The 288,358-nt window shown below is 37.9% G+C and overlaps 2 protein-coding genes across 8 annotated transcripts in view; one reads left to right on the top strand and one right to left on the bottom strand.

The window, feature by feature from the left end:
• Positions 1 to 128,875: 128,875 nt before the first annotated feature.
• On the bottom strand, positions 128,876 to 278,595 carry LOC137122815 (protein diaphanous homolog 3-like). Of its 3 annotated transcripts, none has more exons than XM_067496140.1 (27): positions 277,984 to 278,594; positions 272,781 to 272,963; positions 272,289 to 272,393; positions 268,619 to 268,749; positions 254,588 to 254,662; positions 254,314 to 254,383; positions 252,129 to 252,265; positions 251,394 to 251,499; positions 249,122 to 249,232; positions 248,505 to 248,623; positions 248,140 to 248,256; positions 246,391 to 246,509; positions 246,243 to 246,307; positions 244,533 to 244,637; positions 242,911 to 243,234; positions 241,432 to 241,546; positions 219,528 to 219,623; positions 214,391 to 214,485; positions 211,956 to 212,057; positions 208,196 to 208,435; positions 206,271 to 206,400; positions 198,183 to 198,307; positions 194,902 to 195,066; positions 186,569 to 186,704; positions 177,262 to 177,357; positions 176,565 to 176,627; positions 128,876 to 130,267 (listed from the first exon to the last, which is right to left on the bottom strand). In XM_067496140.1, the coding sequence occupies exons 1-27, from the start codon at positions 278,101 to 278,103 to the stop codon at positions 129,900 to 129,902; spliced, it is 3,618 nt and encodes a 1,205-aa protein (XP_067352241.1). In that variant the 5' UTR covers positions 278,104 to 278,594; the 3' UTR covers positions 128,876 to 129,899. The 3 variants fall into 3 exon arrangements, with proteins under 3 accessions (XP_067352241.1, XP_067352242.1, XP_067352243.1); XM_067496142.1 differs by lacking the exon at positions 128,876 to 130,267 and adding an exon at positions 144,916 to 144,967; XM_067496141.1 differs by lacking the exon at positions 176,565 to 176,627 and having other exon boundaries at positions 277,984 to 278,595.
• Positions 278,596 to 281,831: 3,236 nt separating this feature from the next.
• The window catches only part of tdrd3 (tudor domain containing 3), a 17,163-nt gene continuing 10,636 nt past the window's right edge, over positions 281,832 to 288,358 (top strand). For all 5 annotated transcript variants that reach the window (XM_067496139.1, XM_067496136.1, XM_067496138.1 and 2 more), the window contains exons 1-6: positions 281,832 to 282,045; positions 282,786 to 282,870; positions 284,840 to 284,905; positions 285,313 to 285,473; positions 286,574 to 286,715; positions 286,866 to 286,937. In XM_067496139.1, the coding sequence (XP_067352240.1) occupies positions 282,008 to 282,045; positions 282,786 to 282,870; positions 284,840 to 284,905; positions 285,313 to 285,473; positions 286,574 to 286,715; positions 286,866 to 286,937 (564 nt within the window). In that variant the 5' untranslated portion in view covers positions 281,832 to 282,007. The remainder of the gene's footprint in view (positions 282,046 to 282,785; positions 282,871 to 284,839; positions 284,906 to 285,312; positions 285,474 to 286,573; positions 286,716 to 286,865; positions 286,938 to 288,358) is intronic.

The raw sequence follows: 288,358 nt of genomic DNA, 5'->3' as shown, positions 1-288,358 counted from the left end.
GGTTTTTTCTTTAATAGACAGGTTAAGGGACTGAAAGATGCATTTTAAAAATACAGTTAAAAATTAAACACTGGATTGTGCATCTTTAGTAAGTCATTGATTTGCAGCTGCAAAGGAACTAAAGTAAATCCATGCTGTGTGTCTTTTACCACAGACACTTTATTACATTTATTTTTTTGTTTTTGCTTCAATGGTAAGATCACAATAGTTTTTGACAATATATCAGTTATTGGCCCGGAAAATTATCAGTATTGAGGACAATGTATAGTTAAAGCTACAATATGCAATGTAAGGCAAAGTTATGTACACATTTGCACATGTGGTACGGTTATACTTGCAGTGAAGACATACATGTTCACAAGGGGACAGTGTCACATTTAGCAACCCAAATTGCTACAGAAGATAATAAAACACATATTTAAAAGCAATTTTATTCCAGTGTAAACATCATAACACTCAGTTGTGTATAGGGAAAGATATTTACTAGCCGAGACCGTTAGCATTTGGCTGCTCTACATTCTTTGTGTTTCTTCTTTTTTTTCATCATTTTGTTCTCCTTCTGACAATGTGGTGATATATGGTGAACTAGTGAGATCAGTAGACACGCAGAGACACACAGAGGACATTGTTGAGATTTGGGAGATGTGCACATTGGTTTCTCTGTTAATTTCTGCGACCTCAGGTTACCCATAAAACTTTTCTCTTTATAGTTCACTTAGATGTTTATGTGTACATACAGAGAAGCATATTATTTTCTTTGAGCACTAGCATGAGATCCAAGATTAATGCTATGCTCAGGCGCTTCAACATTCTCTGCCTAGCTTTTAAAGTGGTGGTTGTCATTATAAAATTATAATGAATGAAAATGCTCCAAAAACGTACTAATCAAAGTGAAATAATTACATTTTCTCTAATTGGTTAGAAGGGTGAGTCTGGCTCACAAATATTAAAATGCAAATATCACTGCACAGTTCAGTGAGTCTGGGTCACAGGAAACTTTGACAGCAACTCTCCACATTAAAGACACATTTTGAGACATTTTTTCCATGCAAAAAACATGTTCAGAAAAAGTTACACAGTTGATGCATTCAACAAAGCTCTCAAATCCCAATCTGTTAGAGGAGCACGTGTCCTGCATTTCATCAACATTTTGTCCTGACACACATGCAGTGGCCATCAGCAGTATATTTCCCTACTTCTTCTTGTTTTTCCACCCTGGTAAAGGTTTTGTAGAGCTCATGAATCCTTCCACCTGTTTGATCATTGCAATTTCTCACCTCCTGCCATTCAAGCTTTGCTCCTAAATGATTAATCTCAGATCATTCACACCTGCAAATAATCACAGCTAACATCATTAACCTGGTTGACCCAGTGTTCCCTGTCCAGTTCATTTTTCTCCACTGCTGAGCCTGTTCTTCTGCCATTCATCACTCAGTTCTGACATGATCTCCAAACACCAGGGGAGGAGAACAGCAAGTCTTATTGATCTCATGTCAATGCCTGATACTGACCAGGAAGAAAGTGATGTAATGTTCCCACTTTCATTTTTTTAGGTTTAATAGAGGAAAACAGAGACAGCTCTGAACTATTTAATATATGTTTATCGGAATTCTTTAGATTATCTTTGTTTCCTAATTTTAAATATTCATTTTATATTATATTTTTTAGTACTGACTTTTCATTTTGTTGTCTTTTCCATGACTTCAATCTTAACATTTGTTTGGGGCAGTTAGTATAGGAAAGAAAATTTATTGTATTTCATGAATTCCACAAAAAATACAAAAATATAGGTAACAGGGTCTTTTGTATAGTATATGCGTTACTGAAGTTGTCTAAAGGGCCAGACATCAGTAAACCCCTAAAAATTAATTATACACCATTGCCCATAAAGTTGGAATAATTTGATTTTTAGAGACGGTGTTTTTTTTTGCAAAGGATATTTGTGGTTTAATTTTCACTGTGTTTGGAGGACATTGATCAATAAAGTTTTGAGAAGATCGGCATCTGTCTATCAAGAATAAATCACATTGTCACAATTATTTTATGAGAAAAGGTAAAAAATTATTTTGTTTCAACTGTATGGGCAACAGTGTATAAACCATGGAACATGCATTACAATGAATTTAGCTCGAATGAAGACTTTATTGGTGCTTGGCAGCAAAAGGTGAGTCGTATTTTGATGTCTTGTTGCCTAGTTTTCTTTCAAAGAAAGAGGCTGGCTAGACACCTCTTCCTGTCCATTAGAAAATTGTCTGCTGCTTTTAAAGTGAATAAAAGGAGCTGATGTGATGTACCATTACTGAACTTCTCCAACTCTGTGTGCTAATAATGTTTTTTCTCACCTCAGAGTGTATTTATTCTAGTTAAGCCTTACTTAAGTTGTACAACTCTGCATCCAGGTGCAAGTGCCCCCAAGTTAAAAAAACTAAAAGTGTACATTATAAACCATGCAACACCGGAGATACCGTACAGCCTATGAGCCACCAAAACTGATTAAAGCTGAAAGTATGTACGCAACCTAGTATTTATTGATTTCTCAATATTTTATATACCAAAATATGAATATGATTGTAGAGGTAGAATAGATCACTGACATTAAGGAAAATCATTGACTAAAACACAATAGCCTTCTCCAGAAGCATTTGTGCATGGAATACCAAACTTACATAAGATACTGTTCCATATTTGTTACAGAGGACTACAGAAAATGAGCAAAATAAAATCACCAAAAAAAATTACCATTGAAATCAAAATGTTCAGACCGTTGTCATGATATACAGTATATAGTAACAAAAGGAAAGTCAGGGTTATTTTCAGTGGTGCAGCACAGTACAGCCTTCAAAAGTTTACAAAATGGGAACCACTTGTCAAAACCATCACTTCGGCTAGATAGTTTCTTTTGTGAACAAAAAGTACTGTGCGAATCCAGGTGTTAATTGTGTTGAAAATATATTTCAGCCTCTCAGTTGAGGCTCAAAAACAGGATTTTGCTTTTGTTTCACTGTCATATGTTACTCAGAAAAATCTGTTAGAATTTACACAGTATTTTCAATTTGTCTTTTACTCACGAGGCATCGTCTCAAGTCTCCAGACAGAACATGCGTAGGAGTGATTGTTTCGTACTGGTGACTGAAGATCCTGTCAGCACATCACAGTGGGTAGCAGTATCTTGGACTTAATCATAATGGCCTTGGTGGCAGAGCCATTGAGTAGCACTGTCTTATATCAGCTGACACTTACTCACTGACGCCATGAGAGCAGTGCAATCACAAATCCCTCGTCTAAAAACCATATGTCCAGATGTGCCACTATGTCATAAAACGATTTTTTTCATCAGTTACTGAGTATTCTTAAACAATGACACCTTGTGTACATTTTTGTTACATTTCTTTTACGTATTGTATTTATAACATTGAAATGCAGTATCACATATAAAATAAGGATTGCAGAAAGTTACAGCATCTTTTTCACTCCAAAAGGGTATATTTGTTCTGCCAAAGTTTTTCAGGGTTTTTAGAGATTACCCTTTGTCTGAGGTGATGGATGCATTATGCACTTGCTGTGCCAGCCAATTTCACTCTTTTTCTTGGTCTCTTTGCATTTTGGCTTTCTTTGAGCTGACCAGCTTCTGGGTCTTTCAAGTGCCAGATGTCTGACAGATGAGTGTGGTGTCTGCATACACATTCACACAAATATACTATAAAATAAGCATAAACATGTCATATCTTCAATAACTGTGCATTACATGGAATTTTTGGGTACTTCCTGCTTGGTTACAAAATCTGCACATATACTACATGCATATACAATAAGACAAGTTAAATTATTAAAACACAGTAACCTCATACATGTGAGTGTGAAAATGCGAAAAGACTGTGAAAAGAATGTGAAGCATGGGAAGCAGTACTTTTTTCATTTGTTTAAGTCTTAAAATGTGTCGGGAGGTCCCAAGGTCTCCGTTTAGTGCCATAAACATTATCAAGAGCAACTATGTTTTCCGCTGTCATAAAACAAAAACTGAAAAGTCAGAGACATTTCTGCTGGTGCTGTAACAGATAATTTGTTGAAGGAAAATGGGAACAAGAAAAAGTCTGTTCTTTCTTCTGTTCCCTCGTTGAAACTATTTGGTAGTTTTTTTTTCTGTAGGATGTGAAAAATATATTTGAGTGAAGTATATTCAGACAAACTAGAAATTGCATGTTTTATGCTGACAAATGCAAGTAAAAAGTTTATTTTTTAAAGTTTAAAATATGCACCAAACTCTGCTGGCTTTTAGACAGAAACAGAAGTCATCAGGTTCTCACCAGTGTCCTTTTTTTAAGCGAAATGAAACTTGGTTGGCCCTGACTGCCTACAGAGGTCCATGGTGAGGTCAAAAGCTTTAATCTCTGCAAGGTTCCCATATGGATTACTACCAGTCTCTACGGAAACTGGTACAATTACTTTGAGTTTTATTACTAACCTCCAACCACATTTTGCTGACCTGCTTGTGTGCAGTGTCTCCCCTGGCACACTTAAAATAATTACCTCAATTTTTGTGGTTGAAATGTTAACATCCGACCCAACAAATGTAACCCATACCACCACATTAAAGGAAAACAAGCAGATGAGAATCACTTATATTTGTTGGCATTGGCACATAATACATTTATATACTTAAAGAAATACATTTTGCCATTCCAAAATCAATGAACCTTTGACAAAACTAGTGGTTGTACAGGAGCTGTTCTTGTTCTTTCCATCCTCTTTATCAATTTTACAATGCTTAGAAGCTGTTACTGTAAAGTCAAATAAATCAACACAGTTGAAAAGAAAAACAGGACCAGACTTCAGAACATTGTCCATCTGCAGCATTTACTTTGAGGAAGATCTTCGTGTTATCTTCCTCATCTTCCTCTAATCCCAAGCTTTACTGTAATAATTAATTATTCTACAAAGACAGTAACCGGTACATATGGAAAACCTGATGACCAGATTATTACTCTAATATCTTTATAGTTTTAGATTCCGCCTCAGAAGTCTCACAATCTGTCTTTGGTATATTGTATTTTATTGTAGTATTCTCCAATTCCTATTCAACAATATTCTTTAGTTGGAGAAGATAGTCTCTGCTATTTTTATCCACACAAGTGCTCTAAGGGATAGCAATATGATTCTGTCAGTCAGTCAGTCAGTCAGTCAGTCAGTCAGTCAGTCAGGGTGTAGGTCGGTTCAGCCCTTGGGTCCAGGCAGAAATACAACAACTATTGAATACTTTGTTATAACTTTGGTGATCTTTCAACTTTTGATATGGTTAAAAATATCAATGATATCAATGCTACCCAAGTCCTGATGCAGGCACTCTCATCACTGAACAACTACAGCCCCTATCTAACAGGACTAACACTGTGTGTAATCAGACCTCTCCAAATGATCCAAAAATGCAGCAGCAATTCTCATTTCTGATCAGGCAAAAAGGGCGTGTTACACTGCTCACTCTCTCTGCACTGCCATCCAGTAGTTGCCTGCATCAGGTTCAAAGCTGCGCCACTTACTCAGAAAGCGGTCAAATCAACATCACCTAAACACCCTTATCCAGGTTTAAAATCCTTCTCGACCACTGTGCTTCACCAGGAAAACGGCATCTGGTCCATACAGCGCACAGCAAACGATGCCAAGCAAAGCGCTTCAGCTCAGTGGTTCCAGGATGGTGGAATGATTATGGTCAACAGTTTTACCCCCAAATAACAAATCACAGTTGAAGACAGAGCTCTTATGCTGCTTCCTATTTAGGCTGAAAAAAAGAAAAATCTTTATACTTTGAAATATAGAAAACATTTCCTGTGTTGCGGTATAGCTTTTAATGTCTACAAAAGTACTAAATGTAAATTAATTTGCCCATGATTGGGGGATTGGGCGGTTGGGATCAAATACCTGCATTTTTATGTGTGGTTCTTAATACAATTTTTACCATACAAGGACAGTAAACATCCTAACATACTGAAGGTCAGGGTGCTGATATTGTACAGTAGAACTTGACAGAGCCACTAACATACTGTACTGTACCTGAAGACTTCTACACGTTTTTGTACATGCCAAGTAAAAGGTGGGTAATGAGTAATGTGCCTAAAGCCCTGCATCTTGTATCAGTGAATCTATCATGCATCTATTTGGATATACTCCCATTGTATTTGGAGTGCATGACCTTATTGTGACTGTGCGCTGTAAATGGGCTCCCACATCTGTTAGGGTATTTCGTGGTCCTGGAATCATTATCTTTTCCAGCAACTCTAATAGACATTTTATTTACAGTGATTGTTGCATCATGTACATTACAATATGCATAATGTGTAGGTGCTCCCCAAATTAATATTTTCCCGGTCACTGAAACAGAACGGTAGTTGCTGGTGTTTTTGTTTTATCTTCTGATGGAGTGGGTACTAATAAAGTTGGCATTCAGTCTCATTGATGTTATAATCGCAGCGTGAGCGTGTTTTGCTTTGCCTGTCTCCAAGGTCTGACGGTAGAGGGATTACTGTAGTTCATATGGGCTAAAGGTCAGCAATCCCAGCTACTCAATAAACACGCCTGGTGTCTTGTGCTACAAGGAAGTGCAGGGATGATTTAGTGTGCGTGTAGGGTATTGACTAAACTAACACTGCCTCCAAATAATTCTCTGACAATATATTGTCTAATCCCTAAGCAGGAAGTACACAGTTAGAAATATTGTTAAAATGTTGTATTATTTGTATAATTGCAACATTTCATGCACTGTTACCTGATAGGCGACTCTCCTTCTGGTGAGTTAAAGGCTGTGTTTTGACTTTCTGTCATGATTCTAAAAAAGTTTTGACTTGGTAGATCAGTGCTTCTGCTGTTTTAGGTAAGTAGAGGAGTGCCACCTTAGGGTTATGGGTATGACTGGACTCAAATCAGCCGATCTTGCATGAAGCCATTGAGAAAACTCTTGATGTATTTATCATTATTAGTTCCTCCAAATTCCATTGCTTGGTACTGTGATTTAATTTATCTGGATAGGGTTCCTTTTCTTCCCCTTCATCTCTTCCCATCTCCACCTACTTTTCTAAGTTTTACCAACTTTTTAGCCAAACAAAACATATACATGTAATCCATTTTAATCACTGCTGCAGGTACAGGTCTAACCACATTAATGGGACCTGTGTTCCCCACCAGTTAACATGGCGTGACGTTGCATTCTCTATAGCATGAGGCTTAAATAAAACACAATAGGTCTAAGTGTGTACTCTTCAGATGCAAGTGTTCAAAATAAGATTGTTTCCTGTTTTAAATATAGCACATGATTCAACATATACACTAAATATTGAAAACCTGTAAACACCATCACTGTCAGTATGTTAAGTGTCCAATGATTATATTTCTAAAATAATTAACTTTTTTTTTTAGCTTTACTTTGTCATTTTTAAAGTTGCCAACACATTAAATTGTAGTTCAGTGTTGGGTTAATAGCCCAAACTGCATAATTGCTACCTTCCTTTTAATATCTGAATTTTCACATCAAATAAGATGACATACCTGTGCATAAAATAATGTGTACTTGTTACGCTGTGCCAGCACTTCCCCAAAGGATTTTGAAGTTTGATTCCCTGACAATTTGATAAATGCCACCCTACATTTTTTCCCCGAACTTCATCATGCATCTAGAGATTAAAATAAGTCAAAATGAGCCAGTGATGTTTCATCATTTTGGGTAGCATTTAATCTAACAAACAAGTTATGCAGATTGCTGTGTGAGGATCATATCAGCATAACTCTTTTGGCACCAGATTGGCTGCACATTCAGACAAATGGTCTTTCTTCCACAATAGTAATCATCCCATCTGAGGGAATAATTCTCATACTTGTGAGGGTTCTTCACCAGTGACAGCAGGACATTTTCTCAGCACACTTTGATTAATCATGCAGATTCCTTATTGGGCTTAATGTTTAGGCAGGTTTTTCATATTGAAGAAATAGACATAAGCATTCTATAAAGTAAAACTTTTAATTTAAAAGTTAATTTATTGTTCATTGAAATGAATTTATATGTGCTTGTGCATGTGTCCAATTTTACTTAGGTCCAGCTATATACTAAACTTAATGTTCAGTCATTTAATAAGATGTCCACCTTTGTGCCTATGTAGCAATTCTAATTATGATGTAGGGAATGCACTTTTAAATCTATTATTGAAACTAGTAATATTGAGTGCACAGGGGTCAGGCCAAAATGATAATTGGATGATAAAATTGATTCCCATTTCTGTTTTATTTGCTTCAGGCCTAGCTTGTCCTATTTCTATTTCTTTTTCTATCCATCCAATTTCACTCCATCTGTAGTAGAAGCTGGCCACCATCAGAGTGTGGAGGAGGTTATTCAGCAGTGGTGCACCCACTCAGACGTGAGGGAATAAGCGGGGCAGAACACAGAGCTATTTTGGTTGAGCTCCTCAGTATGTAGGTCTAAGTGATTAACACACTGTCTCATGCTCATATTCTTCTCAATGAAGGTGTGTTTGTATTGTTCTTTGATTTTCTCCCACTGTCTTCTACTACACTGGGACTAAAACAAATTGAATTCATGTTGTATTTTTGTTTTTTTATGTCTCTTTTACTTTTCTTGTTGTGAACACTGGTGACTTTTCCCTTGTATTTATAATCATTTTATAAATAACTTATTAATAACACATTTTGACGTCGATACAAGCAGAAGTAAAGACATTGTGTGTCTGTACTGATAAATTATTATTTTCTCTACAGTGTGCCATCCCTTTTTTCAGCCAGTTCCCAATGCATAGTGCAAATGCCACATTGACTCTCATGGGCCCCTACATCTAACCCAAATCCTTCTTTTAACTTGAAAAATTGCTTGCTACGCTAACCACATGGGACTAAGAAGAGGAATGCCAGGTCTGCCCACCACTGCTGTATTAGGTTACTTATTGACTGTAACATCTCTTCATCCTGCCTTACTTCATTTTCTTTGTCTCACTCCCATAGCCCTCCCTCCTCCACCCCTTTCACCCACCTTACAGCCCCTGAGGCCAGTGCACCATACAGGCTGGCCAGTTTCAGCTCCATGCCCTTTTGCTTTCCGTCAACACAGCAAAGAGGTTTGTTATGGAGGCCCAGTTAAGGCAGTGAGCACTGGGGCAAAGCCTGGTGGGGCCTGGCTGAATGGATGAGCTGTCAGGCAGCCAGTTCTGTGATGAGAGACCCAGACTTCAGATAGTGAAGATATCAGTTCTTGTCAACCCCACAGCATAAATGGCTCCCATGTCAAAATGACCCCAAGGATGTGTGTGAAAGTAGGGGTGTAAGAGCCTGGGGAAGCAGTGAGGGACAGTTTGGGGACTGTGGAAGTCATCTTTGCTTTACTACGTCCATCTGTAGAACACATGCTTTGAATGCGCAGAGACAGACTTCAAAAGACACACAAACACACACACACATATATAAAAACACATTCTTCACTTGGCACTTCACAAGTTTTAATTAGAAGAATATTGGAGACACATCCCTGTACATACTACTGAAGCACTTCATTGTCAATGCAATATTATAGATCCTCCAGTGTCTATATTCATTTTATCTGTATCCATATTAGAGTCTCTAGGTTGTTTGTTCCAAGATGTACCACAGGGAGCATGGGAAGTGACAGGAGACTCCTGGGGAAGAAACAAAAAGAAGGAGGGGAAGATAGGAGAGGAGGATGTTGAGGGAATAAGGAGACAAACAGGATTCCCAAGAGAGTATGAACAGATGAGACAATGATAGTGTCTGATAGCAGGACGTGGAGTGACAACACAAAGAAACATTAGTAGAAAGAGAGAAACTGGGAAGAGGACAGAACTTGAAAATAAGAAGAGAAGCTGACAATAAGGACCAAAGACCCTGCAATTCCTGTGCCTTTCTGTGGAAGTAAAAGTCAGACAGTTTTAGTGAAAATAATGTATGTATTCATTATGTTCAGCCGCTGTTAGCATAGTAATGACTGCAAGTCTGCTTCAAACATTTAGCTGTTTTAAAAGCATAATCCATCATAATAAAATATATATATTTATCTCAAGAAAAAAAAACTTGCTTTATCTTCTTAGATAATACACTTTATTCAGTTGGTGCAGACAATGACTTGTGTTAAATATGAAAGAACAGTGGATTTCTAAGGAAAGAACTGCAGACTAGGTTGTAAGAAAAATAGCACAAAAAGTCAAGGAAAGAACTCCATTAAAAGCAAATACAGCTGTACTGTATTTTGTCCAGATCACATGGTGACACCTGACACTTTGAATCACAAACCTGCTGAAAATGTATAGTGATTCAATTTTCAGTTTTTACTGCAGTTGTTGATCCTATTTCACTCAAATCCACACTTAGAGTTAGGAATAGTAAGATAAGATGCAGCATAGTAACAAAATGTGTGCGCGCGCACACACACACATACACAAAGAAAAAAGAGTACACATAAATTCAGCAAGAGGACAGAAAAAAGAGGCACAAAAGTAGTAGGCATATTGAGAAAGCGACTACACCTTGGTTGAAGACAGGCGGGCAAGAAAAGTAGAACTGGCAGAGTTGAGAGGAGCGAGAGCAGGAAAACATCAGTGGAGAACTCATCACAATGCAGCACAGCACAGCAGCTCCCGGCCTGCACCACAGGAATCCCATCTTTGGGGCTCAGAGCAGGTAATAGGAAAGCTCCAGCCATTAATGCTGGGAGAAGAAGAACAGGAAAAACCTTGTGTTCTCTGTTGAAGCCTTAGCCTTTCTATTGCCCACCTCTGATTCAGCAGCAATCCACACCTGCACAGCTAAAAGAAATGGATTAAAAGCAGTTCACAACTTGTATGGCAGCCAACTTACATGCGGTGCTCTGTGAAAAAGAGATTGAATATGAAATTGCACTTGTTTCCACTTTTTACCTTCAATTACAAGGGCAGATATGGGAGTTTTGTTTACCCAGAGGTTTCTGTAGATCCATTTGTTTTTAATGCTAATTAAGTTGGAACTACAGATAGGGAAGAATAGTTTACATTAACATTGATTGTGATCCAGCTTGACATTGTTATAGAGTTTTGGGAGAGCAACACAGGATTCATTTTACACTCTCCGCTTTGCAGTCTTTTCCTCAAAGGCATTACCACCAAACAATATCATAACACTAAATTGCTATATCATTTACATTCAAGAGCATTCTCTTTTCAGTTTTGTAACATGGGAAACCAAGCAATTTACAAGTTGTTGTTTTTTTTTTTTTTTACACAAAGTCACGCCGTAGTGGGCTGTACCAGGTGTGTATGCATTTTATGATGAAAAATATATTCAAGGTTTGCCAGCTGGCTAATTCTACTGCCAATCTACTGTATACTGTAATGTCAGCTAGTAGTCTGCCTGAAGAAAACATTTTCTCCTCAAAGTGTGTTTGGCTATACACGGGCTATATTTGCAAAAGACTAGTAAAAAATCAAATTAATCATTAAAATATACTGAGCCAAGACTGCTAAGATTACATTTCTTATGATATATTTTATTACTTTTTGTGACTTTAATGTCTTAGAGCATTACCATGACTCGTATACCAAATTTGAACCCCAACGGTTTAGAAAAATGGAACATAGTTATAATATGTTTTTTACCAATATGTAATTCAGTGCTTCTCTGCAGAAACAAGTCAGGCATACAAGAACATCAAACTGAACTGTTCATAGTTTAAAGCCCAGTGGGTTGTTTAATCCTGAATTTAAAAGTCTTGGGTCTTTAGGAAGTCATGACCATATTGCAGTATGTCTAATTACCTCATTTTACTCTGTTAATCCCTTAGAGCAAATTGTTGAAACCCGTTATTTATTGATTTTTTAAATACCTTAGATATGTAAATGTTTTTTGCAATGCAGTTAATAGCACATAATGATGATGTTTTCCAGTTTGGTCTCCAAACATTCATACACATGCAAAAATGTGCATGGATTTCTTACAATAATAATAGTAATAGTAATAATAATAATAATAATGCTTACTTTGCTATCAGAGTAACATGATGGTTCAATTCAAATCAGAACACTGATATGGACACATTGCAAATTATAACAAATCTAAAAGTTGAAAGATGTCAATATTCCTAGAAAGTAACATTTGGCATCTATATATAATTAGAAAATAAAAACTTTCAGAACTCATAAACTGTATTAAACCCTACACTCTGTTTCAATGGGACAGTGTTACCTTTTGAATACTTTTCACAATGATGACAAAATTACAAGGACAGCAGTATACTTATTTTTTTACTGGTTGTATCCGAACAAAACCCGACTATAAGCCCAGGCACCTAAGTCAAGCCAATGAAATAAGCAGCTTCCATAATTTTTCTCTCTACTTCTATGCCCAGCAAATAAACAGGTTGTAAATGGTAAATGGTAAATGGTAAATGGTCCACTTTTCTACCTAGTGTTGTTCATTCATCAGTGAAGCAGGGCCTGTTCCTCCTTTGCTATCAGTGCTGCTTGTCTGTCTTCCTGTTAACATAATCAGCATCATAATCAGCTCAATCTGTTTTATGGACTCTTGTTACCGGTGGAGTTAAAGCCTGACCTGGCAGCTTTGCTCGATGGCACTGGCTATAACATTGTATCCAGATCAGCTGGTCTTCACCCTGCACTTCTCATTGCCTTGTCACATTTGTCACACCCTGGCATGCATTTATATTACACACACCAGTTGGCCTTCATCTATAACTGGGATCATGATCCCATTTTTAATAACTGGTTCCTTCCTGAAAATCAGATAAATGGCAAACATAATGTTTCTTTCAACTACATCTCTTAAAAATTTCAGTTCTCTGGCTTTTGTTAACTTTAACTGTGTGCAACCCTGATCCTGACACCATCTGTTTGTCTTTCCTCTGTTTTGCCTCCTCCACAGTTACCAATATTCAACAACCTTGTCCCTGCCAATAAAAGACAATCATAGCATGACTAAACAAGATTTCACACAGACAATAGTTACTTGGCCACAGCACCAGCTAAAAATCAACAGCGACTTTCTTCTCCTAAGCAAATGCTGCAATCTGCTGCACTGGTCATGACAACTTTTTGGGTCCTGGTTAGAAATTCATCTGGAGCTTTCTAAATATTAGGAAGCCAAGTGCTCTGCTATGTCTTATGGTAATGAAGGGTTGTTTTTAATAAGCTGACTGTTCTCTCTCTCACAGGAATGTGAGACTAATATCTCAGCCTAAGTAGGGGGTCACTGAGGTCAAATCCCGATGAAATTGCTGCTCACTTTTAATTCTGAAATCTTCAGTATCTATTGAAACATGAAAGAAAAAAATGATTAAAATATTAAGACCTATTCTGTGCAGCCTCTAGATTAGGGCTACATTTTTATGCACACTTTTTAAAAAAAACTGACATGGTGTTTTGGTAAATGTTAGCTTTTAACATTATGTAGAGCTTTGCACAAATGTTTATTTTACGAAACCGATCAATGCATGAAATTGGCAGAGGAAACACTACCAAAGATTATATGTTAAATGTCATTTACAAACGCAGATCAGATTAGATGTGGGATCACTCTCTCCAACTTCAGAAATAAGAGCTGATCAAACATTACTATGATTAACAGATGACTTCCCAAATTAGATTTTGAGATTATTAAAACATTATTTGCATGGTTTAATAGAACAAAGTGTACTGAGTTGAAGGTAATATTTAACACGTTTAAATTATATTCCCAATGGGCACAAGTTTTTTACATAGGCCTAACCATCTACTGTACCGAGCTGCCATTTCAAAAGTACCTAGATAGACTGAAGTGAACATAGGCTCACGAGTGGAGCTGTTTCAGACTTTAAGGGGTGCTCCAAAGCTCTTATACCACTCACATTTTGAGTGTTGTGCTTAGCACAGAGGAGGGAAGTCACATCTGCCCCATAGTTTCCCTGCTCACCCTTCTGAAGACCATCCCTTCCATTTCCAAAATTAAGCATGTATGCAAGAGAGACCCCAGATCGATGAGTACTCATCAGCCGCGCCATCTGGCCCCAGTTTGTTTTCTTAGCAAATGAAGCTGATTATTGAGCAGGGGAGCTAATGGTATTGAAATCTACTGGGTCGCTACTGGTTTACTTGGCCATCTGAATTTTGTAGTGAAATGTGTATAATAACAGGTATTGAAACGGCCTCAGATGAAATCCATTCAGTACACAAGTGTGCCGCCATAATAACTGATAATACATGCAGGTGTTTTCAATCAGCTTTTAATGACTGTGACACCCCTGATTTCAATGTGGCCAGAAGTGCAACATGCTTGTAAAAATCAACCTACAGAGAGCAGTGCAGCTGCAGCTTGACTGCTGCTTAAACCAGGAGAAGACTTTCCTACCAATACCGTGTCTATGTAGTTCATCCAAAAATGTGATTACAGTTCTTTAAAATACAGCACATATACCTTTATTTATCATGCTACAACCCCTGAAAAACAAAACACAAATTACAAATTACAATTCAAAATTCAAAGTAAAAGTAAATTGATCAGCACTCTTTCGCTCTGCTAACATTCATTTAAATTTACATTGTAAATTTGTACATCATGCCATATTGGGGGAGGCGGGCACCATTTTGTGATCTACGCACTCTGCCTACCTGTGACTGCTGCAGTTGTTTACGTGGGTGACCTGCATATTCTTTGTTTGGCTAAAAAGTTGTTTAAGTTGTTTGAACGTGACGAAGATGGAAGAGATGAAGAGGTAGAAAAGAGACCCTATCTGGAGAATTTAGATTGCAACTGCAAGAAACAATACTTGGAAAAGCTTATAACTATCAAGAGTATGGAAGATGTAAGCATAGTCGTACTCACAAAGATGACTGACCTAATGTGGCAGCAGCACTGATGTACTGCTCCTACAATCATGACAGAAAGTACTTTACCATCAAAGTAGCTGAAAAATTTTTAACCACTGGAGCAAACATGGATAAACAGACCATGGGCTGCTCTTCTTGGAATTGTTTAAAAACCAAGCTCACTTTAAAAACTATAATTAATAATAATTCAAAACATTGAATTGGCAACATGTCCTTGAGACATTAGTCAGATGCAGAAATAAAATCTTTTATGAACCTATGTAATATAAACATGTGTACCTTAATAATTAGTTTTGCAACCAGCCCTACTGTTACAAAACAAGCACAAATCTGCTAAACATCTGCAATGCAACTGCTTTTACTATGACTGAAATGAGTCAGCAAATGTGTCTCCATAAAACTCCATCATATGCAGCTAAACTGCAAATGTGATTTAAACAAAAGGAAAGTAAACAAAAGGACAGGTAATGTTTCCATGCAGCATATTTTTCGAATGAATGAAGGGCCACATTAAAGGAAAGCGACTCGAAAGAGGAAGTTTATGTGGGTTGTGGGCGTACAATGCTTAGAGCTGTCACGCCACAGACCCAGGTTCAACTCCTGAGTCCCGAGTGTGGTTAAGCCATTTTGTTTAAAGGTTAACAAACATGTTTGTGCTTGAAATGATTGTTAAGTTTTTCTGTATGAAGCCCACCTGCAGTCTTTCCCCAAGCTCAACCAAGTGCTGTGAGTGCCATATAAATGCAGTTTGCACATTTTCCCTTTTATATTCACTGCCCCCACTTTTTCTTCTACTTTTGAAATGTCCAGTTCTAAATAGGGACATGCCCCGTCTTGTACAGTATCCACTGTGGTGGGAACTGCCTTTTTCCTTTACCAGCAAAAACCACAACCTTGATGGCATAACAAACTTTGATGTCCACACCATTCCCCTCTATTCAGTCTCCCTGAATGAAGGAATCCGAAGTCACTAGTGCAGCACCAAGGACACGATCCCACAAAGGCCAGTAATTGTGCTGGATTAAACTAGACTTAAGCATGAAATTTAACCCATTTATTGTGATGTTTGGACAAGTAATTTGCCCCCGTGTTACCCCTGCACTCCTTCACCAGTCATTTTAAACTTCTCCTACCATTTACTAGGCTGATTATTGATGTCCCCGTGCAGTAAGTGGACTTTCCATCAAGATTCCGAAACCGTAGTTAAAGCAATTTCACAAGTTCCTGATAGGGACACAAAGAAAAGACTCTCTTCTGGCTATTTTCTGGTCCCTAGAATATATATTAGGCCCATTCCACACCTATGACTACTGAACACATGGATGCTTTTTTGGATGCTCACACTTAAAGAGCCACTGGAGCTAGTGCAATCAGGACACTTTCAGGCCTTTGATGTCTATGTTTCAATGGCTCCCAGGCAGGAGGGGAAATGGGCACCTTTATCTTGCATGAGTCTCAGGGTCTCTGAAAAACCTACAGACACAATAAGCCTTCATTGTTTGTCTGCTCCTAGGATTGTGTGAGGTCAATCAAGCTCTGCTTCTGTGGCCTCGCATCGTAGAATGATTCCAGAACGTGAGCACATACGAGCCGTGTAACCTTATCAATGGTAGGACACTTTTTACAGGCCACTAAGGAGGGGATGGTATATCCACTCTGATTTTAAAAACCTGCATAGGCAAATTTCTCTGTAAGAAACACAACAGCTGCAGCTCTCCAACACAGTTTGTGACTCCTAATGTGCTTTTAAATGTTATGAAAACCAGAATTCTCTTGGGCTCTTTATGTGTTGCAGCATTGTATGAATGCTATTTCATTAAAACATTTCTATTTTGGTCTGAGCTCTTCTCGTTGATTTGAAGTGCGTGGTACTGAGTTAGAAAAAGGTGATGACACTTGTAAGCACCAATCACAATTTAGCATTATTTGAATTAAAATCTGACGACAGTTGGTGGGTCTTTTACTCACAGCACTAATGGTTCAGCTGGTTCAAACCCAATCCAGAGGAAGCAGATTAACTGACTTTCTGTGTCTAGCTCCTAATAAATAATACATGAGAATGTTTTTTTTTCATTTGGTGATCATAAATATTTTTAGTTCAAATGTTTAGGTGCTATAAAAGGTTTGTTTATAGGCAAGCTCTCAGATTTATATATATATATATATATATATATATATATATATATATATATATATATATATATATATATATATATATATATATATATATATATATATATATAAATATATATATTATGTGTGTGTGTTTGTTGTGTTATCTACTAATACATTTTAATAAATACTGTGTTGCTCCGAAATATTTGTCCCATGTCTGTTAGTTCCTAAACACACAACTCTTCAGCGAACACAAGATAATTTAATTTCTTTATATGACTTGTCTGCACTCAACCTCATCCATTAAAAAGACCATTTAACAGCCCTTAAGAAAATAATTGCTTTCAACGGTAGAAATTGCCCATCCCCCAGTAAGTCTATTGACACCACCCCCTGGTCTTTGCCCAAAAGCTGTGTGTGCGTGTGTGTGTGTGTGGTACTTACAGATGGTCAACAATAGAAAGTAGTGCAGCCGTCCAACCTCTCTCATTCAGATTTCTTTCATCAGCTTTCTTAATACCAAATCTGATTTTACTGTTCTATAACCAAGCTGCCTGTCTATTGAAACAGCCTAAACATTTTCAATTGAGGAATTTAAATTTAATAGACTTGGTGACTGCCAAGAACAACAAGAAAAGAGGACAAAGTTTATATAACAATACTTCCAAATAAATCCAAACAGGCAGCCTTGTTCAATTGCAGTTTGAAGTAATACTGGTAGAAGAACTTGGGGATAGTTAAAATGGTTCAAAGTAATCATGTGTAATATGAAGCCACAGCCATTGATCAAAGCAAAAGTGACAACTTTGCTTATTTCCAGGCAATTAGTTATACAAAGGAGTAAACGTAATTGAGAAATGACAAAAAAGAAAAAAATGACACAGATATGTGATTGGTTAATATAGCAAAACAACACAAAACAAGATGATGTGATTGGTGGAAATCCACTTTCCTGCTACTTTTTTGAATAATGCAACTAGCAGATGCCAGGGTCACTGGGGCCCCTCTCACATTGCCTAGGAAACCTTTTTAACCGTTAAAATGCTGTGAGGCCCTGTAAGTCAAGATCAATAGCTCTGAGACAGGATGTGCTGTAGTTTTTTGGTTTGCAGATCCACACCGTGTGTGTGAACAATAGCAACAATGTTAAGCACACGTGTCCTATTGTCACAGTGAAACTGAGACATAAGGTCTTTCCCCTGGGGCTTCCTTCCACCTCCCATCTGTTTTTGTTTCCTTTGTTTGGTAGACAGCACGTGGCTTCAGTGGTGGTTTAAACCTTGTCAATACCATGACGATGTTATGGTTCAAAAAAGCCAGTCACCAGGATGTTCAGCAAGATATGCAATTATGAATGAAGGAGGCCATTTAGTAATAGAAACTGAGTCACAAGAATGTGCTTAGGGTGAATGGTTGGTGATAAAAATGTTTCAATGTCACCCTACAAACGCAATTTTTACTCCTCACTCTGTCTAGGTTTAGGCAACAAATACACTTTGTTAGGGAGAAATTATGGCTTTTTATAAAAGTAAATAAGCATATTGTGTTTGAAGTGAAATACTTTGAATTGTGCAGCACTTTACCAAATTAAAGTCACAATCGGAACTCTCAGTCTAAAAGCTCAATCATTCTTCATACATACCCCTGCCACAACATGGACAAAGACAAGGGACATGCTTCAATTCATCATCGGCGAAACGGACATGTAGTAGTAACAATGAGAATGGGGAAGATAATTGAATTTCGGGGATACGGACACTTGGACACAGAAAGCACAAATGGGCCTTAAAGGCTAATTGAGATGTTTTTGGACATGTTTTTCATGTCCGTCAATGGCACATCTCAGGGAGCAGATAGAATTTTAAGATACACGCAGTGTTCCTTTCCCCAGAAACCACTGTGTTTTTTTATGCTTCAATATTTTTTCCCTCTAGGTGTTGAGTTAAATAAATAAATACTACATTTAATCTGTTAAAATCCGTTGAAATCTTTTGACTGGTGTCTGTGTTGACTGATCTGGCTCCCGTTGTGACTGTGAGCTTTCTAGTTTCACTTAGACATAAAAACAATCATCTTTTGTCAGTCAGCATGCTAAAGACAATTCATCCGACAATTTGTCTGGCCACTGTCTCTCTATCCTGCTGACAGACAGACACACAGACTGCTGTTTTGAGGACAGAGATGCTGAAGGCAGGTCTGAGTCAGTGTGGATTAAATGGAATATTGATTCTGTAGTGCTCACATGTCACATACACCTCGGTAGCCAGAACACTGACTGAAGGTTGATGGTTCAATCCCCAGAATCTCCAATTGATATTAAGGCAAGATAGTGACCCCAAGTCACTCCAGCACCTGAACATATGGCAGCTACATCTTGAGGTTGGCACACACTTAACAACGGTAAACTGATTATGAATGTGATTTGGCCTTGACAAATGCTTGGACCTAGTTGGTCCTGGTTAGTGCCAGCCTGACTCAGTTGGGGCTGATGGTTGACAGAGAAAATCTTTAAATATGTGCTATTTAAAGATTTTAGTCTTTAGTCCTAAAACCCAGTCTCTGCCAGTCATTCTCACAAGGATTGTTTTTAAACATATTTCATATTTACAACGGCTAGTGGCGAATGGTGACTTCACAACTGATGCAGACCTATAGTAAGTACAGCTTTACCTGAACGTAGCTTTGTTTTATGAAGTTACTTTACTTTCATTTCCCCCTGTTGTTGTTCTCAGCTTTAAATCCATGATATTACTGCTTTTTTCCTCTCTTGTTGTTTTATGCACCAATTCTTAAAACGTCAAAGTTTCCAGTTGCCGCCATATTTGTTTTGGCAAAAAAACACACAAGATTTTCACATTGTCACAGGATTCGGGGGTTTGTCTCCAGGACTACTAGTCATTCCAAACCGGTTGTTAGGTGTCTTGCCAACAGTTTACACAGTCATCAGGTATGTTCCTGAAATATCAGAGACTACAAAACTGTGATAGTTGGTGTAAACAGTCTTTATGTGTGTACTGCCCAGTCTATGACAGTCTTTGGTATTCAGGTGTTTCAGTTCCATTCAGTTTTTTCTCTCTTAAAGGTGCAGTGTGTAAGATTTAGTGGCATCTAGTGCTGGTACAGATTGCACCCATATCACTACAATTTCTCCTTCCTCTCCCAGTTCTACAGTATCTGACAAGGTCAAGATATTACACTTCCTATGCAGCAGCTTCACAATAAGAGCCACTCGGTCTTTAGAAAATAGAATGCTTTTAATGTGATTTAACTGTAGTTACGTTCTGCCCTTTCTTAACACAGAGTTGATATACCATCAAGAATGAAACTTTACTGCAGTGTGGAAACTGCTCAGTGTCTGGAGCTGTCTCCGAATTTATGTCCTCTGCGAGTGTGTCAGCAGCCAGATCTGTACAGTTAGGTCTGCAGTGTCAACATTGCTGTGATCAGCAGGATATAACACACATAGCCAACAAGCTGAGCTAGACCTGTTAGCTTCAAGGGAGTTTATCTGTCTGAGAGTTTATAGTCTGAGAGCCTGTCAAATGGATAGTGAACTGCCTTTTAGATAAAGGAAGTGTTTGCACAGAGGAAGATGTCGCCTGGTAAGGTCAGACAGCCCAGTTTGACTGTGCACTGGGTCCTGTATAACGTTAGTCTTGTAGTGATCTCAGTGCTCTATGGTTTTTTTAAAGATCTTTCCCCAACATCATTTTGGTGCAAACATGCACAAAGCCGCAGTATTAAAAAATCAAACTAATTACAAGCCTCATTGGTTTAATATGAATAATGTCTTTATTTGTTTACCACATAGTTGTTACTGTTTGTTAAGCGTTACAGCTCATAAAATCTGCCGTTCTTCTTTCATCAGCCTACGTTTACGTTGTGTTTCGGTTTTTAACACAGACTCCTATTGAAACGTGAACTTTACATTTCAAATACATCAAGTAAATTACACACTAATAGAAATAACCATGGACACTATGTTTCATTTCTGTTATTAAATCCCTCTAAATCTGAATTAAACCAGATTACATTTTTTTAGTAAGAGTGACCCCCTTCAGCATCTGAACTGAACCATTCAACACTTTATTAACGCATGAATTGGATTTTGTAGTGCATGATTGGATATTTTGGTAAAAAGATGTGTTGAGTATCAACAAATCTGCAACAGTCAATTATGTATGTGGACTCACAGCAAATCCTTGTTACTTCCTTATAACTCTGAATCTGTCATTGTTAGGAGACACTGCTCAGCTAACCTAGAGTTTACCAATAAAACCGCAGCTTATATCTCCCCGGACGCTAATGCTAAGCTAGCTACGAATGAACTTCATGCAGCCATTACCTGACAACAGACTGCATTCCCAGAGGCTGAATTTATTGTTGTGGGTGATTTCAATCACTCAAACTTAAAGACAGTCCTCCCCAAATTTCAGTAGCATGTTTCCTGCTACACAAGAGGAAACAAAACCTTGGACCATGTTTAGACAAACATACCTGGAGCAAATCCCCTCCCCCATATGAGACAGTCAGACTACCTCTCCTGGTTTCTCATACCCAAGTACTCACCACTCATCTAATGTGTGAAGAGGGACGGGACAGACTCCATACTTCAGGACAGGTTTCTACACACAGAGTGGAGTATATTTGGCTCCCAGGCTACCTGACAGTGTTAAAATGCAGAAACAATGCAAAACTTCAACCAGGAAAACAGAGAGAAAGCAATCAAGACCACTGCCACTGCAGATCACCAGCCCCCCAAACTCACCTACACAGATGTCTATGCTGCACTGAGCCTCATCAACACACGCAAGCCTGGTGGCCCCAGCTAATCCCCGGACACGTGCTCACGCAACAATAGGAGCATAGAGGTTTGCCGTCTCCACAGCACTGCAGTCTGTGCTCAAACATGTGGATAATAACAACACATATGCAAGAATGCTGTTTGTTGACTTCAGCTCAGCTTTCAACACAGTTAAACCTTTCAAGTTGACTAGTAATCTTGGAGATCTGGGCATCAGCACCAATGTCTACAACTGAATACTGGACTTTCTGACAGCAGACCTCAGCATTTCAGGTCAGGCCACACATGCTCCACCACTATCCCCCTCAAAACCAGTGTACCACAGGCCTGTGTGCTCAGCCTGTTCTTCAACTCCCTCTTCACCCATGACTGCAGACCTGTGGGTGGCTCCAACTCTATCATCAAGTTTGGGGCGCAGGAAGGTAGAGCGGTTGTCCACCAATCTCACAGTTGCTGGTTCAATCCCCGGCTCCTCCGGTCACATGTCGAAGTGTCCTTGAGCAAGACACTGAACCCCAACTTAGTTGCTCCCGGTGAGTGTTGGCCAGCTGCATAGCAGCTCCCCCATCGGTATATGAGTGTGTGTGTGATTGTGAGTGTGAATGGGTGAATAAGAAGCAGTGTAAAGTGCTTTGAGTGCCAATAGGTAGAAAAGTGCTATATAAGTGCAGACCATTTATCATTTACCATTTGCAGACGTCAGTATGGTTATGAGCCTCATCAAAGATAGCGATGAGATGGCCTACAGGGAGGAGTTACAATACCTGGCTCCATGGTTTGCAGACAATAACTTGTTCCATAACGCCACCAAGACTAAGAAGCTCATTGTGGACTTCACAAGGGAGAACGGAGGCATGCATGACCCCATCCATATCAACAGGATGCTGTTGAATGTGTTGCCAGCTTCAAGTACCTTGGGTCCCACATACCAAAGGACCTGTTCTGGACCACCAACTCCACCCGCGATTCTTCTTCTTGAGGACACTGAAGAAGAACCACCTGGCTTTAGCCATCCTGGTGAACTTCTACTGCTGTGCGATAGAGAGCATCCATACCAGCAATATCACATTCTGGTATGGAAACTGCACTGTCCCTGAGCGCAAGGCACCACAGCTGGTGGTGAAAACTGCCCAACGCATCACAGGGACTCCACTTCCAGCCATTGAGGACGTCCAGAGGAAGCACTCCCTGTGCTGAGCTTGCAGCATTCTTAAGTACTCCTCTCACATATCCCATAGACTATTTTACCTCCTGCCCTTCGGAAGGCGCTTCGGGAGCCTCCGGACTAAAACCACCAGACTCAGAAACAGCTTCTTTTCCACAGCTATTATGTTTCTGAACTGTGCCCCCTGCTGACCCCACTCATCTCCACTCCTCGTCTCTCCTGCACATAGAAACATTGAACTGTAGCATCTCACACTCTGGTCCAAGTCCTCATTCATTTCACTCATTCATGTACTGAATATTATGCATTAGCTTACACACTGCACTGTCAACTTCTTTATTCTGTTAGGCATTGTTCCATTGCACTAATGGTACAATTTGCACATACTGAGTTGTAAATAAGTGTTTATAGCTTCTCCTGAGACTTAACATCTAATAACAAACATTCATCTGTACATCATGTCTGCAGTACTCCCATTTGTTTATTATTTGTCATTAGTACTTCCACATTTATATTATGTCCTTAGTACTTCTACCTGTATAGTATGTCTTTACTACTTCCACACATACATTATGTTCATGATAGTGCCTATCTTGTACATACTGAAGAAACTATATTTTGCACTGCTTATTGCACTTCTGATTAGATACTAAACTGCATTTCACTGCCTTGTAGTTGTACATGTGTAATGACAATAAAGTTTAATCTAATCTAATCTAATTTTATTGATAGAAAAGATGGCCCAGTAGTAATTGTATTCCCTAAAAAACATATTTATGTTTGCAGTATGGAAACTAAACAATAATTTTTAAGAAATACTTTTTTAAACAGGATATACAATAGAGTTTAACAAGCTGTATTTTTAACATCTGGCACAGTTCCAAATTAAATTCCAATTTGTATTATTTGCATTTTCCAGTAATTCAAAACATTTAAATTCCACCTTTGTTACTTTCAGCTGGATTTTATGCAACATTGTGTTGCTCTGACATTACCACTGAAGCCACAGACCTAAGCTATTATGGAAATGTATCTTAAAGTACAATAGCCCTAGTCAGGCTTATTTTCACACTTACATTAACACCATCACTCCTCGATCATACTGAGTATAACAGTTCAATATGAATGAAGTGAACACCTTCTGCTGTGAATACTCTACATTTTCATGTACTCTGAAAGATCAGTTTAATTCAAATAAGGCTGGAGGCTCCATTACTTTGAGTCTTAATGTTTCTTCTTTAAGCCAAATTAGTTTTGTATGGTGTTCTCACAGTAGAGTCTGTTCATGATTTTGTTAAATGTAAATATGCGGTAAATATTATGATAAATGGTCTAAAAAATATCGGTAGGACCCAGACCATAGTCTGAAATAAAGTGCTTAAAGGGTCACATACTTATTCTCTTACCGGGAATCCTATCTCTCCATCCAAATTGTTTCAGTCTGATTTGGCCTCAGTTGGAGATGTCTGCAGTAGATGTCTGCTGTCCCTCCATTACAATAAACCACAATAGCAAAAAAAGCAATCCAAAAATCATCACACAACTTGACTGTTTTTACGTCTGTTATTGCAGGGGGATTGTTTCTTTTTCCACTGAAGGCACTTTAAGCCAGTGTGTATACACAAACAAGATGGCAAATCAAATAGCAGCAACAACTGTGGGTCCAGCTAAAAACATGAATATTATCATTTCGGCTAGTGTAAATAAGCAGATTCCTGCAAATGTCCTGTGGGACTTTTCTTTTCCTTGATCTCTTAGCATACTTTGTTGTTTTGGTACAACAGAAATTTCATAATGCACCACTATTAAAGTAGTGCTAAAACTGTGCCTTGTAAAAATGGCCTGATTGGAGTCTACAGAAGGTGCACTGCATCAAGCAGATAAATTGGTCAATCCTGAGAGCTTCCAAGAAGCAGCAGTTGTTTTTCTTACAATATTTGCCAGAATGTACTTAAGGCCTGTTTATGTGTACCTGAAACCTAAAAAGGTTTGTGTGTGTTGTCCAAAATAAAAGTTATGTTGCCTAAAAATGTGTGCTAATAATTGAAATTATGATTTGCTTATTCATGTTTTTTTAAATCGTTTTTTTTATATCCTTTCATTTATTTCAGTTCAAGTCTCAATACCACAATGTCCCCAAAAATATCAATCACATGGCTTTGTGATTCATATTTTTCCAAGCAAATATTACCTTTCTCATCCCAAAATGCAGAAGCAATAATGAGCAGAAGCATCAATCCTACTTTCTGACACTTTACGCTTGAAGAAGAATTTTCATGTCAGGCAATAACTGCTAGTGAGCCTCAGCGGCACAAGCTCTGGGCTTGCGCCTACACCAAAGCCTAATGGGATAGATCAGCTCTTGCATAACTGGGGGCAATCACTCACTCCGTCTCTTCTCTGACAGGACTCAGTTATGGCTTCTGGGTAATATCATTTCTGTTATCTTAAGATATCAAATTTCTGTCTTTATTGGCAAAGACCTTAGCAAATGGAGAATAGTTTGCTTGCCTAGGCAGGACAGAGCATGAAAAATGAAAGCCTATTTATCCACTTTGCAGGCCCCGTTTAGGATGGAGATTTTGGGATTTTGGTAACATTTTTAGGGCATCAAAATATTTCATAAACTTTCATGTCATAGACCTTCTGTTAAAGCAGAGCCCTACCTGATGAAGATCCGCGTACACCTGGAGTACAATTCACACTGCTTCTTGCTCTCCTGATTTTCAGTGGACACCAATTAGCAAAATGTATTATTATAACATATCAAACTGTTACAATTACACATACTTATAAGTAGGTTTAGAGTTTTGTCAGCAACATATTTGCATCATGAATAAAACAATGGTATATAGTCTTTTTAAATTAGACAGCCACTGCCAGAGAGTATCGCAGTGTGCCTTAAGCTCCATAGAGTTCTGTTATACAGTTTCCATTGTAACTGGGTCTTGTTGAGTGCTGTACATATTTATAAGAGAAAGTGTCCATGGTTGTGTTATTTCCTCAGGTATCTCGTATTATTTTACTTGTAAGTTATGTATGAACGATAATAATGTTGAGTACAATGTAGCGGTATAAGGAGAAACAATAGTGCTACTTATGCTGATGGATTTAACTTTTCACTCTCTTTCTTTTTAAAGTGAAATGAGCTTTGTGTCTGTGTGTGTGTGTGTGTGTTTTCGGGTGGGTGGGTGGGTGTGTGTGTGCTGTGTGCGTGTTGACTTCACTCACTTTGGAGTGAAAAATCTTGTGTTTATTAGGAAACACAAGATTTTTCGTCACAATAAACACAAGTTTTATCAGCCAGCGTGATAATCTCTCCTCTCTGTATTCAAACCACCTGTCACCTGCTGGAACTTTCAGTTTGTAAAAAATTGGTTACCATGTGAAAATATTATCACCACTGGTATTAACACTGGAGTAAAGTCCAATAAAGACTGATCTGAATCAACAAAAAGATCAGATCCGATTTATCACCGTGTATTAAATTAGTTGTGCCAACTCCTAAAACACTCACCTGACACGTTTGTTGGCAGAACAGGGTAATTTTTCAGTGTGAGGCTGGGATAACACAATAAGCAAAAGACGACAGCCCACCCATTTCATCAGTACAAAATTGGCAATTACAATCCAAGAAAACACCGCTGATTGGTAACACTGCTGGATTATTGAGCACAGAAAAGAATTTTAAAAAGGGCACACTACATGAACCACAGCCGTGCTCTGAAGTTATCATTAAATGATTGCTGCAAAGATCATTACAAGTTGAGAATGGGAACAGAGATGACAGATTTCCTATTGATAGTTGAAAGTTTTCAGTCACATGGATTGTGTGGAGCCCTTAAGCGGTCAACTAATAGTTCACCATTTTGGTAAAGTCAGCATTACTGCCAATATACAGAATATACAGAAATTTTAATTGCTGTGTTTTCCTAAGTGGATGGACCAATAATGTTGCCACTTAGGAGGCAAAGGGCAAGTTGATCCACGATCTTTAGTTTCAGAAGTCTATTCAAATGTAGGTCCCATAAAAACACTTTACTAGCAGCTGTAAACAAAGTGGTATTGTCACTGATAGAGCTTGTATCTTAGAAAGTAGAAAAATAATGTCACCAGTAGACAGAAACCTTCTTTTGCCTTCCAGTGGGACGGTATCAAAAGGGTGTGAAACAAACTATCAATACAAGGACAGGGAGCAGAAGGTGGTTGGTTGCATAAGTACAAATATTAAAGGTGTTGGGGTTTTTTTGGTACCTGAATATTACCAGGAAACTCAACAACAAGTGCAACTGTCTTAGCAGAAGTGACAGAAACTCACCCAGAGGACTTTGGGTTGAAGCTGTTGATATTCTTCGATCAGATGAGGCAGATTGAGTAACTGCTGGACTTACTCTCCACATGAGCTGTGAACCTGGAATTCATCTACAGTCCCATGTGTCTCGCTGCTGATAATTGGTTTCCTGGCACTTTAACTCTCCAAGGCCAAAGGTACAAGACTGACCGCTGTTTGACCCATAGTGCTCACCAAGCCTTAATGTTTTGTGCGTGTGAAATATTATTAAAGCTGAAGCTACACTGTTTTACTCTTTAGATTGACCTTGAGTTGAGTAACACAGGTAATGGATAATCAATCAGTCTTCTTAACATCCATCGACTAAGGCCTTTCCTTCTTGCTGCTGCCACTGTGGGAACTAGTGAGTCACCGGGTAGAGAATCAGTAGTATTACTCGTCAGATTTATTTGGCCGCTCACTGAGTGCAATCAACTTTGGGTTGAGAACACACCCCTGCTATGCTGACAAGCCTGAGATGTCCTGTCTGCCTATAGGCCCTTGATGAGGAAATGACTCAGTCTACTGGACTAATTTACCTTTTGAAAAAAAAAAGGAAATTAAAGCCTGGTGGTAAAGCTATTGAATAAAGGTCAGAGGTGGGGGTGTTTCTAAAATCATGAGAACTCATCATCTAGGGCAGCTCGATATCCACAGCACATTTTATGTGATCTGTTTTTTTTTAAGATAAATTGATGATGAAACCGTGGCCAAAAAGTGAATAGAAGAGTATCAACAAAATGTAACATTGCACTTGAAAGCTGTTTTTAAAACCTTCTCTTTGAGATTACAGTTCTCATCAATGCAGTATAGATCCTCTCAGTTATGCAAGTACCATCACAGGTCAAGGACATGTATTTACTCTAACAGAAACTTCAAATGTGTAGGTGTTTTTAATTGCTTTTGTCCTCTATTGCAACCCATTGATCTGTGCTGTGTTAGTGTACAGGTGTGTGTGCAGCACATGTGCAGGAGGAGTATGAAGTAGTAACTGAATGGATTTGCTGTATGTTGGACATGATAAATGTAAGTAGTCCACTTAGTCAGTTTTTTGCTTTGTATTCCCAAGGTTTGTCTTCTATATATCCTTTTGCTGCAAATCAAGTAACCTGATTTCACTGTATGTATCTAAAAATTGAGATAAGAGATTTACGCAAGGGACCCAAGAGGCAAGATGATATTAAACTACTCTATGATTAGCATAATTAGGTCTATATCCTCTTCACAAATGTAGGTATGTGGAAAACTACATACTCTGTGCTACAAGTCTGTGTTACATCATTGCAGGGCTTGAACAGAACACACTCCTCTGAGACTAATTTGCCCACCTACTATGGCTAATTACACGCTGACAAAAACACAGCTGGCTGAAATGTGTAAAGGAACATTATTGCTCTACTGTATGAGGTGGGCAACTACTGCGTGAATAAAAATGGCGTGTTGTGCTCCATAGTACCATATCAACACAGCGTCTTGTTTTTTTGCAGGTAATGTGAGAAACTAAAGGTGCAGGGATGCTTGGCTGAATCACATATGAATATTTTAACACACATTGCATATGTACTCCTGTGAGCATATTTCATTATGTATGAATTTTTGATTTTTCTCGGGATTCTGTATAGCTGCAAGTGATTAGTAGGTATAACCATGAATATCAATACTTGTGGAAAAGACTAGAAAAAATCGTCACTGTTTCTCTCTCTATTGAAAAGGGATATATATAAGATGAGTGGTCTCACTGCTTAATAGATCTGTTTACTGATCTTGTGGCAACCATAAAATCTGGCAAGGTTGAAGCTCCCTCTGTGGGCTGACACCCTTTGATGTCTCTCTGGTTGTTATTTAGGCCTAAATACCTTGAACTCCTCTAGGGATAAATAAGTTCTTCAATTCTCCCCTCTCGTGCTGCCACAGAGGATAAATTATATACAGATCTACTTCTACTTCCTCTCATCATAATAATATGCTTTGCATGGCTTTTCCACTTCATCTAGAATCATGGTAATCCCTGTGCTTCTGTGTAATTATCTCTCCTCTAGGCTGATCTCAGTGCTCCTCACCTGCTCAGCCTAGTCACATTACCTCCTTACTTTTATCTATGACTCTTAAAGCTGCTGCCAAGGGTCCTCTTAACTCAACCTGCAACTTTTCCCTTGCACCCCAACCCCCCAAAACAGACTCGTCTCCCTGTATATCTCTCTTTTATCCTTCCTGCTTCTCACTCTGTCCTTCAAGAGAAATGTGATTAGCAGGGGAAAACAGTGCTTCATGGCAAACAGTGCTTCATGGCAAATTTGTATTGAGGGTATATCCCTCATTAATTTTCCAACCATTCTAATGAGTGGAATGAAAAGAAAATAATGGAAATATAATTTGCTAAATTGACAAGTAGTCACTAGGTACCGCAGGGGAACAGAGGCTGTTCTTTTCTGTTTTGCATATCATCATACCACTCTGGTCTATTCTTGTGGTTGACACTATTACTCAAAGAGAAGATTTCCTCTATTTTAGAGCTCTCAATTTTATCAAAAAGCAAAAAATATTTTTTTATCTTCCTGAAATGCCCAGGAAAAAAATGAAACACCAATGGGCAAACTGAGCATTGTGACTTAGTTTGTGTTGGGAGGAATCTTTCTGGCAGTAATTTGTGTTTACCACACCTGGGGTAAGTCATATTTTGCCCACATGCATCTCAAAGTAGCTGTCAAAAAGAAAGAAATATTAAAACACTGAGAGGCAGCAATTACTAAATATAGTGGGGGAAACTGATTTAAAACTTTAGAAATTCTACAAAGTTTCTACATGTTTTCATTTAGGACATAAACCCAAAGTGTCTGTAAATCTATTATGTGTCAGGTAAATATTTACTCTTTATATGATATGCATTTATTTCTATCATTCCAGCTGCACAATCTTGTAAATGATTTAATCAAGTAGGTTTGTTTAAGGCAAACTGTATTTTTAGAAACCCAACAACTTGTTCAAATAGCTTTTATGCCTTCAAGTCAAGCCTAATTTAATGGTAATGGAAGTAATTTTCATTGCATGGACACTAAATACTGTGTCATACTGAGAAGTGTCCAACAGCGCCTGAGGATTAAACACTGGCTGGGGGTGGAAAATCTCAATACAATCATGGAGCCTGAACTTGGACCCCTATCAAGAACTTGCCATACCAATTTAAGTACTTTTGATGAAATTTGGGTTATTGATATATTACAAAATAATGCTTTAAAAACCGTCATGTATTATTTAGATTTTCAAACATTTGTAAGACTGTAGGTTGGGACTTTCACACAGGAGACTGAAGTATAAGTCTATTACGCAAAACAACTGCTTTTGTTGTTGTTGCAATCAGTCACGTTATTCACATCATGTGAGATGTTTTTAAGGCATACTCAAACATGTTTTTTTACTGTCTCACCATAACATAACCTACTTTTGACATTTTTTTACCTGACCAAACTGCTTAAATCCCACATTTTTGGTTTGAAACTCGCACCTTGTTGGCTGCATTGTAAGCAACAGTACACGCCATTTTATGCCACAAGGCGTGCAATCTCAACAGAAGCCTGCTTTCCTACATGGTGGCACTATTTTAACATATATTTGCTGGGTTGTAAGAGCGATAGACAACTTAAAGGGGTGTTATTTGAAACTAACAATTAATGAACAACTCTGGCACAGAGGTCTATGTTAATGTATAAGTTCATGGGATTGTTTGATTGACACACTGTGTCGTCCACAAATTGTATGAAGTTAATCCTTCTAAAAAGAGCAGGCCATGTACACCAGATCACAGGGTGATTAAGAATGACTATCCGTCGTGTTTACCTTCATTTAATCTGTTCCAAATGACAGAAGAGTGCTGCAGAATAACCACACCCCCCCACACTTTTGTCAAATCCTTCTTCAGTGCCAGCTGGATCAGGTGGGCTTTGCCTTTATAAGGCATGTTACATCACGATGCAATTTAAGGGCAAGATGCGGCAGAGGTTGGTGGTCGTGGGGGGTTGGGGGAGGGACAGAGGCCATAACAACATCACTGAAAGTGATAAATTACAACCAAATAAAGTAATAATCATTACATCACTAATGATGCATATCTTTTCTGAGACGGCCAAATTTCAGAAATGGTGGCATTGATCCTCTGGGACCCGACTACGACACCAGGTCTGACCAGTGATCACAGCTGCATGCTGTCTCTGACTCAGGAAAAGGCTCAGCACTGCTCTCAAGAGCCAGACTACAAGCTGATGTGATCATCACAGTCTCCCACTGCCTCTGACATTCTGTTAAGTAGCAGCAGAATCATCTCTAAAAATGACTGACACAGCTACAGGGCACATTATGTGTTATTAGGCATATACAGTAGCAGACGGGTATTTTGTTATTTTTACTCTCACAGGTCTTTGAGTGAGAGCATAACTAAACAGTATCAGATTACCAGGCTGAAGTCAAAATCATGTCTCCCACATAACATCCCTGAACAGTATACATTCACCACTTGTCCTACTTTATCAACATTTAGTATATTTAAATCACTGCATTATTAAAAAATATATTGCATCAGAATATAACAAAAACATTGCATTTGCCCTACAAAACATACTTAGTTGTTAAGAACTAGGGCTGTCAACAGTAATACAAAAGCACACACACAGTGGAGCTGCAGTCTACATCCAGTGAGACCAAGATGAGACACTTAAGTGGACAACTCCTTTAATTCAATGCTTTGCTCGAAAATACGGAAAACATCTGTGTTCTGCAGGTTTATTTGCCATGAGTTTTTACACCTGATGCCCTTCCTGCCGCGACACTCCCATTTTTATCTTGGCTTGGGACAGGCACCAAGGTCACCCTTGGTGGCTGGGCGGGGCCACACCTGGTGGGGTGGGATATGAATCTGCGACCTTCGGCTTCTCAACCCAACGCTCGACTGCTCTTAATAACAGTCGAGCTTGAGGTCAGTAAACCCTGACCTCAAGTTTTACTTTATGTGGCTACATGGTGTTGTACTACTATTGACTGTAAAGTGAACACAACCTACAGAGATTATATTTTAGTGACACGTCATGCTGTGGGACAAATGTCCAGCAGTTAATTATTGCTGCAGAGAGTGACACTTTGAATGCCTGTAGCAAGATTTAAATATTTAGTAATTTTAGCAGACATATGAACTGGACATTGGGAAGAATGGGGATTTTTGATTTAGCCTAACTCATACTGTACACATATTAGCAGAATGGGCTTTCTTAATTAATATTTCACTGATAGATAAACTTGCAACAGTTCCAAACTGATGTGTCAAATGGTGGTAGCTTAACAACAAATTCCCACGCTGCTTATTGATGCCAGTTTGCCCCTAAAGTTTAATGTGTCTGTTGTTGCGTCCTTACAAAAAATGTGTTTATGTGTCATGTGTTTATTACAGTGGTGTAGTTTCCAGCAGTTTCCAGTAGACTTACGCACCACTGTGGTGCAGAAGGTCTCTCCTCAGGGACAACACAAAGGGCAGAGGTGTTAATTATTCTACAGATCAGCCGTGTCAGCAGAACTCTCTCATTGCTCCTAATTGTCCCTTTGGGGGGCGCTCAGGTCCTCATTAGGGGAACACTTTGAGATGCAGTGTTGATGTTATTTTGCTGAAGTATTTCAATAGTGTTCAGAGAGTTCCAAATGTTATAATGTTTTATATATAGTTTGCCTTCAAATACACACTTAACAAAGCCTTTTTTCAGATGCAAATGTTGTTGACTGAAATTGTGAAGTTAAGAAAGATTTATTGTCTATTGAATTCTGTGGAGACTGTGCTGAATTTCTTTCTTTCATATTGTATGCAATATATTCCAATACGCCTCTGTGTTCTCTCTGAGTTAAGAAAGCAAAGAGAAAGAAGGTCAGTACTGTGTCCTAAGGCTAATGAAGCCAATGTCAAATAGGAACTTAACTATGGAAAATTTACTGAACTACAAAGTTTTCAAATATTTCTTTTAATTAACTAGCACAACTGTACAAACTGTGGTACAATGGGTTTTCAACCATTTTAGGAATCAGTTCAAATGATTGCTAGTCCTTACCTCACCATTTTTTTATGGTGGGGGGGTATTGTCTCAAAGGCAGTTGTATTTGTTAACAGATATAACGGTGAGGCAGTTTTGCAGAGCTTTGTGAAAATAGTCTTTACAGTCTAGTAGTTTCACAGCAGAGTCCATTGCTCTTCCCTAAAGTCATGACAGTGACATTCATATTATCAACTTTTCCTGTATCAAACAGGGGGGCTTTTTTAAAAAAAAAAACTTGCCATTTGTGCAGATCCAGATTTGACAAAGATACATGAAATATACTGTAAATGACAGATTGTATCAATTCATACGTCAATGTTTATGTTAAAAAATGTTCTATTCATATAAAAAGAAATGGTAATGCACAAAAGTGGCTGACAGTAACAGGATTTTGTTACAGCAATTTGTCAACAGCTCAACAGTCTATCAATCGACTTGTCAAAAACAATTACTCTGCTGCCATCGGTTTTGGATTCTAACAAACTGTTCACATTTTAAATTACTGACGGGGTATTTTTTTCCTGTTTCAGCAACACTGGCTAAGGCTGCTGGCTTAGTCATATTTTCACTTGATGCATATCTACAGTTTCAAAGGCATTCTTCTCAAACCATGCCTTTGACAGAATCGTTTATTAAAATGTGTGATTGCTCAGTTGGTCCTGCTTTGAAATTATTGTCATTGCTCATCCCGATAGTAAACATCAAGATAATGTGAAATGTGAAAAGTAAACATCAATAGCCTCTTGTCTATGAAAGCAAAAGTCTACCCTAAAGGCTATTAATTTTAAATAAAACCACTTGATACACACTACAGATTATTTTTTTCCTTTAAGGGCAATAATCAGACAGTATCCTTTAAGCCAGGAACATATGATTAGATCATAGAATCTACTGAAGCAACAAATATAAAATATGCAACTGGGTCTGATTCAGAGTAGGAATATAAGTGGATTCCTGTGTGGATTGATCAGTGGTATCTCTCCAAATGCCAATTGATTCCGAGAGCTTTGCGAAGACAATCTATTATAGGCTACAATCCCTTCTGGAATCTGGACTAGTTAAAATGAAACATCAATAATTTGAATCCAAGTACTGTACAGCAGCTAATTCAGTGACAGCACAGTAACTAAGAAAGTACAATGTGCTTAAAAATGTGTAAGTCCACAAATACTACAACTATTAAATTGAAAAGGCTCTAATACAAAAAATGGAAACAATTATGGAAACATATTTCCATAAACTCTCCATCCCCACCCGTGCACACATATTGCAGAAAAATAAAAACATTGAGTGCAACTATGCGACTAAACTGCTGCATATCTGTTTATAATGTAAACACTGCTAGTAATAATTCTTTTAGAACTGAAAGACATAATGTTCATAATCAGCGTAAAAACAGAAAAGAATTGTGAAGAAAACCTGTTTTGACCTCAGTGAAGTAACTACAACACTTGGTAATAAGTTTCAATTTGGCCACCTGTCATCAGAAATGCAGTACAAAGACACAGACCATAAATATACCGTATACTCTTAATTATATCCATATAACACGGAAAAAAATGAAAATACAATCAGTGTTTCACTTTTATCATGTATAGTCAGAGGTACATTGCTCTCCTTGATGACCTCAAGATCAGAAGCATTTCACCTTGGTGATTATTATGCTTAAACTGTGTAACTGCACCTTAGACTTGAATTTAAATGATAATTATCATTCAAAATAATAATTAATGCTGCATTCGATCTATAATACAATACTCAATTTGGAAAGATTTTATGTACTAGCAGGTATTACTAGCAGGTAGAGTACATGCTCTCCTATACGACTTATTATTTGTCATTATTATTTATGTTTTGGATGAACAGAGACCTTCTGGCTTCAGCCTGGATTGCCATCAAAATCCTTCTACTCACCTTTTAAGCTCTGCCATAATATTTAGCTGCACTGCAACAGGATTCTGAAACTTTTTTTCATACACTATAAGAACATTCAAATTAGGCCTCAATGGAGATGAGTTTAAAGTGGCCTACATTTACTTTGATTACAATTTTCTGTTTCTGTGATTTTTCTGTGTTCTTATCTGTCCTCCACTGTGGCAGCCACCCTGTTGTCATTAGTATGTATCTATTGTGTTTTTAGCAAATTTGTTAGATAACTTGATGCTTTTAGTTCCTATTATGTGGTGACCTTGACTGTTTAAAAAGGGAATTAATTAGCTGTGAAGATCATAGAAAAATTTAAGCTTGTTGGAGATTTAAGGCCATTAGAAATGTATCTTGTGACATAATCTACTGTGAATTGCAAAACCCAATTGAAATGCTCACATTTTGTCAAAGTAGCGCTCTAGTTTAGACACTAGAGCACTAATAGACACTACACGTACAAATTAGAATTAGATTTTTCTTCATAAAGAAAATTGTGTCCGTGTGGTGATGATCCTTGTTGCTCACAGCCAACCTGTGATGTCCCTCTTTGCAGTCCCATTCTCATTCTTTCATAACCTTTTTTCAAAATACTTTCTCCTCTAGAAATCTCTTTCAATCAGAAAACCTTTCTCCATCACTTAACATATTCTCTTGCTCTATCTCAATCCTCTGCAAAAAGGCTTCTCCTATCCTCATAGCATCCTGCACAAGAAGAAACCCACAGTCAACCACTCTCTTCCTGTCACACCCATTGAAACATCGCTCATCTGTCTGCCCAGAAAATAAGCTGTCAGGATGGAGAAAGCTGCTTGTCTAAGGATCATATTTATGTAAGAGTTGTGTCTGCTTCCAATTTCACGTAGGCGCAACATCGTTCACCTTCACACTCCACTCTAGAAAATTCATGTATTTTCTCCATGTGATTGCAAATTGCTCCTGCACTCCACGTCCCTCATTCTTATTTCTGCTGCGGCTGATGGATCGAGTTTGTGTTACTGGCAGCGGCATTTTCCATATGGATCAATGACGGTGTATGCATTGCTGATCATAGATGACTATGAATATTTGATGCTGCAGTATTGTTTTGTTTAGAACATAAATCTTAAGAAATCTGCACTCCACATTCACACATAACTCATTTTATTTGCGATGGCTATATTCACAACAAGGATATACAGTGGGAAGAGATTTGGTTGACAGGTTCCTGCAAGTTATATTACTAGGCTGCTTGTTTGATTAAATAACCTCTGATTTCACTCTCACAGCTTGTTGAAAGACTTCAGTCTACTGAGACAGGTCGGGTCAGGCATTGTGGAGCTTCACTGGCTCATATTAAACTTAATTTTGTTTGCAGTGCCTCTGCAGTGCCTTTCTCTACATTCCCAATATTTGGTAAAAAGCAGAACAGGAACTGCCATGCTGTCTTGTTTTTATTGGTTAGGTACATGCTTCCACATTTGTTTATAACTTATTCATTTTATCAGTTTGACAAGCCCTCATACACACAGCCTTGGGTACTTTACCTGCCATATTGTTGAGTTTTGCTCTGTTATGACAGGTGTGTATTGTAAAGGGCTTGTAGAGGATACTTCTTGGTTTGTCACCTTCATGCCCAATTAGTTCCTGTATAATGGGTGTAACATCTGACAAGTTGAGACTGCTGTAGACCACACAGGTGGTGCATCCCTGGAGGGAAGCATTTGCAGAGGGATACAAATGTATGCTACCTTTTTGGGCTTTAAATCACTGATAACTACTTGCTGAATTGTGTTTGTGTGATTGTAGCTTCTCAATATTTCAACTTTTCATTTATTAAATCTACAAAACCCAACCCTGTCCCCACATTCCCACACAACTGCCGGACAATGAAATTAAAATGTATCTAAAATCTTATTGCAAAAAGATCTTAAATGAGTGTTGTACAGTGTGAAAAAAGAACAAAAATGCCCTACAACTAAAAAGTATAGTTGCTACAGGAAGGTCAGTATCATGACTGAGTATAAAAAGAACATCCGAGAAATCCTTCTAGAAATAAAGATGAGGCCAGTTTCATCTCACTGAAAAAACCAAGAATGTTTCTTAAAACAAGAAAATTGGACATTTAATCATCTACAATTCATAATATCATTAAAATATTTTAGAACAATCTCTGAGCCCAGTTCTGTATGGAAGATGGATTCATGCAAAGTGAAAAAGGCTGCATCTTAAGGCCTAAAGAAAAAGGGACCATACAACTTGTCAGCAGTGATATTTTACAGGGGTGCGTTACGACAAGACACTGAAAGCCCTGTAGTACCACCCTCATCTTTGTGCAGCTGTCCAGCGAAAGCAACCCTCATACCAGCATCATTATCTACAGTACTGTATAGAAACAGTTTTTGGACCAACATGTGCTGCCATGAAGATGGCATCTTTTTGAGGGAATGCCTTGCATATTTCTGCAACAGAAATTACAAACCACACTCTACTCATTTTGCAAAAACATGGCTTCACTGTAAAAAGAGTCCGGGTGCTAAACTGCCCTGCCTACACTCCAGACCCATCACCCATAAAAACATCTGAAGCATTGTGAAGCAAAAGCTATGACAAATGAGGTCCTGAACTGTTTAGCAGCTGCAAATCTACTTCAAGTGAGAAAGGGAAAACAATTAGTTTTCAAAATTAAAGCAATTGTTCTCCTCAGCTCTAAACACACAGTGTTGGTAAGAGGTGATGTAGCACAGTCATATCCATGCTCCTGACACACTTTTTCTTTATACGTTTCAAATGATGCAAACCCTTGCATTTTTTTTATTTAGATTTTACACAGAATCACACTTTTTCTGGAAATGGTATTAATAATTGTGTGGAGGATTGCTTCATGATTCAGGTGATGTGTGTTGGCAAACAACCTTTATTTGTTTTTAATCAATAGAAAAATCATTTTAATGTACTGTATCCTACTGGGCAATTTAGTGCCTGTTCACACAGAGACACATCGCTCTGGAGAAAAATTCAATGTTTTTTAAACCTGATATATGAACAACTAGTTTTGTTCTACAATGGTCATTGACATCACCAAATGACCTGAAAAAGGAACACACAAATTTAATGGTGACCCAGTTGCAAAAAAGTAACTAATTGGACAGTAATAATGTATGATGTCACATTAGAAGTTTAATTGAGATGTACAACAACAAACCCTGCACATGAAACCATGCATGTCTCTGCATATGAGGTGCAAAATTATTTAACTGTTCTGCTATCACACTTTGATCTAGTGTTTGTCAGGTTTGTTTCATCACTCTCCCCCAGTTTTGCTTGCACAAAAACTAAGCTGTTTGTACGGAAGCAACTCAGCATGACCCTGTACGGTGTATTAGTAAGAAGTGAATAGTGCAGCCAGATTGGGCAGTGCTGGTATTATGGTGCTGTGTTGCTGTGAGCGTTGCACTGCCTTAAGTAACACAACCCCGACAATGAAGAAAGCATTGCATATCGCATTAGAACCAAAGATTTTCAGTGTGTGTCCATGCATTCAGTCCCTCCAGGAATTTCTGATGTTGCAATTGTAGCAATTAATTGAACCAATCCCTTGTGGATTCTGAGTGATCTTGCAATTAAAAAATTATAAAAACATTGCAACATAGAATGTTTTAGAAAAGCTGTCATGACGTCAGGCACTTTAGTCCACAACAATCACAAAAAACACCCACAAAATCCTTGAGTGTTTCCTTTACCAATTCAAATGATTTATATATCTAGCATATTTCTTGACTTAATTAATTGAATTATGATTTCATTTATAACGTCCCAAGACAATCAGTTTTCATCTTACATTTGACTTTAAATGTATTTTTATAATTAATATATGTTTTTACTTGATTGATAACAGTAACAGCCAGTATTTTAGTGGGGGTCTCTTTTGACATTCTATATTGCTGTGCAGTACATACACTGATCAGGTGCAACTGTAAAACTGGGACTCTTGATAATGTTATGGAGGATAAGGGTCAGCATGGCCACTCTGAACAGTCTGCAGCTACAAGTACTCCACTTGGAAGATAATACAGATTATGGCCAAACATGGCCAAACATGGAATAATTTCATTATTTAGAAAAAATAAGGGTCAAAGATCACTATTGGTAAAAAGGTGGAGGTGATTTTAACCACTTTAAATACTTACAGGTAGTTAAACCATAATGATACATCAGCATTTGTTAGTTCATAATATTTTTAACAAACAAATACTAATAAAAATTGATTTTATTTATAATGCACTTCTCAAAGCAAATCTCAAAGTGTCCACAAGGACGGTGGAGTGAAATAATCTAAAAACATCCAAGAAAACATTCTAGCTAAAATATGCTTTCCTAAAAAGGAAGGTTTTCATACGCCCCATCCTCCATCTGTGGAGCCCTAAGGTGGACTGGCAGGGCGTTCCACAGAGATGAGCGTGAAGGAGGACTTTGTACTCTACACTGAGGTGAATATGGAGCCAGTGGAGTGTGGGGAGGATAGGGGTTATGTGCTCATATTTCCTAACCCTCAAGTGAAGTTTTTGAGGAGTCTTGCCAGGAATCCCGAAGAGGAGCCTGTTACTGTAGTCCAGCCTGGAGGAAACAGAGGCAAATACATTATACAACATTTTTTGTATATTTTTGGTATAAAAACCACCAAGTGATGTTAATGTTGTGGTAGATCAATGTGGTCTTAAAGTTTTGCGTTTTTGCATGAAGTTCTAAGGGATTTTCATTGTTTTTTTATGTGACACCACAGCACAGTAACAAAGCAAATCATTAGACATCAACAGAGCCAAAATGTATCTACAATCTTATTAGGAAGAAAATCAAAGGAAAGACCTATTTTTACAAGAATATTTAAGACTGATTAAAGAGCTTTCAGATGCTTTTCATTTCCATTTCATGTTTAGTACAGATAGAGCACCGAATATTCAGCGCATCAATTTAATTCACAGGCAGCAAATTGACATAAAAATTAAGGAGTGCATTTTCAGTAACAGTGCAGATAACGTGGGTGATCACAGAGTTTTGGGGATTATAAGTGGACCTGTTTTAATGCTGCAAAAGTCCTTTTTCCTGACTAAAGCAAGCCTAAAACTTTGATCATGTAGTGTATTTTAAAGTGATAATTATGAAGCATTCTCATTAACTTATGGAAGGCAGTTGCGTGAGTCATTTTATTTATTTATTTATTTTTGGTTTCTTTATCACCATCTGATGTAAAGTTTACTTATTTCCCTCTTTAACGTATAGTTGGTTGTAAATGGTTACAATTATGCAGCATAGTTTTATATGGGTGCAGTATTCTATGTTGTACTGTAACAGCACAACAATGCATCTTACTAACAAAATCCTTCAATACTGTGAAAGGCTGCTCAGTTAATAGTGGTCTTAACAACTTAGGCTACTGCCTACTTTGTCTAGACTTAACACCACTGTGACATGGACATGAGCACTGTGGGATAGACAAGCAAAAGCGGGAAGACAGACAGAGGCCAGGAGACAGAGATTAGAAATAGGACAGGAAAGACAGATGCAGTTGGGGGGGGTTAATCCTGTCTGTGAGTGAGTGATCATGTCCATCCACCCAGCTGCGGCGCCATCAGGGGCCACGGGGCTAGCTGGAAGTCTGATGAGGCATCACCGCCGTCTGCCGCAGGAGAGATCTCTCACTCGACAGTTGCTGTCAGCAAGTGGGACAGTGAGCCAGGTATGAGAGTAAGGAGAGAAAAAAAGAGAGACAGGGATAGAGTTAGAAAAAACACATATTTTTTTTGTCATATCTTCTGGGATTATTCTAAAATTTTCTTCACCTTTCACTCAGTTCTCACCATGGATCCTGATTTTTTTTTTTCATCCTTCTCTGTGAGGAGCAGCATGAGGGATGAATTGCCTTTCATAATGAGATAATTAAGGCTGGTGTGATTAATTGCTGTATGAGGTTATCTGCAAGGTCCCAACATAGGCATTAATGAGAGATTGTCACAGCAGGAAATCGCACACATGTCACCTTTCACCTGCCCAATAAAGGGAGAAAAGAAGCCCCCAAGTTTTGCTTTTAAAAACTATAATTTCAAAACTTCATTAAAAATATTTAATGGTGTAATATTCAGTTGGTAAAAATCACAAAAATCATTTACACAGTTGAAAAAAACGACTCTATGCAATTCTGCTACACTTGAGGTCACATTTGACATTTCATTCAAACAACCTTCCTCTCAGCACTATGAACAAACACCTCCCAAAGCTATATGCTGTGTAGGTTCGATATCATGTGACACACATGTGACAAATCACTTTTGTGTTGGTAAGCAAGAGTAGGTGACCAAAGGGCCATTTCTATTAACTGACCATAAATGAGCTCTAAATAGTGACCATATCAGAGGCAAAATAAGACAATAAACAGTGTGTTGATAGTATAGTACGATAAAAACGCACAGCCCTAAAAGGAGGTAGAATTTATAATTCATGTCATTATTGCCTTGAGTGCCCAGAGGAAAAACTCACAATTGTCTTTTCTCATGAGAAAATAAATCATATTCTTATTCTGAGATTACTGAATTGTGAATTGTTTGCCCTACCCCAGCCTGAAGCATCCTTAGGAGAAATGAGGAGCAAGCTCAATCTAAGACAAATGATCTGGGTGTGAAGAGTAGAAGACATGTGAGATAAAGAAGAGAGAAAACACTCTGACAGTTAAAACTTTGAGGGTTGGGAATAGAATCTGGTCTCTGGAGGGTTGGGCAGCTGTTTTGTCTGTTCACAACCTGCACTGCTGAGCACTGATGGGATTTATATCCATAAATAACAGATATCTGTTATGAATCAGGAGTCAGGGCACTGAGGGATCTATCTTGAGGATAAGCAGTAAATTAAGAAAATTATTTAGGTTTTTATAACTTGGTCTATGAGTGTAGCTGTTACCACTGTAGCAGTTTTATTCAGCGAGCTACAGTAATGTGCGCACAATAAAGCTGCTGGAAGACAGTAGTTGGGAAGTGGTGAGATGGTCAGATAGGTGAACAAAGTTTAGCTATGTTATGTTCAGTGAATCCAAGGATGAGTACACAGGAAATATGAAAAGTATAAGAACTAAAGTTTACAAAAGCAACTATTTCTATACTATACATTGAAACTACAGTATATTTAAGATTAAGCTCCTAAAGCCATCAAGTTAGAGATGTGGTTGTCATGGTTAAATATTAATCGACATAGTACCATTAAATGTTGATGGGAAACAGAACATGAACCCTGGTGTCAGGCATCAAAGTCGGATGTGTTACACTGTTAATTTACCACCACACCTTCCTTGCACATGGACTGAACACTGATACTGGATAAGTGTTGTGTTCACACCTTATATAATTACAGCAGTTCAGCCGCAAACTTGTTCTGCGAAGTGTAATTTAGACATTTACATTTGATAGACTCAGTCATGATTTTAAATTTTCCCATTTGTTGTGCATGTGTTGTCTGATTGATCACTTGTTTCTTGATCATTTCTAGTTTACACTATCTGTACTGTTTGCTTCAGTGAGAAACTGTAATGTGTAATGCTCCTTCAGTCCCTCTCTCCTGTCCAATCATTTATCCATCTCTTCTGAAGCCTTAGGAAAGCTCCATTTCTGTCTGTACCAGAACATCTTTCTGCTAGGCTTCCCTAACACATCCTGAAAATGTACACATAAATGCCATCAGTGCCCACACGCAGCCAGATTGCCCCTGTCAAGCAAACACACTCAGCACAGACGTTCTCGCTTACTAGATGCGAAGCAGACTTGAAAAGTGAAACGATTCGGGGGATATTGCAACCCATAAGAGACACTGCTTCATGAAATCTTAAAAGGAGACGTGTTATAGTCTTGGTGAAGACTGTGTTTCAGTTAACTTAGCAGCTCTCTGAAAACTGTTGTATTTCTTTAGTATGTGTACACTATTATACAAAAAGCAGTGTGTCAGGATCAAGGCTTTTCTTTGGGGTTTGCAGGTTTGACAGTGGAATGAATGTTAGTCAACTGTTGGGTATGTGACTTGTTATGAAATATATTTATTTTAAGTGTTATAAAATGTTGAGTTGACTTACTGGCCCTTTCTGTGGAAAGTTTCACATTAAAATGACATTACTTATAATTATAACAGTATTGTGTTTCATCCCTCCACAGGTCAATTGTTACCGTACATACTCACACAATAAATTGCTGTAATTCCACGCTTCATCAGCATACTGTATAAATTCATAAACAGACCATTAGTTTTCCTGTCTCACATTCAGCCGCAGTGTTCTCTCTTCATGTCTTCCTTTCCAGGTCATTGAAAGAGGGCCACCCGGCATAACCATCTCCCTCACTCATTAATTAGGTGTGATAGCACCTTTCTCCACAGGATCAATCAGTGTGTCTAATACAGTCATTGACCTAAGACCCTCTCCAACTGCGCCCCCCTTAGTGCTCCCACCAACCTTTTCCAACAGGGAGGATGTCAGCCTGTCAGAAACACTGTGCCTACCTTTGGGAGATGAGATCATATTGGTGTGATCCAATATATGGCAGTAAAAAGGGTGGATTTCAGATGCCCAGCCATTTTGTCTTTGGTTATAAAAAAAAAATAGACATCTATTCATTATTCAGGGTCTTTTTTTGTGTAGCCATCCTCTGTTGTGTCTGTAAGTTCTTTTCACATTTTCTTCTTCTTTTAAAAATCCCCTTTCACCCTGCAATTATCTGCAATATCTTGCCTAAACAAAGTAAACTCAACCTGAGAACACTGACTGAGATATGCATTGCTTTAATTCTACTGTCTCTAAAAATCGCTTCTGATTCTCTTTTATATCTCTTGACCTTAGTGCCTTGCTGATTGAAGAACCACTTTTAAACCTTATGTTACTCCCCACTTTGTTTAATATTAAATTTAACTAAGATGTCTCTTCAGCTCTTTACTCTTCTCTAAATTAAAATTTTTTTCCACAAGCATTTTTTATTTAAAATTTAGGAATTTATTAAAATCGTTTAGCATTGGTGTAGAAATATTCGCTCCTAAACGTTTTAGAGCAAGGCTTGCGGTTCTAACTGATCAGAGAAGAGCAACAGCGACAGCTTTTTGTAAATTTTGCAGCTTGTTGAATGTCTCTGCATGCCATCGGTGTGTGTTTATTGATGTGTGTGTGAATGGGTGAAAGAGGAGCAACATTGTAAAGTGCTTTGGATAAAAGCACTATATAGGCAGACTGCTTACCAGACATGAGGTAGCCCGGCCCGTACTTCATCTTTTGACTTTGGGATTGGCTTCAACATCCCTGTGCCCCTCAACAGCAAAAGTGGTTTAGCTCAGGCATTCCCAACCCTGGTCCTTGAGGACCCCTGTTCTGCTGCTTTTCTAACTATCCCTGCACTACTCACCACATGTTACCTGGACAACTCATTTAGAGAAGAAACAGTCTTATATTTGTGTTTTTGGGGGATAAGGACAAAGCAAATTGGAATCTTCCAACTTTAGATTGACTGAACCTGATCCAGGCAATCAAGTGGGTAGGGGGCCTGGAGGACAAGGGTTGGGAACTGCTGGTTTAGATAACAGATATATATTTAAACATATATTAAAATACTATCTTATTAGTAATATTAAAAACAGACCAGACTTAAGTAAGATTCATCCATCATAAGGGCGAAATATTTTGGCAGAAAAAGGAAACAACATTTTTAAGCCTTTTTCTTTTTGGCTGAATGCTACAGACTAACACTTGACAAATCCTTAGCAGACTAGTTTTTTATAATGAATATGGCACATCACATAAGGGTGTCTCCATGATCATTAACATTTTTTTATTTTCTTTCTTCACCTCTTTCTAATCTACAGTTTCCCTCTTTGTATCTCTCACATTTTTTCTTCATCCGGTGCTGACAGAGCCAAGTGGACATGTTGAGTTATTGTGCTGGAGGCGATGGTACTCTGCTGTGCTTCACAGATGATCATTTCCCAATTCCACAGCCGAGGAGCGTAGGCCTGCAGTAATTGCTGCAATGCATCCAGCAGCCGGTCCTTATCTGATGCTGTGACAAGAATAGGCCCCATTTTATTGGTCTCACACCCTATGTAATTCAGTAGAGCTTGCATCATTTCCTGTAGAAGAGATGACCATGATGGTGTCACCCTGGGGTGCTTAATGCTGATTGGACGCACAGTGTGGCCCTGAGCAAATAAATCACTTCTCCTCTGTTCAGAGTAGAAACATAAGCCCTGTGGGTGACGGACTATTCTCAGCACACACACACACACACATGCACGCACACACACACAGACACACACACACACTGCCTAACACAAACAATTACCGCCTTGATTCCCTAAGCACTAATCGGAGCCAACACAAGGAATATGCAGCAAACTGGGGAGATCATAATCAAAACCTCTCTCTTGGCATATTATGTGGCATATCCCACAAGGAAGACTCTGTAACTGTAAATATATATCACACTAAACCACCACAACACCAAGGAATTATGATGCTAATTTATTGTAGTATGCATTGTTGTATGTCGGATAGTGAAAATCCATAAACAAACCTTATTTAAGCACAATAAATCAAGAGACAAAAATAGAAAATGTAATAATTTGAAACAAATAGCTAGTTTCAGATGAGAGGTGAGATAAATAAAAAGGTTTTGTTAATTCACATTCACACACCCATGGCCCGAAGAAGCATCTAATACAAAATCCCAAACATGCATTGTCAAGTTCCTGCCTATTTTACAGAGCTACTGCAGCTGTGTATCATGACTCTCTGTACCAATCGAATTGATCAGTGAACAATGTGGATGCCTTTAAAAAGTATCTAAAGACCCATTTGTTTAGGTGTTCATTTGTTTACCTTGTTTGGGTTTATGTATACGTATTATATTTTCTTCTTATGTGTGTTCTATTAGATTGCTATTTGGGAAGTGGTTTTAATGGGGTTCCCTCGGACCAATGAGTCAATCACCAACATCAAGGCTGCTACAGCAAGTATGAATCCAAACTGAGTCACAAGAACACACACCATGGATACAGAGACAACACAGCAATCTGACTGATCTGCTGTCAGTACTGTAACATTGATCTCAACACACACGGCGCATTTTTTATTCATTTGTTTATTCATTCATTGTGCACCTATGTGCTCATTATCAACTCTGTCTCCTAAAATGATGCACCTGAAAACTGAAAACACAACCATGTTTTTGAATGAGTTAATCATTATGGCCTGATGGTGCGTTTATTAATGCAAAGGGGCTTGCGGAGAGTTGGCTGGGGAGAATGGCAGGTGTACAAAGCGCAGCACTGTCAAGCCATGGACCCAAGATTTATTCCTGAGTCCTGTGTCTGGTTATGTTCAGGCAAGACAACCAGTTATGTTAGAGTTAGAGAAAGATTGTGGATGGGTTTAAAAGCAATTTAATATGGTTTGTGTAAAATGACATTGCCTTTTACCCTAACCAGCTGCTGTAGCTGCCTAAACAACACCATAAAATGCTTGAATATCTGTGGTAACACAATCTGAACGTTGTACTGTTAGATCACACAATTCAGCAGAAAAAGAAACTATATTATATTTTTATTATATTTTGCTGCAGGATCTGATATTTTGGTGGACAAAATTATATTGTCGTATTTGCAACTTTTGCCATTTATATGTTAGATGTCAACATATTCTCTGTATGTTCACAGAAAATCGGGTTCTAATTACATACAGACACATACAGTACTTTTTGTTATAATAGTGCGAGAGATAACTTCCTCGGCGCATTTAGTTCAGTAGAGTCTCGTTTTCCTCCCATAGCAATAAACTCTTTCCAATAGCATTTTTTCCAAGTAATAACAAATGTACTAAAAGAAATGAGTTGTGAAACATGTCTTAGTATGTTATAACTTCTTTTATCAGTCTACAGTTTCAGTTTTCCTCTAATGTTTGAGCCAGTGATAATTTACGTCCCTGTAGACTTCTCTTTGACACTCCCCGCCCCACAGGTCCTCAGAGGTCACTCCCTGTGTAAGTCACTCGCTGTCATTAGGCAACGCTAGTTGCCAATGAGCAGCACCTTTGAGATAACTTATACCACATGTGCACAGTTTGTCTAAATAGAATGTGTGAATGTGTTCAGACAACATAAATTCTGAATTGTCTCCAGACCCTCATTGTTTTACTTACTTTCTTTGAGGCCTCTCGTTCTGGTTAATCACTGTACAGCATCCCCTACTATGCCACCTATAGGAATCTATGCATGTTTGATTACATTTTAAGTCAGTTTATTGACTTTGAATGACTGTCCACTGTCCAAAGACATGCATGTTAGGTTAATTTCTGACTCTAAATTGCCCATAGGTGTGAAGGTGAGGACGAATGGTTGTCTGTCTGTGTATGTCTCTCTGTGTTGGCCCTGAGAAAGACTGGAGACCTGTCCAGGGTGTACCACACCTCTTCCCCTACAATAGCTGGGAAAGGCTCCATCACCCACGACGCTACATAGGGTAAGTGGTTACAGATAATGAATAGCTGAATGGATGAATGTTGCTAATTTTGCTTTACATTCAGAGTAAAACTTGTGCACAGAAATCCAGACACAATGATATATGTTTTCCTCTGGCTACATTGCCAGGGAACTATTTATTTATTGTGACTGTTGTTAGCAGCTTCCAAATGAGAATGTCTGATATGGTTCTGTTATATGGCTTTTATTTCTAATGGAGTCTATTCTGCATGAGTGATTTAATTTCAGTGGGAGCATTTACAGTACAACAGCAATAAAGTGTGGCAAAAGGGTGATGAAGTTAGCAAGGTGGATGAGGGCATTTTTAGATTTTAAATTTTCAGATATACACACACATATCGAGTCTAAAAGCTGTAACTGGGACTATCGCAACATTACACAATGTTGCGATTTACTTCTTTTCAGATTTCTTCATTACCTTATAAGTACAATTCTTGAAGCCCTAATTGGGACTTTTCTAGGAATCAAACAGGCTCAACTGTTAATCACTAAAGAAACATTATTTGTCTTGGTGGGCATAGGCACGTGGGTGGGATTGGATAAGTGCACATTTTATTCCTGATTGAAAAAAATTTAAATCCAAAATGTCCTTTGGGAAGTAGAAGAGAGCATTTTTGGTCTCAACACATTTAGCTACAATTTATTCCTTTAGTAATTACCTGCACCATACAGTAGAGGTGTTGCAACTTTCACAACACCATTAGAGTCCACCAGATACACTTGATGTACCTTGGACTAAAAATCAGTGCTCTGAGGCAAATGTAAGTGCTCTGGTAGTAAAGCTCTGGCAGCATTTTATAGCTTAAGAGACAAAGTATTATAATATAGATTAAAGTGCTTGACAGAGCCAGTTCTCTTATATGTCAATAATTGAATTCTCTATATTGGACTGTATGCATTTAGAATTCAGCAAAAACTATATTTAAAGTTGACAGAAACTGCTGAAATGGTGTATGATAAGCTGAGGTTTGGCAAAATTATCTTATGACCAAAACGATAGTTTAGAAGATCACAACTCAGATGCTCGCTTTTCATACATCAACATTAATAAATACAGTCAATATATGTGTTTCAAAGCACTTCAAATGACCATGTGTCTATCGAATTAAAATCTTGGTTATATATTATGAATTGGTTATTAAATTGGTTGCCAGAATAACAAATAGTTGACAGAGAAAATCATTATGTTGCAAGTGGAAAAAGAATGGGAAGAAGAGATGCCATTTTCTTACAGCATACGGAAAATGTTTAGTTTTTTTATGTTAAATTTCATTTCACTAAATGTGCTCTAAAACTCCATAATTGAATTTACTTTCCTAAAGCATTTCTTTTTTTAATGAAACTGAAAAGCTTGGTGGATAATACATAACCAGACACACTAGTTGGAATTGCGCTTACTAATGAAGAAAATAGTACCTGAGAAGTAATTTTTACAATTTAATAGGTAGTTTACATTTTCACACATCAAAGAAAATGTACCAAATGAAGTGGAGGACAGGTGTTTGATCTTCGGGGTGTATTCTGTTCGTGAGAATCCCTCATACTCAGCTGTTTATAAAGCAGGTTTGTATCCAATTATTCAAATCCTGTCCTCATCTTTGAATCTATAAATGTAAAAAAAATAAAAATAAAATAAAAAATACACATCTTACTTGCAGACCAACTTAGTAACAGTAAATCTTTTCCTCTTGAGATTTATAAATCAACCATCAATAAATCAGTCATTGGTGGCAAAATTACCTTTTTTTTTTTTTTTTCAAATGTCCACCTGTGTTACAGCTAACATGTCGCTTGCTTGTGTGACTGCTCAGGTAGGCAATTGTACTTCTCTAATCTGATGTCATTTTTGTTGAGAGGGTGATGGGGCGAGACAGTAATGGGTCACGGTTAGGTTTAAATCAGTGGTTACATGTTAAAAGTTATTAACTTGTTGAAATCCTTAGTGTAGTGTACCAGGTCACTATTTTACAGAAAATTCACTTTGTTTCATTAAGTCCAACTCTACAGTACTGTACTATAATTTAAAGTCTTTTTTTTTATTATTTAAACATTTTGCTTGGCTATAACCAAACCTTTCTGGCATTTCTGATGCCCAAGAGTGGACAAGAGAAGGGGAGAAAGAACAGAAATTTAAGTGGTGCAGGACAATGCTTTCAGGGATAATCACAGGATAAATACAGACATGCATGGTAAATAATGGAGGAAGTCACAACCTGCTGCTTCTCTATTAGAGCCTGTCAGTTTATAGTCTTTGATGAACAGTGGAGCCAACCATGTCACTGTGATCAGTAAGGACAGCTGTACTATTAATTTATATATTTTTATACACACACACACACACACACACACACACACACACTCGCAAACACACATACACGAAGGGCACTGTGTGGCAGAGGGAGAGAAAAAGGAAATGAAAGACCGATAGAACATAGCTGAACATCTGCCCAAAATGCCTAAAGGATTAGATTGCTCTCTTTTGATCCCGCTCTCACAACATGTACCAATGTTAAAATATAATTCTGTTGGATTGGTTTAGGTTTTATCTGTGAGTTTTCCTGTTAGTGCCTGTTTTTTTTGCTTTTTTTTCATCTGATTGAAAAAGATTATCCCTGTATCTGAAAGGCTTATCGTAGCTTGAAAGTGGCTAAAACCAAAAAAAAAGGCCAATTCAAAATAAATCACGTAACATGCAATTACCATTTGTACTTTTAATAACTGAAATAGAAAATAAGATCAAATTCTTTTAATCTCCAGTGTGCTGTGTGTTTTAAAGATGCATGTTGCTTCAGTTGTGACACTGTATTTTGAGGTCACAGGGAAATGATGGGTGTAGGACAAAATAATGCACAATTCAGATGCAGTAAATGGTGGAAAGTCACAGTTTCACACATCCTTCGCTTGCAAGTACCAGAAGCTTGGCCACTTAATCCTACACGGACATGGTTTGAGCACTGAAGGACAACTCAAACATACGGTGTACATACAATGTAGTATGTATGAATCTCTCCATCCTTTCTCTGGTGCTTTTCGAAGTCGGAGCTTCCTGGGGGATCCCAGGACATTCCCAGGCAAAATGGGATACTGTAAATAATTGCTTCTCTGTATTCCGATCTGCCCAGGGGTCTTGTCCCAGTTGGAGTTGTGCCCAGAATTCTCCCAGCAGGTAAGTGTGCCTAATCAGATGACTGATCCACCTTAACTTGCTTATTTTTAAATTGTGCAGGGAAGAAATTTGACTCCAAATTTTCTTTAGATGTCTGAGCTCCTTATCTTTCTAAAAGTGTGGCACATCGTGATCTCATTTGTATGGTCATTGCCTAAATCTTACAGCCGTAGGAGAGGGTGGCAATGTACATAGAACTTGAGGTAGATATTACTGACATCACCGCATCAGTCCACCTGATTATGCTACATTTCTTGTATACTTTTATTAAAGTGCGGAATTTAATCTTTTTTAATCTTCCCTCTGGAACCAATTTCTCTCTGAGGTTAATAAAGTTGTGTGAATGTTGAATCTTGTTGCATTGCATTGAATGCTTATATTCTGCTTAGTTTGAGAAATGTGTTTGAGTGATCAGACAAAATGCTACACTGGAGGAGGAATTTATTGCCATGCAGTTGTTAGACACAATGCCTGTAGGTGTTATACCTTTTCTGACTTTGACCAAGGCTGAGACTAAATTAAAAGCAATAACAAAAAATAATAATTAGAGGCAATAATAATAATAATAATAATAATAATAATAATAATAATAATAATAATAACAATAATAATAATAATAATAATAATAATAATAATAATAATAATAATAATAATAATAATAATAATAATAATAATAATAATAATAATAACGATTTGTTCAATTCAATTCAATTCAACTTTATTTATATAGCGCCAATTTACAACAAAGTCATCTCAAGGCACTTTACAGAATAAAGTCCAGACTACACAAGTATGTAGAAGCTACCCAACAAATCCCCCTTGAGCAAGCCATAGGCAACAGTGGAGAGGAAAAACTCCCTGTTCTTCGTATTCTAAAATTGATAAAGTCCTTAAATGTAAAAAGTATTTTTTAGCTAAATTGACTTTCCATATTTGGCTTGTTCTGTATCTTCTAGGTAATCCTGGATGAGTGCTTGATATAATGCAGTTCGTAGGGCGAGAGTGGCGCCTTGACATAAATGGTCACAATGGTCGGCACTTACGCTTTTCGACATTGGTAAACTCTGCACTCACTGGGACCAACCAAGTTGTGATTCAAGGGTTTGCTCAAGGACACTTCGACATGTGACATGCGATTGATGGACGACTGCTCTACCTCTTGAGCCACAGTTGCCACAAATACAAATAGCTAGGAACATAAGTTTAATTTGTTAAGGACTCTCTCTACAGACCCTGCTTGGAAACAATTTATAGGATAATGGATGCAAGAATACATTTTTTTAGAATTATTTTCTTGTTTGGTAGCTTTTAACCTTCATGTAGAAAATACACAAATCATGTTTTATGCTAATACTGTCTGTCTGTACAGTATATTTTCAAAGTTCGGTTTTTGATAATTCTTTCCAGAATATAGCCAAATAAAGCTGAAGGAATATTGTACGAGAACCATGATGTTCCCGTTTTTGGCTTTAGGTTAAGATGACAAAGCATTCACCCAGAGAAGAGATTAGTCCCCAGAAAAGATACATATTTTTTCTTTTCCTGTTTGTGACATTCATAGGCAGGATATGGGCCTGCCACTGAGATAGGGGCTTCCTGTAAGTCATGTTACGATGCCATCTCTGGAGATAATATTGTCAGTCTGGTTTGAGACTAGATCTTAAATAATGATTGGGATCTCCTTTTGTAAGGCCTCCATAGACAGGATGTGTGTGTGTGTGTGTGTGTGTGTTTGTTTTATATTGGGGTTACACATCTTGGAAAGGAACAACAGAGGAAGGAGAGTAGAAGGGGAAATGCCAGAAAAAGAGCATGAAAAAAAGGAAGAGCGAATATACATTTTTACAATGTTCTAAGTCATCAGTGGGCAGAAAAAAATCTCTCTGACATCACCCAGCTAATGTCCTGCGGTCTCTTCCATCAGTGGCACCATAGATGTGTCTCTTCTGTCTCCTCTATAAACCATTTATGAAGAAAGAAGGAGAGAATGTGGCTAAGAGAAAATAGAGAGGGGAACTGCCAAAAAAAAAGGCAGATAAATCAAGTGTGGAGCGGAACCGAGGGAGAGACAAAAGAGACTTTGAAAAAAGATAAGGGAAAGGTGAAGGGGGGTGAAATAAAGGAAGAGCCTGAGGGACAAAAGCATAAAAGCAAGAAAATGAAAAGCGAAAAAAACAAGAGAATAAACAAAAAGGTGGGAGCTTTAGAACAAAAGAGACGAACCAGGTAGGTCACAGTGTTCCATCTGTCTGGAGCTACAAGTCTTCCCACTTATGGAGCCAGCTACATTAATGCAATAGCACATCATCTGACACGTCCACCTTTCCTCCTCACGGTGGAAACTAATTCCTCTCCAAATCTATTTTAATAATGTTTTTTAGTGGGCAGTAACACATGAGTATTTAGGGGTTTACAGTAATATTTTCAATAATTATTACTCCAAGTAACACGGCTATTACCTGAACTCAGTTACATTTTTGTTCCTAAGATGTGTGTGTGTGGCAGGTTTACATTGGCTACAAGCATAAAAAAGCTAAATAAAGGACGGGGGTTCAGAGATAGTTTCACCAGCTGGAAGTTTTGTCATTATTTTGAGTTTATCTCAGTCAAACATGCAGAGATCATTATCGAGAGTGAGTGATGACAAGCTGCAAGCTACCTGGAGAAAGAAGAGGGCCACGCTGGGGGAGAAAAACTTTGCACTATGGTTAAGGTTTAAGTAAATAAACATGTTGTGTCTGTAGACACTGTAAGGGTTTTCTTCATTAAGTTAGACCATCTTTCACCAGCCGAGTGCTGTAAATGTCTGAACCCAACTATAAAACAAAAACATACAATGACTTTGTAATCAGACAAATTAGACGTTACACTGCAAGTTTGGAAATTTTAGTGAAAAGTTTATAAGTTGTCTTTGATTATTTTGTGTCAGAGAATTTCCAGCTTGAATTTATTTTAATTAATGCCACAATAACATCAATTCAATGACAGAAAACATTATCTGGTTGTCATCATGTCACTAACAAAAATGTAATTGCTGTTGTAGTCTAGTTGTATTAAAACAAAGGTTTTAACAGACAGGGTTGACAGCTGACATTTGACAGCTAAAACTAAAAGCTTTTGGGTGTTCACAAAGCAGTAGCACTGTGGAATGCGACAAGCTTGAATAAGCATGTAAAGGAATGAGAGCACAAACAATGTTATTGATCAGGATAAAACATATTGAATAATTATATTAACTTCTCAGTCATAATATAACAGATAATGGTTTGATTTCATTTAGCTTTTGCAGACGATTTCTCCCAAGGGCAGGAATATAGTCATATAGTAACAGTATTAGTAACACTGAATATTAAGTGAAGTTCTTTTTTTACCTGAATTGGTATCATATAATGGCAAAGAAGTGTAGATCAAGACCCAACTAAACCCCCGAAATTTTGTGAACAGCAGAATTCAACGTTTATTGTAGTGTTGTACTGGATTGAACAAGATTGAACATAGAGTTGTTCATGTTTCTCTTTATGTAAATCAGACTGCTGTGAGAAAACAGGACTGGTAAACTGGTAAAAAGGTTGCAGGCAGCTGCACAATGGTTTCCTTTTTGTCCAGCATAATGCTCCATGCTCTGTGCTATATGTGAAGAGTTATCGCTAACTGCATAAGCAAGTGCTTACTCACACTTGTATCCCAGTCAAATAAGGTGTGTTCTGTCTATGGCCCAGGCAGTCACATCATTTTTAAAAGGAACATCTTCTCTATTTCCTCCATACTTACGAACTTCAGAGTATTCAGAGGGACACCACAGTTTTGTCACTATCCATATTTACCTCAGAGGTAGCAAATGTGACTACATTGGCAGTTTCAGATAGGAAAGAGAGCTTTGTAAATTAATTATATCATTACATTTATATATTTATTTGTTTAACCACTTATTAATTAATTTATTCTCTATGAAAATGTGACATTCATTCATTGTTTGAGTTGTGTGACCAACATTCTCTATACAAATGTCATATTTGGCATTTGGGCATATTCTCTCTCTCTCTCTCTCTCTCATATCATGTTTTATGATTTGGTTTAAGTAAACCGATTAGATGCTTTCATTTTTTTTATGTCAGACCACTATTTTCCTAAAACCTTGACAAAACACAAAGTCTATGCTGCACAGACTACAAATACAAAGTATATCATGTGTTGCGATATTGTAAAATGCTCCCAGGCTAATATCTCCCCCAGTATCCTTCAAAAAGGCAAAAAGTAAATGAAAATGACACACCTTTTAAGTTTGCTATGCTTGGTTAAATGTTCCCCTAAACAGAATTGTTGGCTAGTAAAGACAACTTTTTATTACATTTCTATATGTCCTGCTGCTGCAAGTACGACAGGTTGACTAGTCATTATTATCAGTTGATTTTGATCATTTAACAATTCTTCCCAGTTTTTAGGACAGAAGGGGAAAAAAGGACGACATGCTTTCTTGTGTTGCCTTCTACTGAGCTCTGCCTGCAGCATTTCTGTCACATCTGATAACATAATTTAGACTATGTTAAAAAAAAAAAAAAAAAAGCTAATTTGCTCCTATTCTTGGAGTTTTTGGCCTCATAACTATTTGTTTTATCTGCAGGCTATTTCCCACTCCACTAACTTGATGCTATTATTTTGGCTGGGGTGTCTCAAAAGATAGCCCATAACGCTGGTAATATATTCCTTACATAAACAATACATTTTCCCAAACAGTAAATGTCACACAGCTAAAATGTTTATCTCACTTCATACAAAACTAAATACAGAAAGTAAAAAAGTAGCACTCAAAAAAAAGGTAGCTTGCAAACTTTGATAAGAAATATTATTTTTATTTTACCTTGTGTAGCCATCTAATAGAGTGACTGACATATGAAAAAGTGTCTTGTTATATCAAATAAAACCAGTACGCTTTTTTGTTGTGAAGTTGACACTGGGTATTACGACCATCCTTGTAAATACAGGAAAAAAATCATCTGATACATTTTTTTTAAATCAAACTGTATGTTTTTTTCAGTATCATTTTTGCAGGGAAGAGCATTTTATCTGACTCAGCCCTTTTGTCATAACTGACTTGTCTCTAACTGTCTCTAAGTGCCATAAATGTGATAAATAAGAAAAAAAATTTTAATGTCAATTGTGCCAGTATATATAAACACAACACTTTCCCTACAGTTTGCTCACTTTATGTGACATGTCTATGCTGTTTATTACCATGGTGATTCTGTACCCTCACTTTTGAGTGCAATATGAAAAACTAACAGCTGTGTGACAGGTTTATTTTTGATTATAAAAACATGTGCCGTGCTTTTAAAATAACCGGGTGTATTTTACATTAAATTGGTAACTAATCTAACTAAATTGATTGAATTTGACAGGTTCTTGTAGGTGTAATACCCAGATAGTATTCAACTCTGGTTGACTGAATGTAAGGTAAAATAATAGAGTGCCAGCTCCTATGCTGAAAACTTCTGACAGTCAAAGGAACTCTGTATTTTTTAATTGAGTGATGTTTACTATATCAAGGCCAAGTTCATTGTAATGCATTGTTCTGAAGCCGCCATGTTAAACGGAATTGATTTTCGAAAGTGCAATAACTTTACATTTAACCACTCAAGCAAAATTCAATTTCAAAAGCATATCCATTAAACATTTGATCAAAAATGTCTATAAATGTATGAGAATGTGATCAGAGTATTCCTGTAAAAGGGAGCTTGATCCTCAGTAAAGCTAATAAATAAACACTAAATAAGGGCAAAAAAAAACCAAATCGAGAAATATCTGGACTTAAATAAGAAAGGACAAACAACAAAGCAGTCCTGAATGAAACACTGTAAATCAGACTTTGTTTTATTGGCAACTGTATTGCTTACAATAAAAATGTGCCATTTTGCAGCAGCCAGACCACAGTCGTGCACTTCATCTGATTGGCTAAGACCAATTCCCATGAGCTGATGAAATCAAACAACAAATGCAAATACAGAATACTATAGATCAGATTCACATTCCTCAGAACTGTATTTCAAAAACAAGCAGATGATTCCGACCTACCGAATAACACTACTAAACATTAAAGCAACAGCTTTTTGGAAACCACAAATACACAAGATACCACATTAGCACACAATGGTGTACAGCTGATTCTCTAGTAATTAAAGCTGAGTTTGACTATGAAGTGGTTTTACAACTGTAGGCATACACAAAATGCTACCAGATAACTTTTAAAAGTGACAGTATTTTTACAGTTCTGGCCTCTGAAACCAAGACAAGGAGGACACGCTACGCACACCCGCACAGTGATGAACACACTTAACAACCTATGTGGGTTGATCTGTGATGAAATATTGATAATGTCTAATGGTTCAATCCTACATTTTCTTGTGTGCCTGATAGGTGTAGTAACATGGATGACACGTACTAGACAGTATATGTGGTGAATCATTAATATTCACCATGAATACTGGATGGATTCACCCATCAGTGAAGTGCTACTAATACCCCAGACAAGATACTTTTGGTGCTTTGATCATCATGTCTTTCTATCCTCAAATGCTGTGAAGCCACACAGATATGCTGTAGCAGACAGTCATTTTCTTCTCGACAGCAACATATTACAAATCTTTCAATAATATATTAGTGCCTTTAAATTCTGCAGAGGGTGGTCAGCTCTGAGCCTCATGTTCTTTAAAATGGGAACATTTTTATGTTTTATGCTTTGACAATAATTGGCCTCTTTTTCTATGTTACCCATTTTGCATTTAGAAGGGAGATTATTCTCCTTTACAAGCTTCCCTCAAATAGCGTTTACTCCTTAGTGAGGTTTATTATTAATCTTCTAACCGTAACCCCTCCTTATTCTTAATATCTTGGATTAAGAGCTACATTAGGAATGGCCAGAGGATGTTAATTTGAAAAATCAACAAATTAATCAGCTCAGAAGGAGAGTGGAGCTGTTGTCTATCGGCAAGGCCTCTGCTGTACATTTGGCTGGACAAGAAAATCCCCATGCAAACACACTGGAGAAGGGCAGGATGGAGCAGATGGCTACCCCCTTACTCTCTTTACTTATGCTTGCCAGACAGACGATGCTACAGGTGTGACAAGATGCCCAGGCTGGATCAAGGCCCAGCCCCAGGTGTTCCCCTCCTCACCTGCTCCGCAGTCTCTTTCTCTCTCTCTTCAGTTCTCTTCTAATTCACCCTCCTTCTCCCTCTCACCCTTCCTCCTTTTTCTTTCACTTCTTTCCTTTCAATTCCTTCTTCCCTCACTTACCTCCAGCCAAAGATCAGTTGGCTACATTCACAGGCCAGTTGAGGGGAAGTCAACTGCAGCCAAGGAGAAAACTGACATATCTGTTAGCCTGAGGGACCTGTCCAGGTGGCTGTTCCACTATCTAACAGCCAGTTGCTGACAGGAAGCATAGCAAATAAAGAGATGATATGGCTTTGATGCTTTTCCAAGCCAGCAAAAAAAAAGCTGCCCAAAAACACAGCTTAACACTGGAAGTGAAAACTGTTCAATTAATAAATTAATGATTCATTTTCTGCCATTTCCTATCCAATCACAATGCAATATGGTGTCACCATGGCAAAAACAAGACAAGATAGAAGCTCACATTAGGTTAACACATTCAATTGATGATGATGTGGTTATGTCTAAAGAAAGGCTTGCAGATCGATCTTGCTGGTGTTTTCTTTCAACATGCATGTGACACAATACCATCATTTTAGTGTGATTAGCCCCAATTCAAATATTTTGCCCCTTTCTTTGCTGTTTCAAAGTGGAGAAGATGACCATGCAAGTGCCATTCTGCAAAACCAGTACCAAAGTTGATGGCTCATATCCAACTAAATCAACACGAATCCAACAGCCGGCTCTGGACTGTGCCACAGCCTAATTTGCCAACATTAAAACATCTGAAAAAGCTTTAGGCAGCATAGGTACCTTACAAGAAAAGTACAGCAACTCATCATAGTCCAGCACAGTATGAATGGAGGATGGGTCCATATAACATAATCACTTTATAAAATTAACTGTTTATCATGTTATCACAAACACTGATTACAGTAGGTGCACATTTCCAACACATATTTTTTTTCAGTGTCATCAATAGTAAACAATTCTACAGTTATAGCATTTACAGAGCGTGTTTTAGCTTTCCATTCATCGTTTTTGTGTGTGTATGGGTGTTATTTTTACATCCACCACTGACACAAAAAAAATATGACAGCAAATTTTCTGTTGACTTCTGCTAGTGGACCTTTTGCTTTAGCAAGTATGTAGCTGAAGCAAGTTTTTTTAATCTTATTGAGCATTTGTTATAGTGCCTTTGGAGTGATCTTTGCTGGGTGCCCACTTCTATAGAGAATATCCACAGTACCATTATGATCGCTATGTTCACCCCACAAGCAGAGCTACAATGGGCAGGTAAATTAGAAGAGCAGAAACCACTGTTAGGCTACTGTGAATATGTGACACAAAAAAATGTTCTAACTGTGGACCAATGAATTAAGTATAAAGAGATTAATCTGTAACCCTTTCTAGCTACATGCAAATCAAGAACTCTTGACTGTAGGTCTATTTTTTTTGACAAGGCATTGCTCACATCAGTGGATGCTGCTTGTCAATAGCACACGGATACTGTTTGCATTTACTGTTTGGTTTTATAAGTCAGAGTAGGTCTAAACCACACCTCCATCTTCTTTTGTTTTTGGACTCCAGGTTTGCAAACACCTAACTTCAGCTGCCATTTTGTGAAATCAGAAGCCTAATGTTACCTTTTCCACCATCACTTTGTTTGTTTAGCGGGTAGAAATATCATTTTTGTTGATATTTGGGACTGTGGTGAAGATCAGATCACATTTCATGACCAATTTATGCAGAAAACTGCAAACAGTGCCATTAATTATTCTGTGACTATAAATATTTACAGTGCATATTCTGTTTGTGTGTGTGTGTGTGTGTGTTTTAAGCACGCATTTGTGTGGATGTTAAAGTTGTGTTTAAAATTAACAACTGACATTATGATCGCTATGTTCACCCCACAAGCAGAGCTACAATGGGCAGGTAAATTAGAAGAGTAGAAACCACTGTTAGGCTGCTGTTAATATGTGACACAAACCTATGAATATCCTGAATCTAGTTGCAAATACAACCTCAAACACAAACTCACACTATCAGCATAGAAGGCTATGACCAGCATTCAGTGTACAGTATCTAGTTATAGTGTGGTCTAAGGGAGCATTCAGATTCAAGTAGAAAATACATTTAATTCAATTCCAACAATATCTTGAAGCTCTTCAGGCCATATTGTGTGCAGAACATTGTACCATAAAATATCTTTGGGCCAATTTTCATGATGATACAAATCAACTGCAGTGACCTTGCACAGGGAAGTAGCAATTCCATTGGTTGAAAGCAGATTTTTCTTGAGCCAATGTTTCTCAAAAATACAGGCAAAGGACAGTGAAGGAGGCTTTTTAGAGAATGAATGCAGTGGATTAGATGTACATGATTGATGTCATCCCATGTCTATAGATCATTTACCCAAAACCATACATGTGGTGCACTTAAATAAGCCTGTACTTTGATCCCATGCTATCATTAGCGTTTGATAAATTGGGAAAAAAATTGGTTACAGAGGTTTTACAGTTTTTATATTTTAATAGATTGAATGTTGAGTGGAACTCACAAAAGGAACACTTACCACTTTTTTATTACAACTTTAATTTTAGTCCAGTCACATATCTCTAAAGAAGGAAGGACCTCCCACTACACACTATCCAGAATATGTAATGTATCTGAGAATATGTGAGTGAGAGGAAGAAGTGACTGAGCAGAGCAGAAAGAAAGGGGTCAAAAAAAGCCTGCAGGAAGCATTCGAAATGGTTGTAAATCCACTTTTCATTGGGCCTCCTCGGGGAAGTTGAAAAATTTATGAAAATTGTATTCGTTTATGTTATTAACACTACTGACGAAATGGTTGTTGGTGCCAAACAGCTCCCTGCATATTTCTTCATTCAGTGCAAATATGAAAGACACTTTTTTCACACTAAGCTCTTTCTCTACAGTGTAATAGTACTCTTTATACTGCACCATGAAAAAAAAACAGAGAATCCTTTGGGGAAATACAATATCTTTCTTGCTTTGCTCCTTCTACCACTAATAAATACAAATTAATTTGAATATTAGGCCAATGGCCACAGATTACCTTTAATGTCTCCAGAAAGCTAAGTCTGAAATATCTCCCTGGCCTTCCTTAAACACAGCAGGAGTTTAAACCCTGCTAGACCCCGAGAAGAAAAAGACCAGCAAATACTAGTAGATACACACTGTATACTGTAAAACTCCAAGGTACTGAGCAGTGATTCAAAAGGCAATGATAGCTAACAAGGCTGAATAACATAACAGTAGTTGGTCCTTAATGGGGCCCACAGCCTAAGCAGCGATTTATTTTAAAACGTAAGCAGCTATGGTTGTGTTTTTCACTAAACAAGGATCCTTTGGTCTCTGTCAGTATTTTTGCTTTCATCCTTACCAAAGAAACAATTGGACCATTAATTTTTGTTTGAAATATACCTGCTGATTACAGTCATGTCGGAGAATGAAAAATAACAACGGTGCCAGCTTAGCAAATACTTTATATTCATTTGTGAAGATATGAACCTCAGCAGTCAACCATTTTAGAAAAAGCATAAGAATAAGGACATGATGTTTTACTTTTTTTTTTTTTATGTTTAGCAGTTGTCATTTCTTGGAAAGCACTACTTTGCTTCTATGTCACAGGATGTTACCAGCCACTTCTTTTCACCTGGCTGCTAATGCATACAGTAGGCCAATCTATCACAGGACCTGCCCTCCTCTGCAGGCATCTCAATTGTGTCCTTAGCAGACCTGGACATGAAACGCTGCCAAGCCTGATGGCTTGATTCCATTTAGAGGAGATATTCTCTTTGGGGAAAAAAAGACACATTAAGCCAGAGGGTTACTCCTGACCCATTCACGTAGCTTGAATGGGTCACATGCAATGCCAAATACAAACAACTTGACAGACACCCGTTTTGAGTCTGTGTATCTCTGTGGCTAAATGCAGGAAGATAAAAGAGCCCCAACAGCGAACCATTTTACATCCCAAGATAGAACTGTTTGCCTCAGGCAAGGTTCTGCCTCCGAACCTTTTTAAAAGAATAGTAACTAGATGATGAGATGGTGGTAAATGGTGCCATCAATCAGTGCATGCAGGAAGTACAGTAACTTCACTGTCACCAAATAGTACTTTATCATTGTTCCTGTTGAAACACTAAGTGTGCAATTGAGTGGATCAAGCTAAGCAGTGGGTAGACCAGTCATTGGTCACAAGATGCTGAGACAATTTAGTTGTATAACTACACATTATCTGGGTTCTGGCACTACATTACACTCAAAGATGACTAAATATTCTAGATGACAAATGGCCCATCTGTGTGCTTTTGATACTCTGCTATTGAATGTTGTATAGTAATTGCTAAGTGTTATCTACATATTGTGGGAGATGAGCTTTTTACAACCCATTGTTTGTCTGCAACAACTAATTGCTGATTCGTCAGCGGTTGTGTTTGTTGTTGTACTTTCAGTGCTCCTAAGTTAGGGGGAATAAACACCTAGCCATCTAAAAATGGAAGGACTGTCATGCTTCTTAGTGGTAACGAGGTGGCTGCCTTGCATCTTTGTAAATGTTGAAAGGGCTAGTTAAATTCCACCCAGCAAGTCCTTGAAAGGGTAGCAATAAGCACATAAAAGCAAAGGGGAAAAAAAAAGTTTTGGTGTGTGGACATATTTCAAAAGAAAACTCATATGAAGCTAAAAAAAGTTGGCACAAGGTGGCATGAATGAAGCACAAGTGATTTTTGGATGACATAGATGATTAAAAGTGAAGTGCATATTTTCTACCAGATGCACAGGAAAGACATTGAAATGAAATAAAAGCATCCAGTGTACAGCAAAAATAGCTAATCAGAATACAGTACCTGTACATCTAATTTTATTGACATTTCTTCACTGAGACATTATAGGACATTGCAGTACTGACGTGTACTGCTACTGCAGAACACTGTAAAACAATAAAAAAGAGACCAAACATTATAGGAAAAACTATACATTTCAGTCAAAGTTTAAACTAAAACTCCAGTAGCTACATTATGTTGGTGATTCATAGACATAAGATTAAATAAATGATGCATTTCGGCCTTATGAAGTGTATATAGCTCAATGCAAAAGTGGACTTTCCAAGGTTCTAAAATATTCATTTATACTGTGGCTCTACAATATGTCTTCACCATTTAGGCCATTTGGGTCTGAACGCATGTAAATTTAAGCCACATTAAATCACAAGGACCATGTTTACTGAAAAGAATTTTGTCAGCTTGTCATATCACCAGGGTAGATCTTTTGGCAGGCAAAGTAAAACAAATAGGAATCAGCTCTTACCATCCTCATGCTAGTTATGAACAAGTAAAGAAACATTTTCATTTCGACCACAGGAAGATACATTATGCACGCTACATAACTAATAAACACAAATGCAATAAAACAATATCAAAACAGTAGGAAGGAACTGCCATTTACAATCAGAGTTTTTATTAATCTTAGATGCAGTAATAAAAGACAGGCATATTTCAAAGGCCATATAAGACAATGATGTCACATAAACATGTGTTGGTTGTATACAGCATGGCAAAAATGAAAAGAAAAAACTGAGATTATTGAGTTTCATTTTACTGTCAGAATATATGATTGACAGCTCACTTGGATTAAGACAGATACAGATTTTTTTAGTTGAGCTGATTCACACATTTGTGTGCAAACTCAAACATATTTCTAATGGACCCATACTCACACTACACACAGGTGCATACACAGACATGTTCTACACATACACATTACAAACCATGATGGCAACTCTCGACTGTGCAGTGTGAAGAACATCTCCTTTCTCCTGCATTTCACTGCACAATGTGAAAAAATATACATTTGTATAATAGTTTGCACATCTTCAATGCACAAATTAGGCAGTTAATTTACTTTGTGGGCTCATGCACTGGCACTGCAAACACAGTAGAGAGTCTGTCCACAGCCTCACAGTCTTGGGTGGTGATAAAATTTACATTACAAATCCAGCAAATGAAGACATGAGGACACACAGACACAGAGGGCATGAACTGCCTTTAGGTCTACAGAGCATTTAGACCAAATGCGAGACTCCAATCAAACTTAGTCTTTACAGTAGATAATATTAAACTATGAGTGTATTCTATAGAAAATAAACATGTTATAGCAATGTTAACTAATTTATGTCTTTTAAAGCATAAATCACAGTATAAATTACCTACCCAGAGTTTTATTGTACTGTTATGTGACCTCTAACTATGGAAGAACAACAATGGCAACAAGGTGTCAGAGAGCACAACACAAAACCACAGTAACCAGTGTTTTTGCAGCTTCTGAGCATAAGGGATCATCTCTCAACCAGTTTTGGTTAGCAAGCTGCAATAGTGCACATGCACACACACGCACATCTGAATGTCAAGTGAGGTCTTTTTAGTGTCGCAACTTAACTAGTCCCTAGTCCCCACTTAGAACACTGTGTTATATAGTTTCTGTATGCTACAGTGGGCCATTGACATTTGTTGCTCACACACTCACTATTACATACAGTGTAACCAGCACCGCTATGCTGCAATGGCTTTTTATTTTTAAGTATATTCAGGCACCAGATACTGCAGATGTAAGTAGAAGGAAGAGTCTAACAGGATGACCCTTCACTTCTAAGTCAAACTGGGCATGTGACAGTGCTCTCAGTCGGAGTTTATGCTCATAGGATTCAGACTGCCAAAAGAGAGCACAAGCAGCTTTGATCATTATGAGAGGGCGAATCCCTACTGCTTGCTCAAATGTAGTTACACAATTCCTCATGCACGCTCAACTCATCTGTTACACTCACTATCTCAATTCCCCCCACCGCCAAATCAAATCAAGCTTTTTCAAATCTGTGCCTGCGCTGTTTCAAATGTTGACTGGCAGACTGAATAGTGCTCAAAATTGGGTTTGTGCTCTTTCAAACTTTTTGCCATTAATATGCTTCCCGATATGGTTGCTGATTAGAGCTGATGAGTGGGTTGTGTTGTCGACTAACATGAGTTTGCCTGCTGCACTACAGGAGCATTTTGGGAGGATGTTTTTATGTGTCCTACCAGAGAAGGGACAAGAAACAATTATGTTATGTGACGGACATGCTGGAGTTCAGGGGGGTGTTCAACTGAAAACCTTGCTGCTGACTGTAGTATTTAAAACCAGCAGGTGGTTCTAAAGTTCTGGCTGTGCATATTTATGTAAGAACAAACAAACATAATGAATGTAAATTAACTACTACATTTAAAACAATCACATCTATTGGTTTTGTTCAGGCATGACACATTCAATTTATTAAGTTAAAAGTCTCCAGTCATCAAGTGCAAACCCTCAACCTAATGCAGTCGCTTAAACCATTTGTATCTTACAGCCTGATAAAACGAAAATCCTAAATACATGAACATCAATAGAGTAAAGGTCTGCAAATGTAAATGTAAATGTTGAAATGCTTTAGGCTACAGTAAAGTGTGCACACAAATTAAAACAATACTTCAACAATATAAAATACAAATAAAAATAAAGAATAAAACAGCACAAAATAATATTTTTACAATACATATGATCTATAAATGAAAAATATGTATGTATTTAGCAGTGGAAAAAGAATTGTAAATTGTAAAAATGAGTATGTAATTAACAATGTGTAATATTAACAAAAAAAATGCTGAGGAATGTGTTTTAATTACACATTGTACCTTTTGTTAACTACTGAAATTTGGTACCATTTTGACAAGTTCACATGTAGTTCCAGTTCCCTACGCATCTGACCATGTAGCAAACCAACAATGCAGTGATTTATTTGCATGTCACTACATAGAATTTTGATAGTAGGGAAAAGCATGGGAAGAGCAGTACCAACGGTTAATTTATCATCATGAGTTTTATATTAAAAATATTAAAAAGTATTACAGGGATTTGACATTATTACATAAATGTACAAAGGGAATTAACACAAAACTAAATATTTTAACTGAAATTACATCGTTCAATTTGCCAAATAATAAATCTTGGTAAAATACATATTAATAATAATAAATATCATAGTTCAAATTCATGCTTGTCTAAAGATCTCTCTTAATCTCTGAATAGTCATAAAAAATACCGTGGCCAAAAGGAAAAAAATGTCTGTACCTTTCTGAAAAAGGTTTTTGATTGACACTACTCGAATCTAAAATGGCTGCATCAGTGAAAACCGTACTGTAAGCGTTCTACCCAAAGGGCCGACCTTCATGGTTTGATCTCCTGTCCTGCATACATTGCCTCAAACACACTGATTCCTGGCCTTGGTAAAAGCAGACACAGATATCAGCTTAGGTTTATTATGAGTTGCCAGAGCTTTCAATGGGAAAAGGAATAATTGCAGCTTGTCCTTATGGAATATTTATAGACCTGACTTCTGTGTGTGTGTGTGTGTGTGTGTGTGTGTGTGTGTGTGTGTGTCCTGTGCTGGACATATGAACATATGTGTAATAATATAATTGTCATTTATCTCTCTGTCTTTCTAATTAGAAAGGCAGACAGATAAAAAAATAAATAAATCTGCGTTTTATTTTATTTTTGCAAATGAACAAAATACTGTATGTTGGCGGTCAACTGACACTGTGCACACACACCCAAATTAAAGAATGCAGTGGACAAAAAGAAATCTACAGATGTTTTGTCTTCTCTTTGTTTGGAAACGTCACATAGTGTGATTTCAGGATTTAGTTCTCACAGCTCTTCCATTCCATTTGGGCAGATTGGATGCAATGGTTCCACTGAGCAAACAGCAGATAGTATTTGACATTTATTCAGGGGCATTGCAGTGTGAAGGTTATCGGTGGAATTTTTTAGGCTTGTGCCATATCTGATGACTTTCTCTCTCGTAAGTCTTACATTTGAGTTGAAAGGCATGTTCCTTCTTGTAGTTAGATATCAGCTTCATTCTGTTTCACTGGACTGACAAATGGCTGTAAGGCTACACACAATATACAGTACGGTATGTCATCAAGGAACATAATGTATGAATGACATTTAGAAGCTTCAGCCTAGTTGTTTTTATTTTATTTTACATCACCTTTATTTTCCTTATCTATCTATCTATCTATCTTCTGAGTCATTGCAACTCCCACATCGTGCATTTTTTTCTGGAATGTATTTGGACTTAAAGCAATAATTAAACCTGCAAGTTGTGAACACATACAATATGATAAACACTTTTTATGCTTATTTGGTGAAACTATTTCTGCTCTGGTTTTGGTTTCTACCATCTCCTGAGGAGAGTATCTGGTTTTCTAGCTGCTAAATGAGCCACAGCGTTGACTAGCTGGTTGCTGAATCTGTGGGTCCACTTCATCCAGTCATGAGGAAATACAGTGACTTTATTTAATAGAAGTCCTGTAGATGCCTGCTACAGCTGAAAATAAGGCAATAGGAGAATGGTGGGAGTCAACCAAAACAAAAAAGTTATGGGCTAGGCAGTGAAACAAGAAGCTATAAAGCTCTGCAAAACTAAACGGGGCTGTTTCAGGTAATACGTCTCTGGAGGTTCATCACTATAAGTGACCCTTTCCACATTGTCACAATGTGTTGTCATTTCATCCATTGATAGAGCAAAAATCTAAATGACAGCATTTATCTGTAAGGGTTTATTAGTATTTTATGCGCAGAAAATGAGTGTAAAACCACATAATTGCTCATAATCACCTAATGTTGTTGTAATAATCATTGATTTTTTTTAGAGATAAAAGTGGCAACCATAAATAAATAAATCTACCACTGCAGAGCCCACATTTTATTGTCTCTGCTGCTTTATCCAAATATTGTAGTTTGGGTAGTACAACAGGATTATCACATGTAGAAAAGGGTATCTTTATAAAGAACATCCGTCACTGGCAGCAAATTCATTATGACTGGGTTATTTTGGGACAGAGTGATGAATACATTATGCAGCTGTAATAACAGGAGCTTAATTCATGAAAACGGTAACAGGAAATTTGGAAGGTTCAAGTGTGACTTTAAATCAATATCTAGACTTTTAATTCCTATGTTATGTTCCTATGTAAAACATGATTAAGTGTAGGGAGCGAAGCGCTGGAACAAAAAATAATATTATAGACAATAACAATTCAAGATAACGTGATGTAAACAGTACAGTATATTAATCTGCAATAATGGAAAAGTGTCACAAGGAAACTGCTAACGGTTTTGTTAGAGAATGGATTCCCCACCATAAAACAAATGTTAAATTGCAAATGATGTGTTAAATCATTTAGATATATGGGAATAGAGATGCAGCACACATAATAATATGTCAATTATCAAAGAAAGGCGAGAAGCTGTGGCAAAAAAAAAAGCAAGAACATCAAGCCGACACACACTCATCTGTATTGCTGCTTCTTACTTTTCTGCTCTTTGTGCTGTCTTGACCCTGAAATTTGTACCCCATAATTTACATTCACATGTAGTCACATAAACACAAGCATTACAGAGAAAGCCCACATCAACTTTTTTTGAAGGTGTTTGATGAGCACAGCTGCACATCAGCTGTGCACAAAGGCCTTCATCAGTAATGAATGTAACACAGCAGTTGACCAAGGTCTCCTGCCACTCCCTCACATCTTTAGGCAGTCTTTTGTCCCCCCTCTCTACACTACTGCTAACCTCCAACTGAACATGGAAATTGCTTTGCTTGGCTTAATGCTCGGTCTTCTGCTGCTATCTTTGTGTTCATGCTTAGTGACCTCAACCCGCTTCCTAACTAAAACCTTTTCTAATAAAAAGGTGAGAAATGAAAAGTCAATGAATAGCACATAGAATACCATAATGAATGCAGTAAACTGACGTATGCTGCATTGAATTAATGTACCGTACACCATGTTTTTGCACTCTACATGTATAGTCTGAAATGATTTGTGATAAAAAGTCTGACTACATAGAAGATTCCTCTGAAGTGGTCTAAGCTTCATGGCCATCTGCAGAATGAACATGCATTGACTGGTTAAATGATGTTGAAGTAAAACCAGAGACTTTATTTGTATTTCACAAATCATAAATTTGCCTAGAAGTGCTTTAAATCTATACGTACAACAACACAGTGCTTAAGCCATCAAATCAAATAAGGGAAAACTCTTTAGATTCAAATAATTTGAACTTCCATTAAAACATATATACCCTGTGAGCTTGGTCAGTGTGGTTCAGAAATCACTGTGCAATTAGATCAGAAAAAAAAAATGCATGAATGAAGCTCCTAAAGCAGGTATCACTACTGATCTGAAATGCATTAGCCAGACTTTTAAATTAAAGGTTGAACTCTAATTATTATCACTACAGAGTAGTGCTATGCTATTACTACTACACCATTAGCAGGGGAGCTAAAAACCCACCCAGTGTAATGCCATGCTCATTGACCCATGATACTACTATAAAACCACCACTCCTAACATAGGCTTGGCAATTAACGCGCTCATTACATCTAACTCATTAGTAGTGGTTAAACCAGAAAGACAGTGATGGCAAACAAAACACACACATATGAAGAACAAAGCAACTCAGCTTTAAATAGGAGAATGCTGTAGTGTGTGATTGCATTAAAGCAGGATTTTAAAAATTTGACAAATTCAGCCAGATCTGATTTATGACTCCCGATAATTTGGTAAAAATCTGTAATTCTTTAGGAACACATTGTTCTTTGGGCATTCAGCTCCCTAGAACAATGTTTTCTGTGACAGTAAGTGACAAAAAAGCTCTTTTGGTCTGTGTCTTTAGCAAGAATTGCTTCATGTCTGCTGCACAACAAAACTTCAAGCATCCTGCAGTTTTGAAAACATAAAACAAAATTTAATATATATGCATGCATGTATATATATATATACATGTATAAATTTACTGTATACATACATACATACATACATACATACATACATACATACATACATACATACATACATACATACATACATACATACATACATACATACATATTATATATGTTAGAATCCAATCACATTGTAAGCAAAAAATACAAATTTACTGTGATGTTCTTTTTTGATAGTTGATGCCAGTTTGACAAAGTTTTCTTTTTCATCCGTCGTATTACAGGACAGGTACAAAAGTTGCCTCAGGGAACAGGTCAGTTTCCATTTGATAGAGGGATGTTTGGATTTCGCTTGGAACTATGTTTCTCATGGGGTTAACTCAAAGGACAGTAAATGTAAAACTGACTGACACATAAAATATCTCCTTTGCGTTATGTCCAATGCTGCTACCTGTCTCCACACCATGCGTTTTTGGCTGCTACTCGTACTTCAGTCTGTCTGATTAAACTCTGATGAAAGGTAATCTTGGCATTTGGTATCCATCTGCTCTAACTGGGCACTTCTGCATAAGACTGTGAATTGTTCTTCTCTTCAAATAGTTAGGTTGTGCTTTTACATGCCTTCTTATCTTGCAAGCTACGAAGGTAATGTTAAGACTGGAAAGAAAGAAAATAGATTTTGTTAAGTGGATAAAGGACCCTGGCTGTTAGTGGTTAGTAAGTAAGTTTTCACATGGTTTAAATCTCTAACACAGAATATGACCTGTGGGTCTGGCAGAATGTTTGACCTTTTGAGGTGAGTAAGTAAAAATAATGCAATGAATTGTCCTTCTATATTGGCACATAGTGTGTCAATAACACTAACTGCTATACCTAATACTGAACACTAAGACTATTAGATGACGTATTAAAACTTCAAGACTTATCATATATGCAGATATGTACAGTCTTTATAAAAACAAGTAAAAAAAAACATGGTTTATTTTTTCATTTGCAGAATATAAAAACAGCTTACTGTATGTGTAAACTGTGGGTATTTTCACAAGGCCACAATTCAACTCCTATGGCAAAACACAGACAACATTTGTGCACAGTGCCTTGTCAGCTCCCAGAACATTTAAATACAAAGCAAAGTTTTCAAAGTCTTCTTCTCTTTGTCTTACAAGTATGCTCCTACAATTGACGAGGTAATCCCAAATGCTTCTCATTTTAAAAGCAGACAGATATGTCATTATATTGTTATGCACACAGATGTAGGGTTCTATAAATTGTGGAGAATTATATCTTACAGACAAATCATAAAAGTAGGATGTGCATTGTACAATTAGGGTGACAGTAAATAAATCGTCTTTGTTTTTTCTAGAATAAAATCATGCCTGTACTAAATGAGAGGATTTTATGGTCTGTATCTTTTATTTATGAATCTGTCCCTTAGTTTCATCACAAAGAAGACTGTGTACCACTAAGCAGGCTTGACATGTTTGAATATCCCTAAGCAAAAGTGTCGGGCCAATGTGTCAGATGAAAAAACAGCAGTATATAAAGTAATTTTAGTTCTGTAGCACATGCAGTACAATATGTTTTTGTTTTTTTTAACATGTGTTTAGAATTTGGAGTTTAGACTTAGACACAAGGTTCAAACATGTCAAGTCTGTCAAGTATATGATTATAGCATAGTAGTATATTTTTGTCTTAAGGTTGGCTAAATCAAGGTGTGTTATCACAGCAATACGCACAAATGGGAGTTTTATTTTAATTACAACTACTGACTTCCCAGAGATGAACACGTGGCAGCACATGTGCATAACTTAACTAGTTGTTATTATGAAACGTTAATACAAACTTTGTAATGTAATGAGTAATGTAATTTAATTTAGTCTAATACTTTAACTGGCATTTCAGCATTCAGCGCATTAACCTATTCATATTTCAGTTGTTTTCTTTTTTAAAACTATAGTACTGAGTGATAATGACATGATGTATTTGCTTATCCTCAGAGAAGAAAAGGAAAATTGGCAAATAGGGACATTGAGATGAGTCAAATATTTCTATCAATAGTTGCCATGGTGAGAAGTGAACTCAGCTTTCTGCACCTCAAAAGCAGCCCATTAGTGTGGCAGAAGAGAGTGCCCCATTGCTTTTGCCCACACTCAGTTTTCAACCCTTTACGCTGACATGACATTCCATTGTGTCTTACATAGTCTGTTTGCCTGTAGAGTAGGTCAGATTGAGGAGCAGGTTACTCATATTTTGAGCAAAATCCTATACAGGACTGAACTAGGCCTATAAGCCATGTACATGTGCACTGAAGCACAATTATAAAGGCAGAATTTCAAAAACATCCATACTATGTAATTCCAATGGGGGTGAGGTTGTGGTTTGTGTTAGGAACTGTATGCAGCAGTTTATCCCCGGTGTGTTTGGATGTGCAGATGTGGAGGTGGGCACTAATACGCTACCAATGTTTTGAAAGTAATGTACAGAGTGGGGAGAAATGAGAAAGAAAAAAACAGCATGAAGTGCAGGGCCACCATGTGCCACTAAAACAGCTTCAGTTCTCCTTGGCATTGTTCAGCTGGGTTGAGATCTGGTGACTCAGAAGCCTACTGTATTTAATATGATTCACATATTTTTATACTATTCAAACTGAGTTACTTCTTGTTTTTTATAGGGAGAAATAGAAACAGACCTTAAACACAGTTTGATTTTCATGTAACCTAAAACTAGACAAAGGGAACCCAATAAAACATGTACAATATGATGCTTATTTATTCTTAATTATTGTTTAGTAACTGTTTATCAGCCTTACACATCAGCTTAGAAGGATTTTCACGGATGGAATAAGGTTCTTATACTGGAAAGCAGTGTTTGGTCGTCACTAAACATAAAACTTCACATTCCAGCCAAAAAGTTCTACTTTGGTCTCATGCATCCACAGAACATTCTTCCAACAGCCTTCTGGCTTATCCACAGGGCCTTGAGCAAACTGTAGACGTCAGCAATGTTCTTTTGGGAGAGTTGTGGCTTCCTCCTTGGATTTCTGCCATGCACAACATAGTTGTTCCAAGTTCTCCTGATAGAGGATTCCTGAACATTAATATCAGCCATTGCAGGAGAGGTCTGTAGTATTGCAGATGTTAACCCTGGGGAACCTTCTGACCTCCTGGACTATTACACATTTTGCTTTGGTCTTTGTTGCTTTAAATGATGTTAAAAGGCATTATGGGTTGTTGGTTGCTGTCCCTAAATGCACCATGCAGTTGCTTACTCCTTCCTGCCTCAGCGAGTGAGAGCACAAAACAGTGATGGTTGAGTGATATCGTGAGTAAATGAGGAGAGAGAGAAGGGTTAGCAGAAACATTACCAGAAACAAAAACGAGTTTAAAAGCTCAAAGATAATTTATGCCTTTAACATGACAGAGTAGAAGAGATATTAGCTCCCAAAGAGTCATAAAATGTCACCAACTGGCTCAGGGAAAGTGACAAGAAGGGAGTCCACAAAGGTTATAGTAAAACTAATAGATCGTATTAAAATTTAAGTTGACCTAGAGCAAAGAGCAAGAAGGGGGTGTAAGATGGATATCCCTCCCATGTCTGCCAATTGGAGGCTTTGGGCCGTTACACCCGCCTCCACTTTAAGATCCAGGAACCTATGCAGTCACAGGGAACCTAGGACATTGTAGTTGGAAGGTAGGAAGATTAACACAAATAGGTGAAGTAACCCAAATCGAGTCAAGGCAACACAGTAAAGAGATGCATGATCAAGTCACGTGTTCACAAACATTAAACTGAAATGAATAACAACGATCACAGACTGAAATGAAGAGTAACGCCCATCGTCACACTAAGGCTATATTTAACCTTACTGAATACACTCCTATTTTTCACAAATTTGCGCATTTTAGGATTTGGCACATTGTGGAAGATGTCACGGAAAGTGCTCAAATTTTCGGATTCTTGTTTAGGACCATTTTGATCTGGACAGGAGGAGATGGGCATCTATTCACAGACCTTGTGATTGGAAAAGATAAAAAGATCCCAAGTGCAAATACTTTTGTCATTTATTGCTGCCCATATTTTGTCAACAAGTTGTAAAAGTGCCAGGGTAATATCAGTGAGGTAGTTCTCTCCGAGGAAGCCGTCTAGCAGCATGGCACCAATGTGGAAAAACATGATATCATGAAAAGTCTTTTGTGTGAGGAAGAAGACAGTCATTAAGATGATAAAAGTTATACGCATAGTAGTGCGTGTAGTGTTGCTATGAACTATCTGTGCTGGAGAGGGTGGGGATGTAGAAGAAGCAGACTGGCTGGAGGGGACAGTCATTTATTTTGACCTTTTTGGAAACTTGGGTTTAAAAAGAGATTTTGTAACACTTTGTAAAGTGTTACAAAAAAGACATAGAATTCAAATGACAAAATGGCAAAAACAATTGTAAAATTACCACAGATCTAAAATGATTATAAAAAAGGGTGGGGGGACCTTCTGACTCTGCCAAGAGGCCCATTTACTCATTATTTATTTAGGCATGATAAACACTGTAAATAAAGGGGAGAAAGGGGGAAAATATCTAAAAGTAAATTCTCACTGATCAGTTCATGTAGCTTGTGACCTTAGAATAGAAGGTAATAAGTTGAATTGTGCAAGTAGCTAATTATTTCTTCCAAAAGCTCAATGCCATTAAAGTAATTCTCAACTTTCCCTAAAAGTCAAACTACACATAGTTTTTTTCATCTCCTCGTTATATCTTGTCTGTCTTTAAATAGGTTTCTTCGGCTGCACTCTTTGTCACACTCTGTGTGAAGTACCTGTCTGGCATTTCCTAAAAGAGCTGCATTTTCCTTGTGTCTAGCGCCATCAGGTCGGTGCACTTGCAGAGTCTCACCTCCAACCAGGAAATTTTACCCATGCTTTTGTTGATTTAATCCTCATCGTTATACTTCCCTTACTCGTCCACATACAGTAATGATATTGTTATTTATGTATCCAGATATCTAGGAAGGTGTTGTCCCCTCATCGTTCACATCCACTTATGTTTCCTTGCACCTTCTCCATTGACTAGATTTCAGTTTTTTTGAAAAAAAAATTAGAGATATGTAGCACAGCAGATCAAAGTTTCCTTGCCATAACTTTAACATCATTTTAACTGATCCAATACAAAATATTGAAAAGTGTACCAAAAAAATCCAGGAAGGATAATAGTGGATCAAAATGTTGTTGAGGTAGTTAAAGCCAGTATCAGCGGCTTTTGCAACCAGGTGACTTATAATGGCCATTCACACTCTGCAGCACATCTGGCAGAAACAGAGCAGGAACCACAATGATATATATTTTCCTTCATAGAAGCTTTAAAATAGAAAAAAATGCCTAATGCACATTTTGTACTGACATATTTAATTAGTGAAACCTGACCCAGGACTACATTTTTATGGCTGGACAATTATATGAAAAGTTAATATTAATATGTCTTCCCCTAAAATCCTAAAACACCAAATTGCTATCTTGCAAGCAAACATAAAAACATTTATGTTATGTAATATATATCATTGATTTATTTGACTTTCCTTACATGTATTTGACCTTTAATATTGATTTGCTGCACTTTCAGGGATTCAAATTGGTGTCATGGATTATTTTATATATTTTTGTGGAAGATGTTTGAGTGATTAATTTTGAGATTATGCAGGTTTCCTTTGGTCTTATGCCCCCCTATGATTGCCTTATAAATTGCTTTCACTCAAAATGTTAATCTTTATTGGTTTATATGATGCATCAGTGTTATGTGTCTGCAACTTTTCCATTTTATCTTGTCATTATTGAAAAAAATCCTTTGGAAACTTTTACTGTAATTGGTTTGTGGGTACACAACATGAATTTAAAATGACCTGTTCTTGGGTCCATAAAATATTTACAGAAAAAAAATATGAATAAAGTTGGGATTCTTGTTAGGGTTGAGATAAAGTGAGTGACACAATACAAAGACAAGCAGCATGACAACTTGTGGAGTCAGTAGATGATGGAGCTCATGCAAGATGCTCACTGCTCTTTACTGCAACATTTAGCAATTTGCTTAAGCTTCAAATGGATACATATTAAATTCATTAGTGGAAGAGGAGCTCACATGAGGGATACCACACTAGTTTGATTAGAGTTCCAGTATGACAGAGAATTCGATTTAATACAACAAACTTAATTCTAATTTAATAATCTGATCACCATATCATCATCATCATCTTGGTTTACCAGTTCAATAAGAAGAATTTTATATATTTATTATTTTCTTGGTACATTTATTACAGCTGTTTCTACATTTATGTACATTAGTAAACCGGAAAAACTCTCTCCCTTTCTCTCGTTGCTTGGGGCTTTAATGCCCGTCCCTGTGCAGTGTCAAACTCTGTTATCGCCTGACAGTTTAACATCACTTAGTGTAGGATGGAACACTCTACTCAAATATTTCAGGTAGCAATGATGAGAAATGTAAGAAAATAATGCAAAATGTTCTTGTAGGAAGCTAGAATACATAGAGAATATTTTCAGACATCACCATATGATGGCTCAGCTCAGCTGTGTGGTCTGGGTTGGTTTAAGATAAGATAATAAACCTGGGCAGTATGTCTTTGTCTCCAATTCATACCATGAAAGACAATAATAGAATTTCAGTTTTTGAGGGTTTCCCTTGCGATGACTTCAAATTATCCACTCATTGATTTTCCATGATGCTTATCCTATGATCATGGGTGATTGAAGCTATCCTCACATACACTGGAAGAGAGACAGGTTACACCCTGGACAACTCAACAATCAACTACAAGGCCTCCAAATACACAAAAACACATTCAGTCACACCTACAGATAATTTACGCTTTCCGTTCCTGCATGTCTCTAGATGTTATGTGGAAACTCATCTAGACCCTAAGAAAAGGTGTAAAGTCTGCACGTAGAGGTGCTAGCCAAGTTTGAAACAGCTCCTAAGCTGCACAATCTACACAAATGTATTCCATGAATGATGAAGATATTTTTCAGATTTTGGAAACCATTTATTTTACTGAACACTTTATTTTGTGTCTCAATTAGGGTCAGGTGATTAAAAATCAAGATACAATTTAGGAAAGATAAAATACCACCTTTGTTGGTCATAAGTATGACCTATAATTCTAAGATTGAGAGGTGCTTAATTTAAGTTTCACTTAACAATTCAGTAGCCTCCGGACTGATGTTGTAAATCCCGTCTAAAATCTGATCAGTGCTTTGTTTAATTTCATTAGACAGTTTATCAGTACAGGCCCTGAAACTCCATACTAATTCTAATGGGATTAGAACTTTAATAAAATCCCTATTTTTATGACAAAAAATAACATCAAAAATCCTATCAAATAGGTGGACAATAATAAGTTTTTTGTTTTTTTGTTTGCTTGTTTTTTGACATATGACATATTTCCAAATGGCCTGATATTGGAACGTTACACTGCACATTTTAATGACTGCATGCCTGAATCTTCTGCTCAGGTTGATCTGCACACTAGCAGTGCACTCATATAATATATATAATATTCTGAATATATATATATAGAATATTCTGCACATAGTGCCAACCTGGACCTAGCGAATACCTGTATATGCGTTTTAATTGTATAGTAGTTCTTGCAGTTGAGATGGTGATGAGAAAAGAACAGGACTGCATCAGCAAGCCTTAGGTGAATAAAAACCAGACTGACATTTGGACTCACCTAAAATATAAGGCCACAGAGAGAAAAAGTGAGTGTAGTATTCTCAAGCCCTGCAACTAATAGATTGTTGGAAACGAACCATGTAACATCCATTAGTCGTCATATACATAACATTTTATTGTGATAATTGGCTTTGTGGATTATTAAAATCTACTGGACAGTAGTCAGCTCTCTACTTGGCTTATGTTACATGTATTTTCGTTTGAAATGTATTTAAATGGTAGTGTACAGTGTATTCATATCTAATTACATATTTTATGTATGGATATATGCTTAAAATTAATCATTACAACCAGACTTTAAAGCAATGACATACTACTGTATATAAAGTGAAAAGTTTGCTTTGGGAGATGTTTGAGGTGAATTTAAACGAATGGTAAGTTTTTACAAACAGCTAACTCATGACAGCCTAAGTAATAAGGAATGAAATCCTTCCCATTTATTTATCCCATGGGAAACAACTTTGGTTGATAAACTAAGAAAAGCTACATTTATTTGACTTTACCAGCGTATTGGTCGCATGACTGTAAATAAACAACTCTACTGCACCTGACCACATTTTCAATGACTCACAAGATTTTGAATTATTGTTCATTTATGGTTTGTTGTTTGATTCAAAAAGGAGCACTGAAAGAAAAGAGCCAAAAATGTGAGAGGTACGACCTCAAGGCACGGAAAACAAATAACAAAAGGCTAAAATTTGTCTCCAAGACCACTGTACAAAGAGCTAAATATTTGGACTCTTTGTACGTTTGTCTTGGATAAAAGTTGGAACAGGTTGGATACACTGTGTAAGAAAAATACAGTATTAGTGAAGTTTGGATGGGCTTCAGTAATTATAATCTTTTCTCAGCTTAGTTTTAAGGCAGTTGTTTTCTAATTCAAGGACTAATGATGCAGGGAGGAGGTGAACCTGGAGTCTGCGCACATCCTACAAAAGATATGACTACAATATCAAGAACACCATACTTTAGCATACAGAAGTCTGCATTTGCAACTGTGATATTGCCAATGGATCACTATTGATCACCTCCTTGCAGTTGGCAACTACTGGATTCTTCTATTATTTCCCAGACTTTTCCCAGGTGATTATTCCTATAGCCTTAACCCTAGTACGACAATGTGGCTCCCATGTGTGCAGACACCCACGTCCTTCCTAATATTAATTGAAATACATATGAACAGCTTGCATTGCAATTAGACTGCAACTATTTACTGTATCTATGCCTCTACTGTACTACAGTTGCTTTAATGCAAGATTAGTTGAGGTATATTTACTACTGATAAAAAAATATTGAAGTAAGAGAGTTAAATGTTGATCTATGAAAAGACTTTATGTATCATCAGATAGGGCTTTGGGCAACTAAAACCTGTCCTATCCACTTGACTTTGTAATACCACTGCACAGTCAGGTTTTAGGAGTTGTCTGCAGTTCAGTGTCGACTCTAAAATATCACCGGCACTGTTTGTTTTTGGTATAGTGCTCTGAAATCAATGGGTACCTCTGGTAGACATTTAGCACTGTGATTTTATGACCTATCTGTTAGCGTGTGTGTGTGTGTGTGTCTGTGTGTACATGCTGAGTTTTAGTGTAGTTTATCTGTTTCCATCATCATAGCCTTCATCCTGATTTGAAGAGACACTTCTGACTGCAGCAGTTTCATTGTTTTAACGACTACGGCCAGTAACTGAATCATTTCCTTGGATATTTTTCCAACAATTGGACATTTATTAAGTCAGTGGATGAACAAGGATGGAAAGACAAATGGAACTGATTGTGGGCAAGAAAATGGGAACCAAGAAGAATTTATCATGAAGACTTTAAAGATTACAAAAATCGTTGCTTGAAAGCAGTGAAGCACCAGAGTCCTCAACCTAGTCCGTGGTCATTTTCATTCCATGCTGGATGACCTACAACATCCATTTTTAGTGATGTGTAGTGAAATAATGAGACATACACTTTAGTATCTAGGGTGAAGACACATCAGACTATTCAGTGAAGCAGTTACAAGTAGTAAAAAAAAGAGCACTGAAAGTGGGAAAAGAGAAAGACAACAATAAATGGCCATTGGCACATAATAGGGCACAACCAAAACAAAAATAAAATGCATTATTTGCTCTTCATGTGGAACATAAATGATTTCCACAAAGGATAATGTGTTTCAGTCGGAAGGATGCTGAGTGTTGAACTGCCCATGCCCCAAAGGCAGTTCAGCGTGACAGCTTGTATTGAGGCTGAACTATAGAAAAGTCAGTCAGGGATTACTAAGGTATACAGACAGGGTAGCTGTCAGAAATTCTTTTACATGACAGTGATTAAAAAAATAATCTGAGGCATCAATTGCGGATGAAAAGGTAAAAAAAAAAGCTTGACACCATTTTCAATTTAGCATTGTGAAGTCAGCCAACCATTATTAATTATGTTTCACGTCAAATGAGCATCAATTCTTTTTATTTTATTAATTTCTTCTCTTATTGTTTAATTTTTAGTAAACTTACTCTCAAATGAGCAAAAGCAGAGAATAAGAATGATTAAACGAGAAGGGGAGGACAACTTAATGTCTCCCGCGAATGTTCTTCATCATCTCTAACTGCGACAGTCGGTAGAAGTCAGTCTGAGTTTTGCCTCATCTCCACATCTTTTTTCCTCTGATTAGAAAGAAGGGCTCTACGGCCTCCCAATTCTTCTCCTATGGCAGCCATATTTTTACCTCCTGCCCAGAAAATGCCATGTTTACAGATGGGGGGCACTCTGCAGTCAGGTCACGTTCAATGAGTCATTACTGAGACAAGGAAAGAGAAGGAAAAGACAGATGTGAAGAAATAGACAGATGAGGAACAAAGAGACTGAATAGTAAGACATAGAAATAAATGGGTGGAATGGTGGTAAGGTGAGTCAGAGAGGTTTTGAAAAGAGTTACATCAAAGAACAACTAAGGTGTACTCTTCTCTGCCCTTTTCAGCCAGATATTTCCAAGCAAGGAGAGAAAAATCTGACCATCTCTTAAACTGTAAGGAATATTTAGATTTCTTCCTCTTACAGCAGCCTGTGGTTCCTGTAGACTCCATCAGTCCAAATTAATGACCTCCTTAAAAAAAATCGCCATCAGTCTCAATCCTTCTCAATCTGCCTGTTTCCCCCCCTTTCATTTGTCAATATCTTTCCATTAATCCTCCAAGACTTAAATATGCTATAATTTATGTGCGCTAGAGACTAGAGGTACATCTTATTAGGGACAAATTAAATCTTAGGGTTTAAAATTTATGAGTGTTTTATTCAGAAAGTCCAGGGAATATGTATGCAACCACAGCCAAAGACAGAACGTCATTTTATATTTTACACATAATGTCAAGTTTGCTATTTAATGAACTCTAAATTGGATTCCCCAAGCATCTGTTTGGACAAGTGTTTGGACTTTCTTCCCTTCGGTGTCTAAACCACCACCACCCTAAAGGGAAATATCTTCTCATAAAATCTAACTCCCAGGAAAATGTGTCTCTTGCTTGCTTTAAAATATTTTTAATTTGTTAGGAAATGTCTTCTATGCTTCAGTGAACCCTAAAGTTGTCATCCATCCTCATTTCTGTATTGAAATTGGAAAGGCCAAAGTGTAAATACTGTATGCCGTATGCTGGTTACCTTTGTGAAATAAAGTGTTACTTCCTTTGATTGGTTGGTTTCCGATATACATATGCAGCATTCATCCGTGTTCAAACTGACTGAGAAAGACTTTGAACAGAAAAGGATCTGACAGAGCCAGTTTGTGAGACTGCCCTCCCCAGGGAAATAAAAACCGTTGTTTCAGCAAATGCCAGAAAGTTAAACATGTTGATGTTCAAATGACAAAACCCTCAAGCAAATTTGGCAATCAGGAATCTTGTCTGTAGGAGGAATACAATTTATGTTAATATGGAGCCACAGCATAGGGAGAGAGCCACCATGGGTCAAAGAAATGACTTCTATCTCCAACTAAGTGTTAGGAGTCGGTTTACTTTCAGCTATGATCATGACCATTCTGTGACCAAGAGGGTTTCATTACATGCATGCCGACACAGGTTACCTAACATCATCAAAGGAGTCATTTTAAAAAGGGTACTTATCATAACTTAGATGTTTTTTTATGATTTTTTTCCTCAAAAAGCACAAACAGTTTATGCTATGCTCGTAAATGGACGTTCATAAAAAAGATGTCAAGGTCTGTTTAAGTGTCATGCTGCAACCAATATACCTGTAAGTACTACAACAACAAAAACACCCAAACATAAGAACCAAGGCAAAAAGTTGTGGTGCACATAATCAGTTATTTAATTAATGCAATAACAAAAGTGGGACTCAGAGAAATGGTAAGGTGACTAGGAAAAAACGTCCAGAATGTAACTATTACAAAAATCACACTTGCAAAAGAGTTTTGTAGGAAACTCCTCCCTGTGACTTCTACACAGAGAGAAGCCTGGATTGACGTGTGCATTGTACAAGTAAAAATGTTTTCCTCACTGTGCACAAGGCAATAAACGCTTTGATTTGATTGATTTGATTGATTGAGGAAGCAGTTGCACCTAACAGTCCCAAAGTTAACACAGCTCGCCATAGACACTCCCAATAATCAGCAAGCTATACCTCACTGTGTCTTCTGACATATGTCAATCTGTGTTTTGATCAATAGTAGTGCTATGGAGCTCAGTTTCTCATTATGAAGGGTAGAGATGTCCCAAGCTGCTAATCCTTGTATATTGTAAAGGATCAGTTTGAGCTAAAATTAAGAGGATTAAAATCAATCCTGTCTCCTAAAAATTGGCTTCCTATAAAAGTAAAGTGCAAATGCAATTAAGTTATGCTGAGAATTGTAATCTCACCACATTTATGTTTATGATTATATGTTGACATGTAAAACAAATGGCAAGGTGGCAAACATTTCAAAACAATTTTCACAGACAACGTCCGCCAAAGTATCCGATCTTTGAAGCTAAATATCCAGTGTCATTTTCTGCCTTAACATAAGATCCTACAGCACAATGTCTAGTTTGTGTGACTACAGTCCTGCACTTTGTACAGCTGACATCCTCCCCAACCAGCTCCCTGCAGCTCCCTTTTCTTATAATAAAGGTTCAGTTTCATTTATTCAAACAAATGTTGCTTTGGACTATAATGTTTAAGTCGTTACGTTTGCTGCACAAATGTAAGCATATTTGCAGTTTAGTTGCACAGGAATGTAAGTTTTAGGAGACAGGGTTGATTAAAATATTATCCTTTCTTAGGTGAACTAGAACGTGTTTTGTTTGTCACCAACTCAACCTGCTTGTATTGCAGCACAAGCAGGTGGACTCTGCTACAGCCTGAGGCTACAGAGGAGAGGCAAAAATTAAAGGGTATGAAAGCAAAAAGAAATTTGAGCAAATTGGGGGATGACTCTGACTTCACACACTGAGCAATGTAAAAGGGAATAAACTTTGATATGTCCAGTAAACAGATTTCTTTAACTGCTTGTCCTGTTCAGAGTTGCAGCCTATCCCAGTTGTCATTGGGCGAGAATACAGTATACTCTGGACAGGTTGCCATTCTATCTCTGAGCTAACACAGACAGACAGACAAACACACACACAGGAAATTTAGAGTCACCATTTAACAAAACATGCATGTCCTTGGACTGTGGGAGGAAACCCACGCAAGCACGGGGAGAACATGCAAACTCCACACAAAGGTACCACGGTTGGTGAAACCGCAACCGTCTGGCTGTGAGGTAGCAGCGATAAGGACTCCACCATCATGCTGCCCAGCTGTCACTAATAGATATGAATTCTCTGTGTAATGCTAAAGTACTTCCTTTACCTGATGTCAGCCAAGGATTGTGAGAGATGATATTGCAGAAGAAGACTGAGGGTTGATGTAAATTAGCTTCAAAAAATCCAGCATAGTGATACATCTTCTTTCAGTGGATCCCCTTGTGTACATTTCAAAAATCCATAGTATTTTTGAACCAGGATCTCGTGGATTTGCATTAAGTAGCTCTGGAAAATTAAGGTGTATCAGCTGTCATTTCCAATATGTCAGGTACAGCACTTTAACATTTATTGTGGGTGTATAAACGTATCAGACGCTGTATTGCATCCTCAATATTAAAGGATACAGATCATGACATTCTTAACGAGAGGAAGGGGTAATTTCCAAACACTAATTCTCAACTCAAGCCCCTTTCACACGTGCACTGACAGCTTTATGTCTCAATGGGCCCTTTTGTTTAAACGTTGCGATGCAAAGAGAAAGACACAGAGCGAAATGTCATCAGCAGTTGCAGACACACTGGAAAACTGGAAAAATGCACTTATCAATTAATTTATTGAGACTGATATGTCAAGCAGATTGTGTGAAATGCAAGCGTTTAAGAAATGTATTGCTGCACTTAATTTAAAATGCTAAACTCTGCCTACATGAGCTCATTGAAAATGCAAAGATTAACTGAGCATCAGAAAATCCTGAAAGTCCTGAAAATACTGTAGCTTTACTATGCCCATGTATCTTCCCCTTTACCATTTAAAATCTCATCCCAAATTCAAATATTCAATCTCATAACTAAACTATAAAGTACACGATGTTTGGATCATTGAGCAGAGCCTGAACGCTTTCCAGCCCTTTTACTGCGTGTTCTGATATTTCAGTCGTCTCTGTCAGGATTCGTTCTCACTTCATCATTCATCAACCTTGTTACAATTTCACAAATCATCCACCGAAAATATGGGAGTGTCATTTACCACACATGATGGAAACATCTGTACCAGATATGTCTGCGATCCCCTACAGAAATCGTTCATGTTTTCCTAATCAACTTGCCAAAAACATTATTCCCTATGCAGATTTATGCACCACTCACTCACATTTTGTCACACTACTTAATAAGAGCAACCTTTCCCAACAGAAAAATAACTTTTTCATGCTGATGAGATTGAGTGTTTTAGGTGAATGGCATTCCCTTCTGAAAGGGAGGTCTTACGAACAGGAACAAAAGTACATTTCCATGTTTTTGGGACATGGGCTGTCACAGAGCACCTGTTCTTTTATTAGGAAAGTGAAATATTCTGCTGCTCCTCACTATGTCAAGAAGCATTTGACACTAAAAAGCACCAGTTCTCTGCTACCCTACTTTTAGTAAAGTTATTTTAATAGGAGCATTGTCTATCTATGCAACCATTTTCTTGTAAGAAGCAACTCTGCCCTGAACGGGATTGTTTTGCTTCAAGTTCCCAGTTCCCAGGTTTTATCTGCACAGGATGATCTTAAGAGTGGGAATGGATCCCATCCCATCAGGATGTAAAAACCATTGAAAACCCCACTATCCAAACGAAAAATGTTCTCTGAGACTAAAGGACTTAACTTTTAACATAAGATTTCAAACAAAGACTCTTAAATCTCTATTCAGTCAGTGTGGGAGCCCTAGTAGTGAGCTCCCGAGAGCCAAGTCCTCTACCTCTACTATAAGACAATAATGTACAACAGAAAACAGAAATACACGAAAATTGTGTGGAAAACATATTCCACAGGATTGTTTGATTACTTTAGAAGATCTTGTGGCCGTTAATCCTCAAAGCTTTACAACCACTGTTCATCCAGCTCGTTCATAAGGACACAGCGACTTACAGAGACGTAGAAATGATTCAAAAAAAGACCCTCTAGCTGTAATATAAACAACCGTTATTCCACAGTCATGATGATGAATGTCCCCTAACCTTAACAAAGTGCTTTGTTCCAAACTCTTTCCCTAAACTTGACCACGCTGTTTTGCTGCCTGAACTTATCAAAGCACTTATCTACCATAGCATTTTAGGTTAGTTTGCTACTTTAATGTTTGTCTGGGGCAAATCTTAACAGAACTACCCAGAGCAAATCACACAAACCCGGAGGGGCAAACTCCACATGGAAAGGGCACAGTCGAGCCAGGGGTGCAAAACCAGGCCAAACGTTCTAGTTGTGAGGTGGCAGTTCTTCCATTTTTTTTTTTCTCACACCAGCACTAGCTTCAGTTTCACACTGCAGCTTTAAAACAGTGTTTAAGCTTCTCTGCCAGCTTGGTTAACAACTCCTTCAGTCTAAATGCTCACGAAGGTGATTTGTCCTCCTTAAAATGGCACCTCTATGGCAGCAATGGTCTTTTAAAATTGCACCCTAGTGGGTGCATCCCTTATACTCTATCTCCATATTTCAAAAGATGCATCCATTAGGATGCAGTAGCACCCATATACCAGTAATGGTGGCTGGTTTTCTGGACCTTCTGCATCATGAACAATATAATACAAGTTATTCATCGGGAACAATCATGGTTTAGGTTGGGATTAGGCACCAAGACAACTGGTATTGTTACAAGTACAAAGACTAGTTGGTTAAAGTTAAAAAAGATTGTGCTGTTGGTTTAAAGGAGAACTTCCTTTATGTACCATGTCCACTGTCATTTGGTGAAAATAATAATCAGATGGTTAATGTTATTAAATACATGAATGCTTGTCTCATGTGGAAAGCACCTGGGTTTTGTTACCTGACCATCCCTTAGCGACTTTCTGACACTAAATTGCACCTCACCTAAGTTTCTCTTTTGATTATAATACCCTGTTGGCATGAATAAGGGATTCATATTTTACAAGAGGACAGTCTCTTGTGAAATTACCTCCCCTACAGCTCTGCATGCTCGACTGCTTTCTACATTCCTTACCTGATTATATTAGCATGTTAGTTAGTTTATTACATATGTTTTAGAGGGAAGTGAGAGGAGTGAGATGTGGGAATCGGGTTTCTGGGGCGATAGTTAATTAGATTTATGACTGTTATCAGTAAAAACCATCATTGAAACTGTGTGTGTGCTTACAAGGGGGAGGGGTAAAAAGATGTGGAACATGAATAAAAGAAAGGGAAAGAAAATTGAGGGATAAAGGCTGAGGATATGGAACAACAGATTTGATAGAATCATAACAAAAACACCACCAAATATTTATACAAAAAATGTCATATCGCAACTGAAAATGCTGTGACTGGAATTATTCTGAGTGTAAAGCTATAATGATCATGTATAAAAAATTGTTTTGTGCTCTTCAACTCAATACCAGCACCTTATACTAAAAACAGTTTAACACTTAGATGACAATGAAGATACAAACAAAAAATGTAAGATTCAAACAGCTTTGTTATTCCCAGAGGCAAGAACCACGCCAAGACATAAGCAAAAAAGCTTCATCATCCATCAATAAGAACAAAGGAAATATAATATGAATAAAACAAGTTTTACAATGAGCAGATGTGTTATAAACTACAATGAATGAATGGACAGTAATGATAGGGTGACCTAAATAATGATGATATTCCAAAGCTGGATATAAGGATAAATGCTCAAATAATTAACAGTCATGATAAATTTTGTTGTGGTAAATATGACAGAAAAACGAACGTGATTGTCGACTTTTAGTCCTTGTTCAGGTCTTGCCTGCCTTCCCCAGACAAATGGGTGGTGAGCCGTACAGTTTAATGACCACTGGGAGAAAAGAACTCCTGTAGAACTCTAGTCTCTGGCTCAAGGGGCTTCAGTGACCAATGAGAACAGGTGCAGTGGGTGGGATGGATTGTCCAGGGTTGAGTTTAGACAGCAGCAGCATCCTTCTCACGGGCACGATATGTAGAAGGTCCAGCTGCACACCCAGAACTAAGCCAGCCCTGCTCATTAATTTGTCTAGTTTGTTAGTACCTGCCACTTTCATGTTGCTGCTGCCAGAGCAGACCAAAGCATAGAAGACCACCGTGACCACCGCAGACTCATAAAATATCCTCAGCATGGTGCTGCAGACACTGAGAGTCTCTGGGCTTTTTTATAAATTGCTGTCGAGTTTATTGTCCAGTCCAGTTTATTTCTTTATTGTCCAAAGGGGCCCCCAGCGAAGTTTGTTACAACGTCCACCCCACCCCCAAGAAGTAACAGGAGACCTGAATTTCCTCTACCAGGAAACAAGCTGTTAAAAATAGCAGTTGAAAAATAAACATTAAAGTAGCAATCTAACCTACAATGCTGTGGTAGGTCAGTGTTTTGTTAAGTTAGGTTTACGGAAAGAGTCTGGGACAAAGTCCTCTACCAATTCTTTTGTTTTAGGACCAAAGCAGTCCACAAACCTATCCACCATTGACCGGTACTCCGTGATGTCTTAAACCTGAAGTTACCCTGCAACAGCAGAGTCATCGAAGATGGCAGGACTCTGCATTGTCTCTAAGGTCTGAGGTTTAAAAGGTAAAGAGGAATGAAAACAGATCTATTTTAACTTCTCGCCAAGCATGGCAGGCCAAATGGTGTTTTTTTAAGATGCTCACAGGGCCCCCAGGCTTATCCGTGTTGGTCTGGAGCAGGTGGATGATGGCATCATCCACTCCAAGTTGAGGCTGGTGGGCGAACGAGAAGGGACAAGTGAGGGTTTAACCAGAGGTTGGAGGAATTCGAGAAAAGTAAAAAGAGACATGGAGTTAGTGAATTAACAGTATATGTATTTATGCATGGCACAACATTACCTTTTAGGAAAGTGTTTTAGATAAAATAAATGACCTTATTCCCATATCAGTGTCTACACTACAAGTAGCAATAATGCAATTACTTAACATATGTATAATGTTATTACATGCAGCAAACCTCTTATAGCCATCTGCTACCATCAATCAAAATGTCAGGGTTGTTAATAAGTAAATCATCATCAATATTGTGGCATGTCTTGATGCCAAACAGAGGACATTGTTAAACGGGTATGTGTCAGTATGACTGGTCTCATCATGTGTGTGTGTGTGTGTGTGTGTGTGTGTGTGTGTGTGTGTGTGTGTGTGTGTGATGGGAGCACTGAAGCTAAGTAAAGATTGTTCCGGTCAGTTAATTGATGCTGTGAAAGAGAACATGTCAGAATACAGTGTCATCTGTCGCAGACAGCTAATTAGATCACACTGTAGGGCTTTTTCTTTCTCTTTTTCCTCCTCCTCTCACCCTGTCTTCAACTCTCTCTCACTCTCTTTGTCCGTCTCTTTCTCTCCCTCTCTCTCTCTCATCTCCTTCTCAATTCTCATAGTAATTTTCCCCCTGCCTGCTTTTAAAGTAACACCAGCCATGAAACAGATAAGACAGCAACACAATTATGAATATATTTGCATTCTGCTTTTAATTAGAACTTTTGTAATTGCAGCAGCTAACCTATTTTGTAGTGACAATTTCAAAAGTTAAATCAGTTTGAACAAGCATGAAAGTGGAAGGGAAGAAACAGCCGTGGCTGAATAAATAAATGAAATAGAGCCACTTGAGTTTTAATTATAAAAGGCATCACCATGTGTCGTTGTTGAAATGAAGGCTGTTGAGAGATTGTTGCGATAACAAGGCAGTTTCACATGCAGTCTTGCTCTCCCTTGACAGATTAAGACCAGACAGTCATAAAAGAACCACTATTTTATATATGCATGTGTGGGCATGTGGTTGTGTGAGCAATTGTCTCCTGGTCCATTTTTCTTTAATATCCCCCTTTTTCTTAGTAGAGGATGTCACATGTCATGAGGTGTTCAGTAACACTTAAAGCTCTGGAGACTCAAGAATTATAACAGTAGCTCATATAAATGAAATGTCACATCAAGAAAGGCATCAGAGGCACCTGGGGTTTTGTGGAGTTGTACTGTACCAGGATGCCATGCATAATTCACTAACCTATTGATCAGAGGCACAAGATTCAGCAAATTGTTCAGCGTAGCGTGCCTCTCTGCTATTTTTGCCATGGAGAATGTTCCCAAAATAACTATTGATTTTTGATGGGGTAACAGGCTAGCTCCAATAAAACTTCCAGGAAAGAAATCTCGGAGCATTTTGGGCAAGAAAACACCGAAGAGATCCCAAAGTATCTGCTCATGAGCCATGCAACCTACAAAGGCATGAAGGACATAGAGTACTCCTGTATCAAAGATTCAAATGCTGTGTGTTCCCTTTTGTTAGTGGTGAGATAGAAATCAAACACAATCATTTCTGAATAACGTTTTTTTTATTGGTCTAGATAATACCTATCTATGCATAAGGACATGCATATTGACTTATTAATTGCTTAATATTATCGCAATCCTTGCAACCTCTACATTTTCATATTACAGAACAGAAAATTTGACAAAATGTGCTCATACTCAATTCTCCCAAAATCTGCATGTTATGCTGTGACAGGCTGTGTGTGGATAATGAAACCATTTAGTCATTTTATGTTTATGTTAAAAATGAAATGTATGCAGGTGTCTAAACCGCGATGGCCCTCAGGTGCTGCATCACAATCTTTTTTGCACTATTTGAAAATCATAAGCAGACACTGTAAAAAGGCGAGGGAGGTGAGCCCCAGTCCTGCCAGGAGAGCTTTTACATTTGTAAAAACATCCAAAGTAATGCAGCTGTGCATGGAATGAGTCTTGAGCTCAGTCAAATATCCAAACTCCAAGACTAAACTTTTATGATGACACACATTAAAAACATTAATACAGTGAGCTTATAATAATTCCTTTTAATTATCTTAAAAAACACACACAGTTGCGGTTAAAGAAAATATGTTAGATAAAAAGCTAGTTTAAAAAGTTTATATTAAATGCAGATGAGATCCAAAGCTACATTTTTGTCATTAAGTTACTTAAATCTGATGTTTTCATTAAAGTGCGTATAAAATCATATCTGGGCCAGTTTTGTTTATGGTCCCAAATTTGATTAAGAACAATGGAGACATTTTTGACGAATGTAAATGGTAAATGGTAAATGGTCTGCACTTATACAGCGTTTTACTACCTATTGGCACTCAAAGCGCGAATGTTGCCCCAAATGGTCTGATTTTCCATAACTGACACAAGTGCTACAGTGAAACTATTGCACTTTGGAGCATTTTTCAAGAAATGTTACAGCAAAGTGACTCCAAGTGCTAGAAAAGGTCATGTGGCACTAGGAGGTGCAGTGTGGTGTAGAAGTAATGTAATTGTAATTATTTTTTTCTAATCCACTATTTGGATGTTTCAATTCAGGGTCACTGTAAGAAACAGACACACACAGCATATTGTATGACACAAAAAAATACATTATAAATATCAGTAGCTTCACAACAAAAGTTCATAGTAAGTCATATAATGAGCCAAATAGTCTCTGACTGGTGGTCCATGATACACGAGATATTATGTGTTGTTGCAAATAAATGCACTTTAAAATAACCTAGTTATTCTGTGGTTCTTGCACCACACACCTGGCCAGACCACACTTGCTTTTATCATTAAACTGGTGGGAAGTTCTTATAAGTCCATGCTAAACCAGCGAAAATTAAATCATTCAGCATTCCTGTCCATTTATTCAATTTAAAGTGTGTAAAATGTGATTTTCCACACAACTTGGTGATCCTCTTTAATGTCGTATGGATTGCTTCAGCATCCCCAGTTTTAGTGTGAGGCAGCTGAGAAACGAATTGGTCTGAGAAATGGGAGGAGTTGTTGAGGTTGCCCCAGAGAATGACACCAGGGGGAGGCATGTGTAGACATCAATATTGCATAGGAGGGGGGAAATGAAGTGATTATGTTTGGTGTTTAATGGATCTTGAAGGGATTGTAATCAAAGGCTGGTGCCTATTCAACTATCTCTGCTGTCTCCAGAGAAATTTGGAGAAAGAGATGCTCTTCACAGTTTTTTGCAAATAAGAGATTGAATTGTTCACGGGTTTTTGTTTTTTTTTGGTTTGATAATTTTGGTTCATGGCGATGGGTGACGCACACTTAAAGAAGTGGCTGGCCCTGCTTAAGTAATTTAAATGGAAAGGCAGTGTGAGCGTCTCGTCTTGATGTAAGAGCCACAGTGAGTGGTGTGGTTTCATAAGAATCTCAGCAGTCCTTCAGCAGACTTTAAGAGGTTGGGGAGATTTAATAATGCAAGGCACATTTGAAATTAAAGCAGAATTAAATGAATATATAAGACATATTAATAGTTTGAGTCTTAGACCTTAAACCAATAGTGAAATGACAAACCTTAGGGCTGTGTGGTAATGAGGTGCTCTGCTGTTTACTGTGATGGGTTGCTATTACAATTTACAATATACAGGAATATACAGGAATTTTCGCATCTATGTAAAATTGCATTTATATATTCTAAAAGTTTTTACAGATACATGTGTTGACCAGTGCACGTTGTCCCTGTGCTTGTGTGGGTTTCGTCTGTTTTCCTCCCACAGTACATGCATGTTAGGTTAATTGGTGACTCTAGATTGCCTGTAGGTGATGAGTGTGAATGTGAATGGTTGTCTGTCCACGTACAGACAACCGTGTGTGTCCATGGTGTACCCTGCCTCTCGCCCTAGGACATGGCCACCAATTGAGTTGATGGCCAACTTACTCAAGACTTGGTAACATAAGTATGCTTCTATATAAGTAAACTACAACTCAAAAAATATGTTTGTAGGTAATCGGATTGGAATCAGACTTTCTGTTAATACAAGGAGGATAGGATAAGGGATAAGCTTCAAGTATGCATATGTATAAAATGTTCCCCTTGCAACATATTTTTGTCTGTTGCAGTACATCCAGTTCATCTGACTACAGCATTTTTAGAATTTCTCTGGTTGTGTTTAGGCACTCACAGCAGCTTAGAAAGTTAGAGAAGGCAGATGTAACAGTCACTTCACACTCATTGTGTTTATTCACTTTTAAAGGAATCCCCTTTCTTTCTCTAACCTCAACCACATGCTTTTGTTGTAACAACAAACAGGTCTCCGCAGTTGAACTCAGGTGAAAAGTACGGATCTTGATGGGAACACTTTACACGCTTACCGTCTCTTTACATCTCACTTTCTGTTAGTAAATGTCTCAGACAGGATTGCATGGTAAGGTACGTTTATCTGCAGGAATTTTAAATGGATTCCCCAAACAAATTAAAATTGTTTGTATAATATATACAATTTGTTCATAAATTATTTTATTTCTTTATCACATTAAATTTAATACTGTGGTGGAGGATTTTATCCTTACATTTTGTTTGGGCACGAACATCATCTGAAGCAGTGTGAGTTAGCTGACAGCTGTGCAGCTATAGGATTTAAAATGCTCTCTAGTATCTTCTGTTACTTTGGAGTTTTTATTTGCACACATAATATGATTTACTCTCCAAACTGTTTTGGCTGTGCACTTGCCACAGTTAGTGTTTTTTTAACTTTTTTGTTGATACCGTGCCATTATGTAGTGGTATTTATAAAAAGTGGAAAAGCACAACAAAGTCATCCTCTCTCTACAAGATTGCGTATAATGAACACTGAACTTTGGAAATTTTATTTTTATAAAACAAAGTTAACAATACAATAAAAATAATTCATCTCTCAAATGATGTGCGCAGGTGTTACAATTTCTTGTTTAAACCAAGGAGTATTTTAAGGAGGCAGACATTGTATCTTTCTCTCTGCACGAATAAAACTAAAGCTAACTGACCTCCCTGACAGTGAAAAAAATGCAGTTGGAAATGAGAAATGAGAGTTAAAGAAATAAGGGAAAATAAGAAGCTTTGTGGTGAAAATAAAAACACCAGAAGAGTGTGAAGATTGCTCCCTTGGTGCATCAACAGTCCTTACACATAGCAGCATGTTTGACTCTAAAACAACAAAAGCCTAACACACCGTGAATTGTCTGTCCATAGTTGGACATAACAGTGATGTTCTGCCGTTATGTATATAGAGCACTCGCTCTTTCCAGTCATTAATACATTTCCAGTGAAGGGATGTATGATCCTATTCACGCCTCTGCTCCCCTCGGTTCTCTGAACAGTATGAAGGGAACTGAGATGTTATTTATGATGGCAGACCCAATCAATTTCTAAGGGTCATAAGAAGAGAGGGGAGGGAAGGGATATGAAATGAAATGAGATGAAATGAAATGAGACCTTCAGTAAGTAGTAACGGGGTCTGATGTCTTCAGGATTCACAGAAGCATGCACACACAAGGGAATAGTTTACGTAAGCCAGCGATTTTACCTAATATAGACAACAGAGGCGAGACTCTCGCCACTCTCTGCAACAGCTCAGGACTCCAGGCTCAGGAAGCATGCTGCTGGCGTACATAATCACCAGGAGAGAGACTCGAGCCGCACTGCAGGGGAGATAAATAGACAAGATTACTAATTACCAATTTACCTGCAGCTGTGACTGCAGCGCTGTGCTTCCACTGATGGCCCCGACCCAGGCAGACACAAAAACCACACCCCGCAGCTACAGTATTATCTGTCAACGAGTCAAAACCATTAGTGGCAGAATATTTTGTGTCTGTGTGTCAGGGAAGAATGGAGACACAGAGAAATCCAAGCATAAAAAGTGGACATACGGCGAGTAGTATACTGCACTTATGGGCTAATATGAGTACAGAATGTGGCTTAGGTATAAACATGTGGGTTACTAAGAAATTAGGACAGATGGTCACACTGACATTGAGGATGCACTCAAGTGCTGACTAACGCGCCCACCATGTTGTTGCAAAAAAGGATGATAATCAATACTGAGGAGAAGTCTCAGAGCAATTCCTTTAATAATTTTGCCATCTGTGATGAGCTGAAGTGTGTTTGCCACAAAACAGCATCGCATATCAAATTGTCTTATCTGTAGATGGAATTGTGCAGGCAGATACAGGCCCTCATTTAGAGGAAACTGGATAATATCTTCAAGCCGTTCGAGGATCACTTCAATGGAGCATAAGCCTGTGGGAGGAGACAGCATATTCTATTACCCCCAAACTCTGTCCTTGAACTGCCTCTTTGATTGCCTTCTGATATTAGATCACAGAACGTCATCCAAACCCTGTGACTTTCTTTTTATTTAGGCTCTTGCCAGTTACTGACTGATGCTCTTATAATGCCTAGAACATCAGCACATACAGTACAGCGCATACGTTCCTGTGGGGACTGCCCAGGGCAGCAGGTGGTGAACTGAGGAGGGCCATCTTCCTTCAACTAGAGACCTGGGTTTAAGCCTAAGTGATGACAACCGTTCATCCTGCTGAAGTGTCCTTGTTTAAACCACTGAGTATCTACTAGACTCGGGAGCACACATGTCTAGCTGACCCAGCACTCCGACTTTCCATAAGGGAATCAATAGAGTATAACGCACTTATTACACACATAGACCTTTGCCCTGTTTCTTCTTACCATAGGGACAGGCAAAAGAGTCAAACAACATTTTGTGTTTAAACTGCACTCCCACAGCAAAGGAAATACCACACTGCAAAAGGTTCATCTATGTTACTGAACTCAAGGTAATGTACTGCATTAGACAGGAAGACTCATATTTTGACCAACACAAATGCTTAAAATGATATGTGGTGAAAAAGATGCATCAAAACAAACATGCTTGTTTATATTTTTTAAAGGCATCGTCCAGGTTATAACTACAACATCCAAATCAAACAAAGTTTGCAATGCAAAAATACAGAAAGCAATGATTTTCAAATCTCATCAAACAATATTTTATTCGCAATAGAACATAAACAACATTTCAGATGTTGAACCTGAGACATTTTACCATTTCTTGGGAAATATTAGCTCATTTTGGATTTGAAGGCATCAACAAATCTCAAAAAAGTGGGAACAGGGTGATGTTTACCATTGTGGAGCATCCCCTCTTCTTTTAACAACTGTCTGTAAATGTTTGGGAAGTGAGGAGAACAGTTGTTGGAGTTTTAGGAGAGGAATGTTGTCCCATTCTTGTCTGATGCAGGATTCTAGCTGCTTAACATTCTGGGCCCTTTGTGGAACAGATTTTTGGTTTTATGATGTGCCAAATGTTTTCTATTGGTAAAAGGTCTGGACTGCAGACAAGCCAGTTCAGTGCCTGGACTCTTCTCCTGTGAAGCCATGGTGTTGTGATGGATGCAGTATGAGGTTTAGCATTGTCGTAGCATTGACAATGATTTCTGGATGTGTTCCTGAGCCCATGCCGTGATGTCCAGTAGAGAATGATGCCTGTTTTTTCTGCAGTGCCGCCTGAGGGCCAATAGATCACGCACATCCAGTTTTGATGTAGCTCAGTTGGTAAAGGCAGTCGTCCACGAACCACAGGGTTAGTGGTTCGATCCCCGGTCCCGGCTATAAGTGTCTCTGGGCAAGACACTAAACCCCTCAAACCCATTCCCCTCCCCAGCTGTGCAGTGCCAGTCCAAGCCCGGTAGAAATTGGCGAGGGTTGCGTCAGGAAGGGCATCCGGCGTAAAAACTGTGCCAAATCAACATGCGGACAATGATCCACTGTGGCGACCCTGAACTCACGGCATAAGCCGAAAGGACAAAAAAAAAAAAACTAAAATACTGTAGATGGTGGGATTTTCAAGTCTACACAATTTTACAATTTTTCTGAAATCATTCCACAAATTTTAGACACAGTTTGTCGCAGATTGGTCAACATCTGCTCCTTTCATACCCAGTCATGTTACTGACCTGTTGCCAATTAACGTAATTAGCTGTCAAACGCCATTTGTTTTTTTACTTGCAGCAATTACTTTTCCATTCTTTTGTTGCCCCTGTTCCAACTGTTTTAAGATGTGCTGCTGCATTTAAATTCAAAATGAGCTAATATTATTAGCTCGTGTGAATAAAGAATGGGTTGATGAGATTTGCAAATCATTGAATTCTGTTTTACACATCATCCCAACTTTTTTCGCATTGGGGATGTACTTTTTCTGATTGGATATTTAGTTATGGCTGAAAGCATTGCCTGCAGCGGACAAAGTTTCTCTTCTATATTCCCTGGCACAGGGACACAAACTGAACAAATGCCAGTAAGTGGAGGCAAAAGTCTGATTTGTGAGCGGGCAACGTTGTAGCAAATCTTAATGATTTGCTATGCGTGTGCCAAGACTTAGAAGACTTGAATGAAATTTCAAAAAAAGTGAAATCATCTTAAACTTGTAATAACTGATTTACAAATAATAAATTGCCACACAACACAGAGATAATCACCTTATAATGTTGAAATGGCAAACTTTGCAAACAGATGCCTTCTCAAACATCAAGCAGATACAAAATAACATTAGCATTCATATGCGGTTGTGTTTGTTGCGCTTGGAAAATTTACAATCTCTTCTTATTTCTGTCTTGGTCCTCAAAAACTCCTAAAAAATGAAGTTCACTCTTTAACTGTTAAATGCTCCACTATCTTCAATAACCAGCAACAAACTTGCAACTTGCCGACATGCTTATAGATTTGTTTTTTTTTAATAGAAAGAACCTTCTTGCAATAGCGCAAAATAACGCAGATGAAAGCAGTTTTATTTTTACACTATTTCAAAATATATGTACACATTCATTTAATCTAAACCTATTGATTGAAGCATATTTTAGTTATAAAACACTAAATTGAGAAGTTTTTTATGTTGTTGTTTTTGACCTCATGTCAGAAACATGTCAAATCACTACAGTCACATTGAGTCCAATACAACTACAATACATATAATCACTGAAATTGGCCCCAACCTATAAAAAGTCCCTGCAGCGTACAGTATGTGTCTTACATGTGAAGAGCCAACCAGTGGCAGCTACCCCAGGCATTCAGGAATCACTGATGCAAGTAAAGCTTTGGTGAATAAGTGAGTTGCTAATGGGTCACTCTACTTCATCACCTGAGGCCATGTTGAAAATACCAGTGAAGTGACAGGGGGTGAAGATGAGAGAGCAAAAGAGTGACACTTATTGTTATATCCTCAATGTCTTCCTACCCTAAGGCTACTGTTTTTTGTTTTTTTTATCAGAGATTTGTTTTATGAAACAGTGGAAACCGGCAAGGACACTGCTCGCATCTACATTTGTCTAATTGTCTTTCAACATTCTTGTTGGGTTGTCTTGATTTTGTGAGCTCTTTTTTTTAACTCTCCTGTCACCCAGTACATCACTCCACTGAAGACAACCAGGAAACACTTTCTAATAAACGTAAAACAAGAAATGTACGTACCACTGACATCTACTACCTACCTTATACCTTTCTGCCATCATTTCTTCCTTTCTTTCTAATCTCAAGATGACCTAAAATGTTTCTAATTATGATCCTCTCCCACAGGAATAACTGTTGCCAGGGGCTGGTAGAGTTCATTGAACATGCAAAGTGTACAGCTGTTATCTTTGACTTGTAGCCAAAAAACAAAATTGGAATTTCAGTAGAAGGTGGGTGTAAAGTCTTTCTGCATTAAATGCAGTAGCTACTTGTTCCATCTTTAAATTACCTAATCTGATGACAAGCAAAGCCAATAAGCAACAACATATTTATCATGAGGGGTTCAGTAAGAAATACTCAGGTTAATGCACAGAAACACAGAAACAGCTGCTCTACTTAAAAGCTTGTGTAACACACACACACACACACAAGAAACAATTAATTCAACAGATATTTTAAAAGCTTTTCCCACTGTGGTAACACAATAACAATCATGCACACACATTCACACACCAATGGGGGAGCTGCTACGCAGCTGACCACCATTGACCAGGAGCAACTAAGTTGGGCTTCAGTGTCTTGCTCAAGCGCACTTTGACACGTGACCGGAGGAGCCAGGGATCAAACCAACAACTGTGGGATCAATGCACGATCGCTGTACTGCTCTGCAGGAAGTTTTGAAATTTAGAAATTCATGCTCCTAAGAGAGTCAAAGTAAACTACAGTGTAAATTGTACACACAGGCATGACGAAGCCCTGCACATACTGCATACGTGCTGATAGTAAGTGTAAATGTGAGTTTTCTGATAGCTGCCTTTATCACACATATTGTGAAGAAAGTGGTGGGTAGTACTGTTTTCAGTAGTTTGAGCAGCAGGACTGATCTTTGTTTACCTTTGTTAGTTTCAACCTCATCTGTTTCGGCTTTGTCAAACATCGATCAGCCACAACATTAACAATGGTGGTCAGACCCATTCACAGCAACTCAAGTACTGGTATAAAGAAATTCTCCACTGCGAGTACCAATTCTTTTATTAACTTTTATTAACTATAAAGTACAAAGTAAAAGTACTGAAATAATAAAACAGTGTTTTTTAAACAATGCTTATTATGGGGGAAAAAAATATAGTTATTATTGCTGGAGCTGATTTTACCACCAAAACACCGGCAACAATTAAGCCACTGCATTTTCTCCACAGCTGGCCAGACTGCAGATTACTGTGTGTTGTTGCAGAACACAACAAAACACCTTGGCAACTGTTAAGCATACCTGCAAAGCATCTTCACCAGCTGTATCTCTGCTCTGGCCAAAATCATCAAGTTTAGAAAAAGGCCAACTGCAGGCACAGTGTTGGAATTTAGTGAGATACCACAGCATTGTCCTGATTCTGGCTGAGGCGATTTTGTTTCAACTGTGCCAACATTGATACAAAACCTGAGACTATCCGTCCTGCCATCTGGATACAATATCATTTTTACTTGCAACAATTGAAAATGTTGTTTAACATGAAAACTCCACTTGAATGTGTTTCAATAGACTGAGAGGTGCATTTTGCAGCTCTGCAGTGGATTTCTCACATTGTCATATCAGGTTGTGGATTTAATCTTCCGAGTTTAGAACACAGAGCAGAAATGATCCCTTCTTTCCTTAAAGTGATTTTCTACTTAAAGTTTGTTATTTATCTGAGTCCTTCATCTTTCTTTTGTTGTTTTTTGTTTTTTTGTTTTGAGAAATACAGTATGTGCCACATTTTCATTTCCGTTAGTGGCTTCAATCAAGAAACTGACCTCCTGGCACAATAAACTGGTCACTTAATGTATTCTTTTATAGGCAAGAAGCATAGGAACCAGACAAATTAGATTATACAAGCTAAGCCTGAGGACCAAAATGCATGTGAAAAAGAACCTAGTATTTGTTATTTCCTGTGGATATAATACATAACCATGTCAAAAAAGTGTATTTTCAAATAACCAGGAAGCAAGTGAGCTTAGAAGAGAGACCCGAATGAGGAAATGATGAAAGCTAAAAGACGTGCATAGCTCTTGACCAGCTTCCACACCATATGTGCGCCCAGTAGGCACAGAACACTGAACAATCTGCTTTTTGTTTCTTGTTCTTGTTTTGTTGCATTAAACAACAAGAACAAAATCCACGGTCTACTCTGGGGCATACATGTCTCAAAACGTGATCCCACACACATCTTTGAATACTTATACCTTAGCCATCAATATTTCAAGACTTTGCGCTTCTCTTGGTTTTAACTGTGGCTGAAGCAACAATGAACAAAAAGCGGGAAAACTCTACACCTCATCAAGCAGAGCTCCATAGTCCAATGTAATTGGTTGCGTAAAACAATAATACAGTTTATCACAATACCAAAAAAAATACATAAGGTTACACGTTTTCAGCTAGATAGAATATTTACTAATTTAAACAAATGCTTTTGCTCAGACACATATCTACTATTAGGATGAGGAGAAAATGGGCATGAAAACCCTCTGTATTTCAATTTTCTAAGGTGCACACCTGACAGCTTTGACCTCTTCACAAAGCTCACATTGCTCATGTTGCAATCTAACCTTTATGAGATGACACTTTTCTTTGTATTATCACCATGACTGATGCTGACTGCCCACCCCAGCTCAATGTCATTCATTTCATGCAAAAATCAGTAGAGAACACATTCCAGAAGCTTTTCCTATGTGTGCATGTAAGCTGAGTAGTTGTGCACTTTACCTCAGCCACCTCTCTTTGAAAGTGTTCTGGGCCTGACTGAGTGGGAGGACACTTCGATGTAGAGCAAGGACACACTAAAGAGATTATTGTACATATTCCTCTTTCCCAGCGGGCGTAGAAGCACCTGGGGAATCCCCAAAGTGTAGCTACTAAGAAGTTGCTGGTAATAAAGATTAAGTGGATGTAAATTTTACTGGACTAAAAGTCACCTGTTATGATTTTTAATTTAGAAGTCTTAAATTCATTCAAATCTGATTGACATGTGTTTCAACAGATAAACTATAACTAAGAAAACAATTACTATTTTTGTAGTTTCCTGATATGGGCAAATCCTCTTTTACGTTAAGGTTCAACCATGTGATCAGTTTAGAAACACACGTTTTCCAACACTTCATCCAACTTCAGCTCTGCTGGTGGTAGATGGTAGATCTTCGTTGCCCCATCATTGCCGGCCTCTAGCCCAGCCCCCGGAGGCTTTCAGCTGTCGTTGCTGCCCTCCAGCCCGGCTCCTGGAAGGCTTCAATCTAATATTAAATTTGTGACAGGGAGTGCGCCCATCAGTCTACATGTTTTGTGGACTTGGAGAAGGCTTATGACTGTGTACCTCCGTGGGTTTTGTTGGGGGTATTGCGGGAGTATGGGGTGCTGGGGCTGCTATGAAGAGACACCTGCCCTTTGTACAACTGGAGTGCGAGTTGTGCTCGTATTCTCAGTAATAAGACAAAAACGTTCCCAGTTGGTGTTGACCTTCGTCAGGGTTGGCCTTCGTCACAGATCCAGTTTGTGATTTTCATGGAGAGGATTTCTAGGAGCAGCCGTGGGGGGAAATGAGTGTCTGGTTTGGGGACCTCAGAATCTGATTCTCTTGGCTGTAACCCTTGTAGTCGTCCACGGACCACAGGGTCAGTGGTTCGATCCCCGTCACGGCTACATGTCGAAATGTCCCTGGGCAAGATATTGAGCCCATACACATCCCCAGCTATGCAGTGCTGGTCCAAGCCCGGTAGATATTGGGGAGGGTTGCGTCAGGAAGGGCCTCCGGCATAAAAAAAAAAAAAACTGTGCCAAATCAACATGCGGACAATGATCCACTGTGGCGACCTGAACTCCCGCGATAAGCCGAAAGGACAAAAAAAATAAAATAGACTATGACCTATAGCAGGCACTGGGACAGTTTACAGCCGAGTGTGAAGCAACTGGGATACGGGTCAGTACCTCCAAGTCTGAGGCCATGGTTCTCTCCCAGAAAACAGTGGACTGCCCCCTTTGGGTTGTGTAGGTGTTTAAGTATCATCAACTGTTGAGGGTGAGGGAGCTAAGACGCAAGGGAAAGCTCTCAGATTACCAGTCAATCTATGTTCCAACCCTCCTATGGTCATGAGCTTTGGGTTATGACCGAAAGAATACGAGTGGCTGAAATGAGTTTCCTGTGAAGGGTGGCTGGGCTCAGCCTTAGAGATAGGGTGCGGAGTTCTGACATCCGAAGGGAGCTCAGAGTAGAGTCGCTGCTCCTTCACGTTGAAAGGAGTCAGTTGAGGTGGTTCGTGCATTTAATACGAATCCCTCCTGGGCGCCTCCTGCTAGGGGTCTTCTAGGCACGCCCAACTGGTAGGAGACCCCGTGGTAGACCCAGAACACGTTGGAGGGATTATATATCTCATCTGGCCTGGGAATCCCCTCGGAATTCTGCCAGAAGACCTGAAAATCGTTGCTGCGAAGAAGGATGTCGGGAAAGCCTTGCTAAACCTGTTGCCACCGCAACCCAACTCAGGATAAGCGGAAGACAATGAATGAACATTGAGCAAAACCAATAAAAAGGTTTTATTACTAGTGTCATAACCACAGCTGTGAATTTGAAACACACAATCCGTTTCCAGTGTCTACCAGGGTGATAATGATGGGTTTACTTTATGTGGTTAATATTAAGAAACTCTCTGCATCTCTGCATTAGAGAAACTCACTTCAAGGTGAGTTTGAGCTTCTGCTTTGTTGGAACCAAGTTGTTCCAGTTACTCTAACATGCAGAATGCGGGATTAGCTACACCCACATGTAACAAAGAGAGTAAAGAGTGACTGGGAAGTCCTTAATTTTATTTTTAATCACTACACACTGTTTGACTGGTACAGCTAATCCAGTATTAGTCACTTCATGTAAATGCTGCACTGCCATATCAAATATTACAATTATCTGTCTGTCTTACTCTATGCAGTGACACAACCATTTAAAGCCTATTGCCACACTTTTCTATAATGATCATGGGGTTGCGCTAAAATATGCACCACACTAACCAACAATCAGCTTAAAAATAGATAAATTATGCAGCAGAGGAAGCTGTTTGGGTGAACCTTGAAAGATCTGACACATGGGAATTTGTATCTTCCTCAAAGTGTTAATCATTTAACAGTACACATGACATGCAGTATATATTAAGAATCATCTTAAAGTGCTTAATACTGAACATAACTATGTTACGCTTTAAACCTCAAAGCTTTGATATTGCTAAAACCTTGAGTCATGTATAGTCATTCTAAAGATAATCTTTAAAATAATCTTTTTATTCTTCTACTTATTAATGTTGTTGTTGTTTTTGTTGTTGTAGCTGCCCTTCTTATTAAGAGCATTTTTTTGTTTTTCATATTTGATAACAGAAAAAACAAAACACCATGCTTGCATTAGAAGATGCATTAGAAGATATTTCTTGTAAGTTATTTAAAAATGCAGCACCAGATTCATCATGTGTGGCATTTATTACTATGTTGATGGATTGTTTCAATAATTATTGTCCCTTGAGTTATTTGTTCTTAAAAAATAATGTAGAACCAAACAACCAGCTGTTTTAATAAAATCTTTTAAATGAAATGCGCTGGTCTTGCATACTGAGGCAGAAACAACCAGTTTCACTTAATTAAAATCACTTGTTTTTCCTTTCAGTCAAAATCATCTGCACTAATGGCAAACCGCAAACGGTAGTTTAAATACATTATAACTATTATCCATCACTAGGATTTACGTTTGATGTATTAATAAGGACTAATATTTCAAAGTTACACTTATCTGTTTATTATGCTTCAAAGATATCAATGGGTGTTGTCACATGTGTACAGAAGTGTAAATTAATTTACCTGTAACTTGATCTCAGTATATACTGTACAGTATAAGTGTTGTTGCTGCTGCACCAACACACCTCGGCTGCCTCTTATTTCTACCTTTGACAGCATATTTGTGCTAATTGTTGTGTTGTGTATATGAGAGAAGCTGATTTGATTGGCCATTATTGACTCTGCCTGCTTATAATGTATTCTTTTAAATAATAATGTATTGCTCGTGTATTTGCATTTGCATTCGATCGGGCTTGGCTGCGTCCAAGCAGGCAGTCACAAATACTGTCTGCAGTATTTGTCTGCAGAGAAGTCTGCAGGACATGTAAAACACCTCCACCCAGAGAGTTTAGACCTGTGCTTGGACTTGGCCAAATAATGCAGTAGGGCTCTGTTCATGAGGAAAGGAGAGGTCCTTCAAACGTTTTCTCTCCCCAGCAAGTAGTTTTTTTATTTGTGATTGTGTTTGTGTTCTGAAAACTTTTTAGTTTTATCTACAGTATATTCCTTTACTGTGCAAATAAAAAAATCCAAAAATATCACCACATGTCTACTATACAGGAAGAGCAGACATTTAATTCCAGCTGACAGGGGTTGTTTTATCAGGTGTAATTAGCAAGATAAATTAGCTAAATAAGTATTGATTTTGTAAGTTGTTTTAAAACTCCTGCAGAACTTTTTCTATGTTCAGCCTTTTCCTATATATAAATTTGCAATTTTCAAGTTACATTGAAAGTTATAAAGAGAGTGAACACATGAATGAAATTTTACCAGAAAATCTATCTCTGTTTGCCAACTTATTAAATCTTGCAGTCTCTTCGGTTTTGTGCCAAAATATGCAATCTTGTATTACAACATTACAGCATTAGCTCGACAGCAGTGCACTTTGAATGCCCACTAATCACCACGTCCTGACAACTCACTTCCTGTTTAAATTCATTCACAAAATACCTCGCATTGGAACACAATCGTTAAACGTTCCGTACACTTGTAATCCTGTTTGCAGTTTAGTTTCACAGGAGTGTAATGTTTAGGAAACGGAGTTACATAATGCCCATATACTGTGCAGCATTTGTTACTGCTAACAGTTTCCTGAGGGACTCAGTAAGAGACAAAAACTGTAATACATGTTGCAGCACAACATGTTACTACTGACAGTCAACTGTCACTTTGTTTTGGCAACTCGACAATGTGCTAATATTGTTTTGTACTGTGTCCAAAATCACTCCCTCTTTTTCACTCCTTCTCATTATTCCCTAAAAAACAGACACTCGGTGCTTTATTCATTAGTGAGCAGTAAATTGAGATTTCAGACACTTACTAATCATCCTTATTCTGCGTCACCACTAACAGCTGTAGAGCTGCTCAGCACTAATTTTCTCATCTGTAAAACATGGAGTATTGCATTGTGGGATTGTTAGGAGAAAGTAGTGTGCATGCCACGGGCACTGCTATTTTGTTCCATGTGAATGCACGATGTAGAGGATAGATTTACATACTCAACTAAAATGGAGAACAATAAATATAGTACTTGTAAATACAAAGGGATTTGGTCAGTGTTTCAATTACAGCCCTCTGAGCTTCTCATTGTGTAGTTTTCAAAAAATTCCTACTTTACTTCTTTACTGTGAAATCGATGAAGCCCTCCTCCCCCCTTATTCACCTTTTTTTCATTAGCTCAAGCAGTCATGGGGCTTGTAAGAAGCCCCGCTGTACATCAAATCCTTCCCAATCTTCAGCTGCTCCACCACCATCAACGTCTCCTGAAATGATTGCACCTTTAAATGATGATGTGACATTTGCGGATAATCTCTAAACACTCCTCATGTTTCTTAATCTATTGTAAATAAATCAAATGAATCTCAAGCATCTCTCTCTCTCTCTCTCTCTCTCTCTCTCTCTCTCTCTTTGGGTGATTGGGTGTGATTACCCACATTTATTTTATTTTATTGCTTTAGGTGGAAAGAGAGGAGCATTATTAAGAATGAAACAAAGATTAATAATAAAACTAAGACGCAGAAATAGTTTCACCTTGTGCAAGGGCAGCAAATTATGTCACAGACGGGCCCCTTTGAAAAGTGTTTGTATGATCTCAAAGTCTTTTTTTACTACCACAGTGGGTTTTTTCTAGGTATGGGTATGAGAGGGTCTCTGCTGACCCTGACAGCAAAAGAACAACCTTTAATAACAGACGTCTAACTCTGCAGGGAGCTTCTGTTTGATTTCATTGCTTGAGGCAAAGCTGTCTGAATATTACCCAAACTCCCCCTGTGCCACAGCGGAAAGCTCCATCTCACTGTCTTCATTCTTCATATTTTATTGGCAGGAGGAGGACTGGGGTTGGTGGTGAGCACGGGTGTCCGCCTCTGTGCTTGAGTTGCATGACTTGAAAGAAGTTGGGTTGAGAAGGGTGATGCACTGCTGGTAGGGTTTATATATGAGTGTGCATCCGCACGTATGTGCAAGCAGTAGGACGTCTTTCTTACTAACCAAGCTGGTTGAGTGGCTCGAATGGAAACATTTCACTGCTGTCCTTTGACCACAGAGGTCAAGCATCCCTGTGAAAATCCTGTGCTGGGGCAGAGCAGTAGAGACATCGTAGAGATCCGAGCATAGCAGGCTAGCCAACCAGCCTTCATAACAACACTACTGATTTGTAGCAAACTCCCCAGTCTCAATCGCCTCATCAATCAAGGCTGCAGCCCTGCCGATGGAAACACAAGCACTCAGAGAGCCTATGCCCTCTCATGCGATACACGTGGCATTATTGCACTCGTATTTTATTTACGCCCACTAACAGTTTTACGTCCCAGACCTTGGGGATGATAATGTCCATATAGCTATAATTCTTGCATAATTTCGAAGAAGAAATCAAACATGGTGTGTCGGCATGGAACTACTGAAACTTTGTAACAATTAGTTATGCGTGCGTGGGTGTGTGTGTGTTTGGGTGTGTGTGGGTGTAGCAGAGTGGTTAATGGGCCCTTTAAGACAGATCAATAGCACTGCGATGTACAGAGGAGCAGTCTTGTATGGGTTTGCACGTTTGAGTGTGTGCTAGATTGCATAGTGGCACAGTATTGGGTTGGGTGTAAGTCTTTTCCTGTGTACTCATGATTAATGGCCTAGTATTTTTCAAGACAAAATACCATAATTACTAGTAATTACTTCTTACCACGTAGCAGTTACAGGGCGTACTGCAAGATGGGGATGCTAGGATGATTTTGAAATGGTTGTGTGAAACAGATGGGGAGTTTAATCATCTTCATGTCTTCGTCTTGACTTATTGCTAGTCTAACTCAAACGACACGAAGAACACGATGTTGCAGGATGTAGTTTAAAGGCCGCACATTTTCCCAGGAATGCCAACTGACTGCTGAGGTTCCCTGAAGACCTCTGGGTTTGTCTGATGTACTTGTTTAATAATCTAAGCCATTATACAACCAAAGTATGTGGAGGAGATAAAGCACCTGCGTGGTTATCGGTACAAGACAGGAAACCACTTAGCCAAGGGACTACCAATGAAGCTGGGGAACTGAAAACAACATTCATCTTTGCATTGTGGTGACACTCAGACCTTATCCATACTGAGACATACTGGGAAAAGGCTTCTTCCATCTTCTTTCACTATAGGCTCTGTCTCCCATCCCAAGTCAAATATTTTATGTTTTCAAATGGCAGAAAAAAAAAACAAACTCCAACCTAAACTTCCCAAGTTGTTTGCTCCTACCCTCTTGTGTGACCCAAGAAACCATTTGTTGACGTAGCGCCCCTATGCAGGGAGGCAGGCGTAGAAATTGCACCCCTTTTGGTGTCATATATCAACTTGTGTTGTACCCAACTTTTCAGCCCAAACACTGAAAATGCTACAATAAAACTGGGCAAATGTAGCAGGTTGGTTGAGGTTGGGCACTAAATAAACATTAGAACAGGTGTTGTTGCAACGTTGTGCTTTTTTTCCCTTCAGTTCACTGATTTACCACATAATGTATGTCACATGACCCACATGGTGTGTGACGACATCCATACATCCCAAACCCTCCTGGCAAACTTTTTTCGGTCCAAATACAAAACTGTGTAATGTTGGCTAAATCTGCTTCATGTCGACCCACCGTAATAAGTTAGTATGGGTCATTTTCACCCACTTGTCCAAACAACTTACCTCATCATATTGTGCAGGAGAACAGTCTCAAAAGCAAGTTGGCTGTATATATGTGTATTGTTTAAAGGGTCATGATTGTGGGGTGATTATGCATGTATGATCACTTATGGTTGTTCTAATGGTGCATTCGAGTGTGTTCGCTGTAAATGCTGGCAATAACACAATAGTTTAAATTGCTAAGTATGGGATAATGAGGCGCAACCTAACAGACTTTGGATTTTCTAAAATTATTTTAAAATATTTGTGTGGTGATACTCGTGTTTTTACACAAGGAACAAACACCAATCAGGCATAACATTATGACCAGATGGTCAATTTAATGCAATCTAATACAGTGGCTCTGCCATAAATGTTACTTTCACAAGGTTTTATTTTCTTAGTTTTTACATTAAAACTGTCAGAATGTGATAAATTGACAAGATGGTGAATTAAGGCAACAGAAGGTTAGACTTTGTGATTTACAAGCACACACCAGTAACAGGAAAAACATTTGCTTTCATGCCCACCTCATATTTCTTCAAAACACCAACCAATCTTTCTGATCTGACTACCAAATGATCCACAGTGGTCAGAACCACAGGCTGCCATGTGTTACAACATTAAAAATCTCTGTTAGTTTTTTCCCACCATTGGGTTTATCCCCACACTCCACTAATATTAAAATGCTTACATGTGTTTGCTTCACACAACTGTTTTTCATTCAGCATTAGCTACATCAGAAGCCCAGTGTTTTTGGTCACCTGATGTATGATGTAAATATTCTGTCTCTCTTTTTGTTATCTCTGGTTTGATTCACCAAGTCCAGAGAAAAAAGTATTTGAGACTTTTAGCCTGGTAGCTGCTTGAGTTTGTGCACCCAGTTGATTTCTCTGCCATGCTGAGCAATTACAGTGTGCTTGGTTTGCCTTGAGCTATTTCCTGAAAATGGTTGCCTTTGGCTAAAGGGCTGGTGAGAGTGGAGAGACACAAGCAGTCTAAATATAATGAGAATCAAAACAATAAAGTAAAAGAAGCAAAGAGCTGCAGAGTTGAGTGGGTTCCCTGCTTATTTAATTCAATATATCAAGAAAAAATTTAAGTGAGCTTTTAAACTAACAAATAGAAATAGAAATTACACTTAAAACATACTGAATGCAATATGAAAGTGCAATGCAATGCCATTTATTTAATACCCTAGTCTAGAACTATTTGCTTCTTTTTTTATGTGTTTGCTCTTAGTTTTTTGATCAGATATCAGCTTTTATAAATACATTTGTAGAAAATAGTATGGCTTACACTTCTCTTTCTGGCAACCTTTCCAACCTTTCAGTCACCTTTTGTTTTTTTTCAATAAGAGTGTGGGTAATCAGTGTGGGTCAAGTCAAATAACGACGTGTGTCAACCATGAAGCTCTGCTGCATCCTAGTCACTTTCTAGTTTTTTGTCTAACAACACACTTTCTTGTCCTAAGAAGTCCTTATTCAGAGCCCCGGGTAACTCCTTAAGAAGAGACTGCTGGGCCTCATGTAAAATTATAATAATCACAGTGAATTGATACAGTTGATAAATCATAGTAATTGTTGTGATCCTTGTTTCTGTAGACAGCAGCAGGTTACTGTTTATGAGGAAAGAAAGGACCAATAATGCTTTTCATGGTGAACTGGCCATTGTCTTTTTATAACAGACCTCAGTAGTATTTTCACCCAACTTTCTTAACTACTTATTCCTATTTACTCTCGAAACGTTCTGCTCTCTCTAGTAAACTCGTTGCCCTTGTGCTACAGCTTTTCTGACCTCATTTGAAGTACATCAGGCTTAATAGCACATAGTCCTTCCACTGGCTTTCTTTTGCCCCTTTTCTGAACTGCCTGTGAACAGATGCCCCCTCGACAGTGTGTCTGAGGTGGCCTGCTCTAATATGAGTCCAGAATCAAGCTGCACACATACAAGGTATCACAGGCCAGTTAGTATCGCAAAATGTTTAACCCCTAGTCAGCAATCAGTTTCTAACTAGCCCCGCAGTGATGGTTTCAGTTAGCTGTGTGACACTGATGTCAAATGGCAGTTCAAAAGTGGCTCATTTAAAAGTACATTTCTCAGAAAGCACTAAGCCACTAAGCCTGATGGGTAATAAATACATGCAACATGCCATTAAAAATGAATCCATTTGTTTCACTCAATCCTATTGTTCCCCTTGACTTGATCTATTAGGAAACACTAAAATGGGACATCTTTTTTCATTTTTATGAAACATGTTTCAAGCCATTTCTGCCTTGAAACATTCCGTTAACAAAACACAGTCATACATAAAGTACAATTTCTGCATAATTCTTATATAAATTGATTCTGCCATAAGTAAAAAGTCTGTCTTCCTGTCTTTCTTGTTCAGCCACTGACAAACACCTCTGTGTCAAAACAGTCGATTTCACTTCAAATTTAAAAAAAAAGTATAAATAGCCTCCTTTGAGCAAATGTTGACAACAAAAGACACAAAAGCAGGATCCATGTCAACGTTATAATGCATCTTCTATATATAATACAGTAATCTCTGCTCATTTTAAGAAACAGTGCTTTTTTTAAACTTTTGACCATATTTAATGGCTTTGATAGGCATAATAAAGGTCTATTAAAAGAAACAAAACAGCAGAACAAAGGTGGCAACGGCAGACGCGCTTATGCGTTGACATAACTGAAAAGGTTGCGCCACCATCGCGCCTATAGCAACTGCTACTACAACAGTACAATCACTGAATTATTTAAGCCATATAATAGAGCTCCAGTGGAGTAAGAGTGGAATTCAACATCTTCCTCTTTTCTCCCTCCCACGCATCACTCAACACATGCATGCCTTTCTATTTAAGCACTGGATCTACCTTTAATTGAAAAAGAAATGACTGAGTGCACCATTGAAACGAGAATAATTGACATGCTTGTGGAGAGCAGGCATAAGCCTTTAATTCAATAACATGGCAGATTATAGGGGGGCTTAGATTCCACCTTGGCTTGGAGTGTTCCCAGCAGGGAATGCATCCACTTGGCCTGGAAACATGTTGATGATAGAAGAGAACGGTGTCTAATAATGCCACAATAACCCCTATGAGTTGTTAAAAGGCACACCGAGTCATAACTATGAGACTGTTACACACACTTATTTCTCATGCATAAATAAAACTCTAAGGACAGCATTCAAATCTCCACAGGAGGTCCTGTGGTTCTTTATTATTACCTCATGATTTCATGCTGATTTGTAAAGCTAAAGTGAAACCTCCCCCATTTTTAATTTAATGAAAACCAAGGTACAGTAAAAAGACTGTCTTTTTTTTTAATGCTTTTTTTTTTCATTTTCAAAAGAAGATTAAAACATCGACATGTACAGAAAGTTTCTAAGCTTTAAGAGTCTGAATGGGGGGTTGTCTCGGCTGTGGTTGACAGACGTCTGGGAGCTGGTGTTCTCGAGACGCATGTGAACATGGCCATTTTTTTTCTCTCACAGAGTTAGTGGTTATTTGTTAGTGGTTATTTGCCACTTTACAACATCAGACATTTGGCAGGACACACTTTTGCTGTGAAGTTTATACCACTCTGAAAGAGGAAGCCAGTTAAACCTGTCAGTGTGATCTTTGAATAAGCTTTTCTGACTTCTGGACCAAAATCTATTAGTTACCATTCTGCTACTTCAGCTCTCTGACGTCACATCCCTGCACTGATGTGGTTTGAGTTGCAGATAGGAAAAGAAATTTATGAAAATATGTTTTTCATATCAATCAATATCAAAGAATATAATGCAAGTCCTTATTTGTTGCTCAAAAATGCTGACCAACCCTTCTGAACTAACAGAGCTTTTTACTGTGCCTGCTCTACCATCTGCTATAATCTCCTACTTGTATTAGTGCTGTTTGTGTTTGAGATGGTAAAACAATGTGTTTCCACGTCTTCTTGTTTGTCAGGTTTCTGACACAACAACTTAGAATCATACATGTTCGATTCACATCTGATTTGTTCACCAAACCGTTTCAAAATGACAGAGGAGGCTTTTTTTTAGACTCAGCTCTTCCTTAAACTCTTCCAATGAGTGTTTTAGAATAAAGTAGTTGCCGTGTTTTTAGTTGTAATGTAATCTAACAGTGATATAAAGTTTACAACGGCCTTAATCTGCAGTAATTTATCCCATCGTACTAAGAACATTTTGATGTTGCTGCTGCATAGATGGCAGTAAACTCAATCATTTAAAAGTGCCTAAAAGTGCTTGTGCATCTCTCAGTGCCCCACCAGGTGTGGAACCGCCCATCCGGTCTCTAGCCCCGATACAATGGGAGGACATCCAGTGAAAATTCATGCCAAATCCGCTGTGGTGACCCCTGAAGGGACAAGCCGAAGGCCGTTGATTTGTGCAAAAGTTCAGGATATAATCGTTTAATATTTGAAATGATTTTATTCACCAATGCACACTATGGTTTCCTGCCATGATAAAGATCTACTTAGTTATGCGTTAACATCCTTTTACATCCTTTTTCTCAATGTTTTATTCCAGCGTCACTATATGCATTTCATTGTCACCATACGTCTTATACTATACATATAGAATAGTATTAACGAGATTACTGTGCATGGATTATAAATCAGACTTAGCCATGTGTGATCAATCAATAGTGTTTAAGGGATAAAAATATACTGATGTCCAATGATTGTGTGTATAACTAATCCTGCTTTCTACCACATTCCTGCTTTCTAGCCTGTGCTGGCAAGTGGTCATTATATCCAAACCAAGTTAAACAAGTGTGTCAACATCCATTCATGGCTAATGAAGCAAGTGGCATTAAAATTTTCCTGTGATTTATTTATATTAACAGCCTAATGTGTGAACACAGAGTTGAGCAAATGTGCTGAAAACATTTGCATATGCATGTTTTTAGATTTGTGCAGATATTTCTAGTCTTCAGTCCAGGTTTATGTTACTGAGTGCTCAGATCCTGGTGTCTCTCAGTGTTACTGACAAGCTCACTTGGAAATCCGATTGCAAAGGCCAAAGCCAGCAGCAGCATCACTCTTTACTATGAAATGGACCCATCTCAAGAGTTTCCTGACAAAGACTGTGTGCGTGCTGGCAGTGAATAAAAACCAACCTTTCTGTTCCATGTGAATCAGTGTCTGTCCCTGTTTAGACATTTTCCAAATAACACTTCATCCATAAAGGCCTTAACATAAAACAATGTACGTTTAAATGGCATGCTAACAAAAAATACCCTGACAATCTGTTTTCAGCCAGTGACAGAGTGATTTGACCTGGGCCTCTGCCAGAATATTCCACTTGTGGTTTTTTTTCACTCTTTTCAAATGAACAGGAAGAATTAGAGTAGTTACATTCAGAACAAAATGAAAAAGAAGAAGAGGAAATTTAACAGCTCCATGTACAACCAAAGCAAGCACAAATTTAAACCTATTTAATGACAAAATTCCTGAGATCTTCTTAGCACTTCTCATTTCTTGTCTGCAACACAGACATTTTTCATATACTATTTCAGCAAGTCTCACAAAGACTCCGCTGGCACAATGAGATAAGTGTGTGTGTGTGTGTGTGTGTGTGGGCTACGGAGAGAGAAGCATTTGTCCATGAGTCGTCTATAGGGCCTGAGCAAACACTGATAAAGTCACTTGTGAAGTGCTTTCAAAAGCACATTCTGTCACACTGCAACATGGTAAAGTGACCAGCCAGAAAGAAAGTGGGCAGGTGGAATATATAAGCAGTCAAGTGGCATGTACAGACCTATTTTTGTTGGCCTTAGCTCTCACAAAATTTTCTCTATTATGCTGAATAATTCATGAACCATTTACTGAATGCTTTGTCACATGCACATACACACAAAAGAAAAGAAATGACATAAGAAAATGTCAGGACTTAAATCCGTAGATGTCTCAAAACAATATGGTCTTCTGGAATGTTTGAAAAAAAATTTTTCAGGCTTTACATTGATGACGCACACAGAACTCCACCTGACCACCTACCACACATAAGTATGACACAAAAAAAACCCCACATTTATATGACTTGTTGGTTTTAAAATTGTACAAAATGGCTCAATTTGTGACAGTTTATGAGTATATTTTGAATGTGTGCGACAGTCAGGAAATGATCTGCATTTTACAGCACTTTCTTTTGTAATAAGTATAATGGTAAAGTGTTTTAAGGCCAGACTATGTCATGTAACCTGTAGCTCTGACTCTGTTCAGCACACCAAAATTGCCACACAGCCTAGAGCTGATCCTCGGGGCTTGGTTAGAACCCAGTGAAGACTATCATGCTACACATGGGGTGCAATGCTGTTAGGATGGTGAGGGCAATAGGGCAGCAATCTTTTTTTCCCCCCCCAGGATAGCGAAGGCCATAGGGTGCTTGTTTTTGTCAGCAGTGTGTGAGGACAAAGTTATAGAGGATCCACAGAGTGGCAGAAACTCAGCAACAGATAAGAAAATTGAAGAAATACGATGGAAAGTAGCAGACAAGTCGAATATCTCTAGAATAGAACATTATTTACCAAAGTTGTGAGGTTCTGAACAGAGTCTGGGCACTTACAGACAGGATAAAGCCACCAGTGGGAGAGGTCAACTCACTGTGGAAAGGGGACACAGATGTTCCTGCTATTAAAGATTCAAAAGATCCTGTGCAGAAGCCAGTGTATGAGTGGGTGGAAAGAGACAAAGAAAGTTGTCTGTTTTACCAGTAGCTCTGACTCTATATGCGCATCTCTTAGCGTCTGTCTCGTTATCGGGTGCAGAAATATGCAGAGGGAAAGAGGAAACGCGTCACTCGCTGTGAGAATTAACAGCATTTCTGCAGGAGAACCTGATGACACTGGTCCCCGTTTTCAGGCAGACGTAGAACTACTGTGGAAAAGTCAGGTGAGCCTGTAAAGACATTTTAAGGATTTACTAAAAGAGCTTTCTCATCAATGGCTCATAGCACAAGCTATGTGTTTGCAGGATTTTTAAGAAGTTTATTTTTTTATTTTTACTTTCCATGAAATGCGTTTTCCCCATCATGACCTCTATGCTTCCTGTTCTTAAGTGATTGATACAGGAACTCTCTCTCTCTTGTTCCATCTTTGTAGAGAAACACATCAGTATGGACATTATGGGAGCTGGTTTCAGCGTGGATTCCAGTTAGAAGGGGCCCCTGTCCATGTTGGAAACCCCTATTGTCCTTCGTTCTTGACACCTATAATCTGACACTTCCTTGCATGTAGGAGTTCAGAATCCATTGCAAGTTTAATGCAAATATCCAGAAGCCATTCATGCAAAGGATATGGTGTTCGCTCCATTTTCAGGCTGATCATTACATACTGTTTGTGTATTTGATACTAAAACATAGGGAGATTGGATTTGCCTCAAGATGCCAGTTGTTACATATGGTTTGTATTCATTGTTGCCTTTACATATGTACGTATTCTAATTTATAAGTGCAACATGTTGTCCTTTATGACAAGCTTTCAAATAAAGTGGACGCATCATACAGTGTGTTTTTTCAGTATGGTATTTATATATGATATTTCAGATTTTGCACTTTGGTAGATATGCATACAGTAAAAAAGTCGACAATACTGCATATGTATATGCTTTAGCCTTATGTCTTTGTCCATATTGACAATAGTGAAGGCACAGTGTTGTCAAAAGATCATTTTTTGCACAGTTAAATCGATTTGTGTGCCTCTAGGGAAACACAGTTCTTTGTGTAGAACAGGCCTAAAAGACAAGATTATTTCAATCTAGTCTCAAAAACACATCTATTTTACATTGAACACTAAACAAACATCTTCAAATATGCAAAAGGCACAAGCTTTAAGCCCACATATGTCAACAGTTTTTTTATGCTAAGGCTGTTGCAGTAGATGTAATGTCTGTGTCCTTATATACAGTCTTTTACCAATTAGTAATTAGGCCATAACATTAAATGACAGCAGAAATTTAACACAGACAGAATTATGAAAATCCTTTTGGGAAAAAATGGGATTGATGCCTTCAAGAAAACATGTGACCTACTTGGCTTAACTTGCCTTTGTTCAAGTTTGGTCTCAGAGCCAGCTGTGACACGTCTGCTGCTGTCAACTGGAATCATGGGATGTAGGGCAGACGGCTGAAGAGGAGACAGCCTGCGTATATGCGCGTGCTGCTCCAGCTTGTCTGCGGAGGCGAAGATGGCAGATTTAAGTGCTTCCTGTCCGTGCACAGCCTGGCCACCTGGGAACACGCTGACCATATGCACAGTAATGTTGGCTGACAAGCTGTGTCAACAGCAGGAGAAAGGCCATTCAACTCTGTTCACTTGGTCTGGCTTGGCTCCTGTGGTCTGACAGCACCTGGAGACTGGAGGTACAGCACACAGCTCATACATGTAGGGGACACTAATGAGAATTTATGGAGTGACTGTATAAGGACTTTCAATTCCTTCACTGGGATGTGCTTCTTCACAAGGGGTTTGGTTACACGTGAACCCTGGTGCATTTCCTTGTTCCTTTGTAGTGTCAATTAAAACCACATAGAGGCAGTTCCCTCTTGAGCGATTCTGATGTCAGTGGTACAGTAATACGTGCCCAAGCATGGTAGAGTGAAAAAAAAACCCAGCTCTCCAAAAACTTCCGATTCTTTCCTTCATCAATGTGAACACAGTGCATTTAAATCCCCATGTGAGTAAGAAAATGGAGCCTTTAGGGACTTAGCACAGAAATGTGCTGTAAGCTAAGAGCATTATGTTATTTCAGTCCTCTGTAAATTGCTTTTGTGTATTGAAAATATTCATCAAGCCTATGTCAGGAATTGTTTTTGCTGCCCCTGAGTCTCCCTCTACTCACTGGTTTGGTGTTTTTACAGTAATACTCTCTTCCTTATCTGTCATGACATTTGAGATACTGGAAGTGGTACTGTAAATGAGCCTGGTACTGTTCTTCTCGCCAGCTAGACAAAGCTTGCTGCTTTAATTGGAGCTCCATATATGAGGAATAAAGCAACTGGCAGTCATGTCTTTATTCAGAGCGGCCAACATATGTGGATTTTATTCACAAAGGGCTTAATTTTCCTTCTGCTGGCCGTCACTTCTAAATAATATTTAAATGGGGAGTTGACAACCCTGCAGTAAAGCTAGATGATAGAATGGCTGGCTTTAAAAGTCATTTGAAATCCAAACAGTGCCAGTAAGTAAGTTTGATAAAGACTGAAAAATGCTGAAACTTGTGTGTGAACTCTGATCAGAGCTAAAATATGTACATACAGTATATTAAACAACATTTAAGCACGCAGTCAAATTGGCAACCGGTCCAGTGTGTAACCTGCCTCAACCTTGATTCTTCAACTTTTGTAAACTGCAAAAGCAAATGTCTTTGTCTGGAGAATTTCATATCAATGAAATAATGTTTTCTATTCACATAATAGGGGGAAGTTAGCATTTAAGGTAAATTGCAAATTGAAAATACTTTGTTTTGCTAAAATATCTAACCTGGCAGCAAAACATCCGCTTTGTTCAACTGCAGCCTAAACACACACTTAGCACATCTTTATTTAAGCTTGTACAAGCTTAAAATAAGTGCAAGAGTGGTATTTACTGTTGACTACTGACCTTGTGTTAACTACAGACCTTGTTTCAGGCATGTACCAAAAAAACAGATAAAAAACCCAAAGACAAGGGAAAAATGCAGATTTGTAGGGTTCATTCCTACGGCACTGTAGCCTGTAAACAGCAGCAGAACATACTGTATGTTATAATGCACATTAACCAAATGATTTGGACAAATCTTATTTTTAAATAGCCCACTGACTTTAATACTGACTTTGAACTAAAGGGTTGATGCTCGATTTTTTTGATATGAATGAATAAGATTTTCTAACTGCTGAAACTGATGTGAGATCAGCTAACTAGTTCATGACAACATCACAGTAGTAAGCGGCAGCTGATCTGGGCTTATGTCTGACATTTTTACAGTGATGATTAAGCAATGGACGAATACCATAAACATGCAGATCAAAACTAAGATTTTAGGATAAATGCTGATGTTTGCATCACAGTTACATCATAGCTGGAAATGTGTAGACAATTAAGCTGACAAATAGACCCACGTTTTTTTTTACACAATTATGTGTGAGATGTACCGAGATGTAAAAACTGGGATTTTCCATTGATGTTGATGTAGATAACATCAACCCAGAGGTATCATTCAGGACTGAACACACTCTTGCACACTATCTTGTGCAAAAAAAGTTTGTTATGCTGTTTCTATTGAACCACAAGGGGCCACAATCCAGTGTCTTCTTGTGCTGGATAAATTAAGTTCCAGTGCCAGCTGGGTCATGAAGGGCATCCGATGTAAAACAGATGCCAAATTAAACATGCGATCATGACTTCCAAACCGAATCTGACTTCCATAACTTGTCGGTCGCAGCCCGGGTTAACAATGACCGCAACCGGTTCTGTTAACCTACAGAGTGCCAGTGGAAATTGGGCTACTGTTGGTGGAAGAAGGAGAGGAGAGGAGTTCATAGGCATAAAGAGAAGAGGAAAGCCAGGAGTGTAGGACTGACAGTAGGGACTTTGAATGTTGGGACTATGACAGGGAAGGCTAGAGAGTTGGTGGACATGATGCAAAGAAGGAAGGTTGCAAGGCTAGAGGTGATGAGAATGTGATGGGCTGGTTTGGTCTTCAGGACAGGAACACAGAAGGACAGATGGTGATAGACTTTGCAAAGAGAATGGAAATGGCTGTAGTGAACACTTTCTTCCAGAAAAGGCAGGAACATAGGGTGACATATAAGAGCGGAGGTAGAAGCACTCAGGTGGACTACATCCTGTGTAGACGTTGTAATCTGAAAGAGACCAGTGACTGTTAAGTGTTGGTAGGGGAGATTGTAGCCAGAAAACACAGGATGGTGGTGTGTAAAATGACTCTGGTGGTGAGGAAGATGACGAGGACTAAGGCAGAGAAGAGGATGAAGTGGTGGAAGTTGAAAAAGGAAGAATGTCGTGTAGTTTTCAGGGAGGAGCTGAGACAGACTCTGGGTGGTCAGGAGGTGCTTCCAGATGACTGGACCCCTACAGCTAATTTGATCAGGGAGACAGGTAGGAGGGTACTCGGTGTGTCATCTGGAAAGAGGAAAGTGGACAAGGAGACTTGGTGGTGGAACGCGGAAGTTCAGGAGTGTATGCAGAGTAAGAGGTTAGCTAAGAAGAAGTGGGACACTGAGAGGACTGAAGAGAGTAGACAGGAGTACAGGGAGATACAGCGTAAGGTGAAGGTAGAGGTGGCAAAGGCCAAACAAAGAGCATTTGAGGACTTGTATGTTAGGTTAGACACTAAAGAGGGAGAGGTGGATTTGTACAGGTTGGCCAGACAAAGAGATAGAGATGAGAAGGATGTGCAGCAGGTTATGGTGATTAAAGATAAGCATGGAAATGTATTGATAATGTATGTGATGAGAAGATAGAAGGAGTACTGTGAAGAGCTGATGAATGGAAGTAGTGGAAGCTCGGCTAAGGGCAGAGGTGAGCATTTGTGAGCAGTGATATGGTTTCATGCCTAGAAAGAGAACAACAGATGCAGTATTTGCTTTGAAGATGCTGATGGAGAAGTACAGAGAAGGTCAGAGGGAGTTGCATTGTGTCTTTGTAGATTTACAGAAAGTGTTTGACAGGGTGCCGAGAGAGGAGCTGTGGTATTGTATGAGGAGGTCTGGAGTGGCAGAGAAGTATGTTAGAGTGGTGCAGGATATGTATGAGAGCTGTAAGACAGGGGTGAGGACATCAGATGGACAGCTCATGTTAGATGTGTTGGGGATAAAGTCAGAGAGGCCAGATTGAGGTGGTTTGGACATGTTCAGAGGAGAAACTGTAAGTATATCAGTAGAAGGATGCTGAGGCTGGAGCTGCCAGGCAGGAGGTCTAGAGGAGTGAGAGAGGACATGAAGTGAGAGAGGACATGAAGTTAGTTGTTGGGAGAGAAGAGGATGTAAAGGACAGGTTTTGATGGAGAGACATGATTCACTGACTCGACTCCTGAAAGGGAACAGCCGAAAGGAAAAGAAGAAGATTTGAATAACTTGAGTTTTTAAAAAGTGCAAGAAAGTGAAAGCACCAGCCACTGTCTGTATCTCAGTGCTGATAAGGTCTTAGCCATCACTGTGCTAGAAGATGCTTGATTCTTGAGATGGGCTGTATGTTGCTGTGATTTCAAATGAGTGGGAGACTGGCTGTTCCCAGAGCAACGCTGGAGCTGACTCAGACACTCTAACCCTTGTGCCCCAAATCACACAGCAGTGTTATCTGCCAGAGGATACAATCAAGGAAACACATCAAAGTTGAGTCTCTGGAGCTGGTCTGCTCACATGCAAGCCTTACAATATGGGCCTCGTTCACACACAAGCACATTCATCAAGTCACTCACTAATTGTACATGAACACTCTACAGCATGAGTCATAATGAAAGAGCAATTAGGCCCCTCGTTCACTGGCTTTGACCCAAATGTAGCTTAGACTTTTATGCACCAATGCTGCTTGCTGAATCTGCAGGCTAACCACGTGTTGGTTTTTCTGACCTGACAGTGAGACCTCAGGGAGGATCGGTGGGCTTCCAGCCCACCTGAATGTCAGCCCCCCCCCCCCCTTTTTTTTTTCATCTGTTTCAACTTCTCATTTACACCACAACCTTCCTGCTCCTATTAGTGGTGTATCCATGTGTAACGTCGCTTGGGATATATTCCCATGCCTGGGCCTGTGTCCAAAACCAATGTGAATTTCACTACTGAATGGAGCTCTGTGTGTGTGTGTATGTGCGCACGTTTGTTTTTCTTTTGCTTGCTGAGCTTGATGATATTCTCCCATTGCATGTAATCCCTGGTAATAATGTTTTGGGAATTCTGGCATGTGTTGCTTCAACAGCACCCACGTCTCAGCTTACCTCCGCCCGTCTATCCAAAACGCGTCCAGTTTGTCCCAAATCTTGTTGACATCAGACTGCAGGCAAGCTTGACATGTGCATACATATTAATGAAGCTGTGAAGTCATTTATTTACCAGCTGATTTACATTGCAGAGCAGCGAGGTCCTAAATCAAAGGAATTTCAAAACACTTTACAAGATTTGCAAATTAGATGAGACAAGCTGTTTATTTCTCAAGCATGTTGTAGCTTTCAGCCCTAAACTTCATTTTAATCTTAATTCCTTCATTAGGCAAATATGGCTGCGGTTCCTTGTACACTAATGCAATTTGCTGAACAAGTGGAACATTGTATGTTTGCATGTGAACACATGCATTAAATATAGCCTTAAAACACAGCAACACATTCATAAGCACATAGCATACAGACAACTTTTCATTTTCTTGGTTGGAACTCACTTAAACCTTATCTACTTGTCTGGTTGTCTCTAATTTCGGGAAGAATGTGCTTGCGGCAGAGCCTGGCAGAGGAGAATAGGTAGGACAGGCTGGAGATTTGTATGCGACGGGAGGCACCTTTAGGCGGCGTGTGTCTGGTCTGTCTGACGCTTAGTGATTCTCGGTGAGTAGGGAGCAGGAGCTCACTCAGTTGGAGGAAAAGACTTATGAGCTTTATTGATCAGAGCGTTGTATAGATAGAGGGGTCTGTCTCTGCATAAAACTGAGCTTTTATTGACACAAAGGCTCCAGCAGATGAAGTAACTGAAGAATTCATCAGTATAAGAGGTGAAGTTAAAATCATAAGCTTGGTGGGGTTTTTTTAATATCAGTAAATTTGCGATGTGTTCTGCTGCCACAGGACACAAGGCAGATTATGGCATCGATACCACCGGATATCAGGGTCGCTAGACGATCGTTTCACTTCCACATCACTGGAAAAAGAAAAAAGCCTCATGCATGCTCCGCTGCACACCAAACCTAAATGTCATATGATTGTCCTCTTATTCACTGGGGCATAATAGGATTTTTACAGGTCGGTATTCCAGTCAATCTGGTGACAACCTTTCTGGTTACTCCACATAATAACAACCCGATCATTAGGTGTAGAGAGGTCAAACAGTCGGGTACTTTTAAAAAGTACTTTCTGAACAGTTTTCGTCTGTGTTTTGAAACTGTGTACAATAGTTCAAGCTGAGTCACAGGGGGATTATATCGGATTGTTGTTTTGCAAGGCAACATTAAGTGAACTGTGTGGAACTGTACATGCACAGAAACGTGCCTTGTATTGAACTGTGCTGAAAGGTTTTATAAAGTGAGCGGTGAACTGGGAGGCTGGAAAATGCCGTTGGGAGACAGCACTGAACTGTGGGGGCAGTGGGTGAAGACTGGTATTTCTATTTTTTAGCTGATGTCTGCAGGTGCTGTGACCTGGAAAACAAATGTGTGTGAACGGTGAGATGAGTTTTGAAGCCGTGGAGGTGACAGTAGCGCCTGTTTAGCCTGAGCCGCTGCTCCAGAAAAGTACTGTCTTTCCAATTCCTTTGCCAAAAATCCTGCATGCAGGATTTGTACAGCCTGTGGCTTGCCTAGCTGCATGCTAATCAACTCTGTGACCGAGTTCAATAAGCCAAACTCCCCCCACCATTTCTCTGCCTTCCACAGCTTCACCAGACACGCTACCTGCTCCTGTTGGCTCACTGTTCTTGGAGTTAAAAAGAGAGTCGCCACACAGCAAGTGCACAAGTAAGTGCAGAAATTAATGCCAGCTCTCTAATCTGAAGATCTGCACTTGCCTTATCTTACAGGGAGCCTGCTGCTGTGGGTTGGGAGGAGAAAACTAGGGAGCAATGATTGTTCAAGTACCAGTCCACAGTTGTTGGCAGTCCACCACAGGACTCATTCTGGCATCAGACAGTACACGGTGTGTGACCCCCTGTTGTAAGCACACATGGCAAACTGCTAGTTTTGCAACGCTGCGGAGTTATGTTAACAGAACGCTTGTGAGCAGGGAAAGGATCCTCAGCAACAGTTTTTGAATTTGTTTTTTCATTTTTCTCTCAGAATGCTTTAGATGATAAAGTTCACAGGAGAAAAATAAATATTGTGCATGATTGATAGACTCTTGATATTAAACCCTGTCTGTGCAAGACTGTGGTTAAAAAGCTGTTCTATACAAGGGAGACAAGAAAGCAGAAAAGAAAAGAGGTCAAGTAACAAGGAGGCCTTTCAGTACAAAACAATAAAACTGTTTTTTTTTTTAAACCTATGTTACATTTCTGTCTCCTGTGTGCAGGTTAAACAGGGGCATGTGTGTTTCTGACTGACTTCAGTGGCAAACAGGACTGATGCCAACCTGACACAGGTCAGCTCCTCTTCCAGTCCTAATACGTCCAGTTTTAACTGCCTCTTGTCTAGTGGATAGTAGATAGACAGCATCAACTCCCTCCATGTTAGTATTATATGGCAAGTGAATTCAACCCAAAAACCTAAATGGGATGTTGTAGTTTGTCAGTTGAAAATCTCTGTTAATGGAATCATTACTATCAATTAAAGCTACAGCGAGTAACTTTTATTTCAAGTATTTTAGAATAGCAAAAGTAGAAATATTACAATTGCTACTTGATTAATACTTTCACAGCATTCCTCTTAGTTGTAATGTGATAATGATGAATATCTGAAGGGTGGTGCAGAGTGATGCAGAGCTCAGCAGAAGATGAGTAGAGCTGCAAGAGAGTGGGAAGTTTTAAAGACTTTTCCTACACAGTAGTATCTCAAGGTGCTTCACATCAGGATAAATGCAAATCGATCAACAGTATGAAATGGTAAAATTTCAAATCAACGAAAAAAGGATTTGAAAAAAAAAAAAAAGAGCGAAGTGGTCTCTCTTCAAGGACAGACAGCCCAACAATGTGTGTATAATTGGGCAAGTAGCTGAAGGCTACTGCTCTGTACTTTTCATTAGAGACTAATGTGTGAACACATGCCTGAAAAACACTTCTCTGTCCTTTTAAATGTGCGCTGATACATTATTTTTTAATTATAAAGAAGGAATTATAATTTCTACAAATTTATAATTTCTAAGACCATACTTTTGTAATAGCTCTAGTGAGTGGTTTGCATGGCTTCTAATCAAATCTTCAAGTCTTTTAACTTGTCATTAGAAGTTCCCCTGCAGGTTCATCTGTTCTATTTGTAGGCTGATTTTCAGCAATTATTCACCTATTTGATTACAATAATAGATTTTAAATTAATAAAACCTTGACATTTTGAAGCCCAGTATAGTTAGGAGCACATATTAACAGTACCCATTTTGTGAGGGAAGTGAGTAAAGACCACAGGATGTGAGGTTCATCTGTATCTGTGAGACACAATGGGCCTGTTTTAACTTACATCTCACCTGAGTGTGTGTGTGTGTGTGTATTTGACGTTGTGCGTCAGCGTTTGAAACAAGGACAGCAGTTAGCTGAGGTGCAACACCTTTTTCTCTCATTAGGCTTGCTAAACAGGATAATGATTCCCCTGTGAATCCGTCTCCATCGCTCTGCTCGGCCCGTCACTCTCTGCACCGCCATTGCCATGGTGATCAAAGCCAGATGTGCTCGCTTCTGTCACCACCAACAAAGCACAAGTGTACTGAGTGTTTGTACAGTTGTCACTCTGCTCTGTGCCATAGTGCCTGGGGAATCAACTATGTACTGCAACAACGTAGACAAAAGCGAAAACACGCCGTAGTTCTTCTCTTGGTGTCACATGGATTTTTCAGCTTAGATAAGGAACTAAAACTAAAGTTGACTTATAAAAATCAGTTATAATTATGTTTTGTTGTACTGTACTTCAAGCTGTTTCCTACATGCAATTTACAAAGTATCCTCCCTTTCAACCCCCTCCCTGTCTGCCTAAAGCGTTCAGTATTGCGTTTGCTCAGCGCATTCTGTACTCTGATCATAATTCTAGTTGATTAGACTAACATGACAATTTATTTAAACATTTACAATCTCATAAATTATGTTTACCACGCTTTGCTTCACCTGGCTGATGTTATTTATTGTATGCACAGCATTACTGGCTGTTCTGGTTTATCTTTGCTCCTATTTATAGTCTTATTTTAAGATCATGCTGCTTTCGTCTCTACTCGTGCGAGCCAGACTTATTAAAATATCAAGAAACCAGCCAATAAAGATCAGCTGCTGCTGAGAAAAACAACAGCGAACCAAACCTCACTAATTTGCCATGACTTCTGATGAATTAACATGCAGAAAGTTCAGACAGCAAGATGGCATTCAACTGTTTGAACAGGGAATAAATCACAAGCACAATGGGACAGATAGCGTGATATTTAATATCTGTTGTGATATTTTGCATGATTGCCAAATATGTGCAATTTGTTTGAAAAATGGCGAGGGATGAGTTTTCCTTCTTTCATGCTTTTAACAACAAAAGCAACAAACATCTCAGCAAGACGGAACAAGAAAGACAAAGGACTGAAAGGGGGCAAAAATTTACACTGGTGTAATGCAACAGTGATCAAAGAAACACAGACACGACACACAAAAACACACCTGCTGTGACAGATGGAGGTAACCCCAGCAAAAGAGAGAGAGGCCAACACGCCACTGCAGAGAACCTGCTAGACAGAAATGAGGAAGGAGGAATAATAAAGATGGTGCGAAGAATCCATTGTTGATTTAAGTGTTTAACCACAAACCCTGTATAAGCACTTTGCACGGACAGAACATTTACTCTCAGACAAGTTTGCTTTGATCTATAAACAGGAAAAAGCAGAAAGAGACCAACATGTCCCTGGGTGACACTATTAGGGTGTCGGTTTACCACTGTAACCATCTCCTGCTGGATCTGAGCCCGACAACAAGGTGACTTGGTTTGGACAGCACAGTGATTAATCAGCTCTTGCCACATGCTGATGTTCTTTGTTGCAGTACAGAATAAAATACAAATACAGTATTTGGGTATAAGAGACAGAAATGTCCATGCAAAAGTGCTTGCTTTAAATATACAGTATTAGTAGCGGGTAGCCGAAGAAGCATATAATTTCAGCAATAAACAGAGTGTAAGAATTTTACTAAATATAGATTCATTACTTTTTGACCCAAGAAAATGTAAATTCTATTGCCCCAACTATTCTCTATTGGCTAATATTTAGTTATGTTAAACAAATGTGAATTAGAAAAACATTACTAGCAAATAATGTGGACACAGTCCAGGGGCCTTTTATGCTCCAAATTTCAAGAGATAATTTCCCTTTTTTCATTTAGACGCATTTTACTAATGAATAAATAATAAAAATGAGCGCCTTACTCTGGCCCATGCATTAGTATTTTGTGAAATGGGCTCCTCGCTACTATTTGTTGAAAGCAACTATGAAACATTTATATTCAGAATATTTCAGAATTATTTTACTGCCAGTACTAAATGTCCATCCTCAACCAGATCTGCATGTGCTTTCATACAATATCAGCTCCTGCCAACTAAAGCCTGGCTGCTGTGTTTACAGCGATAGTTATACTGGTCCGGGTATTCAGTCAAGGTCATGGAAAGACTGATCTTTAACATGGGAAAAAAAACTCTGACTTAAAGCATTAGAGGGGAACTGTTGACCTTTTCACTATTTAACCATAACCCTGACCTTTCCTGAATTTTCACCAACGTGTGGTTTAAACCTAAAAAAAAAAACATACAGCAGGACACAGAATATGTTTAACTACCTCCCTGAGATTTCTCTGCAAATGTACATAATTTCCAAAAAGTTTCACGTTCAGACTTCACATTTGTCTCACTTGGTTAAAAAGATGCACTTTAATTTTAATCAACAAAGCTGTTTACACACGTTGTGTAACACCTCTTACACTTTCTTAACTGCAACCTGACCTGTATTTATATATACAAGTCCAATTTCTAGAGTTACTACACTGATTGCATATTTAAAGTGAGCTGCCGACACGCAGGCGACCACACAGTCACACATTTCATCCTCATTACATTTAGTTATTTTAAAGATGCGTTTATTCAAACAACTTAGACACACCAGAAATACCTTGGAACTAAGTGTCTTGCGCAAGGACACTTTGTCATGTGGACCTGAGGAGCAGAGGACCGAACTGCCGACCCTGCAGCTGGTGGACAACCTGCTCTCCCTCCTGATTCACAGTCACCTATTCAAAACCCATTTGCCAATACAAATTGGCACCATTTGATCATATTTTGTAGGGGACGGAGGTACATCCTTCCTAAATTCCCTCTGTGACTGACACCATCAGCAGTAGATTACAACATGATTCAGACAAACAACCTGAAATAGAAAGTGATTTTTGCACCATAAAATTCCACAATTTGATATGTACAGTCAGCTATAAATACTGCAGAGCTCACTCATAGAGTCTCGAGGAAAAGAAAGTGACAAATGTGTTGATCTGCTTTGTACTCTTCCCCCTCCTCTACAAATCCCTCAGACACATTTTTAACTTCATCTCCAATCAAAGAAGCCCAGATTGCAATCTGCTACACAATATGTTTTGCTCCACTTTATTAGGCCCATAGATAAACCTCATGGCTGGATTGCAGACCTGTGAGTTATGAAATCTCCCTGAGCATAACAAGATCCTACCCTCCTTATGCTCTCCTTCTCCTCTCAATTTGTAGTGTTTATGAGTTTAGCCGGTCATTTTCCGGCTGTCCTTTCAAACAAACAGGCCTGTTCAGTTGTTGGAGCACAATGTAATCATGTTTCAGATGTTGAAATCATGCAGGCAATTATAGAGAATGTATTGTCAATATGTATGCAGATCCATGTTCTTACTTATGTCTGTGACAAATGTATTCCAGTTAATCTTGTTATATTAACATTTCAAGTGAGGTAAGACTCATTTTGCCTTGAAAATTGTGAAATATGCGTTTCTGAAAAAAATCTAAAATGGCCTAAAGGTTGAAAACATTTTGGTGACACTACTTCTTGATGTCTTGTTAAGAACCTGAATCCTTTTATATCTAAACTTTCATAGGACCTATCTTGCATTCATGTTATGATGCATCCTTAGAATATCCTGCTATATAAGGCAAAAGAGAACACCCACATACAATCTCCTAGATTAAAATAACATTTGAGAAACTGAAAAAAGAACTTCAGTGGCACAGAGATGGAGGCAATTCTCAGTGGCATTGGCAAGAAAAAGAGAAAAATACAAACAAACTTTCTTCAGCAGCAGAGCTTTTGCAAAAAGCTGATGTACTGAATAAGGTGACTGCTGTTACATCCTTGCAGAGAACCACAGATGACCTTAAAAGAAAGTGGTTTGATTTTAAACTGTTCAGTTAAAAGCGTGCCGCAGCCAGATAAAGCTAAATTAAGGCCACTGGAGGAGCTCAGTTAACAGCAACTGGCTTACTCTACCAATTCACTGAGTGCATCACTGGAGAGGTGTTTTGTTTCTGGCCCTGCTCCAGACGGGGACAGTAATGTTGCTCTCAGTGCCGAAGATATTCACCAGCTGACAGCAAGCAGACCTGGTCAGATATTGGTTTAAATGGCCAGCTGATATCTCGCTCTCTGTACTTCTCAACTGAACTTTACCTTCAGTATGTTTATGTACAGCTGGTCTCTGTTTTAAGAGGAGACATATGTCCAGCACAGTGCCTTTACGGTTTTGTTTAATTAATAAAAGTAAGTGATAAAAGTTCACACATGCTGTTCACAAGCTTTGAGTCAGGTGTGAACTTTTATTTAGAAAATGTAACAATGCAGATGCACAGAAACTACAATAAATCCAGGTTTTTATTATGTGTACACATTATTATGTAGCATTTTATGAGCTCATCCATTCATGAGTCATATTAAAACTAAGCTCATTACGTAGCAAACACTGGAACAACAAAAAACTTCTGCAATGACACTGCACACGATAGACTCGTCTGCTGTTCAACCAGGGCAATGAGCTACAATTTAGCGAGACGATAAATGTATGACAAAGGTCACATACTGGCTGTAATAATAATAATACAGTTACAGTGGTCTATCACCAAAATAATATCCTCATAAATGTATGGATATAGTCCCAAAGTCCACTTCTATTTGTACTGTAATGGGTGTCAGACATTTTATTTTTAGCTCTTTTAAATCTTCCAAGTGCTGCTAACTAGTACTCAGCTGCTCTGGATGTGCTTGTGATTGTAATAAAGATGTTTATTAACAATGAATTAATGTTAGGATGTTTTTTTTTTCTTTTTGCTCTGCTGCTTGATCTGTGACATATGATAGCTACAGGTAAATGTTAAAAAAAGATGACTACAACCAAAGCAGAGAAGAAAAAAAAACAACCACACAAACATGGACGTTTTTTTTTTTTTTTATCATGTTTAAACATTCTCTGAAGGAAAAAATACAAAATAGATTTTTTATTGTATTTTATTGTAAATAGGTCCATAAAAGTGAGTGATACAAATACAGATACAGCAAATATGCTTAAGAAATGAGTAATGTAGGAGGAATGCAAGAAGAGAAATCAGCAGCAATTAGCTCTGATGAACTTGTGGCTGGATTAACTTTATACACGGTCTCATTTATGCAGACGTGTCTCAGTGTGCATTAATGTTGTGACTAATGAGGACACTGGCACAAAATGGTCCAGTGCAGTCCAAATCCAAATGTCGAATGATATCTTATTACTGTGTAACTTATACGTATTGATACTTTGTATACATTCATAACTTTATAGAGTGCAGGCAACATTTTGATAGAAAATACAATTACATCAGTTTTTTTCCGATATAAAAGAGACCCCATCATCCGGCAAGGAAAGAAAAGGACACAGAACAAAAAGAGATTAAAATGGAAAATAATGAAACCCCCAATAGAGATAAATGCAGATTAGGCTTAATGTTTTTTTCACACCTAATAACGTGTAAAGAAAAAAAGTGTGTAAAATAACAACGTGTACCTAAAATTTTGAATAGGTGAACATTAATGTGCTAAACGTGTTACATAAATACTAGAATCAATTATAACAAATGTGAATAAATGTGATTTAACTTTAATTTATTATGGTGTATATCTGGGTTACAAAAAAGTGCTTAACAACTTTGCATTTTTCTTAAAAAAAAAAGCTATATTATATTCCTATATTTGGGATTATAGCCAAATGTTCTTGGCAGTGCACTTTGCAGCAACAGGTAAAGAATCTGCTAAATCTATTCAGCAGTATTTTCTATTTTGAACAATATAATATGATACTACTATGCTAAACAAGTAAATCGGTGTCATGACGTGACCTCTGTGGACAAGACTGTAGCCAGCTGTTTTGGGCTTTTGCATATCTTTTCTTGTTGGGATCTTTTAGGTCAAATTTTGAACGTGTGTGTACAAACTTGCCTTAAACCTGTATATGTATTATTTCCAAAATTCCAACTGACTCTCACAAGGCTCTGAGTTTGGCCAGGAGAGCCTCCACATCTGATTCTCCATTGGCACTGCAGCTGCTGACAGCAGCACCAGTGGAGGAGGACTGGAAGGCCAGAGGCGCTGCTTCAACCTCCATCTCTCTCTCAGTCGGTTTAACAGCCTCCCTCTCGACCACCTTTTCTCTCTCCAGCCTGTAGCTGTGACCTGGGGTGTTTCTGTACCTGTGGTCTGACGCTGAACATGCAGCAGCCTTGGCCCTGGCTGCAGATGGCTGGCCCCCAGACTCAATCGGGGCCTCCTTGGCAGGGGGAGCTTTCGCCACCGCTGAACCCATATTTATATTCTGTCGAGAGCGAGACCTTTGTAAAGGTGCCTTGTTTTCTGTGAGTGAAAAACACAGACAAAACACTGAGCACAACTGTGACAGTGAGAGAGCAAGAGAAAAAAATGGATCGCAGGCTGACTTAAATGAATGGAAGCACGGGGGTTAATCAGATCGCAGATTAAATTACAAGCAAAGCAGAGAGAAGGACAAGGGTTAAAAGGTTAAACAAAAACAATTGCTGCAAACACAAAATGACTGAATAGCAGAAATCATTGGAACATAAAAGCTCTTTATTAAGTACTGCACATGCGCATGCCAAAAGACACATACATGTGCATATACATTAGCTCGCGGGGCACACACTTAGTCTGGGTGGATACACACACAAACACACCATGTGTGCACACAATGATGAGGACAAATTTTCTGCAGTAGACTGTGGCACGCAGCCAGCTCAATATGATGAAATGGATATGGCTGATCAACCGCAACAGAAACTCAATAACATTGTACGTCGCCCTTTTCCAATCTCCCAGTCTCTTTCCCTTTTCTCTTACATGACAGCATCCCACCCAGCTCCACCTCCCCTGATTCCACCATCATCATCCATTCTCCTTCCTGCACTCTTCATCTCAGCTCTCTGCTCCTACAGCAGTCCTCTTCATCTTTCTTATTTCTCTTACCCCTACCCCTCCCTCCACCCAGACCACCGTTCTACTCAGCCTCCCACTCTTCCCTCTGGTTTCCAACTTAAAACACACACCCAGACAGAGAGTGGAACAGAGCGGTGGCCAAGATCAGACCAACGTTCTGAATTATAATCCCTCTTAGTAGATCTTACACTTCATCATCAGTATGTGAGTGCTGGAAGGAGAGGGTAAATCCATATTCATGTGACCTTGAGCGTGAGGCTGAAAGGAGTGGCACGGGGAAATACGCCACCGCATTTAAAGTTTCCTGAGCCTGAAATGTCTGGCAAACAGGAGTCAAACACAGCAGAGCAGAACAGAGCGACCCGCTCTGTCAGCCAATCGGTAATGAGTTTGGAGCGTGGCCAGTCAGTCATGACAGTGTATTTTATGGGCCACGCTGACGAATGACAAGAAACGTCCCTGAACACAAGCTCTGACAAATAAATAAGAATAAAGGGAGGAAACAGAGCAGACAAGGAAGAACCAACTGCAAAATTAAGCCAAGAAAGCCAATGATCTCTCTCTAACACACACGCACGCACACACACACGCACGCACACACACACACACACGCACGCGCAGTGACACTAAACTCGTTAGGCAAACAAGCAGCAGAGGGGGATTTAAAAGAAAGAAGTGCATAGAATGTGCTGCCTTGCCGCTGTGACTGAACATTTACCACAGCTGAAAATCCAAGCCTCCTCTCATTATCTCTCCCTCTCTGCTCACAATTCCTGTTGTTGCAGTCACAATTTTAAAAGATGACAATTAGTCCCCACTGTGGAACCTCTTGCTTTAGACTCGCCTCGTGTCCTATTCCTCTCTCCCCCATCGAAGGGCCTGTCATCTACCCCCCCCCGTCCTCATGCCTGATTCTGTTTCCCCAATCCAGGCCCCCACAAACACACATTTCCTTTACATATAAAACCCTCAATCATTCAGGGCTGATGTTTGGAAATTTATCAATTGTGGTATCACCGATTTGCATTTTAATATCTTGTTTACACTTCTGTTGAGATTTCAAATTGATGCCATTTCTGTTATCTTAGAGAGAAAGAACATGCAAGAGGGCATTATCAGACAGTTTTGACAAAATTCTTTGAACTGACATTTATTTTGGTATGTATTAGCATGAATTATCATTTAATTATTTTCTGCTGTTCATAAACCCTTCGTGATGATATATTAAAACGTACACCAGAGACAAATATATAACATAGTGTCAATACATATGCATTTACACTTCAAAAGGAGATTTAAAAAAAAACCTACACTTCAATAAGACCTCTTCTCCAAAAGTGCATTTCTTTTCTTCCTAACAGGGCTGTGGCCTTTAGTGGTGAACATGATCAAAGTGCTGGCAAGTTCAGTTTCTCCTCACTCTGCCCGCCTATAACACCTAGCTGCTCCTTCCTTTGAAGCCTTGCTAGCGTCTCGACACATGCCTTCATCTAAGCTGTAAAACACGTCTGAGAGATGTAAAACAAGCCTTCTCTCCCAGGTTTCACTCCTTAAACCAACAACTGACACTGTTTCTTTTGGAGAATGAGTCAATTGGAATTTCATTCTCAGTACTTTCTCTGGATTAAGATGGGGAACGCAGAGACAAAACTGTCATCTACTTGCCTAAAACCCGCCTGACTCTTAGAAGGCAAAACAAAGAAGGGAGGTCCACACAGTAACTATTAGAAAAGAAAGGATTTATTAACAAAAACTCAAAAATAAAAAACATGTGGCATCAAATAAGCAAATCAGGAGTGAAGTGAGGGTGATGGATGCTGTGAAACCCATATTTTCTTTAACAAAACAAACCAGAAAACCAAACCAAACCAACACAACACTGTGTGACATCCTGAACTCAGACCAGCTGAGCTGAGGAAGAGCAGAGGCTCAAGGTGAACCTTAAAAAAAAAAAAAACAGCAACCGACCAAGGCAACACCTCCATACGGCCATAGTGCAATCACACTGAACACATGCTGCTATGGCTGGGGCGTACGTTTATCCCTCTGAGACAATTTGATATGGATTCATATATGTGATTAGAAATCCAGAGAGACGAGTACGTGACGCTCGTGTGGCCTCCAGCTTCTAACAAAGATTAGGATCTGTATTTCTCTCTAACACCACACCACCCAATATTTTAACTTAAGACTTAAGTCCCAATCAATGCTGAGTCAGTCGCTTAAAGCAAGTCATCAGACTCCGCACATCTCCCTCTAGAGTCACAAAAGCTTTATACACTCCCCCCCCCCCCCTACTGTAAGCAGTAGTACTTCCTATGTTCGCTAAAACATTTGATGTATAAAATCAGTGGGAGTTCTGCTTTAACAAAAAGGATACGATTTTGGACAGTCTCCAAAAAGGATGCATTTTTCATTTAAATGTTGGCAACTGGGTATTGTTTACCTCAATAGCGGGGTCACTGTCATCCATCTAAATCCAGTTATTTGAACAAAAGTAATGGGTACATGTCCTTGTAAATAAAATAGCTTATTGCTTCAGTTATTTCCTTTGACCGAGAAAAGTTCGGTAGATGTAGTGTTAGTTGTAATTACAGGTTTTGGGGTTTTTTGGGGGGGGAGGTCAGAGGTTGTCTGCTCGTGGAGCCAATATTTCTGTATATTATTATTGTAGTTGATGCCACAAAAAACAAACAAACAAAAAAACAAAAAACAAACTAAGATTAATATATATATTTGGATCTGTGATATGTAGCAGTTTCTGTAATTTTCATACCTTAAATATCATCAGTACATTAAAAAACTTTCCGTTTATTATTGTGCTTTACATCATCTTCAATGACAGCTGGAAGAACTTTACATTTCCACAATGTATCATGAGCTGCATCCGTATATTTGCGGCTTAATTTGATACAAATGTGTTTTTACAGATTTTATCCCCTCCTTACATCCTCTTCTCTCTTGTAATTTGGAGAAGTTAGTAGGCAGGCTGAGTCAGGGAGCCTCAACAGAGACAGAAATTGAAGTCTGTATTGCAGCAGTGTTTGCCTGCCTTTTTCCCACTGACTGCTAAAGCTACGCTGCCTGCCACCGTTGTGGTGACAATGAACTTATCTACATGAAGAGCTGTTAAGAAATTGGAGCAAAACAGTCAACACATGAAAAAGCCTGGAGACTGGTATTTTTCCAATGTCTGTAAAACTTGAACACAGTGTGATTTTTCTAATCTACCAGTCTATCGCAGTCCTCAGTCTGCCACTGTCCTTTACTTTGCTGGAAGGCAGAATGGAAAAGAGAAACTGTTAAAGAACAATGATAAAAGAGCTGGCAGGCTGAGCTTGTTGTGTCTCTTCTTGCTCTCAGTTTTGCTGTAAAATGTATCTTTAAACTGCAAGTCTCATAGCCCCCAGGGCCTTTTCACCAGCCACTGAAACTGCTGCAGTATAGGAGTAAAATCTCAAAAAAAACAGACTAATCGTTGCTGTGAATGGTTTAAGAACATCATCAAGAATTTTAAGATGGAACCATGGTGGCTCATTTAATGTCTGATACGATGGCATTTTGTAGGAATGCAAAAGGCCCAGTCCAATAGAGGAAACAGGGTTTCTGCAAATAGCTGGAGAGAAGAATTCACATTTTCCTCTTGTCAGATCATTTGGTCCATTTGCATTTGCCACTTCAAATAGAGATGCAGATGAGCCTTTCCACTCATCTCTTGCTCCCTCCCCCTTCCATCCACTTTTATGTAGTTTGCTGTATTTGATCACTTTAAGAAGAGAGTAGTCATGCAGACTTACAAAAATACAAACAGTGAAGTGATTTTCTCTTTGCAGAGTGAATGACAACAAGTTGAAGTTAGCATGATCAAACGCACACTTCTGCACCTGTCAAAAATCCCAACACAGCCAACTGGCTTGGCAGTTTACTGCGTGTTCTTTCTAATGATAACTATTTGCCTTGTTTCTTTTGCACTTACACTGTAAGTGGAACATTTGGAGCAGGTTTGCTGCACGGAAATCAGGTCATATACATAGAAAAACTAAAATACATTTTAAATAAAAGGCAAAATTGTAAAGAAATGAACTTCTGATTACTGTAGTACGACTGCTCCAAAATCGACTCTGTTGTGTATTGTCAAGTTGGATGTGCTCTCTCTTTTCTTCCAGCAAGTTAGACAATGAATCTTAAAACTTTGTACACCAGAGATGCAGCACACCTGAGCAGACTGGACTCAGAGCTCCTGTAAGATTATCCCACTCTTTTCCCCTGGTCGGCTTGCTAACAGCAGTATTTGTTTGTGATTCACGTCCACACTAGTCATACAAACACTACAGGTCAGTAGTGACCCTGTTCACAGACAGTATGTGAGTGTGTGCGGCCTCTCTCTCCTAATCAATTTGACAAAGACCAGAGGATGCACACACAGTCACACAAATAAACATTTGTCGAACATTTGTACTAGCTAATTGTGCATTACACATTATGGTGATTAGTTTAGGTTTTTGACATTTCAAAATAAGGGTATGCAAACATTTGCACCCAACTGTATCTGTGACTCACCAATCTCTGACACTTTGCATTTCCCATTTATTTACCTGACTAGTGAACAACAGAACAACATAAAAAGAGAAGCTGAACAATGGTTTAGAGGCTACAAGAAGCGGAGCACAAAACAAAAACAAAGAATGTCTCCTTAAGTACACAGCTGTATTTTGGCATTGAGGTCAAACAGCAGAAGCAAAGAAATAAATACATAAAAAAACAAACTTTTGTTCATGTACTGTACAGAGGAAAGATTCTTTTAAGAGTTGAACAGGTATTTGTCATAAATGTGGGCGACGTACCAATGTCACACCCCCGAGTTTTTCAAAAGGTAAAAGCTAACAGACAGCTTGTTAGCATGTGTGCATGCTGGCTGTAATTAAACATCATTACCTGGCAACACACTAGTCACTAAAGACTGGTCCCTTGCTTGTTTATCATGTGCAGAACATTCTGTCTAGCTCCTTTGTCACATAAAGAAGACAGGATTAGAACAAATAGAAGCAAAAACTAAAGAAATGAATGTAGAAGAAGGACGACAGAAGAATAGAGATAATGGGAGAACATGAAAAGATGGACAATCTAAAAAGCCTCAGAACAGTGGCATGATTTGGAGGCTATTATTTTGATTTGGACTAGACTAAAATAGAGCAGAAAAAAGAGAGGGATCTATAGAAAGAGAAGATAGGACGAGTGGGGATAGATTGTTGAAAGAGCAAATAACAGTCCCTGTGGATAATGTGCAAACCAGCTCTGGTATAGGTAACAGAAGCCTTTCCTGCTCTAATGCATATCAAAGTGTTTTCCATGGTTGAGATATGATTTGTCACCCCCCTCTTGTGTCTCTACTCTCCCACATTTAACAACACTAAATATCTTTGCTGACATTCAAGAGAATAGATCACAGTGTTAGTGGAAAGCAACATAATTTGGAGGCCTTTTAGAAGGATACATACATGAGTGGATCTACTTTTCCTGGCCGTCAACTGTTGTACAGCTGGCTTCAAATGCACTATAAACCTGAATTAGATGACTTTATCAGAAGAAATGCAAAATCAGCAGATTTCCTTTTAATTCTTTCAAGACCCAGTTCTTCATTCAACATGAAAAAATGTGAAGCCAATGGCTGGAGCCATTGCTAAGACTGCTTTCACAAACTTTGTGCCTGGCTGTGGGCAGCTATGATGGTTTTTATTATTATTGTAAAAGAAACTATTTGATATGTACCAGAAACACAAAACAATTCTACTGCATTTTAAACTACAGGAAAGAAGAGTCTCTGAAGAAAAAGTCAAACAAGGCATGCTGGGATGTCTACTAATATGCTATTTTTTTTTGTCTCAAAACCTTACAGTTGAGTCAACCGGCTGAATTTCTTTCATTCTTTCAGTCAACTAATTTCAAGTTAAAAAACTTTAAGTCAAGATACCTTTTTATAAGCTTTGACAGTTAAAACTAGTAATCTTATTAATCTTTGAAACATAAGATATTTAGTTAAACAAATACTTAATTTCACAAAATTTCTGTATGAGGATTTACAGTGTTTTGAACTTTAATGTTTTGTGAAGTTTTGGGTTAAACTAATCTCTGGCTGTTGTGATATATCTTTGAAGTAATTTATCAAGGGAAAATAAAAAATAAAAGAAATATAATAAAACACCCATGCTGTGGGTTTTCAATTTTAAGTTGGAGGAAAAATAATTGACATCAGCTTGGGTTATGGTAACTTGTGATGTGATTTGTCACTACTTGCTGCCATTTTATAGATTCAAAAAATAACCAAATGAATAAAAAAATAAAAATAATAAGCCTTCATTGATATTGAAAATAATAATTATTTGTACCCTAGGTACAAGTAATGACTCTTTCAGGCCTGCCAGAGGCACATAATTTGGTATAGTGACAGCAATAATCATCCAAAAAACAGAACAGTGTTGACCTTTTCCAATCACCACTATGGTACATTTAATTTCTAAGGCTCAAAGTTAATTTTAGAAGAAAGCATCCTGCTCATGTTCTTTGTTTTAAAGGAACTTACACAAGTGGATAGACTTTAATTTGTTTTTATTATTTTTGGGAGATAAAAGCAGCATGTTATTTCAAGCACAAAAAATATCAGTTTAAAATAAAACCAATATATGGATGATCCATAAGCATAATCTATGAAGACAGTAAGTGTAGGCACAATAAGAACCAGACTGGTTCAAAAGAGAGAATGGGAGCAGTTCTTTGACATTTATAGGTCACGCTCAATGACTCACTCACAAACAAATCCATGGTAAACTTACTTATTAAATATTCTTTAGTTGTACATGGCAGTGGTCTTTGCAGAAATGTGTGCATAATGGATACACTCATAAAGACATGTCAACATATTTCACCTTCAATGCATAAGCAGACGTGATAGAGTCATATTAAAATCAAGTGTACATGACAAAGCAAATGGGAAATGGGAAGGGGTGTTGGGGTGGTTTGCTGCTTAAAACCAAAAAGGGCGACGTGGATGCTATGAAAGGGCTGAGTTGGATGTCCCTCAAGTCCTCTGCCCCTCAGTGCGAACCCCAGCCACTGTGAGCTGCAGTCAAGCATAACATTGCGTTAGCACGCCTTAGTGCATCTAACAATGCCTCAAAAGTGAGCCTGGTTCCCTGCTACTAGTACTGCAGCCCTGAACACACTGCTGTCTCACACTGCACAGGTTGAGGATACAATTAAAACCCACAATACAAAGCTTGTGTTTTTAGGGGACAACAAGATCCAGATCTCAATTGTTAAACAGCAGCAATATGACATTTTCTAAGACACCACACTTCAACAACACAATGACGAATGAATTCTGGTAGCCTTCAATATAGAGTAGCTCAATACAGACGCAAACTGTGCAAAACTAAAGGTTGGAATGTTGTTGGTAGAGCATACAGAGATATTCAACATATACGTTAGAAAGTGTAAAGCAAATGAATATTATCAAAACGGAGTAATGGTTATGTTGTATGACATATATAAACTAGAAAGTGCACTGTGCTTTGAGAGAAATAAACAAATAAAAGTTAAATTAATGTTTGTTACCAGCCTAGAAAGAGCATTTTCCAGAAATAATGACTTTCCTTGCTCTCAACTGCACTGCCATACGATAATAGTAAAAAAGCGACACAATGTTTAGCTTTGTAAATTACCCATTTGAAACTTCTACATGTCTGCAAGTTGTTCATATATTAAAAAAACTAGCTGAACTTCAGGCTAAAGTCAGCGATAATACAACTATGCAATTTGTAATAAATGGGGTACAACATGAAAAAAGAGGTACGATCTTATATAATCTAAACAAATCTGTCCTCCTGCATAACAAAGTGAAAATACATCTGGCAGATGGTTGTAGCAGAGCGGGTTCTTACTCCTGCTTTACTCTAATTATATCTACATGCAGGGTAATGGACTGAGAATGTTTCCCCATACAGGGACAGCATAACGTCTTAGGGTCTCTTTTTCTCTCGCTTTCTGCCCCCTCCTCAAACAACCAAACAGACACACACCACTGAATTGAAGAAAACACACACACACACCCCTATTCTAATAAGGACTGGCTATTTCATTGACACAGGTGTACAGCCAGTGTATTTTGCTGCCTCTGGCATGAATTAAACATGTCTTGGTTTCAGACTTCGCTACCTGTTGTTGTTTGTGTGGTTACTGCTGGTAAATATCCCCAGCAGGCCTAGCCTAATGCATATGTATTTCCCCTCAGTGGATTCACACTAACTAAGGGTTTCTAGCAGCCGCTTTCTCCAGCAGTGTACACCTGTCACACTGGGAGAGGAAAATATTGATCTTGCACACGCCTCCATACACAAAGCTTGAAACACACACGCAAATGCATTTGCAGACAGAGAAATAAACAGAGGCACACATTTCTGCATTAGTTCCCAATCAGTTGGTTGCATGGATTAAGGAACTGGCTGACTAAGTTCATATGATAGCAGAGCAGCAGAAATGACGTACTATGTTAGCTAGAGAGCCCAGCCGACAACCTGCAAAAGACTCGTCTATCAACACATGCTTTCAATCGTGCCACAGTCTTTTTTCACAGTTTAAATTCTTAAGTTGCATAAACACTTAAATTTTTAAGTGTTTATAGAAACACTTAAAAAAAAAAAGTATAGAAAAAGTTTGTTGTCTGGACTATTTCAAGTAGTGGTTCACTGGGTCGTATTCAGGTTGGAGGATGTTTCACACAATTCTTTTTCTTTAGAAAAGGGTTAATACACTGATTTACAGATGTAACCATTGAAAGTGTCATGGCTTTTGTGTCCGTCAGGAATGCAGTGCGTTTAATTCAGATAAAGGCTCATTAAAGCCAACCTGCAGCTTTTATTTTCAGACACCAGGTGTTGCAGTGTCATCCTCATCCCCAGTAATGAATCCTACTGTCTGATGCATCAACAACTTCTTGGTGTTTATGTTGACTTTGTCTGATGATGTGATGGACATAAGATTTCCTATAGATTGTGTCTCTGTCTGTTTAACGTGGGCTACACGTTCAGTCACCCTGTCTCCTTAGGTTCATAAGCAACTGAACTGCAAAATAATTTTGAAGGGATCATTTGATATTTGGATTATAGTCCACTGCATCATGTCTTGAATGAAGGAATCCATACATTTATCTACAGACGCGTGAACACTTGTTTATCACTCTTCCGGAGTGGCGAGGTTGTAAAGTGCAGTGCTTTAATGCCAGATTTGTGAGTTGGATTCCAAAGTTGTTTCTTAAAAGAGCAAAAACCATCGGCCTATCAGCTTTAATGTTTTGCCATTATTTATTAAAAGAAGTTCTCCTCTCTTCCTCTAGTTGTAAACACAGGTCTGCAGATCAACAGAAAAAACTACACAGATGCTCGCGGTGAAAATTGTGCGCACTGTAACAGATTGTGCGTAAATATTGCTAAATGTTACGTGAATTACTTGGATTAGTTTTTATTTATCATGGGCTGTGGTCATGTTTTACTGTGCGTAGTTTTGATGTCAGATCAGAGCAGCTCAGTGACTTTTCCACGCAGTGACAAATAATTTCTAAAAAAATAGTTATGCAGTTATTTTCCTTATACTTTAATATTAGAATTCACGTAAAAGCATCTCTCTCTTCTCCTGAAGCTAAAACTGCATGTCTGACCTGTATATCACTAAGTTTAACTGTATCAGTTTATTCAAATTCAGTCTATAAATTCGACCCAACGTTATTAGTTTAGATGTTAAGTTTTTCATGCACATCTCTCTGCCAGAGAGCCAGTGACCGGTTTCCGCCGCTGGCTCATATTCATAGCATTTTCAAATCTTGTTATTAACTTTTAAAGATAAAAAGTCAATGTGCTCATCATTTTTAGACTTTGCGTTCAATGAACGGTAAATATGCTGAATGACTGTATCCCGGTGTGTAAGGCCTACTACCTCTGACCATGGGGCCCCACTCTTTCCGATCACATGACGAAGTGTCCCTGGGAAAGACACCGAACCTCCAACAGCCCATCCCAAGCCGTGCAGTGCTGGTCCCAAGCCCGGTAGAAATTGTGGAGGGTTGTGTCAGGAACTGCATACAGCGTAAAAACTGTGCCAAATCAACATGTGGACTAATGATCTGCTGTGGTGACCCTGAACTCAGAGGATAAGTTGTAAGGACAAAACAAGAAGAATAAAAATTGCATCACGGTGTGTAGATTTGTTAGATCCGCTGTTAAGAAAAAAAACAGCTCTTTGTAAGAGAGCAGAGAGGAGAAAAAGAGAAATAATAACCACGGAGTGACGTCTGCTCGTTTTTACATCAAGTTCAATTATATCAACGTTTGAATGAAACTCAAACTAACAAAGTGGCCTGAACGAGTTTTAAAAATTCACAATTGGCACAGTTTATGAATCTGCTGCTTCTTTTCTTGCTCCTTTTGTCCCTGCGCTGTTTCCGCTACCAGTTTTTCAGCTGGGATTTATTTATTATAATTATAATCTCCTCATAGGCTACTATGTGTCCAACATGCGCTGCCTGTGTTGAATAGTTTTAACGATCATGGGTTAGTAACTAACCAGACACTGGAGAGGTGGGGGAGTCCCCACCTGTCAATGTCCAGAGCCTTTTCCAGGTGAGATAGACACAGATTTAATAATTCAATTAATGATGTTCTAGCTGTTTTGTGTGGATCATAAGCTCTGCAGAATTCCCACAAACAAACTTCTTTACATATTGCTGGGCAGAGGGAGGGCGGATAACCGTGGGGGGATAAGGGCAGATAAGGTGTGAGATGGTCTCACACCTTAGAGGTGCGAATGACGACTTCTTTTAAATATGAATGTAAAACCCCAAACCTTTACAGGCAGTCAACCTGGGTCTTCTGTTGTGTCGCAAACTCGTGACTACACAGCAGAGAGAGTTACTTAAAGTGAAAATCCATTAAAAATTTTAAAAACGAAGCAGATTTACTGAGTTTCTGCTTGAAAGAGACATTAAACATTGTGTTAACTGGGTTCAGCTGAGAGTAGAACCCTCCCCCACCTCACATGTGTTTGCTACAGCAGCTCCTGCTAAGGAAATGTAACATTGGTGATTTCACTGTGCACCGGTACGGCTTGGTTTGGTTTGATGAGTCAAAGACTGTAACTGCTGTTTTTCAGTGAAACAAATCGCATGTCATGAGGCTGAATGTGTGCCGTCATTAACATCTAAGAAAGTTTCCACTGGTCAAAGTGTGTTTCTAAAAACAGGGATACAGGCAGCAGCTGTTAAACCTCCTCTGTAACTGTGATTCTACCCAGTCTGCTAAAATCTGTCTTCATGAACAAATACATTTCATTCTCTCTCCTTCCTTTGTTTTAACCAAACAGTCATATTACTCACCTGTTGTACGAGTGAACTATTTAAGGCGCAGTTTATCTTCTGTTTTCTCAGGACATTTTTCTTGTTTAGGATGAAATAAAACGGTATTAAAACAATTTGCATTATGAAATTAATTTCACCTTTGTAAAAGCGGTTTTACGTGGCAATATAAACTGACACATATGATTCAAACTGAACAGCATTAGATTGACGTGATCACACAAACAGTGATACAATGCTACAACACCCCATATAAGCCTCATTTTTCTTTTGAAAGAAAAAAAAAAAACACAGTAAAGTGCAAAGAGTCTTGAGTCTCCCATATAAACACTGAAAGCAGTTGTCATGTCTGAACAGTAATTATCTGTGGGATCACTTGATAAAGTCAAATTAACTACAACATATTTAGGTTCCCTGAAACTTTATGTTTGGGAAAAGTTTGCTGTTTTCATGCGTCTTTAATAATACTGAATATATCTTCTACTCCAGTAACTTGTTGGTGTAGAAATGCACGTTGTGGTAGGGACTATGACTTGCGCATCGGGTGCTGTAACTCCGAGTGTAAGCTGAGTGCCACATACAGACCATATATTGTTAACATGCCATCCCACAGGACAAGAGACGAGCAATCGCTGTAAGAATGACAAACTCAAGACCAACAATTTCAATGCCTACATCTGTACACCAATAAATGCTAAACAAAACAGAATCCCTCACAGCCTTAACCTTCAATAGAGAACTTTAATATTTTGTGTCTTTTGTGGTCCCGCTGAGGTGTTTCTTTTTTGCCATTGTTTCTTCTGCCAGCTCAGGGGTTGTGTTTAACACTTAGGCCGACTCTGACAGCTCTCAATATGCAGGACCAGTCCTGCCAAACAGACTTATGAATTCCAAACAGCCCGGAGTCATGCTCCATATTTCATTGAAGTTGAATATTTAAAAAGATCAACCCACTCACAACCCTATAAAACCTATCGTTCTGGGGCCTTGTGTCCTAAAAATAAAATCGCATCTGCCATATCGCATTACAGACAGCCACATCAGGCTCCATCTCCTAACCATCTCCCTCTCTCTGTTCCCCTCTCTCTCTGACAAAACCCATCTGGTAACCAGCTCGTTTCCATCAACACAGGTTTTGCTCTCTCCCTTTGAAACAACTGCGCACTTCCTGACTCCTGTTTTTTCTTTACATCTACTGTAACTCTCCCCCCTCAACTGCCCTTCGTCTTCATCTTTTCTTTGGACCACCAGGTAGAAGAGATTCTTCTCATTTTTTTCCTGCTAATAAGTAAAACTGTTTCGAATTTTAAAAAAGTTAGCATGAGCAGATCCATGAGATTTGACAAAATGTAGCAAAATTGGTGAAGACACCCTGCAATGCAGCCTGCTTGTGACAGCACAGTCTATGAGATCAAAGTGATTGGCTAAGTAAGCAAGTAAAACAAAAAAAAAAAAGACAAAATCTGAGTGTGTGAAACAGACAGCATGGCAGAAATGAAGGTTTGTGATTATGAGTCTTATCCTTAAAATACCCGTAGCAGCCCCAAATAGGCTTTCTCTACCTACAAAACCTTAAATAAGCACTAAGAAGACAAAGGTTTTTAGATGTTCTCATAAGCAGAACTCACATTTATAATTTCCACATCGTGCATCAAGTGAAGCAAAGATATGACACAGAAGTCACCAAAGATTGGTTAAACTAAACCAAATGTAAAGAGCTTAATACGCTGCGTATGGTCACCACGGGGCTGGCTACAGCCTATCCCTATCCCTATTACTTCCTATGCATGCTAAACAGAGATGAAAAACAGAAGGTATTATTACATTAATCTATGATAACTTTGATAGAAACAGCATTAAAGCAAATAGCTTCATAAGAAATTTACAAATAAAGGTAATACAATTTTAAAACTATGGAACACTGTTGTCTACCGACTATGGGTGGTTTAATAATGCCAGAGTTTCACCATTTTTAAGCCTAAGCAAGAAATTAATTTAAGCAATGCATGGGATTCAATATCAACTGAATTAAAAATTTTGATTTACATAACATTTATAAGGAGTCTAGATAGACCTACTGATACAGAACACATAAAAAGCTTTATACTTTTTCAACTGACTGAAATGAACATTATGCTAATTCCATGCTTCCACTTGATTTCAGATATACTGTAATGTGTGATGAATAAACATGACACACACACACATGCAGAAGCCTGAGGTCAGGAGCATGTGCATACAGCCAACCACCACACTAATCGGATTAAATTAACCCATAATTGAAGCAAAACTAAGAGACAGGTAATGCATTAAGGTACAGCAAGTGATGGCAGCAAATAATTAATTAAGATTAATCTAACATTGATACACTTTTTTCATTGGGGGAGATTAAGATTAAGATGTCACATGGCTCACATGTTTGTCTGCCATCTACTATATATCTGAAGGCTTTCGAGGGCTTGCTGTGTCTGCCCCTACAAACAAATACAGTTTTTGTGTGCATATAAGTGTTGGTCGATCTGTTTCTTCTGTGTAGTTCCACTCTGTGAGTCATCAGTGAGAAGAAAGCAAAATTCACAATGCACCACCGCAGAGCTTTGGGGTAATATTGCTATGCTCTCCTGCAACCGCTGGAGCTCACTGACATATCAATGCAATTACAATCATGGTTGTGTCCCAGTGAAGGTCAGCTAGCTCCACTCAGCCTAACAGAGAGACAAACAGAAAGACAGTAAGGGAGTATGAGAGGCAGTGGAAGAGGAAATAAATTAAGTGACAGGACAGTTTGGCTGAGTTTATCTCAGTCTTTGTCCAGCGGCCTTGTCTTGTGACTCTCCTACTGGCCTGGCAATTAAAAATACATGCATCAGTGGTCCACACCAAATTTATAAAAGCCACATACATGTAAATGGACACAGTGTTTTAGCACATTGTGTACAGCCCTATTCATAGCTATTTTATACTACGTATGCACATAAAACTGATGGCTGGAGAGTCGTGTTCCGTTCAATTAACCTCTAATCAATGCAGTAGACAATTGATATGATGAAATAGGAGTTCGCACAAATCATAGACAGGGGTAACACATTAACCCAATCACCTCAAAAGGTATGGATCTGCCCAAAGAAAGCTGTACTTCAACATATAGCCTCAGGTCCTCTGCAAAGGCAGCCATTAGTAGACCAAGGATGGTGATATTGATGAGATTGGACAATATTGATTTTAATCAACATAGAGAACAAGGTGTGTGTCTCTTCAGATGAAAAAACACAAATTGTGTAACCATTTTGTAGGAAAGACCTAAGCTTTGCTGTAAGAAAGACTGGCTTGAAATAAGGATGTGTATACATCGATACACGACTCCATCAACAATATGGCAATCACAAAAAAGTCATGCAGAAAAAGTACTTGCCTCACTTAGCAATAGAGTTTTGCACATTCAGTGCTCATGTTATTCATAAACCAGTGAGCAGTGTATGGCATGTGCAAGTGAAACAGGAGGAGTTTGGAGGGTGCTGCAATTTTGTCTTTGTACATGGTCATGCTTAAAATCTATATACATTCTATGCTTTTAGTAGATAAAAACCTTATAAAAAATCAAAGCAAAAATACATGTCTCACACACACACACACGCCCACAGCCACACAAACACACAGGGTGTCACAATTCACCAGTTAGAATCGATATGTCGGGCTTAATGTCTAAGATGCAGCTGCATCGATTCAAACTGCTTGAATCAGGGCAAAGCTGGGAGGGAATCGTAGCTGAATCGATGCAGGCATTTCTGTGTCAGAAAAGCTTGATATGACAGGCATAGCTTTTTTTTTATGGAGCTAATAATGTCTGTTACTCTGTGTTTCCCTCCCTTGTATCTGCCAGTCTTGTTAGCTCAGTGGAAGTTCAAATCCTGTGTTGACCACCCCTCGTGCAAAATTGGGGGTGAGGAAAATCCCTTTTGTGCTTAGTTGCCACACATGTCATTTATAATTTGAGGGATTTTAGCCAAACATCACATTAAAGAAAAAGCATTAAAATGTATTTATAATTAGGTGATAAAAGCTAATTGAGCAGTGACAATATGTATAACCTCATAACACTTTCATCTATGTGCAGAAAAGCATTTTACTGCATATAATACATATGGACTGAATCACTGCTGTTGTCAGAACATCACAGCTGTTTTATAAATGTACACAGTTGTATTATTTATTTAGCACAGTCAGATGTACAAAATAACAGCTAGATGTGTTTGTTTTCTTTAATCAGCCAATGAAGACAACAATGGCTCAGTGTGAGACATCAGAGCATACAGGAATGCCTGCGGCACAATCCTACTTGCAATTATCACAACACCAATCACCAAACACAGACAAGACAAACTCAGGAACAAGGAGGAATTAGGGGGAGAACAAAACAAACTAGTAAAGACTTTCAGAAAAAAAAAGCCTAATAAAATGAATGTTTTGTTTTTTTGTTTTTTCGTCCTTTTGGCTTATCCTGTGAGTTCAGGGTCGCTACAGAGGATCATTGTTTTTTTTTTGTTTTTTATTACGCCAGATGCCCTTCCTGAAGCAACCCACCCCGATTTCTAGCGGGTTTGGACCGGCACTGCACTGCTGGGAATGGGAATCGGCTGTTGGGGGGGTCAGTGTCTTGCCCAGAGACAATTCAACATATATAGCCGGGAATGGGGATCGAACCACTGACCCTGTGTTCCGTGGATGACTGCCTTTACCAACTAGTATGGTGAGGGTACAGGCAGGGGCGTGAAACAAGGTATTTCTTTCAGAAAACACCAGCCAAGCATGAGACTTGGTAAAACACAACAGAAGCAAATATGCAAAACTGCAGAGAAATTCAACTGGTCCCATTTTTGCTTCAGATGGATAAAGCATGTACTTCAGACGTTTTAATAAGCAACAGGTGCTTATAGAAAAAATACCTATTGCAAATGGGATTGATTTTAATGTCTTTTTCAAAATAAATCCCAATGGTTGTAATAAATACTAATTAATACCTTAATGATGGTAATAAAAAGTGAAACCTAAACACTGTAGTTTTTTACTTTGATGTAACAGAAGTTATCACATAGTACTAATCAACTCATTTAATTGTGGGGTAAACACATTCATTCAGGTGAGATAATGGCTTCATCAAGACTTTGCTAATCTCTACCTTCCTTGCTAGATGAGCCAATGAAGCCGAGCCAATAATTGTTCACATGTAAATATACAACCTTTCTTCTGAGAACTCTTTTTATCTGTAGGTTCATCAAAATGTATTCAGTCCATTCTCTGACTCTAAAAAAGTGATTTTCTAAAAACATGTAAGCATGGCAGGTGCTTACAAGAATTAAAGTGATGATAACATAGGAGGAAGCGAGAGAGAGAGTACATTAGTCCCTAAGGAAAAGGGAAAACATGTCGTAAAACACCCATGACCACAATTACAGTAGTCAGTTCAGTGATGCTGGGTTGTAGGTCTGGGGATGCACTAATCAGATGTGGTTTGGACTGATTTCATATCTGCCAAACCATTTGGTGAGAAGGCCAAGTTTACATTGTTATTGGAATTGCTGCAGTCTGGACATAATCAGACATCTCTAAACCCAGAGGAAGATAAGAGTAGAGAAACCAGCTTACGCATCCTGTAAGACTCTAGGGTTTTATCCCTGTGTACAGCATACACACATTTAGCACTAGCCTACAACAATAATCTTGTTCAGCCACTGCAGATGGATGAAGATACAAAATAATCATTCTAATACTTACAGATGTCCTGACCTGACCCTAAAGACTGCTATAGGAACAGAGAATGTTAATGAGAAGTGTTTTTTTTTTTTAATTGGCTGAAATTAGGTGAGTGTTGTAGTACCAACAACTCCCACAGAGGCAAATTTCTTGTCTAGCAAATTGCATGTCAATGCCCTGTCAATTATTTACGTTTACAAAGTGCAACGAAGCATGTGGGAAAAAACGTGTAAGATTAAGTATAATGTGTCCAATTAACTTTTAAGTAAGTAAAAGTATGAGATCAGCCTCAGATTTTATCAGCAGCAAATTACCACAGGGCTTGTGGAGATAAAACAGTTGTGATACTGGCTGTGATTACTAGTCCTCAGATCAGTGAAAACAAATTTCCAAATAGCCAGTATTTGAATGAACTGACCGCATATTGTAAACAATAGTCACTCTGAAAGGTAAAAGTAGTAGAAAAGCACTTGGAGGACAAAAACTACAACGGGCTTGAGTCTAACTCAAACTCTCTGCTTGTTGACATAAAACCATCAATCTAACTACAACTATGCACAGAGAAGCCTTTGAATATTGAATAAAAGCATTGCTCACTATTTGGCTTCCATAGAAATGTATACTGCATATAGTCTTTGAAAGGATAAACAGATCAAAGTGAGGCATGACAATTTGATAAACTAGCCACTGCAAATGGAGCTGCACTGCTAATTTCCAAAGTCCATTGTTCGTGTACGACTTTTGTCACAACAAACTGACGGAGAACATTAGGAAATGACTGAAGGGCTGATGTTATTTTCAGACTATGCCCTTGCTGAATATGACGTGGGAGGCATTACAAATGACATCTCTCTATTTCTCCTAATTAAAGGATCAGCTACATACATTTCTGAATGAAACTGGGTTGTAATCACTAAGGTTAACCCGAATAACATACTGTACATACATGCAACCTTACAAAATAAAAACCCGGAACGGACCACAACAATCAACACAGACACCTACGAGAAAAGGCTGCACTGTGGGGACAACTAATGGTTCATTGCCATAGGTGGGCGGACGAGAAGAAAGAAAGAGATGATCTTTGTAGAGCTCATGTTTTCCGCTCAGCATGTAGACAGTCACTGCTGTGAATAAAACACAGAGGATACAGAGAAAGAAGAAAACAAAGCCAAAGGAAAAAGAGAGCTATGTGGAGAAAAAACCCAAAAACATTTGTTTTACTTTATCACCATCGCAGACCTTATGCGACGACGGCACTCAATTGATTACACATGTAAACGTAAAGATGTGTTAATTACGGCTTGGATTAGTATATTTACTTTCTAATATATACGGTACATCCCTTTTCGGCTCACTATAGCAACAGTAACCAAACACCTACTACCTGGATCTCATTATAACCTGATGACCTGTTTGAAAACAGCTGTACATTTGTATTAGTAAAATACCCCCAAGACACAGACAGGCATATACACAGAAAAACAACATGTTAATGTCTCCTCTGTGGCTCCTATTTTAAAATGCTGATGGCATTTAATACAGGATTGTGACGAATCCTGACAACATCGCCCTTGTTACCACTCCGCCTTGATTCCCTAACCCCGAGGTGTTTCAGTTGCAAATGGACGAAACACATGTGTGACAGTGGCTCTAGCACTTGTACTGTATATTGTGGAAAAAAGAGCAAAACATTAAGTCTTTAAGATCTGCCTAATATATTGCAACTGGCTAGATGGGAATAAAGAATTTGATGTAGGGTTGCACAATTGATTGTTTTATATCCCACTCAAAGTGGTGACAGCTGTGAGGGTATCAAATCGAGAGGAAGACATAGAGCATATATAAGGAATTTGATAAGAATAAAATGAAGAAACACAAAAGAGCCTGGCGGTGTGAATGATGGAAATGGATGACTCGCAGAGGAAAGAAGAAGGAAAAAGTACACAGCACAGGCACAGGGAATGAGAAAAGGAGAGTGGGATTTATTTTCACCTGTCAACAGCACTTAGGGCCATAAACACATACAAAGCTTCTGCCTCCAGGGCATTGAGACAATATTGGTCAGTGTATGTGTGTTTGTATGTGATGGATGAGTCTTCACATTTATGTAGTTTGTCACCAGGGTGCTGAGCACCCAAGCTGAAGCTAATCCTCCTCGAGAAATCTCAAATGTGTGGCTACCAGTGCACTGCTTGTCACTGTAACATCAGCACACAGGTAACTGGTCCCTTCTACAAAAAGAAGTCAGAGGTTCACAACTAAAACAACAATTGAGCAATTCAGTACCATGTTCAGTATCATAACTCTGACTTCCAACTCACAACTGCTGCATCACATTTACATCACACTAGCTTAATGTGATTTATATTCTCGTGAATACATCATGAAGACATTTTCTAATAATAACCATCTCTTATTACACTGTTGCAACATCTAATAAGGTTAAAAAATAGAAGATGATGCAAACCAAAACTAATGCTGAACAAGTCTGACTGAAAGGTAAAAATGAGCCCTCACCTGGAGATCAAAGGAAACTGAGGCAAAATGACTTCATTCATCACCTTCATGAAATCTTTTCCACGAGGGCTTGGTGACTGACTTGGAGCGGTGACTAGGCTAATTAAATACCAAACAGGCAAATACTGTAGAATAGTGTTCGTCCGGACAGTGCCCCAGACACACACGCACACACACAAAAAAAGGAGGTGATGAATTTACGGCATGTCTAAGCCTCCTGGGTCTCCTATTATCCACTTGTTCTTTTTACTAGACTCTACACAAAAAATGGTCACTAACATTTGAAAACTGCAACGTTGACTTCCCTTCACAATGTGGCCAATTAGGGTAGCAGGGAAACATAAGAGTCTATGTCAAGAGAGCTGTAACTGTGTGTGTCTGTGTGAGTAAGAAAGAGAGCAAGAGAAAGCGAGAGAGAGAGAATTTGACAATTACAAACACACCTGAAAAAATGAAACAACTGGTGTTTTTTGCTGTTTGTTATAAACAATATGCAAGTGCTGAGATATAGTTGCTGTTTCTTTCAAGAATAAAACCTAATTTTAAGCAGTAATAAATAGGGATGGGATAAAATACTGAAATTCTCAATATCGTGATACAAAAACGTCATTAAATGTATTGTTTGGTCCCTCAATATGTATTGATTAGTCACATTACATCAACCATTTCAACTCTGCTTATTAATGTAATTACAGATTACAAGAATGGGGAGACAGTAAGCTAACTAACGAGACCCCTGTTTAAAATGCGAGTGAGCCTAAGTAAACTGTCCCCTGTAGTGTAACTGGCCACTTTTTGTCCTAGTGTGAAAGCTTGGCCAGAGGATGCAGGAGGTATGGCAGGCTTGTGACATGAGAAAAAAATAAATGCAAGAGGCCCAGTGTTAAATAAAAAGCCAAGATAGAAAGGTCATCCACAACATGCCTGCTCGTTCCCTTCAAATACTTCCAGCAATTTGCTGCTTTAGCCACAGGTGGGCTCATCAGATGTTACAAGGACTTTGCACTAGGGGGCTCCCGAGATAAAGTCTGAGTACTGTCGGGGCCATTTTAGAGAACTTCAGAGCGGCAGTACCATGTGACACACACGCGATCCACTACACAAACACACGCATAGGTTTACTCCTTATTAGGGGCAAACGTAATGGGGAAACTGCACACAGAGAGAATTTCCACGTTCACATATGTACATACATCATAATTGTGATTAGACTGATTGAGCAGCAGCGTACATGAGTCATAGAAAAAATATCCAAAAATGTGTGCGTGGGGCTGCTAATGTAAGTAGTATAATACGGCTGGATCCAAAGATTATTTTCATGATCGGTTATTTAGAGTTCAGTGGCTAAGTACAGTCACTCAGGTACTGTACCTAAATACACTCTTGACGTACTTATGTTACTTTTATGCCAGTAAAGTAAACTTTATTTGACAGCTTTAGCTACTTCTTACTTTGGAGATGCAGAGTCTTAATAAAATATTTACATTTTTGGTAAAATTAATTTACCAGCAGTTAGTACATAAAATAGTTAAATAAAATAAGCTCAACCTTTACCATCATCTTGTTCTGTTTCACACCAAATCTCTATAGTGCAACAGATCTTTTTTTTTCATTGCCATTTTTACACCTTTGAAAGTGCGTTTGCAGTTTTCAACACAAATGTGAATGAGTTCACAACAACTATTTCCTCCTTTAAAAAAAAAAATGTTGTTTCACTGGTGTATAGCCCCCAACATTTGCTTTTTTAACATTTTGTTTTTTTATTGCCACTAGCTACTACGGGTCAGTTTCTGAATACAAGAAATGAAATGAATGTTGATGATTTTTGAAATGAAATTCTCAGAATTGAGGTTTTTGAAGTCATTCTCTCCTTGAATCTGTACATGAATCAAACTTCACATGGTCTGAACATTTTAGATTGTGTGAAACAAAAACAGCAGCTGGTAAAGGCAGAGATGATTTGAAGCACTTTATGTACCGACAGCTGGTTAATTTCTGCAGAAACCCTATTTATACTACACATGGAAATAACTGAACTTGTAGTGGTAATTTTAACAACCGCATAAACTTCATTATTGTTTAAATGACATTGCTGTGTTTTGTATTAGGTAGAAATTCAGTCTGATTGCTGTTCACAGAAATCACTCTTAGTGGAGAATCTGTACTTTAAGTACATTTTAGAGCATTGTAATAATAATTGTAAGTTACAAATACAGGTAATGTGTATAATGTACTGTATTTACAACCGTTTGCTGCAATCTTTGAAAAGTGTGGCGCTTCCCTGAGCCTCTGTGTGGGAAGCTGCTTGTAGGCCTGATTGATGAAATGAATGAATAGAAGGAGAAAGATACTGCGAAAGGGAGAGAGCGACAGCAAAGCCTGCACATCGCCTGCCAGTTTGGCTCTTGTGGACAGTGACCTTGTTTGCATGATTAGTAAAACCACTGGGGCATGACTGGCCCTGATACATTATTCTTCCTTTCCTCTTTCTTTCTGTCATTTCCTATGTATCAGTCAACTCTCCCTCACTCTACTTTTTCTCTCTTTGCTATTATGTTTAAAAGTGTTTCAACCAATCGTTCAATTTATTTTGCTACATGTTAACACATTTATATTATTTCATAATCATCTTGGTTGGTAGCTTATACATTTTCGGCATCGTGACAAAAAACTCCTGAGTTGAAAAACTTTCTTTTTCTCAGTGGCAAAATAAATACTGTCTATGAAAAGCAGGGAGAGAAAGAACATTCCATACTGTCGCTAAGGTTTTGCTGTCAGATTTGGAAAAAAAAAAACAAAAAAAAAAAAACGATGGTGTGGGAAAAAGTTATGCTACTATGACTAAGATTTTAACATATTTGACAGAATGACAGAATATACACAATGTTTTAATCTAAACTCATGTTGTGCAACATAATAAAAAATACTGTAATACAAAAAATATTTTTAAAAAGATCAGGTATATTAGCAGTTTGTTGCTTGCAATACATTTCCCCAGTAAGTGAACAGTTAATCAGTTTCTTCAACACTGCTTATCAAAAAATGCCTTATACTAAATGTAATGGTCTGAAGTGGCAGTAAACATACAGAATGTCTTGGTCACTGATACACAGGAAAGAGAGGTCAACTGTCACCTTTGGCTCTGAATTCTATCCAAATTCTTAATCTGAATAATTTCTTTTTTTGTAAAAGTAGGACTCGCAGGCTCATGAATGCGCACTACAATATTTCCCCATATAACACACTTTTTAAAAAAGAAAAAGAAAAAAAAAGACAACTTTCCAAGCAGTACTCCCTTACTGTCATTATGTTTATATGACTGTACATAGTTCCTATTCCTGTGCAATGGTTATGTTTAAGGCTGATGCCGTTACAAAAACTACTCCTTTAAATTACGATACCTATTTTATATAAAAGCATTTGAATACAGCATTTCCTTTTCGTTTTATGTTCACTTTTTTAGTGTGTGTTTTAAAAAAAATGCGCAGACATCCTGAAATTGAAATGGAATAGCTGCGACCCTGAGGTAATGATTTGAGATGGATCGACATAGACGGAGTCAGGTGAAGACATTTGAATGACAGGGACAAAATGGTGCTTGACGGCCAACCAGTTAGGGAGTGGTTTCGACTGTCATCTCTGTCAACATGGGGATAGAAGAGGGAGACGTGTGTGTGTGTGTGTGTATGAAAGAGAAAGGGAAAGAGAGCTGAAACACAAAATAACAAGAGGTTGATGAAATTTAGATGGCCATTGGCGTTTTAAGGAAGCATCAGAGGGAACAAACAACAGCTTGTTTTAAAATGTCCTCCTGAGTGTCTTGTGCAGTGGACATGTGTGAAGAGGCATGTGAGTTGGACTAACTGTTTTCTTCCATGATGCAGGTCTGTGATCTGCACTTAGGTCCATAAGTATTTACAGAGAAACAATATCGTTTTTGCTTTGTATACTACCAGAGGAATTACAACCATTTTACTTGTTTGTTTTTTTCAGTTTTTTTCTGTTAGTGTTCGGTTAGTCCCAAAGCGCTAATTTAAAGCATTTAAAAAAAGAAAAGAAAATGTTTTTGTCTCTATTAAGTAACTAGTTAAGTAATCCTGAGCCTCTCTCTGACCATTAGGAAGTTTTTTCTCAAAACTGAAATTAAAACTTAGTGAGGTGCTGAGAAAGTTTAGCGAAGAAGTTGGACATCATCAGAATGAAACACTAAGGTAAAATGTGGACATGATTAAGGAAACACAGCAGAATGTGTTTTATTTATCCTAAGATACTCGAGGTACACAGTGTAAATATTAAAATAGCAAAGAACAACTAGATTAAATTCGAATTGAACTTAAAAAGTGATAAACTAATTTATTAAGAAAACGTTACAGTATTTATGTGTCCTGGTCTGACTAGAGCTCACCCAAACCCAGCACACCACCTACCTCCACTCACTACAGAAAAATGATGCTCAACTGTGACTTAACTCTCACCGTCCTTACCATGGATGCAAATAATAATTTCTTAGTCACACATGTGTACACACCCAACATGTCCACGACAGCACAAACAAACCTTAGGTTGCTATTTTTTCTGTCTCTCACTTCCATCTTATCCAGAAACTTAAACTCTCTCCATCACACTGAGCTCATTTGGTCAGTGACTTCCTTAACAGAATTTTAATAATCAAGCTCTTACAAACCCCATGTTCTTTAGTGCTCCATTTTAATATCACATTATAGACGTTAGCCATTTCAGATGTCGATTGCCAATAGTTAATAGTTATTTGTAGTAATGTGTGACACTTTTCTTTTTCATTTTTACACACTCACACCTATATAAAAATATTTATATACATATAAACATAGGCATCTGTGTGTAAGTGTACACACACACACACACACACACACACAAATGAGTAGCTGTGTCCAGACAACCAGTTGAGTGCCAAATGTTTAATGAACATCAGTTGGCAGACTATCTTGAGCAAACCCTGGCCCACACCACTATTTGATGATTAGCCACAACCTATGGGGATACACATGCACAAACACACACTTTCAATCAGTGGCTGCACAGAAAAAAAGACCATGAATTCAGTATATGCAGAGCTAATAACGGGTATTCTTAAAACGCACCATTGAATAAAAGATGTGTCCATTACAGTTTTCTATTTATAACTAACCCTATTCTACTTTCTCTGAGTCTTAAAATGATCGTCATAATTTCCTCTCACATCAAAATGTTTCATATTTCACATATCAAAAAATATGATTCTCACATTATAAATTTTTCCCCCCTATTTCTACCTCTCAAGACTATGTTTCCCTTTCTACTTCATTGTCATTATTTGTCTTGTGACAGACAGCTACTAGCCAACTGTGACAGCCAAACAAAGATGCTTTATTTTCCAGCAAAGAAAAGTAATTTATGTTGCAATAAGAAATAATAATAGGAAAAACAGACTCTCATACACACAGAGCTGACTTGCACAAGGGTCCATTTTAATCCTGCTTTGAATACCTTGATTGTAATTTATACAAGCACTATGTAAACTTCACAGGCTATGTCATGTGGTAATATTAATTTAGATTTGCTATATAGTACAATATTGCATATTAATGATGTGACAACAGGGCTAAGAGTCTACATTTATACTACCATTTTCATAAGGCTATACTATACTTGTGTATGTCAACATGTTCACCAACATTAACTCTCATAATGACAATATTACCATGCTGTTGTTAAGCAGACATAATATTTACCATCTTCCTCAACTTAATTTATCATCTTAGCACTTAGCATTTGTTTGTTAGCAATAATCATTGAAATCTCATTAGTTTTGCAAGTACAGTACTTGGATCACATATTAAATTACTTTATAATAACACTGTTGATTTCTAACCTGATAACTGGAGAAGAAACAAGGTCTGGGGATCAGATGGGTACCATACGGTCATCAAAGTCTTAAGTCAAGTCTTAATCTTCTGGGCAGTAGGGATGTCATTAGAGCCAATACTTCTGCACCAAATCAAAACACCAAAATTCTGAAAACAGTACTATAGTACTGACGCCAACTGTCAGAGGCATTCGAGAATAAACCTAGGATGGTGGTCGAAGCAAAGAGAAAAAGAATGCAGTTTTGCAGGTGCAAGAAGAGCAACAAGTCCACTGCTACTTTTTCTTGGGGGGAAGGGGGGGAAGGAGAGAATCTGTCGTCTGGGGCAGAAAATCACTGACGAAGTTATCGATTGTCAAAAACTGTTGTTATGCAAACAGTGTCTCAGAGCTTTTGGAACAAAAGGATTTAGCATATTAAAGTGATATCCAGAACTGGACAAGGAATGAGAGGTGAGAGAGTTTCATTTGTTAATTTTACCTTGACAACATAGACTTGCGTGGGTACAGTATATTACCAGCCAAGTCAACTAAAATACAATAATTAGATTGGTTTATTTTTTGCTTTGGCTTTGAAGTTGGTATTGAGAATGGTGGAATTTCATTGGTTAAGATCTCTGCTGTTCCTTACATGGTAAACAACTCTCCATCATTTACAGCTTGTGACAAATCCCTACAAATACTATATTTGGACATTTTAGGCCCATTTAAATGCTTATGATTGCATATAGATGTGCAAAAGTCTGATAATGCCAAACCTAGGCCTGAGAGGGTGACTAAAAGATTCTTCCTGTAAGCTTTCAGCCTAAAGCCAGTGATAATATCAAAAGTTAGATTTAGCTCACTAGAACAATCCGTAAAAAGGAACGTGGATGAATTATATATATTAATTAGTCCACAAGCTTTTATTCAGACAACATAAAATAACTTAAACGTAGAACATTCAAGTAATAAACAAAGGTTAAATTGAACTGTAGCTGTCACTAAACCTCAGCAGTCATCACATATTGTACACAAGCACACACCCACACACTCGCGCACAAAAAGTGTTATTACTTATCCCACTGATAAGGTTCAAAAGATCTTAAAATATTAACCATGGCAACTAAACTGGTATAAGCAAGTATTCACTCTAATATACAGTAGCATAAATATGCTTGATTTTCCATTAGTTTCCAAGCGATAAAAATAAAAAGAAATTGTTTGTGAACAATTCGAATAAAATCATAACCCAGCTACATATTTAATACAATAATTTATCTATCATGTATTAGTTTTGTCGGGTGGAGATGCTTTTATACAAACATGAATATGCCCTTTTTCATTTTTGAACAGCATGCTGTGTGAAGGATTTCATTCTGGTTTCAAAATAAAATATAAAAGGTACAGCAAACAGCTCTGTGGTTGGGTTACATACACAGATAGGTAAATGATGAAATATGCTGTAAAATATCTTGAATACGCGCTTGCTGGGTTTTTTCTTGATCCATACTGTGACTTGCTTATTTAAAAATGTGCTAAGCCTCCCTGGTATTTTAGCACAGGGATCTTAGGGAGAAACATGGTTAACAAATGTAGAAACAAAGACTTGAAGCGGTTGCCAGCAGGGCATTACAGATACTGCAATAGATACTGTACAGATGAGGAGAAGTTAGGTGGTTAGAGGCTGCCAGTTCTAGGTAGGTACGCAGGAAGCCTGCAGAGCTCGTTGTGCCTCCGATTACATGTACAGCAGATTATTATTGTACAAGCTTTTCATTAGCTACAAAAACTGATCACAATAAATGTATCACACTTCACACAGCACAAGAGCCTTAACTTCATTCTGGCTTTCAAAAGCCTCCATTACTGTACATCATTACATTTCTTTCTTCATCTCCACCACCTCAAATTCTGAAGGTGCACACACAGAGACACTAAAACATGTTATGTAAAAAACGTTTGCAATTTCTGTTCTTAAAAACAACTGACAAACAGGACCAAAAAGCTAAAGAGATATACTAGAGAAATCAGCGAGGGGAAGGTGAATGCATGTTTAGCCTGTAAATGAAAAAAAAAAAAATCATGAATAAAGAAAGAAATAGATAAACATTGTCTGCCCAACATGCAAACCTCATTTTTGAATAGCAATCTGTCTTTGTGGTGTAATAAAAGAGATGTTATTCTTAATATATGATAGATGTTAAGGTGTATGAGATATTTCACAGTGACGCTGTCACTCTACCTATTTAATGAGCCCTCATGAGAGGCGGTTGTCACCAGTCTCCAGACATCGTTGCTAGCGGAAAATATGGACTTTACATATTCCTCAAGTCTTTGCTTAAAATTATGGGTAGTCATCAAATGTCTTTGCTGGACACAGGACAACAACATTTGAAGGTTGCTAAATTATTCTAATGTCTTTATTTAATCCCCCCAGAATAATAAATAACTAAATAAACAAATAAATAAATAAACCAATTAGTAAATGATACACACATTCTTATTTAAAGAATAATCAATAAAATCAAATATTAATTTAATGAGCAGGAAAAGTCCAAGACTGCATATAAAAAGAGCATCTGCTGAGGCACAGCCTTTCAGACAATCAACCTTGACAGAAACGGTAATTCCTGACAAACAGAGGAGAAACAGAAAATGATTGTTGCTGGCTGGAAATTAAGAAGGCAGAGGACATTAGCATAGTATTTAAAGTTTCCTTCTCTGCCGCAGTAGTCGGGCCACTTTCGGCGGGAATCTGCACATCATTTGAGCCTTAGCAGGACATGTGATTACAGCATAATGTCTGTAGGTGGCGCTTAACAAACACTCAGCAATATAACCTTAGGCCTATTACCACTTATAGAAACTAGGTAACACACAGCAGCATTTAAAGCTTCATCTGTACCTGCTTCATGGGGTTAACGCTGGACGCATTTCCCCCTAGTTAATTCAAATTTTGAATGTGTCAAACTGTGCTCTTAACCGTGACTCACAAACCACACAGTTTAGACTTTGAATTCTACACCTGGTTATGACGTAACTCAAACATGCAGTGTTCATTAGAGTAGCTGTGGTGGTATACAAAGTAACGTAGTAGGTAAAGGTTCAGAGCTGTAGAGTTACAAAAATTTTGATAAAGTGAACTGTTATGTAACATCAATTTTGACTGATTTAAGGGCTCATAACTAACTACTTACTTACTGATCTTTTATTTGAAAGGTTGCAATTTTTTGATTAGGATGCTTCTTTCCAAGTAAGCCTGATTATGTGAGGTGTAGCATGAATGGACAGGAAATTGAAAGTTGGGTTAACAAGACAAAAATTTCTGATGGAACATTACATAAACAAACACTCCTAGAATCTGCCGGTGTTCTCAGCCTTTAGGGGCATCGCACATTCAATGAACATAAAATATAAACAGCCTGATTGTGACAGGCCCATTGGGAGATTGGGGCACTACAGCTGACAGCAGAGCTATAATGAAACTTGTAGCGTTTAGGTCAGATGTGCACTTTTAGGCTTCATATATACTTGCTGTTAGCCACATGTATACCTACACAAAACAGCTTTATCAAAGCCTGCACTGGTTTGGCGCATTGGTTGTGCAAATAGTCAGAAATTACCAGTATGTGTACATGAAATGCAAATATGCATATTGCTAGTGGGGCAGCATCAAATGAGTTCAGCTGGAGCTTCAAATCACAATAGTAAATGAGTTTGGGGGGAAAAAAAAGCTTACTGAGCTGGTCCACAACTACCCCAATTTCCATACGTGTCATTTATGTTGTCATTTTCTCTGCCACGATCTCAAAATAAAGTCTAAAATTAAATGTCTACAAATTGCCATGGCCTTTTATTTTGTAGGAAAGTGAAAGTTCATGAGAAAGATATGTCGTTGCTGGTCAGGGATGATTAGGCCCCAGCCTGGCCCCTTCTAGGGAACCATTAGAATTCTCAAATAAACAAACCTCACAAGAATGTAGTTGTGCAGTTATTTGACCTGTAGCTTAATGTTAGAACGGACTCTCCTAAAGTGATCTAAGTTCATGCCACTTCTAAACTGACTTTAACTTGAAATAAGTTTGAGTTTAGCGAATTATTAAAAAAAAAAAAGTCTATCAATTTTGACCCAACATTGACCCAGCATCTAATGATGCAATATTCACACACAATACACACTCCAGGTCACAGATTTCTTCCCATGTGTCTATTTATTTCAGCAAGAACCTGGATGCTTACAGCTACAGAAGGAGGGAAAACAATTTAAATAAACACTGAAAAATACTTTAAATCCGAATGATGGCGGGTTGTAGTTTATTAGCGAAAAAGTTTACAGTGCTTTCTAGCACAACGTCCGTCAAATATTGAGACTTGGGTATGGCAGCAAGCTTCCCATCAAGCAATTATGATGTCCTTATGTCTACATGTCTGTAGGAAAATATAGCTTTCGTCATTCCAATTACGAGTGTCAGAAGGATTTAGTTCTAACATGATAAAAATTAAATACCTACTACTGCAGTTGCTTGGATACATTTTTGTAGACACTAGGTAACTGAACAACTTTAAAACAGCAATGTAATTTCATTACAACCTAAACTGCTAGAAAGACAGAAGCAATTTATTGAAAATCCTATGAGATCTGCAAGTTGGATTTTTTGGGGGCCTGGTTCTTGTTTGAAACACACTGCATTCCTGATGCATCTGTATCGCGTGTAACCCATTACAGAAACAATACTTCTAAATAATTGTTGTGGAACATGACAGAACAACATTTATGCAATATGAAGTAAAAACTATTAAATTCATTTTATAATATAATTATAATTTATTATTTAATTCTCTGAACTGAGGAAATTGACCCATTTTGGCTTGATATAGGATTTGACCTGCTCAACTGTCTGTGGTCCCCTTTGTCGTATTTTTAAATTCATAATGTGCCAAATGTTTTCATTGTGAGACAGTTCTGAATTGCACACAAATTTAGCACACTGGCTCTCTTGTAATGGGTGCAAAATATCTTGTTTGAACATTGTCTTGCTAAAACAATCCAGGTCTCTCCCTGACCACATGTCAAAGTGTCCCTGGGTAAGAGACTGAACCCCAAAATCGCCAACTCCTATCCCCAGCCATGCAGTGCCGGTTCGAACCCCAGTAAAATTGGGGAGGGTTGCGCCAGGAAGGGCATCCAGCGTACAAACGTGCCAAACCAACATGATCTGCTGTGGCGACCCTGAACTTACTGGATGAGCCAAAAGAGACACACACACACACACACACACACACACACACACACACACACACACACACACACACACAAACACAAACTAGATCCGCACACATACCATCTCGGAGTGGCTTCCACTGTAGAAATGTGTCTGTTTTTACTGTGGAGGTCTCTGAAGGCAAAACACTTCTAAATATTTCCAAAATGACATTGGCATGGCATTGAACCTTTTGTGATGAACTTCACCCCATCTCTCTGCTTTTTGTACCCAAACATTATACTCATCTGTCACCAGTTAATCTAATTAGTTGTAATGCTCGACCAACTGTTTTTTTGTTTTTTAGCATTACCCAGCTCATACAGTCTTTTGGTTTAAAATAGGGTTTGATGTTAAATGTTAAATTACAATAAAATAATTTTGTAGTCATGTTTTGTTGCTGCACAGCTCTTAAAGTTACAACATAAATTCCAATAAAGGGAAACAAATTTTTACAGTATTTACATCAATCACCATTTCCTTTATTCAAATAGCTAAAATTATTTGTCTCTAAGCACCGGAGATTCTATTGCTTTCTCAAAACAGAGTTGACAGGCTTTATCAGTTCTGGTCACTTGTTGCTATTTCGTGCCAAAGCTCTATTTTGGTGGCTGAGCACACATCACATAAACCCTACTGTCTCCTAGCTGACAAAACATCTTAACAAATTAGTGCTTTCCCAGCCAGGACTTTCGAGAACATCTGTAATTAAGCGGCGGGACCCCATCATAAACTAACAATAGGGTGTAAACTGTTAAGGAATTAAAAAAATAAAATTAATTGTTGTCTGTAAATGCTACGTGAAAGGCTTGTTAAATGACAGATAATTAAGCACAGCTCTTCCCTGCAAATCTTCAAATAATCAACACAGTTTAGTAACTTTGCATGAGTTGTTGAACAGTATATTCTTGAGAGTAGACCGTTTAAACTGCCTATATGCAGTATGAGTGGAAGCATAAATAACTAGTGAATTCTGCTTATCAGTAAATGTGAAATTTACAGGTTGACCTGTGAAAGAGCTGTTCCCATCAAACAATCTATGTATGAAATGGATAACTGCAATCAACGGGGGTGTTGAAAATATTGTCACTTCCTTTTTGCTTATGACAACCTCTCTATGACAACCCTGCTGGCCCTTGGTTTGGAGAGCTGGTAATCCAGTAAGCTTTGTACCGACAGCCATGGTGGACGAGAGGAGAGAGACTTTGATTGATAAGCAGAGCTGCCTACCTCAGGCTCTACTTGGCTCTGGCACGGACGAAACAGCAGTCTGCTGCGCCTGCCATTGACATTTGTTATAAATCATTGGCAATTTCATCAGACGAGAGAGAGAGAGAGCGCACGAGAGAGAGACAGTGACAAAAAAGAGAAACAGACAGCTGTCTCTTATTATTTACTCCATTTTACTCTGAGATCAGCATCCTTTTTCACTTTCCATCTTGGTTCTCTGTTCCTCATAAGCACTGTGCTGTACCTCACTCTGATGGCCCAGTTTACACACCCCATCAAATAAATAAATAAAGTTTCCCAAGCAATATCAAACCATGGAGACATCTGCTGAGTTTTGAAATATTTGTCTGTAAAAATCCTGCTGCCACGCTACTACAATGGACATTGGAGCACACTGGGCTTTGTTCAAACTAACACTTCGACCCTTGACAGGATTATTGAATAAAAGCTAGTGGTTGGCACGGACACAACGCAGAGTCAACTGACTCTGACTCGGACTAAATACTGCATCTCTTAAATGAGTTGATGGTCATTCAAGCTCAGACAAATTGTTTTATCTAGGGTTAAGAATGTGCCTAGAGCTGAAGGATAAAAAGGTAAAATGTATGAAACCAGCTCTACCTCCATTTAAAAAAAATCTCTACAGCCTCAGTTGTTGAATAGAATGCATGAATAATTATACTATATACACAGTCTGCAGACAGTTACACCTCCACATTTTATACACATACCTCTCTTTTCATCTGTCAACCATCTCTGAAAACATAATAAAGCTGTAACCAAAGTAGGTTGCTCTATAGTTATTGTTTGTTGATATTTATTTATCGCTGTTTGGATCTTCAAAGCTGATCATTTAAGCTTACTAAAGTGGATGTCAACTCCTTTACCCCCGTTTATCCAAGTATGAATTCTGTATCTTGGGAACTGGGACAAAACAAAAGTTAATGACTTACATCTAATAAAAAAGATGGCACAAGTAAGATCCAAACCAGTCTTCTACAGAGCCAGTATGAACTGTCAATGTGTGAAGTTGAATTTGCACATGAAAAGCGCAGTGGTTTAGCGTTAAGTGTTTCATTATTTGATTCCACTACACTGGCAGGAGATCAGAGACTTTTCTCTTTCCCTGATCTATTTTGGTGCTCATCACTTTCCCCTCTCTAACACCTGAGACAGATAATTATCCATTAAAAAAAAGGAAAAACTGTTACATTTTGTCATTTTTTCCTTTCATGATGTTTTAAAATGTGACAGTAGAGTGGCAAGCTGGATGGCCACTGATTATGCCAATTAGCAAGGAAGTAACAATTTCTTAAAATGTATATACGTGTGTGAGTGAGAGAGAGAGAGAGAGAGAGAGAGAGAGAGAGAGAGAGAGAGAGAGAGAGAGAGAGAGAGAGAGAGAGAGAGAGAGAGAGAGAGAGAGAGAGAGAGAGAGAGAGAGAGAGAGAGAGAGAGAGAGAAACTGTCCCTGCTAAAGTCAAACCCTTTACGTGGTTCTCTCTTCAAACTTAAACACACTGGTGGTTCATTTATCCACAGTGTCTTCATGTGGCTATTTTTCACAGGCACCCATGGACTATTCTTTGCATGTTTCATGAAATGATGTGGGATGATCCTTTAGTTCTGACCGTTTTCACATTATCACTCAGCTCTGTGATATATTGTGTCCCCATAGTCCATTCACCCTCCATTGTCAGAGCTCTGGCTCAGCTCGATCTAGTGGCTGATGGATGAGTTACAAGCAGACACCCTGTAAGCCTTGTTCATTAACCCTCTAACACTTCTGAGCCCCGGCACACTGGCCAGGCTTATACTTTGTCTAATTAGTAAGAGGAGAACAATACATATAGATGACACTTAGGGGCCACATTAAATGTGTGTGTGTGTGTGTGCAATAGCATAGAACATTACCTTAATTTAATGTTATATCATGTGTTAACTACTATATCATCTGTATTTCTTAATCAAAAATGAAAGAAAAAAGCATTAGTATTAGTTCCATGCCAATAAGCCAGTTGGCCAACGAATAATTGAACTAACAATATCAGCACAAATATAAGTCTGAGCATATATCTGTGATATAAGTGTCAGCACAAAACAGTCTCACATTTTCACATTCAAGTTTTAAAATTGTATTCAATTCAATTTAAATAAATAGAGCCGTGTAGGTGAGCAGGGTAGGAGAATAGGTTGTTTTTTGCAACTACTAACGTTAGGTGTATTGAGATTGCAAGTGGTAATGTTGCAATGTTTGTCTGTAAATACTTTTACAGAGGAAAATGAAACCATCCATTTGTCTCTGATAACGTACATAAGTCTTAAAGGGTTGTCCGATTTCACAGGGAGAGATTTATCCTAAAAAACAAAGGCTTACTACTCCTGATGAATTAACCTAAGACTATTAAGAGTCCCCACTCTCCCTGTCTCCCTTTTAAAATTAGGATTATGGTTGAGGTTAATATAAAGCACTGAAGCTAGATTTCTAATTATGAATTATATAAGTGAAGTTGAGTCCACCTACATAGGGTCTGTGGATAGTGCTTGGACCAGTATTTCTCAAATGGGGTCCCAGTACCCCTAGGAGTACTATGGAGTACAGCAGGCAGGAACGCAGGATTTTTTTCTTTGTATTTAAAATGTTAAGTTTTGAATATCAGTCATGCATAATTCCTGCCTTTGAATATGTATATGTCAAAGCAACATTGTGTTTGCCATATGTCTATGCGTCTGGTCTAATTATAATGAAAAAAGGAATGATATTTCTTTGGCTAATTATTTAATTATTGTAAGGCAACAGTTTTGTATGGTTCTGTAATTAGGCAAGGTCAAAGTTCATATCTTTACTTTAAAGTAAATGAAAGAAGGTAAATATGTAAGTAGTCTCACATTTGAAAAATGTGAGTCTACTTAACAATGTATGACATCATATAGCAATGGCAACCATTGCAGGACCACAGATTGCATTGAACCTCATCTGAAATTCTGCCTTAAGAGGTGTCGCTCAAAGTAGCACGTTGAAGTTATTTCAACAATCAGGCCACATTCCTGTAAATAGAGGTGTGACTTTTCTCTCTCTGATCCAAAAGCTCCAGAACGGTCAAATGTTCCTAAGCATTGTCTTTCCATGTTTGAGCAATATCTGTATCCACAGAATATAACAGACTGAGGTGAAACAAAGAGAAAGTGATGTGGCATTTGAAAACACACTTGGACAAGCTACCAAAAAGGAGAGAAGAAATGTGTTTTACTAGACATGTTTTTAAACTTTGCCGTCTACTTTCTCAAGAGAAAAGGCTTTATGTGTAAAGTAACATGGTATTACTGAAAACATCTAAAGAGTTTGTTATTTAGTATTTCAGTACTGCAAAGTTAACAATTCAGCATTGAAATGCAGCATTTTCATGTACTGTACTTACTGTGTTAAGCATGGTAGGTTTTTGAAAAAGTATCTAATATTGTTGTTAATTCAATATTTAGTTTTGTAGTGGCCTTTAATAAAAAATTCCCATTAGTCGACACAGTGTTTGCAAGCGAAACGTCATGGCTCGACAAAAGACGGGTGCAAAATAGAGTTCAGAGACTTTATGCATGTCAGTACTAAAAGCAGGAAGGACTGAATTGCTTTAATGTTTTTAGAGAGCAGAGGTTACAGCTAGAATGTCGAAATAATTAATTTTTTTTAATCATTTAAATCTGGCCGGGTGATTAGTAACTCAGAACTCACGTTTATACCTAGTTTACAGGGACCTAAACGGTTTAATTTCCAATTGCTGTTAAAGTGAAAGGCACAGCTGCTCCTAGAAGCCCTTCTGTGGGATCTGTCCGAGATAAGAAGTCTAAAGATAGAAATAAGATTGTATGAGATATAACTGGACGCGTTGACAAAAGAAAGGTGGGGACTTTCTGTGTTACTCAGCCCAGGTGCTGGCACATGAGGTGGAGCTGTTTGAATTGCAAATGGGGCTAATGTTGTTCAAATCTTTCTACTGTAGTGCAGGTGGGTGCTTTTTGTGTCTGTCCAAAGGTGCTGCAAATCCAGAAAAAAGGAGGAAAAAAGATTTAAAAACTTTTTATGGAGTTATTTAACTTTAAATTATATTATCAATATATTATATATCACATCATTAATCTTATAATGTAATCTGAGTGAAATTGATTAATATAGCCAGTTAAATATGAGCAAAAGAAAAAGCAAAATTCAAATGGGAAACAGCTACATATGTATCTTGGCATTATTTGTGCTTTTGAAGAAAATTAAACAACCCAGATCTGGCAGCATTTAGATGCTCGCCATGTATGTACCAACGGCAGAAAGCATTATGAACATAACTCAAAGTGCGAATAATGAGGTACAAAAAACAGTAAAGGCAAACATTCCTGGCCTGCCTCGGTTTTTACTTATACTAGAAAAATTCATAGTGCAGGAGCAAAAAAAATAATAATATATTTTTTTTATTTTAGCTCGCAAATGTGAGTTACTGTACTTCTATCAAAATAAAAGTTATAAATAATTGTGCTTGGCTAGAGATGTTCCTGCATGCTGAATAGAATCTGTGGGCTTACAAGTGTACAGAGCATCTGTGTTTGGCAGACTGTGTGGAGAAAATACATTTATCTGTGAAATACATTTAGACAGCCCTTTTCCTTTTTGTGTGACTTGTAATTACCATTCAAACTAACCAGGCTAATTACTGCCCTGTTTAGAAAAATAATCAGGTTTATACACAATTCAAAACTAGCCACAGACACCACAGCCTAAAAACCCAAACAATCATGAAGTCTGCTGTGCATGATTACTGTTTTCAATTTAATCAAAACTTGCATTGAGATTTAAAGTCATAAATTAATCTATCATTTAGCTTTTCAAAGATTAATGTATTAATCCCTAAATTATTCATTATATTCTGTCAATCAAACTTTTGAATTTGTTACAAATTCTAACCCCTATTCCCACCCTTTAATATAGTTAATTAATTATGGGTAATTTATATGGCTTGTTAACGCATCTATTTTAATGCCCCCTACATGTTTTGCTTTAATAGTAACATTGTGTGGAAGTTTTATGTAAAAAAGACAATGTACTCTGAAGCAAGTAGCTAAACATTTTAACACAGAAGAATTTAAGAGGAACCCAAACCAGGAAACCAGGTTCAGATAATTCTTCCAATACAGGCAAAAAAAACAACTGGAATAAAATGTTGATTATTTTGTGGAAATTTGCATTTGCCTCACTATCAGTCAACATGCAATCTACAGATGAGAGATCTAATTCTTCTCAATTAGTGAACCTATGAGCACCGGTGGCAGTACTATAATAAGTCTGTAGCAACACTAATTGTTCTATTATCTTGCTGTACAACTTGCTGTAAAAATTGTTAAAGTAAAATGTAAAATTTACATGCAACAACCTCAAATCAAGCTATTTAATAGAAAAATATGGCAAAGGAGAGGTTGAAATATGAGAAAAAAAAAACAAAAAAACAATTACAGCACTATGACCATTAATGCAAATTTACAGTAGAGTACCTTGATGTCTCAGAAACTAAATGCGGAAGATGATAAAAATAGTCTGACTAAACGGCTCTGAGTGAGCAAAGTCAGAATTTTTAAAATAGACTTTTTGTCCATGCTCTTTGCCAGCCAGCAGCCATTTCCTTTCCTTTATTCCTCTACCCTGTATCTGCTTTATTGTGATGCTAAACATCGAGTTTTGACATTCAGAAGGCCCTGCCAAAGGACAGGCCAGTGGATGCAGTAGTGAAGAGAAGGCCTTAATGGGTTCAACTGGAATGGAAAGCATCTGCTAGTCTGCACCAGCTAGAGGAGAGGAAAATGTCAAGTATGGTTATTATAGAGCAGGCAGCAGTTTTAGGAATTTCCACCTGAATAAAAAACAGTGTCAGACAATGCACGTGCACAAGCTACATCTCCACACATTATTGTCCGTATTCAGACAATGAATTAATCTGTTCACCACAACATGGATGTGCCGAAATAATGTATGTTCACAAGCACATATAAAACAAATACTCACAAAATTGTATGTTCTCAATGTAAGTAGGCTTTTAACAATCCAACACAACAGTTTTATCTTGCGTGTTTTCATTAAAGGTGTTATTAGGTGAAAACTGCCATCCCTGAATCACACACACACACACACACACAAAAACATGCTTGTGAAGTTTTCATACATCGGCAGAAAGTCTTTTTTTACATGATCACTTAATATTTTTTTTCTAATTTGTCCCCCCCGACGATGCTAATCAAAGAAAGTGCCAGACTAATGAAGCTCTTTAGCCCAGAGGCCAGAGAGACATACATGGACCTGTGCCTCAAGGCTGAGTGTCTATAAGTATGTGTGTGTGTACTGAGGTAAATGCATGTGGCTGTATACAGTCAAATGTGTAAATGAGTGAGTGCACGGGCATATAAAGTGCGGTATAAAAGCAGATCAGCAAAGCCCAAATCCCACTCTCTAAGGGGAATCCAGCATCAAACAGATCCTGCTGCCTGAGGGCTGGCCTTCCCGCTCTGTCGGCATGGAAACTCCCATTGCAACACTTAAGAGCTTCTGGATCAACAAGGAGACATATAGAGGGTGAGAGGCACCGCAGACAGAGAGACAGAGAGATGAGGCTGTTTGGAGGAAAAAAACATTTTATCACCACAGACTAAAGTGGTCCTGGGAATCATCAACAGCAGGAGCCTCTGTATTTGTTCCTATCTCTGTATGACTATTGTGCATTAGAGAATGATACCTGGATATGGGACTGTTTACAGATTATTGCAGGGAGGTGAGTAGAATTTTTAATCACACATCATTCCCTTTCATGACTCTAAGTTAAATATCTTCTTCACTTTACAATCAAGACAACTTAGTGGCAACTATAGGAACATTTGCAAAGGGAGTTGTACCTCTTTTTGCCAAGGACTAAGGTGTGACCAGTTGCAAATATGAGCCTGAAGCTCAAAACCAGACCTCTGAAAACATAATGGAATAATAAACACATTTGACAACATAGAAGAAAAACTGGGAGGTGAGTGAACACTTCTTCACCAAATGTATTACCTCAGAGACAAAACTGAAGCAACTCCCTTTGTGAACGACATAGATGTAAGGGTGAGATAGTTCTCATTTCCCTCTCCCATAACAACAGAAGTTCATATAATCATCTCCCTTGTGTTTTCTCTCCCCGACGGCTATGTGATAGGGCTGCTGGCATTGGTAAATGTGGGAGGACCAGGAATGTGTGTGGTGGGGCGATAAGCCTGCTGTAAAATTTAATTAGCACACAGCCATAGTGAAAATGACTTCATTTCTCATTGCATTATTAACTAGAGTACTGAGTAAGAGCCTAGACTCAATCAATGCACATAACAGGTTGATGAGAGAAAGGAATGGAGTGAGGGAGAGAAACAATAAGACATTAGAGATCTGAAAGAGGTAAACAATTCAAATGTGATTTTTAACAAAATCCCTGATTCATCTTTAAACTTGGTACGCGAAGGCTTTTCTGCCAGTATGCACTGCAGTTATGCTGCACATTCAAGCACATGGAATATGAGACAACATGCATATGAAATGAAAAGATGGGGAGGATCTTAGAAGTTGGCTGAAGAGTAATCCTACAATGGCAGCTCCACCTGCTGTTTGGGACCTGAGCTGGTGTGAAGGGACTGATTAGGCTCTTTGGCTCGAGCAAGCAAACATCACTTTTTATTTCAAGATCTACAGCCTTTATTACAGCCAAATTTTACAGCCATTTATTACAGCGTGATCATGTGTTTTCTGAGTGTCTTTGTGTGCACTCTGATCTGTAACTGTAAGTTCTCTAACCAGTCGAGCTGATACATACATCATCCCATTTTGATTCACCCATCTTTTTAGAATTTTTTTTTTCACAATTTAATTAACTGGGTAACTAGAGATGTTTTAAATTTCCTCCCTTAGCTCAAAGATGTGTGCATCGAAGTTTAACAGTTTTCACTGAAAAGGTCTCTTTATATTCAGAAGGCAGGGATTCCATAACAACACATGTGGGAGCCATTCTGAGCCATTTTTCATTATCTATGTTATTGCTGCAAAGGCAACACAACAAGCAAACAGGATCATTTTTTGTGGCGTGCCACATGAAAACCCATCTTCTCTTCAAAATGTTCTCAGACAGAAACATTTTTCAAGTTAATTATTATCTGTATTACACACAGGGTATATTGTGTCTTTGCAAATAAATGCTAAGTTGTCCCAAGATAGCCACTAGGTCCTGTTCCCTACCTAAAGTTTTAGAGAAGAAAGCTTACACCTATAAGTCACAGGTTTAATCACTAACTCAGTAAAATAAATCTAGAATAATTAATCACCAGCTACTCAGGACGAGTTACAAAGTAGCCAAGAGGTCTAATGGTATTGTACTACTATGAAGTGATTTTCCTATCTTACTATTGTCCACCAATCCTGGGCCTGGTGGTTTGATCACATGTCAAAGACATTGAACCCCAACATAGTTGCTCCCAATGAGTGTTGGCCAACTGCATAGCATCTCCTCCATCCGTGTGAGTGTGTGTGCGAAGCAGTGTAAAGCAATTTGAGTACCAATATGTAGAAAAGGGCTATATAAGTGCTGACCATTTACTATTTACCAAACTGCCCCTGTGCTCTACCTTCCTAGCAGGTTGTACAACTCTGGTAATGTAAAACTGAAGCCTTAAGCTTCTCTTCTATGTTCACTCATGGCAGATAGCATTGTAGATGCAGAATAAATCCTATTGGTCGGTGAATTTTGATAGTGTTGTCACAGTTTGTCCACAAAATAAATTCGAGTGTAAGTGCTGAGATCCAAGATCAGAAGTTTCGTAAGAGCGCGGCAACACCTGAGTGCGAAGAGGAGGTTTAGAGGTGGACCACAGGAAATCTGAGAGCACACGGACAGTTTGGAGTGCGAGCAGAGTAAATTCAAGTGCGAGCAGAGTAAATCAGAGTGTGAGCAGAATAAATCTGAGTGCAAGCAGAGACATCTAACATAAAATCATTAAAGTATGCTCTCAAATTTCTCAAATGTAGGAAAAAACAGCAGGGAATCACAGGAAACTACATGTACTTTTGCACACAAAAATTGGATCAAGTTAAAGAAAAAAAAAACATCTTTCCTTTTATTGTTCTCTATAGTCCTCTATCACTATTCCAGTTCCACTGCACAGAGTGGACCTCATTACACTAGCCACTTTGTTAAGGTGCCCTTTTGCTCCATCTGCTTAAAACATGTGTGCATAGGCTCAAACACACACACACACACACACACACACACACCACCTCAGACAGACAGACAGACAAAGGCAGGTCAAAGCACACTCTCCCATCTGGAAACGCCTGTGTCTACAAGAACAGTTAAACATCTAAACCACCAATCACATTTGGTGACAAGAGAGACACTGTGACTCCACTGTGAGTGGCCAGACGATTGTGGACAGGAATACAAAATGTGGTACACCCGTCCAATCCTCGATGCCCTGACCGAGAAATGGCCTATTACGTTGTGCCTCCTCATCATTAAACACTGAATTTGATATGACAATTTCTTTGCATGCATGAGCTTGGCAAAAGACAAGACAAAAAACACTGTGTTTAGCAAAATAAACACAAAAAAGAAAAAAAAACCACGTCATATATGATGTGGAGATAATATATTATAAAGAAATACCAATAAATCACCAACCTTTAAGGTTGCACGTTTGAAAACAATGACAATTTGCATTAATTTATATAAAACCAGGGATGAGAGCACCTGTGGTACTCTTAGGATCAATGAAATGATTCCATCCATTATTAACACCTTTTTCTGCTAATGTAATGTCAGATGTAAAGTATCCAAGCCAAAGAGGAGATACAGGCAGACTCAAAACAAATCAAAAAGTAAAGAGTACATTAAGGAACTTTGATAGGATGGGAAGATTTATCATATAATTGACATTAATATAAAGAGACAGAAATGTGGCCTGCAGAAGAGTCAATCAAAAAGGCAGCTATCCAAGAGCAGATTCCAAGAGAGGATCCTGGTCTCAGGAAGGTAGAGAGATTGACTCTTACCGTTACGTTTTTTTTTAACCAGTGTCTCACATGTGAGCACATAGAGTGGAGAAGAAACAAGCTCCATTTTTTATCCCACTTTTTGACTTTCATTTCAACTTAACACTACCCCCAGTTTCGTCATAATGATTTTTTGCAGCACAACCTCTAAAAGACACCGTGGGTTGAGTCTCAAATTAAGCCTATTAGTCATCTCCTACTACCATTTGCACCTATACCAAAGCAATTTAAAGTCTGCGCTGAATAGCTGCCTGCATGAACCAAGGATTCTACATTATATACAGAAACATAAATTCAGCAAAAAGGGTCACAAAGTTGACTCTGCAAATACATAGCGCACAAGATCACCAATAACTAGAGGCTTGCCTTTAGGGCGAAAACCTTAACGCTTTCAAGTGCAAGTAAGAAAAAAATGTTCCATTTAGCAAAGGGGTTCACCAACTTTGTGAAGCGACCTTTACATCAATTTCAAGCTCTAGTTCAGAACTATATAACACATGATAATTGTTAGGTCGGGTGTTACTAAAGGCATCTGAAGTAATTGCTCCTAAAGACAGAGGCATTAAATTCTTCATAGATAGCGTTCCTCCCCAAACCCTCCATAATGTGTAATTCCAGGACAGGGCCTTATAACATGAACACTCAGTTTTCCTGCAACTTATGCTGTCTTGCACATTTGGGTGCCCTTTCTCTCTGTCAAGCACAAACAATTAAAAACACGTAATTAAGCGAAACACATACCGTACAGTACAATCCTGCCACATGCCAGCTTAGAAGTCACCAAAGGTGTGATGAGGGCTTGCAAAGTAGGCTGAAATGAGCAGACAGTGCCTGGAGAGATGTTTTCAGAAGGACACAGTTAAAAAGCTATGGCTGCTTTATAGATTCAATAAGTCTCTTACACCTGTGTGGCTAACCACCATCGATCCATCATTCTGTGGAGTCCAATCCAATTTAGAGTGTCGAGGAGCCCCAGAGCCCCACAGCCTTATCCTAACCCAGGCTACAGCCACCGTAAAGCCTGCTTACCTTCATCCCCTGAAGTCTGCGGGCGCGTCTATGTACTTTATGTATAAGTGTGTATGTGTGCTGAGGGAGACTGCAGACCAAGCTAAACACCTTAGCTGCTGGCTCACGTTAAAATGTGCTGAGCCAATTTAGGGGTAAAGGTGGAAAATTGATGGGAGACAAAGGAAGCTGAGAAAAAAAAGTAGGCAAATCAGGCCAGGACACTAACTCAAGAGTAGAAAAAGAAGAAAAAGCAGAAATAAGGAGGGACAGACCAGTGTGGCAAAAACAGTGGAATAAACAGCCAGGAAGCTTTTAGGCCATTCTTCTATTGCATGGCAATCACACTACTCATGACAATGCGCCGCTACAGCCATAATCAAACTACTCCACATCTCATCAAAGTCTTGTGATGGGGATTACAATCTATTGGCAATCTGATTTGTTTGTGCAGACAACAGGCTGGTGCACTCAAATTTTCCTCTGGGTGAAAGCTTAATGGAGCCATGTACAGTATGTTCAGAGTTCCCATTCAAATCTCTCCCTTTAACAACTACTGTAATTACAATATCCTCTAATACAGATGTTTGGGTTTTATTTCTTTTTCCTGGTCTACTGGAGTGTAGCAACACCCCCGAGGTCAAATATTAAAGGGTATTTTGGCGTGAAAGTAAAAGCAGCTGTTTAAGTGCTTGTGCCCCCGACTAAACTTCATTGCCTCCCAACTACACTGAGAGCATCCTGTGGGTTTCACTCACACCAGCAACTAAACCCAAGGCAATTAAGGTCTGGGTCTCCTTACGAGAGAACGAGGGAAGGGAAATGGGAGAGAAGGGGTGAGACAGGAGAAGTGGAGAGACTTCATACCAATAAAAGGCAATTATGTTTGGGGAGGGCCATTGTCAGGCCATGAGAGTATAGAAGAAGACAGCGGGGATATGGGATGGTAGGGAAATGAGGAGGAGTGTTATTTAGGAAGCAGATGGCAGAGAGGGGGAAATTAAGATGAATGGGCACTGAGAGGGCTGAGCTGGTGCTGGGGCTGGGCAGAGAAAAGTAATTAGCTGTGTTTATTCTGGGAGGCTGGCAGTGAGTATGATGCCTGCAGTGACAAGCGAAAGCCTTGAGCTTTATTAGTCAACAAAGCCATGTCTGAAGCTGCCAGCAGGGGGCAGCTCTGTCAGGAACCTTCCAGGACCTTCTTACCTGTACAGCACACCGGGGTGTCTTTTCCATGATATGCATGCAGAGCAGCAGTTCTTTCACACAACAATTTCTTTCTGTTCCTTAACTCTAATCCCATGTTAACACAACATATCTCTGCTTTGTTCTCTTAATGTACTGGCTCTCTCACAATCATGTGCTCTCTCACACACACAAACATTTTCTGCATGATTTCCTACTTTGACCCTTACCAACAAGTACGATCTTGCTTCCTCACACCCTTTCTCTCCAATTCTTATGTTACAGCCACCTCTATCTGTCTCTTTCCTCCCACCCTGTATATATCCCTCCCCCTTGTCCCTTTCCAATCTAATTTCAGATAAGTCGGAGAAGAACAACAGAGCAAGGCCCTTTATCATTGCCATCAATGATGTGGGTGGATTGAGCGTGAATAATTTCATTCATGTGTGCCTGTACCCAACCCAGTGGGATTCCAATTAAAGTAGTAAGTAGTGATACAGTTACAATGTAATTTTTTAAGTGTCTCAGTATTGATTGCGGAAAACCTTTGACAAGAGAAAAAGCCGTTGATTATTTTAGCAATTGCTAAAGTACAATATCTGTTTACAGCTTTGAATAATATAATACAATTTAATTTGTTATAATTAATATTGCGTCTGATCTTCACTCACAGGAAATCATGCAGTTAGACACACATTAAAAGATTAACACATCACATTTCCAAAGCCAGTGTGTGAAACACCAACCACCTGAAGTTCACTAAGCTACAAGCAGCTGATATCCAATTTGTTCCACGGTCTTTAGTGTTAGCACATGTGCCAGACTGTACATACCTCACGCCTTCTGTAACAGATTCAGTATATACGTGGGGCAGCTATGAGAAATAAAAAAAAAAAACAACGACCCCCCCCCCCCCCCCCCCCCACAGTTATTTTCAACAGGAAAGTGTAGAACGCTTGTCTTGTATCTTTAGCAGCTTCCAAAAGAGATATAAAATGTGAAAGAACTTAACAGCAATCAAATACATACAGTAGAGTAGAACTCAAAATGCTGCAGTTACTGAACAATTTGGGGGCCTTATCAAACTGAGCTGCCAAAACAGCCCACTCACTGCTTTCAAAGAATCTTGACCCTGCTACTCTCAGTCAGCACATGGCACTGCCTCAAACTGTTTTAGCAATGGCCTTTCACACTCACAGAAGGCACACACAAGGTCACAAAAAGGCAAAGCGACAACTGAAAAGGTCACTGGACACAAAAAAAGGAGCACAAATGAACTGTCAACGGGAATTTGTATTATATGCACGAGATGTTAAAGGCAGATTTTCAAAAGCAAATAAAAGACAGAGCTGAGCATGCTTGAGGCTTTAGCTTTGTGAGATTTCTTTACTTTACCATAGTTAATAGGCTTTAGAACCTGGCGGAAGGAGCTGGGGCTGATTGTCTGCTGCTGGTTATCTGTAAGGAGGGCAGTGGACAAATAATGCCAACATATACAGTATTAAGAGGAAGTAGAGGTACAATCAGGGGGCATTTACCAGCTAATGAATGGCTGTGTTAGGCTAAGTTCATTACAAGGAAACAATGTGATTAATGTTACAGTTGTCAATTACCCCCAAACTTAAATGGGCAATCTGTTCAATCCATATGCAAATCCCATCTTGGATTTACATTTGCACGTTCTTTCAATTTTTTTTTTAGATTACTGAATTTCTATTTAAAATTGCCAGGAAAACACTGAGTGTGTATTGCCTTTTACTGAGACCCAAACATCAAACAGTTGTAGTAATGCTGTCAGGGTGAGAATTCTCTGGCACTGTGCTGCTTGCAAGCATGTGTGCAAACAACAATCTAGTGTATTTTGCAAATGCCTGAAAATGAGCATGTGTGGCGCCAGGCATAAAAACCTGAGCAATTGATTCAGTTTTTAAACAAATATGCATGAAGTTGGCAGGACAATCATTTATTATGATTTTTGAACATCTGACTGGAATAAGAACATTGTCCACAGTTCATCCCCACAATATTGGTACAATATTTTTAGTGTGCTTTTATGTTTGCATACAAATGTAGGGAAGAATATGTGACTCACCTCTGGGCCTTGGCGCTCTCTTCCTGCGATCTCTGAATGCAGCTCCAGACTGTAGGGCTTCCAGCAAACTATCCATTACACCTGTCTCATCATTCTCTGAAAAACCAAGGAAGAGAATGAAAGGGTGTTAAAAGACAAAGGAGACGTAAAGGAACAAAATCAGATAAAGTGTAGCTTCTCTAAGTGGTGGGGTTTTCCATACAACAATCTGAAACTCACAATGGCAGGCTACATATTTAACACACATATGTCTACTTTACTATAGAGCCACAGCCCTGTAGTAAATCTAGCGCTGATTACATAATGGTACAAATGTAGTAATGCAGAAGTCAGCAGGCTCTTGTAGACAACCTGCTGGGAAATACACAGTTGCATTTTCTGTCAAATGCTCTAGACTCAAAATATCAGGTACTTGCTTTGTAGAAATGAGGGAACTACCAGAATGCAGATATATTACAGAAAGGGAGAAGCTTTGCAGATATGACATGTAAATCATGCCCTGTGTTGGTGCAACTGAAATCCTGGTCCTGACACCTGAGGCAGAGTGATTTGCAGTGAAAACAGCCTCCGGTGGATGGGAAGGAAAATAGATAGCAGTTATACGGGAATGTTCAGGGACAATACACACTTTCAATAAAAAGTTATATTGTGCTTGTCATGCATATGTCAGAGTGTGTGGGGGGTGGTTTCTTTTCAACAATGCTTCTGTGCTGCCTACAAAATTTGAAGACTCTCTAAGTGATCAGAGCTCAGTGACAAACTGATTTATCTGCATAGTGGCTGAGAGATGCATTTTCATTGCTGACTAACTGGCACTGAAAGCCTCATGCTACAATCATATCACTGTGGTGGTTTTATTATGTTCAACACTGTCAATTTGTTTAGTTTTAAGAACTGCTGTAGAAAGAGAGAAAATAATTGTACTGTAAATGTGAAATGTTTGGGAGATGCAGTTGTCCTTCTATCTTTATGAGGAGACTAATTAAAATAATAAATTGCCTAGACCCTAACCTTGACCATTACAACTAAATTCCCAACCCCAACCATGTTTCCATATGTCCATTACGGCTGAAGCTGTACCATCAGCCGAAATGTGACTGCTGGGTAGCACCACTTATTTAGTGAGGGGTAGGAAGGCACTGCTGTGATTAGGGCTGTGTGTGTTTTTCTTTAGTCATCCCATTTCATCAGACCATTCCCTATAGAACAATAAGGCACACTGAGGGGAAAAAAAGAGGAGTAAAAAAGAAGAAAATAAATCCAATTCAGTGACTAAGACTAGGACTTTGATGCCACCAGGCCCTTTATTGGGCCAAAGGTCATCACATTCTGTATTAATATATGGAGTTCTCGTTTGTGAAATTGGGTTCAAACAAAGACAACAATACACAGGGGTATAAAAATCACATCCTTCTTTTAAAAGCTTCTTCTAATGGGTCAGAGGCAATACATCGGGGTATTATGGGAGGGGGGACTTCCAATAAAATTATAGAAACAATGATCATCACAGTAGAGACACTAAATTACATAAATAAATAAATAGTTAAAAAAATAGACTTTTGTGTGGTTAAAACGAACAAACAAAACAAACAATTATCTAGCAAACAACAATGGATTTAATCAGCTGCTAAGAGACTAGAACATTATCAGCATCACTAATTGTGATGAACAAAAATGTAAATCAGTTTATTAACTGATATACAGTACATGCTCTAAATAGGATATACTGTAGATATCCTGTATGAGGTTTCGTAAATGTTGGACCAAAACTGGGCAAACATATAGTTAAATAGTATACACCAACAAGTACAGATGGAATAGGTTTTGATACTATACCCATAAAAAAATATACAATGTTTGTAAGAACAACAGATAATGAATAAATAACTGACATATAAAAAAATCTACATATTGGAATGAAATTAATGTGAAATTAATTCAAATTGTAATAGAATGCATTTTGAATCCACTGACATATCTATAATTAGTCCCTAATTAGTGGGAAGTTTCCCAGTAAAATGAAAATAGCTAAGGTCGTATCATTGTTTAAAGCTGGCAATAAGCACTTATTTCCAAATTACAGACCAATTTCTACTACAAAAATATTAGAAAAAATATTCATAAGGATATAAATGTATGGATTCAGAAAGCGACTAAATCATTAGCATTAATTAAATGGACACAGCAAATAATATATAACTGTATAATAGATAATTGTACATTTTATATTGTATATGACTTACAATATAGAAGCATGTGAAAATGTATATAATACAGTAATCAAACCAATTTTTATAGTGCAAAAACAGCTAGTTACTATGATCCAGCAAATTCCTTTAATTTATTAATTTAAATGTTAATTTTTTTAAATATTAAAAAAGTATTAAATATTACAGTATATGTTTAAAGTAAAAGCCATTGATTTGAATTAACCAATTCAGATGTGAAAGGCTATATGTACTTAAAGCAGCATAGACAGCATAATCCAGTCCCACACCTAAGTAGCTGTTTTATGTTTGTGCCAGACCCAGACAGTACTGATCTTTTTAAAAAGCGATTGATGAGGACTGGGAATTAAGTCACCGATCAACCTCTGAATGTTGTCACCTCTGCCTGATGTCTACAAGTTCTGCTGCTGATCTCTTTTAATCTGAGAATCTTTCATGACTCATTAACCATAACCACTAAAGTTGCACTGCACAATGGGGCCTGAAAGCTGAAATTTTCATCTTCTTTCACACATATTAACACCATGCAGTACCACGGTGGGTTTTCTGGAACCTACAAAAAGCTGTCACTCAGCTCCACGGCACACAGTCCCTTAACAGAAAACCCTAATCTACACTGAAGCTCCTGAATTGAGGGCAGGGGATCCCCAGGGTGACGGGCTGTGGTTGTACCCAAACCCCATGCCAAGCTGGGACAACAAACACAGACATGCACACACAGTGGATATATCGTAGCCCACTTCCTAGCCCGCCTGACTTTATGCTTGCATTTGTTGTGCTTTCTGCTTTGTTGCTATGCTCATTCGTAACAGTTGCATTCCTCTTCTGGCTGATATGTGCGTAGTTCTTCATCATTACGCAGAGAGGGGAGGCTGCACAAATTTCTGAGCAAAACTAACACTCGACTCGACGTCCAAATTTGTCTCCACTGCTGTGGCAATTCATCACAGACAGCAAGCTTTACACTCACCACAACACACATACAGAGAAATACAGATAGCACATGGAAAACAAGCTAAAAAGGAGCAGATCAATCTATTGCAACCTGCAGTGTGTGCCTTCATGTGTAGTACTCCGTTTGACTCCAACCCACAAGAACATGAAACGCTTTGTGTGCCTCTGGAGGCAAGGGAAAACGAAACCCACTCAGATCTCCCACCTCAGGAATATAGGGGAGCAAAAACAGTCCAATTTTACACATCAATCACAAGTACCTCAGACAGGCTGAGACAGAAAACTGCTTTATACATTGTAGACAAGAGATGCTTTCAGACAACCCAACACAGGAAATCGTAACATATTTATATACTCACACCCACATACAATCTGAGAGGGAGAGATCACAGTCGTGTCACATGGGTGGTAATGATAATGGAGCTGGAACGCATAGCACAGGACTATTAGTCAAGCTAGTAGCTGTGAAATGAGTTTAAAACAGTCATTCAACATGTGAAAGGTGGTGTTGAGGAAGATGTGGTGAGAGAACAAAGACAAGTGAAAGAAAACGGGACAGTGCAGAGTAGTATCCCAGATCTGGCAGTGGAGCGATAGATTGTTGCTTTGATTTGCACAATTCACCTACTTTTTACTATTCTGCTGCATCTAGGAGCAGAGCTCTCATGACAGGTGTGCACTATGCACAGAAGCTCTATGCTTTAACCTTCTCGAAATAAATAAATAAAAAACTCAAAAATGGTGCAGTTTTGTGTATACATACATACACACACACACGTAAGATAAGAACAGAAAAGTGTTTGCTTTACTACAAAAACAAAACAAGAAATTAGTGGAATCAAGAAAAAAACTGAACCTCCACCTGTGGTAAAATAAAGTTATCTTCCTGTCTGTAGTGAAATTTCAATCATCATCTATTTAATCAGAGCATGTTCAGACTGTCAGTCTTCACTGTCCTGACACAAGGCTGCTTATGTATCGATGACCACCCTTTATTCAGACCTAGGTAATGCCATCTACCACTTCACTCAACAGGATGTAGTACTTATCATCAGGACAATGACCTGGTTGTGGCAGTGTGTAAGAGAGGTTGGCCAGAGCAGGGCAAGAAATAGGGTCAATTGGGCTGGGATAGAAAAGCTAAGGACAGAAAGCTATGTGGCTGAGTACAATGAATGCACACTGACTGCTGCGTTCACTTGGACACTTAGAAGGCAAATAGTGCAATAGGGCTTCTATTCCCCCCCTGCACACACACGCACACGCACACACACACACACACACACACAGACACACACACACACACACACTCCCTAATATATACCCTTTGTTCAACATAGTTGTTACAGAGGCTGTATTATCTAGCAAATGATTTGGCTACTTGATCAAGAAGGATATACAAATGACAGCCATACATTACAACCATCAAATAAATAACACAAATAACAACAGAAGTACATTGCTATGTATTAAAATTGCCAACAGAAAAAAAAGTGGCTATGTAATTCAAATATCAGCAAACCTTCGTTACCAAATTTTACTTATAATAGTGGTAATCAAAACAAAATGTAAAAACAGCAACATTTCTTAGGTCTGAATTTGTGGGTTTGCTGTGCTCTTTTTCTGTGCCGTAATGGCACAAACAGGTTTGGCAGCAGATACAAGGGCAGAGTAAGCGTAAATGAGCATTAACACACAACTAACCCACACTAATATTCTGACTTGTATTGCCAATTAGTGGTGACAAACATGGTTTTTCCAAACCCTGTACACATGTGATTTGCTGTGACACTATAGTGTAGTACACACTACATCAAAGCTGTCGAGACAGATGTATTAGTATGGGTCATCAGACTTATTAATGCATTTCACACTATAAAGGCCAGTGCACTTTTTTAAATCCCTTCAACAACCTAGTGTGGAGTTACTTTTTAACAACCATGTTGTGTAACTTCGTGTTGGTTCCAACACACTCACACCTCATGGATCACAACAGACCAGCACTCAGAGAACATGAGGAAATTCGTTAGTCTAGTTGCCTACAGCAACATAGGGAGACAACTTACTGTGCAGTGGGCCCTAGAAGAAAACTCTAGGAGTGCAAGCCAAACCAGGCTGTTAGCAGAGTATAAAAAAAAAAAATATGAGGAACTGAATCCAGTGGCAAAAAATGTAACACTGAGAGCACTATGATAATACTTATGAATGTAATACAGAACACAAACTTCACTGCAGTATCTAAAGAATATCTTATAATATGAGACGTTACAATATAACATCATAGCTTGTGCTTCAAAAAGGGATTTTCTTTGTCACTTTCTTGCTCATGCCCCTAATATGATTTTTTTGCATCTTTGCATGCAGGGCTGCATCTCTAGTTGTTCTTCTATTTGACGTCTTAATAGTTCATTGCTTGTAGCCATGTAGGGAATGTTAAATAAAGCTCTGATGTGTAATTTGTCGCTCCACAAACATTCCCGCTCCCGGTCTACCCTGGGAGTTAATGCAACAGATTTGTCATACACAAGCCAGGCACAGCTAGAGGACTAAGAAAAAAACACCTATTTAATCTGGATTTCAATCTCCATAGGGCTCTATGCAAATGCATGCTGGCTGATGCTCTCCCTGTCTCAGTCATCCAAAATGCACATTGCAGATGACGAAATCCGGTTACATATAATAGTGTAGGCAGGCCCAGGCTGTGGCAGGTAATCGAGGCAGAAAAGAATGAGGACGAAAGTGAAGGAACCTCACATTTAAGGAATGCATAAGTAGGTAAAGTTAAAACCAAAACAAATGCATATATATGTAGCAGGTAAATAAGCTAAAATCCTTTCCTTTAGGAAACCCTCCCCTTTCCTTCCCTGTCTCTCATTGCTTGCCCTTCAGCATAATGTGCATAAGCAGTCTCTCTCGGGCTTTTTAGGGAATTGATGGATAATCAGATGATTACACAGAAAATCTCCATTGAGGACAATCCTCCCTGACAAACAAAGAGAAAGCTCTTTAGTTAATAAATAGGCTGAGAGACAGACAGGGTGAAAGACTGAGTGAGAGAGGGTGACAGAGAGAGTAAATTCTGTCTTGGATTGGCAGCACCTTGGCAAATCTCTGTCATACAGTATATTCATTTCATCCCAGCAATCTGCATGTATGAATGTGTATGTGTATTTGAGCATGTGTGTCATATATAAACAGAAGTACTTCTTGAGGACGTAACTGAATTTGCATTAAAATTATTTTAAATTGAGCGCATCTAAATAAAGTTTAAGGTCTAGATGTATTTGTATAAGCCTTTCTGACTAAATTTGGATTTCGGAAACAGAAAACTTTGCAATGAAATACAACTCAAAATACAAGCACAGGGGGAGCGAGTTCACATCAGAAAACAAATATACAGCATCAACAAAAAGTATTTAACGGACACTGATGAACACAAAGAGAGTTTAATGCCAGTGAAAACAAGCTGATCTAAATTAAGTGTCAGTATTATATTCTTACTAATATTCGTTCTTTAAAACATATTAAGAACAAGCAGCAATTACAGCTTTGATTCCACATGGCAAGGTTATTATCTTCTGGACACTGCAATTTCTCCCAGGCTTTGTTTTGTTTCATTTCATCTGTGAGTAAACAGCAATATCCAAGTCCTTAATCATATTTTTAATTTGATTGTAGTCTGGATTGTCACTTGGCCATAGCAAGGAATTAACAATAATGTTCTTGTTGGAAATTAAATAGTTTCTCAAGTTGCAGTTCTTTTAAAGAAAGCCTATTTTTTTGGTATTTCTCTAGATTAAAATCATCTACCTTCAAAAGCTTTCCAGCACCTTCTGCAGCAAAGCATCCCCACTGCATGATACTGCCACCAAAATACTTCATGCTGAGGACTGGTGCATTTCCACTCATGTGTGGTATTTGGCTTACAGCAAACACATTGTCTAGTAAAATAGCCAAATATCTCAATTTTAGTCTCATCAGACCATAGAACAAATACAGATTTTATTCATAGGCATTTGTTTCTCCGTGTCTCATTCACTTTCGCCAATGACAAACACACACAGGAAAAAAAAAAAGAAAAAAGAACAATACCAATCGGTTAAAAGAACAAATTATATGTATATACAAAGATATGAATTGAAAATTCTACATTTACTCATGTTGCTTAGGTTGTTGGACATTAGTTAAGTTGATGTAAAATGTAGAATAATAGTTAAAGGGGTAGAAAAATAAGCCATGAGACTATGAACTAGACCCTTTTTAGTTTGAATATTTTTTTGCTGTTGTTGTTGGCATTTATCCTTTTTCCTTTAGATCACCTTAAAGTAAAACAAATTAACTAGCTTATTAACAAACTGAAATTCATTTAGATGTTTTGTCATTGTTGAAATATGACTGATCTTAATTAATTGTACAGGTAGTAGTATGGTATTTGGCAAAATTTTGCAAACACAGAGCAGTGCCTCAAGCTTAAATCTGCAGACATTTCACTACCATGCAATGGACATCACAGAACCTATTTTCAAATAATTGCCCCATGAGAGGGTGAGACGCAGTAGATACTACTGAACACCAGTGCTCAAACTAACCATTGAATGCTGCTCATTAATTTTAAATGGACACAACCCTTCATTGGTAAAGCCAAGTACTATGAAAGTTCAGGTGCTCTCTGCAAAATGTGACATTTGAAGGACGTCCAGACAAAGTTAAAAGAGAAAATGTGAAAGTGGTTTGTACTACGTTTTAGCCAAGAGACACGTTGGTTTGGCTAGACAGTATGCTCACAGCAGCACTTTGGCCTGGATGGACTATGGTGGTTCTCTATGTGCACTCTAACAGGAGAATACAGGAGCGTTACAGTGGTTGGCATAGTCATTTTCACTATAGATGCTTGTGTGGGAATGGAACTGCCAAGCTCACATACTTTGCCAGCCTTGACTTTGGCACTGGAAATGGGTCTGGAGGCTGCAGTGCTGAACAAGTTTCTGGCATCAGTGGCATTTCCAAAGGGGAAATAGGAAGAAAAAACAAAAACCTTCAAAGGAAAAAAAAACATCTGGAACACGATTCTGTCTGAACTTGGTAAATACTTGGTGAACACCCGGTGAGCACTGTAAAATAACGCAGTAAATTTGCTTATTTAATCTGGTTAGTTTAACAAATATTTGTGCACAGTAGAGGGGGTACAAATAAATATACAGTACTGTAGGTCTGTACCCTAGATTAAAGACTGAAGAAGGAAGGTTAAATATTGATTGTTTGGCATTTGGTTTTCTTATTAACGAACTGACTTTAGCACAGCTGAAAAGATACTTGCTCAAAATACTGAACATCCTGATTCAGAACTATAATTTGATTATAACCTTGACCCTAAATATAAAGATCCACGGCTTACAGCTTGTCCCGTAAGGGGTCACCACAGCGGAACCGCATTTCGCATTTGATTTGGCATTTGTTTTTACGCCAAATGCCCTTCCTCCCACAACCCTCCCATTTTTGTCCGGGCTTGGAACCGGCACCAAGGTTGCCCTTGGGCGGAGTTGGGCGGAACTCGAACCCGCTGCATTCTGCATCCCAAACAAAAAATGTCATTCACTTGTTGAAGTTGGTGAATACAGAGGAATTGATCAATGAAATGATTTGGGTTAAAGGTCATGTAGTGAACATCTTTCTAAAGTGTCCTGTAGTAATACAATGACACCCTACAACTCTGCAACCCTGACAAATGCTGTGTTCTCCCAAGAATGGTCAAGCAAGAGGTGAACTGTTCTGTTTAGATCAATATTCAATCAATCAAGCATCATTTATTATATTACCTTTAAATTCCAAGGTTGAAATGCTAAACTGCGCAATGCTACAAATCAAGAACCTTGGCTTGTTAAACTGTACACAAATCAATAAAAGGCTACAAAATATGAATGCTGCCTTCACATGCCACAATAAATCTCTATGTCTATGTGGGGAACAACAATAAATATGTTAATCGTTCAGAAATAATAAAATAGTGTCTTTTATGATCTCATTTACCATCTTACCCTTAACTTGGCAAAAATGTTTCTTCAAAAGGGTGTGATGATGCAGTGAATGATTATGCAAAGAAGTAAAGAAGACTAAATATTATCTACCTGCATTGACTTCAAGCAACTTCCTTTTCTTTTGCTGTTTCTCCTGCTTTTCACGCTCAGCCTTCTCCTTTGCTGCCCGTGCTCTCCTCTGTTTCTCCTCTGACTCTCTCTGCCTCTGGTTGTCCTTCAGTGCTTGCTGTGAGGGGTGAAATAAATGGAGACAAAGACAGAATGAAATAAAACCGAAAAAAAGAAAAAAGAAAGACACCTGCCTGCGAACTGGGGTTTCTCACAATAACGTACAGCTAGTCAAAAACAGAGGCGGCTCTTGAAACCTAAAGAAATATTTTTCAGGCAGAGGCTATGATATTGATATTGCCATAAGAAAAAAGTGCATTTACATGGAGTTAAGTAACCAGGCTACAGACTGCTTTCTTTGGAAAGCTGATTTCTTAACCCAGGTAGATTTTTCTCTGAGAAAGTCAATTTCTTTGCCATGTATGTGTAGCCAGGTTTCTAAACACCTTTCTCCAACTGTGCATGTGTAACAAAAGGCTGAAGACAGCAACACGCAGCTGATTTAAAGGCTGAATGAAAGGAGAGATCATAAACAGCGTCTGAATAAAGTCAGACTGAAAATTGAACCAACATAAAGTGCCTCTAAATATGTCACTTTCCCCGCAGATTTCTAAACTTCTAAGTTCAGTGTCTTGCTCAAGGACACTTCGACATGTGACAGGAGGAACCGGGAATTAAACCAACAACCCGCGGATTGGTGGCAGCTGCTCTCCTTCGTGCGCTACAGTCGCTCATAGACGCGTGGATATCCAGTAAACAGGTTCTTGAGAAGGTGGATCAGCAGCATCAGCATCAGCATTTATTGCTGTTCCCACTTACCTGAGAAAGCTCAGTTCTCAAAATATCACCATTACCTAAGCGCATGTAAACACAAAAAAGATGATGTCATTTTGAAATCATTATTTATTATTATAATGCTGACTCCCTGCTATGTGTTAAAACAAACTCACTAGAGATGTAAGGCATCAATTTGATAACATGAGCCAGCTGCTTGAACCTTACTGAAGTCAACCAGCATAGAACATTGTCAAAGAAAGAGGCAGCCAGAAAACACAGGATTCAGAACACCATCAAATCCTGTAGGACATCCTGTAGGATATTTGATTAATAAGTACAAGAAAGGAATCCAAACATGCCATGTCCATGGATTTTGTGGATGTACTGAGGCAAAGCGTGAAAATGAAACTCCAGGCAAAAGCTCAACAATTAAGAAGGTACATAAATAAAAGTAATTACTACTGTCAGAATAAAAGCTTCAACGAAGATTTTAAAACGTTTTATCGTCAATTGAACCACCAGAAACCTGATGCTACTGAACGAGTAAGAACAAGTTACAAGCCTCTGGTGTGGAATCCTCAAAAATAATGTCATCCATTATCATCAAGCAACTTGGATGGAAAAGCAGAGGAAGAACCGGGAACGCAGAACAGCAGATTCATTGAGGAAATTCACAGATGATGAGAGCTTTAAAGTCATCAAGCAAATTTTTAACTAGATATCCCCTGGGCCAGGTAAGTTACAAAACCTCTGGTTTAAGCATCTGAGTGCTCTTCAAGAAGACCTAACAAGAGCGTTCAATGACATAAGGAAAGATCAGAAAAGTGGTTCTATGTTGTTAACATCTGAAACCAGCTCCCTACACTCAAAGGGCAAAATTTCAAAGTACCCTAGAATTACGGTCCGATAACATGCCTTCCCACAACGAACAAGATCTTAACAACTGCACTGACAAACAGGATTTAGGATTATTTACCTAAGAATGGCATCCTCCCAGATAAACACAAAAGTTGTTAAAGGGTGTAATGAGTTGTGTGGTTGGCAAAGAAACATATAAGGAACCTTGATATGACATGGATCGATTACAAAAATACATTCAACATCGTCTTTCATGACAGACATGAACTTGATTGGTTTTAGAAACATGGAGAGGAATGAAAGAGTAGAAGAGAATAACGGTATTGACAACACCCAGAATAAGGAGAAGATCGAAAAAGAGTACCTTCATCAAATTGATGCTCCTGGGTCATCCTACTACTACTAACATGACACTGGGGTCACGCTACTAAAATGTGCTAAAGGGCAGTTAAACTGCTTTGATAGTGCTGATAGCTCAATAATTCCACAGCCAAAAGAAAGACTGCATATGATTTAATAGAGTGCTACAATGACTGGCATCGTGAACGAAAGCCAGTCACTTAAACCAAGGAAGTCTGGGCTTTTATCAACCATCCAACTCCTCCCACTCTTCAACTTGCTTTTTTCAAACAACTCAGCTTGACAGGCAGGTTAATTCAAGAATGCTAAACCAACACGAATAAATGTACACAAGAACCCACACTGCAAAACTGTGTACTACACTACGAATGACGCTGTTGCGATAAACAAAACCATTTATTGTCATTTATTAAGGCCCGATGATAGCCTCTTATGGATTACACATACATGTCCATTGTTGATTTCATCGTAGTCAATTTCACACCAACAAACTAAAACCCCAATTCCAAAGAAGTTGGGACGATATGTAAAATGTAAATAAAAATTGAATGCAGTCATTTCCAAATCTCATCAGCCCATATTTTATTCACAACACAACATATACATAATATCAGATGTCGAAATTGAGACATTTTCCCATTTCACAGGATATATTAGTTCATTTTGAATTTGATGGCATCAGTACATCTCAGAAAACTTGGAACAGGGGGATGTTTAGTATTGTGTAGCATCTCCTCTTCGTCTTATGATGCGGCAAATTTTTTCTATTGGTGAAAGATCTGGACGGCAGGCAGGCCAGGTCAGCACCCGGACTCTTCTCCTGTGAAGCCATGCTGTTGTGATGGATGCAGTACGTGGTTTAGCATTGTCTTGCTGAAATATTTAAGGCCTTTCCTGAAAGAGACTACATGTGGATGGGAGCATATGTTGCTCTAAAACCTCTATGTACTTCTCAGCGTTGAAGTTGCCTTTCCAGATGTGTAAGCTGCTCATGCCATAAGCACAAATATACCCCCATACCATCAGAGATGCAGGCTTTTGACCTGGTTGGCCCCTCTCCTCTTTAGTCTGCAGGAAATGGTGTACATGGTTTCCAAAAAGAATTTCAAATTTGATGCATTTCTGGATCATGTTCAAATATGGCTTCTTCTTTGCATTGTTCAGCTTTAACTTACATTTGTGGATTGTACAGCGAACTGTGTTCAGAGACAGTGATTTCTAGATGTGTTCCTGAGCCCATGCAGTGATGTCCAGTAGAGAATGATGCCTGTTTTTAATGCAGTGCCGCCTGAGGGCCCAAAGATAACTTGCATCCAGTTTTGACCTACGACCTTGTCCTTTGTGCACAGAGATTCCTCCTGATTCTCTAAATCTTTTGATGATATTATATACTGTAGATGGCGGCATCTTCAAAATCTTCGCAATTTTACATTGAGCAACATTTTTCTGAAATCATTCCACAATTTTTATACTTAGTTTGTCGCAGATTGGTGAACCTCTGCCCATCTTTACATTCAAGAGGCTCTGCCTCTCTGAAATCCTCTTTTTATACCCAGTCATGTTACTGACCTGTTGTTGCCATCAAATTAAAAAGGACCTAATATTATTACTGAAATGGAGAAATGTCTGTTTCAGCCTCTGATATGTTGTTTAAGTGAATGTTGTTCTATTGTGAATGAAATTTAGGTTGATGAGACTTGCAAATTATTGCATTCTGTTTCTATTTAGGTTTCGCACATGCCCAAATTCTTTTAAATTGGGGTTGTATTTAAAAAAAGAGAGAGAGAAAAAACATGAACAAACACTAATTACTAATAGTAGAGATGTGACAGCATACAGATTTTACACATCGATAGACTCCCAATCGCTCTGTATGCTTGGTTTATGTGTTCTCTACAGCAGAGTACAGCTGCATATGATCAGTCAAAAATTATACTATGGGGCATTGTATCCAACAGATGCTTCACACTAGCACACTACAACCTTGATCTTTCAGAAGAGAAAAATGTTTTTTCTTGCTTATGATCAAAACACAGAGATTGTGGTTTGTTGGCAACTTTGCAAACACACTGTATTGTATACTTCAAACAACATGTACCTAAACTCACTCACATAAAAAGACAATAGTACTGCAGCAAATGGCACTGATGAGCACCACTCAGCAGGTTGATAGAAAATTCAGGAGAAATACAGAGCACTGAAAAAGAGGAAGAGGGGGGGGTGAATATGAAATGCCAGAGTGAAGCTGTTCAGAGCTCAAAACTATTTTAAATGAAACCAACTTCTCTCCAAAATTAACTTTGACTTGATGGAATGACTGTCAGTTGCTCATGGCAACCACTGATTTGCAAATGACTATATTCTTAATGGCCACTGAATCTGGTAAATTATGGGCAAAGGGAAAGAGGAAAAAAAAAAAAGGGAAGAATAAGCGTACTGACACATAATGCATTTTCAATAACAATTACTTGTAACCTGTGGTAACTTAGACAGCTGTGATGAATGCTTAAGTCAAATCTCTGTTACTCCTTCCCTTTTCTCCATCAAGCAGCTCCCTCATTTAAAAAGTCAAATTCATTTATTAAAACCAAATGTAAACATATTTTCACTCTAACAGCTAAACAGAGCTGACAAAAACTAGACAATTTCACACAGCTAGCAATCACTTTGGAAAAAAGACAGTGGCTGTCCCTGTATGGTAGAAAGGTTGTGCACCAATCCTAGGTGTTAATGGATAAATCCATTGCTCCCCTGTCCAGGGGCCAAATACTGAGCCCCTGGGCACAAATTGGATTATAACTGCAAAAGAAATTGCAATTCATAATTTTATTAATCCAAATATATAGAATTAATACAAATCATCTTACTATTATACAACCATCTAACACTACCAACCCTAGACCCATATTGCCAACTTGGTTTAAAATCCGCGGCAGATGGTTTCAATAGTATGGCAGGCCTAGAGAGAATGTCCATACAAGCAAAGCAAAACTGGGCCCTTTATTGCTGCCTGCAGCCCAGGGAAAACAATGATCACTCAATAACAGCTCAATACGACAAGTGGTCCTGTTTAAGAAAGGATCACTCTTAAACTTCCCAAAAAGAAAACACCAGAATGGGTGGCAGCTAAGGAACAGTGCATCGGAACAAATATTTATATGACCATAGCCAGCACAAAAAGCCTATGCTGTCTTCTTAAATCACAGAGCCAATTAGCAACCCAAGATTAATAAGAGACAAAGAAAAGAATCAATGTCAACATTGAGTGGCTACATTAACAAAATGTCAATTTTAACCACACTATCTTTCTTTCTTTCATTTTAAAATGGGAATTCAAAAATAAAAGGTACAACAAATATATAATCAAAACCAAAGAAACGTGGATTTTGAGGTATAGTGAAGAAAAGCCAGAAGAGATTTAGAGTTATGTGTTCTTTTTCTTTGAGAAAGCACTAATTTTACTGTAATGTTGAGCTGGAGGAGGGAGGGAGAGAGAGGTAAAGAGACAGAGGATGACAGAAAGAAAACCAGCTCTCTGAGGAAATTGCCCTCCAGTCTCCTTCATCACTGCAGGTCTCTTTCCCCCTCCTCCTCTCCTGGATGTCCGCCATTAGACACGCTCAATTGGACTCCTGTCAGATGTGCGGCCTTGCCCTGGGTCTCCTTCCTACGGGTGACTGAGCATGGTGTATATGTGTGTACAAGTGTGTGGATACACCTTAGCATGTGAAAAGCAGCATTTCCTATTAAAAAAAAAAAAAAAAGAAAAGAAAAGAAAAAAAAGAAAAAAATGAAAAGAAAGAAAATGAAACACACAAACAAGCAACCCCCACACACGTAAGTGAGCTCACACTCACACAAAATGCACACAAGACACACAGTTCAAGGCTCAGTTCATTGTAGGCAGTAGCCTAGAGACAGCATACTCCTATTAGCATGGGCCTTGGCAGGGTAAATGCTGACACAGATTTGACCAAGAGGTTACATTGTTGGGATTTACTGTATAGCCACGTTCACTGACCTTGCCTTGGCTTCTTGCAAAATAGGTCGGTGTGATGTGAACATTTGAACAAATTGCTGAGGGTTTAAGCTCCTTACACCTTGATCTATCCCATGGGAAAAAGCTACCTTGGGAATTTTATCCATACTGTATAATACTAGTCTTTATAACGCATGGCTTGTTGACCTTTCATTAGCGGAGTCATTTCCCGTTATGTTTTCTCAGAACATGCACTCTAATTCCAAGCCTGAACAATAGAGCTAAAAAATAAAAAGGATTACTATTAACTGGCATTAAAACAATGCATGGAACATCCAAGGCTTTGCCTTATTTGCTTTTTGTGCGATTCATTTGTGATTTGGGTTGTGGTTATTAAAGGGAAGAAAAAAAATCACTGGAATTCCTGGAGAAAACTGCACTGGTGTAAAAATAAGAAATATTGGAGCAATGCATCTGTGAATTCTTTTTTTCTGGCTGCGTGTGTATATTTAAGCCTGTATAGACAATGTAGATACTGTAGTTAGTTCAGTCCCAGGTTGGACACAGCATACAGCATATTATGATGAGTGGTAATCATGTGTTAGGGTCTTGACACATAAAGTCAATGATTGGTCGCGCGCAAGCATTAGGTCATCAGTCAGTGTCTACAGTGCATCCCACATCACTGGCATTAGGTTGGACACTTGATAGCAGCTTCTCTGCCTTGACATACTGAATTGGCGGCAGACAGAGTCAGCAAGAGAGACCACTCTGACTGGCTGTTCTGCTAAGCGAATCAGCGCACAACAAGAGAAACAGAAGTAACAAAAGCAAGCAAACAGCAAAATCAAATGGGCACTGATTAAAAGTAGATTGTGAAAGATCCTAGTCAGTGCTGGTCCAAGACCGCTAGAAATTGGGGAGGGTTGCGTCAGGAAGGGCATCTGGCATAAAAACTGTGCCAACTCAACATGTGGACAACCATACACTGTGGCGACCCTGAACTAACGGCATAAGCTGAAAGGACAAAAATAATAATAAAATAAAAAAAGGTGGAGCATAGTTTTGTTCTTCCAAAATTATTTAATACATCCCGGATTTGTCTTGTTCTTATGTGTCCTACACAATTTAATAAGGACATTTCCAAATCCCCTTAGACTTGGCGTAAAATACATGTTGTGTACAGAATGTTCGTTAATCTTATAGCAGTGTCAAAATGAGTCCAAAATAACTTTACCCCGGAGGACAGATCTCATATTAAAAACTTATAGTCACAATCCCTAGTTTGACATGTAAAACAGAAATAACACAGAAGAAAAACACACTAATGTGCAGAAGCTTTGGAGTATATGAAAATGTAAAGCATGACTAATGACTGCTGGAAAAAAGAAAAGAAGCTTGAAATTCATCTGTGTGTGTGTTGTAAATGTTAAGTTGGGGAATGGGCAGGAACTTCAACTGGGTAATTAGCTTCTATTATCTGTTGCACCCAGTGGCCTGCGCCACTAATCCTGCTGATTAAACACAGTGGGTCTCCACAGCTCTATGGCACACAGTGGCATCAGACTGATAAGGCCATGGAGTTCAGTGATGAAATAAATATCTGGGTGGGACTTGACTACACAGGACTGCCATTGTTCTGCTCTGGATTATGTCAGAGGACACTAATGTGAGAATCACATACAAAAGTTGAGGTCCTCTCTTGATTCAGCCATTTAACACAAACAGTAAAAGTTTTAAGTAATCTCAAATACCCATTATTTTAAATTACTGGAGATCCATTTAGATTTTTCAGAATACTTTACACCTGAATAAAAACAGCTACCACACCAAGGTGAGACCTTTAACTGCCAAAATAATTTGATTTCAAATGCCACACTAGTAAATCAGACCTATATTTTCAAATTGTAGTTAATAATAAGATCAGAAGAAATACACAACTTACACCCATAACTCAAACCAGTCAATGCCTGCAATTAGACTGAACAAAAGTCCACATCCAAATTCTTTGTAAAAGGCTGAGTTGTTTTAATGTATCCATGTCCTTCAATTAAAGATCGTTCAAGGTCCAGAAAATACAAACAAAACACATTTCTGGTGAATGTAAACTCTAACACCACAGATGTTGACTTAGTGATCGTTTTTTTTTTTAAACTTATTTTCTGATCATGTGTTCCTATAATATAAACAAAAAAGTGCTTCCAATCCCATTGAGAAGAAACTCATAAGTCATTAACCACCTCATTTCAATCAATTGTGAACACTCACAGAAACCTGTTAATTGATCACTTCTGAACAACAATCTTTTGTTTAGGTATAATCTACACTACAGTTTACTTACACTGAACATAGACCGGAAGCTGCTGAGGTCTGTGAACAGCTCCTCCACTGAGGTCTTCTTGGGATCAATGGCAAAGTACTCCAGCATATTCTGATATAGCGTCTGCATATTGCCGTGCATGACTGCCAGCTTGCTATACTGCTCACGTGCAACACTGCTGAAGCTGTGAAAGTCATGGTCAAGGTCAACAACACATCCAGCACAAATTAAATGGTAATTAAATGTTGCTGTGAATACACCCCGATTACACAGAGATACACAAATGATAAGGAAAAAAAAAAAGACTGTCAGCAGTAAACAGTAATATTAGCATTAGGAATTCTACTATTGTCAGTCATGTTACTACTATGGTGTGTTCATGGATATGACCCCCTGCAGCCTACAGCATCTGTGACTTACAGTATGTCTGCCTGATGGCAAAGTGTGTTGGTGACATGACAGGCATTGATGTAGCAAAAGAGAAAAATGAAAGGAAAAAAAAGCTTTGAAACTAAACAGTATGAAAGTGTGAAGACCATAAAACCATAACCTATTGGTTAAATCCAGTGAAGCAAAATACATATTTTCTATGTCAGCGTGTGTGTGTGTGTGTGTGTGTGTGTGTGTGTGTGTGTGTGTGTGTACTTAATGGATGTGTCAACATAAGCTGCAGTGTCAAACCAAAGTGGGGGAAGAGCAAGAGCACTAAAACGCACCGTGCCTACAACCTGGGCCAACTGTTAAGCAGGTCTGCGCAAGTTACAACAATACAACAAACAATACTGATTTAATAGTTTCCAAAGAATTCAGTTTGGAAATCTGTCAAGCATTATTTTACTGTCAAAAACAAATGCATTAATATTCGGTGCCTTTATTGTCTTTTTCAGTAACTGTGGTATATCCTGAGATCTCCTTTCCACACAATGACTGTTCAATAAAAAATATAAGCTTTCAATAGAAAGAAAAAAAAATTAGAATCAGGTTGAACCAACAATCTTCTTTTAAACTGCTTTAATGTGAATCAATGAATTATATTAAAAAAAAAAAAAGCAGGAAAAGAGAAAATGATGTGTCCCTAGCCAGTAGTCCGGCTAATGGCTCCCACATCTTTGTCTCATGGCAGAAAAGAAGCAACAGTGTCTGTGTGTGTGTCCCATCACAAGGGTGTGGGCAACCTCTCTGGCACAACCTTGTGGCCTTTCATTATTACTCAAATTGATGCACCTATTTGAGGTCTGGCCTCAGTTGAATTTGGCTGGAGATGGGACTATCCATTCACAGCTGGGTAAACGCTGTTCAATAGGCACTGCTCCCAGATTGACTCGTCAGTAATATCTTTCTGAGCCAGGAGCAGTGGGAAAGAGGCTTGGGGAAAAGCATGAGCAGGCCACAGAAAGCAGAAGCAAGAGAAAAGAAGAAACCATGCTTGATGAATACAGTATCAATCCTATCCTCTTCATGTTCCTCCTGTTCTGACTTCACTAAGCAGCAGACCACTTCAGTGCATTCTCAAGAGTTCCTGTTCACTCTTGCTTTCTGATGGCCTCCTTTCTCCACCCCCTCCTCTATTCCATCTTCTTTCTCCCCTCCTTTTACTTCAGCTTCTCTCCCGTTCTAATCTGCCACCTTTTCAAGCTTAGCTCAGGCTCAGAAGAGTAACACTAGACCAATACGCAATAACTGTATGCTCAAGTGGTGCATGAAGTGAAAATGCAATTTTCAGTGTTACCAATGTGGCACTCCAGGCTTCTCATGTGTAGCTGGTGACAGTAGACTTTCCAATTCAAAATAAGGATGTCGTTTGCAATGTTTAAAAATGCTTTGTGTACATTGTTAATATAGTTATATTATTGCTCAAGACGCTTCTGCAGGATAAGCAATAAAACTTTTAGCTTAATTATACAAACTTGGCTTTCCAACTATGATTAAGCCCAGCATTTATATAAAAGATTACTTTTCTAATTTAGCTGAATCTATTAATTTTGCTGCATCTTACAAGACTTCATTTTTAATCCTTGTTTGTTAAAACTTTTTTAAGTTGGATGGTTTCTAGTGAGAATGATTTAACTGTTTAAAATTAAACTGTTTTGCATTTTAATTAACTAAATTAAACTAAAGAAGCTTACAAATGTAAATTATCGAACATTTAAAGGGAACTTTTTCTTAATGTTACTTGTTAGATTGCTCTCACATGATCAGATTAATTGTGTAACTTTATTTATATGAATTTTTAAACTGTATTTTAAGTCCTTTCGAGCAAGACGGTGAAAGACAGAGCTGTCAAAGCGATTCTCAGTGAACCTTTCTATGTTGCACTAAAGTTCTTTGCTAAGTACTACGCCACAAGCCATCAGCGCACCAACCCCAAGGCTACTGATCAAAACTACATGAAGGGGGCTAGGTGCAGGGTGCATTATTGAACACATCCTTGCATAGTTCTAGAAATACCTGTCAATCTAAATACTTTCTACTACCCCAGAGTGCTGCTGTCCATCAAATATAAGTGGTTTTATTACACAGAAACTACCAGATGTATTTCCATGTAATAATTGCATTTATTGGTGGTTAGCTTCTACATCATTATGCTATTGGCCTCCTATTGCCTAGACGTATCCATTATCTATTCTAAGTTATTACCTAGTTACTACTTATTATCACTGTATTAATACTTATATATTAACATATTTACCCAGTTATTTCAGAACTATTACCATAATATCACCCTGTTATAACAAAGGCATTACACCAACTATTATAACGCTATAGTCAACATATAAGCCTATTATAACAGTTCTATTACTTTAATATTTGCCCCTATATTAGCTTGTTAGTTTTGAAATATACCCCTGCTACTATAAAGATGTAAAATTCTTCCAATAGAGTTAATGAAAACAACATAGTTAAATACTTGCATATGGAAGAAAAAGGGGCAAGCTTTGAAGCTTTGCATCTTTGTCAAAAGCAGAATTTCTTACAAAAATAGAGGGGGTTGGGGGTCCAGGCCAAAGCGGATGGGGACTGAACACAGCATGAGTATTTAATTATTTAAAAGGTAAAGGAAATGTGTTTATTTGGGAGTTTGATTAAGCAGAAATAGTGCAAGTTCTTACCCTCTAAACCACAACTTTAATTAGGCATTAGGCCATAAAAATGTGCTGTGTTACAACCTTATGCATTACCATGTTAAAAATTATAAACATATAATCTCAAGCGTCACTTATATTTGTCTAACTTTTGCTCTGTTTCATAACAGCAAAATCATACCAAAGACTAGTCAATGAATGCATGTGTGTAAAGGATATAGCCATTTTAGTGAAGAACATGTCGTTGGGGTCATCAGGGGAGGAGAAAGTCTCCAGGTCTCTCTCCAGCTGCAGCAGCTGCCGCTCCATCTGCCGGAGGCTCTTTTCCAGATTCTCTGCAGACACTGACACAAACCCACATATATCAGCTCACACACATAAGAGCATACAAAAATACACCCATGTGCCAGGAAAATGGGAAGAAAGTAGCAGAGACAGGACAACTCAATTAGGAACAATTCAATGCCTTGTTATTTTGAAGCTTTGAAAGCATAAATGCACATACAGCAACATACAAAAAAAATAAAATAAAATAAAACATTACAAAGACAATGAGAGACAATCCAGCTCAGTTGCAAAGCATTCTGATTATGGGTTCCCACTGTCAGAAACACCATCGGAATAAACAATGGCAGAGACCATAAATATTAGGGGAAGGTATGTTCATTATGTGACTTTTTATTATTTAGTTTGCCTCCTATATGTTTTTGTCTGTCCAAACAATTAAATAGATGCATGAATGTGATGCTACTACTGACACACATAATGTAACACAACCAGAATAACAGATTTAAATTTGCATCTTCAAAGTAATAAGATGGCCGCTGAAGTAAAAATCTTTGTATGTTCAATAAGCTTTGTCCTTAGTCTTATCAACAGGTGAATGGATCATGCAGGTGGAAGAGCAGCAGAACACTGATCCTAACTTTCAGTTAACTTGGTCATGGCTGACACTTTAAGCTAGTCGCTGAATATAGCATATGGCTTAAATTACCCTGATTAGACTCTACTTGACAAAAAGGCATAAGCTTCTTATTTTTAAGTAGTTTTAAATTTCCCCTGATCCTAATACATGCTTAAGGAAAGGGAAAAAAGAGAAAACTTCAATACAGCTAAGCTTCTCTTTGAGTTTATAGCATAAAACTCATTTACTAATGGGAACATACTGTCTCATCTTAAAGACACACAGACACACACAGACAAATGTAATCACATATGTTAATACAAAATATTATACCAAAGGTGTACGATTTCTTTCAAAACGTAAAGCTATTCGAGTGTGAAAATAGGTAAAGGTTGGTATTTGTATATACATACTGTACAGTTCAGGTATAAACAAATGAAATAAGATCTACATACAGACGGTACAGTACTGCTATTACAGATGATCACATCCGATCCTTCTACTCACTGCCAGTTTTCTTCGTCCGCAAAGTCATATTGTACTTTCTTAGCAATTTGTCTCTCCATCTTCACTTTTCTTTTCTCTGCTGCCCAGTCTCTCATGGGAAACAGTGACATTAGTACTTAAGAATCAACTGTAGGTACTGAGAAAGCTTCAGCACCCAATTCTTTAAAAATCTTTTCAGAGAGAACATCGTGACCACTGATGACACAGTCAAAGTTGTACTATACACATAGCAACTACTCTGTAGCCTCTGTCTTCTTTTTAAGAAAGAAAACACCCTGACCATAAATAGTAAACAGCAAGGGATAAATTTAATGCTGGCCAATATCAATAGGTGCACACAGTGCATTGCACTTGTTGTGAATGGGACTGCAGTTGTGTCCGCCTGCCCATGCAGGCCCCTGTCCACCACAACACTAAAGCCACCATGTGGTCATCAAGATGTGACCCCTACTGTGAAGGGTTCCAGTTGCTCTGTTATGCTGTGGGGATGATTTTCAAGATTCAAAATTCAAACAACTTTATTGATCCCATGGGGAAATTTTGTATTTTTTTGCCTATGGTTTTGGTCCCCTTGTCCCCTTAGAGGAAAGGGGCCATTACAATGCAATACATGGTTTTAATGAGTTCTAAGTTTACCTTTACATTTTTATCTACCTCATTTACTGATTAAATGATGGTGGGAGAGTGCTGTTAAACACATTTGTCCAAAACTCCCAGGTGTTGTACTGGATTGAGATCCAGACACTGAATAATACACATAATTTTCTTACTAATGAAATGATTCAGTGACCCCTCATGTCCTCTGGAAGGAGGCATTATAATACTGGAAGAAAACACTCATACCTGAATAGATTTATTTCATATTTAGGGCTGTCAAAATAACATGCTAATTTCAATTAATCACAGACAAAAATAACATGTAAATTTAATGTCTGAGGTTGTATTTACCTATTACTAAGACCCACTACGATCAGATGATTTTTATTACGGTTTTATCCGAGAAAACACTGTATTACAAGAGGGCATATTCGCTTTTGCATATGACTGTAAATAAGTAGCTTTCCATTACATTAGTAGTTTCCATATTTTTTTGTTCTTTTTAAATGGGCAGGTTGTGCATGGCTGCGCTGGCCTGTCACTGATGGGAGACACATGGCACAATAAGAGTCAGGAAGCAGTTTCTTTTGTGATTATACAGCTACAATCTGTGAGCCATGCTTCTATAATAGGTCTGTATACTACTACAGTACATGTAAACATGTTCCAGAGTTACCTGAGAATCTGGTTTCTACTACGTTAACATTAAACCGGCATTTCCACTATTCTCATAAAAGACACCGGTAACCATGGTAACTGGATACAACAAAGCTGGTGACAGCTGTTGCCTCAACATGCAAGAATATTAATATTGCATGAATAGAGATCTGAACATAACAAGTACTAGACATAATGGCCATAAAATATCTCTGATGAAAACTATTAAAACATATACATTTGACTAAAATACTTTTTAAGCCTAAATTTCAACACTTTGAGGCTATGGCTTAAACAATAAAACATTTTATAAAAATACTGATATATCGTGTCGCCAATGGCGTCCGTGAAGGTTCTCAGTCATCCAGGTTTAGTTATCAGAAGGTTGAGTCATGTGAACTAGACTAGAAGAATGAAGTCTAGATGACATGACTCAACCTTCTCTTGCCACATGGTTTGGCAGTAAAAACAAAAAAAAAAATTCTGATTCTTAAATAATAGAGACATTGAATCCTTTAATTTGTTACCCCTGGCTGATGACCTTTAAAGAGAATTTCTTTGGATTCTGTCAACACTCATCAAATGACTACAAATCTTTGTCCAAACAATAATGGTTTCCACAGCAAATATAATTAGTATGATAAATTGTATTTCCAGAAAGTCACACTTCACCTACTGACAACTCAACCTGTTATATCATTTTCAATTTGATCATTGTTTATTTTTCCCAAAGATAAGAAACAAAAAAAAAAAAAGAAAAACAACCAAAATGTGTTGCATGAGGTACGGGGAGCATGCAGAAGTGGAAGAGAGCCAGATAGGTTGTCTGTTAATAAATAAATTTAAAGCTCTATTATGATATTCTGACTGGGAAAAGAATAAAAGGGGACAAGATAAAAAAAAAAAAACAAAGCAGACTGTATTTTCTTAGTTGTTCAGTACAAACTGCAAGTTTTTGGGACAAACATCCTTCACATGAAAGAGCATATGAACACAAGGAGAGAAGCAGTTGACAAAAAAATAAGGCATATGTTTCAGGAGAAAATCTCCCTGGGACTGATCAGGAGGGTATGACAGTTTAGTGAAACACAATAATGTGCATAAACACACATATGGCATATACACCTGAAGATTTAAAAAAATATATATTGCCCTGTGGTATGGTTAAAAGGAGAGTGGGACAAATCTAAAAGGGTGTTTCCATCTTTGTGCTCTCTGGCTCTACCCTGCCCTTTCTTTTTGTGGTAAAGCACTAGAGATGTTTATGAGCAGCAGGGCACAAGTGTCTCTGTGGTGCACAGGGGTTGAAGACAGATATAGAATGTTTTAGAAGAATAATAACTGGAATATTTGTAGAGGTCAAATCCCCCATTGACATCCTTTTATTACTCTGCCAACCTGCTGTGCTATAAATGAGACTGAGTGGAACACAGCCATGCATACTTACTCACAAACACCCAGGCTACACACAGAGCCTTGCTGTAGATCCCTGTTTGATATATTAAATATAAGAATAAAAAAAAAAACAAAAACAAACATATGTGCCTTTTACGGCCAGATGTGACAGACAACTGTGATAGGAGTGATCATACGAGAAACTGAGATCGAAAGACCTGTAATGCTAAAACACAAGTACACACAATGTGATGACCACATACATACAAAAAACAATGAAAGTCAGTAAATTATAATTTTCAGTCTAGAATGTACACTATAACAAAGTTCATAACTCAGACTGCATGTGGCAAACCTACTGAATTGAACTTGGGCCCCATATTACAGCACGCATCCAAATATAACTGGGTGCTCACATTACTCCTTAATGACTCCTCAGGGCTAAAAGCCTTCAACAGAAAATTAACTGCTATTCTGTCTTTGCAGAAAAATGAAATGTAGGCAGACCTGTCTATTTAGCATTACACATTGATTTCCAAGTAAGAGATGTTTCTGCTCCTGACAGACGATACTTTAGGAGTTACAAGTTAGTTACAAGTAAACTGGTTGAGCACATTAAGGTCTCCATATTTGCCATTAAAATATGTACCTAGCACAATGCAAAAATATTTCCCAAATGCACAAACTAATTAGGTGTTACGTGTTGTGTGTGTGTGTGGGTGTCACATGTGCATATAATTATGATGAGCCGAAAACAATAATGATAAAGAAAAGGGACAAAGAGCAAGACTTATAATAAAAAGAGACAGATAAAGAGAGGAAAGATATATAGAGCCAGCCAGAGATACATCCCACAGATACATCGCTAAAACACAGAGAAATAGCTGATTCTCCTTGTCATGTGAAGTAGTGATTCTAGAGCTAAACAGAAGAGCAAGGGGCAAAAAAAATAAATAAATACCAACACAATAGAAACCCAAAGTAAGCGGCAGTTTTGATTCTTTCCGTTGCTTTTGGAACAGAAACACTACTCATTATTGTTACCTCCATTGAACCTTGTTTTCATGCAAGTATGTGCTTTGGTTAGTGTTGATGAATGTAGTAATGCAGCCTTTTAGTGTCTTCAGGTCAGCAGAATGGCTGGCAGACCTAATGAAAAGTAAGCCACTCAAAAGCATGGTTTAAAAAGACAAAATGAGATTTGTGTGTTTGAATAACAGATAGGAGAGATGAAACAGTGTAAGTATATCATAACGGTACAAGAACCCAGACAACGATAAGAGAGTTAAAACTCCACATCAACATCAATGCAAATATATACTCTACATGAGATCCATGAAGTAAGTAGATGGACAGAAAGATCTGAGGATCTCAACTTAGCAGTTATAAAGTTTTGCCAGTGGCTGGTGAAACCAAAGAGTTGGATGGAAACCTAGAGAGGTTCTCATCAGCAAGAGTCTAAACAATTAAGTCACACATGTCATCTTCATTGTGATTTCCTCTTGCTGGGAAAAGAGCAGTGGGTGAAATCTTCTCTGGGGCAGCAAGAAATTGTTACTGCCAAGATAGTACAAAGATGCATGGACCATTTCCCATGGAAATGTTTTCAAGCATAGTGGCGAAAGGATGACAGAGGTTCTTGAGCACACACAACATTTTTTGTTACTTTTTCTTGTAGTACAGTTTGGGTTGGTAAATTGCATGTAAAGGGCAAGTAAAACAAGGTGAGTATTGATAAGAAGTACTCATTGCACACATATAATTTCTCTTGCATGTCTCACTGAGGGGCATCAATTAAAGCCCATTGGGATTTTCCTCTTCTAACTGGCTTTTTATGTCAACAACAAAATATTCCTTACAATCAAGATTATATAAGTTGTGAATGACAATGTCTAACTGTGCTTTTTTCATAAACATTGGTTATCAATCAATCAAGGTTTACACAATCCTATTTAAAACTTTGATCAAAATGTATTAAGACAACAAAATGGCAAAACATCAATTTAATTTAGTTTTGCTTAGGTGTGGACTTGGTTTAAGAGCATACTGTGAAATCATATTGTCATCAACATTTGTCCCTGGGAAATAGCTGGTTGTCCATGTTCAGGTTAAAAAAAAAAAAAAGGGGGGGGAGTGGAGTGAATGTAAGACGGTCAGTAAAATTTGGGTACAACAATAACCAGAATGGCTTTTGGATCCCTTCCTACCTACCGGTGAGAAGTTATGGATATAATCAAGGTGAAACACTGAATGTTTGCACAGTTGCAAACACACAGACACACATAAAGTATACACGCTGCTGCAGACTACTACCCTCAGAGAGTTGCCTATAGATAGTCTCCTCCCAGTGTCAGATTTTTAGATTTTCACAGATTTTCTGTGATCATTACTATACTGTAGATTCTCTGGCCAAACTCAGTGGTTCTTTGGAGTATTTGAGTCTATGCATCCTTGTGTGTCAAATTAAAAAGACCACTGTCAAATTTTGTTAAAACAACAACATCTTCAACTCCATTTAAAGTTTATTGTTCTACATCTGAGCAGTAGATATGACCATGCTGTCAAACTATAACTCTTGTAAATGTGCTACAGCAGAAGACTAATGTTAGTATCAAACAGCATTGCAGATAAGCACTGAGTGTAGCACAGATCAAACACTAAAATGGTAAAATACAATGCATGTTTACAGAATCAACAAGCATCTAATCCCAGAATAATCCCAAGAGAGTTACAAAAGTAGAAAGGCAAGAGCTAGACTCAAAGAAAAACAAAGGAATACAGAAGACACAAGAATGTTCTATTTCTGCCTAAAAAAAAACATTGTCTATGTAGGAATTTCTGTTTAAACATTAATCCTCTCAATACATATCCTTTATTGCCTGGACATCTCATTACTTTCAATTGCCATCAGAGATTTTTTATTTTTTTTGTTAATAACATAATGTAATATAAAATAAAAAAATTACCTTGTTTGATTCTCAGTGATTAAAACTTAAAAAGTTGGTAATATCACATATCTGAGAAATTTTCTATACACATATAAACACTATTCTCCCAACCCGTCTTTACTAAGATGCCTAGATGCCCTTCTGTTCTCCAGCGAGCGACTTCACAAGCATAAGAAGCATCAACATATATTAGAAACTACTCCAACTGGCTGGAGGTGTTGCCTCCATGTTCACCCCCAGTCAACAGGAACATACTTAAACATCATTTTGGTCAGAAAGAAACATAAAAGGTTTTTCTTTTTGAAATCAACAGTTGAGAAACTTTCAGATAGGGCTATGAGATAGGACCAAAATACCACAAAATTCCACATCCCCACATCACATCCTATTAACTCACAGACATTTATCCTAAGGCCAAAAGGTCAGCAACATAAATGACACCTCATGGTTTTAACATTGTGGTGGACAAGGGTTAGTATATATATATTTTTAAATGCATTGCAGGCCATAATGGACAGTGGTCAGACCACATCACAGCTTGCTGCGTATTGAGAAAAGCTGGAGACCAGTCAGATCCCCATGCTGGCCCCGCCTACCGCAACAACGCCACTATGTGGTTTTACAGGTGTGGCTAATTGGTGTAGGTAGACACCAGCAGAAAACTAGTGACACTGTCTCATTAAAGTTGAGGGGTAGCATTAAAATCATTAAGTAGATAAAAAAAATTATCACGAGTCAATCATGCCTAAAAAGTCAGTGCATGCTTGCATTAAAAAAAATAAAATAAAAAATAGAGCCTTTTATGTGCAGTGCCTTGGTAAAACTAGACAATAATATCTGCTGTTTTCCAAATTTCAACACTATAGTCAATAATTGATTGCCTCTACTCATGTTTAACGTTTGTCAGTCTTTAACCTGTCTTGCCTGTGTCATTAATTCCCATTTCTGTCAAAAATAGATCAGCAAGCGTCAAAGCTCCAATAGATGACATTTCTTCATTTCAAAATTCAAAAGGTTAAAATATATTGTCCCAAATCGTCTGAATCCCCTAAAGCCACTAGGAGGTCACGTGCGTGCCTGGTTGAATGACTTACCTCAGACCACTGTAGAAATTTAGAGTGAATCTGAGCATTCTCCACCATGCATTTTTTATTTTTTTTAACTATAGTTGTCTTTTAAAATTACTATGTTAAATCTGTCTGTTTTAAAAGATCAGAATAATATAGTAAAACTGTTAGGCTCTCAAGATGTATGCAGGTGTGTGGAAAGTTCATGCATATGGGTAAGAATGTGTATTACCTCTACTAGCTCGGTCCACATGCTCAAGATCTTCAACAAATTTGATCACTTCTGGAAATTCCTCCTCACATACTTGTGCCACAAAGTGGAGTAATGTGCTCTTTTGGTCAGCTGACTTTGTGTCCTTTAGCTGTAGTAAAAGAGCAAAACACAAACATGTCACTTTAAAAAGATTTTGCTGTAACAGTAAATATTTATAAATTATCTTTAGATTTTGTCTCAGTAGCTTTAGTGTTGACAGTTCCACAGATAATTTTAGCCCTGATGCAATGGAAACCTATTCCAATTGTGATGACCTCTCATGTGCTTTGTACCTTTCTCCCTCCCTAAAGCAACAATTTTTCAGTTTCTATCATTGCACTTTTACAGTCTAATTCCAAGATGTCGCTCAGTATTCCTGCCAAACATCCCTCCTGTGGAGTGCGTGACTGTATCTCTCTAGGTGATCTATTGGTAGACAGCAGTGTACTCAGCCCCGCTGGGTTTAATCATGTTTGTATTATTTCCTCTAATCAAACACTCTCATCTCTCTTTTCATTTCAGTTTTACCCTTTTTTTTTTAAGCTTCAAGTACTTGCTGACAAAAGGTTCCTCTCTACATTTAGATGGCTAGTAATCATAATTGACAATGTAAACATTTTGCTCGTTCCAGTTGGGCTGGATGCAATTTTCCTGTCCTGTGGAGTGAGCCATGGAATTAAGTTGTCAAACTCAGGAGCAGGCATGAAGGTAATATCTTCCTCTCAAAATCCCACCTCTGGCATTGATGAACACCTTCGCCCCCCAACATTTCGTTGCAAGTACAACGAAAACTAGCATTGGAACAATAGTTTAACAATTACACTAAACACACAACATATTATGTTATAGAATTTTATTACCTGATAATTTTACTGTCACACTGAGGCAACTGATCCATCATTTATAAGTGTACTAGTCCATGTTTGTGTATGCTTATAGACTGGTGTTTGTGGGAACATAAGCACCACGTCTAAACGGGCAGGGAGGTGGCAGTGATGAATGGCTGCAGTGGTTGTTACTGTGGAAACTGCAGCGAATTTGCCAACAGATGTAATGTGACCACACTGGAGGAGACTCCTACTTCAAGATCACACACAGAGAGCATCTCTGTCACCATCACTATCATACCGAAAAACAGCTCTGTCTTCAGGCCATACAAAGTCCACAGGTATAACTACATGCTATGTCTCTGCCCCACTAAACATGAGCAGTCTTGCATGGCATGTGGACTTTTAAAGGGATTCTGGCCGTGGCTTCAGTTATCTATTCTGAGTGAATGAGAATAAAGTATTCCCTTGGTGTGACTGCTTTGAAAGATTCTAGCAGATAGAGAACAATCTTTCTTATAGGGCTGATTGCATTCAATCAAATTAAAATAGTTTCAAGAAAAATAGCAGCAATGTCGTATCAGTTCAGTTTAGCATGTTCACACATTAGGGTTAACACCTCTGAAAACATGTAGCTACACAAGGAAAGACATGCGCAGACACTATGTGAACACAGGTACACATACAGATAGACATACACAATCAGATATGATATTTTAAACATTTCAGCATAAAATTCATTTTAAACATTGAATTATCATTAAGTCTTCCAATTAAAAGTTCTGGACTATGGCTTGTACTTACAGTATGGCACAAAATGATTATACAGTGATTATACAGAAAACCTAAGGTTTTTAAGATACATGTTGAGTTTGTATAAGTGAACTTCATATTAAACTTTAGTTTTTGTTATTGCTGCTGCTATAACGCAACTACAAATGCAGCTGTGTAAAGTACATGGAAAAGGCTTTTAACTTAAACATACCCAACTTATTTTGAACCTCTGCCACTGGGGAGATAAAGGATTACACACTATACGCGAACAGTTGATGGTAAGGTCAGCATATTAACCCTCACCTTGCAAAGGGAACTGAGGTCAAAGCCATATGACTGGGCATTTCGAGAGCCTGCATTCATGTAATTTCCCAGCAGCAGCACCAGCTCAAGCAAGCGGCCAAAGGACCGGCTCTTCCTGACCTCATCACAGGCAGCGTTTACAGCCAGGATGTCGGGACGCAGGTTGTTCACATGCTCCTCAAACTGCAGCCGGAAGAGGATGTGGTTGAGGCGGGGGCGCAGCCGCTTGACACTGCTCATCTTGGAAAGGAGAACAACAAAACAAGGAAGCACGGATGAGAAACAAATATACATGAAAAGAACAATTTTAATGCGAATAAAGCAAGTAAAGAGAAATTCAAAAGTTAGGAATTTGATCTCAAAGGTAGAGAAGAAAGTCAGAGAACACAGTTAAACTTAACATACAATAGCTACAATCACACTTTTGGCCTACTCTCAAAATTCAGCTGATCTAATTTAAAAGACATTTATGCAACCAGCAGGCTGGAAAGTGTTGCTAGACAGTAGTAATAGATGCTGGCAGTGATTTGATTTGGGACCCAGGTCTGGTAAGTTAATTGTGGAGTTAGTGTCCATATAGGGCAGGCGGCAGAGGGGGTGGAATATACAATAGGCTGCCTTGGATTACCACTCTCACATAATTAGGGAAAATTGGAAAATATTGCATTGGGCCCAGGACCTGGCCACAACGGTGACTGTGTACATGTGAGAGGTGGCAGGGACAGGCGCAGGTTCCAAAAGTCTGTTTCACACAACAGCTGGCTGTGTGGTTTGATGTCTTCCATCAAGAGTTTAATTATAGCTACTCTAATGTTATTAAATGACTATTTCAGTCAATGAGAAAGTGTGTGCAAGTAATGTGTGTACTTGTATGAAAGAAAATAGCAGAGAGAGGAAACAGGGCAGGAGAAAAAAATATAACTATATAAAAAGGAAAGTTGCACAAAAAGAAACGTACTGTATTGCTGAAATCGAGCCGAGAGGCGTGATAAATTATGTAATAGGAAAACCAAAGCAAATATGTACGACCATTGTTTATATTTGGGCTATCATGAGCACTGGACAAAACTGAGCCACTGAAAGCAGTATTCACAACATAAAGAAACTGAAAAATATAGTTTGTGCATGTCAGACCATGAATTTTAAACACCATATAGTGTAGAAACAAATCAATGTAAGTAAATATTTTAGCAAATTGCTTGTAATTAATGTTTCTGTAGAGGGTCAACAGCAATTTGAATCCCAGGTAAATTAAATACAAATTCAAAGAAGAGTTTGCCATCAGTACTGCAACTGCATAGAAGCCCAGAGGATGTAAATGTGATTTTAGTGATTCCTTTAATATCATGGATTATAATTAAATCAGTAAGTCATCAACCAATGCTGATGCACAGCAATAAAGCTGTACAGCATGAGGTATTCTGATAGGTGAAAGCACACAATCCTCCTTGGGACCACAGGCACAGAAGCGAAACATTACATAGTGTAAACAGGCTCCTCTTTGTGCAATGTCTCCCTAAAGAACTACACTCAATAGCTGAGCATACTCTAATTTCACGAGGCAAAAAAGATCATTATGCTATGTTTGTCACTGAATTAATTGCTAGGCCAAAAAAATATGCAAAACATGCTACACCTCTTATAAATAATTCTAAAAAACCTTATTTGAAAAGTCTTGAAGAAAGGACGGAGATGTAACTAGGCAGCAGTGCCACTCTTTAGTGCATAATTTAGTAAGGCAGTCCACAGGTGTCTTGTCTTTCCTCTTAAACCTTAAAAAGATAAAATTTTAAAGAGCTTTGGATTAAGATGTTCATATAAAAGTGCTTCATTTGTGTGCACGTATTCAAGGGAAGAAGAACTAAAGGAAAAGACATGTAGATCCAAAACATGTTTATATTAATACAACATTTAAAAAGTAATCAATACAACAAAAGGTAATCAAACATTGTCTGCATAATAATGTTGTTCAATTTCTTTATTCATAATACCCTGAATTAACTTGACACATAAAGACATACAGTAATGGCCCAAAAATATTGGCACCCTTGCAATTCTGTCAGAAAATGCAACCCTTCTCTGAGAATTTTGTTCCAATTACAAATGTTTTGGTATTCACAGGCTTATTGTTGTTGTTTGCATTGGTACAACACAAAAAAACTGAAGAAAAGTCAAATCTGATACAATTCACCACAGAACCCAAAAAGTGCACCCTAACTTAATATTTGGCAACACCACATTTAGAAAAATAAATCAGTCGCCTCCTGTAACCATGAATGAGTTTCTTACACCCCTATCCTGGAATTGTGGACCACTTCCCCTTTGCAAACTGCTCCAGGTCATTCAGATTTGAAGGATGCCTTCTCCCAGCCGCTGTTTTGAGATCTCTTCACAGATGTTCTATGGGATTCAGATCTGGACTCATTGCTGGCCATTTCAGAACTCTCCAGCGCTTTGTTTGTAACCATTTTGGAGTGCTTTTTGAAGTGTGTCTCAGGTCATTGTTCTGCTGGAAGACCCACGACCTCTGGTGGAGACGGAGCTTTCTGACACTGGCCACTGCGTTAAGCCCCACAGTTCTTTGGTAATCATCAGATTTCATGATACTGTTTACACAGTCAAGGCATCCAGTGCCAGAAGTAGCAAAGCAACCCCAAAACATCTTGGAACCTCCACCATGTTTGACTGTAAGGACTGTGTTCTGTGTACGCCTTATTTGTTTTTTTTTGGAAAAAGTCCCAGGATGTGTTTTACCAAAAAGCTTTACTTTTGTCTCATCTGTCCACAGTACGTTCTCTCAAAAGGATTGTGGTATTGTCACATAAGTTTTGGCAAATTCCATTTTTGCTTTTTTATGCCTCTGTGTCAGCAGTGGTGTACTCCTGGGTCTCCTACCATAGCGTCACTTTTCATTCAGATGGCGACGGATAGTGCAAGCTGATACTGTTGTACCCCGTGTCTGCAGATCAGCTTGAATTTGTTTGGAAGTTACCAGTCTTCTTTATCCCCCATTCCAACAATGCTTCATTGTAATTTTTCATTAATTTTGCTCTTCCATCCATGTCCAGGGAGGTTTGCTACAGTGCCATGGGCTGTAAGCCTCTTGATGATATTGTGCACAGTGGACACAGGAGCATTAAGATCTCTGGAGATGGACTTTGACATTGTCCATTTTTCCCTGTTACTTGCCACAGTTGTGTCTAAATACAAATTATAGGAGCATCACATGGTTGCAAAGCAATTATTTCTTACAATTTTGACAAGGTGCCAATACTTTTGTCCAGTCTATTTTCCAGTTCTATGTGAATTTTTATTAAGTTGGACTTTTCCTCTCTGTTTTTTTTTTGTGTTGTTCCAGTGCAAACAAAAACAATAAGCACATGAATCCTAAAACATTAGCAACTGGAACAATTTTCTGAGAGAAGTGTTGCATTTTTCTGTTTTTGGCCATGGCTGTATAATGTCAGAGGCCTTCCATCTACCCAATATCACAACAGAAAGGAGACCATTGCAAACTGGGGGGGGGGGGTGCTTGTGGCTCAGTTGTAGAGCGTTGGGCTGGGATACAGAAGGCTGCAGGTTTGAATTTCACCCCTCCAAGTGTGGCCCTGCACAGCCACCAAGGGCCACCTTGGTGCCAGTCCCAAGCCCATATAAGATGGGCAGGAAGGGCATCTGGCGTAAAAAACTCATGCAAAGTCAACGTGTAGAACATGTGAAAGAAAGGAAAGGTCATAAATATGTGAAAGTGAATACTTACCACAACCCCAAACTGCTCAGGCTCTGATAAATTTGCATACTCGTTTTTATAGCTAGCCAAGGCGTTCAGCTGCTCCTGCTCAGGTAGGTGCTTCACAAGGTTCTACAAGGAGAGCAAAGCAGAGCACAGAAAAGCAATCTGTGAATTTGTGTTCCTGGAATATGCTGGAGCCACTCTCCCAGTCTGTGGCTCATCTTCCACAGCTCTTCTAATTCTTCTTTCAGCCCTTAGTATTTCTCAAGCTTCTTATGTTCTTGCTTCTTGATGTTACCATCACTTGGGATTGCTACATCTATCACTACAGGTTTGTCCACCACTACTATTGCTATTACCACTTTGTCAGTCTGTATCTGGAAGTACCAAGGGATCATTCTAAACCACCTTTAGAGGCATATCCCATTTTGACTTTGGAATTTCCAGCCTGAACTTAGCACGGATGTTTATGTACACTACGCATCTTGCACCTTGGTGATTGTCTCAGGGGCATATTTGCACAGCCTGCACCTGCAGTCCTGCCTGGTCTGTTAGTTTTTAGACCTTTACGTTGTATTCAGACCACTTCACTTTTTCAGTTTTGTTAAGTTGCAGCCTTATACTGCAGTTGTTCAGATTCCTTTTATCTAATTAATCTACACTCAGTACCCTATAATGAAAAAGTGAAAACAGAATTTTAAAAATGCTTTCAAATGTATGAACAAAGAAAACATGAAATATTACATATGTAAGTGCTCAGACTCTTTGGAACAGCACTTGAAATTTAGCTCAGGTGCCTCCCATTTCTCTTGAACGTCTACACCTTGTTTGGAGTCAACCTGTGCTAAATTAATTTAATTGGGCATAAAAAGGCATGCAAGTCTCTAAAGAAGGCTTCACTGCTTGCAATGTATGTGACTGACTGACTAACTGATAGATAAAGAGAGAGATAAATGGATAGATCGATAATCAACAATGCCATGTTGATTACATTGGCTTTTTGTATGAAAGAAGAAGCCCTTTGAATAATTACTGCTACTGTGTGCTAAATATGTTGGTCTGATGCATTTAAATTGGGTTGAAAACTTGTTCCTAATAGATCTTCCATTACTTGAGTTTTTATTGATGTACTTTAATGGAATTTGCCTTAATGCCTATTAATTATCTACAGGATGTAATTAAAAATTATTGATCAAATGAATTATTTAAAATTCACATCTTTAACTGTTTTTTTAGTTTGTTTGTTTGTTGTTAGCTCAGCATATCCACACAACTGATCACAAAATTTTTTTTTTACTAATCACTGAACACATCCAAAGCCATCAACTTTTTAATATTTCTAGCGACATTTAACTACCATGCACTGTGTACTTATAACATAGTTATTCATGCCTCTGATTCTAGACATTTAGTATGCTGTAACCCCTTATTTGTCAGGTTGCCCAGAAGTCAATTGATGCCCTCTAGCTTGTGCATTTCCCAGTTCTAGCCTCTGTGCACTGGTTACTTGTGTCCTTCTGAATTGATTTGAAAGTTTCATTGCTTCTTTGCCCCATCCTACACTGCTGACCTTCTCTCTCCTTACACTTCCGTTAGCAGCCTACAGCGTTCAGGCCAGTTGTTGCTGACAATTCCCAAGGCCCAGATGGAGGCAGAGGTTAGTAGGGCATTTGCTGTCAGGCCTCTATAACAGTTCTATTTGAATGCAAGAGACACCAGTACTGTAACAGTATTGTACCTTTAACTGAAAAGAAAAACTGGAAAGACAGCTTCAAGAGGGCGCATCCCTTGTTATCAGATCTCAGTGAGATATACACAGTATATATGTACAATATAAGAAAACTGAATACTTTCAGCCAATTACAAAGTTAAGAGTCTCCCTGCTACAGTAGTTAAAAAACAGACAAAAGCTACAGATAGCAGCAGCAGTATCTTAAATGTGTACTGTAGGAAAATGATACAAAAATGAATGACCTGGTGTCATCACATCACTACTGAGAAATAAGAGAAACAGGGACAGAAACACATTCACATTAAACAAGTGTGTTATACTGCTATTAAACTAAACTGACTGTCTGGCATATAAAACGTGTGACCATAAAGCTAAGGGTTAAACAGTAAAACAAAGTGAACAGCAGAAAAATACTGCTCAACACTTATTTGTTTATTCAGATTGCCTGTGTACTGTAGGCTTTACAGATGCCAAATACTTCATCCTAAGGAAAGACAGACAACTAATGAAGGAAAGAGAAAACTTGGGACATGAAGCTGGGCAAAGTGAGTAGGAAGAGGGCAGAACTAAAAATATACTTTCTGCCTCAAGGTGAAAAGTTCCACATTGCAGGTTGAGCTAGTTTTTAATATTCTCTCCATCTCAGAGATAGGGCAGCGCACATCCGAGAGTTAGGTAGTCAGTTCATTAAAGTTATCGACTAATGTCATTTTACAACAGCATGGCTTACCTGGATCATAGGTTCGGTGAGTTGCTCCTCATCCACCTCCAATATCATTTGACGAATTTCATGATAAGGCATACGGAAGGAACCCAGGAAGATGGCTACACAGACACAGAGAAATGATGGACAAATGCAGTGGTAAAATATGAATATATTTCACGAATAACAAACAAACCAAAAACACGACTATGACACATGAGGGGGCTAATTGGAGACAAACAGATGAACTAACAAAAGACCAACACAGGCCAGGCCCACGTGGGACCCTTGCACTGCCAGGAGGACCTAATTGTGTGACGCCCAGCATTTCTGATGCCTCTGGCAGCGAACAGGATTTGAGCTTTAGTCTAACTAGTCCAACCATCAGAACCCTATAAAGATGGTGTAAATTAGGCTAAGAGTTAGATGATGAATAATTTGAAATCTTATTGGTTATATTAGCTATTATTAATATTGTCATTTATTATCCTAAATAAGTGTTTATTTGAGATGTTGTGATTTTCAGAGAATAAACTGGCACTATATACAGTAGAAACTTGGGAAAACATTAACCACCTATTCCTCTTTTATTCCCCCACATTTCTACTCCATTAATTTCCCTTTATATAATTTATCACTGCTACTGGGGTAACTCGTGTCATTTCATTGTAGTACATGAAACAACAGTCACATCCTCCCTTGATGCCACATAATTTTATAATAGTCACATCAAGACCACGAATGCATATATGTGTGAGTGAGACCGACAGATCAATGTGATTAAACCTCCTCTGCCCCCTAACGGATGCTTAACATTGTTAATTAGCTCAGTGTGTGTGTATACATATGAAAATATAAGTAACAGGAAGCAGCAGCCAGTCTTGTTTTTACTGCTATAGGAATAAGCAACTTATAAGTAAACTAGAAAAGGCAATTTCCAAGGAAATTACGTGGGAGAGCTGTTAAGTCGCCCGGTAGAGGCCGACCGCTCAGAAGCTGCTGAGAGCAGAGGCGTTTGTACGTTCAAAGCCGCAAACGCTGAAGAGAGATAAATACAAACAAAAAGAGAAAGAAGAAGATGACAAGAAAAAGAAAAAATCCAAAATCCCAGGAAAAGTTGAATTCAGAAAAGAAAAAAAGTAGAAAGTAACAATGGAGGAAGTAAATAAGTAAAAAGTTGATATTTAAAGTGTAAAGAAACAGAAAAAGAAGCAAAGTAAAAAGTTCCTATTGAAAGTGTAAAGAAAAAAGTAAGAAGTGAAAAAGCAACAACTTGATTAACAAAAGTGGAAAGAAGTAGTAAGAAACAAAGGAAAAGGTAAATATTCCCAAAGTTAAAAGAAACAAAAAAAGAAGCAAAGTAAAAAAGTTGCTATTAAAGTGTAAAGAAAAAAGCTAGAAGTAACTACTTAGAAATGAAGGAACCATTTTAATGCTGAAAAACTGTTAAAAAGTTGAAAAGAGCTTTTAATTTGAAAGTGTGTTTCCTGTCTGTGTCTGTGTGGTAGTTTGTGTGTCCACTGTAGGGAGACTTCAAAACAAACTTATTTTAGCATTTAAATGCTAAATAATTAAAAAAAGAATGATAAAAGGCTTTTATTTTGAAAGTGTTTCCTGTCTGTGAGGGTGTGTGTAGGGAAACTTCACCACAAAGTCATTTTAGCATTTAAATGCTAAAAAGTGGATAAAATATTATGAAAGGCTTTTATTTTGAAAGGGTATTTCCTGTCTGTGAGGGTGTGTGTCTGTGTGTGTCTCCACTGTGTCTGTTGAGGGAGAAAAACTCAGGTAAAGTGTGTGGACACAGCTCTGAGGCTGATTACATGACGTCATGCAGCTGTGTCCGTTACCATGACAATGACTGCTGCCCGCTGCCCGCCTGCTGAGTCATGTGAGCCAAATGCAAAGGCAGGCTGGAAAAGTGCTGAGACTATGCCTCGCAAAATGCTCAAAATATGAAAAAGTATTAGTCCTATCGAAACAATTCAAAAACTGTGAGTGACAAAAGGCTTCAATGAACACACTGATGTACTTTATTTGAAGATACTCCATAAAATGAAGGCGTTGTGGCGATTTTAAAACAGCCCCCCGTTTGTGATTTGATTAGAATTTAAGAACCTCTGTTATAATGGGCTCCAATGGGAGTTTCAGCCGGCACTCTCTCTGCTTCTGGACACTTGGAGAAAGAACCGTCAGTCCTGTCACTATGAGAGTTACATTTACTGAAAGAACACAAAAATACCTACATTCTGATGTATAGTTTGTTTATGTAAGATTAAAGTTGACTGAAGGAAAGAAGGAAAAGAAGGAAAAATGTTGCTAAAAGTGGAAGCTGAAAAGTTAGAGTGCGTGTGATGTCACCCACTCTAGCTGCTCCAACATTCCGCAATACACACTAATGGAAAAGTTGAAAAAGCTCCAAAAGTTGCCTAAAACTAAAACTGCGATTATTCAAAAAGTATAAAAGATAGAAAGAAGCTGATCCACCCAGAAAAAGTTGAAAGGGACTAGACCCGTATAAACTTTAAATGAAGTTTCTACTCCAAAGTATGACGACACAAGAGGCAGATGAAAAGTGGCAAGTTGAAGGGAAATTTTAAGTGCCTTCCATTCATTTTCTATGGGAAAAAAAGTTAATAAAAAGTGAAATATAATAAAAAGTATAAAAGTTATTAATGAGAAAAGTAATACCACCCCTGTCCTAAAAGGGACCTACGTTTAGGAAGTGGAACGAAGTTTCTACGACAAACCGTCTAGGACTAGATAGCGACCGAAAAACGAGCTATAATAATAATAATAATAATAACTAGAAAAGGCAATTTCCAAGGAAATTACGTGGGAGAGCTGTTAAGTCGCCCGGTAGAGGCCGACCGCTCAGAAGCTGCTGAGAGCAGAGGCGTTTGTACGTTCAAAGCCGCAAACGCTGAAGAGAGATAAATACAAACAAAAAGAGAAAGAAAGAAGATGACAATAAAAGAAAAAATCCAAAATACCAAGAAAAGTTGAATTAAGAAAAGAAAAAAAGTAGAAAGTAACAATGGAAGTAAATAGCTAAAAAGGTGATATTTAAAGTGTAAAGAAACAGAAAAAGAAGCAAAGTAAAAAGTTGCTATTGAAAGTGTAAAGAAAAAAGTAAGAAGTGAAAAAGCAACAACTTGATTAACAAAAGTGGAAAGAAGTAGTAAGAAACAAAGGAAAAGGTTAATATTCCCAAAGTTAAAAGAAACAAAGAAAGAAGCAAAGTAAAAAAGTTGCTATTAAAAGTGTAAAGGAAGAAGTGAAAAAGCAACAACTTGATTAACAAAAGTGGAAAGAAGTAGTAAGAAACAAAGGAAAAGGTTAATATTCCCAAAGTTAAAAGAAACAAAAAAAGAAGCAAAGTAAAAAAGTTGCTATTAAAGTGTAAAGAAAAAAGCTAGAAGTAACTACTTAGAAATGAAGGAACCATTTTAATGCTGAAAAACTGTTGAAAAAAAAAAGTTGAAAAGAGCTTTTAATTTGAAAGTGTGTTTCCTGTCTGTGTCTGTGTGGTAGTTTGTGTGTCCACTGTAGGGAGACTTCAAATCAAACTCATTTTAGCATTTAAATGCTAAATAATTAAAATAAGAATGATAAAAGGCTTTTATTTTGAAAGTGTGTTTCCTGTCTGTGAGGGTGTGTGTGTAGGGAAACTTCACCACAAAGTCATTTTAGCATTTAAATGCTAAAAAGTGGATAAAATATTATGAAAGGCTTTTATTTTGAAAGTGTTTTTCCTATCTGTGAGGGTGTGTGTGTAGGGAAACTTCACCACAAAGTCATTTTAGCATTTAAATGCTAAAAAGTGGATAAAGTATTATGAAAGGCTTTTATTTTGAAAGGGTATTTCCTGTCTGTGAGGGTGTGTGTCTGTGTGTGTCTCCACTGTGTCTGTTGAGGGAGAAAAACTCAGGTAAAGTGTGTGGACACAGCTCTGAGGCTGATTACATGACGTCATGCAGCTGTGTCCGTTACCATGACAATGACTGCTGCCTGCCTGCTGAGTCATGTGAGCCAAATGCAAAGGCAGGCTGGAAAAGTGCTGAGACTATGCCTCGCAAAATGCTCAAAATATGAAAAAGTATTAGTCCTATCGAAACAATTCAAAAACTGTGAGTGACAAAAGGCTTCAATGAACACACTGATGTACTTTATTTGAAGATACTCCATAAAATGAAGGCGTGGTGGCGATTTTAAAACAGCCCCCCGTTTGTGATTTGATTAGAATTTAAGAACCTCTGTTATAATGGGCTCCAATGGGAGTTTTGACGGCACTCTCTCTGCTTCTGGACACTTGGAGAAAGAACCGTCAGTCCTGTCACTATGAGAGTTACATTTACTGAAAGAAGACAAAAATACCTACATTCTGATGTATAGTTTGTTTATGTAAGATTAAAGTTGACTGAAGGAAAGAAGGAAAAGAAGGAAAAAAGTTGCTAAAAGTGGAAGCTGAAAAGTTAGAGTGCGTGTGATGTCACCCACTCTAGCTGCTCCAACATTCCGCAATACACACTAATGGAAAAGTTGAAAAAGCTCCAAAAGTTGCCTAAAACTAAAACTGCGATTATTCAAAAAGTATAAAAGATAGAAAGAAGCTGATCCACCCAGAAAAAGTTGAAAGGGACTAGACCCGTATAAAGTTTAAATGAAGTTTCTACTCCAAAGTATGACGACACAAGAGGCAGATGAAAAGTGGCAAGTTGAAGGGAAATTTTAAGTGCCTTCCATTCATTTTCTATGGGAAAAAAAGTTCATAAAAAGTGAAATATAATAAAAAGTATAAAAGTTATTAATGAGAAAAGTAATAGCATAGATCTCCTAAAAGAGACCTACGTTTAGGAAGTGGAACGAAGTTTCTACGACAAACCGTCTAGGAGGAGATAGTGACCGAAAAACGGCGAAATAATAATAATAATAAAGAAAAGGATCTCATAAGTGTGAGAGCTGTGCTTACAGCTCTCCCACTAATAAGTAACTTTTGTGCCACTTTATGCAAAGAGCATGTTATAAAAGATACAGGTGGTGACTAGAAAAAAGTAATGGGCTAGAACAACAGAACACCGTGCATTCTAAAGTCAAGACACGTGGATGTGTATAAATACAGCCCTTGGCAGGAGAAATGGGCTGAAAGGAAAAAAATACTTACAAAGATTCTGTGCAATCTTGGGATCGAGCACTTTGAGTTCTTTAATTCTCTTCTTTATGGATTTCTTATCCTCCAGATCCTCTTCTTCTTTTTTAGCTAATGAAGACAGAAACAATGAATTATCATCAAAACATTGAAGCAAGATTTACACAAATTCTCGCACAGTGAGATCATAAGATTTAGATACCACGATTAGCATGCCATTCTGCTGTAATAGGTTGTGATCACATGACTGACTAAGGTATGGATGAACCATGGCTGTTCCATGAACAGAAGTTTGTACATAGAGCAAACAGGTTATAGGGGAAGGTAAATCAGTTCAGTCACATTGTGTCAGGTAGAAGGGATCAAAATATTGCCACTGGTAGATAGGAGGGGATTAATGGCATCAACAAACGTCAAAACAAGAAACTACCCACACACAGACATGTCTTGAGCCACACTCAGAAAGAGGAGTTCATGGTTGGTTTTAATTATTTAAAACACCAGATTAAGAGAACAAAATGTGCATCCCAGGAGTATACTGGGTAATTGTGTGGTGCTGTAATTATGAGGAGAGGAGAGGAGAGGAGAGGAAAGGATCAACTGGATATGTATTTCCACTTCCCCACATGGACTTGGTAATCTTTCAGGGATCCTGTATCTAATTAAAAAGTGAAAAGGCATACTGCAAAGGACTGTTAGTATGTTCCCAAACATGAACACTTATTGTACAGTACAGCCTACCATGCACAGAAATACACAAACACAGCCACACGCTGAGCTATCCTTGTACTTACGTGACTCCTCTGTAGGTACACTCTCCTCACAGTCTTTCAATGTGTGAGAGAGGTAAAAGCACAGGACAGACAAGGAGGACAATGGAAAATGTATACCATGGAAAAGTGAGACGAGACAATAATAAAGAGATAAAAGTCTAATTTTTAAAAGACTCATAAAATGATAAATACACAATAAAAACGAAACACAACTGCAGAGAAAAACAAGTGGAAAACAACTCAATTGGAAGTCAATTGGAAGATTTGGGAAAAAAATTATTTCCAAGAATAATTTTTAAAAATTTGTCTTGTTGTTCAAGAGTGAAGCTGAAAATACTGGTTGACTATAAAGAAGCAAATAGCGTGTGTTCCATTAATTTTTACTTTTTATAATATCTTTTTTTATTTTCTCATCTATCATTTCTAACTATATCAACTATATCAACTAAGGCTTTTGGCAAATTGTGTTGTGAAGTTTTCACAGTTTATTACTACACAATTAAATCAAGAGGCAGCAGCTCACCTTTAAGCACAACAATGGCTTGAGGCGTACAGCAAGGTAATTTAGTCAAGCCACTCATTGCTGAAATGGTGTCAAGAAAAGACTGTCCCTGACCGTCCAGGCCAATATATTTTTTATAGGAGAGAGTGTTTTAACTTTGTCATTTTGGGTTACTGTATGTAGGTTGATAGGCAAATTATAACCCCAATTCCAAAAAAGTTGGGAAGATGTGAAAAGGTAAATGCAAGAATGCAAATCTCATTAACCCATATTTTATTCACAATAGAACATATACAACATATCAGATGTTGAAACTGAAGCATTTTACCATTTCATGGATCATATTAGCTCATTCTGAATTTGATGGCAGCAACACATCTCACAAAAGGTTGATGGGCAACAGATCAGTCACATAACTGGGTCTAATAGGAGCATTTCACACAGTTCACTAATCCTCGACAAACTGCATCAAAAAGTTGAGGAACAATTTCAGACAAAAGTCACTAAACGTAAAATTGCAGCTTTAAAGATCCCCCCTCTCTACAATATATATTATCAAAAGAATCAGAGAATCAGGAGGAATCTCTGTGAGAAAGGGACAAGGCTGAAGGTCAAAACTGGATGCATGTGATCTTTAGGCCCTCCAGTGGCAATGCATTAAAAACAGGCATGATTCTCTACTGGACATCACTGCATGGGCTTCGATTCACAAAAGTAAATCCCTGCATTCTGTTTTTATTTAGGTTTATAGATCTTTCCAGCTTTTGGGGAATTAGGTTGTACATCAACAGCATTGTAAAGTGAAAGGGCCAGAATATTTTGAAAAGCCAATGTAATGAGCCAGTGTAATGTTCAACAAGTTATAATGCAAGAAACATCATGTTAGATTGCTTCCATGTATATATTCAGTGCAGAACAGCACTTGCTTAATAGTTAATAATTTAATATATAAGCGTAAATGAAATCCATAAAAAATGTAATGATGGCGAGGTTTACTTCAAAAACTAGCTTAAAAAAGTCAAGCATTTATTCCTACGTGAATGTAATCTTGAATTTGATGTTATTGGGTATTTGAATTTGAAATAAGGAGCCAGCCCTGAAAAGCATCCAGCTTACTGCATTAAAATGTTGTATTGATCTACTCATCATAACATACAGCCTCCCAGAATCTCATTTATTACACTAACACACACAGACTCCATCTCCAACACAGCACACAAGAACAGACACCACACTATCAGAGTATTAAGCACTTAGTTTCAGCGCATACAAACATACTGGCTGGGTCATATAATCCATGAATCCTGCTAATATATTATTGCTTGGGCTGCATCCCGCTCTCCATAATACAAGGGATAGTGATAAGACAGAAGTCATACACACATACCCACACATTCACTCACCAAGTTGCCTCAGGTGTTATCAGTTAAATCAGCTAATTAGATTGCCCCCTTCTAGCATCACCCTTCATCCTTTCTGCCCTTAAAACAGCTCTTCTTCCGGGAAGCCTGCTCATTATACATCAGCCAATTAAAATGCACTGTAGGGGGTCAGAGGTCGTTGGTTAATCAATCAGAGGGAGCGGCGACTGTTGTAGTTATCAAATTGCGCTATCACCCACAAAGTGGGGAAGATAAGGATACACTTGTGAGTGCAGAGCAGTGGGGAGTCTGCAACACATTCTAGGTTTAGCAAAAAAAAAATACAAAAGGGACACAGTGAAGGTCTGGTGCAACTACAGATATTTTAGGCTTTAATGGCAAGTGGATTGGTCATCATTAATTTGTCTGCTAAAATGACACACTGTTACAAAAAAAGGAATATCTATGTAATGAGAGAGGAAGAGAGAACCAGAGAGTAAGCATGACAGAGTAAGCTAAGTTGCAAACGGAGCCACTGACTGAAACCAGTCAGCCCCACAAATTGAGATCAGATACTGAACAAAGGAAAAGCATGACTCCATCACAAGACAAGAGAGCAGTGCACAGACACTAATGCAGGCCTGCCCTGTTCTAACACAGAACACACAGTATTATCTGTCCATCTAAGCACTTTCAAGAGAAGACCTCTTAATAGAGGCTAGTGATAAATGTCAACTTGATGGTGGGGCAGTAGATTAAGTAGAAGAAGAGATAAATATTAAAAGTAGAGCCAAAATGAAGGACGGTCAATCTCAGCGTAGATTACTTCAGTGAAGTAATCATTCTGCATTGTTTAAACAGGTCAACATGCCACACTGCATCCTGAAAATATTCAGTGCTCAACTTTATCCAGATTTTGTTGATGTTAATAAATGTTTTGAATGAGTCAAATTCATTATTTTCCTCAAAATTCTACAAATAATTCCACACAATGACAGTGTGATAGATGTTTGTCTGAAATCTTTGTAAATGTATTAAGAATAAAAAGCAAAAACAAAAATTAAAAAAAGTAACAATTCATGATGCTCTGGTGCATCCTGTTTCCACTGATCATTGTTGAGATGTTCCTACAACTTGACTGGATTCCCCCTGTGGTAAATTCAGTTGAATCGACATGAGTTGGATAAGTGTGCACCTGTCTATATAACGTCCCACAGTTTGAGAGAAGGGCCATAGTCTTAGAGTTGACCAAGAACCGGATGGTCACTCTGAAAAAGCTCCAGGGTTTCTCTGTGGAAAGAGAACCTTCCAGAAGAACAACCATCTCTGCAGCACTCCACCAATCAGGCCTGTATGGTAGAGTGCCCAGATCGAAACCACTCCTCAGTAAAATCACAGCCCATCTGAAAGACTCTCAGACCATGAGAAACAAAATTCTCTGGTCTGATGAAACAAAGATTAAACTTTTTAGCCTGAATGCCAAGTGTCATGTCTGGAGGAAACCAGGCAGCAGGCCTTGCATATTTCAGCGAGACAATGCTAAACCTCATACTGCATCCATCACAACAGCATGGCTTCACAGGAGAGGAGTCTGGGCACTGAACTGGCCTGTCTGCAGTCCAGATCTTTCACCAATAGAAAACATTTGGTGCATCATAAAACAAAAAAATCCAGCAACAAAGGCCCAGGACTGTTGAGCAGCTAGTATCCTGCATCAGACCAGAATGGGACAACATTCCTCTCCTAAAACTCCAGCATTGGTCTCCTCACTTCCCAGACATTGACAGACAGTTACAATGGTAAACATTGCCCTGTTCCAACTTTGAAATGGTAAAATGTCTCAGTTTCATCATCTGATATGTTGTTTAGGTTTCTATTGTCAATAAAATATGGATTAATGAGATTTGCAAATAATTGCATTCTGTTTTTATTTACATTTTACACATTGTCCTATCTTTTTGAATTGGGGTTGTAATTCTATTGACTGGTTTTGATCCCTCGAGAAAAATGACAACATGTAACACATTGCACGCAGAGGCTTCCCAAACAGCAACACTTCCTGCAAGGCAGTATCAGTGATTTGTACTATCAAAGCACTAAGGGGAATGGTGGATAAAATAAAACAGCTGTGAAAGAGTATGACTGATGCTGTACATGACAGGCAGACCTCCGAGACAAGCAAGTAACACCTCAAATCCACTCCCCACTCCACAACACACACACACAAAGTTGCCAGCCTTGTACATTCAGAGCAGCATTTATCTTATGAAGATGGAGACCTAATCAGAAAATACACCTTACTGAAACTGGCTTCCTGTATGAGCACACTGAGGTACAAATCCTAAAACTTATGGCAAATGAAAACACATACACTTCACATAAGTAAATGAAAGGTGAAAAAAGGTATTGACAACATTGCAAAGGGAAAAAGGAAAGAGAGTGTACTGTGTATATAATTTTGGCATTTGTCATTTTATTCAACATTTGTTTAACCATCTGACTTCCTGAAGAGATATCACACCCTCGAGTTGACTTTCCTCTTCATGAGGTTTTATTATTTATGGCATGTTATAGTGATGTGATCGTCTCCCCCTGACAAAGCACATACACAAGCACCAGGCGAGGAAACATTTGAGAGGGCAGCAGTCTTCAAAAGGGTAATTAAATCACTGTGTTGTTTCCAATAGCCAATCAAGGCAGTCATGCAGGTAAAGTTTAAATCACTGCTATTAGAGGAGTTTCTGTAGCAGGGATAATTTGGGGGCCTCACAATTTATAAACACAACACACATGCATACAGTACGTAACACACACACACACCACTGCCTCAAGCAAAATCCACTATGAGACATCTGATGCACAGGAGGGAGGCTGTCTGCAGAAAGTGAACAAATCCACCATTCCGACACATCTGTCAACGCTACACTCAACAGAGCAGAGATGAACAGTCAAACCAGCCACTCTGTTTGACTGTTGACTCACTATATGGTTCTGATCCAGCTAAGTCCTCAACTTGAGTCAGTCTGACAGAAAGCACTAGAGACATCCACTACATCCAGTAGCTACTATCACTGTTCAGACCTGGCTTCACCTTTCCCTCTTTACCTTATCAGTGCACACGCTTCTCCATTCAGATGAACACATGACACCTTAACTGATATGTTGGCACATGGGCTACTCCCTGACCGGTGGTTGCGGGTGCGTGAGTAACAGGGAGTGTGAGACAGAGGAGGGAACATAGTGACGCGAGAAGCTGTGTTGTGAGTGAGCTAATCAAAGTGTACTATGCAGGGCCACCTCTCTGTGTGATTCAGACTAGATGACCCAGGGCCATAATTAGTCTGAGACTTTCATTCAGATAGCAGCAAATTAACAGACTTCATTAGGCTTTTCTCTCCTCCTCTATTCCTAATATACCAAGATCGTTTCTAAGTCAAAAACCTCTGAAATTGCACCTCCATCAGCATCGGCATCTACAACACACCAGTCAGTTGGTCTTTGCAAAGAAACTACCATACACTGCACAAAGAACTGCTCAGTGCACACATTCAAAAACAAATTCAAAAATCTAGACTGAAATTATTGGCAATACACCGAAGGATTCATAATAGATTAGGAGCCTCTGTTAATCGGTGAGTACTAGCCTTCAGGGATGTATTTTACCATTACCCCTATTCTCAGTGGAGTAGTGCCCTCTAAAGGCCTTTCCAAGCCCTACCAATGGCCTCCAAATACATGCGTGTCTGTGCATGTGTGTTGTAAAATGTGTATTTTGTGACTACAGTGTCATACCAGGTATGAAGCATTATTATCTCATTTTCATTTCACTATATGACAGCACCAGTCTGATCTGAACAGTTGTTAAGCCCACCCTAACATTTCGCAAGTCATTCAATAGATTGATGACAGCCTAAATAATTCATCTCGGAAGTTATTTTCTATTTTTTTCACCTTGTGCTGTTGCAAATATGTCTGCGTCCACCCCTTTGCCTGTCCTATATACACAAACCTACATGTGTAGATTTTTTTTAAAAACAAACAACCCCCCCCAAAAAAAATCATAGCAGTTGCGATAGCAAATATGCTTTTAACGAGTCAACCCATTACTTTCTGGATGTGAGAACATAAAAACACAAATTGGGAATAAATTGAGGTGCAGATGCTTGGGAAGCAGAAAGAAAAGACAGAAGAAAATAATGGAGGAGAAAAGGAAAGCAGAGAAGAGGATGGAGCACAATGAGTGCTCCTGTAGTAGAAAACATGACATGACATTTTGAAGCATTTACAGAAAGCATCGCAGATCCAGGTAATAGATGTGTAGACGACTGCTTACAATAAACATACTGTTACTTGAACCAATTTAGCAAAAGCATATCAGCTAATCTAACCAAAATGTGGATGTATTCTGGGCAATTTTCAATTATATATATATATAAAAATATGCCGGACATTGTTAGGAAAAAAAAAAAAAAAAAACCTCTGTACCATTTGATCAGATGTTCCTATTCAAAAACAATAAACCCAGCCTTTAATGATTCTGCATTTGATGGGATCTCTCATAATGGCACACATTTTCTGCAGCCGCATGAAAAGTCATTATAGAACTAATGGTGTTCTTCAAAATGTCACAGCAAAAGCATAAAGAGAGTGTGAAAACGGAGAAAATAGGGAAAACAAGCAAGACAGAGGGTGAGAGGGAGACACACAGGAGAGAAAGTCCATTTAATGTGAACAGATTTATACCAGTGGAGAGCAATACTAACTAGCAGACAGCATGAGATGGGCATCCTGCTGGTTTCCTCAGATACTCTGAATGATGACAAACTACAGTAGTGTTTGAAATCCTTTAAGATTTTCTGCATTTCTTCATAAATATAACCTAACACAGGACCAATTTCATAACTCCTAGGTAAACTTCATAGATAAAATTAAGCTAAAAGACAAAAACTATTTTTTTTACTTATTGTGGAAATTTTACAGATCTTAAATGTTTGTGTGGAAACTGTTAACCCATGCCCTTAAATCTAAATGCTGTGATCCTATTTTGCAGCTCCAACTTTGAGTAAAGATTTATAATAACAGTTTCATCGCACTGAACATTGCTTTGGATACATTTTAGCACTGGTTTGAACTGCCCTAAAGATCTTATGCTGCACTGTAGTGTTTGGTCTCGTTCAGGCCAAAAAGTCCTACATTGGTATCATCTGTCCACAGATCATTCTTCCTTCTGGGTTCATTTGCATGGCCTTAAACCGTAAAATGACAGGAAGGTTATTTTTGTAAAGTACTGGCTTCCTTCTTGCATATCTGTCACGCACACTGTGCTTTTTTCAGTGTTCTCTTGATTGTGTACTCGAGAACATTGATATTGGTCACTGCAAGACATGCCTTTAGTTTTCTAGACATTACCCTGGTTCCCTGTGTTCTCCCAAACTATTACACATATTGCTCTTGGTGAGATTTGTCTTGGTCCAGCTACTGAGGAGGGTAATAATAGGGTTGAATGTTCACCATTTGTACACGTTCTGCCTAATAACTGATGGAGTCTAAACTGTTAAGAAATTCTTGTGCAACCTTTGCCACACACAAACAAATATTAAAGACTGGAGCATTTTTCTTAGAAAATTCATGCACTCTTCTTTCATTTGTTTCACTGGTTGTGTAAAAATCTGATCATAATTTAAGGCATAATTATACATAAATAAATAAAAATTCACAAAGAACAGGGTTCACAAACGTTATAATGCCACTTGTATACAGGCTTTGAATTACTTTATCAACTACCTATGCCCACCCTTAGTGATCACTCACCATCGCATTCTTTTTAACCAAATGCAGCAGAGAGAATTATCATAATTAGGTCATTTAAGTATAAATGACTCCACATTCTCCAAATGAGATTTTTAATTTTTTGTAGCCTCTTTCAGGCATTAAATTAAAACAAAAAAATAATCACAGAATACACTGACTTTTTAATTCATCCATCTACACCTACTCTAATGCTCAGTCTCTTTATAATTCCTCTATGCTGCTGTCCACCAACTTCCTCAACTCATTTTGTTTCATGGCAACTCAAAAGCCTACAAAGTCCTCTGAACAGCAGGCCACAATAACCATTACTGTTCTAAGAAATGCACCCACCTTGCATTTGAGAGACCTATTAGCCATCACTATATAGATATGTTAAGTGGCTCAGATTTATAGGCAGTCTGAGGGTTATTAGAGGGAGACTGGCAGACGAGAAACACGGGTTTGAATGATCATGAGTGTTTAATGTGTCACATCAGTTTGAGCTTTCCAAGTCACGACAAGCTGTCAACTCTGACCATGGTCTTTACCTCCATATGGGAGTGCTCTCTTGATCATGTACACTCCTGAACCATCAGCATGAGCTAAACCCCTGCCCACACACAATCACCATTTCCATCAAGCACTACCCCCAATACGTCTGTGCAAGCTGACAAAACCCACAAAAACACATTTCCTTACCAGGCGATTATAATCATATGGAATTAGTCTGTCTAATTACTGCTTACAGAAGCCAGTTTGTCTTCTATCAACTTTGTCTTTCACTGGCTACATTGATCTGGACAGCTTAAACTTACTAAAAAACAACCTGAAAGAGCTACTTAGGGCCCATTTTTACTCTAATAAATATCAAATGTATTTGATGCACTGTATTCAGCCAACATTGTTTACATTTATCTAAATCCATGTTTTTAAACAGTCTAGAATTCCTTCAGCATGCTGCTCAAAAAAAACTATGAATGTAACTTTTGGATTATCAATGAGCACCTACTCTGATTGGCTGGAGGTGTTGCCTCTATGGTGTTTGCTCTCTATGAGCCAAACACAATACAAGCTAATAAATGATGCATAATATTTTAAAACGCCACCAGAGACATCAAGTGCTAACACCAGTTATACAGCAATATTTGTATCAAAATCTGATCCTTATTGTAAATAGAAAAAACGTGCTCGTGACCTAAATGTGACCTAAAGACGATATTGATGGTAGTGTGGTAGAATCATGTCTATGATTCCTAACAATGGAAACAGTTGCTTTTTTCCTTCCAAATGTAGCTGGAGGCAGTTAGCCTGGGTCTAGTGCAGATACATTGTACGGCTTAAGCCAAATAACAAAGCAGCAACTGTTTCCTGCTGTGCTTGTTTTAAAACTTCCCCAAGTGTGGTCAGTGTGTAAAGCACACTTCTAGATTTCTCATCCAACTCCTATGACCTCAGTGTAGCACAGGGCAGGAACGGATCCTGGAGTATCCAATTTCAAATTTGGGTGTGACCTCACAAGTACCACAGTTTTACCACGAGTTACTCTCAGAGGAGGAGATTCAAAATGCATCCAACTTAGAAATCAAGCAAGCACAATTCTCATAAGTTATTAACCAACCTGTACAGAGAATAACACTAATTTGTAGTAATTATCTTAAAGCACAATTAAGATGAAAAAGATGACAAACACAGTAAGTAAAGTGCCCCGAAAAAAACATTTTTATGCAGCATTTGTTTATAGTGTTTTTCAGCAGGATAGTGTTTGCCTTTAATACACAAGCCGAATAATCAGTTATTTTGCCATTTGTTGCTCGTTTAAACTATACTAATAATGTAAAACGGTAATTGACAATAATAACATCCTGCTAATTATTTTTTTGTTAATTAAGATCCTCATTAACTCTTGGCTTCTATTATACATTGTAGATGGACATACTGTAAGAAAAACAATAGAATATGGTTTAAATATCCACATTGTGAACAGAAGAGTTGGTAAAGACACATAGAAGATGACTTCACCTTTCTGTCATCAGATGGATGCAACATCATTGATCATTTTAACATATCAACTGAACTTTTCAGGTTTGTTAGGGACAATGAAGTTCTGTATGTGGATCTCTAATCACTTGTCATTATTATAGATCATGCCAGTAAACTGCAACAAATCAATGACATGAATAGACCGTTATGTAAGACATTTGATAGGATCTAAATGGAGAGCTGATGGTCAGGGTACGTTTTTACGAAGATTATCTAACGTATTAAAATGTATTCACCAACTTTTTTACTGTACTGGAAGAAAATGTAAATGCAACAGGTATAATTCGGACGACTTTTTTGCATAGGGCAGGTAGATTCTTGATTTATAAGCCTATGTTTAAAAATAGTAAACAACCATGTTAGTAGGATGAAGAGTCTTCAGCTCAGAAAACTCTAAAATATAGCACTTACAATCATGTCCTTCAGAATTGAAAATTAGTTATGCAATAGCAAGAAAAAGCAGAGCAACTTAAATATTCTAGGTAATATGCTACAGGGCAGTATGAATACGCAGTAGTTTTTAGGGAATAGAAGAAATAGAAGGTCTAACAATCCATTTAATAAGATTCTGAATGATCAGTGGTTAGAATATTTTACAAAGTTTTTATCTGACTCAAAATTTTAAATAGACGCTAATTTAGAAAAATTTGTAACCAATACATACTTTAAATAACCATCATGCTACAACTTTTAATCATGTAAAAAGCTGATCAACATCTCTAAAATCACTAAGTTAATGAGTAATGGTCTATAGTAATACCCCTGGAAAAGGTTGGCATCATTACTGAGATGCTGAAAGTGACATTACACATGTTTTATCAAGTTATGTCCAATTATGTTTCCTTTATATAGCAAACTTCTTGACACAGGTGGTTTCCTTGAGGGTATGTGAGAGGTTGTGTCTGTCCATGATATAAAATTGCTGACATTACAGACGAAGCTAACTACTTGATGTAGTTTGTAAATTTTTTTTCACAAAAATCTTGAACGGGAGGTTAGTGTCTTATGCAGAAGACATTAACTTAATTCATTAAGAAGAAGCAGGTTTTAGGTCGGATTACTAAACAGACATAATATTTTTATTATTTTCAGAAATGTATTACAAAGCAAAAAGGCACTTAAGACTTTGTAAGACTTTGATGGCATTCAACATGTATTTCACCATTTCATTTGTATTTTACGAAGAATATGAAGTAAAAATGAATTTTGTGCGCATTCCTAACACTGCATTTGCTGTTATAGATCTACTATTTTAAAACTAGAATAAAAAAAACCCACAGTGGCAACTGCTTTTATTATTTAATACACACACTCTCTATGTGTAGCTAAATAAGTCTTTGTATATACATGTATGCCAAAGCATACTGGAGCAGATGTTGCATGAGTCCAGATGCACTGCTAAGAAATAGGCTCCGCGAGACTCTGTTAATTAATCACACATAAAAAACAAGCTGATAAATGAGTTGATAAAAAGCTCTATTATACACACAAAAAACATGAAATGCAAGATCATGTAACACCATCAACAGGGAAATATTGTGTCTGTTGATATTTGTAACTTTGGTGAATTTCAGATAACATTTCAAGAAAAATGTATGCAGAAAATAGGCTAAATGAAAAGAGTGCCACTGGTGTACTCCAATATTTTTCTTCTGCAGCTTATGCTATGCGCTGTATATAATTGAGATAGATGTAATTATTAGCAGATGTATGTATCTTGGGCAGAAATGGCTGATTTTGTGATCTTTGAGAGTTTCATCTAATTGGATGTTATTTTATAGCCAGAAGAAAGCCTTAGGAAAGGGCACCTCTGTTTATTTTGTTGCTCATTTTCCGAGCACTATTGTGATAAATTTGTCTGCACTCTCTTGATAAAAAGAAAGTGATGGAAAAAAAACACGGTCTATGCCAAAAGTGTAGTCTCCATTAGACAATTAGGACAATTAGAATACTTAGACCATTACTGCAAGTATGATAAATTACATACATACAGTAACATGTAATGTTAAAATAAATGTAAATTAAAACTAAAATTCTAATTAATATAAACTAACATAAATGTTGTGTCTAGCAACAGATTTAACTTGAACAACTGCATTGTTGTTTCTTTTTTATGATCCACAACAAAAATTGAACAAAGAGAGACAGGGTGGAAGAGAGGTGGCACTTTACAGGTTTGTTTTTGCTGCATCCTCACTGCTGGTAGAACTGAATGAACACAAAAGACCAGATAAGACATGAGAAGTTTGGTAAAACGGGGACAGATTCCACATATCCCTTAACTCCATCTGCTTGTGTCTCTAAAACATTCTGTGATTTTTACCCTCTCTTCTTGCTAACACCCACAGGAAAGCTCTGCTATACATGTTTTATCTCCAAATATTGACACTGATGATCTCAAAGAGTTTCTCCAGAGGCTATCTGTGAAATCACAGAAACTGTGGAGTTCTGAGAGCTGTCAGCATTTCTCTCTGGGCGTCCACTCACTGTGTTGGCTTGTTTCGCCCTTTTTTCTTCTTCACTAAGAAAAACAGCTAAGTCAAAACAAATCACATATATTTTTCCCCCTTGGATTTAAAATGTTTGTTATTAAAGCGGTATGTATTTCAAAGAAATAAAGAGTTATAAATCATAAAAAGGTAAATACTGTAAATTATTGCATACTATGCAAAAGGGGAAACACATGGGGCTGGAAAGCACTTGATTTTAGGGTTAATTACTAAACTATTTCAAACAAAACATTGTTTCAACATTGGTTTATTTCTCACAGCATCTGTCTGTATGCCTGTCTCTCCCGTTCTAAATTATTATTAATTCTTCCTAAAACTGATGCTGTGTAAACACTACTAGGAAATGTCACTTAATACATGTCATTGTTAGCTTTAAAAAAGAAGCTGCACAACACAAACAGACACACACAACCACTACAATATGAAGCCTAAAAATGTCTAAAGGAGCACCTAGCTCACATTACCAACTTCTGCATCATTAGCCTTAACAAGCTATGTCAGCCTTTGTTTACATTATATGTGAAATATTGCTACAGCAGATGCAGGTGTCCCAATTCACAGATAGCCATTATATCTTACAGGCATGGACTCCCAAGTAAAAATACTTCAGAGCAGCCTCTACATGTTCAAGTCTTAACATTAGGAAACCAGAGATCATCATCATTAGGCCTGATCTGACTTACTTTTATCAGTTAAAAAAAAAAAAAAAAAAACTCTGCCGTATGACCTTTACCATAAGGCCAAGGATTAAAGATTGGAAAAAAAAAATAAAATAAACATGCAGTGAGTATTAAAAAAAATGGAAATAGAGGTCAATTAAAAAACAGCAGGGAAGCAAATTGAGTTATTATTAGCGTTTCTAAGAGTTGATAGCAACACAACAAACACAATTACAACACATTCACAAATCAGAATGTCCTATCTCTTTAAGAGAAGAAAATCAGAACACAGTTCATACTTGTCATTGAAGAAAAAAGCAATGTCAGGTCAGATTGTTTTAAAAACAAATAGATAAATAAATCATGTGCCAGATTCAGCTCATCCAGATGTTACACAGTCTCACATGAACTTCTATCAGTCCTGTGAAAGTTCAGAACAAATAGGTTGTCCCAAAAATCTGACATCTGACATTGCACCTAGAAAGTCAAGTGACCAGTGAACTGCATTCATGTGTTTGGTGGTGAAGAATTGTACTCCTGTCATATTTTAGTGAGGTCAAACTGAGGGTCCATTTTCTTCTGAATGAGTTAAAAACCACACAAACCACTAATTGGCTAATATTATTTCGCTAAATACTGTTAATTTTCTCTTTTCTAACTTTTACTTGGGTTAATTTTCCAAACTTATTTTCCACTCCAGCAGTTAACAAAGACAGCTCTGATTGATTCAAAATGCACTGCGATTGCCTGTCTATGATATGCCCTTCAAATTAGTATTTCGATAACCATATAGTTACCTATAAGGCACTCCTGACTATATACCATGTGTTTTCAAAGTTCATACAGGGCTTTACGGACTGAAAACTGTTAGGTGTTGAAAAGGTTTTATAATTATTAAACAAATATCATCAGGTCACTGTCATGTAGAGTAGCTAGGGCTTGGCAATAAATCTAATTAAATTGAATTGTGTTACACTACAAAGTAAATAAAATATTTTCAGTTATTTTATAGTAATTACTCAAAGACAAGCACCAGCAGTTGAATGAAAAGCTGCTACCATTTCCTTGGAGACCCCTAAACCTGACCAACATCCCTGGGTGGCAATGAGGGTCAGACCAGCTTAATACAGAGAGCTTTGCCAGCATCTGTGAGTAAAGAATATTGGCTTATCAATATTAACTGATATGAATTTTCTTGTGTATTTGCATATAACCCAAGAAAAAGTATGTCTACATAGAAGCCATAGCGTTGCCTACAGTGATCATCCTCCATTTGTGCATTGAAAGGTTTTAGGGGCAGTACAATGTGTAGGTCTCCCATGCTTTCAAAATGTTCAAACCCAAATGTGTATTTATTTCAGGTTGACATAACTTTTTGGTTTATTGTTCCACAGCTGCTCCTATTTTTATTCTTTACAATGCTTACAATATCTGAAAAGATAACAGCTTTCCTAGTTTGTTTTTTTTTGCTATTGATATTACACATATACCCAGTTACTATTGATCTACAGGTCTAAAGCACAAACACTAAATGGGGTTATAATTTCTTACTGGCTAAATAGAAAACCTGGCATGCCTGTCTGTCATCTGCAGGTTACAATGTAACAAAATGACATAATATTCTCTTTTGGGTGTGTAAACTGGTAAAATCATAGCTGCAAAATGAGGATAAAAGAAAATACTAACCTTTGGTTTCTGTTCCAGAGCAAAAATCAAAGCAGATCATGCAGCCAAGAAGACGTTGGAAGAGCATCAAACAATTAAGAAAAAGCAAGAAGAGAAGCAGAGACAGAGAAAACAAGACAAAGAGGAAAAGCTGGTTAGTGATGTTTGAAGAAAGCATTATTTCAGACACTTCAGTGTCAGCAAAAAGACAAGTGTAAGTGCTCAAGATAAAATATACAGTACAGTCCACAGAGCAAGATTTTGTATGATGAACAAAAAAGTGTCATTAAGATGAACTCTGACAGTTTATCTATATTAACTTGAAAAAGAAGAAACAGAAACTGTGATAGAGCTTCTTGTTATTAAAGAGAATCTGAATTGAGGTAATTAATGGAAATAGTCTTAAAGCTCTAGTGCTGCTGAGTATCTAAGCAAGTATTCTGAGTAAGTCCCTGGTGAATCAAACAATGAATTACACTGATGTAAGACATCACAGGTTAGAGCCTTGGTTTCCTGACTTAAGACCATAAACATTGACCCATTGCTCACTGCAAAATAAACATACTGACTTGCCCATGTGAAGAGTTTGTCCAGCCATTTTTAATGTAAACAATTCAGACTTTGGATATACAAAACTGAATTTAAAACATTTGTGATAGTTAAAAACAAAGCTGAAGTCCAGTTTCCTTGAAAACAGAGACATCACTATAAACGTGCTGATTTCTGCAGTCATACCATTGTTGCTGAATACACAGCTCAGCTAAGAATTTACTACAATAAATTACAATAATGATAGTGCTTATGTTTTACAGTTTACAGTTCTCTTACTTTTGAAATTCCTTGATGGTGGACTTCTCTCCACCCACATAGTCTCCATTCTCAGAATATGAGACAGTAAGTACAAAGATTGCAATTAAAGTTCTCAGATGCTAAGGGAACAGATTAAAATCCAGAGTTCAGAGGCAGGCACTGTAACATCATTAGCTATGCTTCATTTATAATCTGCGATTAATAATTAAAGTGAGATAACCCTCACTCATGGATATAATGATTAACTTTAGTTAACCCCTCACTATTCATTTTCAACCTGAATGCTATGTGGAAAGCTCTTTTACCAAGCTATAATACAGTAAGTGCTCAAAGAGTGGCCAGCTGAGGCTCAGAAGGCAGAGAGGCTTATCGCTCAACTGCAGTGTCACTGGTTCAAACCCCAATTCTTCCAGTCCGAATGTTGAAGAGTCCTTGAGCAAAATGCTGAACTGCAAAGTTGAGGGACAAGTTGCAAGCTGCTTTGGATAAAAAGTGTCTGCTACTGTAAATGACAAAATGTGAATAAATGAGACACTACACATCCTTTTTAATATGACAGCCAAACACTGTCAGGTGTGAGATGTCAGGTACTGACAGAAAGCTGTTTTTGTTAATTCAACAAGGTGAACTGAAGAATTTAGACACAAATTTCTATTTTAAACTCAACAGACTAGCAAAAGTATGTTTGTGCACCAGCTTCTCTAGTGAACATCATTATGGTTGTCTCCACATGACAAAATAGGTTTAGATTGGGAATATTTCATATGCGGTGACGACCCAAGAAATTCCCTCAAGGGAGATATTGCGTTCACAAGAGTAGGACAGGATGGACAACATGAAAACATAATGCCTTCACTTACAGCTGTCGACAGGAAGAAGGCATAAAAGTAAGAACTACAATGACCAGTGCAACACCCTAATTCAAATCATTTTCGTAAAAGTTGATAAAGACAGTATATCCGAGTAAATATGTGACAGCAGGAACAATTTTACTTGTTAAATATGAGCGCTTGTTCTGTTGCTAGAGTTATTGTCATTTTGCCTGTGTTAGTGAAAAAAGGCAATAAATATTGCATTGAACTGCTATTCATGTAAATGTGTACAAGTCAGATAGTGAGACCATCTGTGTTTATGAAAAAATTGACACAAAGATGATATGAGATTTAATCTCTATAATATAAACTAATACAACCTTTCAGCTGTTTACTTAAAAGGACAACAATATCACAGGAAGCCAATGAGAAGAAATAGGATTGCGTGCCCGGAGTTGCAACGACATAAACTGACCAGGCCCTCGAGGATTTAGTAAAGAGAAGGAAGAAGGACAATATTAAATGTGTCACCCATAAGAATGAGGCATTTTGCAAAGCCTAATCAGTCTTTTACCGAACTTAACTTCAATGTTACTTTAACCTAAAGAAAAACAACTGGAGTTCATTAGTCAAAAATCCAACTTGAGGTGCCAAATAATGTAATATTAAATTAATAATGTAATATTATTTCCATAAATTATATAGTATATTATCTGTAATATTACTTTGCCTCTGTCTGGTTTTCAGCAACATTTGTTTTAAGATTTATTTTGAAAACCAACAACAATAACAGTTCACTTATTCACTTGTTAGCTGGCAAGTGAGAAGAAAAAGCTCACAGCTAAGATAAAGCTGGCAGGACATACACTGTTATTGGAGGCATCAAGCTTTCAGCACGGGTTATACTCCCCTCTAGACTAATTATACTGTTTCCTTTAAATGGACCTAGAGGTGTTTGATGCTTACCTACCAGACTGAGGCGTAAGCAGCTACACAAATCACTAATGAGTTCAAACACACAAGATGCAGTCTATGCAACAATATTAGGTGTAGTCATGATTATTACATTTAGGAGGCTACAAAGAGAAATAAGGGCTTGTTATACAACTAGAAAAAGATTGTTCTTGTTTGGAATAAATAGCTTTATTAAAGAACATTTAGTTGACCTTAGATGCTTAACAGAACATATTGCAAAGTTGTGTAGCCAGAAGAAAGTATTTAAAGAATCAACACACCAAGTGCATATGGCACCACTAATGAGTAAAAAGAAAATGAGGAAAAAGAAACTTAAAAAGAGAAAAAAGAAACTTAAAGGAATACGTTTTCAAAATCTCCTAGCTATGTAGCTATAATTATACAATTACTGCGAGGACTTAACTTGAACATACTTACGCATACGCAAAAACACCCTCAGACAGATTGATAAAATAGATGACAGAAAGAAACATTAAAGACAAACACATATGAGTCTCACTCTTTTTTTCTGACTCTTTATAATATACATCTCCTTTAAATATAAGTTGTTACATACAAAAAGTTAGAATAAATAATTGATTTGTGCTGCTCTTGAAGAGCCTAATAATTAAGGGTTCTTTTAGCTGGGCCAATAAATGAAACTGATCTTCCTTGTGAGCAGATATACCGCTAAAGAATTTTAAAACAACATTAACAGGGGACCAAGAAAAACTTGCAAAGCCAATGAAAAGATGTCTGTATAGAAATAATGTCTGAATTTGTGAATGTTAAAAGGCAAGCACACTTCTACCTTGAGTAAAAACCCAATGGAATGCAGCCTTTCAAATATGATGAATCAACTGCCACAAGCAAGAACACAATTTACAAAGTTCATTCTACGTTGCTTCTATTTACTGCCTTCACCATGCAAAATGGGCTGTCAAGTGTTCTGTGCTTAATGCTACTCAGGAATTGCTCTATTAGACTAAAGACATAACCTTGCAAACATTACAGAGTGACATCCTCCCACTGGTTCATCCCTAATTGAAAAGTTCCATTAATTTTTATTGTTTAAGACAAGACATTTACAGTACATTTGTATCAAAGGTTTATAGCTAATGAGCAAAGACTTGAGAGAAGAGCCCGGAAATCAACTCACATTATTCAGTATTTAATTTTGTCTGCTCTGACCTGCTCGTTCAAAAGTAAAAACACCCATTTATTGCAATTTTCTTGCTGAGGAGATGTGTTAAAGTGGCACTAACCCTTTGCCAAAATCCACATCCCACTCTGAATACATAAACAGAGGAGCCATAAAGCATATTTCCATTGTGAATATAATGCATTGGTAGTCAGTGAAATGGGTTTTGCTCTACCAAATGCAGTAATATAAATTCTGGCTGAACGTGTAGTTCTAGACTCATCTTAACACTTTAATACTATAATAAATATAAATAAATAATTACATAGTTTACTCTATTTTTATTCACACTTCATTAAGTTAAGGTCTGCCAAACTACTACCGTGACTGACTCAAAACAAACTGTTTCCAGTCGCTAACTCTACAGTTTGTATACAGGACGGCAAAGAAAATGACAGCAAGATGCACAAACATTGGAAGAATAAGGAAGTTTCAAGGGATATAAATGTTATAAATACTTAATGTGAAAAACTGAGTAAATATTGTTTTATACTGTGTCCTTTTTAATGTTTAATGTTGATCCAGATGCTGCTGCTCTTAAGTGAGATGAAACATGATGCTACATGGCTTTGTTAATAAGAAGACAAGCCCACATGCACGTAGGCTTAGATATACACTAACTGAAGCACAAAGGCAGCAGAAACTAGGTCCAACAGCTCAACCCACCAGTTACGCTGCTACTGCAACCTCCACAGGGATGGGAAGAAAGGGGAGGTAAACAGTTGAGAGAAAGGGCTCAAATCATGTGAAGGGTTTGATATTAGTCAAATGTTTTGTTCTTTTTTTATGCAAAAATCTAAAATGCATTATCCATTAGCAATAAGAAACCAGATAGCAAGCATAATGCAATGCAGCAGCACTTTTGAACGTTCCTCAAAGGAAGAGAAGCATATTTCATGATTACTATACAATAAAATGCTGTGTGTATTTGTGTGTGTGTGTGTGTGTGTGTGTGTGTGTGTGTGTGTGTGTGTGTGTGTGTGTGTGTGTGTGTGTGTGTGTGTGTGTGTGTGTGTGTGTGATCATAAGCAAGCTCTAGGTAATTACCAGAAAAGTATGATTGCCTGCTGGTGGACATCCTTCCTTTGCCCTTTCCAGAGAACACCTGCTTGACTGTCTGTCTACCTGTTTGCCATTAACATCTGCCTCCATTATTCAACACACTGACGATAGAGAGCAAGGGTGCACTGGTGTGTAGGGGGATCTTGTGTACCTTGAGTGGAGCAGCATAGAGTTGTGACAGGTAGATAACACCTGGATGAATAATTCAAATTGGTGTAAGCTAGCTGAGTCAGTGACAAGACCAGAAAGAAAATACAAGACATGTGAATAAATCATCAGAGAAGGGACTAATAGACCAAGCACAGGAGACGACAAGACTGATAACATCTCTTGCTACCTGCTGCTCTAGCTTTAATCATTCCAACAACCTCGTACATGAATATTCCAGATCTTGCCAGCCATACTAATGTGTAAGAATGTAGTTTCATAGCATCTCGTATGGTGTACCAGGGGAAAATTATCCAGAAGAAAAACTCAGGAAAATAAGTGGTGCGTGTGTTTTACTTGTTCAACATGTGTGCTGATACTACTATAAACTATTTACTCGCTTCTATTGCACGTACAGTGATGAATTATTGTACATTTAAATTATTAAATCTTTAAAGTTATACATTTCAATTCTAAACAAATGATAAAATATTATTCAATTTGTACATTTAAAACTGTGAATTGTAAATTGCAGGGAAGTCTCCCCTCACTTAGACACATCTGTTCATCCTCCTCTCTGCTCTGGGCATGTGAAGCAGCTGAGCTTCGCCCATGGCCACAAAAAGCAGCAGAGTTTTCAAATTGCAGCAGGAACAACTATATTTTCAGGTCCGCTAATCTTACTAACTGTTCTTTTCAAGTGCCAAAAAAATGCATTCAGTTTAGTTACTGACACAGATGCACTAAAATAATTTAATTAGTGGCAGTGTAGGCTGCAGATATAGTGACAATGGTGACAATGATTGGCCTAATTAATCAGCTGACTGATCAACACCCAATCGGGCCACCACTACACTGAACCACAACTTAGTTGCTCCCAATGAGTACAAGCCAGTTGCATACCAGTTTCCCCATCTGTGAGTGAGTGTGCGCATGATTGTGAGTGTGAATGGGAGAATGAGAATCAGTGTAAAGCACTATGTGGACCAATATGGTAGGAAAGCACTATATAAGTGCAAGACCATTACCATTTACAACCTTGAGGACTCTTATACAGCAAGGACTCCTGACTGCAAACTGCATTAGATCTGATACTACAACTACTAAAAAGCAGAGAGGAAGAGATACCATGTGAGAAACTACAGGCATTAGGTACAAAAGTATTTTAAGTAAACTGGGCATTATTTCTACACTGTTTATAATTTCTCCATGTAACTGTATTATTACTAATTATTACTAAAATATGAAGATAGTATCCTCATAGTTCTTTTAGTTAACTAAATTTTACTCAATAGATTTAATAGAAGACATACAAGCAAAAAAGTTGCCAGTTGAACTAAAGAAGGTACTGAAGCCAAATCTGCATTATAGTTCATTTACTATTTATAAGAATCCACCTTTGGTACAAATGCAGAGGAAATTGGACCAAAGTGATAACATCTATCATGCATTTATCACTACCCATTCTCTTAAAGTGATTAAATCAGTTTGTTTGCTAACAGTACCCTAGAGGGTTGGTATAAACACAAACTTACTTGCATCTCCTCAAAGACAACAGACAAATTCTCACAAGAACAGATACAGGTATATAGATGCTGACAACATAAAAATAGAAACAAAAAGAGAGTCTGACCTGTTCTTTGTGAACCAAAAGTGAGAGCAAATCTGCTGAGCAATTCTGGTTTTGCATATTGGTCCTCATTGGCCAACACCCAGAAACAACCCTCTGACATCTCCTGGGGGCGAATCTGTAAACAGACGTCCACAGTTCAGCACACTTTGTTACTTGTCAATGTAAAGGAAATGCATTGTTTTAAAGTATTACAATATAGTACATATATATTCTAAAATGTTTTTATTTATTTATTTATTTATTTTAAATTGTATAGCTGTACCACACCCTCACATATGGCTGTGTTTGGGAAAAAGTTTCCGGCTTTTGATTTGTCCCTTCAGGGGTTAGCACAGCGGAACATGTGCCGCACGTTAATTTAGCACGTATTGTTACGCCAGGTGCCCTTCCTACCTCAACCCTTCCATTTTATCCAGGCTCGGGACCAGCACCAAGGTGGCTGGGCAGGGCCACTCCTGGTGGGGTGGGATTTGATTCCGAGGCCTTCTGCAAGGACTTTTCAAACTTACTCTAGTCCACCAATTTTTTACAACAGTATATGGTTTTTTAGTTCTGTAAGTTTGGTGCAAACAGACAAATTTCAGTTGGTATGGTAGGATTACAGAAGAATGTTCATTCAACTGCCATAGCATTAGAATTGTTACTTAAATTTTAATGCTGCACCTGGTGGCTCAGTGGTGCAGTACTGGGTTGGGATTCAGAAGGCTGTGGGTTAAAATCTCACCCCACCAGGTGGGGCTCCGCCCACTCACCAAGAGCCACAGCTGTGCAATAAACACAAATAAAGGTCCTCTTCACATTCTCCGAAAATGTTAATTTGAAATTTCAAGCATATGGTTTAGGATGCACAACATCTGTACCAATGTACTGTACATCTGACATATTAATATGACTTGTGTGTGAACTAATATTGCTCTGCAGAGAACATCTGTAGAGGTACCACTGAACTTGTTCTGACAATAGCCTCTGATCATCTGTTATTTTCAATTATTACTGGCTTGGCACAGAGGTAGGGAGTTGTTTTCTAACTCTTAGAAAAACATCTGTACTCGTCCAGTGCTGCCAATAAACATCAGGAACAAAGTAGAAAGCAGAGAAAAGGGACACTATAAATACCTGGCCTAAATTTTCAGTTTCATGTTCCAAACTTTTTGCTAACCATAATTCAGCACAGCAGGAAAACCCCCTTGAACAGAAATCTGCAATTGCACCACTCCAATCAAGTACAACCATCAGCAAGATTAAATCCACCTGGTGGTTTTAATACTCTGGTAGATAGCGCCAAGCAGTAAAGCTTGCTGCACCTGAGAGTGTGTAGCTGCAGAGCGGTCAGATCGCAACATTAAGACATCCAGGGGGTATTTATTTTGTGGCTGATTAGTGTATGGTAAAAAACCCTTTAGCACTGAAGTTTCTGCACTTTATTGAAGAGATTGTTTGACTTTTGAAAACAAGGCTTTTCCATATTAGAAACTTTACCTTGGACCAGTTGAGGCGCTTTATAGAAGTCTCAGGCTTGAATTCCTTCTTAGGCCTGAGGCCATAAGGCAGCGCATGGTGAGGGGGAGAGCTTAGAGCACCTCCAAATCCTAGCGGGGGTGGAGGGGGAGCACCAAATGAAGGAGGCAGTCCAGGTGGAGGAGGTGGGGCAGGACAGCCGGGTAAAGGCGGAGGTGGAGGCGGAGGGGGTGGCGGCGGCACCCCAGGTGCTAGAGCTGGAAGTGGAGGCCCAGATGGTAATGTTGACATAGATAATGGCTGTCCAATGTGTGATGAGGACAGACTAACAGGTACAGCTCCAAACTGCAGACAGGAAGAAGGAGAAACCACATATGATGACATACAGTGGTACAAAAATCTGCTCATTTTATGCACAGTGCGATGTTTATTTATCCTAACTCTGAAAAATGATCGTACCAAATTGTCATTTAATGCATTTTGATTAGTCCACACGCAATAATATTTTTTAGAAATTTCTACCAAGTATCAGGTCCATCATATTTCTTGGTGGGATATAGTTTGAGCTACTTTTATGACCTTAATGGAATTCTTCCACTTTTATAGACATTTGCATTAAATTACCTTTAACTGCATTTCTGAAGCTTCAACAAATTAAAGTAATTAAAGAGAATCTTTTGAAAACCTTTTTTATTATATTGTCGTTTTACTATAGTTGGGTTGGGTATAGTAGGGTTTTTGTGGCTTTATTCAGAAAAATATTACTTTATTACGGGTTACTCTGTTTATTTCTGGTATGACGTTTTGTTTAAATGTGTAGAACAGGACCACAATATGTCTTCTTGTCTACTACCACTGTGCTACAAATTTCGTTTTCTCAACCATTCAGGGACCAAATGCAGTTTTTTTTTTTATTATAACTGGGCCTACAACACTTTGTAAATTATATCATAAAGAGCAAATGGCGTATTGATCCATGTTTCAGTTTTAGATTAAAGACGCACACTAAAGGTCAGGACTGGCTAAATTAACAAGTGTGCGTGTGTGATGGTGGGAATCAGACTGACACAGCCACAGCTGGACAAAAACAGCGAGACAAAGCATCTCTGTGGGGGTACCTGCATCGGCTAAATGTACCACATTTGAACCAAGGTACTATTTGAGTATTCATTTTGTGTTTGTTTACTCAAATTGAAAAATTATCGGGAAATAAAAAAGAAGTTCTCCTCTCTGACTAGGGCATAGGAGCAACCCTCTGGAGTGTTGGTGGGGGCTGATGAGAGGCCCAGTAGTGACGCTGAAAGGGGTTGTCAAAATAAATTGCTTTTAGAACATTTTCCTCTTATGGGATAGAGAACAGAGAATTAAAAAAGGCCAACATGGAGGACTGGTCAGTGTTCTCATTAGACTTAGTGTCAGCTAGCCAGTAGAGCAGCCTCCATGTCAAACCAAACTGCAGGCTCCAGTGGATAAAACCCCAACCCATATCCCCATCCCACACAACTCATAATGAAAAGTAAAAAAGAAAGTTCTAAGCTAGATTGTGCAGGGATGCAGAGTAAGCAAATCTAGTGTTCTCTTAATTTCACATCGTTTACAGAATAAGCACAATTTACAAAAACACAGATATAAAGTTGATGTACCTGTGATCTGAAGGCCTGCAGCTCGGTTTGGAGTTCAGCTATTTTTTTGTCACACTCAGCCAGCTGAGCTTGTGCCTCCTGTCTGCTTAGAAACTCCTCGTCATACTAAAATAAAAAAAGATACACAAGGAAACACAGATCTTCAATTCATGTAACCACTAATTTTGTTAAGCGCTATTCATTAAAACCCTTTCACTCTACAGTAGCATAACAGGGCCGTTGTGGATGAGCTTGTAGGGGTGTCAACCATAAACAGCAGGGTCAGCAGTTTGATTCCACGCTCCTCCAACCCAGATGTTAAAGTGAGGTGTTTAAGCAAGACACTAGTCATAATAGTTGCTCCTAGTATGACTTGTATGTTGCTTTAAATAAAAGCATCTGCCAAATGAAATTATTTCATAGAGTTATTTATACAATGTTACCTTGATTTCTTTCATTTACTGATTAAATTTAAACCTTCTGCCACTTGTTCATTAATTTAAAAAAAACGCTTCAAGTGCCATAAATACGTGAAAATCAGTGATCCATCCAATCTAATCAGGATGTACAACCTGCTGCTAGACCAAGTTCCAATAATCGTAACAGCCAATCTATTTGACTTCACTAATTTTGCAATTGTATGTGTCTACTGAATGTATCCATGACTTACAGTGACAAGATTTTAAAACTTCACTACTTTTCCTAAAAGTAGTGATGGGTCAAACAATACTGAAGTGTGAGACCGCCGCAAGTAAGGGCAGTCGTAAAGGACTGAATTGTCAAGTTGTGCTTATTGGGAAGTGGTACTTTTGACTGTATTTGTGCTGAAAGAAGGAGAGGAGACTTAATTTGGTGCTGTTTGCATTAGTTCTTGTTTCGTCGTCTGATATTTATGTAACCATTGAGAAAAAGGAAATGTTCTTCAGTCTGGGATCATTAATAAGGTTAATGTCTTCCTTTCTTGTTTCCACTTTTGCTCAGTTTTCATTTGAGTTAATTATGTTCAAATTCCTTTCTGACGAACTCTTAATTTAATAATTATTTTTTTCTCCACATGAATTAACTTAATATTTTATTTGCAGGTAAAATGTGGGCTCTTGTTCACAGAGCTGTCTTACTTTCACAGGAGCACTTCATCAATGCACCTCTATAAAGCTTGTTTTAAAATGTATAGGTACTGCTGCCTAATCTGCACTTTGTGTAAGACTTTTCCTCAAAGCGCTTTACACTGCGTCTTATTCACCCATTCGCACTCACAATCTCACACACACACACCAATGGGGGAGCTGCTACGCAGGCTGGCCAACGCTCATCGGGTTCAGTGTCTTGCTCAAGGACACTGACATGTGACTGGAGCAGACAGGAATTGAACCAACAACTGCAAGACTGGTGGACAACTGCTTTACCTTCCTGCACCACAGATTGTGCACCACAGATCACCACAGATCTTAAAAGGCTCAAACTGTTAACAGTTTGAGCCTTTTAAGATAAAGGACAGTAATTGTTTCACAGAATGGCAACAATTCCTATTATTTAAGGCTCAATTTTAAAAGCAGTATTTCTGATTCTGGAAGAAAAAAAAAAATCAGAGCAGTTTAAATTAGTAATTTTCTGCAGTGATGACTGCAGAATCTTTGGCTTTTTTAGGTTAGTCCCCAAGAATTGCCAGTGTAGGTGGTCTAGTGGATATGTAAGGAGATAAAAATCTAAGCTGCTTTTGTCAATACTTGCCTTTTGTGCCAGTTCTGAAGCTCTTTGTTCATACTCATCAATTCGGGCTTTGTCCACACACACCTCTGAAAAAACACAATGAAAAACATTTACACTTTATTTAACCATCTGCATTGTAAAAACCCTCTGCAAAAGGGGTGGGACTTGCCTAAGAGGTGGCTGAAGTCAACATCTAGCCGCTTTCGGTAGCTGAAGTCTGGATCAGTGCCACTACGGTGAAGCACAATCTGAGACACACACTCTTCAATGACCTTAAAATACTGGGGCCTGAGGGTCAGAAGAAATGACAGGTGAGAAATTTAATATAAATATTTTGTAAAAATAAAAAAATGACAGTTTTAATCATTTAATTTGGTTTATTTTAAACTTTTAATCTGTTCCACGTAACACTGTTCCTTTGTAACAAAGCTGTTTGCTGGAAAGCTTCAGGTGTGAGAGGAACTGAACTGTCTGGAAAAAAGCAGTAGACAATTTAAATAACTTTCATAGTTATGTTTGTGTAAGCAGTCAGAACAGTCAGTTACATAACTTATATCGGAAATACTAATCATAGCAGTAGTTGGGGGTACCTACTATCACAATGGATTAGTGAGACAAATATATATTTATATAAGTTATATACAAGCTATTTAAGTAAATACCATTCATACAACAGATAAATTCTGAGTCTGGCTAATAAAAGAAATAGACTGTATTCAGAAGGTATTTTAGAAAAAGGTTTACCACCACAATGGGGTCAATGTCTGAATAAAGAGCACAAATAGATAAAATAATAATATTAATATTAATAAATAACTTAGAATAGGCTTGTTTTCAGTAAATTAGCCTGTGGTTCTTTGTTATTACACTGTACATGACATCAAAGATAACAAAAATGACTGAAGAAATTCAAACTCAAGTCTCAAGAAGTTCAGAAATTTCAAACCATTACATTTAGTCATGATGCCATGGTGAAAATAAATAAGAAAAACGTGTTTGATAAATATCAAACAGAAGTCTGGCAGGGCTGGTATGTAAACTTGCCTGAACCCACCTGAAGGCAGGAGAGAGCTGTTAATGTTAGGCTAAACCTCTCTGCCATTCCTAGTTGCAGCTGCTAAGATATTATTGAGGTAATGTGTGTGTGTATTTTTGTGCAGGGCACTCTTATGCCTGCATTAATGCCTACAAAACAGATGTCACATTTTGGCATTCATAAAAACACCACCATTAACTTTTGATAATTTCAAAACAAGAAAAATGATCTGACACACCAGAGCAGAGTGGCAGACACTTTAGGTGTTGTTTTTGGGGGGAAGAATAACTGCAGGTGATGCATTTCATATTCTTCGGATTAGAGCTCTGTCTTTTGATCAAGACAAGGTTTAACTCACATCCAGCTGTGAGTGAACCAACATAAAATAAGCCTTTGAAAAGTACCATTAATAGGAGATGAGAAATACTCTGGAGTCATAGTTGCTGTAGATGGCTTGGAGATGAAAGAGACAGCATTCTCTTTGTTAGTCAATGTCATTGAGAGGGTTTAAGGCAGAACGAGTGAGACCTCCGCAAACATAAAATCTTCGCCCATGTTCAAAAGGTGCTTCTGTGAGCATTCGTCTAAGATTTGAGATTAAAATACTTTATCTCACGCAATGTTATTATCACAAAGAACACAAGTTACATTACTGTAGAGTTCTGACCAGATCCAAAGAGCTCTGGTCTATGAAGAAAATACAATAATAGAGAATAGCAATGATAGAGAATAATATTGAATAGGGCTGTTAAAATTTTATTAAAATAAAAAACAATTCAAATCACAGACATTTGGAGATACTGTGGTTAACTGGGGAAGGACAGGCAATAAAAAAGATAAAATAAAATAAATTTCTGTGTATATCTATATTACTGATTTTACCTGACCAAGTAGTCATTGCGTATTAGCATCAGGTGTTGCAGAATGGAGAGGAAATAAGGCTCTGCACGGCTGTCCTTCACCATGCTCTGAACAATACTGAATACCTCCCCCGCATCAGTGAAGACAGTCAAGGACTTATATACAAACAGAATGTGTGTTCATTTAAAAACAAGTAGAAGGTACTGAAATGAAAAAGAAATGAAATAACTTTGTTTTCTATTTAAATGTGTCTTATTTTGTTAGGTATTATTAGAAATTACTGACTTTAGCTAGATGCTGAAATTTCTTCACTGTACTGTGGCCTCATTTACAATAAACAGACACTGATTTAGGGATACAAGCCTCTATAATAAGGAAAAGGATATTCCAGCTCATTCTTGATGTCTTCCAGCCTATGAGAGAACTCTATCATGTCCTCTTCTTTGTGCTCCTCAAAAACCTTTAGCTGGATGTCAAGGGCCTCATTCCTAATGGTTCCCAGTTGCTGCAGATTGATTAGGGCAAAAAAGCAATAAATGTAACCAAATGTAATGAGATTGAGCATAATTGATCAGATATAAAATCTTACTAATGGTATGTCATCTAAAACGGAAGCATCAGGCTCAAGTAAACACAAATGGCTTATTCAAAACAATATTACTCGTGATGATATTGAATACAGGTGTGGGGACCAGTTCCTCATTTAATGTATTTGTTTTCTTGGCAGCTACAGAACCATTGTTTAAAAGATAAACATGTTAGGTAGATGTTGTAAAAGGCAGTGGAAAGATTATTAGCCAAGGCATTACTTTATTGGTTTCTGGGTGTTCAGATCGAGTACGTGCAAACTCTCCTCTGTATTTCATAAATGATTTGCAAGAACAAATCTACAATATTTCACTGAAGTGGACAACTCATTTAAATATTAATACAAGGTGAGTGTGTGTTTCTTTTATTTGTGTGTGTATGTGGGGGTGGGGTGGGGGGGGTATGTTGTGCTTACCGGCAATATCTCTTTCAGTCCACTGCGCATAAATTCATTTCTGATGTGAAGTCTGAAGTCCAGCTCCTCAGGAGATGTTACTAGTGCATTGATGAGCTGCATGCATGCCACCTGCAACATGAAAGGTACGCAGAACAAAGGGAGAGACGGAGAGATAAAGAAGAGTGAGTACCGCAGGAAGAGACAACAGACTTCTTCTAAAAGTTGATGAAAAACATGTTGGCATGCATACTAAATGAGTTATGTCCCTTGGAAGCAGAGGACCATAACTAATGCATGTCTATTTTCTCCAGTCACCAACTAGGGGGGATGATTTTAATATTAATGCAACAACTGCAAACCCATGCACAAAAAACTAACAGTCAATTTAAGGGCAAACGCGCTCTTTTGGAAGTTGTTTTGCACTCCCCTCTGAGTTTGGCTTACTACACAGGGACTTCTGCATCCTGTGACAGAAAAATCAATTATTGATCAGTAAAGTCATCCACTCGTGTGTGAAAAGATGGTATGGTAATGCAAAAGCATGGCTAGGTTATTCAGAAGTCTTGAAGTTCCCTGTCAATTTGATTGGAGACTCTTATTTTTGTGACAGCATTTAGCTAATAACCTCACTTGAAAGAACCATTGTAATACTGTTTATATGAGATTGGGGCACAGTGGAGTTTAAGAACGAAAACCATTGTTACTGTAGGTCAGATGATCAGAATTTCAGAATTATTACCTAGTATTCATGTAACCTTTGGTTTTCATTTAAGGTACATAAATGTAATTTTCATACAATTAAAGGGCAAAGGCTTGAACACTGCTAGACATACATAACCAAATCTAAAAAGACAAAGCATAGTGACAGCATAAGTGCTATGTTTGGATTTAAAAACTACAATATGAATCCACCACAATTTTGCATGTAAAGATCAACATGATGAGCTTTATCTTTATATTCAAAATAATGCATATATCAATTACAAATGGTGGCTGCTTACATACTACATTTATAGGTATTGTAACACACTCTTTTCCTAAGGATGCCTGGCGTGACTGTATATAAATATATTCATGTAAGAAAGAAAGCTTTGGCCAGTTATTGCCATAATTACAATAACAGTCCCTGATGTTTTATAATGTGGGGGGATAGAAAATGATCTATGCTGGTTACTAAGAAGTGTGATGTAACAAAAACAAATTCAAACAAAACCAAGGCCTTATAAACCAACTTGTATACTGAGCATACAGATGAACTTAATGTGTAAATGCCTAAATCCTGGTTTTCCAATTCATTAATTTTTCTTTTCCTTATGATTTTCCTCTTTTATCATTTCTTACCCATCACTTGTTCAGTGTCCCTACAGTTTTACAGTTCGTTTAAATGCACATATTGCAAAATGAATGCCCATTCAGTTGATACTACTGGGAGCAAAAAACATTTACAATATCCTATGGTTCTCATTTGTGTGAGTGTGTGAGAGTGTGTGTGAGAGTGTGTGTGAGAGTGTGTGTGTGCGTTTGAGAGAGAGAGAGAGAGAGAGAGAGAGAGAGAGAGAGAGAGAGAGAGAGAGAGAGAGAGAGAGAGAGAGAGAGAGAGAGAGAGAGAGAGAGAGAGAGAGAAGAGAGAGAGAGAGAGAGAGAGAGAGAGTGTGAGTGAGTAGTAGTAGTAGTAGTAGTAGTAGTAGTAGATAGATAGAAGTAGATATTGGATGAATGAGCACTCTTTTCACATTCTTTCACTACCAAGCAAACCTCCATCCATCCATTATCTGTCACTACTTATGCTATTTGCGTTGCGTAGGGGGCTGTAGCCAACCCAGCTATCATCGGCCGAGAAGCGGGTTACACCCTGGACACATCCCCAGTCTATCTCAGGGCCAACACAGAAGGACATAAACAAACAGACAACCATTCACACTCATTCACACCTTCGAGCCTTTTTAGAATCTACCAAGTAAACAGCACGGTTTAATCGTAAATTATTTTATTGTGATATAAATAACGTTGTTTTTGTTAAAAACAGCCAATATGCCTTGTGTCATGTTGTCATGTATGATATGTTGTCTCTAGGCACTGAATAATACAGAATATTAGCTTTGCAAAACACAAAAAATAAACAAGTGCTTAAATGTATATTTTGACTTTATCTGTTATTTGAGACATCCAGCATCTAAATTTGACTCAAAACAAAATAACAACTCCCAAAAATAAAATAAAAGTTTGGTTATGGTAAAACTGTATTTTAACCAGTGGGCAAACAGTGGCTGAACATTTACTTTGCACTTACTTGTAATTGAACTGAGCGATCTCGTAGTCCTTGAACAATGGGACTGAACCTCTCAATGGCTCGCCATTCCCCTGCTGTGGTGATGGCTTCGAGGACCTTCTCCAAACTAAATGAGAACATGAAATGCATTAGCGAACAATTTTGAAAAAATATAAAGAAGGGATTCCAACCATTACATCTCTCCTCATCTAATGCAACCAAGGTTGCTATTCATGCCAATTTGATCCAAGTAGAAGAGTTTTTTTTTTTAAAGGTGATATCATCACCTTCACTGTTAAACACTATTATAGACCTATGTTAGACTGTAACTTATATATTAAACTTTACTTACTTAATACTTCATTAATTATTTCAGTAATAATTTCATCTCACTAACAAAATAAATAACATTTTGTTATCTCAAACAAAATTTATTCCACTAAATGTAATCACTATAATAAGGGAAACCTAAGTTGTGGTCATAAAAATGCATACGATGCAATCATCCTAAACAATATAATTTAATATAAAACTATAAATCACCTGACCCAGACAATTTATCTACATTCTTGCAATATATTTATTTTTAAACTATATTAGCATCAGTATTTTTAGACTCAAAGAAAGTATTACAGGCCTATTTTTAATCATTTCCCTTTAGAAAATCATGCAAATTAAGAGTTTTAAAAATTTTTATTTTTAAAACTTAAATTTTCAAAAAGCTGTGTTGGCAGAACGAATGAAGCAAGAACATACGTGTTCTCTTCGCCCACAATGCAGATGGCTGACAGCAGCTTCACCACGTCCGTCATCATCGCAGACTGGGTGGGATCTATGGCTCGTGCCAGTAAAGCAAGACTTCTCTCCTCCCCAAGGATTCGATCCAAGCCGTACTGTCGTACAACACACAATTGTACAGATATGAACTTAATCTGCCAACTTGCAACAAGTAGACTACAATGCCACGTGATCAGTCAAACCAAGTCTGTTTGCCAGAACATGAATTCAAGTTCCACATATTTACCTGTATTCCGGCTCGTCAAAATGATCAAGGTTAACAGTGATTTTAGTTTCATCAGCACTGCACTACAGATCATTATACATGCCACGACATTCCGCTCTGGCTAAGTAAAATCTTATGAAATAGTTTTTACAATCTGCTATACTGTTAATGGCATCATTACTACAATTGTTTAGCTAATTCTTTGGTTATATCTTGTACATTAAAACAAACACAGAGACAAGAACAATCTTCTAATTCACTATAATTAACTATTGTTAACTATTGTTGTCCGTACAATGAAAACATTATAGTTTAGCTTAATGCATAAACTGTTTATTACAGTGACAGCTTCACAAAGTGTTTCAAATGGCAGAAGCGCAGTAGTCATGTACTTCTGCCCTAAAAAGTCAGGGGTTGCCAGACTTTTAGAAATAAGTTCAAAAGGCAGTTACCCAGTCTGGTAACTTGTATTATAGTATTATGCCATTGGTGGCAGACAGTAACGCACATACAATTGTTTGAGTTGACGCAGGATGGCAGAAGAAGAGGCTGCACTGACAGCTGGCATAGAACACCTGTCTTTTTGGCATGGTGTGTACATCCCATCCCAAAATGCCTCTCTAGCCAGGGAAAGGTCTGGGCTGACAGAGAGGCCTGCGGGTAAATGCAGGCATCTGGCGCCTGTTGAGACGCAGATTACATGAGACCTTACAGCACACTTTGTGCCAAAGCGGCTGGATAACTGTCTCCACTGGGTTTTATCTCTACGCGGTGAGACATTTTTTTCTTCTATACCTAATGAAGAATAACTATCCACAAGGAGGACAAGATGACGGGAGCAAAAAGAATGCATTTTAATGCATGAATCTATGCGTACCTGTGTTGTAATTATAAAACTGCTGCCATACTGTCCTCGTAATAATTGTTTTTTTAGTTTTACAATTTTATTTTTACTAAAAATGTAAACAAATTGCAAAAACTATAAAAAAAAACTTAAATAAAGCAATCAGTTATGTGAGTGTTGCGTATTTATTCTTCACTGTCCATATTGTTATGATGCTGCTCTTCTCTTGAACTGGTTATAAGCCTTAAGAACCAAATTTGCTAACTGCATGAAAATACTAGATGCTGTGGATGTATTTAAAAACATGCCAGCACTTTGAATTTTAATTTTTTGATTTAAAAAAAAAAAGCGAGCAAACCAATTGTCTTGAAAACACAAAGTTATCTGGAATAGAAGTAGTATTTGTATTTATGTATACTTATTAAATGTAGCGCACTAACACTTTGGTATTTTTTATTTGTATAAACCAAATGCCTTTAAAAAAAGAACAGAAAAAACACAAGCAATAGTTACTTATGTAACTTTAGTGTAATGAAAATTTGTTATACATAACTTTCTAATTTGGTCAAATTGTCTTCAGTCATGGTTTGTAACCCATGAAATTGTAGTGTTAAATAAATTGTAATTTTAAATAAATTAAAAACCAATTATTTAACTATATTTAAGTAAAGACCGTTTATGTGATGTAAGAGAAATCTCTGAGAGAACACTGATAGAAAAATCAGAGTAGACTGAGTTTTTATCCAGTTCTGACCATTAGAGTAAGATAACTTCTCTATCACATCTATGATTATTTTTAATGTGTATAAAAAAAATCCTGGGTTGCCCAATACATGCCCAGTAGAATTGACTTAGGATTTTTGAGTAGTATGTCTTTACTTAATGCAAAAATGTTCATCAAACAGCAAAGACTCCTGAAATAGCTTACAATAATTGCAAATTCTCCATCAGCCTGCCGAAAATTCAAAATAACTGAAGACAAACTTATTCTGACAACCATATTCGTGGGGGGATGGGCCAATAGAAAACTCATTGTACAACTAAAATTATGAAACAACACCAAATATACCCACATAAAAATCTATTGTCATTACCTTATTGTTCATGATGGCTTTGAGACATTGGACAACTTTATGCTGGTTCCTTTTGTCTATCTTCTCTTGCCTAGGGACACAGAGTAATTAGGTGCAGTTGACTCATATACAGATAAGACACAATAAATTTACTTTATAGTTTCTGTTAATGTTAAAAAGGCAAAAACTGTATTATGAAACTGTTAATATTATTCAAAATTGATTCTATGAACTCAAAAATAACAGTTTGATGTCTTAAAGTATGGACAAGAACACAAATGAATGAAAAACTTACTGTTTCTTGAACAATAGCCTCTCCAGAATATCCAGCAGCAGTCCAAGACCCTCATGCCCAAAGCTCTGCACCCAACTGAAATAACAAACATTGAATCAATATCACAACAATGTAAGAGAGCTGACAACAGTTTAATACTTATCACAGTAGAAGCTTTATGACAGAAAAATACATGTAAAATTCAGCACTTAGTGCTGGGGAGAAAGGTGGCAGAAGTAAACCCAAGCTCCTATGTTGATAAGAATTACTACATTTACATACACTACTACAGACAGAGGAAAATCACAAATTGAAATACAATAAAAGTTATAGTTATTTATGATGATAAATAACTAGTCTGAACAATACAGATTTTTAAGGATATATTTAAATTTTAGATGTAATGTTTTAGATGTAGGTTTACGAACCTAATAATGATGAATACATGCATAGTAAAAAAAAAAAGCTATTAAATAAATGTGTGCAAGATATGCAATGAGTAAGAATAATCTTTTCACTGAGTTGACTGGAGCATTTTTTTGTCTTCATGGTGTAGAATCAGCGAAGATACTGATACAAGTACCTTGACCTTCCAGATACATGTCTATTTATGCTACAATCCTTTAAATAGGTTACCTGCACTCAGGTGATCTCTTTTTAACTAAGTGTGTGACTTTGAAAAACCAGTTGATTGCACTAGTGATGATTTACATGTGTGTTTTATATTTTTAATGAATTTGGATTACATTTTAAAAGATCTATTTTTACATGTCTTTTTAGTATTTTTTGTCAAGAAAACTCAAACCATGAATCAACCATGAGGGAATTTATTAAATAAAATAAAAAGGTAAAAACATCCAAGGTGGATGAATGTTTTCTTCATCTACTATGTATTTGTATGCCGTATATCAGTCCTTCTTATCATCATCTTTCTTAAGCATCTACTTAAACATTTTGGGGTAGGATGCTGTTAAGAGGTTGAAAGAAATTCAACTTAGAAAATAGTGGCCTTCATTTAAATAAACTGAAGACTTACTGAAGACTTCCTTTGGGTGTGTGTGCATGTGTGTGCATGCATCATTATGATGCAAAGCATAACACAGGCAATACACTGTTGCCTTTAGAAACAAACTCCAACTCTGAGATACAATGAAACAGAATGGTAATTTAAAACAGTTTTGTTAATAAAAAAAAAAAAGAAAAAAAAAAGAAAAACAAACCAACACTCGTGTTTAAAGGTTTCCATCCAAGAATACCAAAGGTGGCCAAAACTCCCAAAGAAGAGGGACATTTTAACTCTGAATTATTTAAGTAGAACACATGGGAACAAATGTATTGTTGGTTTAGGCAAAAAAAAAAAAAAAAAATAGTTATGCAGAAAATAGAGGCAGCATAATTGAGAATTTGAGCAACTGCACCCCCTCCTGACTGAAACTGAGGAGCATGTCTGAATATTAGCATGCACTGGCTGTACAATTCTAATCAACAAGCTCCATGCCTCCCAGCATCAAATCTACAGAAATTCTCAAGGTGACAACATAAAATGGGAAGCTGTTATCTGAATTTAATTTCTTGAAAATGAGTGTGGGGTTGCAGATAGATGTGTGTCTATGAGAGTATTTGGATACTGTTGCACTGTTGGTCTGATAAACATTCGTGACAAATGTCCTTTTCGCAGCATTAAATATACATAACGAACAGATGGCAGATGCTTTTTTTGGTTGAGTTTCATTTAGCTTACATGCAAACTTGTAATTCCCTAAATGGAAGCGAGTGACAGGTGATTTGCATTGTTTTCCACAAACAAAGCTGCACTGGTGATGATCCAGATAGGTTTACATTTAGCCATTTAAAAGTGAGGTACTAGGGCAGGCAAAAAATTTAAGTCAAGGAGAAAACATTAAAGCAAAGCGATATGAAAGGAAATTGTTCTGTTTCATGAGATAAAAGTGCAAAATAGATTTTTTTCTGTTTTGCTTATCAACATTTAATTACATAGGAAGTTGCAGAAGAGCTTTCAATTGTTTTTTTTTTTGTTTTTTGTTTATTTTTATTTTTGCTCATTCCACCATTGTGGGATCACTGGGCTGAGTTTTTCTTGGGATCTCTTGTATCACGGCAGAGCGCAATGGACAGGAGGGATTGTAGACCTGGATGAGGGATTTCAGGTAGGCAGGCCCTTTTAAGTTGATCACTCTATAGGAAAGAGTCCGAACATTGAACCTAATGCAGAGAGAAACAGAAAGCCAGTGCAGAGTTCTGAAGAGTTGTGTGACACGCATTCTTTTTGGATGATCAAAAGAGAGACCTGCTACATCATTTAGGATCATCTAGAGGGGTCTGATGTGCATGCTAGCTGCCCCATCAGCAGGCCATTGCAGTAGTCAAAATGAGATATGCCATGTCTGCACAATGAGTTTGCATATTCAGAAAGGTAGGATCTGATCTTTGTGATTAAGAGGGCAAATCTGCATGCCTGGCAGACTTAGTGGGGACTATCTAAGTTAAGGCTGATGTTGTGTTGCATTGAAGGCCTGGGTGGAACTTCTGTCTCAGAGAGGCTGAGCTGAAGATGTCTTTCTCTCATCCGAGCAGAGATGTCAGAGAGACAGACCGAGATGCCGGATGAGACAGTGGAGTAATCCAGTGGAAAGGACAAGAAGAAGTGTGTGTCGTCACAATTGTAATGATAGGAAAAGCCATGTGAGTAGATGATAAAACCCAGACTGCTAATTGAAGTATGCTCCTTGAGCAGTGGGATGTTTATTTTAAATGTGGTGCCTCAATATACAGTAATCCATAAAGGTAGTTATTTCACAAGAGGAAAACACATCAAATTTAATTTGATTTTCCAGGCAGTGCTCCGACTGGCACAAAAGCTGGTAACTTAGGTTACAAACTGTACTGTTTTCAATTATGTACCTATGTTATTAAATAGATCTAATTGAAGAGATTATTTAAAGTGAGACCTGCACTGTTTTCAAGTTACAAAGTGCTCAGTGTGAACTGTATGGTGAAAGTGTACAGGCCCCATTATACACATGACCATACACAGTATGCTCCATGTATAGTATGCATCTAGACCTCAAACTTATTTTAGGAATCATTCTGGGAAGAGATCATTTCTTTAAGCTAAATGAAGAGCTAAACATTACGTGGGATCATTTGCTGCTTTTTATGTACTAGAGCTTTAATATTTTTAAAAAATTGCTTAAACATACTGGTCATACTAAAATAAATACTAATTTATTTATCAACCACAGGATCTGAATTTCAGTGTAGGACTGTAGGTAAATTTCAATAATCTCTGCAAATCTGGAAGTAGGTACATTTCAATAATCTCTGCAAATCTGGCAGTTAATATCCAGAAAGTTCCCACACACATTTACAGCAATATTAAATAATGACAATATAGTTAAAAAGTAGTGCCACCTAATGTTATAGTGATGCCTTTCAGCTAAAATCTAGATTTGTTTACTTTCTCATTCACACATAAAATGATAACGGTCTTCACCAGTGTTAATGTGTGTGTGTATGTTTGAGAAAACATTCCAATATGACTCCTTCTCACAGCTCTGTGGCTGCACTGACCCTCTGTTTCCACAGCTTTTACCAAGTGATTTTGAAAAATCATTTGGGTGTCTCTGCTTCACTTGTTTGTAAAGGTCATTGTATGGTAGGCACTAGCCGTTTGTTTTACCTGGCGGCTGATTGTCGCTGCCGACTGCAAAAATGCAGTACTTCCCAACAGTACTTCCCGCCCAAGTGTATTGACACACACCCAATTATATTTGGCCACCTTTTTTTTTTTTTTTTTAAAACCGTTTGAGAATTATAAAGCCGGCATTGTCAAACAATTATTGCCATAAATCCTGCCAATTAAATAAAATGTCTATAGACACATCTGCAGCCTACAGTGACTATTTTACTCACACATGCAACTGAAAATTTAAGTGTGCAAACATGTAAAATGATATGTGGACATCAGCTCAGTGATACAATTGGGTGTATTCTATTAAATTGCAGATTATTGTGGTAAAAGGTGCACTATCTAAGAAGTTTTAGGAGTACGAGTACAAGTACACAAGGGCAGTATTGGACCTAATATTCCATGATGGAATCAGGACATACCTACAGAAATTAATTAATTTTTAGTTATTAGGTACACCTTAGCCTAAAACTAAGTCAGCCTAATCCAACAGTCATATTACAAACCCTCACTTTTTGAAGGTGATAATGTTTAATTCTTTTGGAAATTGTTTTAGAGGAGCTGATTCAGGTAAATAATCACAGTGGAAGATGCTGTTGAACTGTGCTATGATTTACAGAGAGGTGTTTCTGAAAGTAGCATAGCTCCATTGCCATGTATGTAGAATATAAATATAAATAAATTCCTCTAATGCCAATTTTGTGTTTTAAGCTATTTGAAATAATTCACATGTTATTCCACTTGGCCATCATCACCCCAACTGCTCCGTAATAATTGGCATGGGTGACACTGCAATTCTAAAAGCTCTCACAACTGAGTGACACCTAATCATTAGCTAATCAGTTTTAATTTTTAAGTTTAAATATTCATATTAAGTATTATATCATATCCCAGTAGGATGCTAATGTAAATATACAATCAAATAAAGTGAAATATATATTTGTGCTATATTAAACAGCATCTCTGGGAAAGGTAAAAACTCAATCAGTTACTTTCGTATGCTGGCCTGCCTTGAGCATCTTTGGCACAAACGTCTTTGATAATGAATTAAAATCAATTTGTTTTCATTTTTAGGTTGGAGCTGAAAGTTGTTAACTTCAATTAGGATTCCACTGAGTAATTGCCTGTTCTCAACTTTTAGATATTTTAACTTTAAATTATTTAGCAAAATGGCTAGATTAGGTTGCAGTCTGTACAGAACAGGGGAAAATATACTATATATAATTTGACAACACTAGACTCGGTTGACAACTGTTGTTCAATATACGTTGTAAAGTGAGACTACAGATGTTATATCATTGTGTCAGATACACATTTAATACACATTAATTGAATTAATGTTATTTTTTTCCGCTGTTCATCTCATTTCTCTTGTTTTATCAGGAGTCATGATCAGTATTAGTACTTCACCATAACAGTGTAGTTTTCTGCTTTCTCTATCAGTAAAGAAATACAGATACAACTTTGAATCATTTAGTTATTTAAAATTTTTATTGCAAAAGCTCACATCCAAGGATAAATTCAGTAATTCATTTAAAGCTGAAATCCCTTAGTCACAGGAATAACACAGGAATTATACTTTTTTTGACCCTGATATTAAAGGATAATAACCCTTTCTACCAGCTGAGCCACAATTGCTTAAACTTTAACCTTTATTTTGAAATAAAAATATTATTTATTATATATTATTACAATGTTTCCCTACAATAATACAAGAATGGCGGTCACTATGGCAATGAGACCCCTCATCATGTCTACACCAGGTTGAAATCTAGTAGTGTGTTGTTCAAAACCGATCCACTGCTTTGTAATGTCTGGCAGGTACGAGCGAAGGCATCCAAGAGCCATTCTTGTTGATGTGCCCAAATTTCCCCTTTTTCCATTAGAACCCGCATTAGCCTGGTGATGGCACTGTGGAATTACTAAGGGCCATATGATTTGGTCGCTGCGGTCATGAAAGGCACCATTTAATCGGCCCTCCTCCCCAGCTCGGTGAGAGCAAGAGCAGGGCTACATAAGGGGCAACATAAGGCTAGGAAAGTAAGTGCAACAAATCAAAAACAAATGGACATGTGACAAACTAATTAGGTTAATTGGCAACAGGTCAGTAACATGACCAGGTATAAAATAGCATTTCAGAGAGGCAGAGCCTCTCGAAGGTAAAGATGGGAAAGGTTCACCAATTTGCGACAGAGTGCGGCAAAATATTGGGGAACAATTTCAGAAAAACATTTCTCAATGTAAAACAGACGACTTTAAAGATCTCACTATTTACAGTATATAATATCATGGTGCCTATGGCGCGGGCAGCACATCTGGATAGGCAACTTCAATGCTGAAAAGTACATAGAGGTTTAAGAGCAACATATGCTCCCATCCAGACGTCTCCTTCAGGGAAGGTCTTGCATATATCAGCTAGACAATGCTAAACCTCATACTGCATCCATCACAACAGCATAGCTTCACAGGAGAACACTCCAGGGGCTGAACTGGCCTGCCTGCACTCCAGACCTTTCACTAATAGAAAACATTTGGAGCATCAAAAAACGAAGAATCCCGCCAACAAAGGCCCAGGACTGTTGAGCAGCTAGAATCCTTCTTCAGATAAGAATGGGACAAAATTCCAGCAACTGGTCTCCTCACTTCCCAGATGTTTTGAGACAATTGTTAAAAGAAGAGGGGATGCTACACAATGGTGGACATCACCCTGTTTCAACTTTATTGAGAGGTGTTGCTCCCATCAAATTTAAAACGACCTAATGATCTTATATGTTGTTAATGTTCTATTGTGAATAAAACATGGATTGATGAGATTAGCAAATTTTTGCTTTCTGTTTTTATTTACGTTTACATATCCTCCCAACATTTTTAGAATTGGCGTAGTAAAACACAATCAAACATTGTCACACCTCCACACAACCCTGCAGAAAGGTGTAGTGCATGTTTCCCTTGTCTTTCCTGTTCTCTGTAGCCTCTTTGCTTTGTGTGTATGTGTGTGGCCCACGTCAGACAGATGCACAGACCATAAACTGGGGGCATGTAATGTTTACAATGCAGAGCAGTGACAAGTCTGGCAATATGATTTTATGCTTTTAAAACAAGTACAAAAAAATACAAATTGTATTAATGGTATGTTTAAGTTCAAATCTGATATATCACACTACCAACTTTAACTCCCAATTTGCAGGCCTCAGAAACATTAACACATTTATATTTAAAATGTAGTTTAAACTAATTTTATTGTATTACTGTGCTATTTATGAAAACAGGTATTAAGTTCCTCATCTGCTAAAAAAAATTACGCTTTTTACAATGATGCAGATGTTTATTATATCTCAGGTTCTATTCAAAACTGCTTTCCACTTGGAAAATTATAATAGAGGCAAGTAGCTTAGCATTCCTAGATAAGATTGTGTGTGACATGAGAAAATGAGAAACGCTGATAGGAATGGGGAGAAACGATCAGTGCCATGGTGAAAGGGAAGGCTGTTGCTAAGACAGCTAAGTAATGAGACTCATGTTTGAGTAAAAATTTAATTTAACATACACTTTTCACAAGACTCTGGCCCAAATCATTCTGTTTATAGAGTAGGTGGGGCAGGAGCCCTGTTATGAGCTTCATTAAAATGTATATATAAGTACCAACTGCATGCTAGTTGTTCATCATCAGTAGGTGAGGCAAAAGCAAAGGGAACTACTCTTGATCTATTACTCGAATTAGTACACAGGTAACCAAAAGGCCCGTTCTATCCTGGTCTGATGCAATAAATTGCAAATACATTTGCATTGAAACACATGAGTGAAAAGTTATGGTGATGAAATGGTCACATACTGTATGTAAGCTTTCTAAGGCGAGTAAAGTTTTCAGAGACCAAAGAGTGACGATCTGAAACCTTTCTATAACATCTGAAAAAAGTCTAATCTGATCTAATCAAGAAAGTCAGGCAGAGGCAATAATGTATCAAAGGGATTTGTCTTTACATCATGGCTGAATGTGAGGGAAAGCTAGAATGAGGTATACAGCCAACAATGGAGGCACCCATTGTGACAGCGTTAGGAGAGAAAGAAACTTCAGACTTGTGTCAACTGTTGCTCGTCATTAATGTCACTTTGAAAAAAGGTTACATCAGGGTATATTTCTGCATAAAAAAAATTAGTCAACCAAACTTGCTGTCTCCGACTCTAAACAAAACACAATGTTCTATCATCTAGCGTTACTTCTCTTCCATAAGTCGCTTATGATGTGCAAGCCTTGCCTGTGCTAATAATAACACCGTGCAATTATGCGTGATTCTACTATTGGTAGCTCAGTATAGGATAAAACTTTTAGTTATTGGTTTCCAGTTTTTACCCGGTGCTGATCATTGTGGTTACATGCTCATGCTATCTATCATAATTCACTGAATTAAATTGATGAGGGTGAAATAAAAGTTGCGCATAAGTTGTGCATACGTCTGCAGTCAGTTAGTAGGGAAACCGACTTGAATACAAGGTTCCTCTCTATGGTCCCAGAGATTGTATTTGTTAGGTTGGAGGCATCCTCTGATGAAAAATCTTTCTAAAGCTCATACTCAAGCAAATAAAACCATCAGCTCATTTTCCACCAATTTTACAATCTTTCACATAAAATCATATTGTTACGATTTCAGAATAAAAATATGTCTTCAGTGAATGTTTTTCTTTTTGGTTATTTTCATCTACCTCATACTGGGAAAAAGCAAGTTTAATGCCACCTGGAGTGAAAACCACATTCAGTAGATCTACACAACTAGCTTGAGCTGTGATACTGTAGACATTAACTTTTAGAAATTTCCAAAAAGTATGCGAATGTGATTTCTCATAAATATTTTGTTTGCACATGTGAACAAACATGTTAAACATATGTAACATATAAAGGCACAGTACACATGCACCTACATGTGTGCACGTGATCAGGATGGTTCTATCGCTGCCTCATTTTAAGCCCTGTATTTTTGTGGTGCAGTGCTTAAAAAAAAAAAAAAGAACTACAGTTGCAAAATAACAGTATATTCAAAGTAGATAAAATGTACCCTGTGTCTTTATCCTTGTGCATTATGTGGTAGTATTTACCATGCTGTCTGTCTAGAGTCTGAAGTGATTAAAGTAGTTTAAATTCAGTTTGCTAATCTAGCACGCTCTTGCAGCCCTTGGGTTTCATTAGTTCCTAACAACATCCCTCCCACATCCCAAGGAGAAACTTCAATCACATTCTCTGCCTGAATGTCTTCAGTGTTTGGAGCCATCATGTAAATAACATATCCGTTTCTTTGCTAGGAAAACTGCAACACTGATTTATGTGTGTTACCTATTAACACTGCTACTATCATACAGTAAGTTATCATCATCATAATGATATAACAGACAAGTACAGCATAATAGCATAACGTAGCCTCGCCCTTTAATGTTTAAACAGGTGACGGAGCGAAGCTATACTTGCTGTTTTCTGATTTACAGCAAAGGTTTTTATGCGTGTGGTCCATTTTCACCAAGAGCATTGTTTCCATTTTACAAATATATATGAGTGCAAATTAAATACTAAGCTTACTATGAAAAGTTGGTTTTCAAACAGTTTTAAAGCTCAGACTTGACAAATCCGCATGGGCTCCTATAAATCTGTGTCTGCTTATAATTTGCCATGTGTTTTAGAAGAATGTTTCCTAAAATAGTGACTTGCTGGAAAATGACTAACATGAGAAAAGACATACTGTAATTGTACGTCGTCATTAACAGATGCAGAAGAACCACAGTAATATTGGACTGAGGGCTATCAGATCAGGAAGACACCGTGAAACAGAGCGATGCAGACAGCATAAAAAAGAAGGAATACAAATTCATCATTCCATTCCCTTGGAAACAAAAACAGTCATAAATCAAAGAGAAATATGAGGCGCCTTATCTGGGTAACTTCACAGCTAAGGTAGCTTGGCTTCTAACAGTCTCAGGAGAATGTCTCCAAGGTTCCCAGGCAGAGAAGCACACTGTTGCACTCCGCTAAAGCGGTCATGAACCAGAAATAAAAAATTAACTTGAAATGCTGTCCTGAGTGCAGCAAGTTACCTGACTACAGGATGGCTCTCTGCGTTCACAGGGAAATCACAGCAATGCGGGACATCTAAAGTACATATACCAGCCATTAAAATCAGTAAGAACATGTTTCAAACCACAATAACAATGCTTAAAAAAACTAAGCTACTAAATTCAGAAACATTTTTACAGTCACAATTATAATAAAATAATGGTTATAAAACAATCATGTTCACTGCAAAATGTTACTATATGTTTATCATTGGTGTTGGCAGTGGGGGTAACTGATGCTTTTGCATTATAATTCGTTTCTAATCATCTTCCCCTATCTTGTAAATTATTTATTAGAAAATTAGAAACACCTTATTATAAACAAAATGTTAGAAACAACTCTCAAATGAATAGAGTCCAGTTTAACAATGTGCAACGACAATCCCTTTAACCTCTACGTGTGCCCATCAAAATCGATTATTATTGTACCTTTATAAAAAGGTACAATTTATGTCTGAGCTGCTGTTTTGGATTGCATATGATTTGATTATTATTCCATTTTGAATAAAGGCATTTGCATATACATATTGTACTGAAAACAAGACTATCAGTATGATCGATTTTAGGTAAGGCTGAACGATTACTGGTTTTTAAATTAGTATTATAATTTACCGAAATGCAATTTGCAAAAGCTGCAATTAAAATGTTTTCTGAACAACAATAACAGAAGAAGCATTCCCACAGGCTTCACATAAAGAGATATGCCCTCCCCACTCTCAGAGGGGGTGAGTGAATGGATAAAGAAAGTTTGAGACAAATGTAAATTCAGTGTTAATAACCATAGTGCAAATGGCTATGGTAAGGTTAGGGTTACTTAAGTACAGGTTATGGTTAAGGTTAAGGTAAGACTTAAAAAATGAATTTAAGTCAATAGAAAGTCCCTACAAGGTCATAAAAACAGCTTACACACACACGCGCGTATGTATTTGCACGGCAATTGCAATATTGTTGTACAAAATTTTAAAATAAATAAATGAATATTTTCCTGAATTATTCAGCCCTAATTTCAACAATTGTGAATTTTTGTTTGCAGTCCATGTGTGACAGATATGAGAGACAGAAAGAGCAACCAAGGTTTATTAAAAGCATTCATGTAAGGAAGAGAGATGCTAAACTTTACCCTTCTCTATTGCTAAACTGAATAAACTAAATCTGGGGCCTTAAACCTTAAAGTCAGTTATGTCAAAAACCAATTTCCACTTGTTTGTCAGATCCATTTATCAAATCCAGTTAATATAATTACATTTTTTGGCCTTGCTGGTACATTGGGCTAATACTGTGCTAATACTAATACCTTTGTTCACAGAAAGGAGACAGAGCTGGAATAGCTGATGTGGGTAAGGTATACAGCGGTCAGAGGAAAGCATTACAGGGTCAACCTTCGAAGGTACAGGAACTACCAAATTACTTATAGTGTGTCTGTTCCACCATCTGTTGAGGGAGCATGCTGCCAGCCTATGCTAGACTGCTATGTAGAACACTACCACCTGATTTTGGATGAAAGTATTGACAAAGAGTTGTTGCCACAACTGAAGAGATCAGCATCACAAAAAAAAAAAAAAAATGGCAGACAAAATGCTTATATGGCCATCAATCAATTCCACAGCTCAAAATTGCAATGGTGTTTTTAGATGGCATGGGGTTTTAGCTATGGTTTATGGTCAAGCCAAAAAATGTAACAAATGTGTTTAACTGTCTATTTTATTAATGATGACCATTTTATTAATGGTTTTCCACTAAATTCCACTAAAGAGCAATGGACATGTATAATATGTATGATAACAGTACTGTTGTTGCAATTGTCAGTTTTATCTTAAGTATTGTGTTTCACCAAGCACCGACAACCACTGAATAACCATGGTCTTTCTATATGGTGCTATGTAACATTCACAAACTCCATCCATTGTCAAGGATGCTCTGGAACAAGTAGGTAGTCTCTTTTACTTATTACCTTCTAGAATATCTTGAGAAACAGGTCAGGATATTCTCCTTAGTTGCTCTTTTATAACTGTATCAACATGTACGGGACAAAACATGACGCAAAATGTACACTGGATAAATAGCAATGGTTTCTTACAGCACACATGTTCCCTCTGGATAATATATAAATAAACTCAGGATGCTAGTCTATGTCTGAAAGTGGCCACAGAGAGGCAGACAAACCTTAGTCATTACATTCAAATCTACAGGCAATTTATCGGCACCAATTACCTCAACAGCATGTCTTTGGAATGCAAGAGGAAATCGGAGTACCGAGAGGAAACCCATTTTGATTACTACTATCAATTAAGTCTCTTATGAGATAATATGCTAGGTAAAATATTTTAATCTTAATGTCCTGAATGTATTATCAAAAATGAGAACCTACAAAACTCTCATGTCTACAGTTAAGATAATTAATTTAAAACTTGAATATATTAAGCCTCATACAAGTTCTAAGGCACATTAGCTCTTGGTTATGTTTGTACATTTTTGCTAATGTCACGGATTCTAATCAAAATCAAACTAAGCCTCACAAATGGCTTCATGGTTAAAAACTCTTAACACTCATTTTCTCTTGCCTGGCTGATAAAGCTGCATTGCATCAAGAGGTTCTAAAAATATAACAGCTTCTCTTTCTTTTACTTCTATAAGCATATGGCATCACTCATGCATTAATGTCTAAGGACATGCAAACTCAAAAAGTGATCATGGCAATAAGAGGACTTCATTATCCACAACAAGGCTTAGACCTGGTAAAACCAATAGGATGACAAATTCCAATATTGTTAAAAGAAATACATTTTTTTATGTGATACAAATACCAAGAAAATTTTTTTGATACTTATATACTGATACTTATAAGGTGAAAGAAAGGGAAGAGTAAATAGGCAAAAGGGAGGACAGTCACGCCAATACAAAAAATAGTTTTGAGCAATAGATTCATATTATAAAAAAGGTTTACGCTGATAAAGAAAAGAAAGAGTAGTCATTACAATATTAAGGCAATTTATAACCATCTAGTAGATCATGTAAAAACATTCCGCTTATACCAAATACATATAAAGTTGGTTCCTGTGGCACTATATTTTGCATTTATAAATAAAATAAATGCATTTAAAAACAAAAATCTAAACTAACATAGAATATATTTAAAGACTAAAATCTAAAACAAAAACAAAATTAACAAACCCAGTCTCCAAAAAAATCTAAACCCAAACTAAATAATAATTTGAGTTGCAAAAAAGAAACAATATAAGAGAGGTGACCAAGAACCAGATGGTCACTCTGAGCTCCAGAGATCCTCTGGAGCTCAGAGATCAGGAACAAAGTAGTAGAAAGTACAAATATCACTGCAGCCTTGCAAAAAAGCAGCTTTTGAGTGTGAGGAACAAAGTTCTGTAGTCTGATGAAACCGAGATTGAACAGTTTGTCCTCTATTCTAAATATATAGCACTGATGCACTAACTGCATGCGTGCCAGAAAAGTAAATTGCGGCTCATTTTATACATCAAAAGGTATGTAATGCTTATTTTCTGGCATTATGTCTATGATATTTATTTCTTTAAGGCAGTTCAACTTTTTTCTTTCATTTCTCATTTGGTTCAAATTTAACAAAAAAAACGCAGTTCTTCTTGTTGCTACAGTCCAGAGTCAACATCATGTTTTGCTGTGAGCATGTGTGGAATATATCTGCATACGTGCCCCCAACTGTAGTATAATTAGGAACATGTCCCAGTATGCAGAAAGCATGTTTCCACTTTAAGAATACCACACTACACTGTAGTAAGAAATAGCAATCTAAAAGTTTGTTACTATGCCGCTTACGATATGGGGCAGCAAGAGAACTACATTCAAGTTGACACAAATTCATTCAGATTCTGGGTCAATTCTGACTTTAAATTAATAATCAGTGATTTGTGTTTCGTTCCAAAACAAATCATTTTAATTTGCTACCACTCTGATTCACACATCTGCCTATAATGAACCTCTGAGATTCATTGTGTGAGCTTTAGTTCTGTTCACTTGTTACTCTGTACTTATTTAAAAGTCTTGTTTACATGATTTTATTCTATCCAATACATAAAATTTGAATAATTTTAGAGAAAATGAAGAAATAATATTTTATAAATATAAATGTGTAATAAAACAGGTCATTTAATATGATCTCAACAAAAGGTCTAAGGGTAATGTGTAAGATGTCAAAAAGAATCGCGATGTTTAAAATAAAGCCTGTCTTTTTGCTACATTAGAATCTTGTACTGTACCTGACCGGCTTGCTGGTAAGGGACACTCGCAATGAGTCCAGACAGGCAAACAGGCGTTCGTCCATCACCCCTGACTTGAGCTCTCCCACAAATTCCTGGGGAGATATCTGATGGCTGCTTCTCAAGCTACCCTAGAAGAAAAAAAATGAATGGCTCAGTGTGATCAAATAAAGGAGAGATCTGTTCAGTGTAGCCTCAGAAAAGGTGATCAAATCAGCAGGAAGCCAAAAACGGCAGAACACACAGTATGCTGGCAGAAAATTGCCATCATATTTCAACAGTCAAATGCAAAAACACAAATGGATTCCGTTACCCTACTGAGCAATTCTCTTTATAATCCTGAACATCTATGCAAGTCTAGCCTAACTGAACAAAATGTACAATAATTCTATTTCGCTTTCGTCGGCGCATTCTTAATTTGTAGGCAAGATATTAATATAAGGTGTACTTTTTGGTAAGAATGATGCTAGGTACCCACTTTTTATTATTGTTAGATTCAGATTAAATTTGTTTTAAAAAAAATCTTGCTAAGAACACATATTTTCAGTCACCAAAAAAAGAAAAAGGATGTTATAATGATCCTAAGCACCTTTACAGACCTAGAAACTAACCACCTTTCATATATAGGCAAAATCTACAGTAAAAGTGCATATTTCATTTAGAAACGTCATTATGGCTTCAGCCTTAAGCTTCTTGTTTCTTGTTCAAAATCTAATATCCTCTCCTTTTGTTTTATTTATTCTTAAAAACAATAGGAATCATCTGATTGTAGCAGGTCTTAGTATTAGGCAAATACAATGTCAAATGAAAACATATTTTGTTTTTATCGTGCCATTATTTATTTAACAAAACTAAAGCCAAAAAGAAAAAAATATTAGTTAAACATTTGGGATATACAAAGTATCTCCTTACTGCTTTCATAGGATTTAAGAGGGAAGTTGCAGCCAGGAGCATTAAGGAGATTGGTAACGCAATACCAGTTTGGAGTCCAATGTTCTACAGTGAGAAAGATTATTCACAAGCGGAGAGCATTCAGGACAGTTGCTAATCTTCCCAGTGGCAGATATCCCAGCACATTCACTCACAATGCTGCACCATGCAATGCTCATAGAAATAAAAAATAAAAAAACAAGAGCCACTAAGATGTAGCTGTACATCTCAGTAGCTACAGGCCTCACTGAGCATGCTCATGTTAAATGGTAAATGTTAAAGCCCATGACAGCACAATTAGAAAAGGCAATTAGAGTTTGTTTGAAAGCTAGCCTTTCTGTCTAAAAGGAACATGGAAAGATGACTGAGGTTCACAAAACTGCATCTGACCAAACCACAAGACTTCTGGAACAATGTCCGATGGACAGATGAGACCAAAGTGGAGTTGTTTGGACTTAATGCCCAGCTCCATGTTTGGTAAAAACCAAACAAAATGTATCAGAAGAAGCCCGATATACCCACTGTCAAGCACCACAATGGAGGGGTGATGATTTATGGCTTGTTTTACAGCCACAGGACCTGGGGCCTTACATTCATTGAGTTGAGCATGAACTCTTTTCTCTAGAGGCAAAAGATGAGGGCATCTGTCTAACAGCTAAAGCTTGGTCGAAACTGTGTTGTGAAATAAGAGAATAATCCAAAGCACTTAAGTACACTTACATCATAATGGCTAACAAAATAAAAAACAGTGTCAAAAAAAAGAATCAAAGTTTTGGAATGACTGAGTCAAAGTCCAGACCTTAACCCAATTAAAATGTTGTGGCAGGACTTTAAGCAAGCTGTAGATAAGCCATTGCCAAAAAACCCCAATAAACTAAAGCAATGTTGTAAAGAAAATGGGCCAAGATTCATCTACAGTAGTGTCAGAGACTGATAAAGTCATAAAGGTAACAATTCCTTCAAGCTATAGCTGCTACATGTAGATCTATAACTACTGAATCACAGGGGGTATCGAATTTTTGTTAAATAAATAATTGCACAGTGAAAAAAGTTGTTGAAATATGAATTTGGAAAGGAGTGAGTCATTCGTCCTAAAAAACGAAAGAAGAAAAAAATAATCTGAGAAACTGCCCATTACCTTTGAAAATATGAATACTGAAAAACAAAATACGCCAAAAGAGAGAGACACCAAAAACATTGGGACTTGCCAATACAAGACTATTAAAAATCCTAAAAAAGGTTTTGATATAAAATTCTTTGGACTGATGGAACCAGGATTCATTGTACAAGAATGATGGCAAGAGAAAGGTATGGGGATGAAAAGGGAACATCTCTTGATTCAAAGCATACAACATTATCTATCAAACATGGTGGAGGCAGTTTTGTCACATTGGCATGTATGGCTGCCTCTAAAATCCAGGTCATAGGTGTTTATAGATGACCTGATTACTGTTAAAAGTAGAAGCCTTTCACTCACTGAAGACAAGACCGAAGGCAGAAAGTCCCACAGACTGGCAACGCATCTAGAAGGAAGAAACTCACAGCCTGTCTGTCCCTGTCTCATATTATTACACACACACCATAAATTTCTTTCTGTGTTTCAAAGGCAACACTCACCAAAGCACCATTTCCTACCACAGCAGGGGTACTACAAATAAAGCAACAATGGGTCTCCAAGAAGTAAAATGGTTATTTTAGGAAAAGTACTGCTACAGTACACAACACATCAACAAAGGTGACATCAGGATGCCCTAGTCCCCCAACAGCTTACGCGGACCTTGTTGACCCGGACGACTTCCAAGCCAGTGTGACGCTTGTTTTTCTAACTGTCATTAGCAACGAGGTAGGTAGCATTAAGGGCTTTGCCAAAGTGCCCACACTGGATATTGACCACACCGTATCCAGGAATCGGCATACTGTACTGAACTGTACTGTACTGAACTGTACTGTACTGCACATACTGTACTGAAGTCAGGGTTTTCAACCACTGAGCTATCCAGCTGTATTCCCGTGGTAATAGGAACACAGTGCCTTGAACAATTATGCATACCCCTTGAACTTTTCCACGTTTTGTCACATTACAACCACAAACATAAACGTATTTTATTGGGACTTTATGAATAGACCAACACAAAGTAGCACATAACTGAAGTTAAAGGAAAATAATGAATGGTTTAATTTTTTTTTTTTTTAAATAAACATCTGAAAAGTGTGGCGTGCATTTGTATTCAGACCCTTTCCTCTGATACCACTAACAAAAATCCAGAGGAACCAATTGACTTCAGAAGTCACTAATTAGTAAATAGAGTCGACCTGTGTGTAATTTAATCTCAGTATAATACAGCTGTTCTGTGAAGCCCTCAGAGGTTTGTTAGAGAACATTAGTGAACAAACAGCATCACAACGTCCAAAGAACACATCAGACAGGTGAAAATCAGGTGAAATGGAAAGAGTATAGCACAACTGCAAACCTACGAAGACAGGAGTTTAGGTCAATGCCATAAATGTGCCTATATTTAAAATGCTGAAGAAACAAACCATTCATTCTTCATTTTACTTGTTATCACCCATTGTGTCTCTACAGCAAATACGCACATTTTAGATTATTTCCAGGATAAACAATAGTCAAGTTTTTTTTCTCTCCAATTTCTGATGTGATCTTCCACATGGCATTAAAACACAGACATTAAATTGCAGGCATGTACATGTTTGTATTCAAAAAGTATAATTAATAACTCACAGTTTTAGAAGCAGCAAAAATATACTGGATGACCATTTCTTTCTTCGTATGTAGGTCCTTCTCTCTCAAAGGCGCCTTTTTCTCCTCATTTAAGTTCATGTCCTCCTGTAACAGCAAACAACATTTGAACATTCAAACTGCAAGAAGACTATGTTCTGCTACAACTTTTTAAGATTTTATTCTTTTATTGACAATATCTGTCAAAACAGAAGGCAGGGTTTTTATGGCATCACCTTTCATATCTTATATTATATACAAGAGGGTTAGAGTTCAGCAGAATATAATTTATGACTATTTATTATTTATGTGCAGCTGTACGCCCCACCAAACTTTAGTTATTTAAAAATAAAAACTACAGTACGTGTGTACAAAGTGAAGGGTCTTGAACACAGAACAAATCTGTCTGGAGGTGGTCAGACCCAAGGGTCCCAAGTTTCAGTCCTGAAACATACACATTCAGCGTCTTGTTTTTTTTTTCTTAAATCAACATACCATCATTTTTTCAAAAAGAGCCAAGATTTCTTTTTCCGTAGTAATCTTTGATGAAAGCTCTTCGAACGGATGTGAGGGGGATGATGAAGACGATGACGAATCACTAGCATTTTGTTTAGAGTGCGATAAAGGTGGTCGCTCCTTTTTACTACCTGGAATGCGAATACTGGCAAGTCTGTCCCGCTGTGGAGGGTGAGGGGGGAACAGAAAAACAGAAACATTATTTAAAATACAAAAACCTGCACAAGAATTTTCAGTGAAATATACAGTGCCTTGAAAAAGTACTCACACTCTTTGAAACTTTCCACATTTTGTCACATTAAGAACAAATGTAAATGTACTTTATTGGGATTTTCTGTGATAGACCAACACAAAGTGGTACATAACTGTGAAGTTAAAGAAAAATGCTACAAGGTTTTCCAAATTCTTTACATATAAATATCTGAAAAGTGTGATGTGCATTTGAATTCAGTCCCCTTTACTCTGATACCACTAACTACTGTAAAATCCAGTGGAACCAATTTTCTTCAGGTCAATAGAGTCCACCTGTGTGTCATGTAATACAGCTGTTCTGTGAAGCCTTCAGATAATTAGAGAACAAACAGCATCATGATGTCCAAGGAACACACCAGATAATTCAGGGTTAAAGTTGTGGAGAAGTTTAAAGCAGGATTAGGTTATAAAACAAAATATCCCAAGCTTTGAACATCTTATGAAGAATTGTACAATCTATCATGAGGAAATGGTAAGCGTACAGCACAACTGTAAACCTAGCAGGACATGTCCGTCCACCTAAACTGACAGGCCGGGCAAGGAGAGCATTAATCAGAGAAGCAGCCAAGAGGCTCATGGTAACTCGGGTGGAGCTGCAGAGAATCCACAGCTCAGGTGGGAGAATCTGTCCACAGGACAACTATTAGTCATACACTACACAAATCTGGCGTTTATGGAAGAAACACAACTACAAAGCCATTGCTGAAAAAAAGCCAGATAAGATGAGACCAAAATTGAACTTTCTGGCCTAAATGCAAAAAGCTATTTGTGGCTAAAACCTAACATTACTGCATGCCACACTTTTCAGTTATTTATTTGTAAAAAATGTTGACAACCATTTATAATTTTCCTTTCACTTCACAATTATGTGCCATTTTGTCTTGGTCTATCACATAAAATCCCAATGAAATACATTTACATTTGTGGTTGTAACGTCACAAAATGTGGACATTTCAAGGGGTATGAATACTTTTGCGAGGCTCTGTATATAAAAGATGTGTTATGTTATTATGTGCATATTGTAATGGTTAATACTTAGAATGTAAACAATTAGCTTGTTAATTAGTTATATTAGTTGTAGTTTAAATTGTATGAACGAACAGCATCTGTTTAACAAACATTAAGCAAAGCAATGTCTAGATAACATGAAGACTTAAAGACATTGGCGAGAAATGCAGTATGTCCTCTGTGATGTGTCTGGAAATGAAAACCAATTTTACTGCTACTCAAATTAAGCAGATTATATTATTTTAAGTGATGTACAGTTTATGTTGCAAAGATTGACAACCAAGAGAAAGTATATTCACTTCATCTCAAATCTTACCATGTTTCTAAAAGGAAAGTATTACAGGTAAGGAACTGCAATTTTTAATCCAGGATAAATCAGGCAACTGTATCAAACATTGTAAAAAAATATGTCTTTAGTATTTAAGTCTGTCATATTAATTTCTTGCTTAATTTTGAATAAGACAACTTGTATTTGGATAGTGGAAATTAGCATAGGCTGACAAGACAGCGAGAATGACCAGAAGGAGCTCACCAAGATCTTCAGGTGAGCCTTATGCAAACGCCTGGCAACTAAAAAAAATGTATAAAAACTACAAATGAAACTGTGGCTGCCATAGAGATATCTATAAGGCCAGCTTCTTTTCTTGTTTTAGTGTTTTTTAAAATCCTAATCTTGCAAATATTTTGTTTTAATGGCATATTGGCCGAACAACAGTAATTTATAAATGTCACTGAATTCACCTTACTTTTCACTATCACCTTGTTCATTTAATTAAACTCTGATAACATCTTATTCAATTAACTGAGAAAAGTAATCTGTCGCTTATAGAGAAAACTCATTTATAAAACACTGCACATGCAATTCACAAAAGAAATTAGGTAAATAGAAAAAAATACTTTACGGTCATCAGGGAAAAACAAAAATTAAATTACACAAGGCTGAATCCAAGCAAAGAAAGCATCCACACACAGCAGATTTTTAAGGCTTTATCTCTCAGTCTTTCACCCCTTCATTGATTACACTAGCAAGTCTTTTAAGAACCTTTAGGTTCCACTGCAAACGCCTAGAATTTCAGCAAAAAACTTTTCAAGTTAAGTAACTTTCCCAAGTGACTGGGGTAATGGTGCTGCGCTATATTAAAGAAAACAACGTTTGGGGAAAGATTATCTACATTTTTTAGTCAAAGTGTAAAACTAATCTTAAAGTCGCCTGTTGCTAAGTACAGGCAACAGTGCAGAGATCTTTCCTTCCAATCAGAAAATTCTAATTATTTCTCATTTATTGTAATCTCACAATGACAACTACTTGTCTTGTGGCAGACTAGGGAGAGGGAGGAATTGATGGATTTGCATGTTAGCACTGGCTTAAGTTTAATACTGTAACTTTAAGACAGTCTTCCATTTAAAAGTGAACATTTCATGACAAAATCTCATCATATGTAAGTTATTATGGACTTCAAGTTCCAAATTTAAAGCTACAGTGTGCACCTTAAGCTAGCACTAACGTGAGACACAAAAAATAATCATCAGTCCACTCTGCTCTGCCTAGTTCTCACTACAGCTTTGCTTCACTTTTTATGCTCTGCCTTGCTCTTCACAGAGCCCTTCAGGCAGTACAGGTACAACAGGAATCTGCAAAACCTATTGATCAAGCAGAATTCATTGCTTTCATGAAGGGCAAGCCTCATTCAAACACTTTAAGAAGTGAATATTTCTGCCATTGCTGTTTAATAGGTCTGTGTCACTGAAGATTCCCACTGCACCTCTCTACATTAAGATAAGTTAGAGAATATATTTGTATTAAAAACATATGTAAAAATGTTTAAAAATAAAGCTTGCCTGTTCCTGTTTTACTAAAATTATGAACATTTTTAGGCTCACCAAATAGTTACACTTAATGAGGCCTAAACCCCTTTTCACAGCTGATTTCACAGCACATCATCTGATTTTGGATGTAAATATGGACAGTCAATCTTAACGTTTTTATGTGTTCTTAAGAAGAATAAAAACAGCATCTCAAATGACCATTTACACATAGCATGCCATGTCTGCTGTTGACAAAAAAATAAATAAAATCCTCCCATTTATGTACAGTGGTCTTTAATGTCAAATCCGCTTTGTCTTAATAACAGTAAATAATGTGGTATAGCAAGGCCACCTATTGAAATGACAGTTTTCAACTTAATAGGCCCCTAATGTTCCTTGTGAAAAATATTTAGCAGTTGTTTTTTTCGGTTATATGTTAAGATTGCACTTATTGCATGTTATAAATCGATAACATTAATCTGAATAAATTTGAAAAGACAAGGCTGCCCATGGATGCCATGTCAGATGAACACAGAACAAAACAACAGAACCAGCCTATCACTTAGCTTGTGATCAGAGCATTTCAATTTAATTGAAAACTACACCGATGTGGGAAGTCTCATCTTTAATTTGATCAGAATTCTAACAATCGTGACATCACTGCTTGTGAGATATACTTTCAGAATATAATGCTCAAATCAACTTGGCTAGAAAACGTGTAGGTGAAATAGTGTTTAAAATCAGTGAATGCACAAAACAGTTCACAGGTGGCTTCAACTTTGTGGATTTAGATTAAAGTAGCATGTCTGATTAAGGACTAAAGGACTGGTCTGTCAGACAGATATCAAAGGTAGTTCATACATTCTAAAAAAACAGGTGTACACAGGAAAACAAGATTAGGGAGCACTAGTCTTATAGGTGAAGTATTATAATTTTAAAACTTTAAAAGCTTACTTAAATGAATATAATTCTCCAAGGACATCACAATATGACTTATATGAAATGAATTTGCGATACACCAGGTAGTCACTGCGTTTGCTTCGTGTAAAGTCCCAAGCTTCAAATCCTTTTTGGAACAAACAAACAAACAAAAGCTAATAATAAGGCTTCATCTAGCTATTGCCGCCTTTCAGCAGGGACGAATTTCCTCCTTTTCTCCTCAAAAAATAAAAAAATTAAAATCATTCAACAGTCAGTATTCGAGTCACAAGACTCATTGTCTCTATAGTAAAATAATGACATTTTGTTAACACAGAGCCCAACATTATATTTTTACTGTTTAATTCCAATGATTCCACTTTGTTAACACCATATATACAGTGTGCATATGACCGTAAACAGGTGTTGCTGGTACACGTTATTCATTTAACCAGCAGCTCATAGCAGCTGTAGTAGACATGGTTTCAACTAAAGATCCAACCCTGAATGGCAGCTACGAGGAATTAACTTGCTGTAACATTTTCATAAGAAGGGTCAAATCCAGGCTGCATGAATTATGTCTCCGTATGCATTGTATGACTAAAGAACACTGTATTGAAAAGGAGAACGTCCAAGTGGCAGCGGCTCCCAAACTTCCCGGGGGGGCGGATCGCAAGCGGGCAAAATGTTGACTGGTTTGCACTACGAGGAAGCACATGGATTAGTGTAAGGGCTAAACCCTGTGCTAATTTTAACATTTTGCTTTCGTACAAGCAAAACAAAGTCAACAACCAGTCAAGGTCGCTGTCGACAAAGAAAATTCGAGGGTGCAGGAATTCTATAGCATGTGTGTTCTGGACTGTAAGGCATTTTTCTCAGCAACAGTCACAGCACAACGTATCAGGGTGATGTACTACTTAGGGCCAAACGTCCCCAGCCATATTATGTTGCTCTAGTTTCCTAACATGTAAAACACACACACACACACTAAACAGCCACTTTTTAAATAACTTATTTCAGCCGCTGTTTTTATTGTACTATAGGCATCGTGATTGTGTTTTAATACACAGTTGACTTCGGGGACAACAACTAAGGGAGATGTGTGAGATTGTGTTTATCTACATAACGTTAGATACAGTATATGGAGACTGAGTCGATATTAGAAAAAAGAACGACACGTGTTTCTGGCCATACTTACAAACTTCAGTTTGCGGTCTCCTTCATCACATGACGTGCTGATATAGGATGAACCCTTCTTTTTTTGAGATTTACTGTCTCGTCCCGTAGTGGATTCCAACCGCTGACTGTAACTATCCATGTTATAAATATGGACTTATATAGACAATATAGACGTGCGCGTTAATCTTGTAATGTGCCTAACGCTACGCTGCATTAGCTCCCATTGGGAAGTGGTGAAGGACAACACACGCTGAGCAGTTTATCACAATACCATCCCTGAATGTCCGCAAAGCTCATGCCGATTAACGAAGAGGTGCAAATCGCAACAGTTGCGCAAAAATCCACGTAGCTTCAGTTCCAACAGCGCTTTTAGGTAGCGAGCAACTTTGCTAACCTCAGCTACTGATAGCTTGACTGAATTTAGCGCTAATCCAATTTGTGAGCTGTCAATGAGTTTGAGCTGAAAAACAAATAACTTAGCATAAACAAAACGGTTCTCTTCACTGACGACCTTTTATCTTGACACTAACAAAAAACTACGTAATCCCTACAAACAGGAGCGTTAACGGAATACATTTTTGAAGCGAATATTTTTTGACAAACCCGCGAAATGTGAACGTCAACGCCGTCTGTTTAATCCAACCAATAACATCCTCTTTACCACACACACTGAATTTTCATTGGTTGAGCCTTCTCTGTTTACAGCTAACACAGCATTTGATTGGTCAAAATAAGTTGTCACTCAGCGGTACCTACTTATAAGGGACGTTCGTTTTATTAACCTTGGTCTCCCGTAAATAGAATGGTTTATGTGGCATGAGTGTACCATTTGTGTGACTTGTCAGGTACGCGAGAGTAACTGCACCGTCAGCAGTGTTATAATTGAACAGTGTTGATTAACACGTGTGGTACATTTTAGTAAAAGTAACCATGTATGACAAATCCAAACGCAAGAGTTATTAAAAATGACAGTACCCTAATTTTACAATAACAAAACACACCTGTAAATAGAGTTCATACATGACCTCAACATATGGCTACTAAAGGTCAGTTCATGCCTAAAACGTATTACACCGATTTAGGGCTGAGAAACTTTAGATTTAGGTGTTGCGTGGTTAATAAGCCAAAACGTAACACCTATACACTTTCACACAATGTCAGGGAGGCAAAGTAATAATTAGTAGGAAACATCTGTCCCTTAATCAGATTAGTATTAGGTGTCAGGTATAATCAAGTTCTCTATCTTGTTTCCCCATTCTACACTGTCAAGTTGCCCTGTCTTCTCATACAAGCTTTCATGCATTTAAATGGAAAATAGGTTGATAGTCATTTATGCATTTTTTTTTATCAGGCTCCTACACTGACTGTATAGTTCTTTACTTTAAGCCTACAGCTACAATAGAAATCCCAAATACCTTGTCTGATGAAAATAGCCATGAGGTGATGTGATGCAACAAACAGAAACAGATCCTTGTCATGTGCTTTACTTGAACATGATTTTTCCCCTAAGACATAACGCTACAATGTTTTTGTGGGGGTGTGGGGGGGTGTACATCCATGAAACAGTTGTGCCTCTGGTGAAACCCATGAGTGATAGGTAGAATATATTGATTGTGTGAACAAAACCAGGTTTTTATTGGTGGATGCTCTTTGTACATTGTTATTTAGAAGTTATGCTTAATCTTGTGTAACTTTTTCTCTTGAGGACATCTAAGTTTACATAATACAGTGATGGCAATAAGATAATAAGCCCATAGATAAAATTAACCTTTACACTGCCTTTGTACTGTTAGAAATGCTAATTCTTTTTAAAACCTAGAACTATAGTTCAGTTATTATTAGACATGTGACTTACTGACAGTAAAACAGCTGGTTGTAGGTTTGAGTGACAGTTTTTGAAAAATATTGTTTGTGGCACAAACAAGTAGCCTTCAGGCTACTTGGCAAACAGGCAACAGGCCACAGATTTCATCTGTCATTTCAGTCAAGTAATTTGCCATCATTTACAAGTGGAGCAGCGACTGGGTATAAGTACGCATCTGCTATTATATGTCAATCTGCAAAAAACCAATGGGCTTGGACATATTCTAATTCATATGTAAACTGACATATGGATGGTGATTTGCAAAAGCATAGTACATAAATGTATGACAGCAGATGTGCCATACACATTTTAAATATCATTTATTTGTTTCATGTTTTTATTTTTTCAGGGCACATTTTTAACTCAAATGACACCATTGGGTGAAACCAAAATAAAATTTGACTTTCTTTGAATTAAACCTCACAAACCTATTTTTATTAAAAGCCTTCATTCCTTGCATTGCTGAAAGGCTGTCTGCATAGCTGCCAGCAGTGTGTTACCACTTTTCATCCAGCATTATGCCTTGTTAATCTCACTCAATGAGAGATCTTGCCCTTCCAATTCAGTCAAAGAATTGCCACAGGGATAAAAAACTGCAAGACAACACTGATGCCAGAACAGAATTTTAAAATCTTTTGTTTTACGCTGGTAAACTGACCTGGCAAGGATGTTTTATGTAAAAACCTCTTTTAGTATTTGAAGTTGTATGTAATGAGTACAATACAATTTGCTTTAAAGAAATATAATTTAAGATTAAAAATCTGGACTTTAGAGTTTTAATATTGCCAGAACATGAGACAAGAAGGTCAATGAAACACAGGGGTTTTTGCTTGTTTCTGATTCATTAAAGAATAAGAGACGTTATCCTTACAGTAAAGCTTCAATAGGACAGTTACGTTGGCTGTTTCTGTGTGCACATACTGCCATCTTGTGGTTTCACTTAAAACTGTATCACAAAATTTATATGTTGAAATTGTGAAACAATACAATTCTGCAGGGCTAAGCACCACTTGGGGTGGATGAGAAATTCAATTTTGCCTGTAATTTAGGAAAACCTACAGTTCATACTCTGCACACTGCATGTATTTCCTTTTAGCTTCCCCTGTCTCTGTGTTTTGGGTGCCAGTGGTTTTAGACAAATAGTCTCATACCAAGACAGAAGCCATTTCTAGCAAAATATTGCATGGAAACCATTCTAATTAATTAAATGCTAACTGCTACAAATTAAGATGCAGAATGAAGACAATGTAATGAAAAGAGCTGGTGGTGGACTTCCGCATACACAAACACACACACACACACACACACTCTTAACCATCACCGGTGAACATCCAAGGAAAGGACATTGAGAGAGGGGAATCTTACAAATACCTGGGTATTCACCTAAAAAATAAACTGGACTGGAGAAAGGAGGGTGGTAAGCAAGCTATCGTTCTTGCTGGAGAACAAATCTCACCCCATGTACGACACAGTGACATCTCTGAGCAGCACCTTTAGTGACAGACTGTTACATCCTAAGTGCCTAAAGGAGCGATATCGTAGGTTTTTTCTCCCTGCTGGTGTCAGACTTTACAACCAGAGCTCCTGCAAGTGAACCAACACTATAATATACACTCCTCATACTGATTGTAACACTGTGCAGTAACATCAGGACTCTGTTTGCTTGTTGATTATGTACTTATTTGTACTGCATACTGACCTTGTGTTTTTTAATCTTGTTCTGACATTCTTGCTGTAAATTTGCACATTATCTTCTTCTGCTGTAACACGGAAAATGGCACGAATCAAAGTTTAACTTATAGAATCTTAAATAACAGCTTGTTCACTTACACTGTGCGGCAGTCTAGAAAAAAGGTGCCAATCGCGCATATAGAAACACGGTAGTCTATTTCTTTTTTTTCTTTTTTTATGTCTTATTAAAAATTTTTACGCTTTTGCACTATAAGAAATAAAACAACGAAAACCAGAACTCCGTGTGCTTTGACCCTCTCGGTACTCGTACTTTTAGAACGCAATCGCTTGATGACGTCCGAAGCGTAAAGTCTCACATTAGCTAGCTGCTTCATTGTAAGGAGGAGAAGGGACGAATATGTATTGGAGAGTCAGATAATTGCCATTCGAGTGCGCACACTCTAAATATTTTGGGGTTTTTATTTACACATCTACAGTTTGAAGAGAAATGACCGATTTGGCAGATTCACTGACCAAAGAGGGCTGGTAGGTAGCATGGCAGCTAACATCGGTGTGCAAGCTAACGTTAAGTTAGTGAGGTCCCAGGGAGCTAACGTTTGATGGTGGCTAATAACAACAGCACTGACATAACTTCTAATATTTTTGAAGTAGAGCTTGGTAAAAGCACGTGCATTTACAAAGTAACATTACCCTCGAGCAATTTAGCTTGTGCAGATTGTGGCAACGTTTGGCTAACGCCGAATTCAGGCTAACCATGCAGCTAAGTTAGCAACACGTTAGCTAGCTAATATGCCAGCTACAAATCGCAAATTGCTGCCGCCACAGTTGGGTTTATTCGTTTAACAACTATAATGCTACTTGCAGCAGGGGGCAGAGATACCTGAAGTACGATTAGTAGTAAAATAATCCAATAAATAGCAGTGTGCAAATGCACTCTCGACATTGTGAGCCATTTATTAATTCTTCTGATATTCAGTGTTTAAAGTGGGGGCATGAATGTGCCCCCCTCCCCCCAAGATTAAAATATAGCATTAAAAATACATAATTATATCTTTTCCCGTGGTGAAACTAATTTATAATTATTTATTAAACTATTCAAGAAAGTTACACTTTAATATCATTACAACATTGTTACATTTAGAAATGAATGAAATTGTGTTTGAGTCATAAAACTGCCTACTGATATAAGTGCCAGCAGTGGATGACTGTTTTATTAACGTTGTGGTTGGGCATGTTCACCTACTATTCGCAATCTCTACCAACAGGTACCTCAGTGATGAAGGCATAGCAGAACTGAAAGGATCTGCTGAGAACATAACACACAGTGACATTATCCGTATTGCACTTGATGTAAGTTTTACTTTTGCAACTTTTACAAACACACATCTGTAGCACTGTGTTGTAACTCTTATCAACAATTGCTTTGAACTGTGGACTGCTTGGTTGGGGAAAAGTTGTCATAATGCATTTGATGCGCATTACTTTTTAGATGTCTGTTGCCACAACATGTGCCACTAAAAAATTTTAACATGAGGCATTTTAAACTGGGTATATTATCTTGTCACCATTTAATATTTTTGACACAGAGTTGCTTCAGACCTTGTCACTTTCTGAACAAATGATTGTGTTGTAAATGTAATTTTAAATTGATAAAATATGATGATAGAACTTGCTATGAGTGAAATAATTGGACCTAGTTAAGGAAGATACATGCCTGTGTATTTAAGATTCCACAATTTATGCTACATATCATGACAAAAACCAAAATACGGAACTGTCTGTAGGCCCCTGTTACATAGATCCGGGCAATGCTGTATTATTTCTAAAGCTTTGACTGTTCCCATAAGCACTGTGAATGCAACATTATACAAGTAATTGTGAACTAGAAGATGTTTTCAAACCAAACTTGTAGTTTGAAACCAGAGCTCCTGCTAGAGTTTACCATCTGGCCAAACTGGGTAAATGGCAAAGAGGGCCTGAGTCAGAGATGTGACCAAAATGCACAGTCACTCACACAGAGAACTAAAGTCACCTGTTGAGAGGGAAGGACCTGCCAGAAGGGTGACCATCTCAGCAGCACTTCACCAGTAAGACCTTGATGGTAGAGTGGCTATAAGGAAACCACTTTGAGTAAAACACATACGACAGCCCTCTTAGAATTTGACAGTTGACACTGACAGGACTTTGAGAATGCAGAACAAGATCTTCTGGTCTGGTGAAAAATAAATTGGTGAATGTGAAGCAACATTGTAATGCACTTTGAATAAAAGCATTATATAAGCAGACAATTTAAAAGGGAGAGTAGACTGTTCACAAACATGAAAAACTGTAATAAACCAACAATATATTCAAATTAGTTTCTGAAGTGATTTTAAAAAGAGTAAACATAAGACAATTTTAATTAGTGCAGAATAATGTGTATTTACTGCAGAAAGCCACAACCTTTTAGGTTTTGGTCAGGAGGCTGCCAAAAGACCTTAGTTTATGCTTGTAGTTACTACTGTATACCTAGTTAACCCAGGAAGTAGTACCTTTGTGCTAGAGCTTGTGCTTAAAAAAATGATCATGTTATAATAATAATGTTTAAACTATAAAATAAGCCAGGAATTGCTGCTTTGATAACAATGATATTCCCACTTTGTCCATGCTGTTACACTGAAAGTTAGCTTTTTGAAATAGTTTAATATTTAAAGAAATTACTACTTTTTTAACTTTGACTGGGGAATTAAAATAACTCAATTTAAAGATTCAGCTGCAGTAAGGCAGAATTGTAAACATAATGTGTGACTAAACTATCTGTAATTTGTGCCTTAAAGCAGCCAAAAAAAGCCCAAGAGATGGTTGCACTATGGGAAAATGTTGTAAAAGGTTAATTATTATTTTGGTTACAAGTACATATGAAACAGATTAATTTTAATTTCACTATATTTAAACAATATAAATTAAAATAGAAAACCCAATAAGATTGTTTGCAGATATGACTGTTACATATTGAATTTGATTGTTCTGAGCAAACTATATAAATAAAAATTACATCTTATGTAATCCCTTAATAAATTATACTGTATGATACTGCAAATTTGCCTTATAGTACACAGCTAAGGTAACGTTGCTGCTGTTGATTGGCGCCATGATGTCCCTTTGTGGGACTGTGGTTACAAGTGAAAAGGCCCATCCTTTATGAGGAATGAATAGCATTAGACAGATTTTTAGTTCCTGTTGCATTTTTTAATTTCATTATGACTATTGTTAATGACTATGTTTAAGTCTGACTATGCGTTAAGTGGTTTCTTATAATTAAGAACTATTATCTTTGCAGAGTGATCTTCGGCCTATTGGGAGAAAATTTTTACCATCTGATATCAATAGTGGAAAAACTGAGAAGGTAAGTAGCACTTTTATTCTCAAGTGGTCAATTCAGTATTACATTTATGGAAAGACATTATGGAAATAGGAATCTGTGCCATGGACCATCTCAAATGCACTTCTTAAGAGCACCACTAGATGGTCCTAACACACTAACAAACAAGGACCCAGGAACTGCTTTTTTAGCTGTGAAACTAGAGTTTAGCAACTGGAGAGAAAACTTGTTGTCAAAGAATTAAATGTGTAATTGTACGTGAGCTTAACCCATGTTCCTCACATTTTACACATTTCTGGCTACAGAAATAAAGTATCCTAAAAATAAAACGTCTTAGTTTTTGCCCTAACTTTACTGTTGTCATATACCCCTCATGCTTCTGTTTTGCTTTTGAAGCCAACGTGCATTTGTTGTCTTTTGCACATGGCCAGTTGGAGGGTCCATGTGTTCTCCAGGTGCAGAAGGTGAGGAACGTCTCAGCTCCTAAAGACCATGAAGAGTCCCAGAGTGCGCCGAGAATGCTGCGCCTACAGATGACAGATGGGCATACCAGCTGTGTTGGATTGGAATTTAAACACCTGTCTAAGATCAGGTACCTTTGTAACATATTTTGTTACATTATGGAATATGCTTAGTTAAAATCACTGGATATTGATGTATTGTATTTGTCTGAGAAGTTTTGTTTATCATAGAATACTTGCAGTAATTACTGTTCAAAAATGTATTTATTGAAGCTTTTCTAATGCCAGTTTGCCACACATTCAAAGCAAATTCACGCATCCTTCACCTTCTCGTCAACACTCTCACCCCGCTACTTAATTTCCCTTTTATCTGCAATTTCCACGTGGTGGCAGCTGATCTAACAATTCCCAGCCTTAATTACATCTCCATCCCAGCAACGGTGGCCTTGGTGACTGCTGCCATGGTGACTAGCCAGTCTGTACAGGTGGAGTGGCCAGAATGTGGGCCTTGACTTCCTGATGGGAAGAGAGGAGCGAACAGAACAAATCCCCTCTTTATGAGCGGCACACACAGGCTGGCTGCCAACAGCGGTGGTCAGTGTTTCTTATGAAAGTGTCTGCTTTAGTGTGCGTGAGGCCGTAAGTGAGCGCCAAAGAAGGCTGAAATGGATTACAGGACTGTTCAGTGTATGAGACAGTGATATAGAGGAGTGAAAATGAAGCTTTAAGTAGCAACATTGATCAGAGAGTGATTGGGTCTGTTTGTGCTTGTACATGATTGAATTGAGAATAGAGAGTGCTTCGCTTCTGCATTGGCCACTATCATGAGAACAACATCTATCCCAGAGGTTTGGAGTGAAATCCCTGATTGTTGCTTTGGCATCCGGCATCAGTAGCTGGAAATCCCTCTAAGTCCCTGTGCTTTCCTAATGAGAGAGGCAGAGGCCTTATCAGACCTGATGAGATAGAGGGGCTTTTAATTTTCCATGAGGATGGGTGAGCAGCTGGGATTATTAATAGTCTCTCCCAGCTTTGCCACCCATCCCCTGGCACTGCGCCATGTCATTTATAAAGTGGCATAGATAAGGCAATTGGTTGTGGGGCTTGGTATATGGAGTTATAATGTCTTAAACCTTAGGATGTATTTTAATATTACCCATTTATTATACATGAATATATGAAGTATCCTTTTATAACTACAGTTTTTTATGGTTTTTTGTTTGTTTTTCAGTCTTAATACCCCTCCTGGGACAAAGGTAAAGCTCCTTGGTACCGTCCAGGTTAAAAATGGCCTTTTAGTGCTTGATGACTCTAAGATCTCTGTTCTTGGGGGAGAGGTTGATCACATGGTAGAGAAATGGGAACTACAAAGGGTGAGAGTTGAAACTTGTAATGATTGTTTTTGCAAAAAAAATATATTAATATGTTGTAAATTATTTAAAATTTGCATGACCTGACCAGTTTGATCACATTTGCTAGAACTGTCTTTTAAAATTAAAGTCCCTCTGCCATTAAACTTGCAGAGTCTGGCTAAACACAGCAGGAGTAACATTGGAGCAGAAGGTGGACCTCCCCCCTTTGTGCCCTTCGGTCAGGTGAGGCAAAATAATACTTGTATATAGCGTACACTTTCGAAGAAAACAAAAATGAGTATCAGCAATATAAAATAATTTACAAAAAATACCACCAGAATAATAAGTTTATAAAAAGATCTTTGCAATGATAATAGAAATTTCACAAATGCATGGGGAGGGATAAGCTGGGGCGGCTATAGCTCAGTTGGTAAAGGCAGTTGCTTAAGGACCACAGGGTGAGTGGTTCAATCCCTGGCCCTGGCTATATGTCGAAGTGTCCCTGCCCATTCCCCCTCCCCAGCGATGCAGTGCCGGTCCAAGCCCGGTAGAAATTGGGGAGGGTTGCGTCAGGAAGGGCATCCGGCGTAAAAACTGTGCCAAATCAACATGGGGACAATGATCTGCTGTGGCGACCCCGAACTCACGGGATAAGCCGAAAGGAGAGTAGTAGATGGGGAGGGATAAGCTAAGGCTCCAGTGGGGATTGATGTCCCTTTTCATGCCAATGTTTTGTCTTTTAAAATGACTCGTCAAAAATGAGCATGCTCCAAATATACACATTCATCACGTTGTCTTTTGGAATTTAAAGTATTAGACATGAAAATAATCCACATTTTATGATTTCCCACATCACAACTATCTATAGAAATTGAATAAAGTAATTTCTCGTTTAAAAACTACTTAGCTAGGGAGTCAGTACTCTCTTGGCAGGGATCACAGCTTAAGATTGGCAAACATCCATATCGGCTCAACACTTGGAAATTTGAATTTTCACCCACTTTTCATTTCAGATATGCTTGAGCTTTGTAAAGCTGAATTAGGAGCATTTTGGAAGTATCATTAAACATTCTCTGGATTCTCAGAGTAACTATAATTCTATTGCCAGGTTATTCCAGGCCTTAGTGTTGATTTGATGTCTGCTTAGGGTTGTTAAACATAAATATTACCCTCTTCCAAAGTAATTAGCACTCTGAAGCAGATTCCCTTAAAATCTGTGCCTGCATTTTCCTTGGCTTAATGTTCAATCAGTCAATCCGTTCCAGTTCTCCCAGTTCCTGCTCCTTAGAAGCTATTTCCCATGAGCCGCGACCTTCATGCTTCACAGCAAGAATGTTTTCAAATGTGAGATAAGTCCAGGATTTTCTTTCCTCAAAAGAGTTTGAATTTAAGGCTCATCAGGAAATACAATTACTTGCCTAAAAAGTCCATAAGATTTTCACTAGTATAGTGTATAAGGTAGACATGAGGAGACTAAAAGGAAGCACCACATTTTTTGTCATTCCTCACTACCTGCTATGAAAAATTGTCAGCAAGTCTGTGAAGTAACAGGGACAAGGTTTCTGGGAAGAGACATTGCTGTTGAAATGTCCCTAAAATATATAAGTAAAAGAAAACATGAATATTAAGAATATGAGTAAAAATGTGTTTCCTCGCTGTAAATT

This window comes from Channa argus, chromosome 2 (genome assembly GCF_033026475.1).
Source record: "Channa argus isolate prfri chromosome 2, Channa argus male v1.0, whole genome shotgun sequence".
Classification (NCBI taxonomy): Eukaryota; Metazoa; Chordata; class Actinopteri; order Anabantiformes; family Channidae; genus Channa; species Channa argus.
The sequence above is the reverse complement of the archived record's forward strand: the minus strand, read 5'-3'. Positions and strand labels throughout refer to the sequence as shown.

What these genes read in the sequence shown, in the direction of transcription:
- LOC137122815 (XM_067496140.1), bottom strand. Translation starts at nt 278,103, where the DNA reads ATGGATAGTTACAGTCAGCGGTTGGAATCCACTACGGGACGAGACAGT. An exon ending in TTTTTGCTGCTTCTAAAACT is followed by an intron (nt 268,750 to 272,288) that starts GTGAGTTATTAA and finishes TTTTTCTTCTAG; the next exon opens with GGTAGCTTGAGAAGCAGCCA. An exon ending in GACTGAAAGAGATATTGCCG is followed by an intron (nt 248,624 to 249,121) that starts GTAAGCACAACA and finishes ATCAATCTGCAG; the next exon opens with CAACTGGGAACCATTAGGAA.